This window comes from Hermetia illucens, chromosome 4, assembly GCF_905115235.1.
Source record: "Hermetia illucens chromosome 4, iHerIll2.2.curated.20191125, whole genome shotgun sequence".
Taxonomy (NCBI): domain Eukaryota; kingdom Metazoa; phylum Arthropoda; class Insecta; order Diptera; family Stratiomyidae; genus Hermetia; species Hermetia illucens.
In genome coordinates this window covers 23826090-24069882 of record NC_051852.1, presented here as the reverse complement: position 1 = coordinate 24069882, position 243793 = coordinate 23826090, and the positions used below count along the sequence as shown (strand labels likewise).

The following is a 243793-nucleotide window of genomic DNA, read 5'->3' as shown; positions in this document are numbered from 1 at the left end:
AATTACGGTTGGGTTTTAGTTGGTAGTGAAAAATCTGGGCATAACGATAGATTCAAAGATGAACTCCTTACGGTAGACTTAGAGTCCTGCACTTGGTTGGATTTATTTGCCAACAGCGCAATCTTGTCTACTTTCATTTAAGGTTCTAAGGGGAGGAGTGCAGTCTTAAATAAGCAACTCTACCGCAAGCACCTAGCGGGCATTCACCAATGGAGAGTTTCCAGAGTAGTTTTCCCTTACAGTATAGTGTTTTAAAGCCAGGAATATTGATGACAGAAAGAGCTATTCCGATGTTTGAGGAGGACAAGGGAGCGCTTGTTTGAGAAGAAAGAGCTCGCACTGTTGACATTTGGCAAAAATTTTAGGATAGTGGATAGAGGGGTAGATGGACCACATAATTCATTAGAAAGGTTTCAGTGGAAGTATTTGAATCAGCTACTCAATGGTTGTGAGTATTTTCGGCCTTATTTTTACGAGCTCGGGAAATACGGATCACCTAATTGCTTGCTAAACATTCTTCTATGCCATTTGTGTACAGCATAGTTTTCAGTTGCTCGCATTCTATATGCGCTTTCTGTCAAAATTCTAACGCTTCCGAACAGACGTGTTTCTCTATATACACTATATGATATTTTGTTCCTGAGATGCTTTTAAATTCGGAACAGAATCTTGCATTAGGATCTTATTTGCAACTGGTTTCGAAGATCTAATAGTGAATGCTGCTATTTTGATATGGCTATGTTATCTGACAGGAAGCTACTGGTTAAGATAGGCCTGATTATCGCAAAATAACCAAAAGGCCGACTGAGGCAGCGATAGTTTGATACGTTAAATGGTGAATCGGGAGTCTGACAATTCCACCCAGGCCAACCCTATGGCCGAGAAAATAGCGAATTCCATTAAGAGGAGCTGATCTAATAGGCCACGGGACAACGCTGTAGAAAAAAAAATTCATCTCTGCTCGGCATGATGGAGATGCGTGCTCTCCAGGATATGAAATGAATTAAATTTTTCCTTTAATTCTTGAGGCCCCGAAATGCTTTTAGACAATCCATCCTATAATGATTCTCGCTTGTTCTCTTTTAGACGAGCTTGAGCCTGACTTAAGTTCAAGGTTATGTACACATTTTCATTTGGTTCCTTCATCTATGTGATCCTGAATGTATAAGCAGTGGCAACAAGCGGATCAACGCTTCTGATCACTTTAGAAGTTGAACAATAAATCGACTCAGGATATGTAACGTTGTAATATCTAATAACTTCGTATTGATTTAATATGGCGAAGAGGATTTGGCCCTCCTTTAACAAAACCTGATCGCGAAAGTTTTAGGCCAGTCGTACGTAAATACGTACATGATTACGCCGGTTTGCTTATGGCTTATAAAGGACCATCACGCCAAACTTGGAATACTCTACAATTCGCATTGCTAAAATTGTGAGAGGAGGGAGAGACTCTTAGGCATTTCCTTTGCAATTGACTAGTTCTAGCTAGACCGAGGCTGGGGACTCTAGGAAAACAATCCTTTTAAGATTTCGAAGAGATCTCTGGTTGTAGGGAGGGACAGCTGCTTACCTTCACTTCTCTCACTTCTCTCAGTAGTCACGGTCTTAGGAGTGAGTGGAATAAAAACCACACACCACAGATCTACTTGGGCTCCTCGAAGCGGTCACTGCCATCCATACCCCATGCCATTCCCCTCCACTTCACTAATGGGATTGGAAAATGGAAACTCTGGTGTTGCTTTCATTATTCAGTTAAGTAATTAAGATAAAAAAGACCACTCATGTTATGCAAAAAATAATAAAGCTTTTTATTTTATTCAGTTAAAAGGTAAAAAATACATTTAAATTATAACTGAAAATGCATAAGTACATAAAAGTAGAAAATATCGCACAAATTTCTTTAATATTTGTATAAATAGAATTTACCGGAAGCAGACGACTGAATACTACGGATGTTAATATAACACATGAGGTCATGATGTTAGTGAAGGGCGAATTTAAGGACTATCTGGTTTCCTAAATCTATTATTGCATTACTGGGCGATCAAAGCAGAATAAATACATTCAATTTATAATTAAAAAAATATTTAAATTCAATACAAATACACTCTAAGAAATAGTAATAAATTAAGTTTGTCACTATCAGTAATGGAATAGTAGCTTCCCCTGTAATAGCAGCCACATTTGTTTCTACATTGTTGGGGAAGGAGTCATAGGTAATGCCAAATCAAAACATATTGTCAAATTCGAAATTTGATTGCTTGCTACTAGCAATGGCATTAGTCATATCTACTTCCTCAACAATGTCGCCCTCACTATTCAGGTCAATATCTTCATCATCTGTTTCACACAGAGGAATATTTGCACCGCATTTTTCGGTATCGATGGGTTTCTTTTCTACTTCACAACGACTGTCTGGCAAGACTATTTCGTTTTGATCCAAACATATAATGGAACGTCTTTTGACTGGATCCGGTGCACCTTTCTTTTTACATGTGACTGGACAAAGTTGCCAAGGTCCTATCCACCAATGAGCTGGACAAGGATCCAAGTTACATTCACGGACTATTTGTTTGGGCCGCTCGTTTTCGGCGTTGGACCAACATTCATCTTCGTCGGAGGATACTGTTAGGGAAGATTACAAAAAATTAAATTAAAATATTAAATTTTGTATCATAATTTTTGTGTAGTTTTAGAAAAAAAAATTCTAGCAAGAATGTCATAATTTGGATGATTCGCGGCCATATTTGAAATTTAACATCTGTCAGTTGTCATCGTAAAGGTTTGTGATTTTATCATGCATATGTTCATGATGGCAAAATTTTTGGAAATTGTGCAAATACAGGGTACGGCAGCATAACTTCCTTTTTTCAAAACTCAATAAAAACTATTGTATGCATCGGAAAATATTTATTTATTTTATATAATGTAGGTACATGTCTAAAGTTTTTATTTACATTGTTTTGAAGATCAAATCTGTTAGGTGACGTCCCCCATTCTCCATACATTGCGTAAACCGATTTCTGGCGTTTGTCATGACTCTTGTTACCATAGCAGGTGTTATGTTGGCAATTTCTTCTTGGATGTTGGTCTTCAAATCTTGTAGGCTTCTTGGACGGTTCACATAAACACGGGATTTCAAAAAACCCCATAGAAAAAAATCACAAGGGGACAGATCGGGAGAGCGTGCCGGCCATTCCAAATCGCCTCTAATTGAGATAAGGCGCTCTGGAAAGTGTTCCCTCAAAACAGCCATCGATGCTCTTGAAGTGTGTGTTGTTGCACCGTCTTGTTGGAACCAAGTGTCCCCCAAATCCAAATTTTCTAGCCGTGGGAAAAAAAATTCTGTAGCATGTTTACATACCGGTCCGAATTCACTGTCACTGTAATCTCATTTTCCTCAAAAAACCAGGGACCAATAATTCCAGCTGAGGAAATTGCACACCACACTCTGACTTTGGGTCAATGCAAAGGCTTTTGATGCAATTCTCGAGGGTTGGTGTCAGCCCAGTAGCGCATGTTTTGTTTGTTACACAAATGAAAATGGGCTTCATCGCTAAAAAAAACAATAGCACCCTCGGGAACGACATCAAGAAGAAGCTCACACGCGTTCATCCGAGAATTGAAGTCACGTTGTGAAAGTTCCTGCACTATCGCCATGTTATAGGGATGAAAATGAAGATCATCACGAAGAATTCTTCTCACAGAACGATCGGATAGTCCAAGGGCAGATGCGTGTTTGCGCGCAGAACGCCGTGGCGATCGCAACATTGACGCTCTCACTGCTTCAATGTTCTCAGGTGATCTAACGGGCCGAGGGACTCCAGTTCTTCCTTTTGTCACACTTGCAGTTTGTCTGAATGTAGTGACCCATGTAGCAATTGATTTACGGTCTGGGACGGGAGCCAACGGGGCTAAATTAAAGCGACTCCGAAATGCACGCTGTGTTGCAATAACCGAATATCCGCTTGAAAAGTAAACCTCAACGGCAAAGGCACGCTCCTCACTATTCTAACGCATGATGGCGACTGAACCGTGTCGGGACAAAACTGTACAGTATCCCCTCTTGAACGAGACCACTAGCGCTCCGCGATGACATCAACTAACTGAGTGGCGCGCATTTTAAAAAAGGAAGTTATGCTGCCGCACCCTGTATTTTATCAAAATCCGTCAAGTTTCGAAGTCACCTTAAAAGCTTTTCATCGATCTTGATTGAAACGCTATAAAAAAACTCCAGAACGCTAAATTTATCTGAAATCGGTATCAGTTCTTCTCGTCTATGAAATTCATGAAGATTTAGAAAATTCGAACAAAAGTACGGAAATTCAAATAAACTTACATTTTCCATTATTGAAGCATAATGGCATGCGATACTGAACTCCTCCCCCGCAGGTTGCTGAGCAAGCAGTCCAATCACCCAACTTCCATTCGTACGTTCTCACAGAAGTCGAATTTTTTGCTGGAGGAATAAACTCATAGCGAATACCGTTATTCTGGGCAGAACCTCGTACAATCACCTTAAAAAAATCACCCTGATAACATCAATAAAAACAAATCAATTGGTCCTTGCTTACGAATATTGAAATTGTATGCATAATTGGTCCTGGAATCTTAATCAACTCTTGGTTTTCCTCCTTGTCGTATAGGCTTTCGGCGTCAGCTATGATAAATTCTCCCGGCATAGAAATCAGTCTTTAAAAAGGACCAGACATTCTTTTATTGTTTCTATCAATAATTGGGATAAGATACCTTTCTCCATTTAAGTAAAATTCGCTTGTATTAGTTTTCCCAATGCTGAGAAAATTCTCTGAATTTGTCATTTCCTCAATGAGTATGTGACGAGCTCCTTTGGGAATAGTTGCGATCTCAACATATCCATCAATTATGTCGAAATCGGTTTTGTATTCTTCCTGAAAATGCACAGGCTCAAAGGAAAGTTGAGGATTATATTCTAGACATACCTTTATAATCTCGCAATTTTCATCGTTTCCTTCACAAATACCGCAGCGATCTTCCTCTTTTTTTGAGTCCACAATCCAATCGCAGCCTACCTTCTACAAAAAATCTTGGTTTAACTTCAGGAATTCCCAGGAATCGTCATTGGTAATAGTTACCCTGCATATTCCATCGATACACATATTTTTGGTGCCAATTTTACAAGGAGTGCCATCTGCAACTATATCCGCCCAGTTGGCAATCACCTGGTCTTCTTCGTCCGTGCAGTATAGTTTGCAGGGATTATCTAAAAATTGGGTAAGGAGGAGTAAATCTCTGTTTTAAGTTTGGAGGATGCGACTTGTTACATCTATCGAAATATGGGAGCCACTTATATTTCTGTCCATCATAGGTTTCATTGTTGAAGTGACTGCATTGTTCGGCGCGGAAGCTTGGTTCACCGTCAGGACATGGCTCTGTATTGCAAACAACGTATCTGGGACAGATAGAAAAAGAGATGAAGCTTGTTTTAGGGTGAATATTTTTGGTATTTGGTTCTATTCGTGGCTTTTGAGATATGGGGGGGCAAAATGACAATTTTGATAATTCTCACCTTTTCCTTTCACCTATACAAAACGTACCTCCGTTGGCGGGAGATGGATTGTTGCACTCCCGTAATTGCATCGAAATTCCTCCACCACATGATCGTGAACAAGTACTCCAGTCACTCCAATTACCCCAGCCACCATTAACAGGGGTTTTTTCTTCGATAGGCACACATTTTCCGTTTTGGCACCACTAGAAATAAAGGAAAATGTTGAAATTGAAATAGGAAAATTTTAAATGAAATTAAATTGAGTATTATAATGATGAAACTGCGCCTAGTTTGTCCCCAGCCATAGTTGAGAAAGGAGGAGGGAGGATATAGCTGTAGCCTGAATGGCTGAGTAATACCCTAGGCATCTCAGTTGAGTAGCGTGTCACGGACTACGTAGCCAGACCTGCAACAAAGTTAAGTGAACTCTGACACATTTCCACTGGATAGGCTTTTGCGATGGGTCGTAAAAACTATTCCATGCCAAGAAATCTGAAACATTTGCCTCGGATTGGACGGATAAACGACGACGACCAACCAAACGTCTAATGGGCTATTCTTTCGGATCCTGGAATGTACGCTCCCTGAACAAACCAGGCTCCGTCAAGGTACTCCTTCAACAGGTAAAAATTTACAAATTGAGCATGATTGCAGTCCAGGAAACAAATTGGATTGGTAGCGAAATAATTCATATGAGTTCGCACATAATTTTCAAAAGTGGCAAACCATCGGGACACAAGGAGTCTGGAGTTGCATTTATAGTGAGTAAACAACTAAAGCCGCACGTCACCGACGTGAAACCTAATAACGAAAGGTTGCGTACGATTCGTATGAGGACTCGTTTTTTCAACGTCCAGCTCATCAACATGCACGCCCCAACTGAAATCAAGGAACATCACGCCCAACAAATAATGCCAAAATCGGAAACCAAAGCTGGCATCGAGGAACCACTGGAGGACACAGCCTTCATGTGGAATGAAATCATAACGATTAACGAGTAATTGACTTCGCCAGCAGTAGAAATCCTGTCGTAAGTTCCGCATGCTTCCCGCACCGGCGCATTCACAAACACACCTAAAAATCACCAGACGGATATACCGTTAACCAAAAATTGACCACGTCCTCATTGGTACAAGATGGGTGTCCAGTGTATTGGATATACGATCTTATCGAGGAGCAAATTGAGATTCAGAATATCACTTGATGAAGGCAACATATGGGTCCAAAATCTCCTCAGTGCACCAATCGAGAATCAGCGCTACCAAAAACTTCGCCGCTGATAAACTCCTCAGCGATGCAACGGCGCAGGTATGTTACCTATGTTACACGACATCATTAACGCAGATGAAAACGTGTTCTGGGGAGAATTAAAGGTACCATCAAAGAAGTCGCAGACAAGGTCGTGGGATACACATCCCGGCGAACGCGAATTGACTCGTTTGATTATGAATGTAGAATATCACTCGACGCAAAGGACGAAGCCTACAGACAATATATGCAACGTGCAACCAGAGCCAAAAAAGATATGTATGATGAACAACGGCGAATTTCGAATATAATAATTGGACGTATGAAGCGATAATATTTTGACGAGTAGTTGCTGAACATTAATAAAAACCTGGCTAATAGACGCACCAGACAAATATATAGACTAGTGAATACAATTAAGAACGGTTACCAATCCAGGGCTAGCCTCTGCAAGGACAGAGATGGAAACATCATCAGCGATGCCGACAGTATCGAGAAACTGGCCATCCTATTTCGAAAAGGTTCTGAGACCGATATCTGGTGCATAGAAGTAGCCCAAATCGGTGGTGGCATTGGTGATCCTGGCCCCACTACACATCCTCTGACACGTGGTGCGGTCACTGAAATCAAACAAAGTTTCTGCCGCGGATGAGATTCCAGCTGAGCTGTTAAAATCCGGTGAAGCGGGTCTACTAAATGAGATACACCAACTATTTCTCCGAATCTGGGAAGACAAGGAAATCCCAGACGACTGACGGAGGAGCATCATCTGTCCAGTCCACAAAAATGGAGATAGATTAAGTTGTGAAAGCTACAGAAGCATTTCAGTGGTGTATCCGTCCTACAAAAAATACTGACGGAAATTCTGGAGTAGAGAATAAGACCATACCCCGAATGACTCATTGGCGAGCACCAAGGCGGTTTCAGGCCGGGACGCTCCGCATCTGACTAGCATTTACCGTTGAACTAATCCTGCAAACTTGTTGGAAATATAACGTTAACGTGTACCAATTCTTTGTGGACTTTAAGCAAGCATAAGACAGTATAGATCGTGGAGTACTGTACAACATAATGCTGCAGTTTGGTATACTAGCTAAACTAGTACGAGTGACAAAGATGACTATGACCAACTCCATCTCACGGGTTAGATTCCAGAATAGGTTGACTGATCCTTTTGAAACACGTACTGGTCAGAAGCAAGGTAATGGACTGGCGCCGACACTTTTCAACCTAGCACTCGAATACGCTATCCGAGCACTGGATGTCAACACAAGTGGGACGCTACTCATTAAGACGACACAATTGTTAGCGTACGCAGATGACATCAACATTATGTCCCGAAAACTGACCGACGCAAAAGAACTTCTGCATACTCTTGACACTGCTGTGAAAGAAGTTGGACTAGGCATCAATGAGGGCAAAACGAAGATAATGATGCAATCAAGAAGTAGGACGCCAGCTCATTCGAGCATCAATTTAGGGGACCTCAACATCAAATTTGTAGATAGTTATATATATCTGGATAGTAATCTGTCGAAGGACACCAATGAGACTGACGAAATGAAGCGATGGATACAGCTAGTGAAAAAGACTTTTTTTCGGTCTTTCCCAGAATGAAATTGAAGCATGTGCAGAGAAACACGAAGCTCCGTGCTATGGATTCAAAACCTGGACCCTAACTCACGCCTCCGCAAATTTGCTGAACACATTCAAATTTTCGGAGCAGTTCGCGACCGTGATGGATGGTACACCCGGCACAATCACCAGTTGTATGAACTGTACGATGAGCTAGAAGTTTCGAAATTCGTTAAACTGCAACGCCTTCAGTGGGTAGGGCATGTCCAACGAATGAGCGACGATCATATGCCTAAAAAGATTATGGACGACGTGTCGACGGAGCGAGTTTACGAGGATGAACGAGAGGACGTTGGGAGAGCATAATATATACGGACGTCGAGCAAATACTGGGCTTCCAAGGTTGGAGGACGCGGTCACGTAACCGAGATAATTTGAGGACAACGATGCAGGCAGCCAGGCCCGACATCGGGCTGTAGCGCCACGATGATGATGATTATAATTATATTGTTCTGGGTGAGTTGAGATATCATCTTCCACCATCTCATTGTCAGCAAACAAATGGCACTAGAATTGAAAAGTATTTACGGTGAGGCTCCTTTGTATGTGATCCCGCAAGTGAATTCAAGTTATCAGCAATGTTTTGCTTTGGACAAATTTCTTGGGATCTCAAAATCCTTGCGTTATTAAGCTTGAAAAAGAATTTTTATTGAGTTTCGGTACTCAGTTAGTTCCCCTGGAGCTGAAGTTCGAATGATTACTTACAGGCATCCGGGCGCGTATTGAATTCTCACCAACTGAAAGCGACCTATGTCATTTTGATGGGTCTGACGATTTGCCTCTGCCCTGGTAAGAAACCGTAAAGTCGTCATCGCCTGACATTTTTTTAAAGTTTGGATGCTAAGCCCTAAACGAGGGGTCTGTGGTCCAAAAAAGAGGGAGTAAGTTGCTCTCCATTTGGTCAGGTCCGGCATTAAGTTGATGCGGACTTAGGATCCCGTAATTCACCATCGTTGTAGTGCTCACTAATGTATGTCAAATCTACTATATCCTCTAGTCTTTTTTCCAAAAAGTGTTTAGGTTTCCACGAGTACCATTCGACCCCGAGAGCCGTAGATGTGGATTCCGTCAACTTTTGACGCAAAGTCAAGACCTTAATAATGGGAAAGGATTAGAATCCCTGGAGGGGCACCTATCTGAGAAACCGGATATCTATGACATCCGATACGTCGATAGATCAAAACCAAAAGATGGGAATAGGAGCAGGAATGTATGATGGCAATGGCAAGGGGACCCCTAGGTCAACATACCACTATATTTCGGGAGATCTGTATGCCAATTTTATTCTTCATAAGAGAGAATCTGTGTAAGGTCATTGATGACAATGAAAAAGTTGACGCATATGAAAGAAAAGATCATTTACGCATAGAGTCAGCAAATTCGTAGCTATAAAAATTATAAAGGAATGAAAAATAAATCGATCGGCTCATCAATAGGAAACAGAGGTTGGCTACTGACGTAACAAACTAATTACACAGGATAGACCACTAGTTAAAACTAGCAAACTATATGAACTCAATAAGTTGTAGATGGGGACCCTCCTACCATACAGAGCTGCCTTGAACTTGTCTGATGATGGCATACTACCTGATAAACCAGTCGAATATCTTATTATCTTCGTTTCCATTACTGCAAGATGACTTTCATTGTCTTTTATAATCGGTCAATACTCAGAGCGATAGAGGGCGATAGGGCGTATGACTCTGCGGTAAATTTTAGATTTATAATGTTCGCTGATATGTCGATCATCAAGGACACCAGTTGTAGAACGTCACTGCATCCCGGTTGAGCTAATGAGCAAAGCAACTTTATAAAGCAGTTCTCCATTGACTGATGACATTGACCCGATCATTTTGAATCGCTCAGTTTCTGGCAGGTCACCACCACTGACAGTGGTAGTGCCTGTTTCATGGACATCGGTCGTCAAAAATTTTGTTTTATACAGATTCCATCTGTTGCATTTAATGTGGAGGTCCAGGGGGAGGAGATGCAGGAGTACATTGAGTAGTACCTGCACACGCGGTTCTTTGAACCCTATTAAGCTTCATCCTATTGTATTTTTTGCTCAAAGCCTGCTCCCATACAATAGAGCAGACGCACTACAGCGGTGTATATCCATCCTCGGCCGGAAACCCCATTTCTTTGCAAAGATTCTCTTGCAGGCCTTCTTAACCCTCAGCTCTATGTTCAATCTCCAATTTAGCTTTGGATCCACGATTTCACCCAGATACTTTACATTAGAAGAGAGAACCAATCTTTGTTCATTAAACCGTGGTAGGTGGAATTCAGGTATCCTTGTCTTAGTGGTGAATAGCATTAGTTCCTTTTCAGTTGGGTTTATGCCGAGTCCGTATCTCGTGGCCCACAGGCACACCTTTCGGAATGCTCCTTCCATGATGTCGCTCATAATGGACGGAAACATCCCTGATACTAATATCATAAAGTCGTTGGTATACACTACCATCTTCACCGCGCTGCTGTCCAATGTTCGTTAAATTTTGTCCATTACTATGAACCAGAGCACCGGAGAGATAGCGCCACCCTGGGGGTGCCTCTGTTGACAGATCTGTTCAACTGGTTGCCTCCCATATCTGACTCGATTATCCTGGTATTTAGCATGGATATAATCCAATGTGTAAGACTGGTCAAGGCTTCCTTGATGGCGTTTTTACTAACCCGTTGGTACTATCCAAGAAGGCAGCAGGCAGGGTATACTGCTTGTACTGCAGTGATGGATCAACCATGCCAATTACCTCGTTGAGGGCGGTTTCAGTGGATTTTCCATTGAGGTAGGCATGTTGGGACTTAGAGAAAGGCGTCCTCTCCACAATCGTCTTTAAGTGGATGTCCAGGACGATCTAGGGTCTTCAGCACGAAAGAGGTGAGGCTGATTGGTCGAAAGTCCTTTGCGGACTCATGACTGGGCTTGTCCGCTTTCGGTATGAAAACGATTCGTGCGGGTCTCCAAGATTGTGGTACGTATCCTAAAGAGATGCAGCTCCGGTCCATCTCAACAAGCTACGGTACAACCCCTTCCTGCTGCTTCTGTAGCATGACTGGCATTCCATCTGAACCTGGTGATTTATATGTGGAGAAGCTGTTTATAGCCCAGCCGATCTTATCCTTGGTAATTACCGATTTGATAGTCTCGGACATCTGGGGTGGCTGCAAAGCCTTCAAAAAAGGTTCTGACACACAGTCCTCGCTAGCGGGAAAGTGCGGTTGAACCAGCAGCTCCAATATTTTACTAGAAGAATGGGCTCTTATGTTCCTTAATGAGCCTGGCCGATTCACTGGTGCTTTCGATGTTCTGACAATAGTCCAACCAAGACACCCTCTTGGCACCATTTGTAATGATATTGATTTGTCCAACAGGCGCAACAGTATATTGGTCCATTTCTACGGAAGTTTCAAAAACTTGGTCTACTTTCCCAAGCCGACACAAAACACCCTTAACCGCTCCAAGTATCCGCAATAAAAGCTGAATTCGGTTCATTTCAAGCTATTTGGATCTAGGGCGGCATTACCATCTTTTAACTACTATTCATGAAGTCTTACCTTGTGTTTTCCACAATTTGTACCAGGTGCTGTGGGCCGCATATTCGTAACACACTCATCGTTCACTTGACACCATAGTTGCGAACAGATTTCATGCTGAGATGAGCAAACTGTGACCTCTTCCTCCGTCAAATTGAATTGAAGTTGACATTGGCGTTCTGCTTTGTACAAGGCTCCTGGTGGCAAGTCGGCATATTCAAATGGCACATGTTGGGTAGGAGCATTATCGAGGCAACGTCCGAGCCCTTGACTGGAAAACAAAGATTCGGTTTTAAATATTTTAGTATCTTAGAAGTCAATGTCGTTACTGAATGAAAATTTGCTAAAATTGTAGATAATTCTTCTTCTTAAGATTCGCGTCTCGAACATGTAAGTCGTATTCTGAGTATTAAGACATTTTATCTACAAATCCCGTATCTGCCTTAAGAGTACGTCCCTCGAAGGAGAGTGACTAGCATAATTTAATCATTATCTGATCGCTACTGATATATACCGAAGGGAAGTGCTTGAAGTGGATTTATCGTAATCGCAACCGATCAATTGATTAGTTAATTGCACGTAAACATATCAAATTCAATTATCTGCGACAATCTACTGCTAACGTGATAGACACCGTTCTTTGATTACCTTCACTAGCTCTAATGAAAATTAATGACTCACTCAAGGAAATGCGTAATATATTTCCGGCTGCAGTTGGACCAGGCAACCTGTACCGTGTCAGCTCCGAAAGTTGGGGTCATGATGTGCACAATTGGTCCTTCGCGTCCATGGCATCCGATTTTCGCTGTGTCGTGGTACATTCCGAAGCTGGAAAGATAAAACCATTCATTTCATAGTCGCATAAACGTTGTCATAGCTAAATAGATAATTTGCCTATTGATTTCAGCGACTAATTTGCATCACAGATACCCAGTCAGGTATTCCAGGCATCGGCCATGCATTTTCCCCAGGCATAAATCATTTTCTGCCAGCTAAGCCGTGCAGCAGCGCTCATACGCGCATATCCAGCCAATCTATCTACGTATCTAGTCGTTTATCTATCTAACTGGCAATTGCGCCAATTTGCCGATAGTCTGTTTTGCTGATAAATCAATTGGTTGGCTGTCGAGGCCTGTTGCATTGCAGTACATAAATTAACCAAATAAATTATTCATCGTCGTCATCGTCGTGAGTGCGATTTACAATGAATGATTTAACAAATCAATCAAGTGTTCGCCGAGTGGTTGAGTAAAATGCTTAGCGCAGTCCTGGAGCAGCGCCCAGGCCAGACATAAGCCAACTATTCATTGATCTTTGCATCGGAAGGGACGGGATAGGGTTTTCCTCGTAGACGACCAACTTTCCGGACCAATCATACACGTTATGTTGGTTGGTGGCGTGGAGATTGTTGCATTGTGGACTCGCTAGAAGTCAGTTACGTGATCTTGTCTTGACTGTGTCAATTCTTTATTATTTATGGCATCGGAATGGCTTGAGGACATGCCGAGACGTATTATCGACATATTTTAAATTGTTGTGGATATTAGCCAGGGGAATATTAATGCAATGTATGCAGATTTATTGATTTCTGCTGGGTTCCATCGAGAACCACTCTATTCAGAGAATTGTCGCGGAGGAAAGGCGCTGGGGTGGGAGCCATAAAGGAGGGTGGATTTCAGGAGCAGTAGGTGTTATAAATGGGACGAGGGCTCCTTTCAACCATTACGGTCAAGTGTGGTTTATACTTGCCCTAAGATTTTCCGGAGGGTGGAAAAATGTGAAAAAAGTAGGAGAGAAGGAAGGGGAGACTTTCACATTGATCATATATCTATGACAATACTTGTTAGTTACACGTGCTTCACTTTAAAGCCAATCCTTCATCTTTTGAAGATTAGCGCCCAATGTGGGGTTGGAAACTTCTTATATTGCATTCCTAAATAGAGTGTAGTTTCCTTGAGCTAATCGTTGCCTTGCTGGATGGATGACTGCTCACGGTTTCACCCTTCCGCTGGAAAGAAACCGAAGTAGTCATCCTGACCAGAAGGAGAATCCCGACCCTGCGACCCCCATATCGATCGGCGAGTTGACTATAGACTCAAAACCAGCGATTAAATGGTTTGATGCTCGACTCGAAGATGAGCTTCTTCGAGCAAATGAAAGCAGCAGCGGACAGGGCTGCAGCTGGAGTCGCGGCGTTGAGTCGGCTAATGGAGAATGTCGGGGGCCCTATATCAACTAGGAGACGTCTCCTCATGGGAGCAACGCAGTCGGTTCTTCTCTATGGTGGGGAGGTATGGGCTGATGCCCTTGACAAGGAGATGTATCGTAAACGTCTCGCGCAAGTGCAGAGGCGGGTAGCTTTGCGAGTGGCATCTGCTTATGCCACCATCTCCGAACCGGTTATGATTGTGATTGTGGGAGTAATCCCCGTTGCCCTCCTTGCCAGGAGCGCAAAGCTATCTACCGCCGTAAGGGCGAAAACTTAAGAGGGGTGGTAGCCCGTGAAGAACGTCAACGCACCCTTAGTGAGTGGCAACTTTCTTGGCAAAATGAGCCAAGGGGCAAGTGGACTGCGCGGCTCATCAACAAATTAGACCCATGGTTGAACAGAACGCACGGTGGGATTGATTACTTCCTTACCCAACTTCTAAGTGGGTATGGAGGTTTTCAGTCATACGTGTGTTCTGTTGCAAGAGGTGGCACGGCCTCCGCCAGCAGCTTTATGCAGACGCAGGGGAGCTCTCTCCAGACAACATTGTCAGAGAGATGCTGAAGAGCGCTGGCAGCTGGAATCGTATTGCGCATTATGTTCGGGCTCTTCTTATTACGAAGAAGATTGAATTCGACCGGCGGAGGGATCGGACGGTAAGGGGTTCCCTGAATTAACAACAACTCCCTTCCTGCCCTCCCCTCCTGTTGGTGAAAGGAATTCCCTGTCTTGAAGGCTCCCAAAGCCGGGAGGGCTACCCGAAGTAATGTGTCAAACGGTTCCAGGCTAGTTCTCTGATGACAGGGAGGTGTTTAGTTGGTAGTCCACCAACGTGCTATTGCGGGAATCCAACACTCTGTGCGTAAACCCTACTCCCAAAAGAAAAAAAAATCGTTGCTTTGCTATTGGCTTCGGAATTTCTATCCTTCCTCACTGAGGAATCTATCTTCTCCCTAAATGGAGCATGGTACAGTAGCCTGCAGGCAAAAAACCAATAACTTGCTTGACCAACGTCTACAAATCCATAATGTCGTCTAGAAATACTTTCAGGTTGAAGTCCTATATTACCAAAGGCCACCGGGTTCATTTCTCGTTAACATTCAATTGTGCCAATCTCTTGCTATTCAGCTCAATTGCCTCTACTTTCTTTGTATTTAGCCAATATTTATACAACTCACGTGTATTTCCGGTGCTTCTCGTTGAGAAAGTGACACCTTGCTCCGAGGAAAGGAATGGAACCTTTCTACTCCCAGAAGCCGTACTTTTAATCAACAACCATGATACTGTAGCCCTGTAGATACAACTGGAGACATCACTGTCCAGGTATTGCAAGTAAGAGAGATTAAGAATGCGCAGGTAGACAGAGCAGCTTCCAAAGGGAAAGTTCTTCTCAAAGGAGACTATTTTGCGAGGTAACATTGAACGATGTCTCTGTTGAATACTGTTATGGAAGGTTTGAGAAGAAACGTAGGATTGAACGATTGTCGACGTGAAAACGGTGGAAATGTTTCTTCTTCTTTTTCTTCACTGGACGAAATCGCAGGTTGTCTATCTTTGCAAATTGGGTGCTAACCCCAGACAAAGGGATCGGTGGACCGCAAACAGTAGAAGAGAACTCTTTCTAACTGGTTCGGTCCGCCATCAAATGCTGAATTCAGAACTCCTTCAATCCCTGAACAAAACTTAGGGTAGGGCAGAGGCTTTCCACCAAAAAAACAGGTAAAAGAACTTGAGAAATTATTTACAAAATAGCCGTGCACAGAAGTAGAGGGAGCATACCCTATGGGAGTTGAAAAAGGTGTAAATAGTTTATGGCAATTAGCGTAGTCGTGAGGAAACTGAGAAGGCCATAGAAGCCTACATAAAGTTTTGTGAAGTAAATTTGGTGATGCGGTGACTGACATGGGAGTGGCTCGTTGTACTCGAATGTGGATGTTTCACAGTGATATGTGCTATGTTTAGACAACCACAGTAGGTTAAACTTTGCCATAAAAATTCTTAATGGTCATCGTGAAAACATAGAGCAGTCTAGACGTCGATTGAGAAGGGGGCCTGGAGCAGATGAGTCGAGACAAAAGCACAAAGTATAAAATAAGCTGCTTAAACAAAGTATATAGTAACTCGTGTTCTTACTCTTCTTCGGGTTTTGCTACTATTCATTCTCGAGGAAGAGTGTTAGTATTCTATTATTTTAAAGTGGGTACATACAGATTTGCAGACGCGGGGGTTAAATCAGCCTCGTTGAGTAGCATGGTGAATGTTACGCTAGACTAAACCCGTTTTGTTGCCGCACCGGAGGCCAAGTTTATCACGTTCCTTATCCATTCGCCATAACATGTAACTGTCATTTCGACGTCCTCCCTGTTCCTCCCGTTCTCCGTTTTCATATTTAGCTGAACATACTTATGGGACCCAACGGTAAGCTTGGAAGTCAAAGGGTAGTATAGGTCAAAGGACGAAACGTGGATTAATACCCACGATAGAGCATAAGACCTGGGAAACCCCTGCTGAACCAACACCAACAGCTCTACTACCACGGAGAAGGATAAAGGCGAGCCTCCCGCACCTAAAAACCTGCTGCTATCGGCTTTGAAAATATAAACGAACGGCTATGCGCGCTGCGTTTGCGAGGCAAATTTAGAAATATAAGCCTCATTAACGTTCACAGAGGAGATTGCAGAGACGGAGAAGGATACCTTCTACGAGGCAGTTGAGCGGATCCTCGAAGCCTGTTCTAAGTATGATATTAAAATCATGCTTGGGGATTTTAACAGCCAAGTAGGGAGCGGAACGGACTGCTTATTATTCAATTAGCAGTGCCACACGAAATGGTTGTTGGAAGTATCTGGTTTGCGTGGAGGGCGGTGCACAATAAACGTGGGCCTTTCCAGACGGGACAACTTTCAACCAAATTGACCACGTGTTGATCGAACGCCGCCACCTCTCAGCCTTGATGAATGTCAGAAAAATATAGGAGGGGGGGCCCATATAGACTCCGATCGCTGTCTCGTTGCTATGGTGCTCCGAGCTCGAATAACAACACCACCCAGAATCCCCTCTGACAATCAGGTGGGAGTTAACACTGAAGCCATCCACAATACAGCCCTCCGCAACACCTATAAGAGGGAAATAGATGCTACAATAACCGCAGTCAACAGAGATTCTGGAGATGAAGCATTAAAAAATGATCGTCAGAATCACCTGAAGAACGTTATCATAAATACAGCCACAAATATACTTGGCCCTAGCCGCGAACGGAACAATGCCGCACACCGAGTAATGTTGCATTCTCAAAGAACGACGGCACGTGCAGAGACTTATCACGAACTCCGTCGAGCGAAGAAGCGACTTCACAGACGGAAAAGGAAGCCTGAGAGAACCAACAAGTCTGTGAACTAGAAAAGTACAGGGAGCAACCGCACCAGGCGCGCAAGTTTTACTAAAAAGTCAGCAGGATGAAGCCTTTCACATCTCGATGTACACCCTGCCGAGACAACAAGGGAAATCTGATTTCGACAGAATGGGGATATTGGAGCAATGGGTTGAGCACTTTGATGAACTTCTGAACAAGCACAACATCGGTGAGTTGGAGGTCTCGCCAACTGAAGACGACGGGCAAATACTGCCACCATCAAGTATAGAAGAAGCAGTCCGTGCAATTCATCGGCTTAAAAACCATAAGTCGCCAGGAGCCGATGTGAACAGAGGCACGCCTCAGGGTGGTGCCTTCTCTCCGGTGCTCTGATTAATAGAGGCGGACGAAATTGTGAATATTGTTCAGTAGCTGGTTGAAGGTGCTGGCGTATGTCGACCACTTGATGATATTAGTGTGAGGGATGTTGCCCTCAATTATGAGTGACATCGTGGAAGGAGCATTTCGAAGGGTGTGGCTGCGGGCCGCAAGATGCAGACTCAGCATGAACCCAACCAAAACGGAACTAATGCTATTCAGCACCAAAACAAGGATACTTGAATTCTACCTACTGCGGCTGAATGAAAAAAGATTGGCTCTTTCCTCCAATGTAGAGTATCTGGGTCTAATCCGGGATTCGCAGCTAAATTGGAGACTGAACGTGGAACTTGCGGGTTAATTAGTCTTCTGTGCTTGGAAGAGAACTTTTGCAATGAAATGGGGTCCCTAGCCGGGGTGGTTCTCGGGATGTACACTGCTGTGGTGCGTCTCATCCTAAGGAATGGCCCTATGGTATGGTGGCAGGCCATGTGCAAAAAGTCCAATAGCCTTCAAAGAACTGCCCGCGCATGTAGTACTGGGGCTCTGCAGTGCTGCCCGACAAATGCTCTCAATGAATTCCTGCATTTCCTTCCGCTAGATTTTATAATTAAATACATTGTAATGTGCAGTACCGTCAGACCACGTGAGTCGGGATGCTGGACAGTGAAGCCCCAGTAACGTACTAGATGAAGTACCTCGGGAAATTTGGGCATTCCCCACGGACTATGCCACACGCAAACTGAATTTCACGAGAAACTTTGCTGTGGGCTTTTTACACAGGGTAGAGTGGAAGACCGCGTTTCAAAGCTATGACAGAGTAGTCTTCACCGGCGGATCAAAGATGGTTTGTGGAGCGGGAGTTTTTTCGAATACATCCAGTGTATCCGAGTCGTATGGTTTCCCAGGTTTCGCTAACATATTTCAAGTGGAAATAATGGCGATGCTGGAAGCCTGTCGATGGCTGGGGCATGACCTGGCATTGTACTCAGCGAAGACATCCTCCGGGCTGGTGGGGCAGTGCAAAAACATGTTAAATAGTCCGGGCCGCACGCTTACCCTCTTCTGAGTTCCCGGTCATAGGGATATAGAGGCGAAAGTTCACCACCTGTGCCAGTCAAGGAAGATTTGGCCCGCTCATAACAAAACCTGATCACGAGCTCGGCTACGGAGAAGACGGGAGAGCCTCAGGCACTTCCTGTGCGAATATACAGCACTAGCTAGAGTCAGGCTACGGTCACTTAATAAACCACTCCTTGGGGACCTTACGGAGATTTCTAGCTGCAGGGTGAGAGCTGACTTCTGAACCGGCTGGACTCTGCCTCGTTGCTCTCATGACAGTAGTCACGGTCTTAGGAGTTAGTGGCATCAAAACACTGCTAATTGGGCTCTTCAGAGCGGCCGCTGATACTTACCTACCTATCCAGTCTTTTTTCGAGAGTTGTCATGGAGTGAGATATATTATGGGAGTCAATCGCTAGTTTTTCGAACATAGAAAAGTAATTTTTCCTCTTAAGTTGACGAGCTTATCTTTTGCCGTGTAGGAACATTTGATCTTTGTCATTTCGGTACTGAATCTGCTATCTTAATTAACTCCCTTTCTATTATACATTCAAAACACAAAAAGAAATGTCCTTGCTTATATATCTATACACTATATTATACTTACTTGTGTCCTAATTCGTGAGCAATCGTATGTGATAACATTATTCCATTATCCTCGTTAACACTGCAGGATTTCCTGGGCTTACACATTCCACCGACGTTAGCAAGTCCTAAGGTCCTGGCGAAGAAATAAATCTGAATTTTTGTACATTTGCTGTTGAAATGCTGTCGAGGTAAAGTAATTTGGAATCCTTTCGAATTCCAACATTCAAGTGTGCAGATCGGGATAACAATTAACTATTTCAAAACATACAAGCAGTCATTTCCGCAAATATTCCTCCTAGTCACCAATATGCCGACATCGTGGTGTTGTGGATCATTCTCGCTATCGCGGTTCAGTTTATGCTGCCAACTGTCCAAGTCCCAGTTCGTCAAAATGGATCCCGAATATGAATATGAAAATGAAATATTGAAATTTTAAATTAGCGAAAGTCTGCATACCAACTCAACTGATTTTCATAACATTTGCAACAGGATCAAGAGGTCATATTATATGCATATCTTACGAGCAAAACATTTGTAAATTTCGTTGGGCGTTCTCTGTTAAATTGAGATCAGGGTGCGCCTCCTCATCCTCGATTAGAATAATCCTAACGATAACGATTTGGATGGAATTACCAATACTGGGATCTTTATACAGGGAGGATACCATATTCATAATTGTCAGCATATATTGTTCGGCGTCATCGTGAAATGCAACCATGGAACTATCAACGACTATCAATGCTTCAACATGGCGTGGGCTGCTAATTGAACGTTTTGTGCGTCGACGGTGCTGTTGACGCGAATTTGCAGACGCACCACCATCTTTATGGTGATTCATGTGATTGTTATGGGTCTGAGCGTTTTGATGTCGTCGAATTTTCCGACCACGCTGAATAAATACCTGAATAAATGAGGGGAAATTATAGGCGGTGATATGTCCCGGTCCCTGAGGGCAATTCATTCTGCGAAGAGAAATGAACATGAGGAAATGGAATCAACTCACTTTGCCTTGGGGCTGCCATTCAATTTTCGTTTCGGTGCGACGCCGGGGCTCCTTAGTGCCGCAATTACTTATGTGCTGTTGCCTCTTTTTGTGGCGACCTTTGCGTTTTTTCTGCAATAAATATATAGGAATCTTTAAATTGTAGGGTCTCCTTATATTCTAAAAGATATCGCAATTGAAATAATGCAAAACTTGCGACGATATTGGTGTGCGAGACTTACTTTGGTTTGAACGGCAGATCTGTGAAATACTACGTGTGGATGGCCATCCCCTTCTGAGTATTCATGGTGCTTAGAAGGCTCAACAAAGTAGTCTCCATTGTGTGTTCGGAGATGAGCTGCCTGGAAGGACAATAAATATTGTATCGGTGATTTTTATTTTTGAAAAAAAAAAGCAGATCATTCGGAAAAAAATCGAATGGAGTAACACAAATTCAATCTTTTAAAAGTTTTAGTTTTAGGTTTAACAGCTAGCGTTGAGCTTTAGAAAACGCAGTCCACCTGATTAATTTATTGACGCAGATGAGTGCACTCAATAAAACGAAGCGAAGCCTCTCGTCTACCAAGCGCTAAAAGCTACCCTCTGTACGAGCTGACCTTCCTATTGACAAATCGTTAGGATCTAGACCGGGGAGTCGAAAAACCTTTCCTCCAATCGAGGGTGTTACGCAAACTATGCCCATTGGACAGTTTGCAGTCGAGGGTAACTCACCAAATTCGACCAGACACCTGGTCGATTCAGTGAGTAAGCTCGATTTTGTTAAGGGGGGCTATGACACCTCCTAATCCCCATACTCGTGGGAACTAAATGAGTACTACAGTGAAAAAATCAAATAAGAAACAAGCGAGACCCCATACAGCAGACAAACTGGCTCATCAGGTGGAAGTGCATCTCCGCAACACTACGAGCCAGGTGACTATACCCAAGCAGGGAGAGGTTGGCAAGTCAAGCAATGAGTCAAAGTCAACGTTGGAGGAGGGGAACGCTCCCAAGAAACACTAATCCGAGTCCAAGAGAGTGGAAATCCCGGGGAAATAAGGAGTAAAGATAGGAGCCGGGAGCTAGCTTTGTTGATGCGGTAGAGAGCATTCGACTGGCTCTACTGCCAAAACTATTTCCGGAGCAAATATTCGCTGAGAAGCAGGAAATAATTGAGGAATGCGATAACGAGCTCGTCTTCGCCGGCACCCGTTCTCGACCAAGTCTTATACTGGTAAACTGCAGGATGGAAGACCGGGCGGACTGGCTTAGGACTATAGTCCCTAAATTGCATAGATGGAAGGGAACAGAAATGTTGACTTGTGGTGCGGATGATGTACTACGGGCGCACACGGTTTACCTTCCCAAAGTTGCGACAGAAGGCTTCTATGCCTCTTCATCACTCAAAACATGGATCTTCACTCATGGTTATGGTGAGTGTTTAGAAGCAAGAAGAAGGACAAAGAGAAACTTCTCACGATCAGGGTAGCTGAACGATCCTTGGAGGCAATTAAACGTTATAGCTGCCTTATCAATTACAGATTCAGTAGCATATCTGCATACGTGTTCAGGGAGAAATGAAGGAAGGATACTTCGGAGGATACATCGGGTGGCAAGTCTACCGAGGTCCAAGAACGAATCGCAGAGGTCATAGAGGCTGGACAGAGCAAGGAAGTGGACCTGCTGCCCACAGAAGTGGTGAAATTGGACGACCTAGAGCTGCATATTTTAGGGCTCAAGCCGGACAGTGAAACACAAAGAAGTGCTATGTTGGAGGAGGAGGATGATATTCCCATATTGGAGGAGAACTCCAACCACAAATGGAGCTAATGGCCAGCACTAAAGAAGCCCCGCCCAGCCCAATTACAAGTGCAAATTCCAAGGATAATACTAAGATGGTGCTGGGTTAAGAAATCTAGGTATACCGCAAGCAGATTTACGGTTGGAAACGAGAAAGCTTGCAGGTAATTGGGGATACCTCTTGTGAAAAATTGAAAGCATGAATCAATCTCCAAAGGAACTTAAAATATATATGTATTTCAGATTATCCTATAGGAGACCTGGCGGTTGTCCAAGTCTCATTGGAAGCCGGGGGAAGAACTCGAGATGCAATCGTGGCAGATAAAATAATAAGACATCATAGGACAAAGGTCACCTGACTGACAATATGCTTCAGTTACAGGTGGGCGGTGACATCGGGAGCGAAATAGGGCTGAAATAGTTATGAAAGGGCCTCAACAGAATCACCGTTGGCACATATGAGGCCAGCTCTCTGTTAAGAGAGAAAAGTCATTAAGCGACGTATCAATGTAAAATAGGAAATTAGTCAGAGTGAAAGGTGCGAAAGCTTCTCAACCTCACGAAACAAACCGGGGATTGGTTGAGGTACAAAAGAGTACGGGCTGCGTATAGCAACGCGATTAGGGAAACAAAACCAAACAGCGACAGGGAATTCTCTGCAGAGATAGAACAAACAACTGAAGCATCCAGAATATACGAAACTATAGCCAAAGACAGGGTAATATATTCTGTCAGTCTAAAGAAGGAGAATGGAACAATTATCGATAATGAAAAGGACAAGGTACTTTTATTTTCCAGAACTCATTTCCGGGTGTTTTATCGCACCGCGGAAAAGAGGAGCATTCTGCCTGATATCCCAATAATGGACAGAAGGGGGAAAGCGATGAATGGGAAACTAGCGAAAAATATATGGTGGGAAGCTAGTGTAAGGTGGGCCGTGGGATCCTTTAAACCACTGAAATCACCCGGAGTAAATGGCGTTTTCCCAGTGCTACTTCAAAGGGAACTCATTATAGTATCCCTCCTCACAGTGGTAAGGGGAAACATAGCATTGGGGTCTATACCGAGGGCATAGAGGCAGGCAAGAGTTGCCTCTATTCCCAAAGCAGGTAAAAAGGATTTTCTCCATAATTCTTTCAGACTAATCTGTCTGACATCGTTCGTATTTAAAACAGTGGAGGAAGTCGAGGAAAACTATATCAGAAGAAGTTCTAATTCGCAGTCTCCTACATTCATGTCAACTGGGCAGGGAGTACTAGCGAGGCGGAGATCCAAATTCTTTTTAGACAGTATCCTGAATGGCTTATACCAATGGATAACATGAGATCGAGGTTTGATTTTGATAAGAAGTTTGAAGCGCGTAGCTACAAACCTCTGTCGTAGGCACCTCATTAACCCAATGATCACTTAAAATTCTGTTAACGGAAGCAATGATGTCATTGGTTGTCGAAATCAGTCAGTTTTTGGATCTTGGTCCTAGTGGCTGCTGGGAGAATCATATTCTGCAAGGCGAAATTATGTCGAAGCCTTATTATCAATTAGTACAACATCCCCAATGATGAAGCTTCTTCTGACTACTGGGGTCATGCAGTGTTTTACAGGTGGGGTATTCGAGTTGCTCCGATGACTCTACACTAAGTCAAACGAAAATTCATGAAAAATTTGTTGCCTGGTTGGAAGGGCAACTCGATTATTTTTCGCTATCGCTCAATAGTGGTTCGCAACGTGCCATTCCGGAAAACAAGTAATGAATGCGTCATAGAGTCAATGTCTGAGTCCTGTGGGATTTCGTTCCAAATCGCCGAAACGGTAGTAGGGGCGGGAGATAAATTTCTTGATTTATTTCGTGCAAAACATATAAAGCATAGGTCGTCCATTACTGATAGGTAGGTAGGTACTGTCATCTTGTCTCTGGGGTCCCATTAAAACAATTTTGCGCAAATTTTATTACCATGAGTAAGACCAAACTAGTCAGCTCTGCAGTAGGAGTTGGGAAGGAATTTAGAGGAGAGCTGCTGCAATACAGATAATGTCACTGCAATTCATCCGATAACCATCTTAGGCGCGGATTTCCTGTGCCACTATGGTTTACTAGTGGATATCCATAATAGGTCCCTCATTGACCCCACAACTTCCCTCAGGTAATCAGGAAAAAACTCATTCTGCTCACCCACCATTCTTTCCATTGTTTTTGAAGAAGTTGCCCGCGCACGCTGTTGGTCTTTGCCACTTCACATGGTCTCTAAACCCAATGCCGAATGGAGACCTTATGGCAACTACAAACTTCTGAATGCTCAGACCTTTCCAGATCGCTGTCCATGATTTTGCACACTTTATCGCAAACTGGCGTATATTCTCGACCTTGGACTTAGTGGAAGTATACCATCAAATTCCTGTAGGTCGCGAAGACGTTAAGAAAACCGCAATATGCACACTTTTTAAGTTCACTAGGATGACTTTTGGACTGTGCAACGCGGCGCACACCTTTCAAAGATCCATCCACTCTGTGCTACGAAACCTTAACTTCTGTTTTGTATATTTGGGTGATATTCTGGTCGCGTCTTCCTCGGTGTCCGAGCATATAGAACACATCGAGTGCATTTTCAACTTCTCCTTGAGGCTAGTCTAGTACTCAACGTTGAAAAGTGCAAATTGTTGCAATCACAGGTGGGATTCCTAGGCCACCTGATTATCCTTGAAGGCACCCTATCAAACCTAGTCAAGGTGTAAGCGATTTTAAGCTTCTCGCTTGCAAAAACTGTTAAGGATCTGAGAAGGTACTCGGCCATGTTGAATTTCTATTGTCGTTTCTTGCCCAAGGTCATCCACAATCAATCGATCCTTGACGCCTTCTTGTCTGGACAGAAAACCAAAGATACTCGTCTGATGGCGTGGTTCCTAGAGTCTGTCCAGGCATTTGATGCCACCAAGCAATAGCTGGTTATGTTACAATTCCGACGATCTCTTAGTAAGATGCACCCCTAGCTGTATTCCCCGATGCCTCAGACATTGCCGTAGGTGCTGCTATTCACCAAAAAGTGAATCAAATCTGGCAGCGGTTGAGCTTCTTTTCCAAACAGCTCGATCCCGCTTATCGGAACTACAAGACCTATGATTGCGAGTTATTTGGACATTAATTGTTAGGCCAGACAGTGCATCGCATGCCAGAAGTGCAAAAAAAAAAACAAAGCATGTGAGGAAAGAGGTAGGAGTGTCCTCTCGGCCCTCCAAGCGTTTCCACACAATCCACCGCGACATGATTGGCCCTTGAGAGGTATTGTCTCAGAATCATCGATAGTTTCACGAGATGGCCTGACGCAATACCTCAGAAAGAGATCACTGCACAATCTTGTGCAGAGGCCTTCTGTGGAGAATGTGTGCCGGAAATTATAACCACCGACCAGGGAATGCAGTTTGAGTCCTCCCTTTTCTCAAAGTTGGGCAAACTCCTCGGCTTTAAACGCCACCGGGCAACAACTTACCACCTGCAGTCCAACGAAAATGCTTGAAAGGTGGCACAGGACGCTGGAGGCCGCAGTAATCGCCCAAGGCGACCCTTCTTGGTCACAGGTCCTGCCACACGATCTTCGTCGCCTTCGAACAGCCAATCACGAAGAATTCTTTGCCAGTCCGCGGAACTGGTACGCGCGGAGAATCTGAGACTCCCCAGCGGCCCTGTTCTTGACATCAGGTCGGGACTCAGTTATACCGGTTTGTTGTGCCTTCTTAAGGAGGCAATGCCAAAACTGAAGCCGTCACCACCCGCCAAACAGGCGAAAACCGTGACTGACGTACCCAGGGATCTCGAATTCTGTGCGTACGTCCTAATTAGGACGCCGTTACAGTCACTTTATGAAAGCCCTTTCGCACTCCTTGAGCAAGGTCGACATTATTATAGCCTCATCGTCAGAGGCACGACCAAACGGGTCTCCTCGGTTTGGCTAAAGCCCTTTGTCGCGCAAGAAAACGTAAAGCTTATCAATCAGATTGGCCACATTGCAATCGATTCGCAGTTGATGACCCACAAGAGTTACTCTCAGTATTCGCCTGTAGTTCAGAAGAGAAAGGGCTACCTCATTGCAGATACCCTAAACAGATTTAGCAATCGATCAAGGAATATCTGTAAGCTTCGGAACAAGATTAAATGTGCACTTATTTCTAGCAAGACACACAGAAATAAAAATGATTTCGGATTCGTGTGTTGTGGGTCGAATGAATTTGAACGTTCTGGTAAGCCTTTTAATGATCTCAACAAGGACATCAGGAATGTTCATTTCATCCACAGGACGTGGATAAAATGCTTATCGACGTAATTTGTGTTCTCAGATTGTGCGTCCTACCAAAAATTAAACATCTCGACAATGCAATTCATTATTTTGCGATTTATGAAAGAAAATCCGGGGCTGGACTGGAATTTATACGGAAAATAGAGGCCCCCTTGTTATTGATTTAAATATCTGAACACTCCCGGGCCGAGGTAATCATCCTTTTTCTCTTTCTCTCGTCAAATCTGCCTTAAAAGCTAATCCAAGACGAGTGGTAGTTTTTCAGTTTGAGACACCTTCCAGGAACCACCAACGAGCAGAATTTGTGGTAATTATTCACTTGTTTAGTTACAATCGGACTAGCAGTATCAGTGCGATCTATTAATTGCACACTGACAAATACTATTCTAGATAAATTTGATTCCAAAAACCCAGTCCATCAATCTTTTCCCCAGATATCGCGTACAACATCACATCTTCCTATCCATTCAAAACAAAAGATTTAAGCCAGTAACCCGATTATAACCATACAGTTCTCAGTTAAGTTCGTGTTATTGCAAATGCAAATCGTTGGTCATAAATTGTCCCCAAGATCTCTAAACTGTATCAGACCACACAAGTAGAGAAGCGTTGAATGTCTAATTGTAAACGTATTATTTGTGTCAGCGCTAACAGAATAATTTACGACATTCGAGTCTGTCGTCTGGCAATTCCTAGAACTAAGCCAACTATAAATCTCCTTGATAATTACTAGCATCTTGCCGTAAAGTATCTTTTCGATTGAGTTATGTGTTGTCGCAGCGGAAAAAAGCTTGATCTAGATTATATAAACGTTGTTTGTAGATGCCGTGAGGAGTATGATTACCCGCTAGGGTGGGTCGAAAATATTATGCAAAGCCGTAATTATGAACAACTGTCGTAAGGGAAGTGAGTAGATGGTCCAAGGATTTCTTGTAAAGTGAGTAGATACGTAATTTAGATTGTTGTGCTTCTCTGGAATGTCTTCCCATCGAATTCGTTTTAGCTAATAACTATCAGGCAAAAGAAGAAATCAACCGCAAACAGGCTCCTGCGCTAATTGAGATGTTTTCCAGTTTGCACTCATAAACAAAATGTGATTAATGGACCGATTACACTAAATGTTCAACATTTCCCAAACAACTAAATCGTGACCAGAACCACCATTTTAAAGGAGACTAATGGCTTAAACTGCTTCGTTTGCATGAATCTACGATAGAGATGGTACCGTCAGCAAATAAATTCTGAGAATGGGAAAACATACATTTGGATGTAAAATTCTCTCCATGGAATCCATAAATTAAAGATTGATTTTAACAGATTCAATAGAGCATGTGGTGGCAAAATGTTGAGTTTGTTTCGAATAATTACTTAATTCGTTCTTAGGTAACGACGTGATGGCCAAGGTTATGCTTCTGACGCTGGACTTGACAGATATCTTCTTAAGAAATGTCCAGCACCTGAGAGGTGGTAAGAGTTATGGAGAAGATACTGTGAAAATTGGCTAGGTTATCGCCAGTTGTGTATGATCCTTTTGTAAGTACTTTTAGAATTTAAGGATGTAATGATGTGTCGTCGCCTCAAAGTCAATTGGCAATTAACAAAAAAATTCACAGAAACTCTGGTCTTTTTGACAGAAATACCGTCTGCGAACCAATAAAAGCCCGCAATTGACTAGCGTGAGTAGTTCGTGTTTTTCAATCAAGAATGCAATATAAATAAGTGAAAAATTTATATATAATAAACTCAACTTCTCAGACTCTTGCGGCAATTTAATGGAAACACATAACCCCAGCAACCCAACCGCTCCATTAATAAATCACTTTGAAACTTTTCTGATCTTTGTCTCCTCTTTGGAGTGCGGAAACTTCTCTGGGGTGAAAAATAAATATCTAGATGACATGCAATAATCATTAAGTGCTATTAACTTCAAATTAGCAGCTCGTTAATGTAAATCTGCAAGAAAATTATATTAAAAAATTTAAACTGGACAAATTGGGTATGATTAAAGTGGGGTAAAATATGGTGATTAGTGTGTGATGGTAGAACTACCTCCATTATTGGCAAGATCATGTGGGGAATGCTACTGACGCAGAGAGGACAGGTTGTCGAAGTGAATGCTTTTATGGGAATTCCCATTCTGAGATATATTGATTTCTTTGTTTTAATTGTGCTCAAATCCTATCAAAAATGTTGCTGAGATGTGAATATAGTAATCATGACGTTGAAATTAATGAAACCGTGGAATCAAATGACGCCAATGTACGAAGATCGCCATAATCGAATCCGCCTTTTAAAATAAACAAATCGTGATATACCACTTACCTTGCAAATGTTATGAATCTTTTTTTAGAGGAAAGCCTGTTGGCAGTCTTACGAGTTGAAAGTTTTTTAATACCAGCTATATTTTGCCTTCTGACTGAACCTGACTGAAATTGATACTTTATGTGTTTACTTACAATGCCATTACATGCTGAAAGAGCCACCCTTGATCCTTCTTGACCACGAACTTTTCCATGGTAGTGGCAATTCACATGACGAGACGGTCTTTTTCGGGTGCGGATTTCTCTTTTGTGCCTTTCGACTATGAGTCCAGGGGCCATGAAGTAATTATGAGGCCTAAAGGAGAGAGAGAAAAATTAGTTAGTTGGATTGAGATGGATATATAACCATTTAAATGATGGAAGGTCCAATAAATTTTTACGAAATGTATGGGTTTATTCCACTAACCATACTATGTTACCTCCTCTGAACTGATTATAACACTACTGTGGGAGCACGTTAAAGGTAAGGGACAGTGTCCATGCGTCAGGAGTTCGTCCACCGTTTTTTGGGGCCCTTGCTGAAGCTTAATGAAGCTGTTGTTGCAGCCGGTGGGCAAACGGATTCTTGACTATAGTGCCTTAGTGGTGGTCAAATGATACTAATGATAATTACAGAGTGACACCGTGATCTGGTATATGGCTAGCACAAATTCTGTGAAACGTCTCCTGTATTTTAACATCGACAGTTCTGCTATGGAGTCCTACTTTAACCTCCATGCGGTGATCATTTTGTGTTTTGGCGTCCAAACTGCAGACGGAGGAGGGTGAAGACGAGTCTTTTGCGCCTTGAAACAAAAACAAACCGCACCAGCCCTTCTGTTAGGGAGTAGATCGAAGCGCTGACAATGCTTTCTTGGAAAACATCAACGTCTCCAGGAACCCAGGACGAAGCCTTGGATTGGACCGGTCAAACAGCAACGATTTCGGTAACGTAAAATGGACTACTTTTTGAGGTCTTGGAATGTGTGATCCGGCCTCCTTTCAAACCTGCGCACTGCGGGAGCTTCCTCAGGAAGCATTCCGTAACAACATTAGTATCCTCGCGCTCCAAGAAACAAAATGGCTCGGAAGCGGAGTAAATCATTGCGGACCACAATATTTACCAGCGGGAAAGAGCAAGGAAACAGAGAATTCGGTGTCACCTTTGTCATAAACATCATCTTTATGCAGCGGAGGACAAAGATGATGTCGCTGAAGACGAATTCTGCACCCGACTGGACAGTATTTTTGACGGGTTGTCCTTAAATGACATCAAAGTATTATTGGGAGACTTCACCATTAAAATTGGCAACGAACTGTTCCCTAGAGGTAGAGTGGAGCAGAGCTCCATAATGAAACCGAAGACTCATTGACTTCGCCAGCAGCAAATATTCAGCCATAAGCTCCACTTGCTTTCCCCATAAGAATATACATAAAATGACGCGAACATCACCAAACGGGCAAGCAGACATTCAATCAAATCGTCCTCGTCATAGAAAGAGCTGTCTCAAACATATTGAACGTGAGGACGCTACGAGGTGCTAGCTGTGACTTGAAACATTTCACGGTTAGAGGGAAATGCGGTTTGAAAATATCCAGAGTCACAGAAGCTGGACTCCTAAGAGCAATGTGAAAAGGTTGGAAGACGACACAGTTAAAGTGACTTACAAGTCCACAATCAAGGTACATCATTTCGGCGGAATACCTCATGCTGGTTCCGAGACGAAAAGTTAGGGATGGTATCCAGAGTGTTGCTAAAAACACCCTTGGGCATGTAGAACGGAGGAACCGAAACGAATGGTTTAATGATGCCTGCCTGGAAGCGATTAACAAGAAAAACGAAGCTTACAAACTACTAATCAAAAGATGAACCCGAGCTAGAGAGGGCAGGTATTTAGCACAGTGACACAGACGAGGAGAGGTTTTATACCGCGAACCACCCTCTGTAATGATCAGAATGGCAATATCATCAGCGACGCGACTCAAATAAAACCAAAGTGAGTTCAGTATTTTTAAGACCTCCGGACGACACATTTCCAGCTCTTTGTCAAACCGGATGATTCAAACGGAGAACAAGTGCCACACCCTTGACTTTAAGGAAGGGATGGTTTGACCCTTAGCCTTGGTGCTCGAATGCGTCATCAGGAAGGTGGCATCAGTTGATAACACAGGGACGTTACTGGGAAAATCCGCGCAATTGGTGGCGTATGCAGACGAGTTGGATATTCTTGCCTGATTGATGCTTCGTGCGAAGGGAGTGTTCGAGCAGATTGAGTCAGCAGCAAGTGAAGTTGGGCTCAGTGTGAATTTTGAAAGGCGGCTCCTGGTACGCTCAACATCACAATCGCGAGCAAGATTTCCTACTCTCGAAGGATGGAAAACGAAAAACACGAAATCAAAAGGGAGGCTACTGCCGCTCATAAAGCATTTTATGCGGTCCTTCCCATAATGAATAAAAATAAGGTACACAGAAGCAATAAACTACGCATCTTCAAGATATTAATCCGTTCCTTCGAAAGATTTCCGGAGCCGTAAGGGAAGGAGATGCCCAGCGAATCAGATATAATCATGAATTGTATGAATTATTTGATGACCCACCAGCATCGGCACTAGTCAAAATCCGGAAATTGGAATGGGCTGGTCTAAGGAAACGAAGTACTCAGAGGACTCTACGATTTTCTAACAGAAGCACGCGGTCCCTGGTTCGAGATAATTGGAGGCGATGCATCCGCGAGGACAAATCTCGATTTGAGCTGTAGCGTCATCGAAGAAGATATTGGAAAATTGTGGTATTTAATCATGGAGGTGTGATATTTAAGTTCATGGAGAGGTACTCCGTGATGTTGAGATTCATCCATATCCATATTATCGATGCCTCTTTGTCAGCAGGGATTTATGGTGATCATTGCGGTGGTTGGATATGAATATCGTTTTTCCTGGATACACTGACACATTTAATGGAGGCAAAGTGAAAGCAGGGAAAAAACTTGCTTGGTGACCGCATTTCTGAATGGTATGAATTTATTAGTGAGCGATTGAATATTCGCCCAAACAGCTGAATAAGGATACTAAACTGTCCTACGTTGAGCTATTGGGGAGCAAAACACTTAAGAAGGAATTGCGAAAATTCCACGACACCGCAGGTAATACCTCCGTAAGCAGAGAATAGAAAGGGATATGCAAGGAGTAGAGATAAAAAAACGTGATGTCCCTTTTCATGCCCTTGAGGCATAGGCTCTTAGGCTATCTCGGTTCTCATAGTACCAAGTAACCTGTTATAAGGCTTTTCGACAATATGACCACTTGGGATGATATTCTATATTCGGATATGGTTCACCCCATTGAGTATGGGAGAGCGGCGATCATGAATGGTTTCCCAGGTATTAACTTACCCCTGGGACAAAAGATTATAACTTATTTGACTAATCCTGATTTAAAACTTTTAACTTTCTTTTATTGGTATGTACTTTTAGGGTTGAAAATCGAATAAATTAACATAAAATGACATGACTTACTCCAATTCCAAATGTAACGTCTCATTACCAACTTCGATGTGATAATGTAAGTCTTTGCCATGGATATCATGATGATGGGTTAGATTATGTGATATATGTTGTCCCTTATGATCTACTTTTCGAGGAATGACTAAATGACCAGTGCTTATATTGTGGGTATATTTGCCTGAAAGAAAAGAGAAATTATATTCGATACATCTTCTATGTTTGCGAAATTTAAATGAAATTAAATTGAATTTAAAAATACCAAGAAGGTCCTTAGGTTTGCCAATTAATTAAGTCCGGTTGGGTAGTGTTTTTTCTAATCCACTTTTCTCGAAGACCAAAGTAAGTATAAATCTTAGATTGCAAATCTGGAAATTCAGGAAATAGAATAGGATCTAAGAACGTTCAATGTCGCCATTGATGGTCCTAACTCTGTTTGAGAGCGGAATAGGACAGACTCACTCCAGCCTGAATGGCCGTTTAAACCTTCGGCGCCGCAGGGAATAGGCGGAGTCAGCCCCATCCAGATTAATGACATTTTCTAATAAGGCGAGAAATCGCTGCTAGTGATCCCCCGGTGAGTGCGGGGTGGTAAAATTTGTTAAAAGTATTCTCTTCTTGTCGTAAAAGGCGACTAAAGATATCGCATCCGCTAGACACACTCTCTTGTCCAGGTTCAGGAAATCGATACCAGAGTACTAACTGCGAGATTACAGTATAGGATGTGGTGCATTTCAATATTGCAGTGTTACGCGTTAGCGAAGATTTCCGTTGTAGGGGAGAAGTAGACCTTCTATGAGCAACGGAAAACAATCTAGGAGTGGCTTTCTAAAGGTGACATTACCATCGTGGTGGGAGATCTGAATGCGGCAGTTTGCTGTTTCCTGCAGCTTCCACTGCCTCGTCTTTAGTGGGCTGGCACAATGTTTGAATGCAGAGCCTGCTATAACGTCTGTTAGATCTCAACTAACCGGAAATGTACATCTAGTCAACCACATCGCTTTCAGCACTAGATATTGGAGCTGTCTTCCGAGTGTCTGAACCAAAAGAGGTGCTGACATCAGTATTGAGCGAGACTACTACTTGATTCTCGCCTACTTACGCTTGCGTATCGCATCCACATCTTTTCGTTTCGACTTCCGAAGCTCAACAAGTGACACATAGTGAAAAAACCATCTTACTAACTGGACGGTAGGCAACGCCGGGGAATATTGATAAGCACTGCGCCGTTATCAGAACTACTGTCTGAGGTTGTTCGCCGCATCCCTAACTAACAGCATAAGGTCTGGTTGAACTGTCAGGGGCTGACGAGACATGGACGCGGATCGACGTGCATTGGAAACTGAAAGCTCTTATTGCCTCTGCCAGTGGGGGCGAAGATAATGCGCTTGAGCTCCACTACCGGGAAAAATCTCCAGAAGAGAAGTATTGCATGCGCCATGAGGAAAGAGAATTTGTAATTGCGCTAATCAGGCAAGTAGAAAATTTGCACCACGACAACGAGCAGCCAAAGAGGTTGGTGGAAACACTTGACCTCGGTTGTCTCTAAGTAGACGGAAAGTTATCGGCCCGACCGCGTAAGCGTATTAGACTCGGCATGCTCCTTGGTTTCCTCAAGCATCACTTCAAACTCTTCCGATATAGCTACCCATTTTAAATTGCTAATGTATCACATTGTGGGACGAAATGGAGATCATTTATACATTGTTGAACCCGATCATTGGGTCTATAGGAAATTATCGGGGAATTGTGTTTGTAAACCCCGGGATTTAGTAGCCACGAGACGTATAAAGGAGTTGTCCGAGAAATGACTACTTGCGGATTACTATGCAAGGATTCTTGGGTAACATTAAAATAGAGCATAAGAATCGCGCGTGGTTGGTTATGCAGATGATGAGATGCCTGTTGCTGGGTCTACTGTTGAATAGGCTTTGCATGATGATATAGACGAATGGATGATTGCTGACGATTTCAGTTTTGCGCTAGAAAAGTCGAGGCAGTAATACTTATAAGAAAGTAGATTCCGACCCCCAGTTCTGTAGTGATGGGCGGTGATTATAGAGTGAAAACCAACGATTAAGTACTCTACCGCTCTGAAACTTAATCTGAATAGAATTAATGTTATCAGGCAATTGAAATTACTTCACGCATGTGCGCAACTTGGATGAAGTGGCGTTCCACAACTGGTATTGTTTGTAATCGATGCATCAATGGTGCAATGGTGTCCGCCCCGTTGCTCTCTATGGTTCTGAATGGAGGTCGACCATAAATGGCAATGAACGATGCCTAGCGATGATGAAGATGAAGATGTTGCATTCAGTCAGTAGCATTTGACTGAGTGAAGTGATGCAACCCATTAAGATGAGCCAACCCTGGGTCTGAACGGGGTAAAAGCTGAACAAGAAGAAGTTGGGGATCGCACCTCCAGCAGTCCATTTTTTTCAAACGGCATGCCTCTTAACAAGGAGATGTGCCCAAGTGTTTTGTGCAGGTACAAAGATGGAAAGCTTTCCGGGTGAAGTCTCCCTACTGTACTATCTCAGAGCTGGTTTTGATGATCGTGGTCTCTTGAGTGATTTTCGTTACTCTCCTTGCTAAGGAATGTATCCTATGTAAGCGCAGGGGAGATAACTCAAGACGGGTGGTTACTCGTGAGGAGCGGTGGCATGCACTGCTTGAGTGGTAATTCGATAAGCTTAATGCCATTTGTTCGGCAATGAACGGATGGGTGATATCAATCCCACCTTTTTATCTTGGTCGATGTCACTGGAAAATATTTTCAGAGAGAAGCAGAAGAATTATGACAAATGGTGTCATGTTGCATACTACGACGGCATGCTTTTTCTTGCGAGGAAAACTGATCTTGACGAACAGAGGGGATCGGATGGTGGGGGTTTCATTAAATAAACAACTTCCCTTGCTTGTCTATTTCGTCGTTGGTAAAAGGACTTTCGTAGCTTCCAAGTTTTCTATAGCAAGGAAACGGGAGTTTTGCCCAAAGTTATGTTTCAAGCGTTTCGTGTTAGTTATCTGATGACAAGGAGGCGTTTACTTGGTAGTCGACCGCTGATTGCGATTTTAATTCGGTTTCCTGGCCGTCTGCCGAAGTCGCACCTTCCACAATATTTGGCGTGTGAAGATCCTTGCATATTCTTAATCTGGGTCGCCTATTTTTTCGATGGATATATGATCTCTGAGGAGCCAACGATTTTGGATTTTTCGTGAATTCCTCGAGAATAAGGTAAACTGATAATGCTTTCACGTAAGACGTGAGTATTTGCCGTTTTTAAGGAATTGGGTAAACACAAAACCTTATTAAAATCGGTTTACTGTCTGTCTATCTGTCTGTCCGTTACACGCATTTTTCTCGGAGATGGTTATAAGGATTGACACCAAATTTGGTAGAAAGGTGGGAACACATATAGTGAGGTACATCTTTTTACGTCGAATCTAAGGGGGGTCCCCATTGATGCAAATTGGTGTGTTCCTTTTTTTTTGTCATCAAGTACAGTCATGTGGGGTATCAAATGAAAGGTCTCGATTAGTAATTTTCGAAGCCGCTCTTAGTTTTGACATTTGTTGGAAAGGTGGGGAGTGTGAGGGGTTGAAAGTGATCATTTCTTTGACGGACGCATTCTCAGAAACTACTTAAACGAAAAATCTGAAAGAAACCAAGAGGCTTCCACTATATGGTGCCTAGGCTCCGAAATATCTCCATACCGATACCTGTTCAAATAAAGTTAATAATAGTACCTTACTATAATTTTTAGTAATTGGCAGGTAAACCCCTTTAAGTTCATCCTAGAATCACGAAGCAATGTAGGCTATAGCATAGAGAATGATTCTACTAAATTTGGTAAAAATCGCACTATTATTAACAAAGTTATAATAGGTCAAAGCTGCCACTTCTGTGTAAATTCAAGACTTTGAAAGTCAATATCACTTGAAAGTGGATATTCTCACATAATATATGTATATATTACGTGCTACGTACCAATTTGACAAATGCACACTCAAATCTCTTTATAAAAGAAATACACAAAACCTTTCATACCTGAAGCGTCTAGCTTCCGGTTTCTCGACTTCTTACTTTCCTATAATCAGTACAGACTTAGCATTGTTACCGCTAGATGCGGCATCCGTTCGAAAAGTCTAGTTTAACTAAGGTACCCGGGAAGAAAATCATTAGGGGTAAAAATTCTTCTGTCGTTCACCCCGTTCTTCCCATTTTCGGTCATTAGTATTTTCTGTGTTTAAATCTAAATTTTGCCAAGGGAGAGGCTTAGGGTTCCTCTAAGTCAAGATGATTAGATATAGCCACTAGAATTTACAGATCGGGAAATGAAGCGAAAAAGGGTGAATAACTTAATTAGTCATTTTGAACAGGATTGCTTAATTTTCTTGAGGTGTTGGGGTATTACTTGGTGTCGTTCAATATATTGGCAGCGTTATATCTGAATTCCTTGTTCTGTTCAAAATCAGGAAGCGCAAGCGCTAGTAAATGGGAATAGTACATGCAAAATCTTCGCTACTGTTGAAAGTGGTCGCTATTGTATTCTCGTCTGCCACAATAAAAAACTAAGAACTCCCATTGAGAAATGGCAACAATTCCGAAAGGGTCATATCGTGCAGTGCAACCCACAGCAACAGGATGATCGATGAGTGCCTGCTCTAGGAGAAAGAAGAGTTTTATAGGATGGTTGCCAACAGTACTCTGATACCGTTGGTATAGCTACACCTCGTTGAAACCCTCAGATATGGATCCTCCTTCTTGGCCCTTAGGAATTTTATTTTTCAACTTTGAAGACATATACCCAGGTTCTGTTCGCCAAGCATATAGGTGGCGTGCCTTTCCCTCCTTTGTAGACCATCTCACATTCTCTGTCCTTTTCAGGTCCATGTTAATAATTGTGAACATGAGTTGGTCGCTGGGAGTAATTGGTAGCGCTCGCGGAAATTTTGATTATTACGCTTAAACTTTGGTTCAGTCTCCAGAATCTTTTTCACAAACATTCGTGCAGAATGGAAAACTGTCTCTCCGCCTGCCTGACTGATTTTATTCGATCCTGACCCACCAGCCTTAACCGCCCCTAAAACTGTAGAAGTGGGCTTTGATACAGAGCACTTTAAAGCGTCGATCACCACTATTGCTTAGGTCTTGTACTTCTTATGTGCATTAAAGTACTGCGTCCATTGAGGGACTCACCGGGGCTATCAGCTTTCCTCACCTTCCGCCGAAGATTATGCTTCCTCGGCTCCAATTTTACTGGATACTGACACACCTGGTAGTACAGCGGAGACCATGCTCCCATTTCCAAGTATTTTCGCTTTTTTTGCAGGTGTCAAAAAGTTGAAATCAATAAAATAAATCGCTATCGCTATAACTATTTCTTCAAATATCTGAGTTTACCCAGTGATTGCATTCTGAGGGCAATTAGCGTTCATACTGTGTTACCAGTGGTTGCATAGGTACAAAAACTAAATCACTTTATACCTATTCGTGATTCATCTAATTTCCATGATGTAATTCACATCTTAAAGCTTGTTCAATCCGATCGCAAATTTTTGACATTTATCCTTTCATCTCCAAGTCACGGCAACTGCTCTTCTGCGCAAACAACGGAAATAATAAAGATCAGTGGATGATTCAGTTTTCATTTGATATTCAAATTGTCGAAAAAGTCCGATTTCTGTTAGATTCCATTTCCATGAGGCTACGATGTCCATTGATATTTATTTCAACCAGACGAAATTAACAAAGAAAATAACATTTTATCGAGGAATCAAGAAAACAATATCACATTACACCCGAATAATTAGCATATCATGACTGTGGTCATCATGCCAAGATTCCAGATTCAATGGAAGGTTCTAGTGGCGTCAGCTTCAACATTTCTTCGGGGAATTATGTATTTAATGAATTTTTACGATGGAAATTTTTATTTATTCCTGACAAATTTATACATTTTTGAAGCGCAATAATTATGACCTTGAAAATTGACCTGGAAAACACTCATATACAGCAAAAGCGATAATTTTGGTATTTTTCTGGCGCCTCCATTTTTAACGATCTTAGGATGCGCAGTCGCTTCCTATTATGTTACGCCCCAGACATAACATCAAGACTGCACAAAAAAACCTTAAACTCAGTGCAGTCATCAATATTTTTAGATATTTTATTATCTAGTTTGGCTTGTTAAAATCCCCAAACACTTAAATGTAAAACTCAATAAAATTTAATAAAATTCAATATTGTCACGATTCGAAACCCCCAAACGTTATATGATCTACTTAAGATAAGATCTATCTATTCCCAGACAAAAATTACATTTGGCCAATTTCGCCATTTTACGATAAGAATCGAAAAAGATACAAAAAGTTGTTCACAGTTTTCCGTAATTGGTTGCATCCTTGATTCGATCTGCTGACATGCTGAGAACTTGCGCAGTTAGTTCCCGTTCCAATTTTTCTAGTTGAAATTCACTGAAAATCGATGGGAACGGACTTCAGGACAAAAAACATTATTATCGATGATTTTAATTGGGGGGCAATAAATATGCTTATCAAGTGACCGGATGAAGACATAATGTGAGGTGATTTGTAAAACATGACGCATTAAATGTTGTAATAAATCAGTTTGGTCGTTAAATGCAATATATTTTGACTATTGCGATCTCTATCTTGGATCTGCGGATACTAATTTGGGTTTATATGGACTAGATATGAAAATGTTATCAAAATATAAATGTGGAAACGTATCCATTATGTAGACAAATAAATAAGGATTAGATCGACTTTAACGTGCTAATGGAAAATTTTATTGGCGCCAACAATCAAGCACTCAATGTGCGTACATCCTTTTTAGATTTATTGAGATGTTTTTGTCTTTACTAGATTGAGATATCAAATTTAAAATTGAAATTCGCAATAGTGACCTATATCGAGGGGAACTGCACTGTCACGTCATTCCGGTCCTGGTAAAATTCAACAGAAGTCAGGTCCAAAAACTGGAGGCTTGGTGGCTTGGTGACTGAGTCGCGCCCTAATTACGGTCAGAATGGCATTGAAATCGCGAATTGGGGGCGGGTTAACGCTGGGGATCATATTGACCACAAGGAACAGCTCTGCTAATGCAGCTGACAGGTTTGCTTAGGCAACAGATAAACTGAAACGAGGAGATAAGTCAGCTCAGAAAGAACATACCTCTGGCAGTTTTTGGCTCCGTTGCAGCAATGAGGCTACTCAGACAAAAGATTCACTTTTGCATTGTCGATCTGTGTGCCAAGAGGATCACCCATGGAAGCCTATTTGAAGCAAGTGAACTTAATCCACGAACATTAATTTGGAAAATTTAGAAGGGTATGGACAATGCTAGTGGATGCTCCCCACTTCATGAGGGCACTATCTGCTATATGCAGCCTATTATGAGGGCACGATGGAAGGCAAATGAGCCTCATTGATAATGCAACATTCGTGGCACCAAAGATGCACCAAAGAAAGTGAACAACTTGAAGAAGTGGAAGAAACCCAGCCTGAATCGTCGAAGAATAATTGAAGCACAGTTAATGTATTAGCTATCTTCTTTGTTTTGGGTATAGGGTAGGTGAATGCGTTTACGCACAGAGTATTGAACTTCCGCAACAGAACGCTGTCGGACTACATCACTTCGGACTAGCCTCCCGGCTTCAAGTCAGGGCAGTTAAGACAATGTTGTCTGGAGAGGGCTCTCCTGTGTTTGCATAAAGCTGCTGACGAAATCCGTCTCATCTTTCACAAAAGAAAAAGGTATGCCCAGCATCGGCCGTTACTCCATTGCAGATCACACAATCAGGAGATCACGCCTTACCAGTCCCGTGCAGGTAAGATTGAAAACTCCCATCCCCACTTAGAAGTTAGGTGAAGAAGTGATCAGTCCCACCGTGCGTTCGGGTTAGCCGCGGATCAAAATTGTCGATGAGCCGCACCCCCCCCTGAGTTGCCACTCAGTAAGGGTGTATTGACGTCTTCCTTCAGTTTAAGCCCTTGCGGCGGTAGATAGCTTTACTTTCATTAACAAGGAGGGCAACGGGAATCATTCCCGCGATCATCGTCACGGCCGGTTCTGAGACAGTGAGTGAGTGAGTCTCTGCACTTTAGCAAGGCTCTTACGATGCACCTCCTTTTCATCAGCCCTTATTTCCGCATTACTGACCAGGCGCGACTCTTCTGATGTGTCGAATCTTAACAAATTATCATAGGAAGAATTCCAGAGGTCTGGTCTTAAGATGGATCCCTGTGCTACTCCCAACGTAATGTCCATCTTCTGACCCTCTAGCGTCTCATAGAGTAGGGTCTTTAGGTCTTCAGATAATCTCTCAATATCCGCAAGAGACAGTTAAGCACGTGGATTGAGTTTTCTAATGTACCTAGCACATCCGTCCATTTTACGGAATTGAAGGCATTTATGACATAGTGTTATGAGGAGCACTATCCGTCGAGATCAGCGGCTATGTGCCTCGGTAGCATCCAAGACCTCCATAGCAGAATCCACCGTGCATCTCTGTTCTGAACTTTAACTGCCTTGGCGATAAGTCCCCGGCAGCGTAGATCGCTTCAGTGAGTCTACTCCTGATGGGCTGTTCGAGCACTTTCCCGGCCATGTGAAGCATACGTAGCGGTCGATATGTAGACGTAGCTCAGGGTCTCTTTTCGCTTGCTGATCAGCGCGAGTCTCGCTACATTTCAACGACAAGGAAAAATGCCCTTCTTCCAGCAAGCTTTGAACGGCCCGAGCAGCAATTCTGACCGTTGGCGGAACACCAGTTTGTAAATTCCCGCTGGGATACCACCTTCTTGTTTTTCAAAGTGAGAACCGCTTCTTCGAGCTCTCTAATTGAAAAAAGGGGGCAATCCGCGCTATTGACATCAATCCGTGCGGGATGTCTGAGGAATAATGCCCGTGCAATGCGATCCATCCGGTCGCAACTTAGTATGGAAAGCTTCCGCAGAACCCCGACTTTCCGAGTGGCAAGCTTATAGCCAAGTCCCCGCGGGTTTTCATTCACCTCATTGTCCAGGTTCTGCCTGCTGCATGCTTTGTTTTTATTTATTGAGTTGCGGAGTCTCCTTTTTGCTGTTCTATATTTGGCAAATGCCTCCTCGTTGGCGTGTAAACGTTGTGCCAAACAGTGGAGTTTACGATACTTCCTCCGAGGGGTGGCAATTTCTGTCGTCCGCCAATAGGTAGAAGGCTTGTCACGACGGGGGCTCTTTCGGGTCAGGGTTCATCGTTGAGTTTACGACAGTGTCAGCTGCAACACTATCATCCCCCGAAGCGTCCTCCACATGCAGGGGGAGCGTCGGGATGGTGCACACTGGCAAGTAGCGTCAACCACTTCGAACGCGATGTTTTGGTGATCACTTACTGAGAAGCCTTCCAGGATTCGCCACTTGTCCACTGATGGTGCCAATGATCCCGACGTAAAAATGATGTCAGAGATGATTCCTTCGCAATCTGGGGCCCGAAACTTTGGCATAGGTCCAGACAAGAATCCAGACAAAGCCATTCTCTCGGCCTTGAGCGAGAACACGAAGTCGAACGTTGTCCCCAACCCAGATGGCAGCTTTACTTGATAAGTCGAAATGCCATGAAGCCAGGTTCCTGTTTCGGAATTGCACGCTGATTAGCACTAGATCAGCATTTACCTACGTAGTGAACTGCACTAGCAACTGGTGAGCGGTTGCACTACGATGCATATTAATTTGCAAAATGCGGATCATGCTATTTGCGCCCTAGCCCTTTCTAGTTCCGCCCAAAAGATTGGATACCGTCCCGAGCCCGTAGTGTGCGACGCTTAGGCGCCCTACTATCCCTGCACAGAACGCGACTAGTGTCTTCATTGCAGGTCTTCGCTTGGTGAAATACCTGACCGCATCTCCGGCATGCTGCCCTTCTGTTCGGTCCCTTACAAGTTATTGACATGTATCCATGGTCCAGAGATTTGTAGCACTTGATGGGTATTATCTGCATTCGTACGCTGCATACTGCCTATTCAATTTTGATTTTCTCCCTGCTAAAGAATTTCCTCACATATTGCTCGGGGACTTCTACCACGGCGAGTTTTTGGCTTCGAGTATTTGCATCCACGCTTTCGGTCTCCACCACTTCGACCTTTTTTGTGATGCAGTCAAGATATCGGATTTTTAGAGAGCACACAGGCTCAAGAAAGAAGAGCCCTTCTCCCCCAATAACCCCTTGGAACGTACTCTTGCCGAGGACTTCGCCATCCTTCGTTTTCCGTATGGAAGACACTTCTGCGTTGTCTTCGGGTTTCATCCTGTAGCGGATTTCAACAAGGACCTCCGTAAGTGTCTTGCCTTCCGTCGGCTTAATGAGCAGAGCCGACGTGCTAATTTTTCTTCGTTTCCTCGTCTTTTCTGTTACTGGTTTTTGGTTTGTAGCCTCCTTGTCTTTGAACATGCGGGTCTCTGGCGGCATTGCCAGTTATCCATCTTCGCCTTCTTTATTTGGACCCTGAACTGAAACTACTTTGATAACGTCTCTTTCAGACACGTCCTCCTCCTTCCGCTTTTTCACAATTTGGCTTTGAAGTAGGCTCTGCAGTCCGTTTGGCGCAAGCAGTCTTCTTAGCGGGAAGTGGTCTTTCCAAGCGTCTTCCGCTGCTCTCCACTTTCGCCTGTAGGAGGAGATGTGATTCAGTAGTTCCATCAGCCTGTTTTTGACGCTTTGGCTGACATTCTTCTGTTTTTATCAGAACAGGGGCACTACAGCTAGCTATCTTCTTATTGACACATTCAATATTATCATGGGAGAAGATTGTTTTGGAAATTATCCAAATGTAAATACAGGTTTCTAAAATGAAATTTGGAAAGCGTCACTCCAAATTTCAAATGAACGTAATCATAGGACAGCATCATCAACAGCTAGATTCGCTTCAGTTTACTTTTTACTCCGCTTTGGACCTCAAAATCCTCCGAGATTTTACCAGCAGCAAGCAACATTTTACGCCATCATATCATCATCATCAACGGCGCAACAACCGGTATCCGGTCTAGGCCTGCCTTAATAAGGAACTCCAGACATCCCGGTTTTGCGCCGAGGTCCACCAATTCGATATCCCTAAAAGCTGTCTGGCGTCCTGGCCTACGCCATCGCTCCATCTTAGGCAGGGTCTGCCTCGTCTTCTTTTTCTACCATAGATATTGCCCTTATAGACTTTCCGGGCTGGATTATCCTCATCCAAACGGATAAGTGATCCGCCCACCGTAACCTATTGAGCCGAATTTTATCCACAACCTGACGGTCATCGCTCATAGATTTCGTCGTTATGTAGGCTACGGAATCGTTCATCCTCGTGTAGGGAGTCAAAAATTCTTCAGATGATTCTTCTCTCGAACGCGACCAAGAGTTCGCCATTTTTCTTACTAAGAACCCAGGTCTCCGAAAAATACATGATTACTGACAGGATCATTGTCTTGTACAGTAAGAACTTTGACCCTATGGTGAGACGTTTCGAGGCTCTGTTGGCTGCCAACAACCATGCGCGGATTTCCTCATCGTAGCTGTTATCAGTTGTGATTTTCAACCCTAGATAGGAGAGATTATCAACGGTCTCGAAGTTGTATTCTCCTATCCTTATTCTTCCTGTTTGACCAGTGTGGTTTGATGTTGTTGGATGGTTGGTTTTCGGTGCTGACCTTGCCACCATATATTTTATCTTGCCTTCATTAATGTGCAGCCCAAGACCTCGCGCCAATCGCCGCCTGCTCGATATGGATGAAGGCAGTGTGTACGTCTCGGGTGGTTCCTCCCATGATGATCATGCTCATCCATACGGATTGAGTGACCCGCCCACCGTAACCTATTGACCCGGATTTTCTCGACAACCTGACGGTCATGGTATCGCTCATAGATTTCGTCGTTATGTTAGCTATGGAATCGTTCATCCTCATGTAGGGGGCCAACAATTCTTCGGAGGATTCTTCACTTGAACGCGGCCAAAAGTCCGCAATTTTTCTTGCTAAGAACCCAAGTTTCCGAGGAATACATGAGGACTGGCAAGATTATTATCTTGTACAGTAAGATCTTTGACCCTATGATGAGACATTTCGAGCGAAACAGTTTTTGTAAGCTGAAATATGCTCTGTTGGCTGCCAACAACAACCAACATATTAGACTGCACTTATGGCTACAAACATAAGAGTTAGTTAAATCAACGTGCAGTATGCCAAAGCTTCTTCCTGTCTATTGGCGGCCAAGCTGGCAAAGTTGTTGGACTGTCCTTATATATTTCTGGTTCAAGAGTCATGAGCGCGTTTTAACAGAATCTGTGGTATTGGACCGGTCAAGGGGACCAGGATCTTCTTCGATGAAAGATTCTCGAGACCGAGGGCCTGTGTTCAGACGTCAAAATTGTCTGTTCCCAGGACCTTGTTGCGGTCAACTTACAATACCTGGTTAATGGTAAGAGGAGAAATGTTATAGTTGCCTCTGCCTACTTAGGCTATGATTGTTTATGCCCTCTGCCGACGCAAGAACTAAGGGATCTGGTAGTGTATGCAGAATCTAGTGGCCTTGAACTTTTAATAGGTTCTGATGCGAACGCTCAGCATATTTGTTGGGGCAGTAGAAAATGCAATCCCAGAGGAGAAAAGCTATTTGATTTCATCACTTCAGCTGGTATGATGACCGCGAATGTAGGGTGCACCACTACGTTCGGGGGTCTCACTGTCAGATCACCGATACTTAGAATTCACATTGCGGGCGAACAGCCTGCAGTACAAAGACGGAGCCGTAGGAAAACGGATTATCCTATTTCCCGAGGCGAAAGCGGTAAAATGGTTCCTTGGTGGAACCGGGAACTGCAAAAACTCAGGAAATCAACCAGGCGACTTCTGAACCGTGCTTGTAAAAGTAATAAGAACGAAGGCTAGTTAATTTTCAGGAACTCACAGCAGGAATATAAGAGGCTCGTTACGTGTTCGAAAGGAGAGTCCTTTAGAGCGTACTGTGAGGAACTGGAAGGCGAAAGAGAGACTTCAAGGCTGTGCAGAGTCCTCAAAAAGGATGAGTCGCCAAGAAGACTCGACGGTACTTCCACGAGCTCCAGACTGGATTCAGTACAGACCCTCCTGGAAGTACACCACCCGGGAGAACGGGTGAAAGAAGTAGCAGGGGGAGAGTTGACGATTCTTGAAACCCCTTCAACACGCAAATGCTGCAAGGTGAACTGGAACACTGCGAAAGGGGTTGTTACCCATGAAAAGGTGAGAATTGCCATACTGTCCTTTGAACATTTCAAAGCACCTGGTATGGATGACATGTATCCAGGAAAGGAGGGTATGGAGCACTTAGAGCCAACTCTAAGAAATAATTTTCAAGGATGTCTTGCTCTGGGCTACGTACCTTCCTCTTGGCAAAAAGTTAAGGTAGTCTTCATATCGAAACCTGAGAAAGATGACTATTCTAATCCAAAGAACTTCAGACAACTTGACTTCATTCTTGCTGAAACGTTTGGAGAGATCGGTGGAGTTTCACATTCGTGGAAACGCCCTTAGGTCGCACCCACTTAATGAAAACCAACATGCTTTCCGGCGTGGAAAGGCCTGTGAGTCTGCTCTTCATTCTCTGGTCACAAAGATGGAGGATGCAACTTTGAATGGTGAGTACGCGATGGGGGTGTTCGTGGACATTGAAGGGGCTTTTGACTGTGCGCCTTTTCTAAAAGTTTGTGATGCCGGCAGTGAGCATGATGCTGATGATTTTTTAATTAAGTGGATCCATGCTGTGATAACGCAAAGAATGCTGCGTGCTGAAGTGGGTGTTGATCGCTACCTAACAGCAGAGGCAACGAAGGGCTGCTCCCAAGGAGGTGTGCTTTCGCCACTTCTGTGGAGTATGCTGATCGACTCACTACTATGCGAACTGCAAAATTTGCCAATACACGCTCAAGCATATGCTGATGACATGGGTGTGCTTGCTGTTGATCGGGATCTTGGAACGGTGCGTAGGAATATACAACGTGCCGTTGATTTGATAGACAGTTGGCGTCTCGGGCATGGTCTTTCAGTTAATCCAAATAAAACCACAATGGTATTATTCACAATAATTAGAAAACTGGATGGACTGTGCCCCCTGTGATGAGGGGTAGTAACCTTCAACTCTCCGAAGAAGTGAAATATTTGGGAGTTACTCTAGATAAAAAACTTCTTTGCAACAAACATGTAGAGGTAAAAATAAAACGAGCTCTGACAGCTTATGGGCTGTGCTGACGGACCTTTGCCTCGACATGGGACTCAGGCCTCATAAGGTCATGTGGATATACGTTTAGCCGATGTATATGCATCTGTAGTGAGGTGGGTTAAGGTGAGACAAAAAGGTTTTCACCATACACTAGCCTCACTGCAAAGAACTGTGTGTTTGGGTATCACTGGTGCCATGAGCACGATATCCGGCGGAGCTCTGAATGCACTACTCAATTTGCAGTCCTTGGATATATTTATTGAAGCATGAGAGCAGCTCATAGACTAATTTGATTAGATCTATGGGGAAACAACGGATGTGGGGGGCACAGAGCATTGGAAGAGTTACTCGGAGGACTGAATCCCGTTCTTACAATGCCTTCCGATTCTCGTGTCCCCATACACCTGTTTGGTAGAAGATATGAAGTTACCCTGAAGTGTAGAGAGAACTGGGAAATTCCAGCGGAATGCGTGGCGGGATAAACGGAAGACTTCTGCACCAATGGCTCAAAAACAGAAGAGGGTTCGGGAGCCGGAGTCTACCTCTCGAATAAAAACGAGAAGTGGGCTTTCTTTTGGGACAATATGCAACGGTTTTTCAAGCCAAAGTTTATGCGACCTTAAGGGTGGCTAACTGGGTGATTGACGAGCGGTTGAAGGGCAGGCGCATTGCAATCTACAGTGATAGTCAAGCTGCATTGAAGGCGTTGAGTAGTCCTTTGATGACCTCGAAAATCGTTCAGGAATGCAAAAACCGTTTGAACTCTATCTCTAGATTCAATACAGTGGAACTACTCTGGGTACCTGGTCATTGTGGCGTAGAGGGAAATTAAATTTCGGATGCTTTAACGAAAGAGGGGTGAATCTCCCCTATGCCGGGACCGGAACCAGCAATCGGAGTATCAGTAGCATTGGCTAAGTCTGTTTTTATAAAATGGGAACAAACTTCCTATAATGACAGGTGGCAGGGCCTAAATGCTGCTCGACACAACAAACTTTTCCTGCCAGAACCAAACATGCGTACCGCAAAATTTATCCGTGGAGGAGGGCTTGCAGGTGTATTGTGGGCATTCTGACAGGACATAAGTCACTAGCTGCGCATATGTTCAGAATAGGAATTACTGAAGATGATACGTGTCCCTCCTGTAATGAGGAAGCGGAATCTACGGAGCATTTCCTATGAGAATGCCCCGCCTATGGACACATCAGGAATCAGATCTTTGGTGCCGATATTCTCCAGTTGCGGCGGGTAGCATCACACCCACTAACGGAAATCCTGCGATACGTTAACGAATCCGGAATATTCCGTTAGACGGAGGTGGCGAGTATAATGGGCCAACACGGCCTGAGTGTTTAGAAGCTGCAGATTCTCCCCCACCACACTTACACACACATTCCACGCATTTACCTCAGCATCACGGATCACTTTCTCCAGGGTACCTTCACGGCTCCCCATTATTTCAGTGTGATAATGCTTATCAGTTTGAACAAGCATTTTTCTGCTAGGATCCTATTTAAATTGGTGGAGGGTATACGTTGCGAATTATTACACTTGCAGGAAATATTCAACGGACGAAACCGGCGCCCAACTCATGAGACTAGATCATCCGAATATTGTTAAGTAAATTTAATTCAGGGTTGGAATTTGCTTCAGGGAGACTTACCAAATTACAAGGGCTATTCATTTATTGAGCTCGAACTTACAATAGAGCACAGAATTCAAAATTTCTAGGTGTCGGGCCGGGAATTCAGGTAATATTAGCCTGTTTGGAGGGGCTAGCTTCATTTTAAGCCAGTAAGCTTTGCACAATATTTCGACCCTATCAACCCTGTCGACAAAATGGGCCCGGCTTAAACTCGTCAACGTCGAAAGTCAAATTTTCTAATACACGATCTTAATCTTGAAGCACTGTCCTTAGGGGTGAATATGGTCGAAGTTAATTATAGACGATCTGGATTTCAAGGACATGTTGATAGATGTACGTTATTTTTGACCACTCTTCATATTCTCAAGAAATTCGGTGAGAAAGACAATAAATATTTTCAACTCACCTCTGGGTGGCAAATCTCCTAGTGCCCAACAACTGCAGCAAACCCACAAGCAAATCGCAAACCGGCAAACTCTTTTTGAAACGGCCATCTCGGCTTAAGTAACACTAACACCTAATTGCATCTATCACTTTTCGTATAAATTTAAAAAATAATTTACAACACTTTATCACTAAAAAGATTTTGCACTTTTTTTTCAAAATAACGATCACGTTTTGCGATAACACGCGGGATACCGCCAGGCAATAAATCAAATGGTTGGAAAAACAACTTTTCAACTGTCTCCGAGTTCACGGAGTTACCAAAAAAATCGGAATTCGTATCGGACGATTATCCCTTTTTCACACGATCACTATAACTCATGAACGCGTTAACCGTGCGGAAGTTTATAAAGCACTGTCTTCGCTGCTTTCTTCACCCATTGTCGATTAGCTTGGCGATTTTCTTGTTTACCGAGAACATTTCAAGATCGTCCGATTGACTGCCATCTGGAAATCTGGTCAAGGCTGCGCAGTTTTTTCTCAAATCAAGCTACACTGAGTAGAGATACATTACTACAGATGATTCTGGTGGGACGGAAATGTTGGCTTTTCTCCTAAGCTCCTTGCACATACGCTTCAAAGATCTTGAAGATGCGGGAGGGCGTCTTTTCGTTTTTCAGCCCCGAGAAGAACTCGTTGATAACAGGAGTGACTTGGCAAACTTAGCGCAGGATATGTGGTTCAATTCTGGAAAATAAATTGGAAAAAATATGTTTTTAGAAAAAGTGGGCTGTGAAGTGGGCTAATTAGATTGGAATTTCCGTGTGATATGGTACTTTTCTTGTGGTTTTCTTAAGAGTATTTATTGAGTGGATTGAACTTGATGTTTCGGGGAAAATCAGCAGCTGAGTGCTGACTTCATTGCAGAGAAAAAACAAGTTGTTTTACATCGTAAATCTATGTAGAGAATTGTATCTTTTCTAGTCTTGAAATGAAAATTTCAAGCAGTTCGCCTTTTAAGGGGGTGCATTGATTGTTCTCGGAGACATTTTTTCGGGACTCTGTGAATATTTTCTTTTGTAATTATATAGGCGTCAAATGCTTCTTTTCCAAAATTTTGAAGAAAGTTTTGGAATTGTGGTGAGTAGAGAGTTTGATAGTGAAACAAACATGGAACCAAAACTCTCTCTGCGAAACCTTTGATGTCATCACCCGGGTTTTTCCGACTCCTCTAAAGATCCGCAAATTGCACTACCAAACTTTACCGGGAATTCGAAAACCTACCTAAAATTGTTTTCCTTATCAAATTCTCTAGGAGTTCACTGAGCGCCCACCCTTAAAAATTCTCATATTCCCAAACACGCTTATCTTGATTACATACTGTGTTTTTCATTCATCTAATTTTTTGGGAGAATGAATCATCCCCGTTTCGTCAGTGGCAGAGCCTAATACAATATGTCCGGTGTACAATCATTGTAAATTAAACACAAAAAATACCAACAAACAAACGATTAAAAAACATCGAATTCTGAAGAAAAAACTATTTTTTTGCTAGCATTTTCGGTAGTTCTGGAAAAACTCCAGGCACGAGCTCTTCTCCGGGAATAATGGCTGATTGGGGCGGGGTGGATGCGCGAAAAGAGCATGTGCATTAATTTGAATTGAAATATGCATTTCGCGGTTTGGCATTCAGCCGCCAATTACCATAATTTAGATTAAATTTTTGTCGGTTTTAGTAATAATAATTACGCGGTCTGAGAGGTCTTAGAGACCGCAAATTCATGAAGGCTAAGTGGCCATTTGGTTTGGATGAATTTTATTAGTTGGATTTATTTTTGGCAGGATGCTCTCATGATGATGGAAGGCTAATGATATGGGACTATTTTGGTGGAGCTGTTGCGACATTGTGTGAAGTGACTGTATTTGATAAACGGTAATTAAGACGGCGTCGCATGGAGGCTCGGTTGAGAAGATTCGAGTAGAAATTGGATTTGTGCTTCTTAGAAATTGGTTTTGTCTTGTAATTTGTCTAGAATTGGGAGAATATATGGGTTATCAGGTCTAGGAAGACAAAAACCGGATTGGGTGAATGACCACGTGTATTCGTCATGAGGGGCTAAATCGGCCCCAACAAGGTCAAAATCTATTTATAAAGGCTACAATATCAAGCGACAGTTGATCACGCTAATTCTTTTTATAAATATAGAATGAAATCTTAGAAAAATGCTGTTTCTGTCAACGTTGATAGTGTGATGTGAGTCTAGCTCTGCCAAGGTGGTAGTTGTGGCATGTGTCAGGAGCCAGGCCCTTCCTGTAGACCACGATGCCTCGAGCGAGCGCTGATCCTTTCATGAGTTCTGGGATCAGCTAAGCGTAGGTCAGGCTTCAGGGAATTGAGGTAGGCACTTTTTCCTAGACGGGACACCCGTTTCTAGCTATTGTAGTCCGCACCCTTGCACACGATGCGTTTGTGAAATTCCCGTGAAGAATAAACGTAGGAAAACTACAAAAATTGACGAAATATCAGGAGGAATAGGTGATGGGTTTGGGCGCAGCAAAGAAGAATGTTCCCCGTAGTGACTAGTGAAAGGAGCAGCGAGAGCTGAAACACCCGATGTGACATCAAGACGCCCAAATAAAGAAGTCTTACTAAGTGGCGCAACTGATGGTGGGGATGACAATTTCAATATCCTGCAGTGTCCCTGTTCTGGGAGGAAGCCCAGTCAAAATCGCTAGAGCAGGTGGATTCGAGCCCAACCGGACCGAGCGGAAGTGGAGTCGACCGTCCTAGCTAGAGCTGAAGAGGGAAGGCTCATCAGGAAATGCACGTCAGCCCAGCGTATGCGGTCGGCAGCGCTCTTCCAGAAGAACGTCATCAAAAACAGGCTGATAGAATTGGAGGAATTATTGGGCCACATCTCCTTCTACATGCGAACATGGACCGCAGCCGAAGACACGCGGAAGAAGAAACAGCCGCACTTGCCGCTGAGAACACTGTTAGCGTCAAACTGATTTAAGATCGCCCATTGTAAAGCCCACTGAGGAAAAGCGGGAAGAGGAAGACGCGCCTGAAGGAGACTTTATCCAAGTTGTTTCCAGGGCCCAAAAAAAAAGAAGATAAAAAAGGCAAGGCAAAGGGAATGAACATGCTACCCCGCTACAAGCCCATCTGTCCACAGACTAACCACCTTGTCCGGAAACTAGTTACGAAAAAGATGAGGAAACCAAGAATGACTGGACCGTCGGCTCTACTCATTAAACCGATGGAAGGCAAGACATTTGCAGAAATCCCCAATGAAATCCGCTACAGAATGAAACCCGAAGACAATGGAGTACAAGTGTGTTCCATACAGAAAACGAAGGGTGACGGAGTCACCGTCGAACTAGGTCCGAACAAGACTTTCAAAGGTTCGTTCTGCGAAGCAGTCAAGAGGTTACTGGAAAAAAAGGCTCTGGTTTCTAGTCTAGAACGTAGCTTGAAGTGTTGTAGGCCATAAAGCGTGATTGTCCACAGGTAATGAAAGCTTGGATAGATATCAATTCTGTGAATGTTCGAGACCAAAAACACGCTATGGTAGTAGTCAACGCGCAATATGCGAGGAAACTATTTCATAGCCGGAAAATCAAACTTGGATGGGTAGTATATAGGGTACGAATGCGGATAACTCCCATCAAGTGTAATTGTAACGTTAGCAATTTGCAAGGGGCCCGACAGGAGGACAGCCAGAAAATTGTGTTCTCTGCTAGGGTTGTCGAGCGTTTGTAAAGACGGGTTTGATACGGTGTCCAATCTTTAGGAGGAGCTAGAAAGGGTTAGGTAGGATGCGACTAGCGGCATCCTCCAAATTAACATGCACCAACGTGCAATGAGTTACTAGCATAGGAATAGGAATAGTAGGAATAGGGACTCGGCTTCATGGCATCTCAACTTAGGGAATGGCTTTGTCTGTATTCTGTGTTTAGGGATAACATTTTCTATCGTTACCTGAGACCGAATGAGACGACGCCGAACTTTCGGAGCCAGCTTGATGCTCTGCAGGACGCTGGTAGCGTTTCGGTTGACCCCGCCGTAAATTTAGTGATGAACCTGATAACGACAGCCTATGAGGCTTCCATGCTTCGCACGGGTGCCAACCGTGACAAGTGGTCTATGTACTGGAAGATGGCAGAAACCGTTGACCTACGGAAGGAGCGTCATAAGCTTCGTCCTTTGGCACGAAGTTGAAACGCCCCCCCCGATGCACCACATTGTACGGGCATTATTCTCCAGACTTCCCGTATGGGTTGAAGATGTTGATAACTGCCCCCCTTTCACAATGAAAGAGCTGGAAGGAGCAGTTCTGCTGTATCTGGTGGTATCCTAGTGGAAATTTACAAATTGGTGTTCGCTAACGGCCAAAGTTGCTGCTCAGGGTGTTCAATGCTTGTCTGAAGGATAGCATCTGCCTTTGTCGCTGGAAGGAGACAAGACTCGCGCTAATCAGCAGAGGAAAAGAGACCTTGAGCTGCGTCTTCATACCAACCGCTGTGTCTATTTTACACGGCCGAGAAAGTGCTCGAAAACCTCATCAGGAGTAAACTCGCTGAAGCGATGGGCACTGTCGGGGACTTATCCTCAAGGCAGTTCAGCTTCACAGCAGTGAGAGGGTTGTCGTAGCATTCGACGGGCATATGATGATCCCGAAGTCAGCCATCAAATATGTGTTACGTTTACACATATATTTGAAGTTTGCTTAAAGTTGAAGTGGCGAGATCAGTGCTGTCGAATGCTTCGCTTTTACGAGCAGAGATGCGATACATGTGTAATTGCTCTCAAACTGATGAGATAGATGGTATCGACATAGGAGTTAATCGACGCCGTATTCCGATACATTTGACGCTGCATTATCTCGGTTTCAGTATGGGGACATTGCCAGGAAGATGGATTTGTCAGAGTGCATTGCATTGCCTTCTAGTCTTTACCAACTTCGTTGCTGAATGGTTTAATTCCGGCTTTGAGGCCTTTAATCACAATATTATCCTATCCAAACCCTCTCCGCTCAACTTTCTCTTCTTAATCATCTCATGGCTGTCCTGCTGCCTATCAAAGCGTTTGGTGGTGGCTGTGGTTGTTATCAACTTGGACAAATCCTCGTTGTTTACAATATGATAGTAGCTTAGAATGCGATTTCAGCAGACTTTTATTGGGAGAAACCCATCTTCACTTGCAAATTGATGACCAACATTGGTAGATCCTCTGGCTCGATTTACTGAAACAACAACGCTAGTCGAATCTCGTCAAACAAAGGCGGTACTCAAATCTACTTAACCAATGATGCTACTCAAGTCTACTTGAACAAAAGCGTCGCTCAAACCGTAGCGCTACTCGAATCTACACGAACCACCACGCTACTCGAAGCTACTTAATCTACAACTCTACTCAAATCTACTAAAACAAAGGCGCTACTCAAAACTACTCAAACAACAACGCAAATTTACTCACATAACGCAACTCAAACCCCAACGCTACTCAAATCTAGTCAAACAATGGCAAATCTAGTCAAACAACAAAGCTGCTCGAATCCACTCAAAAAACAACGCTTCTCAAATTTACTTAAACAACAACGCTACTCAAATCTACTCAAAGAAAGCGCTACTCAAATCAACTCAAACCAAGGTTTAAGCAATCTACTCAAACAAACTGTAAATCTACTCACACAAACTGTGAATTTACTCAGACAAACTGTAATCAATCAAATCAAATCAAACAAACTGTTTGAGGAATCTATGCAAACAAACAACAACAAAACTAGATTTGCGTAGCGTTTCTCAGTTTGTTTGAGTAGATTTACAATTTGTTTGAGTAGATTGCTTGTCTGAGTAGATTTAGTTAGTTTAGTTAGTTTGTTCGAGCACAGTTGCTTGAGTTTGTCTGAGTAGATTCCACAAGCAGTTTGATTACAGTTTGTTTGAGGAGATTCACAGTACAGTTTGTTTGAGTAGATTATAGTTTGTTTGAGTAGAATTACAGTTTGAGTAGATTCCTCAAATCAATTCTGTCTGTTTGAGTAGATTTACAGTTTGTTTGAGTAGATTTACAGTTTTTTTTAAGTTAGTTTGTTTAAGTAGATTGCTTAAACGTTGGTTTGAGTTGACCCGAGTAGCGCTTTCTTTGAGTAGATTTGAGTACCGTTGTTGTTTGAGTAGATTCACAGTACATTTTGTTTGTGCAGATTTACAGTCTGTTTGAGTAGATTTACAGTTTTTTTGAGTGAACTACAGTTTCTTTGTTTAGATTACAGTTAGAGTAGATTTACAGTTTGTTTGAGTATATTATAGTTTGTTTGAGTAGATTCTCTGTTTGTGTAGATTTACAGTTTGAGTAGACTCCTCAAATCTATTCTATCTGTTTGAGTAGATTATAGCTTGTTTGAGTAGATTTACAGTTTGAGTAGATTCTTCAAATCTATTCTATCTGTTGGATACCTGGGGTGACGGAATACTTATTGAGTTTGTCATTGCTGTTATGCCAGAATCTTCTTTCTGCTAGTAGCAATCGATAATGACAGTAAGATAGCTGAGAATATATATCGTTGCCAATGGCTTCCGAATTATGGAATGTTGTCCAATTCAATATGTTAGTGGCGGTGGCGTTTTCTTCAATGAAGTCTATATCTCTTTGGTATGGACACTTAGCATGGTTTTGCCAAGGCAAAATTATGCTCTACGGAGTCTTTGCGTATAGGTCACGCCTTCATTCCTTTTGCAGGTAAACCTGATGTGTTTTTCAGTTCCGGTTTTAGGCATGTGGATTTTAGATTGCCTCGTAGTTGCTGCAAGTGTAATTCTCGCTAAATACCACGCCAATACAGTGCTGACAAATCTACAGCTGGATTCACTTAATATGACAGTTTTCAACTCGGATTTCTAAGTTGTCTCTGCAAGAAGACTAAACACAAGAGATTCAACTCCCAGCGCATTGTTCGAAATTGTATTGTGGGGAAAGATCATTTCGCATGTTCGACTGTCTACGAAAAATGATCGAAAACAATTTTACGCATCAGGTCTGGTGCAGTCTATGTGATGCAGTGCATTGATGTGCGGCCGGAAGGATTTTCTTCATACTCATCTGGTCCCTCAACTCCTCTTGTGTCTACAATCCCAAAACCGTCTCTTTCACCCTCAAGGCAAAGTAGTCGTCTACACTGATAATTACTCCCAGTCCCAATTTGCAAAAAACTATCCATTCTTAGTATCATGCTTCGAAAAAATTTCCGATTCATCACCTGCCTCACCACCCTTAAATAATTTTCACAACAACAACACTGTTTTATCAAGATGTGAGGGGTTTAAGGACTAAGCTGTCGGATTTCAACATCACGTCATCCACATTTCTGAAAACTGGCTGGATGACAGGATTTTAGAAGCTGAAACCAAAACCACTGAGGAGCCTGTGGAAAGCCAGGATGTGCTCATCTATTTTAACGTAAGAGAAATCCGGAGAATTTTATCCCATTCCACGATGTAATGTTTATAGGTAGTCCCGTGGGGCATAGCGCGAGAGGAGAGGTGGTTTCAGTTAGTTAAAATCCCAGACGACGCTACTCAAATATACTCAAACAGCGGCACTATTCAAACAACGGCGCTATTTAGATCTACTCAAACACCAAGGCTACCAAAATTTATCCAGAGCAATGGTGCTTGCCAAATCTACTCAAACCGCAACGCTACTCGAATCTACTCAAATAACGACGCTACTCAAATCTACTCAAACAACAACGCTAGTCGAATCTTGTCAAACAAACGCGCTACTCAAATTTACTTAACCAATGGTGCTACTCATATTTATGTGAACAAAGCGCTCCTCAAACCGTAGCGCAACTCGAATCTACTCAAACCGCGACGCTACTCGAATCTACTTAAGCTACAACTCAAATCTACTAAAACAAAGACGCTACTGAAATCTACCCAAACAACAACGCAAATCTACTCAAACAACTCAACTCAAACCCCAACGCTACTCAAATCTAGTCAAACAAAGGCGCTACTCAAATCTACTCAAATGATGGCGCTACTCAAACCGCAGCGCTACTCGAATCTGCTCTACTCAAACAACAAAGCTACTCAAATCTACTTAAAAAGAACGCTTCTCAAATCTATCCAAACAAGATGCTACTCAAATTTACTCAAACACACAGCTTGTCTGAGCAGATTCCAGAAGCAGTTTGTTTGAGTAGATTACCTATTCTACCTGTTTGAGTAAATTCTATCTGTTTGAGTAGATTTCCAGCTTGTTGGAGTAGATTATAGTTTGCTTCAGTAGACTACAGTTTGTTTGAGTAGATTATAGTTTGTTTGAGTAGGTTTACAGTTCGAGTAGATTTAGTTTAGCTTTCTCAAATCTATTCTATCTGTTTTGTAGATTTACAGTTTGTTTGAGTAGACAACAGTTTGTTTGAGTAGATTGCATAAACAGTTTGTTTGAGTAGATTTGAATAGCGTTTTTGACTGAGTAAGATCTTGTTGACTGCTGAAACTGGGAAGCGGATTGACGAGCGTAAGGAGCTGAAGGCTGCAATAAAAACCTTCAATTCCTTATACTCGTCAATTCGCTTTCAAGCTTTAGCAGCCAACCAAATCTTAACAAATCAAAGCAGTATCAATGTAAGGTTTTTTGAGCGCTTTTTTCCACGGTTAGCTGTTTGCTTTTCACTCGAATCAGGTGGAGTCAGTTGATCGAGAGGCTAATGTCCAACCATCTTAACCTTTACGCCATCTTTTTTCCTACAATATCGCTCCTATATTCCTGCGAATTCAGCTTAGGCCTAGGGTCTATTCCTTGGATTTATTATCCAATTCCTAGTAAGTGCTTTAATGGCATCAATATTCAAAATTGAACAAGTTGTCCCTGTATATTTAAAGCCCCATAAAGTAGCAAATTTACAAGCGTCCAAGTAATGCCAGGCAATTAATAAACATCTCATAAAGTGGCCAATTAATAACTTTATCCTATTAGCTTCGAATAATAGTAATTAGGTTAACGAAATCCCATAAAACCAGACACATCATCTCGAAGCGAAGATCAGCTCCGAGTGCGCCAAACATGTGTTCATTCGAGGGGACATCGAATCGCAATCAGAAACCCACTCAACTGATTCACTTGACTCATTGACTCGTCGTGTTACTGCAAACACGCAGCAGTTCTCCGCTCAATTTGAAACTACTTAGGCTGTAAATCAAGTACGCTAATTACACATTTCTTTTCTCAGGTTGCGGTCAGTTTGGTGTTTACCAAACCATCGCCGTTCTACCTTTAATTAAATAATTCAAGCACTTTAAAAGGCTCTTTAGTGGCGCACGAGGCACGACGGTTAGCTAATGGATCTGAAGACATCAAACCTGGACTAGGTGTTGGGGCTCAGTGGATGCCTTGCCGGGGCTTGTGCCCAGGTTGAGGGGGTCCAAGATGCTTTAACTGACTAGGCAAGCAGTTAGTTAGCATTAATAGTGTTTGCGTACGTTTCGACATTTTCAAGTTATTCATACAAACTTCTTTACTTAGGCAAGGTTTCTTTTAAATGGAATCGCGAAGGTCCTTCGGAGTCTGCTTGTCTTTTGCTCCGGCGCTAGAGCTGAAATGTTGATGGTGTTATGTAGCGCCGCCGTGTAGCCACGACACGCCGGCGTCAATAAATTGACATGTTTTTGTCGCCTATGGAGTGGCCGTCGCCGTCATCGTTGATCAGGTAACCGTCAATAATTGGTCAAATGTAAATAAGGCTTGCAGTAACAACCAGAGGCCATTTACACGAACTATGTATCTTTTGCGTAACCGGAAAAGTATCTGTTGGCACGTTATTGAGTATGGCACGATAGTTCAGGGAGTAACCATGTTTTTGTCAACGACTAGTGACCAGAGTATCTATTTCAGTGTTTAGACTGGGGCCTGACCCAAGTTGGGCGATGGATTGAAAGTTTAGATTCCATCCAGGAATGACACTCTGAAGTCGAACAAAGTCTTAAATAAGTTCCTCAGAATATCTAAAAAAAAACGAATTCAAACAATGTCACCTTTAATCCACACCGGGCATTGATAGCATAGGGAATCACTTGCTATTCAACAACGAAAGATAAAAGATTACAAACAAAGCATATTCAATCTTGCTGTAATCGGAGCTTGAGGTAGTACTTGTTTGGCGGCGAATTTTTGGCGCCACCATTGTACAAAACTCGTAAAGATCAATCCGATAGATATGCAAAGACAAAACGGCGACGTCTTCGTCTCTTCTTTATTTTGTTTATCAGTTTGGATTCGTTCTTATTCAATTGCGACTCTGGGTTTAACGTGAGGATTTACATGATTTTCAAATCTCATTGGAATTGACGTGATGCTCCAGGCTAGGATGATTTTCTTAAAGATATTGTTGTTCAGTTCAGGTTTGAGGCATGAAGGGAATCTGGTTTCATGGTTACATTGCTGTGGAAAATTTCTTTTCCATATTGGTGGTCTGCTACTGGGCTTCTTATGGTTATACGATTTTCTGTCCAAAATATCATTGGCGTCAGGTACTTAAACTTCCCGAAGGATACCTTCCAGTTGAACTTCGCATCCTACATTATGCACTTTGGAACGATCTGATTTGTCAGTCTCACTAGGAAAATGGGTTCTATTGATCAATTGCGTCAGGCCAGGAAAGGAATTTTTGGCCTTTCTTAAAGTATCTTATTACTTGGTCGGATTGATGACCTCGAGAGTGCTCCGTAGAGTTAACAAACATCCATAGCTATCAAGTGTCAGGAGCACTGCCACCTTAATGTCGGCATTGTCTAGATAGTTCTGCTTTCAGTATCTCTCCACGAGACGACATAGAGTTCAGTACCATTGTTAGTCGGAATGATGCTGCCTAGATTTATAAATTTGACGCTTGGAATTTTTTTCTTCTACTGCAAACAGGCAGAATGTGGCTTTATCCAAAATGGCGCCCAACGTGGGGTTCAAAGACGAATATGTTTTTCTTTGAAATATCCTTTCATAGCTTCACATTGTAATGAACCTGCGGGAAGTAGGAGGATCAGACGATCATCCTAAGTGGGCGAGGACGACCTAGAGGGAAGAGCTATCCCAGAAATCTAAAAAGTTGGCAAAATTGGCCGTGAAGGTCCGCTCGCAAAGACTGAAGCTCCATCAAAGTGCTTGGTTGACACGTTCGTGCACGTCTCTGTGCTAGCCAGGCTCAGGAATGTGGGGGGGGGGGGGGGAGTGGGCCCCTGAACGCTTTGATCCCTCACGTGTCATTAATACAAAATTAACGTGTCTATACCGATGTGTGGGTCCGCACCGGATTTTAAAACGACGGGCAAATGATGAAAACCAGAACACGAACTAAAAATGAAAAATAAAAAAAGACGGCTCGACCGCGAGATTCCCATCCTGCCTTGAAATCCTCAGGCCATTATTTAGGGGATGTCCCTAGTTTGTCTCTAGTTGGGCAAAAGCCCTTGTTGCAATTCTAGGGCCAGCTGTTGTTTTTTCACTTCCTCTTGCATCTCCAGCGCCATTTTCTTGAACTTCTCACTCTTTTCCTCATTTTTTTCCGTTCCATCACCTCCCGCGTACATTTGGCTCAGGTTCGCACAAGCACACATGTTTTTCAGTTCACATGCCTTAGAAGCAAAGTCAGACGCTTTCTTTTTGATTCTGTGAATAATATATTCAGAACTATTATTCCTCGGAGCATGTACATTGCTCTCTGTGCCCGGTATATGCATTCCAGATAAATAAAAACACGCGGTGGCGTTATTCATACCGCAGCTTTTTGTCAAGAACTCTACTCTGTTGGGTACATTCCTTTCTAATTGTTTTGGCATAGCACGGGAGACAAGTAACAACCTGGAGTGCAGGCAAGACTCCGGATTGATTAGTCCAGATCCTTTTTCGTAGTATTTGCAAACCTGTTCCAGGTCTCCCTTGCTGCCACTCTTGCCCTTCCCTAAGAAACTGTAACTTCCGAATTTTTAGCACGACTTCGCGTAGCCATAGTCATCGCAGTTCGATTTGTACAGCTTCGAAGCCTTCTCGAAGTCCTTTTTGAGACTTTCCAAAAAACAAATGGCATGCTTCAGGCTTTTTCTCCAAATAACACCCGAATCGATACTCCACACCCAACTTTTCAAGGTACTTCTTTACGTCTGATTCCTTCTGCAGGTCGTACGTCATTTTAATTTGAATTTTTAATTGAAGCCGGCTTGCACACCTTGCCTAAAAGTCGTCAAACGTCTACTTCCGACAAATGACGTTTTGGACCCGAAAATTTAATCTGCTGACGTACGGTCAACCGGTCTTGCTGATTTTCAAATTTTTCGACCCATCCACGTAACATGCGAATTGTAGTTATGTGAATAGGGAAAATTGCTCGTATGATCTCGGACACTTCAGTTCAGTTCAGCTTCCTTAGCCGGTTGCTGGAGTCTGGACACCAAACGTCGGATGCCTTTGTAAAATTCCCCGAAGAGTTCATGGTCTTTTTGGGTCCGGCTCCGAATCCGCTCCCAAAGATAAATGTTGGGCAAACGATCCCGGAATTGATTCCGGAGAGCTTCCCTCAGATCCGGCCATTGAGTGTCTAGGTTGCCTTGCCGATATTCCTAGTGCCAGTCAGCCGCTTCTCCGGTAAATAGTGTGCAGACGTATTCCAACAAAAGAGAAAAATTCGCTTGCAGAGTCCAATGAGCTAAGGATTCGACTCGGAAAAGGAATTTATCTATTGGTAGAGATCTCTCAGAGCTATCATATCTTAAGCCCCAAGAGTTCAAGATATGGTATATTTTGTCCAGAGACATCATGCCGCGCACATGTCCCGACGAACTGGATGGGAGAGTTAACGGGGGTAGCGGTGATGGAAGAGAAAGAGAAGCTGGGGGTCGATCCATTCTCGGAGGAATCTTAAGCGTGGAAGAACGGTGTGCCTCGTCCAACACCTCCTTCGATATCAACCTGGCTTCTAGATATGATATCGACGGCGATTCCAGTGTCCCATCATATGGTCCTCTAGCCTGAGCCGCCATGCTAGAAGCTTCCTGTTGAGTGTCGTCTGTTGCCGGATCGGAGGAGTATTTTTCTCTCTCTAAATGTTGACTCCCTATTCACAACTCCCGCAAAACTCTCGGATGGCCAAAATACCATTCCAACCTCAAAAATTGTTTCACCTGTGCGCAAAAAACTTCCACACACGGTGCTTGATCAGGAAAAAAACAACAATCGAGTTGTTCCCCGTCCCATGAAATAAAAAAAAAGCAAAAGGGATCGCGGGAATTCAATCCTCCTCGTCTAAAGTCAGAGAACAAAGTGAAGATGAATCATTGAGGACGGAACGGCACAGCATGTAGCCGACAACCTCCATATTCCATTAAGGATTCACCTCACCTGTCACTTCATCACTACGAAGAAGAAAGAATATTCAGTATTTCAAATTCTGAAACGAATAGATAGCCGTTTCGCATAAAGGTAAGGAAGGACACTCCTCAGAAGCTTGGACGGCACTAGCTTTCAGCTTATAGTGGCAAATGCCGGTAGATTCAGAGATTTATGGAAGGCAATCACCTACGAGACGTTAAGTCTCAGGGACAAACACAACAAACGACTCGCGATAGGGCAGGAAACTGTTCGTTACAAGGTGGGAAAGGAAATTGAGGGGTGAAACCTAAAACTAGGAATGTGAAGGCAAGTGTATGTGGAGCCTAGGCTGGAACAACGTTGAGAATCTAATGATTCCCTATCCAACACCACCAAACGAAGTTGTGAGCCGGAGTAGGCTATCTTCGACTGATTCAGAAAACCTGCAAATAAGAAATTAGGCCTGAATCCAGGAAATGTTAGGTGCCATTTGTATTGAACTTTGGGGAAATGTGGCAAAGATATATTGCATTATAGCTTTGCTACCAATGAAGGATGAACACGCTCTAAAAATCTAGAACAAAGTTCAAGAAACTGATGCCATCTCTATTCGATCTAACTGAAGACGAAATATGTTGTAATGAACCTTGGGGAAATAGGACGATCAAACGATCATCCTAATTGGCCGAGAACGACCTAGAGGGAAGAGCTATCCCAGAAACCTAAAATGTTGGCGACATTGATCGTGAAGGTCAGCCCGCAAAGACTGAAGCTTCATCAAAGTGCTCGATAAACACGTTAATTTTATATTAATAACACGTGAGCCATGCCCATATTCCCACGCCTAGTTAGCACAGAGGCGGGCAAGAACGTCTCAACCGAGCAGGGGGAGGTACGGTCTAACGTTCCCTGTTGGAGGCTCTATCATTCCGTCTACAATAGTTCATGCCAATTTACCTTTTGGTTCCTAAACAAACAGGGATGCAATTATGCCTTTTGACTTATGTATTATATTGAGGGGAACTAGCGCGGTGTCATGAAGAGTTATTGTGTGTCTTTTGGTTCCTAAACAAAGAGGGTTGCATTTATGTTTTTTTCACTTATGAATTCCACGGGGGAGGGGGAGAGGGGCTAGCACGATGCCTTGAAGAGATATTGTGCTATTCGTCAGTAGCAGTGTGCCTATCACAACAATAGCCTTTCGCCTGATTTTGAAGATCCTTTCAAGTGAATTTCTTGCAGAGAATGAGTGTCTGATATATATAGAGGTTTCAGTATCTTCGTCACAGTATCTGAGGAATAATATCTGAGCTCAGCTCAGGTGGTAGATTAGTTGCAATAGACCTGTGAGTCGAAAACTTCCTCTCCTAATCCAGGGTGTCATGCAAACCATGCCCATTTGATAGTTTGCGGTCGGAGGTAACTGATTGTATTCGAACGGAACCTCATTGATACCTGATCGCCTCAGTGACTAAGCCTGACCTTACCGTGTTATGGGGACTATGGCACGGTGGGATCTCCTAACCCAGATACTCCGGGGAACCATATGAGTACACAAATGAACATACTAAATCAAAAACAAATAAGCGGAGCAAACTGACCAACCAGGTTGAGGCACATCTCCGAAATACCGAGAGCCGAGTGTTCGCACCTGGAAAAGGAAAAGTTGAGGCGTCAAGCACTGGAGCCAAGGTCAACATTGGCCTAATGCAAGCAGTCCAAGCAGACCACTGCTCAAAAAGCAGGGACAAGCAAAAGTACCTCTGAAATCAGTATATCAGTGGTCAAGATGCAGATAGACCTCAGTGGGGCAGGTTCTAAATGACATTGGCGTTATCTGAAGGAAGGCCTGAAACAAGAAAAAGGCTCGCGACATACCTAAGCCATCATTAACGGAGCCAAGAAAGCCGGTAGCAGCGGAGATTAGCCCATATGAGGGCTGCTCCAAAGAAACCAAAATTTGATTCCAAGACGGGGAAATACTGGGTACGTAAGGGATAAAGGTAGGAAGCAGGAAGTTCGCTATTAGCTATGCTAGTGCTGTCAAGGGCATTCGATTGGCTATTCTGTCCAAAAAATATTTCCAGAGCAAATACTCGTGAGGAGTAGGAACCTATTGCTGACCTTGTCGTCAGGCAGATGTGCAAGGGATGGAGTGCAAAGCTTGTGTTCACCAGGAAGAATGAAGGATTTTATGGGCCTCCTGATTGCTGAGAACCAAAATGGAGAACAAGGGACAATTTCTCACAATTGGGGTAGATGACCGATGCTTGGATCATATTTGGCAACATACCTGCGCAAGTGCACAGGGAGAAGCTGAGGAGTTTAACCCGAAAAGGAGGAGTCCGTGGATCACAAGGGAGGAAGTAAGTTGCTTCCTAAGTGGACTCAGGACTCAGAGCATCTTCAACACAAAAAATTCACTTCGGTCTGGTTTAGGTCTGAACTTTCGACGGATTTAACATCAATTTAAACGCACGATGTCGGATAAGGAGGGTGATACCCTGACGGTGGCGTAAGCACTCCAAACAAAACAACGGAGCCAATGGCCAACACTAAGATAGCTCAGGTAAACCTCCGACTTGCAGTAATTGGAATAATGTTGGCTCAGTTCTGGTTTTACCGGGGGCGGATTCGTGGTCTACAAAGAGAAAGTAGGAAGGTAATTTGGAGCTGGTCTTGCGAAAAACCAGGGGCTTATATCATTCTTAAACACAATTTGAAATATATATGTGTGCAGAGTTCCTGACCGGAGACCTTGTGACTGTACAAGTTTGGTTGGAAGCCGGGGAAACACTCGAGAGGCAGTCGTGTCATCGGGTTGCTTGCTAGGAAGCGATATACGGATCCCACCAGTTGCTGACTGGTGAACTTCTGCGAGAGAAGGGCGCTACCACTCCTCCTCGATTGAGATGCCAACGCCTACTAGAAAACTGGGGAAGCAGCGACACTTATCGAAGAGGTGAGTACCTTCTTGAATTTATTCTTAGCAATAAGCTAGAAATATATAACATAGGGGACACTCCAACATTCGTAACTAGACAAGAGGTACTAGACATAACTCTAGGGAACACTCTGAAGAACGGGCTAATCTGGAATTGGAGGGTGTCGTATGAGCCCTCTACCTCGGATCATAGACTAATCGGATTCAACATTGAGGGCAACTCCGAAATAAAGAGAATAACAAGGAATTCCAGGAGAATGGATTGGGACTCCTACGCAACGCACCTGAGAAATAACATAGCTCACCTACAAAGGGCTGGTGATATCAGGAGCGGAATGGAACTAGAAACAGTGGTGGAAAACCTCGACAAAGTCATCATTGGTATCTGCGAATTTACGTAAGGCCCAGCTTATCCTTACTTTGCGCACTAAAGCAATTCAACCGGGGCAGACTAATAATTGCAGTCTGGGTACCTCCGCACGCTTCCCTTATCCTTTTATGACGTTTTGACTTATATCCTTAAGATTGGACCAGGTTGTCAAGCACCATGCTGCGCAAACATTGTTGGTCTCTTACATCCCAAGTTGAGGTTATTGGCATTGCTGATAGAATGAGCAGATGTGGAGGTGGAGGTAGGAGAAGCAGAGGGGGAGAAGACCACCTAAATTTCAGATTCAGAAAAAAATTGCCAATTCGTAATTGGTGTCATGTTGGCAAACTTCTTTTACTCAACAATGTATTATACCATCCACCTCCTATCCTATCCAATCTTGTACCCTCACACTACCAGCATGCATCCTTCCAGTCAAGCATAGCATCGCTGATTCAGTGCTAATCTCTCATTCTTTAAATATAGCTCGTGCGCCATCGATTTCCAGTCAGTGCTTGTTCAAGAACCACTAGAAGAATTAAGACGCAGCGTCGGAAGACAGTGTTTCGGGCGCCATATGTGCTTACAATGGGGCACACCATCAATGCATACGATATGACCCGCGAGACATCCCAGACTAGACCAGACGCCGGTCATGGCGCAATCTTAAGAGGATTTTTATCTTCATCGTCTCGTACTGGGGATCTTTTCTTGTTTTCCTCATCCTCTGGCAGTATCATCATCAACATCTTGAGCCGCGACCGACATCATCAGCGCCACTATTGTCTTCAATGAACGGCTGGCGCTCGATAGTTCACATCTAGATCTTGGATAATATAATCGAAGATGCCAGCCAACACCGGACATTACTAGACTGGAGACCGAGCCTCTCAATGGGGCAATTGTAATTGGTCTGTTTCGAAGTATCTTTATCTTTTTTAGGAAGATCACTCGACAAGATCGAGATCATATAGGAGGAAACGTCGGAATTGTTTCTATTTTTAGTATAATGACTGCTGGGTTGTGATTTCGTTAGGGAAATCACTTTTTTTTCCTCCGGCGAATTCAAGATTATTTTTTTAAGCACTTGTGAGTTGAGTAAACTTACTTTGTTGTATTTATATGGTGATACTGAGCTGGAGAATTTCTGTTTTGATTTAAAGTTATTTATACGAATGTGGGGCATTCGAGGAATGTGCCGCAGCCGAAGTGGGACACGGAGGATATTATGGAAGCATCAGTGCGAGTTTTCCTTTTATGCATAAGAAAATGCCAGGAATGTTGAGAAGGGGCTGACTAAGGAATGACGTATATGCGTTCTTTGGGGAGCCATGTGATTTTAATGGATTGTTCGCGTTTCTGTTTTTTTTCGGAATTTCAGATTTATTTATACATTGTTGGTTTGAACTCTTTTAAGAACACATCTTTTAAGGACATAGGTATGGGATATTTTTCGGAGGATTATTTACTCTGATATAATACATGGGTATTCCGCATGTTCAGAAAAGAACAGCAAGCACACAAGACCCAAGACCTAAAAAACAATTAACCAGTAATTCGTTCGCTCCATGAAGCCTTTGAATATCATCAGGAACAGGATCACAAAGCACTTACGATGCAGACTATATCAACCAGTTTTTCCCTATTGAAAGCTATAACAAATCAGGAAACCGGAAGCAGAGGCAATCATTATTTCAAGCGAGGGTAGTACGTCCTATGCAGATATACTAAGAAAAGTGAAAGCTGACCTTGATCTCAAAGAGTTGGGGGGAATGTAAACATGACCCGGAGGAACCAAAAAGGAAATCTCATGCTAGAACTGAAAAGGTCCGAAGAGAGCAAAGCCGAAGGCTTTCGCAGACAAGCCAAAAATTTGCTGGGCGAAAGTGCTACCGTGTGTGCTCAAAAGCATGAGATCGCTATACAGTGCAAGGTCCTAGATGGAGTCACTTTTAAAGGGGAAATCTGCTGTGCCTTAGCTGAGTAGTTCAAGTTGCACGACATGCAGGAGGTACCAGTTGTAAGTCTTAGAAAGGCGTATGGAGGTAAATAGACGGCGACCATCGGGCTGCCAGAAGAAGCAGCGCACAAGCTACTGGACGTCGAGAAGGTCCCTATTGGATGCGTAGTTTGTCGCCTTACAGAGCAAGTCTCATTGAAGGGATACATCACGTGTCTCTCCTACGGATACCTAGCGAGAGTGTGCACAAGTGAGGTTGATCGGCCTAGCCGATGCAGACGTTGTGGTGAAACAAGTCACATTGCTCGGGATTGTAACAAGGATCCCAAATGCATGTTGTGTGATGGAAAGGAGCGTCTGTACAGCGGGCATATTGCCGGAAGCGGCAAGTGTTCCGAGTTCAAAAAGGCGCTAAGTACAGCGAGAAAATAAAGTTGGCCGAAATCATCCTCAATCACTGTAGGGTTGCGCAAGATTTGCTCTCGCAGACAACCCATGAATCAGAGGTGCAAGTAGCTATAATAAGCGAACCCTATAGAAGCCCTAATAATAATGTATGGGTAGCCGACCCAACAGATGGGTTGGCTTTGTGGGCATGCGGGAACCAAGCAAAACAGGAATGTAAGAGGCAATCTAGAAGTGGGTTTGCGTGGGCAAAAATAGACGGCATCTACGCCTAAAGCTGCTATGCTCCTCGAGGTCTGACGTTGGTCTAATTTGAGGACATGCTGGAAAGATTGGTTCTGGATGCAAAAAAACGGAAACCAAAATTCCTTGCGGGTGATTTCAATGCAGAGGGCGTTGTCTCTTGGAGGTTTTCGCGCAGTTAGATATCATATTGGCTAACGATGGTACTTACCGGAAAAGGTGGTCCGGTTCGGATGTAGATCTGATTTTTGTTAGTTTTTCACTAGCTCCCGATATATCCTGGAACGTCAGTGAACAGTGCACCCATCAGATCACCAGGCAATTCTTTTTGACCTGAAGAGCAAGACAAGCGGCTGAAAATCTGCTCGTCCAAAAATGAGGAGAACGTCAGGTTGATCTACGAAAGCAATTGACGAGCAAACTTTCATAGATGTGTAGTTGACCAGGACACTATATAAGGTACACCATTGGAAAGAGCTCTCCATATCACGAAGGGTATCGCGAAGGCATGCAACTCATCGCTGCCAAGACGTTATACTTGCCCCAGTAGAAGGCCGAACTACTGGTGGAATAGTGAATTGTCAGATCTTCGGTCGGTGTGCCATTGAAGCTGACTATACAGCGAGAGGGACTGCTTCAAGTAATTCTCTGCAGAGGCGGACGTAGACCCATGGGGAAGTGCCTAAAGGGTTGTGATGTAGAAATTTAGGGGTAAGGCAGCTCCACAAATTACATGTCCCGATTTCCTACTGAAAATCGTTCAGGATTTTTGTCACAGGGCTCTGTGCTGGGACCGTTATTGTGGAACATCATGTATAAAGATGTCTTCAATGTCCCAGTTGCTAGCGAGGTAATGGGTTACGCCGATGACATAACGGCGATTGTTGTTGCAAGAGCGCCGTAAGGAAACCGCTGCCCGTATCAGAATGGGGAAGCATATCATCACTTCAAAGCCAGCAATTAAATACCTTGAAGTGATGATAGATGCGAGGTTAAGTTTCCAGCAGCACTTACAAAATGTTTGCAGCAAGGTGTCCAATGGTAGCATGGCCCTGGCAAGGATGATGCCAAATGTTGGAGGCCCGCGATGCACTCGTAGACAGCTTATAGCTAGAGTGGTGAGTTCTTTACTGCTTTACGTAGCCCCAATTTGGCCAACTGCATTGCATACCGCATGTAATGTTCAAAAGATGAGCGCGGTGTATAGAAAGACCGCCCTAAGAGTGTGATGTGGTTATAAAACCATCTCGGATGAAGCGGCCTATGCAGTAGCTGGAATAGTGCCGATCCTCATTTTGGCCGATAAGATGGCACGTATCTATGATGGACTCGATTCTTCCTCTGATCGGCAAATGAAAAACGCCGAAAGTGACGAGGCAAAAAGGGGTCGATGAACCCACAGATTGATTCCCAGCATCAAGGTGTGGACGCAGAGAACGCATGATGAAATAAACTATGATCTCACATAGTTTCTCACGGGACATGGCGGTTACCGTAAATACCTCTATAGGTTTAAACTGGGCAGCTCACCCAACTGTCCCAGCTGCGACGGTATTTCAGAGGACCCGGAGCATGTTTACTTCCATTGTTCTAGATTCGTTGAGAGAAGGCAGAGTCTAGAGGAGACATTGGGAGGAACACTTGCACCGAAAAATATAATTGGAAAAATGCTTGCGTGCAAGAGAACTGGAATGCAGTGAACTACATGGTAGGCTGGATTCAGTACAGACTAAGAGAGGCAGAAAGGCACGGTTGTGGGTGCAATCGATGGGCCAAGGGGGAGGCTAGAGCCATGTCCACCTCGCGATGAAATACTTTGTGGTGGTTCCGCGGAGAAGAGGACAGGATGTAGGGGGTGATTTTAGTGGGTAAAAATCCTACACGCTTGAACACGTGTTCCAGTGTTTTTGGGAAAAAAAACAGACAGATAGACGGGCAGACAGGCGGACATTGAATCGATTTTAATAAAAATGATAAGGAGACTTACTGTTTTTTAAGTGAAGGAGCAGGAGGAGGAGACCTATTGCAAATTTACAAGATCGTTTTTGAGATGAGGAACGCACTGGAGGATAGAAAGTTTTTCTCAACGATCTTCTTGGAAGTGACACAAGGCCTTGATAAAGTGTGGCAGGACAGTTTGCTTTTCTAAATGAAGAAGAAGCTTTCAGTATAGTTGCATGAAATTTAGGATTTTTTTTTCTTTCTTAGAGCATAAATTCAAGGTGAACTCCAAAAACTTTGACGATTTCATCGTTTTTTTCGAGACAGCGTCCTAGAACCGGCACTCTACCTCATCTACATTTCATAGTTACCAATTGGCCTTATCCTGATAACCTTAATGTTTCTAACGTTTGCAATCCTCTGAGGACGTTTTAAAAACTGGCCTCAAACTTTTAGGCTTGGCGAGAGCGAAATGGGATGCAGTATTTTGGTATACACTTAAAGGAAGAATATCTATTTGAAAGCACTGCAAACGAGCAGTCAGAAATAATACATTCTATTGACAGATCCATTCTTGCATTTTCGTAATATCATGAGAATAAAGAAAGTACCAATGGCAGGACCCATTATCCCAAACAGACTAGTAAAGGGTCAAGGGAAGGCATACCAATGGGTGTTTCATCGGAGTTGCAATTCTGCTAGCGACCTTGAACAGTCAAAACTTATCCCCTTCTTGAGTTATTTGATAGTTTTGTCATCGTAGTTGACAGAAGCCAGCTCTTATGATGCAACATGCACTGGGTTGTGATTTTTGTTACCAGTTTGTCATTCACACTTTTGACTTTTTAATTTTTGACTTCTTTGACTATAAGCTTTTGCGATGGCATATAATTCAGCCCTTTGGTTTGGGACTTCGACATAAAAGTGGGTAATAAATATGTTCATTCCTTGAGTTCATTTCATCCGCTGTCAACACTAGTCTCCAAAAATTCTAACAATGCAGCTGGAGCTGATCGTTATACATTCTGCTGGTTTTCTACACGGAATCTTGAATTTCTTCTATGAATATCGTGGGGTATGTTAAACTTAACACCTAGATGACGCGATAGCTTTCCCAATGAGTAATCTCTAAGATCACATAATTTTTGTATTCACTTCACTTCACTTCACGTAGGTTTCCTTCTCAGTCCAAAGATGAAACCTGCTGTCATCGGTTTTGAAAACATAAGCGAAAGGTTATGCGCTCTATATTTACGAGGCAAATTTCAAACATAAGTCTCATTATCATTCACGCCCCCTCCGGAGGATAGTGCAGAAGTGCAGGCAGTAGAAGGTAGGATATCAAAATCGCTTTTGGAGGTTTTAACAGTCAAGAAGGGACGGAGACCGTATTGAGGCGAAAGGTTGCTTCTCATGGCTTACTCAAAATTACCAGTGATAATAGCCTGCGGATTATCCATCTGGTAGTGTCGCACTAAATGGTTGTTGGAAGTACCTGGTATCCCGAGAAAACTGTCTAGAAACATACATGGGTCTGTTCAGTTTCAACTAAATTGACCATGTGTTAATCGAACGCCGCCACCTCCCAGTCTTATTGAATGTCACCACATATAGGGGAGCAAACATAGGATTCGGACCACTATCCACTTAGTGCTCCAGATTTGAATGACAATACCACCTGGAATCCCCTGACAATCAGGTGAAAGTGAACATAGAAACCATTCACAACGGAGGCCTCCACGTATGTGGGGGAAATCGATGTCGTAGCTAACAGAAGTCCTGCAAATGAAGCATGAACAAATGATCTTCACAACCACCTGAAGAATAGTATCTTTGGTACGGTTAGAAATGCACTTGGCCCCTGTTGCAAAAAAGTCGGAAGGACTCGTTCGATGATGAATGTAATCTAGCAATGGAATCGAAGAATGGCGCATATCAGACGATGCTGCACTTTCAACGAACGCGGGTACGCGTAGAGACCTATCATAAACTCCATCAAGCGGAACCAGGAAAAGGAAACCTGAGAGAGCCAACAAGTCTGGGAACTCGAAAAGTACAGGGAGTAACCGCACTAGGCGAGGAAGTTTTTTCAATAAGTTAGCAGGAAGATGCCTTGTAAACCTTAATGCTCATCTGTTCGAGGCAAAGAAGGAGTCCTGATTCCCGACGGTATGGGCACATTGAAGCAATGGGATAATTCACTCAACAGCCAAAATATTGGCGAATTAGGGGTCCCATTAACTGAAGACGAAGCCTGTGAAGCCTGAAGGGTACTGTAATCGTGTAATGTACCGTTATGGCCTTGAATGAAGTGCTCTAACACGCTTCAAAGTCATAGTCCAATTGGATTGTTGCGCCAACGATTATTATTATTATATAGATAGGCGAGCAACATAAAGTTTTCCTCGGGGTTTGTTCTCTGTTAAGGTTTTATGAACACCTTTTGAAGCCAGATGGCAAATAACTTGGCGTTGTTGAGGTCATGAATACACATAACCTTGAAACAATCTAATATATAGCCTGAGATGTCACCTTTCGTCAGCTTCACACGCTTGACAGATGCCAGACTTGAGTTGATTGTACTCCTGATGTAGTCGAGAATATCATTGGGAGTGGTAGACTAAACCAACCTGTATACAAATAGTTATTTAGTGCTGAAATGATTTGCAGCAACTAGTTGGTGGAATATGTAGAAGACGAGCTCAGCATGATGGCAGGTGCACCTTGCGGAACTGCGGTAGCCATTGACGATTAGACATAGAAGGGGAAACGCGTTGGAGGCGGATCAATGTTAACAGGGAACATGGGAAGTCGCGTTCCATTAAAGGAGCTCATTTGCTAAACGAAGCTTGTTTTGGAGGGGCAGTTAGATTGACTTCAGTATTGGAGGTCTTGCCAAAGCCCTGTATACGAGGTATGGCCGCGCTCAGTGAGCCAGGAAAGACTCACTTGATAAAGTACGCGAGAGGAGCTGTTCATTGGAGGAAGGTCTCAATGTCTGTAGAATGGAAGGGATCATTTTGACTGCCTAATTTGGCGCCAATATCAGGAAAATCGGCATAGAAGCCTAGCTATCTAGGGAGGAATGACTTGTCACAGCATCGTTGTAAAGAAGCATGGAGCGAGTCATTAGTTCATAGTGTCTTGACCTTCACCTTGGGCCATTGCTGGTACACCTTTAGTGACTTCTCAACCAGGTTGCCTTAAATTATGACAGTAGAAAGGGTACCATCGGAATTGATTTGTTAAACTTAAACTAAAACAAGAATGTTATAGACGGCTCCTTTGACATCGTCAATGTAATCAATGCTTTTTCTCTATCGTTAGTGTCTGAACTATTTCAGTTGGTTCTAGATACGTCTTTCAATCGTGTGGTCCCTCTTTTTTATTCTCCGGTAGTAATTTCAAACTCCCTGGTGCAACTGAACGAACAATCACTTCCTTTGAATAACTCCTCCCTTTCTCTTTTCTTTTTTCCCCTTCCGTGGTGAATTGTTTAATGCTTCAATTTAATCCCACCAAGAATTTTTTGACTTTATTCTTTCCAATTTACTGATGCGTTACGTCACTTCATTTAATTGTATTTCCTGCTATGTCGACACCCAGCGGAAATCTCTCGTTTCAATTTCTTCATTTTGCAAAGCTAAGCTAAGTTCAACTGTTGTAAGGACAACTTTGGCCGCTTAACTTAGGCTTAGTAGTTACCTATTTGATTTGCCCTCTAGTTGCCTCTCGTCTTCTCTGAGATTACTGTGCTCCCATCCAATTCGTTATATCAAAGAGATAAAGAATTTTGGCATGAAAGATAGACTAAAAGGAAACTTGAGCTCTATGAGAAGTTTAGCTCACTTGGCTGATTTCAAGGCTCTGTTATCCTCCGTGTGATGAATTATAAAAAGGTCAATAAATGACGCCTGATAAGTTTCGAGATTTTAAAGTATTTTGACTTACAATCTGCAATTTCTGTAACCCTTTTCGGCTCTTATCCTATCGCATCAGATTCGCTGGTTCCAATTTCAATTAAAAGTAATTATTCTTGGATTCACCTTGATTTTATTTTTCATCTGTGTATAACTATCTTTTTTTCTTTTCTACGGTTCATTTGAGAAAGGACAGTTCTAGGCCGCTCTCCTTACTCGGTTGAGTATCTCAATGACAAAGCTCATGTATACATCGGGATTGGTCTCAATGATTCTTCTAACTTTGGTTACTAAAGATTTCTTGCTTCCTCTGAATATAATCTCCAACAAGAATGTGTCGAGTCACTAATCCAAAGCAACATGTTCATCGCATTACCGCGAGGCTGCCTTCATTGCTTTTGGTGGCCCGCTAGCCTTCAGATTTATAAAAGAAAACAGGGCACCGTCAAACTATTTGCTTTTATTTCAAGTTTACTCGCCGATATTTTCTTTGCAATCAGTAAAGTAGGCTCTCGTTTTTGTTGGTCTGCTATATTGCCGCTTCGGGATCCCGCCCAATTTCCTGAACTTCTAACGAGCTGCATTTAGGTAATTGAAGGATTCTATATTTTCTTGGATACGTTGAAAGTCTTTGGCGAAGCTTCCATTTCAAAGACTGGTTGATAGTCGAAGCAACAGTTTAAAGCTAGTTTTAGACAGTCGTTAGTCAGGAAATGTTGGCTCTCAACATTTCGAATTAATTGAAAACTTGTTACTTTTTTATTGTCAAGAATGTTACCATTCATTCCGTCCAGGTATCATAGTCCAATCACTCCAATATTCACTACAAAAGCGGGGAAACCCGCTCACATGCCTGGAACCTTTCTTCTTTGCGAAAGGTCGTATCATTTACTTCTGTCCATATTTCTATGAGTTAATTAATTACCATTCAAATTAGTGACATACATATAAAAATACCTGTGCGTGTTGGCCATTCCCAAACAAATGACTTCCTTGCAAAACGAGTTACTTCAACGTGGATACTAGTGGCGTATTCAGCCTAAGACCTCATATCTCCTAGACCATCTTGGAAAATACCGAGCATGAGACCGATTTCAAGGTCTGCCTTCATTCTCCATTCTTCCCGATGGCTACAGTCGATTTACGTATATCAGTGATAAAATCCACTTTAGATATTTTCGCAACTCCTCAAGAATTCCTTCCTTCTGAATTCTTCCATATATTTTGGTATCTTATTCTTCAGATGTGCATTCGGTCGTCGAACTGCGTTTTGCTTAAGTAATCAGCAAAAAACCTGAGATACTTTCGGCCCTCACTTTCAGCTATTCTTGTAGTATTTCCGAACATTCATCAAAAGCCGTGTAACATCTTCATCGTCGTTACTATTGTATGTGCGAGATTCAGATACAAAATATGTTTGTCGTGCATTTAAACACTTGTGACAGCTTTTGTATGCAAATTAACGATTGCTTTTGGTGTTTGCCGCCCGTAACAAATGGACTTACTTTGCTGGCTTGTAAAATTTCCATTAAGATGACGAGGGCGCGAATAAATTATTCCGAATAATTTAAAATGACATTTATGTCGGGGGAGGAGCGGGCGTTGGATACGGTGTGTATGTTAGCACGCGTTTGTAGTATTTGATTTTGAGACAGTTATGGTTAACGAGTATTATGGATTTTTCTTTTTTTGGAGGAATAACCAAGTAATCTATTAGAGAATGTGCTATATTTAATTAGGTTATAAAACAGTTCCCCGAACAGATCTAATTATATCCTTATGTTGGTATTTTACACTTATCTAGCATCCTTTCTTCAAGAGTCTCAGATGTAGGTCGACAAGAATTTGACGATCTTATCTTCCTTATGATATGTAGCCCGTACTTAATTATGATTCGAGGTGTACCAAAATATAGGACTTCTGCAGGGCTAAATTGATATATTATAATATGGGGTTTTAGGTACGGTTCTCGGAATCATCTTAAGAAATTGATAAACATTGTTCTTTAAGTTATACCACTTTCTAAAGATTCTTAATGCCGATAGTGTGTTTGCAGTTTTTGTTCTTCTTCCAACTTCCTGCGTTAACAAAAGATAGTTGTTAGGCCAATCATAGGAATTTTGGAATTTCCTCTGAAAACGAAACTACTAAAGTGTAGGCGGTGTTTTCAGAAAACATAATTGCTTTAGTTGGAGCTAGAATTTCACATTTTAGCTATAAACTAAAAGTTGAGTTAGTTGAGTATCACCTTTCTGATATAATTAGGAAATGAGTTCCAATCCCAATGAGAGAAGATATGTATTTATACATATTGTTGGTGTTCCAAAAGTAGTCAGGAGCACGGGGAGACCCTTCCTCTTCAAATCTGAAGAAAACTTGTGGCGGTCACCTCTTTGAAAGTTATGGATTCTCAAACGTGGGTTTTTGATACCATCATGGTAAAGTTTGAAGGTTTAACATTGTCTAGTGAGAGGAGAAGAGGGACAGTGTATGTAGAGAAAAGAGGAATCCTTCTTCTTTCTAATCCCATTAAAAAATTATTATGGGTGAGCCTCTTAACAAGGCACCATGCCCCACAGTGGCGCTATTTTCATATCAAAACGATAAGGTTTTATTCCGGCCTTAAATCGAATGAACGGAGATGCCCAAGGCCCTGTCTATCAAACCCCGTTGAGAAATCGCGTATGTTAGCCTTATTTGAAAGCCTCCTTTAAAACAAAGTGCTTCATATGGAGAGTAATTTGATATCATTGTGGTAAAGTTTGATTTGTCAGGCCTTTGTTCTTATATATATATGTTGAAGACATTTTTGCAATTGAGAAACGAGGGCAGCTTGAAACCATACTCAACCAATTGAATACGGTCCACAAGAATATTACATTCACCATGGAAATCGAAAATAACCACCAACTACCCTTTTTGGGCTTACTCATCATCAACAACAGTGGAAAAATCGAATTCAACATTTATCGAAAACCAACATGCACGCAGAAAACCATTCCAGCAACATTACAAGACTTCTTCTTACAAAAAATGGCACCGCACAACACAATGCTCCATTGCATTCTAACCACGCCTTTATCAGAGGAACGTTTAAACAATGAAAAACGCCACATCATTCAAACTGCGTAAAAGAACGGATTCAAGAGGAAGACTTTAGAAGGAATAATCAGTAAAAAAATTACGAAAATGGAAAGGAATAACCTGATGACATTTTTTTACATAAGCGGGACCATCTGAAGAACGTCCCTTACATCCATTCTCAAATTATCTACCAAGTAAAAAGAATCCTAAGGAAACGTGACAACGAAGTGATATCTACCCGCAGACCACATCATGCAGTTGGGATCCCAACATCCTCATAATTCGAAGCTTCATGGTTTTTTAAGGGTGGGGTAACTATCGCTGTTTTCCGATGGGGTTCGAGAGAAAAGATCTTCCACTTCTCCCTTCATACCCTCCTTTCCCTTTACGGGGATGGGATTCGAAGTTAAGTCTTACTATTTCGACATGAAAATAGCCCCAATTTGGGACTTCACTGCTTTTTAAGGGGGATGGCCGCCGCAATTTTTAACGGAGTTAAAAAGAGAGGTCTTCCCCTTCCTATTGCATATCCTCTCCTTACCAGGGTAGGGTTGAAAATTTACACTTTACGATTATGACGTAAAAGATCTTACTTTGAAGGGTAATAACTTTTTAAGGGGGGAGGGTGACCCTAGGGTAGGGTGACAGCCACTAGTTTTCATCGGAATGGAAAATGAGGGAACCCCTCCTCTCCACAAACTGTCCACCCTCTCCGGGGATGGGGTTGAACATCTAATCTTTACGGTTTAATTCTACCAAAATAAATGACAAATTGTATTTACGACATTGTAAATAAACTGCAGGTTAAGAGTCCTTCTTCGGATAAGAGGAATAGGTGACGAAATTGAGTCGTTACGATTAGTTTAAAATTTTTAAGCACCTGTAAGATGACGTAGCCCAAAGGCATTGTTTAAGATCCAGATATTTTCCACTCAACCAAAACGAATTATAGAGGAAGGAAATTGTAAAGAAAATTATAAGGGTAATGCCCGTTTTTCTATTGCTCTGGGAGTGGATTGCACTGCAAGGCATAGTCGGCAATGTATTTGTCATCCTTGCTTAAACTGTTACTATCGTTTCTGCTCTCTAATCATCACATCTACCGATACCTAACCTGTGAGCCGACTCGTCTTTTGAGATTTTCTCAGGCCAGAGTAACCCGATACGGCTTCAATAGATGTTAGCCAAGGCTGAGTGCTTTTGGATTACGTTGCTGGTAAATAACTACACAGAGAGAACATTGCAGTGGAACAGCCCCAAACTGATGTTGGTGTTCAGGTAACAGAGCAGAGAAAACAGCCAAGGCTACAGCTCGATGTTATCATCGGCAGAAATAGCGCTACCAACATAGACAAATTGAATTATACTTTTAATGTTCTGCCCGCTAATATAGATTGGGAAATATTGGCCGACCGATTTCCTTTGCTTCCCTTTGCAAATCCAGAGACATTTGGCTAAATTATTGTTATTATTGATCCTTAGTCCACATCCACTTGATGTTGGACCGGACCAAATGGAAAGCAACTTACTCTCACGTTTCTTGGTCCACGGATCCCTCGTTGGGGGCATGGCACCCAGCCAATCCTAAACAGTAATTTAGCTTTAGCCTAGCTTAGGCTCAAACTATTGCCGGTTTTACTTGGATATAATTCGCACCCCTGGCGTATTTTTGCGAATATATAAAGGAACGTTTTCCATCTGTTGCCACTTACGGTCACGCTGCTCCCAGGGCAGAGGTGAGGCAGCGTCTGATGAGTTGCCTCTGCCCTGGACGAAACCGTTAGTCCCTGTATTTGGCTAAAGTCCATTACTCGGTGAGAGAGCAAACGCACGCCATCAGGGTAGTATGGTGGTTGGGGAAAGATATCATGGTTCATATATATCCTTCTGACAAGGCAGCAAAAGAAGGCATAGTATAGGCGACACAATGCAATCTTGTCGGACTCCGCTTGAAATTTTTCAAAAATGTTACCGCAATGCAGCACATGACATTTTGCACTAAAAATCATATGTTGCTTTGATAACAGATGTTGGTTTTTCCGGACTGCCCTCTCGAGTGAAGAATTCAGCTGCTGCATCCGTAATCTAAAATCAGCACACAGCTCTCCAATGAACCACAGGATGTTGATGAACGGAAGCATGCAGAGCAGAAACCAATCCGTTTTGTTGATCAATCTTTCCTTGATGAATTTAGATGAATTCAGCTTATGTCTACGGCAGCAGGAAGCACGCTAATACCCATCCAGTTTTCGAACTCAACATACACTGGAAAAGACCTCAGATTATCGGGATTTTTGAATGAGTGTAGGTAATAAATCTGCAAAGATTACGGTCCTGCAAGGAGCAGTTCCTCTGGATAACCATTAAGGGCGGTGGTCTCATTCCACTTGAGCGTGCTATTCGCAAAACCTGTCTTGCTTCTCTATGGAGCGGCAGTCTGCATCCACATGTCACAGTGCCTGTCATTACAAACGGTGGAACTTAGAAAACTGCCTTTCATAATCCAACCAGGATATTGAAAGGCTTACGACTACCTGTAAAGTCTTTGGTAAATCATTACTATTTGCGACAGTTTCTTTGCCATGGCATATACTGCGTTGGGCATTATATGTTTTTTCTCTGTAATGGAGATCTATATTGATCGATCCCCCTACGTTTCCGCAGTCGGGACTTACGACATCCTTTTAGGCAGAAGGCGTTCGTCCATCAAACAGAACCTCAATAAGAATAGCGTTATGATCGCTATAGTAAGAAAGAGTCTGTAGTTTCCGTTGAGGATTCCTAAAATTAAAGTTCCAAATCCAGATAGGAATTTGTCCAGAGCCAGGCTGGACTATCTGACCCATATAATTTGCATTTATACTCTATCTGGTTTTGCTCCATCCAAGATTTGTGGAATGTCCCCCTGGAATTGTTTTTGGCGTTTATCCACCGCCGGCGATAATATCATAATTATATAACCTGTTCAGTTCGAGTATCGTAAGTAGCGAAAGGAATTCCTTCTTGAACTTGGCTCAATTGTTTCCCATTACATAAACTGACAGAATGTATAAAATCCCTCCTCCAGGCAGCGAAAGCAGAATACCAGAGACTTGCATACATTCAAAGGTTTCAAATTAGGGCCTATTAATATGCCTGAAACGATAATGGCGACCCACAAGTATTCCAGTACCACCTCCCCCATCACAATTTCATCTATCGTTTCTCACGAATCCAAAATCATTGAATGCTATCGAATGCTTCGGACTGAGGTGGGTTTCTCAAATAAAGGCGATGTCAGGCTGTCGCCTGGCAGTGAAATCAATAGGTGGATTCCTACGAGTTATGCCGTAGACCATCCAGCGGTACCGTTGTGATCTAGAGGTGGGTATGCTGTTTTTGTAAACATTGTGTCATCCTGTTTATTTTTGTGCTGTGCAGGTGTAGCGTATGCTGCATTTCTTCACACATAGTTAGTATTTTATTGAGGATGGTGCTCATCCCGCCACTTGGATCTGGTTGGGGCTTGTTAACTCCCACTTATCGGACTACTTCTGCAAACGGGCTCCCCGGGGCATTTGGTGTCGAAGGGATGGTACCGTTCAACACCGCTGACACTTTCGCTTCCCCGACTATCCGGGCTTATCTCCACGAGGAATTGCCCTCCCACCATTCCGTTTTGTTCATGTTACGGGCACTATCCGGCAGAACATCCAGCGCCCTAAACATTCCTTTATGCAGATAATGTTTCCCTAACTTCTAGTAGCAAAAGTGATCTCGAGCAACTTGTCCAAAAATGGAATAATCGCCTCATGCAATACAATCTAAGATTGAATCAGAATAAACCTGAATTTTCGTCGACTGATCCCCATGAAACAGGCACAATCACTGTCAGTGACAGTGACCTGCCCAGAACTGAGCGCTTTAAATATCGTGGGTCAATACTTTCAGAACCGCGTCATGAAATTGCTTCACGCATTAGCACAATCTGAGTGAAGTGGCATTCCACAATACAACTGGTGTTCTTTGTGATTGACATATCAACGAACGTCTCGAATCCAAAGTTTACCACAATGTCACCCTCTATGGTTTAGAGTGTTGGTCAACTATAAGAGACAATGAAAGGCGTCTTGCGGTAATAGCGAGGAAGATGTTACGCTGGACCAATGGTATAATATGCCGTGATCACATCCGAAATGAGAATATTCGCAATCGATATGAGGTTACACTGATCGTGGAGAAATTGCGAGAGTGGTGTCTTCGATGGTATGGTAATACAATTCGCGCTAGAGAGAATTCACTTGCCGGGATCTAAACATGAAAGTTGATGGGAAACGACCAAAAAGCCGGCCGAAACAATGGTGGCTTGATACGCTGGATTTTGATTTGAAAGCCTCGCGACTGTATTCAGATCAGGCCTTTGACAAAGCGAAGTGGCGCAACCGATCACGACGAGCTGACCCCACTTCTGCACGGGAGCAAGGATGAAGAAAAAGAAATCATACGATTAACATTAGGTATCATGATTTAATGCTTCTTCAATTCCTCAGTTGCTCGTGGACGTAGATGAAGAGCCTTCGTTAGACCATCTAAAGGCCTATGACCTCTTCAAGCTCTTTCATGATGCAGTTTTCCGTTCACCTCTATTGACTGGTTCCGCTACCCGCAGTAACACAGGGGGGAAATTCCTTTTGTTACGGCATACCTCTCGCTGAACTTCTCATAGTTCTTCATGGTATCGAATTGGATTAATATAATTCTTAGCTCCTTACTTTCATGGATCGCTCTTCCCGATGTGATGTGCCTTTGGGACAAGGTCCGCAACCTCACTCGGGCAAGAGATAAAGCTGGGGCGACTTATCTATAGTTCATGTTGTTTGCTTTGCAAATCTCCTCACTCAAGAAAGGTAATTTTAACTTGGTTGATCGATGGTCTATTCCTTTACAAGGAGACGCGACTGAAGCAATCATCAGATGGTGGTTTCATTTGATACCAATGTCACCTAAATCTACTGCTGACCGATTTTATACAATGTTCCTTGTCGGTCAATCGAAACTTAACTGAGCTTGTAGCAGACCCTGTGTTAAAAAAGCCGATATGATATCGATATTTTATTTTGATAAAATAATGGTTGGGAGGTTGTGGCGCGGCAGGATCTGCGGCATTCGAAATTTATTTCGAATGTTGCGGATGCGGACGGGTAGATGGCGAACTCTCCACTCACTCATTTTCCGAACGCACCGGGGGAGTGGAGAATTAGCGGCGAAAAATATGCCGTTGGTTGGGACAGTAAGGACCGCATGGAAATAAGTCGGTCTCTTGTGTTCCAACCGCGGCGGTGTAAGCAGACGTGTCTTCTTGATCAATTTCGGTGCTTTGTTTTAATTAAACTTATGTAAATCCTAAAAAAGGCTAAAAATATTAAATTAAATTAAAGGCAAGATTAAAACAAAGAACAAAAATTAAATTTGGTTTTCGCAGTTCATCCTGAGCTATTGAGACGCTTCCAAATCAGTTGTGGTCTGCACGCTACTCGCATTCTCACGTTTTATTCGTGTTCTTTTAGCTGAATGGATTTCCCACTGATTTCATTTTCTGTTTTGCTAACTAACGCGCTAAACTGGAAATTACTCTAAATGCAAACATCCGGAGTGAAAGTTACTTGGAGGTTGACTATAAATTGAAATACTTTTATTGTCTTATTTGAAGCAACTTGTAAGTGGAAGTCCGTTTGAACCTTCTGGCGCAGGATAATATAAAGAGTAGACACAACAAGGTCAAGAGTGTTGGGGGTGTCCTACATTTGGAGTCAAAATAAACTCTACATAAAAGTGTCTTTTACTGAGCTAAAATTAAGAAATGCTTCTCCATATCCTACTTGATAGGTCTTCTTTTTATTATATTCATTTATGCTGTACAAAATATTAAAATCTTAGGAAGGATTATTTCCCAAACAGCTGCTGTATGGACAGCTCGACATTTCAATCCTCTCATCCCTTACTTTATTTTAACTACCATTTAATTCCATCCCCAAAGTCACGACCGTTTTAACTGCCGATATTCAAATTTATTGACTTTACCAAGTCACTCGTATTCAACCCGGCTCCAAAAATAAGCGGCTTCAATGCTTAAATCCACCATTCAACCATTATTCTGCTTTTTATATCACCGAGCGCCCCTTTCCATTCACATTTCAAATTAAACCATCTCCGAAAATTCAACAAATTTACATATGAATTGTTTGGCGCCACCATTGTGTCATCGCAATGCATGATGGAACCAGTTAATTGAAATTAAATATAGATGACGATAATGCGTAGAAGAGCAGATTAAGCGCCACAAAAAAGATATCAATGTTCTACTGGTATTTATTTTGGAGAGGTTTCCTCTGAAATTGTTGGACATTTCGGAGTAACCCGTGCAGAGTTTTTGTTTGATCTTGGAATTCGTCGTCACGTCTAGCACTATTTGGTTGTTTTACCCAATTTTCATGGTAATTAATATGGACGCTAGTTTCGTGCAAATATCTAAGGCGTGTCGGCGGTTTTTCTTAGGAATCTTATTCATCCATGGCTAAATTATTATATAAATTATAAGCTTTTGCCCACTTAGTGGTCTTGTGCTGGTTTTGAAGAGAAAAAACAAGGTGAGTACACTTTGAAATTTAGTGGATTATTCAGTTTGATTTAAGATTAAGATAGACGTATCTTTTAATGTATCTTGATTTTGGGTGGGATTGGTATAATGGAGGTAATGAAGACAAATGTCATCTGAATTTTTAAATTTACATAAGATTCTCCAGTCTTTCATTTCAGTAATACGTAGAAGGCATAGTGGGGCACATGTTCTCAGCAGCCATAAATCTATCATAATAAGTTTGATCTTTACGTAAAGAAAGGCGTCTTTTCTTTGAAGATTTCCAGTGCTTTAAAAAAAGGGGGTAGAGCAGTGCACTGCAGAATAGACTGGCGCGGAATATAACCCCCTGAGGACAACCTATCTCTCTCTCTGAGAATGAGCTGTCTTTTCTCTGGGGCGGTGCGTGGCTTTTCAGGGGCAAAGCCTCTCGTCTACCAAGACCGTTAGTGAGTAGTGATAGCCACACCCTGTACGAGGTGACCCTACTATTAACAAAACGTTACGGATTTAGACTGGGGAGTAGAAAAACACCTCTCCAATCCAGGGTGTCATGCGAACCATGCCCATTGGATAGTTTGCAGTCGGGGATAACTGACTGCTTTCGAGCGGAGCGTTATTGATAGCTGGTTGTCACAGTGAGTAAGTTTGACCTTACCGTGCTACGGGGGGCTATGGCACGGCGGACCTTCTAACTCCCATACTTGTGGGAATCAAATGAGTAGAAGCAACAAAGAAAAGAAAACGAAAACCAACAAAGCGGGGCTCCGTACCGCACAAAAACTAGTCAATCAGGCGGAGCCACATCTCTGAAATACTGAAAGCCAGGTGATTACACCCAAGAAGGGAGAAGTCGGGACATCAAGCAGTGGATCCAAGGTTAACATTGGTATACTGCGTAGACAACAACCAAAGAACGGCACTGCTCAAAGAGGAGGGACTAGCAAAAGCACGTCTGAGGTAAATTTATCAGACGTCAGGAAGGAGACAGGTCTCAGTGGCGTCGGTGTTAAATGGTACCTGCGCTATCTGAAGGAAGGCCTGAAACCAGAAGAGGCTCTTAAGAAGCCACAGGACAGACCTAAGCCATCTCCACCGGAGCCGAGAAAGCGGGGAGCAGCAGAGATCAGCCCGCATGAAGGAAATGTTCCCAAAAAATTCAAACCTGAACCCAACGGGGAGAAAAGGGGCAGATCAGGGGTGAAGGTAGGACTCAGGAAGCCCGCCATTAGCTATGCTAGTGCGGTCAAGGGCATTCGACTGGCCATACTGCCAAAAATGTTTCCCGAGCAAGTACTCACTCGCGAAGAGCAGGAAACCATTGAGGACCTTGTCGTCAGGCAGATGTGCAAGGGATGGACTTCGAAACTTCACCGGGATACGCTTTCGACCAGACCTTATACTGGTGGACTGCGCGAGGGAGGACGACGCAGAATGGATTAGAAGCATAGTTCCTAGATTGCCAGGCTGGGAAGGCCTAGAACTGTCAATATGTGCTGGGGATGACATACCAGGAGCCCACATGATGACAGTTTTTCTGCCAATAGCCGTGACAATAGAAACGGAAGACCTTAAGGGCCTTCTAATCGCCCAGAATTAAGATCTCCATACCTGACTAGGGAGAGCCTTCAGAAGCAAGGTGGAGTGAAAGGGTAAACTCTTCACGATCGGGGTAGATGACTGATCCATGGAGGCAATCAAACGTCGGAGTTGCCATATCAACTCCCGATTTGGCAACATACCCGAGGAACATAGGCGAGGAAAGATAACTCGGAGGAGACACCGGGTGAAAAGCATACCAAGGTCCCCGAAGAAGTCTCGAAAGCCATAGAGACGGAAAGGACTGGATCCACCAGAGAAGTAGACTTGCTGCCTAGTGAAGAGCAGAAGCTGGACGACCCAGACCTAGGACTCCTAGGGCTCAGGGTGGACAGCGATGCGCAGGAAAACGTCATGTCGGAGGAGGAGTGCGATACTCCGACAGTGGAGAAGAGCTCCAAACAATAACGGAGCCAATGTCCAGCACTAAGATAGCTCAGATAAACCTCCACCATGCGAAAGCTGCATCTGCGGTAATTGTAAGGGCAAGTTCAAAGGAGAGCATTGGAATAGTGCTGGCTGAAGAGCCCCGGGTGTACCAGGGGCAGATTCGCGGTCGACAGGGAGGAAGTATGCAGATAATTTGGGACTCCTCTTTTGAACAACCAAGAGCTTGCATAATTCTTAAACGTAATTTAAAATACATATGTCTTTCAGAGTTTTTAACCGGGGACCTTGTGGCTATCCAAATCTCATTGGAAGCCGGGAGGAGCACTCGACAGGCAGTTGTGGCATCGGGATACTTCCCAGGAGACGAGAGCAGGGCTCCACCGGAACAAGTCGGAAAGCTGACGAAGTATTGCGAGGAGAGAGCGTTACCACTTCTTCTCGGCTGCGATGCCAACGCCCACCACGAAGTCTGGGGAAGCAGCGACACCAATCGTAGAGGTGAATTTATTCTTAGCAATAAATTAGAAATGTATAACTTAGGGAACACTCCAACATTTGTGAGCAGCACTAGACAGGAGGTACTAGACATAACTCTAGGAAATACCCTAATGAACGAAATGGTCAGGAATTGGAGGGTGTCGGATGAACCGTCTATGTTTGATCACAGGATAATCAGATTCGACAATGAGGGTAACTTCGAAGTAGAAAGAATAATAAGGAATCCCAGCAGAACGGATTGGGAATTCTACGCAGCGTATTTGAGCAACAATATGGCCCAATATTGCGAACTGGAACTGGAAACAGTGGTGGGAACCTCAACACAGTCGTCTTCAATTGGGTAAAACAAACCGGGGACTGGCAGAGGTACAAAAATGGGCGATCAGCAAAGCAAAACGGAACAGTTTCAGGGAATCCTGTGAAGAGATCAAACAGATCACAGAAGCAACCAGGCTTTACAAGGCTGTAGTCATAGACGGGGGAATATCCTCTGCCTGTTTGAAGAAGGAAGATGGGACATTTACAGAGAATGAGGAGGACATGGTACACCTGCTTCTTAGAACTCATTTCCTGGGGTCCGACCCCATGATGGCATGCGACAACATTCTGCCTGACAACCCAACAACGTATAAAAGAGAAAGAATGGAGACCTGGAAACTAGCAAAAGAGATATGCTCAGAAGAAGGGCTAAAGTGGGCAGTAAATACTAGAATACAAGTCCAGAGTTACGCGGACGACATTGTTTTAATCTGTAGAGGCAAATATGAAGATACCCTATGTGATAGAATCCAAACTGGACTAAGGGTTACTAGTACCTGGTACAGGAAGATGGGACTGCCGATCAACCCAGCCAAAATCACCATAGTACTATTCACTAGGAGGCGTAAGCTTGATCACCTGAGAACGATAAGATTACATGTTATGGAGGTGAAACGAGAAAGAGAGGTTAAATGTTTGGGAATTAAGCTAGACAAAAAATTACTATGCAAGACACTTGTCGGAAACACTTGTCGGAAAGCCACGAGGGCTCTGATGACTTGTAGATCCATAGCAGGTAAAAAATGGGGTTGCAGCCCGAAGATACTACTTTGGATATATACTGCAACAGTAAGGCCAATGATTACCTATGGAGCGGAGGGCAGAAAGTACCGAATTCAGCACACAAGCCTGGGAATTACATAAGCTCCAAAGGCTGGCTTGCGCGTGTATCAGTGGGGCCGTGAGGACATGTCCAACGGCATCCCTGGAGGTCCTTCTGGGATTAACTCCTCTCCATCTGTACATATAGATGCAAGTAAGAGGGGAAGAAACTGGGAGAGCGTGGCTGCGATATACGGCTTAAACCAGCAACTGATTACTTGGTACACTGACGGATCCCTCACAGCAGAGGGAGCGGGTGCTGGTGTCATTGGTACAAGGAAAATGTACTTTGAGCCAATGGGCAGGTACACTAGCATATTCCAGGCGGAAATTTACGCCATATACAAATGTGCCTCCTTTAATCTCCAAAGGAACTACAGGGGGCTGAACATAGCTATTCTCACCGATAACCAAGCAGCGATCAAGGCACTTAGGTCCAACCAGGTGAACTCTAAACTGGTGTGGGAATGTCTTGAGAGATTGAATACACGCGTCTCGTCCAACAAGCTCTGGATACTTTGGGTTCCAGGCCATGCTGGGTTGGAAGGCAACGAGGCAGCGGACGAACTAGCCAAGAAGGTAGCAGTGACGCCTTTACTCGGGTCACAACCCTTATGTGGAATCGCAAACGGTTTCATGGTTATGACTCTAAAAATGAAGAGGAACGATTGAGGGAACTATACTGGGCCGGCCTACCAGGGATGGAGCAGTCCAGGGTGCTTTTTGGGGGATACGAACCCATGCGCACAAAGGATTGCTTAAACCTCACCAAAAAGAACCTCCGAATCATAGTGGGAATTCTCACTGGTCACTGTCGGCTGAACTATAACCTAGGGAAGCTAGGAATTTCCACGGACACTGCCTGCAGGTTTTGTGAGGAGTATGATGAAACCTCTATACACGTCCTGGGACAGTGTCCGGCACTTGTGAAAAGTCGGTCGAGGCATCTAGGAGAACACTTAATACCAGACGCAAAGCTGAAAGATCTGGAAGTAGGGAACATACTAAAGTTCCTGGAGGTTATAGGTCTGCTTGAGATACTATGATCAATAGGTACACTATAACCAGTAAAAGGGGCACAATAGTTCTTAAGGAAGCGGTGCGGCTTTCCCTTAATAGAATAATAATAATCTCTAAAAAATAAAATATAAGAACTGGAAGATACGTACATATGTGCATATATTAAAACAACCCTTTCACAACTTATACCGGTATAGCCATGAAATAGTGCACTCAACTTCATAGCCCGGCCATTAACACAATCCCCGGATTTCGAGCTCAGGCAAGTCTGCAAAAGTTTCTAACCAGCCATCGAACAAGTTCCCGAAACCAATAATTAAAACTCGGTTTTCAATAGAAACTGGGTCTGAACGCAAATCTTGTTGCGACTGTCGCGTATCTGTCTTTACGTACACACAACACCCATTAAATCCTTTCGCTCGAAAAACAATAAAAACCCATTCGAATGCAAATCATTTATCAACTCTAATACTTTTTGCCACATTCAGAATTAACACCAGACACTCTCTCACGTCAATAATCGATTAATGTATTACATCTGACGTTAGTGATTTAATCTGCTGTACACGACTCTGTAATGCTTTATTGTCACATGGTCGATTATCAGATTGTAATTTATTAACTAATTAAAGGTTCCAAATGGGTTCGAATCTGGATTGTCCGATTACATTGATCGGTCAATTAACAATTACATGTAATTTGTGAGAATAGATACTGAAATCATGAGCAAATTTGTATCTATTCGGTACTTGGTCACAAAAAGATACATCAATTCTCGTATAAAGTGCAGAAATAATTACACCTGCATGTGTTGAGTATCTACGAGTCGATTAAGCTGGGAAAAAGGAGAATTTCCAATGATTTGCGTAATTGATTGGATAAAATCACTTCGTCGAATAAGCAGGATTTCAGTTGAAATGACACTAATCCAAATGATTGACCGGATGTGCTTTAAAGTGTTGCAAATCGGATTATTGGCTCTTTTTCTAGCACAAATATTCATGTGGTTTTTACTTTCTAGATAATTATATACATATATTACGTAATAACTCCATAACAGCTTACAGAATAGTGGCAATTCGTAAACGCGGATAGTATAATATGACGTTCGGGCGCTTGGAATTTTCTTTCAAGTTAGCTGATTTCCCAAGGCGCCAATTCAAATTAAATTAGATGACATCATATTTGACTTTGAGTTGTTTCGAGTGAAATAAAGGCGCTAAACCCTCCAGATTCTGTACTGTTCACCTCTTTTGTGATCTCGTCCTTCCTTTGCTTGACCTTCCATTTCGTTTGTTTCTTATCCGAACCCATAACTAGGAAAATTTAAATATTTAAAGAAAATATTTGTTCACCATTCATTTATTATTATTATTTTTGTGCTATTGCTGGCATTGTGGTCAACTGGATGAACGTTATTGGATAGTGTAGGAAAGATGAAAATAGACGACCGATGCTGGAATGGTTCTTTCTAGTCTGGACGAAATGTTAACGAACCTCTCAACTTGCTAATCAAATTGAATTGAGACGATAGAACTCGAGTGGTTTTGCGGTAGATATTGAGTCCTATATAGAACCGTTGGACTATTTCCGTAAAATGTAGAAAATGTATGCAATTTTGCAAAATGTTCTAAAACATATTGTTTTCAAATTAAAAGCCAATGAAATTTGTTTTGACTCTCTTTCATTATTGGCTATGGCTGAAGCCATAGGTACAGAGTTAATAACAGTTCTTCAGGGGTTCTTTAATTGCGCTACAGTCGATAACACAGACGTGACCAAATTGGATATTGAATAGTGTCTATTGTATCTACGGCTCTGGTTTTGCTTCCTAAATGTAAATAGTTTGGATTAGCAACATTTGTCGTTAGAGATTGCGGACACTTTTTTCTGGCTCTGTGGAGGGGGGGGGGGGGGGACAGCTAGGAAACGTGTGGATTCTGGGAGAACGTTTTTGCAATTTGAGTAACTTAGATCGGATTCAGAAAAATTGGGTACGGAGGTTTTAGAGATTATTTTCTTTGTGAAAGTATCTTTTGATAAATAGAAATAAAATCATAAAAAATCTTTAGTGGGAAAATAGATTCTTAAGGTAGAGATGCGATAGAAGGATGATCAGTGGCAGATTTAATGTTCGAAGAAAGTGATCTTCACCACACCATACATGCCAGCTTATCAGTTGTAACTGAAATTTTTCATCCAAAGTACTCCACCAGTACTCAGCGGACAATCCCGGTCACTTCGTTCCATAATTACCAGCATAAAACGGCAGCTTATGGCACCATGGTTCACCGCGTTCTAACAATCTCACTCATAGCGGAAGACTACGAGAGCGAAAAACACTACATTATGGACACTGCAAGGAAGAACGGGTACGCCAGCACCACCGTAGATACGATGATCAGGAGACACCCATGAAGGATAGAACGTAGTAACCTCACTACACTGTACAGCCAAAAATCGAATTCTATCGCATTAAAAAGAGTGTCACCTTCTCAAATCTGTCCAGGCATATAAAACGGACATTAAAAGGGTTCGACATATAACTGGTAGAATCAAGTCGTATCTACCAGCTAAAATCTCAGCTGGAACGAAAAACGATTGAGGAGATGGGCAGTATATATAAAATCGCTTGCTCAGATTGTCCGAAGGTGTATATCGGACAAATTAAAAGGCTGGTATCCACTAGATTTAGGAAGCACACGAAGGAGGCAGAGTTGGCTATCAAGTAGTGCCGAAAACGCACAAAATCTATGGTGACTAAGCATATGGTGGAATGCGGCCATAAAATATGCGCCGACGATCTGAAAGTGTTAAAACAGGTAAGAAAAAGTCGGGAAATCGGAAGGGAATGGTATGGAGATACGGGCAGGCTGGCTTCACTAGAAGGAGGGAATATGGAGGCTGAGGAAGGTAACGACAGAGTAAATCACAAGTTAGCTGGAGGGAGTTAGTAGAGGAACCAGAGAATTTAATGAAAGCTGGATGGGACTGCGGGTGTTGCGAATGTGAGTGTTTTGATGTTTCTGCGCTCCAGTGAGTCTATACTAAACGGATATACCTTTTTGGAGTTAAGTGTCGAGGATTTCACTCGTATGGTGACAGAATCTTAGATAGAAGGAGGAAAAGATGATTTTGGCACGGAAAGGGGACTTAACAGCTATTAGGGCACCTTCGCCGGTTGACTTGCCAAGTGTCGCGCAGTCTCTGTCACAATGAAAGACAAAGTAACCTTCGATGAGTTCGGCATCTAAAATTTTGCCAACCAATCAGGTTTTAGGAATGCAGATAACGTGATGTTGGAATGCTAAGGCAGGTAGCTTAAAACTCGACTGCTTGGACGTTAGACCCTTTCTATTTTGGTAAAAAAAGTCTCAAATCATGAAAATAATTCAAAGTCAGCGAGGCAGCCAGGAGACGGAAAATTTTCTCGAAGTTCGGTCCTCTGATAAGACTTGATAAAAATCCCTTGCGGTAAAAAGGAAGATTAGGTGTCAAAGTCGTGGGGATATGTAATTTTGAAGTAAGCTATCATACTGTCAGGGGGCCATCCTTGATCAGCTTCACATTAGAGAGAAGTGACATGGTTAAGTTAACCTTACTGGTGGTGGATCAAGTTAGCCTTGACAAGAATGGTTTCAGTGGTGAGACAACGTTTCGCAAGGGACCGCTGAAATGACATGAGATCGGGATGACGGCAGGCATTGCAGAGGCGCTGAAAAGACTTCGCGAATGCGATGTCGAGTTGGCAACTTTGAGCTGGTGCGATCTTTTTTAGTTTTGTTGGCATAGTGTCGGCCGGGGCAACTAAGGCATGCGCTAGCTGTGCAGGCCAGGCAGGTGCGTCTCAGAAGCCGAGACTATGCTGAACTTGAGGCAGCAGATTGAATGGTTACATTGAAACTTCATGTTGATCTTTGAGTGCCGTGTGTTCATGCAACAGTTGAGTTACATCAGATAGCGTGGTACCACAGCAAGCGTTACAACGGTAAGGTTCGAGAAAAATTTCGCCCGGATGTCTAGAAACGCAGAAGAAATCCTCAGACATTTGGTGTGGAAAGTACACTTCCCGTCTTAGTCCAGGAATTTGGAGTAAAGTAAAAATGCTTTGGGCATCTGTTCATTCAAGTGCACTAGGACCTCCAGGCTTAACGATCACCTGCCGAACTACTGTTTGTAGCCTTTTCATTTTCTGCAGAATCAGTAAGGAGGAGTTACATTAAAATATTCAAATGGGAATTTGAATTTTATCCTAGGAAGTGGAAAATGGGAATAGTCGTTCAAAGGACACCTCGAAAGCTCGATCAATAGCAAGCAGGATGGTATTCGCTCTGGTGGCTCCTGCAATTGCCATATTTCGTTCGGGGGAATGGTCGTAGCTTGACCGCATGCTTCACCCATATTTCATAATCTTCAAGAAAGTTCCGGATAGCGACAATAGATTTTTTACGTAGTAGGAACAGTAAAGGGAAATGAAATTAGAGCGACATTTGATGTCGCAAAATTTCTTGTGTCAAATGGATGTAAAATCTGGGAATAGTATAAATCGAAGCAGTTTCGGCTGGACGACGTGGACTGCTTAATGCACCTCTCCAAGTTCTGGATCTTGGAAACTATCTCTGGATTCGAAGAAGGAGAGAAACTTAGATCAATTGAAGATGAATATCAGTACAATTCTCGATTTGACGGGTTATTAAATACTTCTCATTTGCATCAATGAACAGGTCAGTTTTTTCTGAAATGGAAAAAAACAGTAGTTAACCCTTGTGGCTGATGGTAAGTAACATTTACCAACCTCGAGAAATATTTGTAGAATGTTGTTCTGTTTCATAATTTGAACCGGACTGTGCGGAACTCCCAGGAGGGATTTAGGGACAATATCTGTAGCTAGCAATGTAATGGAAACTACATTTTCCGAGTCAGGAGTTTATAGTTCGCCTGTCTTCCCTGTTTCTGCATCTAGTATTGCTATTATTACAAAGGATTCGTCAGCCCTTTGCTGTGAAAATAAGTGCATGTCTAGTCGTTGCCCATAGTTTTGTTGTGAAGATCTCCAGTGCTATTTTAGGTGTGCGGCTCGTAATGACCTTTGAGAATGGGTTGGGTTCGATATTTGTCTGAATATCAGGTCGGAGATTTTTACTATCCCCACCAGACTTTCCAAGTGGTCATTAACACCAGCGTACAACTTGATGGAACATGAAGGCTGTTAGCTCGTATTTAGCAGGTAGACGAGGTTGAATTTTGAAGCCATATCGGCTAGCAACAGTTAGTATCAGTAAGAGGGATTTGAGCACTGGAGAAAACCAAAGGCGGTTCAATAAATCTCCAGGAAAATACCCCTCCCAATACCGATGGGCTCTGAGCTGTAAAGTGTATAATTGTTGAGGGCTATCTCTATATTTTAAATCTGGCAAATACCTAAGTAGGGTGGTCCCAGAGGCGGTCTCTGAATTGACAGGATCTGAAATGTCCAATTGGACTCGTCCTGCTTTCCCAAATCTGGCAGGCATAGAGGTATGCAATCGCGTGCAAACGCGACGCTTCAGTATAGTTACAATTGGAGTCCTTCAGCCATTCATCGTTGGCCGTTGGACATGTTCGACGAGCTATATTTCAAATATCGAACAATGACACCACTTTGAGGGGGTTTCGCTAGTCAATCAGGCATGATTTTTTGAAATGCATTCGCTTTTTACTATAGTGATGGTAATGTTCTTCTTATCTTGGAAAGATTTTGCAAATATATTTTAGCTTCAGTCAAAAAGTTCACTGAAATTCTGAGTTTTGCAGTTAAAACTGACTCAAACGCAATGTTACTGAATAGTTTATAATCACCATTTCGGAGTGATTTGCAAAAATTATCAGCTTGAAAAAACGGTACTATATTGGCGCCACTAAAAAGATTAAAAACAAAATCAACATTTTATAATCAGAGGTAAGGGTCAAAAGTCCGTGCTAATTAATATTATAATCATTGTATTGGAATTCTACCCTGTAATCAAATTTTCCACTTAATATATGTCAACAAGTCCGCTTATCGCCCCCACAATTAATTAACATTATCTTCATCACATCTATAATATTCTGTTTACTATTGAGTTATTGAATTTTGCATACACTACAGCAAAACAAAATGCTGGAATGCCGGTGCCAGGTTATTGTGAAAATGAAGGGGCGCAGAACTTTAACACTAGATAGCCTTTCGCAAACCCTAAAGGAAACCACAGGGACATACGAATCCGATTGCCTAACACTGGCTGGGGTTGGAAATAGTGAGATGGTGTCGCTGTTTACACCTGCAACCCTGTAAACGCTTGATCGTCGTTAACTGATTTAAGCTAGAAGGAAAACACACACATCCTGCTTGTGAGATCTCTCTCTGGAATGATATTTTTCAAATTCCTGTTTAAAAGTGAGTATGGAACATATCTCAAATCGAAAAGTTTAGTGTCATAAGCCATTACTCAAAGAGAGGTCGGTATTTAAGGTCGGGTCGGTATTTGGGTTCACTTCATTTATATATAACGCGTAGTGTTTAGTATTGATTAAGCTAGGCTAAACGCTTTAACGTGGTGGTGACATTTAATTTCTTAGAACGCGGTAATTTAATGCAAAAGAGGCAAACTTGACTTACTTAACTTTGTTAATAACAGCAAGATTTTCACCAAACTTTCCACGGTGGATCCTTCATATTATGGTCTATATTGCTGAGTCGCGGTTAGGAAGGATGAAGCACTCAGTTTAAAAAATATTATCATTACTATTATTAATTATATTCAGCAGCTTCTGTTTGAACAGATATCGGGATGGAGAGAATTTCGGAGTCTACATGTCGTATAGGGACACCATCATGATTTTTTTTTTAATTTCTTTAGCTGGGTAGCCTCTGAAAATATACCTTGATTTAAGTTCTCACCTTCTATCTTGCACTCATCCTCTTTGAAACTAATACCAAAATTAAGGCCTATTCGGTGGAAAAAAATTATTCCCACTTTTGCATCTATGGATACCTCTCCTTAAACTAACGTAAAACATTGTCACTTAATGCACTCGTGGGGTCACAGTTCCAACCTTTCTCTGGATTTTGGGATAATAGGTATAATAATTTCTGAGAGAAGTGCGTTTCACAGACAGACAGACAGACAGACAGATATATTGACTCTTGTCATTAGAATAAGGAGAACACAGAAGGGCGACCTACTACTCCAATTTCAAGGGACTGAACAACAGCGGACGTTGAACATGTAGTCAGAAATGCTTCGGGATAGGAGGAAAATATCAACTGCTGCACCTACGAGATAGCATGGAGCGGAAATATCTGAGTGGGGCCGCTACCACGGATGACCGTTGCAGTAAGCGGGGGAATTAGCTCAGGCTCCGATGGCCAAGTGTCTTAAATGTGTGAATACTATACAGGCATCTTGCCAGAGTCTGCTAAAGGAATCAAAATAAGTCGACATGCGGCAGAAGAGGCCATTTTGTAAGAGACAAAGACAATGACCGGCTTTGCGCATTTTGTGAAGAGAGCTGAGAAGTATGGGAGCCGCTCACATTCACCATATAAGAGAACGCATGGATAGGGTTCATAAAAGTAAATATTAACCATGGTGGTATATATGGTTACTGTTCGCTTCTTTGAAGAATACAAGGCATCCACAGAATCTCTTTCTCGTATTGCTATATTTAGGCGGTGCAGGAAACAGATGCTGACGTTCTTGGTGATGATGAGCCCTACAAAGCAGTTTTTTGGTGGATGAACATGGGCATCTTATAAGGATCTTGCTGTATCAGGCTTAACTTAGTTCCTGGAGCTTTTCTTGTATCGCAGTTATTGTTACATTTGCCCCACTCCAATTTGCTTCGGACCTCAATATATCCCCCACGGGATTATGGGGTTCGATAACTACGTCGTTCGACCTCTCTCTCTTTGGACTGTGAATTTTGGACAATGGAGCATAACACGATCAAGATCCTCAGATGTAAGGCGCATTCGGGACTATCGAAGTCTCTCCTAATCGAAAGTATGCAAATGCTTCTTGTAACTAGCGTGTCTCACAAGGAACTGTGTTAAATGGCAATTAATTCAATTCTCTATGTTTTCTCTCCGCCTATCTTTAGATACATGAGTGCAGTGTATGAGTCCAGCGACCTTCTTCTGAATTATTCCACCGTTGTTGCCACCTCCTGAACAGCACCTTTCTAGTGACTTTTTGAAAGTCTGTGGTCATCGTTGGCGGATTCACCTCCTCTTCAATGGTAGAGAATATGGGCCTGAATGATCAGTTTTCAAAACATCTCGTGATTACCAATTCGGATTTGTTTCTTCGGATTGGTAATAAGGACTACCTCCGTCGTTTCGTCCACCAGGTTCAGTTTAACTATTCGTAACTATGATTTAATGGCATGAATAATTCCATTTTCAAAAAGTTCCACGTCTTTGGGTTGCTTTGCAGCTCAAATATTTGATTGATTTGATAATACACTCAAATTCGTAAGAGGCGACTAAAAGGGATAGACATTTTTGGGCTAGCAACTTGCAAATTTCTAAACTTTTTAGGTACCGAACTGTCAATCACGCCTCGGATAGGAACTCACGCCGAAAATTGTTGGTCATTGGAGACGGACTATGAATGGTTTCTGGAATGAGCGCACACTCCTCGACGATGGTAGCGAGGAACCTAGGAACGCTCACTTTCTCCAACCTGAGCCAGAATTTCAACGATGTAAGCTGTATATTCTGGGTTTAAACAAGGTAAGATGGTGGGACTCTGGAGAGTAGTCCTCTGCCTCGTATGGCAGCGCACTTTTGTACTCTGGAAAGTCGAGTGGTAATAGCAGACGTAAATCCGGTGTCGGATTGAGAGCGGATTTCAGAGAGACTTCTGGCGCGAGTTAATCATAATTGTGCAGTGCTATGCACCAATGGAGACTTCCAATATGGTGGAGAAGGATGCTTTGTACGAACAATTACATGCATTTGAGGGCAGGCTTTCTAAAGGAGACATTCTGATCGTATGGGTGACCTGAATGCTAACACGGCACCCAAATATGTAATCGGAAAGCATGGCCTTGCCGACCGTAACGATAATGGTTGGTACATTGTTCGAACATAGAGTCTGCCATAAGGTCAGTTGGATTTCAACTGATTGACACCGTACGAGCAATTAGATCGACCACTTCGCGATTAGTAGTAGATTTAGGATGGATGTGCGTATTAAAAGAGTACTGACATCACCCTGAACAGGGATCAGCATCTGAAGGTCGTTTAGGTTCGTTTGCATGTTGTGGGCGCTAGGTAGATTGCCAGCCACGTCCCGAAGGGACGTCATAAGATGTAGCTTAATAACTTGGAAGCGGATCGCTGATCGGAAGAGATTGCGAGACCCATTTATAGCTGCGAGTGATGCGGACGTGACATGTTTGAACTCCAATGCTGAGTGGGAAATTAAGCTAAAGTGGGCCGTGACAAAAGAAAATTCGATATTGCGCGCACCAGAGAATAATAATTTCAGAAGTGCATACCGTATCCGAAAGAAATTGACGTGGTCGAAAATCTTTCGATGGTCCGGTGGAGGATGTTAACGGTCAACTCCTCATTAACGATAATGAGCAACTAAAAAGGCGGAAAGGACATTTGACTAAGGTCCTTAGCTCATAGACTAATTCGATTAGATCTACGGGGAAACAATGGGCGTGGGGGGCAAAGAACATTGAAAGAGTCATTGGGAGAACTAAATCTAGTTTTCGCGTTGCATTCCGATTCTTGGATCCCCATACATCTGTTTGGTAGAAGATAGGATGTTATCTAGAAAAGAAGAGAAAACTGGGACGAACCAGAAAAATGCGTATCAGGATATACTACTACAGAAAAGGTTCTCGAGCCGGAGTGTTCTTCTCGAATAAAAACTAGAAGTGGACTCTTCCCTTGGGACAATAGACAACGGTCTTTCAGGCTGTATGCAATCCTAAGGGCGGCAACCTGGATGACTGATGAGCGGTTGAAGGGCAAGCGCATCGCAATCTGTAGCGATAGTCAAGCTGCATTGAGGGTTTTGAGTAGTACTTTGATCACTTTAAAAATCCTTCAGGAATGTTGAAATTGGTTGAAATCTGTTTCTAGATTCAGTACGGTGGAATTACTCTGGGTGCCCGGTCATTGTGGTATAGAGGGAAATGAAATCTCGGATGCCTTAGCAAAAGAGGCTATAACTTTTCCCATGCCCGGACCGAAACCAGCAATTGGGGTGTCAGTAGCATTGGCTGATGCTGTCATCAAAGGGTGGGAACAAGCTTTCGATAATGACAGGTGGGGGAGCTTTAATGCTGCTAAACACACCACAGAACCAAACAAACATACTACAAAGTTTATCCTGTCGAAAAGCAGGAAGACTTGCAGAAGTATTGAGGGTATTCTGGCTGGCCATAATTCACTAACTGGGCTTATGTTCAGAATAAGAATTATCCCAAATGATACGCGTCCATCCTGTAATGAGTAAGTGGAATGTACGGAACATTTTCTATGTAAGTGCCCTGCCTGTGGACGCATCAGACATTAGATTTTTGGTGCTGGTACGCTCCAACTGCAGCGTGTAGCATCACACACACACACGGAAATCATGCGATTCATAAACGAATCCGGGATGTTACGTTGGACGCGCGAATGGAGTACAATGGACTACTAAGGTCTAAGTGCTCAGAGGCTTTGTCTCTCCCCCATCTTAAACATACATACACACACAAGGTCCTGACTCATATCCGGTGGAGTTCCTCCTCTTGCGGATGAAATGGTCAGTCACCGTAGCATACAGATGCGGATTACTCCTCTAAGCAGAAAAGAAATCAATTCGGGCATTAATGCACTCAAACAGAGTAAAGCTGCTGGGTTTGACGATCTCCCTGCAGAGTTATTTATCGCTGCACTTGCAGTCGGTGCAATTCTGCTACTTCCACTAGTACGGAAATCGCGAAAATCTGAGTTCTTTTCCAGAGAGTGGAAACAGGAATTGACCGTCAAGATTCCGAAGGAGGGCACCGTTTTAATGTGAAAATTTGAGGAGTATCTAGGTGCTCCTTGTATATCATCGATTTCGAGAAAGCTTTCGATAAGGTGAACAGGTAGTGTGTGTAGAGTGTTCTACGCAGGAGTGGTATTTGGAAGAAACTAATAGCATTATAAGAGCGACATATGATGCATAAAATGTCACGTGCGACACCGAGGTACAGTCTATGAGGATTTTAAGGTTCCAAGCGCTAGGGTTGCATCTTGCCACCGAAATTGTGTATTCTCGTCATCGGTGATGTTCTTAGTGCTGCTTTGTTCAGAGGACGTGAAGAAGTTTAATGGATCTTTCTTCAAACACCGCAATTACGATGCTGACATCTGTTTGCTAACTCACCGGGTCATGGCCTGCATTTGAAAAGAGCTGCAATTAAAGTTGAACTGACGATAAACACCGTAAAAACAAAGTTTCCCTGATTGACGGGTCATCGCACACTCCCTTCCTGCATTAAGGCGCAAAGAAACGAAGGCATCGTTCAATTTGTATATCTAGGAAGCGTGGTTTCTGCCGGTAGTGTTGCCCGACGCAACAGCGCTAGATCCGCTTTCGCAGCCTTGTCTCAAATCTGGAAATGCAGTTATCTCAATATCAAGATCAAGTTGAGAGCGTTCTTTGCTAGTGTTCTTTCTGTGTGGCTATATGGGAGTAGCAAAGTGATTTCCACTGATACTCGAAAGCTACAAGCCTTCGTCATCCCCTGTCTGCGTCGTATCATCAGTGTACGCTGGCCTGTCACTATCGCAAATGAAGAACTTAGTCGGCACACAGACCGCAGTCGATGCGAACGAAAAGCGGAAGTAGCAGTTGAGATAGATGACACATTAAGGAGGGGCGGCAATAACATTGCTGGCTGGGCTATGCATTAGAATCCACTCTTCCCAAATGGCCAACGAAGGACTCGCCCCAAGGGCACCTGGTGCAAAACAGTAGAAAGTGTGTGTGGGCATCTCGGGATATAGTGGGGGGAGCTGAAAGGCATTTCAGGTAACCGCGAACGATGGCGCGTAGGATTGGTTGACACATTATACCCCACCAGGAAGTGCATTCCACCAAAGGGGTTTCCCCCGGCGAAGCTAGTCTGAATTGAACGAGCTTTACAGGTACTTTACCTAGAAATGTGAAACAATTGTGTTTCGCTTCAATATGAGGATCAAGTCGAAAATAAGGAGAGACATTCCCGGACTTTTCCTTAAAATCCATGTTACGTTCATTCCCATAGGGAATAAAGTTACTCACGAAATCTATATTAACTAACGCATGCAAATAAAGGGCCTCAACGGCCCAGAAAATTAAGCTGTTCTGTTCAAAACGACTTATTACATCTCTCTCCATTTGTGGCTTTATCTTCTGGTCACATAGTTCCCTGTCCCAAATAGGAAGGCTCTGCCTGAGAGAACGGACGATCCTCTACCAGTGCTCTCAGACTTGAAAAACCAAGACAATTCTAAATACACTTCCAACCAAATTCTGTACGATTCCTACCAAACCCCCGCACTGACGCTGTCCTAGTCCGCTGTGCCATTAATTTCCTAGCCTTCCTTACAGTCCCAAAACCGCCTCTTCGACCCCGAAGGTAGATTAATTTTCTACACTATAATTACTCCTATTCCCGATTTGCGAAACCTACCCCTCCTTAGGATCAATCCTCAACTCCTAATCCCCAATTCCCTCCTATCTTGTAACACTTCCTTTTAGTAACTAGTTAGCTTAGTCTTTAGGTATCTTAGATTTAGTATAATAGCCGCTAAATTAGTTATAATTTCAATGTTAATTATAATGAGTCAATAGAAAGTGCTGTTTTCTATAGCAGGGCTAGGAAAAACCTAGCCGTAGCTGCTATAAAGTTGATAACTTTTGAAAGCAATTTAGTACTCTTTATGGGCTAATCATAGATACCTTGAGGCCGCTGCATCTACGCCCTAGTGACCATACCGCGCAATATCCCATACAATGTCTAAATTCAAATTGTATTTAATAGAATGTTTGCATATTACAGGATTCCGCACACCCACTTTACATAAATTTCCCCGAGGCACTTATCAGACTGCAACCACGTCAAGGCGAGTCGGAAAAATCCGCTTACGCAATTTGCAATAAAATAAATTATTTAATGCTATTAACAATCAGCACGATTAAACAAAAGTAGCAATAAAATTACCAATGATACCAACTTCTGCACCTTCGGTGCGGATAGCAAGACATAAATTTGAAAATAACCGCAACAATGACCATTTACCATATTTTAAGGTAATGCCAAGCGATTAAAGTCCTCCAGTGGACGTTTGCCATTTGTCCGTAATATGGCGGAACGATCAAGCGCCGGCCTGTATTCCACAAAGGAAAAAAACAGAGAAAATATCGATACACTCATGAAAATCAAATGAAAAATGAAATCATGCCAAGAACTTAATCTACCCATTAAAGACAATCAAATAAAATTTATTGAAAAGAAAACGTGCAGGAGTGCCAACCTCACGCCGCATGACTTTGACAATAATTAGCGAAACATTGATCAAAGCAAATAATTAATTGTTGCCAGAATGGAACCAGCAAAGCTAAAAACAACAAAATGAGCGAATTGGAAAAAAGGCTAAATACCAATAATAATTATTTAAACAATTTATCTGGCGCCGTATCTAGCACATGCCGTGAATTTACGGCGCTTCGGGCGACTAACGAGAGCCATTTTTCAAAGGGGCCTGTTTGGATTGGCGCTTTTCATCAAAGTATGATTCAAGCCAAGAAAATATGATATTTTTCCGATGAAGGAAAATCTATAAGTTAGACGTGAAAATGAGCATATGTGAGTTGAGTTGTATATGGAGTTAGGGATTGGCTTATTGAAAGGCGGCCGTTGTCAGGGAGGTCTGACGCAGCTTCTGAGCACAAATATTAATCATTCTTAAACATAATTTTCAATCAAATTAATTCTAGTTATTACTGAAGTCATAACAAACTCAGATAATTTATTTAAATGTCGATTTTATCTGTTTATTAATATTAATAATTTTCAGCAAATTGTCAGTCGCATATTTCTTTCTAAATCACCGACGTATGGAGTACATTTTTCCAGTTTCCTTTTGTTTCATGGGCTGAAGTATTATAATTTGTTCACAGCTTGAGATATTTTTAAGTTAACGTTCTATAACGAATCAACCAGATTGTTTAATACATTTTATTAGCTTTCATTTCGTTCTTCATCTTATTTAATTTATTTTCGTTTTTTAAATATTAAATAAATTGATTAGAATATGTAGTGACTTGGATAGCTGGGGGTGGGTGCAAATTGGTTCTTTGACCATTTCTTGACTGGAACGCGGCGGAAATGTTTAATCTTCCCAGTTTTTCCTATAGACAATGCAACTTGTGTAAAACGAGGCACATGAGGTGTAATTGGTGAAGCATGTCGGCCTGTAGGGTATCGGTTGGAGGGGGAATTCGGATGTAAAATTCCTTTCATTATTCCTATTTAATCGAGGGTATTCACCGTAGATTCGATTGAATCTGAGTTACAAGTGGGAGGTACAACTCAATTGGAGTTAGAAGTAACAAGGCTGGGGATAATGCCATTAGGTAAGGGGAGATGGGCTCCGTGTAAAAAGGGAGTGCGTAGAACCCATTGGATTGCAGCTTCCTTGCGGTTGGGAAAAATCATTTGTCCTCATAATTGCTTAACATAATAAAATTGAGAAAACTTCGCTTTTAAATTTACAGAAAAAAAAAACAGGAAAAAAGGATACCTTCGAAGAGGGAATAAAGCCGATCCCAAGCTCGTTGTGAAACGAGGAGAGGGTAGGTGAGGGAAGTTTGCAGTCTTGCAGTTTGCTCACTGAGGAAGCTTGTGATGATAGCTGGCAATTAGGTAGAAAGTGCAAATCCATTAAATGAGGAGAAGGAGAAACCTAAGGTCCGGTAAGGATAGCCGGTGAGGGTAGTTTTACTTGGTGACTGGGGCGGGCTTCCGTAAGGATAGCATGGTGTCGTGGAGCGGTTCGAAGTCTAGAAGCCATGACGACCATGAGCATTGCTCCGCCTGCTGCAGCTGTTTTGTCATAATCTGTGTTGACCACTGCGGCAGGTTCTCCTAGAGAGCGGATGTAGTGGGCTGAGGAAATGAACCTATTTACCATCATACTGCCCCTTGTTCCACCAGAGATTCGTCGAGCGTCTTCCTCAATTCGCGCAGCGAGTCGTGTAGCGAGTCGCAAACCAGAACCGGTTAAGCAAAACTGTCAAAAGGAAAAGTTCTAGTTTAACTATGGGTTTTATTTGAGGATTGCAGACACGTGTTTCCGACACAACATGTGTCCTTCTTCAGTGCTGATTTTGTTTGAATCTATTTCACTTACCTCTATACCCCTTATTGTAATACTCCCTTAATTACTTTCCCTAATTACCTGGAATAAGCTAGACGATAAGTTGCCTATATTGGTGTTCCATAACCTGGCGATATTTTGGGGCATATAGTTTGTGGACTTTATGTATTTTTTGCATAATATCCACGTTGTCCCAGGAAATTTTATGGCCGCTACCTACTATGCGCTTTGCGACTGTAGAGTTGACATGCCGTAGTAGGTTTTTGTCACTAGTGATGCTTCTTTGGTATGTTCCCCGAATCGTAGTTTTACCAACCGCTAAGTCTACCCAATATCTCTGGTGCATTCCGTGCATTTGATCTTATAGATCCCGCTGTATTTCTCTTTGGATTTTGGGTCCTTTACCCTCCTCAATCGAGTTTTAATTTGCGCATGACTCCTTGTTGGGACAGCCTCTATTTTAAATTCTTTAAGCGCATTACTGATCCTGGGCCACAACGAGGTGTCTGTATTGCTCGATCTCACTGTTGCCTTGTCATCGATGTCTGTTTCTTCTTTATTGTAGCGTCTATAATATCGATGCTGTATCCGTTTTTTTTGCCGTGTTTTTTATATAAGCCAGTTTTTTGAAATATCTCGATCTCGTTAAGGGGATGTTTAGCATTCTATGTACTATACTGTGGAAGACCGAGAATTTGTGCTGGTATGAATGGAAGGAGCTGCAAGGAATGACTCGTTGGGTCGTTGTGGGCTTCCTGAAGATATCAAACTCGAGGTCTTCCCCGTTTCTAATGATTTTGATGTCCAGGAATGGTATTTCTCCCATTTGTTGTCTCCATATTAAATGTAATATTTTTATGGAGCTGGATGATTTTTTCTAGCAATCCATTCAACAGTGATTTGTCCACGATAGCTAGTACATCATCAACATATCTAACCCAAAAAGTGGGCATTATCCCACCCTGTTCCATTAGTTCCTCTAGACCTGCCATAAACATTTCGCTTAGTAGAGGGGAAAGTGGGTTACTCGTACCTGCGGTGGTTTTATAGTATTCATTCCGGAAGGTTAAATAGTTTTCACTCATACATATAGACGCTAGCTTTGTATATTGGCGATTCTCCCTCTTTTCCTTGATTGAGGTGCGGTATTTGTTGAGCCACGTTTCAAAGTTGTGTGGGGCCTGTTTGACGGGTATACTTGGAAACAGTGCTTTCATATCATCGTGCAGGATGTCTGGCGAATAATGACCATACAATGCGGTTCATCTGGTCGGTACTTAGTATGAAGGGCTTCCACAGAGCCCCGATTTTCCGGGTGATAAGCTTATAGCCAAGTCCCCATTCACCTTGTTGACTAGGTTTTGCCAGCCGAGAGCTTTGCTTTTCTTTATTGCGCTGCGGAGTCTCCTTTCTGCTGATCAGTACTGTGCCTTCATGCCGCATGCCTCCTCGTTGGCATGTAAACATTGTGCCTAATGGCGGAACTTAAGACACTCCCTGCGTAGGTCTAGGAGCTTCGACGAATTTTCCGATGTTCGCCCTCGCGACATTTCACGGGCAGGGGATCGTCGGGTTGGTACTCGCCGGCAATTATCGTCAACAACTTCGAACGCGATGTACTGGTGATCACTTCCCGAGAAATCTTCTGAGATTCGTCACCCGTTCACCGATAATGCAAGATATTCCGACGCAAAAGTGATGCCAGGAATGCTTTCTTCATAGTCTGGGTGCGGAAACGTTGGCGTGGATCCGGTGTTCAAAACTACGAGCCCGGTGTTCGTCGCCATCTCTGGAATCCGTTTCCCTCTGGGTTCTGGATGAGGCATGCCCCATTCAAGAGCCCTGGTATCAGAGCCTACCAGGATTCGTCCCTCCGTGCTCGATACGGCGTCCTGCAGAGCTTCAAGCCGACGTCGAAAGTTCGGAATCGTCTCGTTCGGTGTCTGGTAAACGCTAAAAAATAGTATCCCTAAACGGCGAATCCGGACAAACCCATTCCCTCGGCCTCCCGAACCCAGATGGCAGCGGTGCCCGATAATTCAAGATGCCTGTTTCGGTATTGCTTGTAGATTAGCGTTTACTTTTGCAACGAACTGTGCTAGCAATTGGTGAGCGGTTACACGCTGGTGCATGTTAATTTGTTAAATGCGAATCATGCCATTCGCGCACTAACCCTTTCCAGTTCCACCTTGAAGATTAGACACCATTCCAATCCCGCAGTATGTGCCACGCTCTCGGTAGACGCGCTAGGATCCTTGTAGAGAACGCCATTTTCGCTTTCATTGCAGATCTTCGTTTTATGACCAACCTAGCCGCATCTCTGGCAGCTGTCCTCCTGTCCGGTATCTTGCACGTTGCTGATGTAAGTCCATCGTCCAGACACTTGTAGCACTTGTTGGGGGCTATCCGCATTCGTACCCTGTCCACCCAATTTTGGTTTTCTCGCTGCTACGGAGTTCCCTCGCATATTGCTCGGGTACTTGCACCACGGCGAGTTTTTGGCGAGAATTTACAAAGGTGATACCTATCCGGGCATTGGTTCCGTCTGGACATTTACGCTTTATCGCCTCCTCCAATTCGAACTTTTCTGTGAGGCAGTCAAGAAACTAGTCGTCTTCGATCCCAGTTCGACGAGGACTTCGTCACCTCTCGTTTTCCATATGGAATACACCCCTTCTTGGTTGTCTTCGGGTTTCATCCTGTAACGGATTTTACAAAGGACTTCCGTCGGCTTAATAAGCAGAGCCGACAGTCTAGTCCTTCATTTTCTCGTCCTTTCTGCTCTTGACTTTTGGTTTGCAGTCTCTTTTAACAGACAGACAGGGTCTCAGACGGCGTAATCAGTTGTTTCCTTTTCTCCCTCTTCGTCTTCTTTCTTTGGGCCCTGGAAACTATTTTGATAAAGTCTCCTTCAGGCACGTCGTCCTCTTTCAGCTTTTTCCCCAGTTTGCTTTGCAGTGGGCTATCTGTGGTCAGTTTGGCGCAAGTAGCGTTCTCAGCGGGGATTGCAGCTGCTTTTTCCTTTCCAATCATCTTCCGCTACTCTCGACGTTCGCCTATAGAAGGAGATGCGATCCAAAAGTTCCTTTAGTTCCATCAGTCCGGTTTTGACGTCTTTGCTGACGTTCGTCTGGAGGAACGTTCCCGACCGCATACGCTTCACCACTGCTGCGCATTTGTTGATGAACTTTCCCTCTTCGACCCTTTGTGTTTGTGTCCGAATCCATCTGCTCAGGACTAGCGATTTTGACTAGGCTTTTTTTCAGAACAGGAGCACTACATGATATTGGAGTTGCCGTCCCCGTACCATCAGTCGCGCCACTTGGTAAGGCTTCCTATTTATTTGGGCGTCCCGGTGGCACATTGAGTATATCAGCCATCGCTGCCTCTTTTGCTGGTTGCTGCGCTCAAACGCACTCAACTCTTCCTCCTTTCCTGTTATTTCGTCTATTTTTTTGTAGGTTTATGTTTATTCTCCATTGAGAGCATCGGTTGCAGGAAGAATTTGGATGCAAAATTTATTTTTTGATTCTTATTCAATCGATGCTATTCACCGTAGATTGTTCTCAACCAGAGTTATAATGAATCCCTGTGTTAAACCAGAGCAGTAGGAAATGGGAATATGCATCTGTTGAAAAAAGACATTGCAGAAGTGACTTGAGGGGCTGAGAACCATACAATAAGTGATAGGAGAATGTTAAGTCAGCCCACTTTGGACAAAAGTTGAGTGGTTAACAGAGTCAGTCGTCAGTTGTTAAAGATCAAGTGAATGGTCCGCTTTTCTCCTAGCCATTCATCTTACCTCTCTTCCCACAAATTTGATTCCTCTTCAGCTTCTGAACCCCTCTATTGTCGAATTTCTTCTTGGAAACGTCGACGTTAGTGGTGGTTGCGGTCTCAATGGCATTTCGAATCTCTTCCTAAAAAATGTAAGGAGAACATATCCATTCCTCTTACTATCATTTAAAACAATAGCTTGTCCGAAGGTATTTTTCTGTATATGTGGAAGGAAGCTCTTATACATATGTACCCTTACACAAGAAGGTGACAATACACGGGCCGAAAACTACCGACCTATATCCTTTCCTCGTTCTCAAAAATTTTGGAAAGGCAGGTAAAAGACTGTCTTTCGTCTCGTTTCGGTAATCCCATTGTGGAAGAGCAACATTGGTTTGAACACGGTCGCTCCACTGTGACCAATTCCTTGGAATTCATCAACTTTGTTGCGAAGTCACTAAATACAAGAAACGACGTCCGTACAATCTATATCGACTTCTCCAAAGCTTTCGATTCCATTAACTACCCCTTGCTTCTACCTATGCACCAAATTTTTGCAGTAGCTCAAAGGATTTTAAATATGACTCTCCTAAAAAGGCACAACCAATTTAAACAGTTTTCCAGATTGTCATCTCGTATTTGCTGACCATTCCCCTTCTTCAATCCTCTTCCTTATATAACTAAATATCAAGCAAATCAGGGAGCATAAACCATTACTCAATCCTAATTGGCGAGCAATTCATAACTCTTTAATTTATAAACCTACAATTGCTAGTTCACGAGAAAAAGATATTAACAAACCAATAATTTAATGTAATTTTGAAATGCTTCAATCTTACGCTAATTGCAGGCAAACATTTCAATTATCTTCTCGCTAATTGTACGTCAATAAACTCCTCCTTCTTCAGCCATTGCAAAAAATTATAGACAAGTCTGGCTACGTTATGAATATGGGATAAATGCATGGTGACTGGAGTATCTAGGACGGTATGCGTGGAGATTGTAGATGAAATTTAACCTGCAGATTACGACAGCAGAGTCTTAGATTTTAGATGGAATGTTTTCTCGATGCATGTAATTCATTATTGAAATTTTTCATTGAATAGTAGCTGAGATAGGTGTTGCTGACTTTATTGAGCCATTATAGCACTTACGGTGGCAGATTGAAGATTATGAAACTAGTGAGGGCTGGAAGAATGACCTATGTAGATATTTAATGCCAAAATTATAGAGTGGAATATCTTAAACATGAAAAAAAAAAATGGTCTGTTAGGGGAAAGTAGCTTCTTCAAAAAGTAAATAGCAGTCATTTTTTTGTCATATATATCTTCGTTTATCTATAAATACGAGACTTTCAGGTCGATAACAATTGTTGCATCTAAAAAGGGTTTAAGATTAATGCAACTTCTGATGATAAAAGTCAGAAGTGGTATATTGTACCACAAACTACATGCTTTTATCCATTACTATTTTCATTTTCTGGGTAAGCGATGCTCCACATTTGGCAGAATATCTGCCCAGCGACTACACAGTGAAAGACAGATCATCTTTATCAGCATCTTGCCGGTGCCAAAAAAAGTGGATTTTTTTAATAGTTGTTTGGAAGTAAGTGATTATCAAGAAAGCAGGTTATTTAGCCAAAGGGCTAATTTCGAAAGAGCTCAAAAAAGCTTTTTTTGTTGGAGTACCTATTCATGTTTAGTGCATTCTTGACATTTGTTGTAATGAAACCCGAGGGATTACTTTTGCATTTGATATTGTCTCAGGACTCAATTCATTGTAAGCGGAGTATGAGGCTTCTGTCCCAACTTGACACGTTGATGTGCCTGCGATTGATATAAATTTTCAGGGAATTTAAAAGAAAAAAGAGAAGTCGGTGTAACAAATTTTTTATTACACTCATATTTCACACATAGGGGAGCCACAATCCTTTTCGAGTATACCCAACTACTGGCCTATGCTGACCATATCGCGTTGAAGTGAGAGTAACCAGAGATGTACAAATTGCCTTTATCCAGATCGAGACCTTGGGCCGCACATTACGAAGACAACACGAAATACATAACGGCGATGCTAGCACCAAAACCAAAGATACAATATGAGCAAATAGGATGACAAGCGCCACGAGAACAGTAAAGATAGGAGACTACAACTTTGAGACCGTTGATAATTTCTCCTATCTAGGGTCAAAAATTGCAATCGATAACAGCTACTAAGATGCAATCCATGCACGATTGCAGTCAGAAGAACCTATTTCAGCTTTCAAAAACTGCGGTGGTCGAAATGTCTCACCAAAGTGTCAAACGATCTTGTACACTACAAGATAATGATCCTTCCACTCCTCATGTATTTCTCGGAAACAAGAAGAATGTATCCTAGAAATTCAACTCCCGACGCATTGTTCGAAATTTTATGGTGCACAGAAATCATTGTGCATCTTTAACCGCCGTCGGTAATTGCGGGAGAAAAACTCTGAACATAAGGTCTGGTGATAATGCCGTGTATGTGGCTGTGCGGGCTGCAGGGATGTGGCATTGTACAAATGTTTATGCCTTATCACATTGAATGGGGAGACACACACAAGCACAAGATCATCTAAGCACATTCGATACACCAAAACATTAACCACATGCATTGCGGGCTAGTTATCTACTTCGTTCCTACCCCAAAGACATTGTATGTCTCTTTATCGTTGCATTTGCTCCTCCTGTACACAGTTTTCTGGCTCGATGGCCTGGGTTGTTATCAAGAAAAATTACGAACTCGTAGGCGCGATAGAGAAAAGAGTCCTCTGAAGTAATTTTGGACGGACGATAACGTAGTCAATATAACGACGAAATCTATGGATGAATGGCGAATAAAACCCGGCTAAATTGGTTGCGGTGGGTGGCTGGGGGGGAAGAAGAAGATGATAGGAAAAAGAAGACGTGGCAGATCCTACCTCAGATGAAGTAATGGCATAGGCCAGGAAGGCAGACATCTTTTAGGGATATCGAATTGGTGGATCTCAGGGTTTCGTTGACTAGAATTTGAAAGGGCGTCGTCACTATCGAAACATGCCTCACCTGAACGCAGAGGATTATTGGCAGGTTTGGTTTCTTAAGGATTTTACTAACATATTAGAAGTAAGCTGAATGGAAATTTTGAGATGGAATCATTGCATTGGTTTAGTTCGAAATGGAGAAAATTGGGATTATTGTATAGATGCTTTTCCGTTGGTAACGAGTGCCTTTCCCATGGGAGGCTGGAGTATGTGCATGAAAGCTTTGGGCATTTTTCAATTTTTGCAGTTAATAATGTAGTCGATGTTGAAATTGGATTGTTTTTCCATCGATTGTTGATGTATTTTTTGACCTGGCAGACGGCTTTCAACCACCTATACAATCGACCCAAGGTTCTACTGTCCCTTTACTTCTTAATGATTGTTGGTGATGTCACCCATAACAATAGTTCATCCAGCATCCAAAGCTTGCACTAATTTAATTATGAATTGGTCGTAAACTGAGAACATGCAGAAGTTAAATCCAGATCTGTAGTATTTTCAATCCCCTTTAGTCCATCAATCTCTACTGTCAAGTACATTTGAAAAGGAAAACAAAGTTGCTGGGTGTCATTTCGCTGTACTTCTAGGCTAGGTTTATCAATCATCAAATGATTGATGAGCAAAATCATAAGTTGAACCATCAAAGTACACTGGAAATTTAAGCAGTGCCTTCATAACTGTTAAATGTTTTTGCTCGCTGACTATGCATCTTCACTAGTATTTTTGTCCCGATAAATGGTTTAGGTTTTTTGCACCAGAGTCACTACTACGCCATGTTGACTTGAAGCACAATGGATGGCCACCAGTTCGGTTATTCCACTACAATGCAAGACCAGAGCCGAGAACCAGCAAAAGTGGCCCTTCTTTTAAAGCATATTTGCCAGTGGCCTATTGGGTGAACCACGGTATGCACAAACCACTGGTAGTACCCGCACATTTTTAGAAAACGGTGTAGGTATTTGACGGTTTTGGGTTGTAGGAATTCACGTATGGCATTTACTTTATCGGAATGCCGGAAGGACGCAGAAACCCTCAGGCAGTTTCTTTGCTTTTCCGCAGCCAGTCAGAGGACACTATGTAAACCATTCTTTGAGGACCTGAAAGAGATCTGCAGTTGCAGGGTCCTTCGTGAAAGCAATAGATTGGCTCTGAAGATATGAGCCGCGTGAACTCTGCCTCCGCCCTTCCCCCTAGCATTCATGGTTTTAGGACTTTTTGGTATCAAAGCGGCGCACTATAACGCTAGTTTGGCTCTTCCAAGCGGCCACTGATACCTGCCTACCTACGCAGTCAATCAATATTGACAGACAGCAGTTTTTTTGTAACTGGAGGTACTTTAAAATATCTCTATTGGATGGATTTATTAACGGCTACGTCTCAACTATAAGTGCTATGGGACTCCTCGAAAAACCCAAAACGTCAAATTGAAATCGAGTCCGCAGGGTGCTAGGCGAGTAAATGGCAATCCAAGCAGCCAAATGGACAAGTAAACCCCCGCCCAGGAAGCCTCTTGCCCCTGGGGTGTGCAAAATGTCTACGGAACTTTAAGTCTTTGAGCGAGTGTGAACGTGTTCGCAAAGCAGTGGGCGGAGATAATTCACTAAAAAAAGGACCAAGAATTTCGGGACAAGTTGAGAAAATTCATCACAGCCAAATATTTTACATGATCAATTTTCCGCAGTTCGAGGAACCATTTACTCTAGCTAGCGTCACGATGGAAGCTTCGCGGATTAACCACGCGCTCATCTAGTTGGATGAGGCGACAATTGAGTTTGCCTCCGATGTGCTCGAGGACTGCTCCTAAAAAAATATTAAGGAGCAACTCATTAAACGCCTGTCAGTGAGTGAAATGGCCGGAGTTAATTTTTGGTGACCATGTGCCAAGCCAACTGCAGCGTGAGATGAGGCAGCTGGTTGCTAAGCCACTACGGTCTTCACGGCTATAAAGAGCTCCAAAGAAAGCGCAGGCTATTTTGGCATTTGCGGATTTTGGGGTCTCTGGACTCATTGCGGCCACCGTCGTTGATATTTACGAGGTCCACGCACGACTTGTGGTTGGCGAGATATCGCTACTACCTGATCGATATAGGCGGGGGTTTCCCCGCAGAAAAACGATGCAGTCCTTCAGGGCCTTAAGACTCTAAACATACATTCAAGGAGTTTCCTATATTCGGCTCAACGTCCATATATATATACTGCGAGACCTTAGATAAGGAATCGAGACCATATTTTCCGGCGGATTTTTGGAAGGAAGTATTTCACACCTTTCATGATTTAGCGCACGCAGGTATCCCGATAACGTGTCGATCTGGCCTTCGCCTTATGCCAAAAGTGCAAAACTACATAATATGTAAGAAACTAGGTAGGCGTGATCTCTCGGTGAACCGAACGTTTCCATACAATCTATCTCGATTTAATTGATCCTTTTTAAAAGTGGCACAATATCAGGAATTGCCTAACAATCAACGATTGGTTCATATGGTGGCCGGAGGCCATACCTCTGAAATAAATGTCTGTGCAATTTTCTACTTCTGTGCTTTCGTATGTCGCCAGTAGTAATCGGTGACTAGGAAATGTAGTTTGAGTTCTCTCTCCACCAGCCGCTTTTCAAGCGAAAGACGTAGCCGATGTGCCCAGAGATCTCAACACTTGCACGTTGGTCTTTATTAGGACGAACAATCCCCCTTTCTCAAGAATCCAGGAAATTTTTTATCTTATCAATCCTAATTGAATATACCCAGAGGACTGCTAGGAACGCAGAGACACCGCGACTTCAACTTATTATTGAACGGAGTTGTGGCCCAACATTAAAGTATTTTACAACATTGGTTATTGTTAAGTAGTAAATGAGTTTTTGCCGTATATTGAATTTGAGAGTCACAAGAAATGTCACTTTCAAAATTTTCTACCATCAAAAATGGAGTAAGGCTATTATGCATCCTTTTATTTTCACCCTAGCAACTGCGCCTCCGATTAAAGTGCATAGTTCTGTTTTGATGGTTAAAGGTGTCGAGCTGGATAGCCGCTTTGTCTCTCTTAACCAACGGTTCAACAGTACATCTTTTCGTTCCGCTGAGTGGTCGAGCAGGAAATGGAAGAGATCTGTGAACGAATTGGGGATAATCGATCTTCGGGAGTGGACGGGATTCCAAAAAAAAAGCCCTGAAGTTGGCTACTAAAATCAGGCCCATATCGTTCACAAGCGCATTTGGGTCATGCATTGTGGGAGATAGAAGAGGGAGAGGTTGGCCGAAGCCTCAAAAGTCACATGGAGTACCTTCGTCATTTTATCTTTTAGACAATATGGATTTGTTTGATACTAGAAGATGATGAGCCGAAAGAATATGTTGAAAAAACATTGAACCATATTGGGGCCCCTGTTATGAAACTTAATGTATGACGGAATCCTTGGCTTTTTTGTGTCAGAGGAATCAAAGCTGATTGGTTTGCGAATGAGATGATGAATTGGTAACAGTTGCGAGACATCCCAAAGATTGGGAAGTTTATGGAAGCAAACCATTCATGTCATCAAAGCAGGGTTACCAATGATTGAACTGGACGCGCCGATTAAAAAGACGGCGGCCTATTACCAATTGCGGTAAAAACAATACTCTCATAGCCCGGGTTGGTAGTCACGTGGTTAGTTCAAAATGGATCGTTAGATATCTGGTGGTAATGGTCGATGCTAAGTTGAGCTTCAACGGGCACCTGAACTATGCCTGAGAATATATAGCAAACGCTTATTCATCCGTCATCATTAACCGGAGAAGGGTGAGTTCTGGCCAATCGCACTGAGGTTGTGCAGCGGATATACGACATTCTCATTGAGGTAGTGTGGGCCGTTGCGGGAATGATTCTCTTGGATCTTCTAGTAAATAAAACGCACCGCCTTTTCCACAGAAGGAGGCCGAATTCGCCCGATGCGATTGCAAAAGCCACTAGGAAGGAGCTATATAGGAGGTGACAGAAAGTACGATAGTTTCGGAAAAGAGAACTGGATCCGAACACTAATCCCTTGTATTGAGAGATGGGTGGAGCGAAAACACAGAACCGAATTAACAGCAAATTCAGTTCCCTACAAAGGAAGTATTTATATCGGTTTGGATTGGATAAATACCCAACTGTTCTGAATGTGCCGCTAAACTCGAAGATCCGGAGGATGTTATGTTCCATTTTCGAGATTCCCGAAAGAAAGAGGGAGCTTGAGCGACACTCATAACGTAGTTATCGGGCTCCCTAATCTCGTGGAGGAAATGCTGAAAGAAGCAAATTGGAGCGTGACAAAAGTGGGACGAACGCGTGATCTAATAGTGCTGGTGGTAGTAGAAGTGGGAGTAGTTTCAATTGAGAAGAGTCCCACGCAGCGCAGCAGATTAAGATTGCTACTTACATTCATAAAATAAAAGTAAAAAAAGTTAAAAGGAGACGAAGACAGCTTACAGTTTGGTAGACGCTGCCGCCTCGTTGCTGCTTCCAGGGCAGAGTTGAGGCAGCGTCAGATGAGTTGCATTTGATCTGGTACGAAACCGTAAGCCTTCGTCGTTGTCATCTTTTAATTGATGAATCTTGGGTGGTGAACCACAAAAGAGGGGTCCGTGGACCAAAAACCATGGGAGTAAATTGCTCTCCTTTGGACGTCAAGTGAATGCGGGCTTAGGACTTTTGAATCCCTAAGCAAACATTTTACTAAAAAAAGGATTAAAGATAACATTTGGCATTCATATCATTTCGATAAGCTTTTTCTTTTAACCGATTGGGTGCAAGAGATTCATTTCGCCGAGGACATATTGTTCATCACAACAGAGCTTATTTTGGATTATTATTCAGATTTTAGTGTTTACTTCTACTTTTTGTGCTGAACAGATAGGCACTTACCTCTGAAATAAAAACTCGTAACTGCAATGATCTGAAATGACAAAGTAAAATAAGAAATATATCTTAAACAATTTATGCTTAAACAGACAATGAAAGTAAAATCCATAGACCGTCATTTGAGTGTTAATGAGGCTTCATAAGTCTTTATAAATTCAAATCAGAACTAGAAAGATTACAATATCTGTTACAATTTGCCGATGCTTGTCTTGATTGTAAATCAATGTATTCTAGAAGTATCTTTGACATTTGAAAAAGTATCTTTTTTTTCAGCATAGATGTAGACATCTAAGGCGTAGTAGGAAAGTACTGAATAATGAGTGATCTCGAGATTTACAAGTAAATGAAGGAAGTGAGTAATATAGGCCATGATTTGGTTTCACGACACCTGCTGTGCTGAATTGATAATGTTCTTTAATATGCGACATGACAGGGTGGGATCACATTCAATGTCACATTGCTTGCAGTTTGGGGATTTTTTACGGGTGCTGAGAAAAACCCATAGCTAAGCTGATGAGATTCACTTTGAATACTTGGAATACCCTTTAGGTTGGGTCAGTTATTTAGCTGGAGAGTCCAACTCAGAATGAATTAATGAGATGGCTGAGAGACTCCTCGGAAAGCTGTGGGAATGGCGTTTTTCCCTTCAATGTATTTGTTTTGTGATAGGATGGGCAAAGAGTCGACCGCTCGGTTTGCGTGAAGGTCCGGATTCAGATTCTGGCCTAGATGATGGGTATTTCCTCATATTTGGCCAAGAGAGAAAGCCACTAATCTACTACTTGCCAGCATGCAATACAGTTTTCCATTCCTCAGGCCGGATACCACCGAAAAGCGAGGCTTTCCCCTACTCATTACTCAATCTGAATATTTCCGAAGTACTACCTGATTCCGGCTAATTTATGATAACTAACTGCAGTAAAATTGATTTATTAGGCGCGCACTGCGAATTGGTAATGAGCTGGGTTTGAATAAAACATGAGCCTGCCTCCGACCGTCTACCGGCCAGCCTAGTCATGCGACACAGCGTTCTGCCGAAGAATCCTAGTCGGGCTAGACAAAAGCAAATCACGGTTGCCCCTGACGATCAGTAGCTGGACTTGAGAATTCCAAACCGACGCATAATGGAAGCCATATAAGTGACAGATTTTGTCATTTTTATTATTAATGGCTAAAACGGACGACAGTGGCAGTGGCGGTGGTGGTTTGAATTCATGCAAGACATGCCCCAGTGACAAAATATGCGAAACTTCAAAATCGGCCCCGGCTCTCCAGCAAAGTAAGCCAAGCCGGCAGACGTGAGCTAGGCACGGCGTTGCTATTATCACTACATATTATTATTATAAACACAATAATTTATTATAAAGTTGACACTTGGTGGAGCTCTTCCATATCTGAGTCGGGAAGCAGGAGCTGCGATAAAGAGAATACTTAATGGCGCGACGAGACACGTTCAATGTTTCCTATGTGCATACACACGGACCTACTTGAAAGCTAAAATATTTAGCATTTGTAGATTTTAATGCTAATTTACAGATTCAAATTCAAATCTACGATTGATGGAGACCTGTTCGGCCTACGCACATCATTTCGTGTGTGGATTCGCATTGAGTAGTTGTAAGTAGCCGGAAATGAAGTTGTCCGTAGTATGTTAGATTCGTGTTGGAACCGAGATTATTTGATCTTGATTTGATCTTGCGTCGGGATTTAATCCATTTATTCAAGACATTAGTGCAAATGCATTGGATGATCTGGAAAAACTTGCGGACGTTAACTATGGCTTATTTATATAAATTATATGATTTGCTCTGGAATTTACCGGAGCGCCAGCGAGTGGGATTCTTAATCTGCTTAAAATGTATGAGCGTGATCGTTCTGTTTACATGTAAAGTGGTGCAGTCGTACTTCCAATTTCGAATAATTATTATATATCACCTAATAAGGTAGTATCTAGTATTATATTTAAGGGATTTGCATTAGTGTCGCAGTCACTGCAGGGAGGGAGCCATTGATATAACCAGGGAATGCACAATAAATAACGCAAATTAAGGTAGCAAATCTACCCGCAAATGGAAAAAGTAGGCTCGGCAGAAGGGAATTTTGGCCACTAAAGAGCAGGGACTACAGGCTGAATCCTGCCTGTCAGAACCCTCTCCATCACCCTTACCGGGAGGAGTCGAAGAAAAGGAAGCTGGTGACGTGGACGCTACTGGTTCAACGCCGGTATGTGAATCCAAGGGGCGCGGACACCGTGAACCTGGAAAGGCCGGCGGCAGAAGAAGGCACTGCGAAGGAAAATGAAGCACTTTGGGAATGAGGGCATGGACGTGGCTGAAGCACTAGGTACGGTATCGTCCAGAGAAATCGGACGCATCGAAGGGGAACCTTCGGGGGCAGGGATAAACTGGTAACCCCCGTCAGGTTCACACTGGCCACACCGGACTCTTCTATCAGCGGTATTGCGCGCAAGAAGCGTAAGACCAACGGTGACCAACGATTTATTGTGCTCCGCACCAGGGCTTACATCCACGCGTCTCGCGGGGATTAGGACCGGTGTGCCGGGAAGTGATTAAATCAGTGGAGAGATCTCAGTGAAGTTGGTCTCTCCCATAGAAATACGGGCACGAGGGCAGGAAGGAATAGGACGTATGTGCAAGCAGCAGCCTCAGTTCTGACGGCTGCCATGGGATTTTCCTTCCAGGATGGTAAAATGTATGAAGGACAATTTACCATCCTCCGGGAATGCCTGTGGAAAAAAATGCAGGAGCCTTGAACGAAGTCAAGATTTAACAATCAACGTTTTCATGAGGCTGTCTATAAGTGCCTCAAGCAGGTAATCCCGGGTTTGAGTTCTGGCGGTCGGCTCAAGTTCACTATGTGAACACTGAGCTGCGCAGGACAAACGATGTGGGATGTTGGTTACCGGGCCCACGAAAGAAGGCAGAAGACATCATCCGTATGCTGAGTGAGCAGAACCCGGGCATGGACTTTGGACACTGATGGTTAAGTTTATGAATGCCATGGAACGGGCGGGGCGGGGGGGAGGGGAGGGGCTTGGCTGGGTGGGATTTAGGTTGGTATACGAAATGGACCAAAAGAGTGCTCCACTTTTTCCTAGAGTTTGAGACAATGATGGTCCTTGACACACACAATATAGGGCAAATTGTAGCATCTTCGGCGCGCTCTTCATCAATCGAGCTGAGCACGGAGGATAGTGCATACAGTAGCGGAACCCCATATGGGGGAGCAAACTGCGACTTCGATCACCACATGGTAAGATTTAATAGCGGGAGGGTACACGACACTCCTTGAAGTTCGATTAGGTTCTATTCTACGGAATTTCGGGGGGGGGGGTGGCAGGAGGGAACCAGGAGATGAAAGTTGGTATGATCTAAAATGCGCTATCAAAAAGTATCGGAAGATCTTTTTGGCTAGGGATGCCGAGGCCAGAGAAATGATTGGTTTAACGATGAATACCAGGAAGCGCTTAACAAGAAAAATGAGGCATACAGACGACATATAGAAGGAAACACAAAGATTAGGACGACGAACAGTTAACAAAGTATTAAAGCAATAGAAGAGAAAATATTTGACGGAGAATTGAAGAAAATTTAAGAAGAAAATTGACGACGTTATCGAGGGCAACAACACAGGATTGTTTTCAAAGTAATGAAAAACCGGAAGGGTGCATAGAAATCCAATACCACCTTTTGTAAAAACAAGAACGGAGCAATCATCGGGGATGAAATTGAATCATGTGAGAGATGGACGTCTTTTTTCAAAGAACTCTTCAACTTATCACACAGAACTCAATCAGAAGAATTTGAATATTGGAAAAAATGGAGTCCGCAATCAAATGTCAAAAAATGAACAAGGAACCGGGCATAGATGACAACTCCGCTGAGCTTATCAAATAAGGTGGTCGATGGACCATAGAAGCTATCCATAATTTGGTTCTCTCCATCTGGAACCACGAATAGATCAGGAATGGAAGAAAAGTGTGTCCTATTTACAAAAAAGGCTGAAAATTTGACATGTTACAGTTACATTGGCGTTTCACTACTTTATAAGTCTTATAAAATCTTTACAAAAATACTGGAGAGAAGAATTAGATTGTACGCCGATAAGATGATTGGTGAACACCAAGGAGGTTTTCAGCCTAGAAAATCAACCATGGACTAACTATTTTCCGTTAAACAGGTGCCGAAAAAATGTTAAAAATCCAAAATCGATGTCCATTAAATATTTGTGGACTTCAATCAGGCATATGACAGTATTGACCGAAATGTACACTACAAAGTCAAGTCGAGCATTAAAACTTGGAAATTTAAGTAAGAGTGGTAAGTCCAACCTTAACAAATGCGATTAAAAGAAGGAGGCACTAGAGCAGGTTATACGAAAGTTTCGTGTGAGCACAAAAGTAAGCTGCTCTGAAGTCCTGCCAAATCGTGGCATATGTGGACGAGTTCAACTTATATACTTTGGTGTAACACTGACGAAAAATGGAAACGAACTTGATGAAATAAAAAGACGAATTCAACTTGCATGTAGAATTTTCTTCTCGGTCCTGCAGATTTTAGAAACCTGCTCCATTCACAGGAAAGCAAGGCTCCGAATCTATAAAACCATAATAAGACCTGTGCAACAAGGACCCTAACAAACAATTTTGAAAACCGGTCAATTTCTTCGACGGGAGACCGAGATAGTTTGAGGAAGGACATTTAGAAATCCAAGATCCGAAAAGGACTGTAGAGCATCGCCAAAGACGTATCGTCGTCGAATTCTATGAACAAGAGAACACCCTGACATATGATGCTCTTTATCCAGGCACCACGAATTGGAAACCGATCATTCAAATGAAAGTTTTAGGTTGTTGCAAAGAAATGTCGGATTTTTCAATGAAGTGAAGTTAGTTATGATTTTAATGTTTAAAACTGCCGCAAGGTGACTCTGGTGGTATGGGATAATTGAGTATAAATAGTCGTTCGTTCGATCAAGGAGTCATTTCAGTTTCAATCGTCATTGAAGTTCCAAGTAAAACTCAAAGAAAAAAGCATGGAAGGGAGTCAAAAACGTCTACTTTTTCTATATGAATTTAAACTTGGTCACAACGCAGCGGAGGCAACCAGAAACATTTGCAGAGCATTTGGAGCTGACGCAGCAAACGAACGAATGACACAGCGGTGGTTCGAAAAATTCCGATCAGGCGACATGACCCTCCAAAGTGAACCTCGTGGACACCCAGGACCATCGATCGACGAGTTGCGTTTGATAGTGGAATCTGATCCCCGATCATCGATTCGTGACATTGCAGAGAAAATAGGCGTACACTATTCGACAGTATCTCGGCACTTACAACAGCTTGGAAAGGTGAAGAAGCTTGATAAGTGAGTTCCGCATGAACTCAACGAGCAAAACATGGCGCTGCGAATGGAAATATCCAGTTCTCTACTCAACCGCAACAGGAACAATCCCTTTTTGCGCAGAATAGTGACATGCGATGAAAAGTGGATATTGTACGACAACCGTCGCAGATCAGCGCAATGGCTAGATGCCGATCAGCCTCCACAACACATGCCAAAACCGAGCCTTCACCCGAAGAAGGTAATGGTAACTGTTTGGTGGTCTGCATCTGGAATTATTCATTATTCGTTTTTAGAGCGTGGTGAAACAATTAATGCAGAGAAATATTGTGCCCAACTTGATGAAGTGCACGAGAAATTACGTGTTCAGCGGCCTAGATTGGTCAACAGAGATGGAGTGATACTGCTCCATGATTACGCCCGACCTCATGTTTCCAGAATGACGGTCCAAAAATTAAATGAATTACGATATGAGACTCTTCCTCATCCACCATATTCACCCGACCTCTCGCCAACCGACTACCACTTTTTTAAGCATTTGGATCACTTTTTGGCGGGGAAACAATTCAGCAATGAAATAGTTGTCAAAAGTGCCTTTGAAGAATTTCTTAGCTCTAGAAACCCAGACTTTTACGAAACTGGAATAAATGCCCTTGTATCTCGTTGGGAGAAGTGCATTGAAGCTGCTGGTTCGTATTTTGACTAATAAAATTAATTTTCATAAAAGTTATAGTTTTCTGAAATTTTACTCAAATATCCGACATTTCATTTGCAACAACCTAATAATTACCAAATTCTAGAGCACACTACTGCCCACGGTAACAGATAGAAAGTGAAGGGCAAAGAAGTCTAGATCAGCTTTCGTCTAGGCTACCGGCTGCAAGATTTCGTCTATTTTAGAGACAATTCATCAGATACTGCCTAGATGCAACTGACAGTTGCGGTGAGAACTCTTGAAAAATAAATGTTTTTTTAGTAGTATAAGTGTCTTTGGTTCTTAACTGGGACTAACGCCATGGCGCTGATGAAGTTTTCATACAGATTAAACAACAAGCACAAATAGTTAGGAAACTTGTAGCGTAGGTGGGCGAGAGTAGAGTCGATTAAACGTCAACCTCTCGATCTTGCAAACTTCGCAAAACCCAACGAAGCCTCAGCAACTACATCATCGTTTCACATGTTGACTGTCGGAAGCGTACTGACTGTTAAAGCTCATGTACTGAATTTGGTGGGAAGCTTCTATTTCAAAGCAAAGGCTTATGGTCCGTGAACACTGTGAACAGCTTACCTTCAAGGAAATGCCCGAAGTATTTTATTGCAAGGTACGCTTATTTTACTCACGATCGCAGGTGCTGTTGTTCTATTGAGCAGGGTTCAAATTTTTGGAAAAGAAACTCAACGCTGCCAAATTTGGTGAAGGGCGACACTTATGGCAATGTTTGAAGCATCACCGAATAGGCTAGGAGTGCATATTGCTGAGGAAATGCCAGTAGTACAGCTTTGAACAGCGATCGTTTGGTTTTCTCTACGACGGGGCAATCAGGCGAAAGTCTTTACTCTTCGGTCCAGAGAGGCAAGTGTTAAGGAATGATTGATGGTGGTCAGTTTTGGACAAAAAATGACATTCTTTATGTTTTCGAAGAGGGAAGCTCCAAATCGCTTGCCCTTTGACTAGGTGTGGTTGGATACCTACAGGGGTAATCAAGTCGCTGAGAATTTACACATGCGGTTGCAAGAAATTATAGTATATTCCTTAACGTTGAATTCTAGACCGGCTTCAAAGAGCCGTTGAAAAATGTCCTCTGGGTGTTTTGAATGCTCGGCCTTAGAGGAAGACGCGTCCAGAACATCATTCAAATTAACGAAGCAAAAGTAGGCGTAGGCGTTTTCGAAATGTCTTCGGGAGGTACAGGGATTTAGTGATATGCATTGATTAAGTCCACTGTGGAGAAAATACGCCAGTTTGCGACACAGTGGGGTATCGGTCTGGAATCGTTTTCGGCATTCAGACGTCCGTAGTCGCCACAAAGTCTCCACTCGCCATTGGGTTTAGGATTATGTAAAGTAGCGAAGACCAACAGCTATTTGAAGATCTACAAATACCCTGCTTGTGAAGTTCTTCGAACTCCTTCCGGGCAACTGAGTGCCTCTACATTGAAAACAGACGCACCTTAGAAAAGATACATCAACTGAGCACCATGCTTAGCGGTCTCATGGAGACTATGTTCGGCATGTTGCCCTATTTTTGAATAAGTGCGTCTTCAAAAATTATTAGAACAGTGTTGGGCGTGTAGACTGAAATTCTTCCCGATAACCTAAGCGAGGTTGCAGTGCAGATCAACTAGCAATCCATAGTGGTATATGGAGTTTACGTCTAAGATGGAAACCCTAATATCTGCTATCATGAAGTGACAAGAAAACGTTCCCTGAGGTTTTAGTTTCATATCTAATTACTTGTAGCCATATATGGTGATCGATGTGAAATTTGCTGCCGCGAGTTAGGAGGTTTGCAATGTAAATCGATAATTCGCGGATGCGGATATAATCAAGACTGCAGAGCCTGTATCGATCAGGTAGGTAGGGGTGTCAGCTTAAGAGGTCATAAATTTTTAGGCAATATGATGCTGCATTTCAGGTAACCCCCACCAGAGCTTTCGGCAGGTGCAGTTTTTCAATAAATTGCCGGGGTTGGTATATTTTCCGCACTTCCCGCAACAGTTTGATGGTGCCAAGACGCTTCAGCGTTTACCGAGCGTCCCAATGACCTACTATCCTCCGATATTGTGGTGGTAGTGGCCAACGAGTCCAAAGACTCCGAATCCGCACATGCCAGAATGGCCTGTCTGCTCTTTGCAAGTCTTTGCAGTCACAGGGTCAATACTGATTTTGTCACCATTGAACTGCTTCTTTTCATGCAGCAGTTGACTTGTGTTGTCCAAATAGCTCAGTGGTTAGAGCACTGGGTTGTCCCACGGAAGGCCGCGGTTCAAATCTCGCTGGTGACAATGGGATTTGTATCGTGACTTGACGTCGGATACCAGTCGACTCAACTGCGAATGAGTTCCTGAGTGAAATCAGGGTAATAATCTCGGGCGAGGGCAATGCTGACCACATTGGCTCCTGCTGTACTGTAGTGTACCGTTAGGGTCTTGAATGAAGTGCTCTAACACACTTCAAGGCTCTGATCCAATATGGATTGTTGCGCCAACAATTATAATTATTATTAGTTGACTTGGCGCACGATCACCAACCGGTAGCACTGTCAGTAAGTAATGAAGTTTAACGGCGTCACTCACTGAAGCGGCTTAATGGGCTGCTCCTTATGCATTTTTTAGGAGTATCCCTCGAGCACGTCATAGAAAAGTTCAATTGTGTTCTCATCAGGCCCGACAAGCACGTGGTTAAACCGAGTGGCGTTCACTGTGAAGCCGGCTAAAGCAAATTGTGCTTGAATCTAGCGGAGCCATGTTACTGGGTTTCTACGCCAAAACAGTGGTATCGGTACTAGCACCGCAGTTTCTGAGAGACCTGCCTGAATTTGCTCTATGGATATTCTATGGCGAAATGAAGCAACCCGCAAGGATAGCCGATACACAAGGGAAACGAGGGCTAGAGAGAATGGAGGCAAGGGCTCTGCACCGGGGTTTTCTTTTTAATTTTCCAAATAGAGTTTACAAATTATGATACTCTTATATCTCAATGCTTAACGACTCGTCGGAAAAAAAGGGTGACGAACTCCCCAACCAGATGGAAATGTCAATCATCTGACCACGCTCTGCGAGAAAATCCAGAGCATCATAGGTACGAAAGCAATGGTTTCCAGCTTAGCCAATGTGCACCTTCTGGGGATTGTTTCAGTAATATGGAAGAGGTATGAGAAGTGACAAAAAGTTTCAACCCACATATAGCAGGGGATTGCAATGGGCAAGACAGAAGCACTTTTTGTTACAAATGTGGCGAACCCGAGCATAAAGCGAAGACTTGTGAGCCGGCAAAATGCTGTGTCTTTGAAAGGACCGTAGTCTGCAGAAGGAATATTTGTCCTTATTGTCAGCGGTACAACGATGGTACTGGAAGGTTCCACGGCCAGTGATCATCAGTACAGTAGTTTCTCTCAGAGTGACAGACGGTTCTTCCCAATGTTGTACTATTCGGCAAACACATAGCGGGTGGAACATAGAGAAAATCACCGTTGCTAGGCATAACTTGACCAATGGTAACTCTAGCTTAGTTCACTATCCCCCCCCCCCCGGGCCCCGTCCGATTATTTAACTCGAAAACGAACTTTTATTTGTATCGCTGACATTATTTTAAACTTTTTTTAAATAGCGCCCAATGTGGGTTGCATTTTGATATCAAAGTTAAAAAGTGAAATGAACATGAAGTGACCTAATCAAAAGACAACATTGTCCCATACCATTTCTACTCCTATCTGGTTGTTCGACTAAAAGCAGTTGTCAACCACTAATAGAGACCATTAATTCTATCTTTAGTGAAAATGTCCTGAGTTCAAGGACAAACCGTGTTGTCTATCAATGTTCGATCGAGCTTATCTAGCTCAATTTTGGTATAATGTTATCTAATTTGATTTATCTTTTGTGCAATTACGCATAATTGAAAAGTCTATAAAACCCTTTTTAAAATATGGTTATATCTACTCTTATGCATACACGGGGTATACACAAGCAGCAACTTTAGATTAAAGATAGCAATCTTATCATTCCGATTTGTCATTTTCTAGTCGTAAAGAAAACTTTCGAATAGATATTAATTGGGACAGTTTGCGATATATGATGCTGACACTCAATACTCGAGTTCATGATCACGACAATAAATCACGTTTATGCACCCCAGCACTGAAAGCGGCTTTTTTGCAATCAATTCAAATGACTTCGATAGTATCTTAAGTGCACATTCAAACGGACAAGAACTCGTAGTGAGTATCTAATGGAGAGAAGTAGAATTGGGTAGTATCTTTCGGGTAAAAGGAACCTTCAAGTAGAAATTGTGTATTTGGTTTGGATTAAAAAGTCTTAATTACACGTATTGGTTTTTTGTATCTGTTTCAATATGTTTATTTAAAGAATAAACCAGGAGAGCGGTTCCTTTTTCAGATATTTGTATTTTTATATATCGGCGTAAGTTTATTATAACAAGGACAATCTCTTTCTCTTTCAATCTCCTCTTGAAACATCCACGCTCAGCCTCAATTTCAACAAATCTAAGTAGGTATCAGGTACAAGCACTTATCTATTATTTGCATCTCAGCAATTTCATTAGCAATTACTACGATACTCCTTCTCACTGTACCCTGCACTGCAGTATTTTTACTGTACTTTGAAACCTTAATTTCATATTTAATTAACTCCATGAAATTTATTACTACCAATAAATTGCTTGCAACATTGTAAGCTAATTCTTTCATATGCAGCGCACGAATGGAATTCTAGTAGCACGCCTCCTTTTCCAAGTCATAGATAAGTTTTTCTCTCGGTTTATCTACTCCACCCACTACAATTTGCCTTTTCGATTTCCGATGAGAGTGATGTAACCCGTCCAATAATTGACTGACCATCGTACGAGGGATTTTCCGTTAGATAGATGTTTCATTGAATGAATCTACAAGATACAGTATGCGTTGATATAGTGACTTCGTGTACGCAATTTGAAAGCAGGTTGTTATCACGAAAATTTATTTCTAATTAACCAACCCAGTTGTTTTTACTTTTGGTTTACAGATGCTGGCGAAGGTTATTGGTACATTGGTTACTGGAGAACTTTCAACGCAGGTTTACATACCAATAGAGTTCATGATACCGACAATACAGGGGAGGATCCTGGCAGGCTGTATAGACAGAGGCCGCTAGTATATTGCTCTGGAAATAATTCAGAGATATCTATATACTTTGAAGCGGTGCTTTAGATGCCTTGGCTTCGGTCACATTGCGAAGGCATGCACTAGTCCAAATGACAGGTTGAAGCAATGCAGGAGATGCGGAGAGGAAGGCCATATCAACAAGGACTGCGTAGCTGACTCAAATTACCTACTATACAAAGGGAGGGAGCGCGGGGGGTCATCAGAATATTGCAGGCAGGAGCAGGTGCCCGGAATACAGGAGAGCCGTTAACACAAATCGCAGATGGGGTTGATAAAAATTAACCTCAACCACTGCGAGGTGGCGCAGGATATAGTCTCGCAAACCATTCGCGAGAAAAACATGGATGTGACCATAATATCATAAGCCAAGCAGTTGTATGGGCTTGTGGAGAACAAGCCTTCGAGGAAATAATGGAGCACTTGGAGGAGGGATTCCTCAGAGTAAAGGTGAAAGGCGCCTACATCTACAGCTGCTATTCTCCACCCAACGCTACACTCGCCGAGTATGAGCAGATGCTTGCCGCTCTGGTTTTGGATGCAAGAGGACGTTGGCCGGCCATAACAGCAGGCCATTTTAATGCGTAGACTCTTGAATGGGGCAGCCGGAAAACAAACGTGAGGGGACGTGTTCTCCTTAAAACATTTGCGGAGCTAGATTTGGTACTGGCGAGTGTTGGGGCGTCGCACACTTACCGGGGAAGAGGCCTGGGGTCTATAGTGAACCTGACCATACGTGATTACCACTTTAGCCAGTAAAGTCGCTTGGCTTTTCGGCGAAGACTATACTCACAGCGACCACCAGGCAATCTGTATAGAAATCAAAGGCGGATCGAGCTTGGAAAAGAGTTCTTGCAAAATACGGGGTAGTATGCTCGGCTGGACAGCGAAAGGTTTTGAGGGGGACAAGTTTTCTACGGCGCTCAAACCCGACATATCCCAGAATGGTATGGCTAGAGAAAGAGTCACCCAAATCACCCGCTGGGTGACGGAAGCATGCGATGCTACTATGCCCAGGAGGCGATTGCTTCCCAGTAGGCAACCCAACTACTGGTGGAACAACGAAATCGCAAGCTTGCGAGCCGCATGTTTCCGGGAAGGAGGCTTTGCCAGAGGCTCAGGGGAAAGTTTGGTGGTGACGGTCAAGAGGAGGTACACAGACAATTGAATGGCCACCTAAAAGAAGCCATTCGGAGGAGCAAAAGTAACTGCTTGAAACAGCTGTGCGACCATGCCGACATAAACCCTTGGGACGAGGCCTACAGAGTGGTAATGAAAAGGCTGCAGACTTCACCCCAGGTGACCTCCTGAAACAGATTGTCACCACTCTGTTCTCTCACCACGAAAACAGAAGAAGCCAATTGGTTATCCAGCTAAATGAGGGCGTAATACCCCCAGCAAGTGTAGGGGAAATGCGAGTAATATGTAGTAGGATCGGTGACAACAAAGCCCCGGGTTCGGATGGCATCCCCAACCGAGCTTTGAAACTGGCGGTGAAGACCTTCTCGCCAAAACCTTCGAGGCGTGTCTAAACGAAGGAATATTCCGTGTCCAGTGAAAAAAGCAAAAGTTGATATTGCTTCTGAAACCTGGCAAGCCACCTGGAAACCTAGCATCGTATGGTCCTATCTGCCTGCTGGATACAATGGGAAAGATGATGGAGAAAGTCATTTACAGCAGACTCCATCGTTGAAGCCAGCAATGGTTTATCGGAACGCCAGTTTGGTTTCCGACGTGTTGGCAAAAGTTGCACTGATTTCTGGCGGCTGTTGTATCGTGTTGGCGCTGGATATGAAAAACGCATTCAACTCAGCCAACTGGAACAAAATTAAAGGGGCGTTGGCTGATATAGAGGTTCCCGGGTATTTAGCGAATTTGGTGGAAAACTACCTCTCAGAGAGGATCCTCTGATATGGGACGGATCAGAGCCCCAAAGATTAAATTGTTACGACCGGGGTACCACAGAGATCGGTACTTGGTCCCCTGTTGTGGAATATCATGTGTAATGGGGTGCTTGCTCTGCCCGTCCCAGAGGGGACTACGATTGTTTGCTGATGACCTAGCTATGGTTGTTGCAGCAAAACACCTAGAAGATGTGGAGGTCTTTCCGTCACGTAAACAGTAAGAGCGGCAAAATCCCGACTTGAAAAGGCCGCACTGATCTTGGGGGACGCGAAAACGGAAGCGATCTTAGTAACGAACCGTAGGAAAAATAACACTGTGAAAGTGGAGATCGGTGGATATAAGGTCGTATCAAAGCCGGCTATCAATTACCTGGAGGTGATAATTGATACCAAATTGAGCTTTGCATGCCAAAAAGCAGCCAGTGCCACCACGGCACTTGCAAAAATGCTGCCGAACATTACTGGCCCGAAACACTGCCGTAGGTTGGTGCTAGTCGGAGTGGTGCGTTCGATCTACTCTACTCGTCGCCTTTATGAGCAGAAGCGCTTGCGAACTCTTAGAGATGGAAGCAGGTGAACTCGGTTTACGGGCTGATGGCTTTGAGGGTTTGCAACGCTTTTAGAACCACTTCAGATGAAGTAGTATTGGTGATGGCAGGCATGATTCCTGTCGTCATTCTGGCTACAGAAATGAGTTTGCTGTACCATGCAAGACGTATGGAGGGGTATGATCTCTGGCACCGCAGATCGTCGGTGGGCGCAAAGGCTCATTCCCAACATTAGGGTGTGGCTTGAGCAAGAACATGGGGAGACCAACTACCACATTACCCGATTCTTCACCGCTTTGGGTTGGATGATTCTCCGAATCGTCTTAGATGCGGTGCCATACCGGAGGATCCAGAGCATGTGATTTTTCACTTTGCTTATATAGATGAATCATTTGATCTGTTGGCGATAAACGGCTGGTTGGTTGTAAGGCCAACTGCTATCTCTTCGCACAGTATTCGCTCTTTTGGCTGGTCATTTATTCAGTTTCGGATAGCTGCGTGGTTTGAGCACAAGGCTGTCGTATGGAAGATCGCGGTTTGAATCTCACTGGTGGCAGTGGGATTTGTATCGTGATTGAACGTGGGATACCATTCGACTCAGCTGTGAATGAGTACCTGAGTCAAATCAGGGTAATAATCCCGGGTGAGCGCAATGCTCACCACATTGCCTCCTACAGTGCACTGTAGTGTATCGTTATGGTCTTGAATGAAGTGCTCTAGCACACTTCAAGGCCCTGATCCAATATAGACTGTGGTGCCAAAAATTATTATTATTTTTCGAGCTGTCACAATCTCGGCAGATGCCGGATTTTACCTAATACTAGCACTAGTGCCAAGTATTTAGGCTTGGACGATCTTACCTACTTAAAAACTAAAGGGACGCTGGTGGTGGTGACCGGTGTTAGGTTAGTGGGCGAGTCCGTCGAGAACTCCCCGCAACATCGAGCATGTATGCAGGATGATATACTTCTGAATGGTTTGTATCAGACTGAGCGAAAGCCCCAGGACATCAAGGGAAGTCGTGAGGGATTTCGGTACAGTACTTGTAGCTGACAATATTATGGGAACTACAACTACCCGGTCGAGACGCCAAATTTCTTTGATTTTCCGAGCCAGTGGCTCATAGTTCACCTTCTTCTTCACATATTTTCGTTCGATGATGCTGTTATGGGGCATAGCAACATCAATTATATACTCGGCGCGACCCGCCTTGTCATCTAACAGTACGTCAGGCTTCTTACGTAGAGTATGGCGATCAGTCAGAATTTGTCGGTTCCAATACATGCTATAAGCAGAACTATCAAGTACTGCTTGCGGCTCATATTGGTAAACCGGACATGTTCCCGTGATCAGCCCATTCTTGTATGCAAGGTTTTGTGGATAACCTTACATACACCATTATGCCTGGTGACGTACTGCACCGGTGCTATAACAGTGCAGCCAGAAATGAGATGGTCCAACGTTTCTAACGCCGAACCACATATTTTGCACTGGTCGTTCTCCGTTCTTTCATCATGAGCTTTTCATAAGCTCGGGTGGCGACTACGCCGTCCTGAATGGCACACATGAACCCCTCCGTTTCAACAAAGAGCTCACCAGCACACAGCAATCTGTTAGACAAATGCAAATCTACAAATGGCTGCCAAAGACAACTCATGTGTTTACGGTGCATTGCCTTCGGCTTCCATTCATCGATTCGCTTTTGGTCCGACTTCACCCTACTCAGAGGATTGAAAGATCGATCCTTCAAGTTATGTGTAGTCAGCACACAGTCTTCCTTACAGACAGCTGCATGCAAAGGACTTGCCTGCTCTTTGCTATAAAAATGAGTGCGCAGGGAGGATTTGGCGATGATGTTGTGCTGCCACGTCAGCTACGCCCCTACCTCGGATGTCACAAGGCTGGTTCATCCGCTCCACGGCAGAGTTTGGGTGATGCATTTGGAAGTCGGACATAGTTGTCCGTGTCCGCCGATGGACGTATTCCAGATCGGTCTTCGTCCACAGCAATATTCCGAATGCATAAGCCTGTGAAGGGATAGCGAATACATTCAACCCGCTTATTTTATTCTTCCCCGAGAGATGCGATTTCAGTACCAGCTTTACACGTCGCAGGAATTCGGACAGCAGAGCATTCTTCAGATGACCAACTCGAGCATGGGTTCCTTACAGATTTCCTAAGTATTTGTCGAAGTCTGTTTCGGTCATAGCTTTGATGTGGAGGCCGCCAATGCTATGTCTGGCATGCGGCCCGTGATGACCTTTGCGGATGGCTTGGATGCGATACTTGCCCAATTCAAACTCCATCCGAATATCACGGCTGAACATGTCTACTATTCGCAACAGACTTCTAAGGTGGTCTCAGTACCAACATACAACCATACCCTCTAGCATCATTCAGTAGCCATGAAAGGGGGTTCAGTTGCATACAAAACCAAAGGGGACTCAACAAATCCCTTGAAAGATGCTCCTCCGTATATGGATGGGCTCTGAAGTGTTGCCACCTTCAGATCAAGGCACGGATAAGGTCGTATTCCACCCTTCCATGATTGTCGCCAAAAACTTTATTAGTTTCGGATAAATGCGATACAGATGTAAGACATCGATTAGCCAGGTGTGTGGAACGCTATCGAAAGCCTTGGCGTAATCGATATAGCAACTGAAAAGGTTTCTTTTGCCCCTAGTTGCTTTCCCTGCAACTACCGAGTCGATAATGAGTGGGTCTTTGCAACTCCTTGACTCAACACGGCAGCCCATCTGCTCCTCGGACAAAATGTTGTTGGTCCCGAGGTGCGCATTGAACCTGCCGCTTATGATGGACGTTATGAATTTGTAGAGGGTTGGTAAGCAAATAATCGGTCTTGTGTCTGCGTAGTCCTGCACCGTGTCCTTCTTAGGAATAAGGTAGGTAATACCCGCAGTGAGGAAGGGTGGATATTTCTCGGGCCGATTCATGACCTGACTTATGCCGTGTGCCAACCGACTGTGAACGCTGGTCAATTTCTTATACCAGAAATTCTGCACCGGATTCAGACCTGGGCCCCCCCAGTTCATCGAGCTGTTTCTTGCTCCTCGAATTTCCTCTTCTGTAACATCCGCAGAATTCATGCCAAGCGTATTGGCACGGCGGGTGCCTTCGGCGGTGATCCACTCAGCATGTTGGGCGGGTATCCCCAAAGTACACCCCAATATTCTTTCGCTTCTTACCGAAAACTGCACTGTCTGGACGCTCTGTTGGGATTCATTGAGAGATCTAAAAAAGCTCCGCAGGTTCCTCGCGTATGTTGCATTCTAGACACGTCTGGAGTGACTTTCGCAATACTGTCGTAACCGACTGCATATGACAGAATGCTTCTGGTTTAGTGTGTCCGGAATTTAAACTACAGATATCTCACTGGGGATGGTATAGTTCCGGTGAACCCTCTGCAAGTGCTGCTTTGAATCAGTCTAGCAATGTCTTGTCTTAGTGAGTCCCGCCGACGTCCCAGACGAATTTTCCATGGTGGATCTCCTTGGTCACTCAAACCAATAGCACGAAAGCGAATCTTCTGACCGTGGAATCTGACAGCTGCAACAGCACCACAATACACAAATGACTGTAGTTGCAGCTGCTAGATATCAGCACATAGTCGAGATGCAATCTCACCATTGATTTGGAATAGAATTCTCAGAGTTGCTGGAGATGCATAGAGCCTGGGAATACTTGGTCTATGCAAAGGATCCATTTTCGAGAATTCTATACACGCTCTTTGGAATTCGATTCGAACCTTAGCGGAATCCTTAGAAAAGAGCGTTTCGGCGAGTACTGAACCTTTTGCCCGCAGTGCGGCGTGGTGTTGTTGATGCCGCCATCTCTGTCTCTATCGACGCCCAGTCCCCAGTTTCCGCGATGACCTCAAGTCGTTGCGAGTTATAAAGCGGTACTGGTCTAGATAGTCACGTGCGCGAATTGTGGGAAACGCTCGACGAGTCTCTGGTGCAACAAGGGGCGGTAAGATGTTGTAGGAGCGTATGATGAAGCGGTTCATTTCTTCAGTCCACTTCATCCGCTACCTACGCGAACCTGCTGAAGTGATCGTCACAGATTGTGGCGAAACAGCTGCAGCAGACGTGTGGCGCCTAGACGTCGAACCGCCCCACGACTAGCGGCTTCGACGCCATGCTGTCTATTACGGGAGCCCGCGGCTGCTGATAAGATTAAAATAATTGTTGCCCGTTCATAGTTGACAGGGATGCGGTAGTGCCCAAAAGCTTCTGAATTATTTTGGATGAACAGTGAATATTCTCGGGATTTGGCTTGCTTGTAGCCCTATCCCAGATTTAGGTTTCAGTCCACATTTGTTATATATTTGTTCATCCTCTCACCCTTCACTCCACTTTGGTGGGTATAGTGCATCTACACGTCCCTTAGGATTTTCCGAGATGCCCCCACTTATTCTCTACTGTTCTGTACCAAGTTCAAGAGGATATGCGAATAATATTTAAAATAGCGCCCAATGTGGGCTTAGTTCGCATTACTGAATCAGGGGAGTTTGAAGGGGATGGGATAATGAATATAGGAATTTCCGCCTGCTTTTCATGGATGCATATTTAGTTATCTACCGCAAGTAATACCTACATAACAACCCAGACATTGTTTTCATGCACACACTTTACTTCCCTCATAGCAACTAATTTCAGCTTCTGTAAGGCATCCCCCAACGCCTCCGATTTCTCCGATTTTACGACCACTTACTTATATGACCATCGCATTTCCAATTCATTGATGCTATCAACATAAAATAGTCACCTAAACGGTGGGATTAGTCTCGTAGGTCGTCTTAACCGGGCTCCAGCTCAGACGCTCGGCTTTCCATTGCGTTAGGTCAAGCAGTTACATTAGATACATTTTAACATTTGCAAAGATGCTGCCAATTACAAATCTTCGAAGACTTCGCGGAAATCCCATAATGACCGCGACACGACTGGGTGCTAACGACAACGGAACCGCATCGGCGATATATGGCACTAAGACTCCGACGACGATGGCCTCCTTCACATCCAGCGGTAATGAAGCGAATTATGCAAAAAGGTGTTTGCACAATGAAGTTGATGGGGTTAAGGAACCTTTTATGATGATGATGTTTTTATCGTCTTTTAACAAGCGAAGTATTCCCCCTTCAGCGGACGTATCTACACACGATACAAGTATGCGTTCCTGCGGATTTGGATCTATTTTCGCATAGTCTTGCGATGGTGACTCATTTGAGTTTAAGTGGAAATGGGAATGATCGCAGGCCGGAAGATGGTGAAGGGGAGCGGGGTCGACAATTTGTGGGATTGCTAATTAATTTGCATTCGAAATTATGTAATCGGAAGAGTTCTCACGGTACGATAAGAAGTTGAGTGGATTTTTGGGTGATGGATGCGGAGATTCTGCTGTGATTGAGTAGAGAATGCAGGCAAAAAATGTTTAGATGAGTGCCAAGATATCAAGTTTTTTTTGCAAATTAAATTAAGAATTGGATGTTTGATTTCAATTTATTTTGGGTCTTAAAAGGAGATGAATCATCTACCACCTTAGGTCATCTCGAAAGTGAAGTTGAAATATAAAAATTGGTTTGTGTGGGATGGGTTTGGTAGACTCTTGTAGTTTTAATTATTCTCTTGTCTATTCAAAAAGTTAGGAAAATATTTCTTCTTTTTTATTACTGGACAGCGAAGCCTTGCGGGCGTAATCACATCCTAGATGAAGACCCGGAATTCTGGGCATTCCCCAAGGACTACGCCCCACGTAAGCCGAACTTAACGAGTACCTTTGCTTTGGACTTTCCAGCCAGGGAAGAGTGAAATACCGGCGCGGCGTGTTGCAGGGTTACGACACAGTATTCTTCACCGACGGATCAAAGATGGTTTGTCAGTCTACCGAGATTCGCCAACGGATTCCAAGCGGAAGTACTGGTAATACTGGTAGCCTGTCGCTGACTTAGGCACGATCTGATCCTCAAGCGGAACATAGTCATTCTGACCGACCGCCAAGCGGCTATTAAGGCCTTGTACTCAGTGCGACATCCTCCAGGCTGGCGGACTGGCCAGGGGGTGGGGGGCTTTGATCTTGGAAGTCCTTTGGTGGGCAAAGTGTGTCCTACTGGCGACTGTTAAGGGTGGAATCTACTCGCAGTACTTAGCAACCGCGGACCACAGATAATAAATTTCTTTAAAGGAATATTTGACGACTAACACCATATATGGTTACATAAAGATATGGTTGCGATTTAACAATGATGTTGGCCCTAAATATAATGATTGGTCTTAGCAACAAAGGTGATAGGTTCGTTTTATTCGTGGCGCATACATACATACTTCTACCTGTGAATAGGTATACAACGATGATGGCCGCCTCTTAACTTCGGGTGGAGATTTAATTACCCAGTTGTTTATATCTGGAGCTATCATAAGACCAATCCTGGTTATTGTATCAGTCTCGTAAGAGTCATATTCTAGTGAGATCTGCCGTAGAAAACTTGAATCAACCTATGAAGGACGAATTCAATTCTAATTGTTTGACACCGCGAAAGTCCAGTTATTCCTGAGGAGGTGATTGGTTTTGTCTTGAGGGTAGAGTATGGACCCTAAAGAGAAACCTTTTGAATGATTCTTGGGTGCATCCAAACACTGGGTCTAGCTTTTGTTTACGCTGTGTTTCGAGCTTTGGGTCTCGCTTTAGTCTTTGAAGGTGTGTCTAGTTGCTCGCAATACTTCATTTCTAATCAATCCTTTGACACCAAGCAATAAAGACTCGAATAACGTAGAGCTTACTGTGAGTTCGTCCTCATCTTCACTTCCTTGGAGGCAGAAGGAACCAATAAGTATGCGACATTTGGGTAGATAAAGGGATTGCAGTTAAATTTTGCGCAGGCTAACACCAATGGTTCCTCCACATCTTATTGTCGCATTTTGGACAAGGTTAATCCTTTTGATTTTTCCTAATTTTGTTTCCGAACTCAAGGAAAAGGAGCAACTCATTTCTTTTGAGTTGAGAGCTGAAACCAGAGTTGATAATTAAGTCCTCGTCTTTTTTTCCTGCCCTAATAATTCGGATCAATTTTGGAGAAGTAGCAAAGCCTTTTTTCGCAGGAGTTTTACAAACCACTTTTTCGTGAGAACATTATTTGCATGAACGCTCGAACGCCTCGAAAAGACTTGAGTTGAAAAACCAAAAGTGGAATCTTCCTTACTTCAGTAGAAAGATTGCGTGTCAACTGTCGCGGATGCTTTCAATCGAAGAGGAATTATAGCTGGTTTTTCATAACCATCGACTTAGTTCTCTCTCCGCGGCGTTACCAGGCAGGCACAATCCGTCCATCATTCTACTCCCCAATCCGTTCTTGCCCTCTCTTATGTTGCCCTTGACACCCATCATCCTGCCCTCGATTTCGATGCTCCACTTCCCTGTCAGGCGCAAGCCTACCAAATTTATCTTTCCTAAGGTGAACTTCGTACGTCTAAACTCAGTACTGGCGACAATCAACTGGGTTCCATTCCCGTCTGGTTCACCACTAAAGTCCACAGAAAACTTCGTCAAAAATACATTGGGAGGAAGAAGTTCCCGTCTTCTAGAACTTATGATGATTAAGTTTTTTTTCAAAACTCTGCCTTCCTCGGTCAAATCGTTCATATGCAAGCCCACAAAAGAATATCTGACCAGTGTTGAAGGCTCACAGAATCGTGAAAACCTCAAACCTTTCTGGTCTCACATTTTCCTCCATTAAATTCTCTGGCTCCTCAGCTAACTCCTCCCAACTTTCTTGTGATTTATTCTGACACTACCTTTCCTCAGCCTATGTTCCCTCTCCTTCCTCTTCTTTCCCTCTCGCTAGTGCATGTACCCTGCCCCGCATTAGCTACCATTGCCCTCCTTACTTACCTCTCTCCTTGTCGGGTGCCTCATTGTTAAACTTGATGCCAATGTTGGCCATGGCTGCGATCCTTATTTCCAACATGCTTTCCCTTACTTTCAACAAAAGCTTCAAAGAGAATCATTTTCCCGGTTTGCGGCTGGAGGCTCTCATCATCCCTATTTATAAAAGTGGCGATCTTACGCTTGCCGAGAATTACCGCCCCATTTCCGTCCTCTGTTCCTCTTCCAAAATCTTGGAAATATATGCCACTTGATTGTTCGCTCACTTTGGCCACCACATAGCGAAAGAGTAACACGACATTGTTAAGCGCAGGTCCACTGCTTCCAATTTGTTCGACTTTACCAACTTTATCGCTAAATATCTGAATTCATGGCAGAAAGTGCTACTATTTACACAGACTTTGTTAAAGCCTTCGACACTGTAAATCACAAGATACTTCTATCTTTCGTCTCTAAGCGTTCCCATACCACTTGTTTAATGGCTTGCATCATGCCTTTCTAAAGGGGGGCGGGGTCCTTTACTATGTTTATTTTTTATCAATGACCTTCTCCCCCCGCCCCCTTCTTACTTGTCCCTGTTTGTTCAATGCCAACGACCTTAAGCTGTTTTTTGCTATATCGTAGCCTATGGACTTCTCTTCAATCTAACCTAGACACTCTGGTCCGTTGGTACTCTGTTAATGGTTTAGCGCTAAACGTCAGAAAGTGTCACTCTGTGTGCTACTCACCTAAATCCTCCCCCACTTCCTTCTCGTAGTCTATTAACGGACATTCCTCATCACACCTAATTCCAATCAATACCTTGGAGCCACTTTCGACAATAAACTCCGTTGCCTCGAAGTCACCAATCGGGCAGCAAAATTGCCAGGCTTTATACTTCGCTCCTCCTTCATATTTTGACTACCCTTCTTAGTTCTCTTTAATTCACTCGTGAGGAATACTCTCGAGTACTGTTCCGGGATCTGCTCACCCTTCCGTAACTGTGATTGATTTGTCCTTGAAAATGTGCAACGTAAATACACCCGTCCCCGCTTCTTTACGAAAAACTTCCTGCGTGTGGACTACCAACCTACCCTCCCCCCCCCCCCCCCCCCCCCCGCCACTGCTTTCTGAACCTCCTTTCATGACTACTGAATAATGCTAGAGGGTGTGGTTCTGCAATCAAATATGGCCTTCGTGCTAATTGACACACTTGATGTACATAGCGGACATGAAGTTGTATGTTGATACCGATGACCATCTTAAAAACCAGTTGCACATAGATGTGGTGCAAGAATTGAATTTCTTTTAGACAAATGTTGGATTCAAGCCATTTGCGAAGATCATCACAAGTCACCTTCTAGACACGGATTTAGTTACCCCCACATTCAAGCTATGACCGAGGCAGGCTTCTACAACTGCTTAGGAGTTTTTCAAAGAACCTTTGCTTGAACAGGTGATTTGGTGGGATGCTCTCGTGTCGAATTCTTGCAACGTGCGAAATCCCATCAGTCGGCGAAGTATAAAATAAGCACATGGGCGGGTATGAACTGCCGTAGAGTGGATGAACCTGTTTCGTGATGTTAGAGGCGTGATTGACGTTGTGCTATGCGCTTATTTTTAGAACAAGGAACAGATGAGCCCTTTGCTCGGGGCTATTTTTATGGAAAACTGCAGGTTGATTCCATTTAACTATGAGGATCGATCTTTTAATCCTCTGAGTAGGGATAAGCTAGAGCGGATTGATGGAAATCGAAGACAGTCATTTGTCGCGCAGATGGTTATCTGTTGGGGAGCTCTTTGGATTCAGGACGATGTGGTCGCCACGAGGAGTTATCAAATGTCGATAATGAAAGAGAGGGTTGAGCACGACGAATGCAGAATGTATGGTTCCATGTTATAGACTTAGGATCAACTCGTTTCTGGCTGCACTAAATCCCTTATGGTTTCCCTAGATGTTCTGGGACTGTTACACAGTCTGGCTTAAACCATGCAAATGAACTCGATATTGGGAGGAGTTCTCGGCAGATTTTCTCATTGACCTACGCACCAGTCACCCATTTACTCTTTTTGAGTAGGTAAAATCCGTCATCAACGGAGATTGGGATAAATTGGAAGTAAAAATAAATTAAGGGACCCATAGTGACCTCAGAGTGTAAAAAATACCTACAGCGTATTGACTGGGTGCCCGATTTGATCTGGAAGGATTTAATCGAGAAAAAGCTTGGCTGCACCATGAAGAACATACATGCCCCGATGCCATGAAGATGATTGCTCCTCATTAGGCAACCTAGCTTCAGATAAAATAGTGAAATTGGGTTGAATGTAAAAAATAGACTTTCATGTAAACCATCCATAAGAGGTCCTGCTGGTTTCAAATTAAAGCGGGCATATAGGAATTTGGTGGTCATGGTGGCCAAAGGGTAGTATAGGTTCCAGGGCGAAACGTGGATTGGTACCTACGATGGAGCATAAAACCTGGGAAATGCCTGCTGAACCAACACCAACAGCTCTACTACCAAACCCTATTTCCACCTCCACGTGGTGACCGCTGGGAGCTCTTTCTTAGCGAAAAGCTGCAGACGGAGAAGGATGAAGGCGAGTCTCCCGCGCCTAAAAACGGGACAAATTGTACCAACTGGTCCTCCAGCTTGGGGGTTGGGTAGGGCTGACAACCCCACACGGAAAACTAATTGTTACGAAGCCACAACAGGAGCCTCGGACTGGACGGATTATACAACGACGAACCCGGCAACGACAACGGAGTAACGATTTGCGCATTTTCTCATGGAACGTGCGCTCCCTGTACAGAGATGAAGCTGATAAGCAGCTAGCCGACACCCTGTCCCAATATATGTAACAGCGTTACAGGAGATGCGTTGGACAGGGACCGGTTTTCTGGAGAAGAGTCGCTACACCAAATATTATAGTGGCCATCCAGTAAACCATGTGCTCGGAGTAGGTTCCTTGGTCAGCCAAAAAATGAAACCTGCTGCTATCGGCTTTGAAAACATAAGCGAACGAACATGCACTCTGCGCTTGCGAGGCAAATTTAGAAATATAAGCCTCATTAACGTTCAAGCCCCTACAGAGGAGACTGCAGAGTCGGAGAAGGATACCTTCTACGAGGCAGTAGAACCAACCCTCGAAGCCTGTCCCAGATGTGATATCAAAATCATACTTGGGGATTTTAACAGCCAAGTAGGGTCGGAGCGCGTATTCAGCCGATATGTTGGCTCCCATAGCTTATACCAAAATACAAATGACAACGGACTGAGGATTATTCAATTAGAAGGGTCACATGAATTGGTTGTTGGAAGTACCTGGTTTGCGCGGAAAGCGGTCAACAAACATTCGTGGGCCTCTCCAGACGGGACCACTTTCAATCAAATTGACCAGGTGTTGATCGAACGCCGCCACCTCTCAGCCTTGATGAATGTCAGAACATATAGGGGGGCCAATATAGACTCGGATCACTATCTCGTTGGCATGGTGCTCCGAGCCCGAATAACAATACCACCTAGAATCCCCTCTGACAATCAGGTGAGAGTGAACACTGAAGCCATCCACAACACAACCCTCCGCGACACCTATAAGAGGGAAATGGATGCCGCAATAATCGCAGTCAACAGAGGACCTTGAGATGAAACATCAACAAATGATCTTCACAATCACCTGAAGAACGTTATCATGGATACGGCCGCAAACATACTTGGCCCCAGCCGCAAAAGGAGTCGGAACGGCTGGTTTGACGATGAATGTAAGCTAGCAACGGAACGGAAGAATGGAATGGAATGGAATGCATACCGAGTAATGTTGCATTCTCAAAGAACGCGGGGACGCGCAGAGACTTATCACGAGCTCCGTCGATCGGAGAAGCGACTTCACAGACGGAAAAAGGAAGCCTGGGAGAACCAACAAGTCTGTGAACTAGAAAAGTACAGGGAGCAACCGCACCAGGCGCGGAAGTTTTACCAACAAGTCAGCAGGATGAAGCCTTATACACCTCGATGCTCATCCTGCCGAGACAAAGAGGGAAATCTGATTTCCGACAGAATGGGCATATTGGAGCAATGGGTTGAGTACTTTGATGATCTACCAAATAACCAGAACATGAGCGAGTAGGAGGTTCCACCAAATGAAGACGAGGGACAAATACTGCCACGACCAAGTATAGGGGAAACAGTCCGTGCAATTCATCGGCTTAAAAATCATAAGTCGCCAGGAGCCGATGGAATTACAGCCGAATTGGTTAAATATGGAGGCGCCCAGTTACAACAAGTGGTTCATCAACTTGTGCTCAAGGTATGGGGCAGCGAATCAGTGCCTCACGACTGGCTACGAGGCGTTATCTGTCTCATACATGAAAAGGGAGATATCGCATAGTGCAGCAATTATAGAGATATCACGTTGCCGAGTACCATCTATAAGATGTTCCCCGCTATCTTGCTAGACCAGATAGCCCCATACGCCCAGAACATTATTGGCCCATACCAAAGAGGCTTCACTCCAGGCAAATCAGCAACAGATCAGAAAACTGCGAGAATATGGACATCAATTTCACCATGTTTTCATCGCATAGCCAGGGCAAAACTGTACACGGTCATGAGAGAATTCGGGACCCCAATGAAATTGAAAAGACTGACTAGGCTAACCCTGACCAATGTGGGAGCCATGATAAAAGCAGCGGGACCACTCTCGAGACCATTCGACATCAACAACGGTCTAAGACAAGGGGAGTCCCTATCATGGGTCGTCTTCAACCTGGCCCTCGAGAAAGTGATTCGCGATACAGACGTAAATACGAGGGGTAGCATCCTCTTCAAGTCTACATAACTACTGGCATACGCTGACTATGATCTTGCAAGTCTTTATCTATTCCTCGGAAACCTAAGTTCTTAGTATAAAAAATTGCGAACTTTTGGCCGCGTTCCTCTGAAAAATGTTTGGCCCCCTACATGAGGGTGTACAATTCCGTAGCCTACATAACGACGAAATCAATGAGCGACACCACGACCGTCTGGTTGTGGACAAAATCAGGCTCAACAGGTTGTGGTGGGCGGGTCACTTAATCCGTATGGATGAGGATGATCCAGCCCGCAAACCCTGTCAGGGCAATATAAATGGTAGAAAAAGAAGACAAGGCAGACCCTGCCTGAGATGGAGCGATGGCGTAGGTCAGGACGCCAGACAGCTTTTAGGGATATCGAATTGGTGGACCTGGTCGCAATACCGGGATGTCTGGAGTTCCTTATAAAGGCAGGCTTAGACCGGATACCGGTTGTTGCGCCGTTGATGATGATGATATAGGAATTTGCTAGCCAATCTGAAAGAGGAGACGAGGCGAAGAAGAATTATTTTAAACAGTTATGTATATAAATAGACCCCTGAAGTATGTTTCCTACGATCGCGCTGGAAAAGCAATGAGCTATAACCGCAGGTATCCTGTTCGCACCTCTGGGACTAATAGTCACCCCTTCCTATTGCAATGCAAACTACAAGTCGTGTTACAATGCATCGAGTGCTTGATGCTTTCAGTCATCGTGACGGAGCTGCCAAAAATGTGTGGGGAGATTGGTGGCAGCCCCTGGACGGGATTTTAATGAGCCACCAAATTATAAATCGCCAACGATTATTATTATTATATAAGTAGATCAGCGTTTCGCGGTTCGTGCAGATGGCTAAGCTGGTCCTTTTTTTGAACAAAAGTTGAGAGAAATAAGTTGCTTACTTGCAATGATGCTGTAGGTTTTGCGGTCATGGCGGTGGATCTTCATTGAAATGAATCACGGAAGTACTGCGTATTTTATTCGGAAAATAACTGAACCAGCTAAATGGGTCTGAGTCTTTCTTTGGTAGTGTGGAGGCGCTACAGTGTGGAGCCGCTTTGCGGAGATTCAAGGTCTCTGGAGGCCCAGCTACTAAGTCTAGATCTATAATTGCAATTCATGCCCACAGAGTCAAATTACATTTCCCAAGGCTGCTCGTTCCTTTTCAAACTCGCTAAGACCCATTATGATTCAAGCTAAGAAAAGTCGGGGATCGACCTTGCCCACCGTTCATCAGGAGTTAGCCGTGATAAAAGTGACAAATAACAACTTTGGGGGTGTCTATAGTCGGTCAACTTTTGGCAACGCAATACAAATAACGAGAAATTAAAATGTGACCTCGAGGCATACTCCCGATACCCCTTTTGAAGTTTTTAAAAATAGAACGCCGGCGGCTTATTTTCGCATCAATTAGCCACGGCACACTTGATTTTCGCAAGAACTCGTACATAAATATCGCATTATCTTATCACAATATCAAATTGAATGTTTCATAATCTGCTTACCTCGTTCAATATCTTTGACAACAATAAATTTCGCTCTTATCACTCTCAATGAAAACACACTCAACTAGCCAGACCGAGTTTGCGGTAGGGGTTGTGTTTGTCTATTTGTCACATATGTGAGCCAAGTCAGAATGAGTCTATGAAGCAACACTGGATCAACTGATAAGATTTTCAACGATCAGCATTTCCCCGATATTAATTAGCTGGAAAAACAGCGACCAGATCCTGGTCGTATCTCAATATTTTCGAATTGGAATGAAAACGAATTCGGTGGCGCCATAACATGATTTATTTATAATTATCGTTATCAATTATTTCTTTCTTGCTTATTAAATGTTTCGGAGGTAAACACACGCGACGTTGATAACCGAGAGATTAGCACTTGCACCGCACAAATGGGATGATAGCTACCCAGCCGGATTCCGTGAAAATGGGAAAGTGCAAGTAATGCGTTTACATCACAATTATCGGCACGTACTGTTGCCTGATGCGGCTGTTTCACGCGTTTTTCTGCGCTATATATTGAGTTACACGATCACGATCACGGTTGTGACTGTTTTTTGTAGGAAATCCAATTGTGCGGTAGAACGTGTGTAGAGCCAGTCACATTCGCGATCGCGACCCATATATGTATTCCCCCGGTATGACGGCAACGCGTTCCCAAGATAAAGAAAAAATTGGATCTTTCTGATGGAGATCGTGACATATGGTCAGACGTACCTACATAAGACCGCGCATATGCGGAAATTAGCAATAAAGCCACCTTTGAGAAATCAGGCCTCACTGATCAAAAATGGATCCATTGCCAGAAAGATTGCTAAATTGTTTCCATCAGAAAATCGAAAGAGATCAGAAGACGCGCGTGGTACAAGGTAATCGAACCACGGGAACCCATGGGGCCTCTAATCCGGATTACAGCGAGGAATTACATTCAAATTACTCAAGAGACATTTAAGATACAAGAAGTCTCGACAGAGATCGGAAAATGCGACAATAGTACAAAAGGTGAGGTTTATCTCGCGACTGGTGATGCACCATCGTCGAATCAGCAGGTACTTCCCACATCTACGATGATGCTGTGACTCGTAATTACCTGCTCGTTTCGCGGATTGCCTCCGTCAGTCACCCACACTGAGCGCCGTTGCGCTATTTTCAAGATCAACACTAGATAAACTTATCTGAGACAGACTTTTACGAAGATGTCTGACTGAGTATCTGATCTATTTTTCTTGGGTTCATGGAGCTTAGAAACTGTTCAATTTTAGGCTTGAATTCAGGGAATCGGAAGAACAAAAAAAAGATATCGTAATCTCAGTAATCGCACGGCAAGATCACTTCTTAAGAATGCCACTCGCCGCGACACCTTTCGACTTCAATCTCGTACTGAATTAAAGGCGATCAAAGGCGTCGATTAAAAGCATTTTGTGGTCGCTTGCTTGCTTACTTACTATATTGACGCTATATAGCCAAGCCGGAGTCAAGCTAGCACATATTTAAGATTACTGCCTGGTCGCCGCTTGATAGCGACAATCTCTGCCACTGCTGAAGGTTGGTCTCAATCTCGGCCCCAAAGATTCTTAAGATTTTACAGTGATTGTCTGGTGGTAAGATTGGGATAAACTCTTTAAGGGACTGGGGATTATTTTTGCTTTGTTTTGCATTTGAAAAGACGCCGAAGGTTTGAGGTGTCTCATCCTCTTCCGTTGTCGCAAAATATGGTTTGATCTTCAGTTTGGTGCCCGTGAGATGTTCGGATGGATTGTGGAGGTGATACTTTAAGATTAACGCTTTTCGCGCGATACTATAGCCATTGTGCTTATAAGTGGGCTCAGTGAGTACAGGGTGGAAGTTTAATAATTTGTTTGTGTAAGCATAGAATCATACTGCCATCTTCCTTAAGACACACTATTTTTTGTGGGGTAGAGTAGGTGAATGGATTTACGAACAGAGTGTTGGACTCCCGCAATGGTAAGTCGTCGGACTACCGACTAAACACTTCCCCATCGTCAGAGAACTAGCTCGAAACCGTCTGTTACATTACCTCGGGCTAGTCCCCGAACGCTCTCGCCTTGCAGAGCCTTCAAATCAGGGAATTTCTTTCACCAACGGAAAGGAGGGGGGAGGAGGAAGGGAACGGTCAGTTCAAAGAACCCCTTGCAATCCGGCTCCCCCGCCGGTCGAGCTCTATCCTCTGTGAAACGAGATGGACTCGAACGATATAGAGCTGCGGGCGAATCCCATCCCACCTTCCACAAGAAAAAAAGTGTGATGGGCATCGTCCACAGCTCCATTGCAAAACACACTATCTGGAGATCGCGTCTCTTCAATCTTGTGCAGGTAAGACTGAAAACCTCTTGTCCACTTAAAAACTGGGTAAGGAAATAGTCAGTCTCACCAAGTTTCCGATTCAGCCACGCAACTAAGTTGTCGATGAGCCTCGCAGTCTATCTGCCTCTCGTCTAGGGTGCGTTCTTCATGAGCAACCAGCTTCCTTGGCTCTTCTCCCTTGCGCTTGTGTACGACTTGACGATCCTTAGCATGAAGGGCAACAGGGATCACTCCTGTAATCACCATCACGGCCGGTTCAGAGACAGTACGGTACGCTGACGCCACCCGCAAAGCTCCCTGTCTCTGCACTTAGGCGAACCTGTTGGGGAGTTCCGTCCTCACGTACTCGAGGAGGGCGATCAGACCCGAGTCTGATCTGAAGTGGCTCTGCCACGAAGCCTCACCGGAGGTTATCTGGTACCATGAGAACCGGCATGATCCTCTGGTATGAATGCTGAGTCTGCACTCAGTATAAACCAGTACCGCTTTGCTAGTCATGGCGGGGCTCTGATTGTGGTCCCAAAATCAATCCGTGTCCGAAGAGGACCGTAGGATTATGCCTACACGGCAGGTACTCACGTTAAACCCCCACGACTTTCATGTACTTACGCAGACACTTACGATATACCTCCTTGTCAAGAGCATCCGCCCATACTTCTGCATCGTAGAGTAGGACAAACTGCGTTGAACTCATCAGAAGACGTCGACTGCTAGACGCCCAATATTTGCTATGCGCCGAAACTCCAACGCATCCTTGCTTACTGCTGCTTTGATTTGCTCAAAAAAGGTCATCTTTGAGTCAAGAGTCAGCCCGAAGTGCTTTACCGCTGGTTTTGGCTCGATTATCGACTCGCCAAAGATATAGGACGCAGGGTCGGAATTCTCTTTTTAGTCAGGATGAGTACTTCGGTTTTCCAGTGTAAGATTGAAACCATGAGCGTCATCCGCTTACCCGTCACATCAATATGCCGAGTCTGCTTTGCGTCTGTTCGACATTGCATAACCGACCAGACGGGACTCTTCTGCCAAGTCGAGTTGAAGTTGACTATCATAGGTAGCGTTCTAGAGGTCCGGCAATAAGATGGATCCTTATGCAACCTCCAACGTGACCTCTATCCTCTTCTGACCCTCTAGCGTTTCCCTAAGAGTCTCTCACTTTCCCTAAGAGATACGTGGAAAATATTGTTCAGTGTGCTTAGAATGTCTTTCCATCTTACGTCGTATCTGACGCTAGCATTACGAGGAGCATCACCCGACGAGTTCTGCCTATGCTTGTCGAACGGCATCCACGACTTGCATGACAGTATTAATTCCGGATCTCCCTGCTATAAAGCCGAACTGCTGTGGAAATAAGTCTACCGCTCCAGCGAGTCTACTTTTGATGGTGCCAAGAATACAAAGTCGGCGGTATGAAGACGAAAACTTGAGGTTAACTTTCCGTTTGCTGATCAACGCAAGCTTTGCCACCTTCCAAAGAGCCTATTCAGGCAAGCGTTGAATGCGCGGAGCATTAGGTCTGGCCGGTGTTAGAATACCAGTTTGTATACTTCTGCTGGAATAGCATCGGGCACTGGCACCTTCTTGCTTTTCAAAGGGAGGACAGTTTGTTCTAACTCTTTTGTAGAGAAAAGTGGACAGTCCTCGGTGCTCTCCGCGCTGACGTCACCATCCCGTACTGGTTGCGCTGGGAATAGTGCCCGTATATTGCGGTCCATCTGCTCGGTCTTAAGTGAACAAGGTTTGCGCAGAGCCCCGGTTTTTCGGGTTACCACTTTGTAACCGAGTCCCCACGGGTACCCATTCTCCTCGTCAACCAGATCCTGCCTGCAGCGTGTTTTGTTCCTGTGTATTGCACTGCGGAATCCCTTTTTGGGTGATTTTTACTCCGTTATTATGGCACATGCTTCCTCCCGATCACTTAGACGTTGTGTTAAGCGGTGGAGTCTGTGAGACTCCTTCCGGAGCTGTGCAATTTCGTCCACCAATACATAGAAGGTTAGTCATGTCTTGATGCCCCACCTGTTCCAGGAGTTTCGGCAAACTTCCCGGTGTTCACTTTTGCAACACTCCATGCATAGAAAGAGCGCCGGAGCGCATTCCGAGAGTTTGTGTTCACCATTTCAAAGGCAATGTATTTATGGTCGCTTTCTGAGAAGTCTTCTAGAACTCACCACCCATCCACCAGCGACACAAGGGACTTCGTCGCGAAGATTACGTCTGGGATGCTTCCCTTGTAGCCTGGGCGCCGAAACGCTGGGGTGGGTCCGGCATTTAGAACTACCAGTCCTCTTCTCGCAGCCATTTAAAAAATTCGTTTCCTTCTGGATCCTGTGAAAGGTATACCTCATTCAAGTGTCCCGAAATTGAAGTCACTCCTGATGAGGATCTGCCCCTCCGTGCCTAAGGTAGCGTACTCCAGACATCAAGCCTGCGTCGGAAGTCCGGCATCTTCTGATTTTTCTTAAGGGAAACACTGAAAAAAAGGTTATCCCTGAACACCGAATCCAGGCAAGTTCTCTCGGCCTTGGGTAAGAACCCTAAGGAGAGTGCCATCCCGAATCCATATGGCAGCGGTACCTGATATGCCAGGGTGCCATGAAACTGGGTCCTTGTTTCGGTACTGCTCATTGATGAGTACTAAATCAGTGAACGCGCTAGCAACTCATGAACGGTTGCACTCTAGGACATATTGATTTGTAGGATGCGAATTATGTTGACCGCGTCCTAGCTCTGAAGACTGGACAACGCGCCGAGTGTGTGCAACGTTCTCACCAGAACCACACGCCACGGTCCTTGCATAGGATGCAGCTTTCCTTTTCATCACAGGTGTTCGCTTTTTGGCCTGACTGATCGCATATTGCCCTTCTCTTAAGTCCTCGGTAGGTTGCAGACGTGTACCCATAATCCAAACATCTGCAACATTTGGTTGGGCGGTCTGGGTTCGTATCTTTCGCATTACCCAACCAATTCTGATTTGCAAGCTGTTTAGAAGCTTCCTCGCGTATTGCTCGATAACTTTCTCATCAACGAGTTTTGGCCTCAGGATTTTGCAGAGGAGAAACCAATCCGGACATTGCTCTGGCTTCTCTTCAGTGTCGAATAAATCTTTCCTTCTCCTTTCCTTGGTCAGTGGATCAGCCTTACCTTTTCAAAAGGTGTTGTAGCTCCACGCTTCCTGCGAAAGGGGCCACGGTAGATATCTGGGTTATAATTGTCCTCCAAATGTCGACTATTGCTGGTTGTGTTTTTGTACTTGTTTCTGCTGTTGTTGGAGGCATTGTTTGCGTCTTTATTGTTAACTTGGCTTTATGGGTCCCATCTCATCACAACTAAACGGCTGGGGTCCGAATTTTATTGGTTAAGGGAGTGGCTCGTGGGTCTCAGTAGAGCAGAGAGTTCCTCCAGTATTTGGTCTCTATCGCAGCCCTTTGATATATAAGTCATCCTATGCCAAACATTTTCAACCCAGATTTATGAAGAAGGTTTTGAATTGTTCAGAGATGATTTTGTTACTTGGAGGATAAGGCCACCTTTCTATTCTTGAAGGCAAATTGAGTTTGAGTTTTCACTGAAGAAAAGCAGCACAGTTAAGTTTAAGTTATTTTTACTGATTTGTAAGGAAGGCTTCCTATGTAAAACTGTTGAAAGCCAGAGTGGGCAGTAGGTTGGAAGGTGGGTAGGTATGACTGGCCGTTCCGAGGAGCCCAATTAGCGCTGTGGTGCACCGTTTTGATTCTACGAACTCCTAAGGCCTTGACTGCTGCTATCAGGCAGAGTCCTGTCCCCCTAGATCTTCAGAGCCTAGTATTTACGGGGGAAAGAAGCTCTCCCACCCTGCAACTAAAAATCTCTCTGGGCCCTCAAAGAATGGCGTGCGAAGCCTAACTCTAGCTAGAGCTGGGCAATCGCAGAGAAAGGCCTGAGGGTTTGCCCCCTTTTCCGCAGCTTCGGCAATGCGAATTTTAGGGTACGCCGAGCCTGGCGGCATGGTCCCAATATGACCCAGTGCTCCGTGCAGATCATCGTAATCTTGTATTCATCTGCACGCGTTTGGCATAGGAGCTCTTGTGATCGGATTATGTTCTGAGCGGGCCAAATACTAATTGACTTGGCACTGGTGGCAAGCCTTCGCATCGAAAGTCCGCGGCTGCTAAGTAGTGCGTTTGATTCCGCCTTTGACAGTTGCCAGCGAGACACCGACTGTACCCGCCGAAGCACTGCCAATACAGAGTCCCGCCTGGCCAATCAGTCAGTTTCCTTATTCCCCTCTATGCTCCTATGCGCGGGAACCCAGAGGAGTGTGATCTTGAGGGTGCCTTCCAGACTGTTCAGCGCGTTTCTGAACTGCTTCATCAGCGTGACTGTCGGTCAGAATGGCTGTGTTACGCTTGGGGTCGATACATCTGGGAGAACACTTAATACCAGATGCAAAGCTGAAACTTCTGGAAGTGGGGAACATACTAAAGTTCCTAACGGTTACAGGCCTGCATGAGATAGTATGATCAACAGGTACACTATAACCAGTAAAAGGGGCACAATAGTTCTTCAAGGACGCGGTGCAACTTTCCCTTAACAGAATAATAATAATACGCTTGGGGCTCGGATCCACTTGAAATACACTGGCGAAACCTGTGTGTATTGGTCTTCCACTCTGCCCTAGTTGGGAAGTCTATAGAAAAGTTTTTCGTGAAGTTCAGCTTGCATGTCGCATCGTCCGTGGGAAATTCCCAGATTTCCCGAGAAACTTCGTGTAGGATGTTACTGTGGGCGTAGCGCTTGGCTTCTAGTATCCAGACTCACGTAATCAGACGGCACTGTACGCTACAACGTAATGTGAAGGTCTAGGGGAGGAGATGCAGGAGTACATTGAGAGCCTCTTCTGGGCAGTTCATTCAGCTACTGCAGGTGGAATTCAGGTACTCTTGACTTGGTGGTAAATGACAGCAGTTCCGTTTTGGTTGAGTTTATGCCGAGTCCGCATGTTGTGGTCTAAGAGCACATCTTTCGCAACAATCCTTCCATGATATCGCCTATAATGGACGGAAGCATCCCTGACACAAATATCACCAACTCGTCGGCATATGTTACTACCTTCACCTCGCTGCTGTCCAATATTCATAAAATTTTGTCCATCACTATTAACCAGAGCAGCAGAGAGATGGCGCCACCCTGGAGCGCGCTTCTGTTTACAGCTCTGGTCAGGAAGTTGCCTCCCAGATCCGATTGGATTATCCTGGCACTTAGCATGGATATAATCCAATGCGTAGGATACCCCTCCAATCAAATACTAGTCAAGGCTTCCGTGATGGCGTTGGTACTAACGTTGTTGAATGCTCCGTCTATATCCAGGAAGGCAGCTAGGGTATAATGCTTGTACTGCAGTGACTGCTCAGCCGTGCCAATTATTTCGTGGAGAGTGGTTTCTGTGGATTCGCTTTTGAGGTAGATATGCTGGGACTTAGAAAATGGAGTTCTCTCCATAATCGTCCTTCAGTGGATGCCCAGGACGCGCCGGCAGTGGGTTTTCAATATTAGGCAGTACTTCCGTATGAAGAACAGTCCTCAAACAGCAAACCAGGTTCAGGTAGTAACCAATATCCGAGCGAACATAGCAAAGATTTTCAGTCCAGTTGGGGCTGAATAAGTTCGTTTTGGTTGTTTCTAAAAAGATCGATTGTAGGATTGGGAGGAGTTGAGGATTAAGCAAGTAAATCCGCAAATCTTGATCTGACTAGGGTAGCACGGAATTCGGGCAATCTAGCAATCAACAAAATTTTGATAAATCGAAACTATAAACTTCCTCCAATCTTTTCAAGGCACCCTATAGCAGAATAGATAGTAATCACGATATTTTCTGCTATTCCACTGTCCACCTCCAGCATGTGAGGTTCGATCGCGATTTCGAACGTTATCGTATGCGAACGCCGGATGCCATATGAGTGGGTTGACGACATGTGAAAGCTCGAAGTAGTACACACCCATGTACGTCGCGCTATTGATCTTTCCCCCCGCGATGAACTTCGCGAATGTGGTCAGAGGGTTTGGAGGTTTTTCTTTCAATGGGATACCCCGAGCTTGGGACTGCAAGACAAGCTAATGTAAGACAGGCGGCCCCAGACATTGGGTACCTGTATTGGGCGGAATATACAGATCTCACTGAGACCGGCCTGGAACGCGCTTGATCAACTGAAGAAAACATAGCATAACATAGGAAATAAGCCGATGAGAATATCGATCGTGATCGCGGAGACAAATACTTTCTATACGATTGTTGAGATGGAGATAAATCTTGGACGTTTTGGAAGCTGCGCGATGCGTGTAAAAGCCGTGGAGAACATATTTTGGAGCCCCAGGCGACAAACTTATCGCATTGACGATGTTTTTGGTCCCCGATCTGAATCAGTTCTAGATATAGTGCCAATATTACATGTGTACAGATAGATACGCATATCTGCGACAGTACGTAGGTTTTATGAGACATATGTTGGCCCCTCTTTGGCCAGTGGCTTAAGCATAATCGATACACGGCTACAAAGTGATACAAAACGCTCAATTGGATTTCTTGGAGACATTCGCAGTCGACGTCGCCAGAAAATTACTAACTGAACGACTCAATGATTAATGATTGTGTTACTTAGAGAATTTATGCTGGTTATGCTCCGAGGACTGTTGTGGAGGCAATTTTAAGGATTAGCGTTTTAAATTTCATCTATACAAAGCAGTTTTCTAAATGCAATCGGAGACATAATGTTGATTTCTTATGGCTTCGAACGAATAAGGTTTAACTTGTTAGGAAGTTACGGCTGCAACAAAGGTCGAAATGAAACGAGATCCAAGAATTTTAAACCCCAACAGGAAGGGTATGTATGATTCCGTAGCCTACAAATACGGATGTAATTTATGAACGATATCCCGACGGTCGGCTTATGGATGAAATCCGGCACAATAGGTGGGCGGATCACTTAATCTATGTGGATGAGAGTGATCTAGCCTGGAAATCCAATATCTATGAAGATATGGCAAAGCCTGCCTCAGATAGAGCATTGATGCAAGCTAAAACAGCTATTAGGGATGACTAAATATTTTATCTTTTTTCCTTAATGAGCCAGGCCTGGAACGGACACCGGTTTTTGCAGCGAGATTGAGTTCGTTGAGCATCAACTTCCCAATGCCCTTCCCCTCGGTTCAAGTCTATTTTCGTCTTTGCTTTTGTCGCGCTTCGTTCTGTTTTATCATATTATTAAGTGTGCCAATTATGAAGCCGTAGTGCAGTATCGCTGGAAATAAGATGGAGGGGGATAATTGAACTGTAAGGAAAAAGAACCCTTGGCTGCCCCGTGTTCTGTAACGGGCTTGAACAGGAGGTAGAAACTAGAAAAGAGGCAGGAGAAAAACTCAAAAAAATGACCAAAATGACTAGAGAATACCAGCCAACAGAAGAACGAAATCAAGATCGAACCTGGAGGACGACGAAATGGAGCCAATCTTTAACATCAGATAAATGAAAAAATAAAGCTTTCTGTTCGTTGGTGGCTTTCATTTGTCAGGGAAGAGGCAAACTCTTCAGATGATCTCACCCCTCTACCCTATGGACGGATGCCGTTGGCTCTAAATATATAAATTCACAAACCAAAGAGGTTAAGAGGCCGCCCTCAAACTCATGATTAAATAAATACAGGTAACCATCCATGCCAGGCTAATCTGACAAGACGTCCGGATTGGGCTAAGTCAAAGCGAGCGAGGCCTATCCCTTATTTTGCAAGGATGATGCGAATCTCAGATTTTACCTATGATCCTTATCGGATCGATCACGTTACTGTCAGCGGTGCTCTCGAAGTACTCGAGTAAGTAATTCTTACCCCGAACTTGGCATTACGCCTGATAATAGTACAAGTAGTCTTCAGAAAGTTTCTCGATGAAGAGTGAATTGCGTCTAATGGGTATATTCTAATACTAGTGAAGAACATTATCTCAAGCGAGCGCTTTTCCATCCGTGATTTCTGGGATCAGCTAACGCTACGTTTGGTTCTAGGGAATCGGAGTAGGCTCTTCGTCTCTGAGACGTATTTGTCGTTAACTATTACGGTCTCTTACACTGGACACTGTTCGTTGGTATAAATTATTGAAAATGGAAAAGGGAAGAAAGAAAAGCGGACAGCGTTTGAGAGCAATACGAAAATGTGTCGCTAGCCTTAATGTTCAGTGAAGGAGATATCATTGGCTGAAAAACTCAGTTCAGCCCAAATGCAGTGGAAGTCCTGTAATATGATCCGGCTGCTGGTGTGCACAACAATTTCAGAACTGTGTAGTGCTCCTGCTCCAGAGAGAAGCAAAGCGTAGATCGTTTAACCTGAGCAGATGGCTTTACACTGGAATATGGTAGAAGCCCAGTTGATGACCTTTGCCTAAACTGAAGACGAAAAGCAGTTGTGACGCGCATGCATTTTGCAGCCTTTCTACTGAAAAAATACATCAACGAAGTTGAATTAAAAACGCTACTGTAGAAGGCGCTCAAAAAGTAGGATCACTGCTGATTCCCACTGGGAGCACCGTCAGTTCGAAATATAGAACGAATTGAGGGAAGAGAGGGAAGAAGACGCCTCTGGAGGACACTTAACCCAATAATCTTCAAAGCATAAAAAAGAAAAGAGAAATAGGGAAGGCAAATTGCTTGCCTTAATTCAAGATGAATGAATGACATACAAATGAAAGAAAATGAGAAGAAACGGGGAGGACTGCATGCCAACTTTACTCATTAAACCAGTCGAGAATGAGACCCAATATAAAAGCAAATCCAAGGGTCTGAAGTGGCTATCAGACCGAAAACAAGCAGGTATAATGTGAAGGTTGTCGGAAGGGTATGTTTTCTAAGACGGTCAAGGAGCCATTATCAAAGAGGGTTTCGGAAGACGCCGGGCTTGAAGCTCTAGCGGACGCCATCTTAGGCACGGAAGGACAGATCCTGGTTATGAGAGAATTTAAAGCAAGGGTACTTGAAAGAGACACTTTTCTTGCAAACTGCAGACGGAAATGAGTCTTGGAGATAAGTGTGAGGATGATCTAATAATTTTAAACAAAGTCCCCACGCCAACGTTCCTGCGGCTAGACTGGGAAGGGAATACTCTCAATCGAACCTTTGGAATCACTTGTATAATTGGTGGTGGAATAGTGAATTTTCAAAGATTTCTTGGCAAGCGACCATGGTTAAATCGCGTTCGAAATCGTCGGTAATATATCCCTACGCCCACTGGCTCGGCACTCTCTTAAATTCATATATCAACCTGATAATGACATCATGCTGGACTTTGAAGAGCACCTAGCCATTACAGCCTTTCTATATGAGTATATTGATGGACAGCAAGCAGAAGCAGAGGATGCGAATTCATGGGGAAAGCGCTGATAGTTATTCGTTTTCGTCAATAAAGAACTGGAAAATAAGAAAGTACTAGACTCACACAATATGTGGCAGAGTTACACTAATCAGTGTTTCACCATCGGTCAGACCTATTGCTTGGTGCATTCAACATTTGCCAAAGCAAGGATATTATGATCTGCAAAGACAAAGGACGAAAGAATGTAGAGGTAACTCACTCTGTCTGTATACCGACTACTACTGGTTCAATGAGATTGCCAGGAAGGTGTTCGAAAAACTTATCAGGAGTAGATTTACTGAAGCTATACGATCTGCCAAGGATCCTTCAGTTTGGTAATAGAGCAGGGTAGGCCTACAGTGGATGCGGTTATGGAAGCAGGGAGCTGACGCACTAGATATGCTAGACATACGAGAAAATTCTTTCTATGCGTCGGGCTATCTCTTACAAATACTGAGGGATTATCTGAGAGTCCACTTTTTGGTCTGTGAGACTTCTGAGAACTAGAGATAATAGAAGTGGGAGTGGCGCAGTGTTCCTCCTTAGGGCCAAATCTCTCGAATGCTTCCAACGATTGTCTGCTAAGCCTCAACATACTAGAAGAGTCAAGTTTAGTTGGATACTTGCGGATGGTGTTGTGGAAGTTGTTGTTGGATGCACTGTTAAGCTAGGGAAAAGTAATTTTCGCATAATGGTGCGACTGACACATGGTTTCAGCTTTTTGCTGGAGAAAAACATAACTAGCTATATTTACCAAAAAAAGGATGCTGTTCTTACATCCCGTAGCGATCGGCGAGATGATTTTAAAGTTCAAACGAGCGATACATCGTACCTTGGATTGATGGTGGAAGTTGGACTTTTTTGAATAATTCAAAATAGTGCGGACATGACTGCTGAAGGCTTTTTGGCCTTAACTCGATTAATGGAAGGCATGAGACGCCTTCGCATAAGCATTATATAGTCTATGCTGCTCTATGACACGGAGATATGAGTTGGTGCTCTTCTCAAGAAGGTGTGTCTAAGTACTTTGTGTAGATGCAAAGACGGAAGATTTATGTGTTGCGTCTGCCCACCGTATTGTTTAGTCCCTTCTGTTAAAGATCAACACGCATGATTTCCTAGCTGTGTGCTGAGCAATAGGGGGATGGGCAACCTAAATCACATCTTTTTATTTTGTAGAAGGTGAAATGCGACCTGTCAGCAACTTTATGCGGACACCGGAGAGTTCTATCTGGGAAACCTCTTCAGAAAGAAGCTGATGAGCGTTGACAAGCGGAGCCATGTTACACATTACTTTACTCACTGAGAAGACTGAGTTCGACGGACGGACTGGACGCCAGAGGGTTCGTTGAACTAATAATTTCGTAAATTGAAAGGCGAAAAAGGCGACGAAGACGTTTTATCGTTTTGTACTAGAGCAGAGGCAAATTATAAGACATTACCTCACTGCTCAGGGAGCAGCGTGATCGAAGCAGTTCGCAGGCGTTATTTGCTCCTTTTTATAATTAGCATGACACAAAATATGGGCGAATTATATCAAACCTAAATTTGCCCACAGTTCAGACCAAAGCTTGGCTTGGCGAAGCTAGAAATTTTTGTTTAGGAATTGAGGAGTCCTAAGTCTGCATCCGAAAGTGGGAGTGCGTTGCTTCCCATTTGATCTGATTGATGTGGATGTAGACTCCTCAACCCCTGAATAATAATTTCTACTCCTCCTCTCCCCTTCCGTTGGTAAAAGGAACCCTCCGATTTGAAGGCTTCTGGAAGCGGGAGAGTTCTAGGGCTCGCCAAAGTAATGTGTCAACCGGTTCCCGGGAAACTATTGGAAAAAGAGGAGGTATTCATTGGTGGTCCGAAGTTTTATCTTTACGGCAGCCAGATCAATGTGTAAACACGTTCACCTACCCTACTTTAAAAAATAAAGAAAAAATAAAAAAGGATAATGCGAAATATAAGTAAGAGAATGCGTGACTCAGCAGGTTCGATCTTTCCTGTTGTATGTGCTAATATTCAGGCAATTTAACGTTATTCGTTATTTTTTCAACCGGGATAAGGAAAATTTTTAAATTTAAATTTTCCTCTGTATCCTGTTCCCGGATACCTTCCAAAGCTGAGTTTTTTCGCGGTATTCTACGTTGCCTACCTACGTCGAAGTGTGAGCATTTTTGCATTGTCTGGTGATGGGTCGTCTCCTGGTTCAACTGAGGTGTCATCTTTGATTTTGTATTTTTTGTTACTATTGAGACCCAATGATTAGGAAAATGGTTAATCTCTTTGGTTGTTCTCATTAAGTGATAGATGTTTACTGTTGTTCTTCGCGATAGGGTATCACAACATGAGGCCAAGGTGGCCTCGTGTTGTGATATTACAATAGAGGGTTGGTTATAGTTGTTAGGTAGCACCGTTTACACAGTTCGGTGACTTGCAAATGTAGTATACTTCAGGAAAATAGAAGACTTTTGGTTTGTCTTTATGTTTGACAACAAGCAGACGTTTCCATCAAGCATCACTAGCTCCCATTTTTTGGAATTGAAGGACAGTTCCGACTTTGAGTGATACTGACCAAATTCGTCTAGGAATATATCCAAGCAAACTCATTGCTGGAAATGCCAAAGATGCAGTCATCCAATTCCATTATTAAGTTCAGGCTGTTCCTAAATGGAAATAGTAGAAGGTGACAGTCACTGTTGATTTGTTGATCATAAGATCCAGGTATTCATTGATTTATGTTTGCCTCGTGTCGCCAAGGTATTTTAGCCCGAGCCAATAACAAATATCGAACTTGGTTGGACCAAATACCTAACAACGAATGTGCGGGTGGATAAGGTACACATGGGCTCCATTGTGGGTTATAGATGGAATAGAACCAACCCACAATAGCAACATGGCCAACGAGCGGTGTGAAAGTACCAGGTAGACGGGACTCTGCTTTTTACAGTCCCTGGTAAGCAGGTAAGGTGTCTCGTTGGGGACTATAAAGGGTGGAATCTACACTTCACAGCATGGCTTGAAGTAGCGAAGGCTCAACTATATAACAAGACCTGATCAGGAGAGCTTTCGAGTCAGCCCCAGGCGAATGCATACAGGATTACAGCGCCTTATAGGCGACTTCCTTGCCTGAGAGGGCAAACGCTGCAATTCGCATTGTGAAAGTTATAGGTAGAAGGCAGAAATCCGCAAGCACTTTCTCTGCGATTGCGAAACTAGCGAGGATTACGCTGTGGACACTAGGACACTGTACATTGGAGAAGCTGCTATCCTTCGTAAATGTCAAGAGTTGGCTCTGAAGTTTTAAGCCGGATGGATTCTGCTCCTCTTGCCTTTCCCGGAGCAGTCATTGTCTTAGGAGATTCTGTCATCAAAGCGGCCACTACAGCGCTAATTTAAGTCACGATAGTGCGAATACCCACTTACTTAGCTACCTATGGTTCACGGCATCCAAATTATCCACAAAGTATTTTTGATTCTACCCAGGTAGTGCGATCACCTCGCTTTAATCATAAATAAAATATGAGTAATTCTCCCACAATAACCAAACTCATTTAAACATCAAATTACAAATTACTTCTCGCGTCAACAGCAATTTATCGAATGTTTTATTCAAAACAAACTACCGAAGAACAGAATTAGCGACAAAGCAAATTATCGTCAATCGAATTTGGAAAGGTCGAATCGAGCTCCACCATTTTCAATAGAAATGACTCAGGTGATCTCCAGAAAGGCGACTGATCAAAACAAACAATCCAACTACATTTGTTTGGCCTAATTGAACAGTAATTTGTACGCAAAGATGGAAGCTTGAAAGGAAATCTAAAATGGATTTGCCAACGTAAGTGAAATTCAGAACCAGTCACGACGGCGTCGAGGAGACATTGTTCCGAGCATGCATTCATTATGGTAGTCCAGGCACTATTGGGAGTGCAAAAAGGTGAAGGTGTAGGAGTGACTTAAGACAGCGGTTTGTGACGCAAAGTATCTGTAACCATGCATGTATGTTAGATATTCAAGCTCAAATGCAGGCATTTCAGATAATTCTTAGACGCGATGATTTTTGTGGATCTAATGGTTTGGGATCTTGCATATTTTGGAGTTTTGCTGCCACCGAGTTGTTAGTTGTATTATATGACTACCTACATACATGGAGACATAAGGATCAGGGCTAATATTAGCAATCTTATCCAATCTAAAAAAATATAGCCCAAAAAGCCAAATATTCCAGTCACTAGAGTCCTCTCTATAACTGGTAGCGTAATGACCTATGTGACTGAGCGTCAACTTTCGTGCTCCGGATTCAACTTATGCTGGTGTCATGGATCTTTGTGTTTGTTTTTTTGTTTGCCACGTTACTGACGGTTGGTCACTTGCGCAATATTCAATGTATTCACAATCAAAACTGTAGTAAAGTCTCATAGAAAATGGAACAAAACCTTCTTACTTGTATATCGCCATTTCTTTGCGGGAAGTCCCAGTTTTCAATGAGATGGTGCTTCATTTCCGTTGTCATCATACTTAATACTCTGTTGGTGATAAACACACAGAAGTAGGATACCACAAAGACGAACTCAAACCTCTATAACCAATCGAGATTTAGGTCTGGCGTAACAAAATCAAGGCGCTGACGCTTAAACAGCTCAATCATGGCACCGTCAATTATGATCTCCCAGATCCAAAACAATTGGAAACAACTAAACAAACAAATCCATATTTACGTCATATCAAATTTGAATTTTCTCAATAGAATATTTGAATGGAATCGTCAATGAATGGAGTATTCCTATGCATACCTGTTAAGGCGCGTAGAACGAACCAAATGAGGGTGAACTTTGAAAAGTGACGCTAACCAAATTTGTATTGCCAAAAGATCACTCTTTTGTTCTGCACTAAAATTTATTTATTTTTCATCTTTCCGTTCTTCAGACTTTTGATGAATGGATTAAATTTATTTCAATCATGCAAAATGACGTCAAGTAGACCTAGAAACTAGGGACAACTCTTTCGTTAAGAGAATGGACTAACGAGAAAATGATTGTGTTACCAGTTTCTGAAATATTTATTAGCCAGTTACTTAGTAGTCTTAAATAAATTGACACCTCCTTTTCAGAAAGTTGACGGCGCCATGGTCGAGGAGGTAGAGCGGCAGCTTCTCAATCTCGCTACTCTAGGTTCGAATCCCTGTCGTTATGGGTGCCTCTGTCTGTCTTGTGTTTGTCTCGCTGCTATGGGCTTATCACTTGATTGTACGGATGCCATATACTACACTAAAAAGTGAACAGGAAACACTTTTGTTTTCAGAAAGTATTAGTTGATACGGGTTCAGCAAGTATATCCATGCAGTCAATTTTTTTGTTCCACTGCCGGGCATTTTTACATATTCAAACCAACCATTTACTCCTCTGCAGACCAACCGGAAAATGTTATGTTTTATGGTGGACCTAATTTTAGCTGCCTCTCTCTTCGCTTATAGATTACATTCACAACTGTGCCTTTTTCGTCTCTTCTCTTTCCATTAGCATACACTGAATTCACCTCACCACGAAATGCTATGAACCAGGAGAATCCAGTCGGATCTATGACGCAACCACTTGATCAGAGCTGTGAACAGAGGCACGCCCCAGGGTGATGTCAATATTGATGGACGAAATTTTGGGAATATTGGACAGCAGCGAGGTGAAGGTGGTGGCGCATGCCAACCACTTAGTGATATTAGTCTCAAGGATGTTTCTCTCCATTGTGAATTAAATCATGGAAGGAGGGTTGCGAAAGGCGTCCCTGTCAGCCTCAAGATGCGGACTCGGTATAAACCCAACCAAAGCGGAACTGGGGCTATTCACCATCAATACAAGTATACCTGAATTCCAGTTACTGATGCTGAATGAGCAAAGAATGGTTATTTCCTCTAATGTAATGTATCTTAGTGTAATCCTAGATCTAAAACTGAACTTGAGATTGAACATAGAACTGAGGATTAAGAAGACCTGTATAGCCTTCTATGCCTGCAAAAAAACCCTTTGTAAAGAGAGAGTCCTGCCCGGCAGATGCTCTCAATGTACTCCTGCATCTCCTGCCCCTAGACCTCCACATTAAATACATTGTGGTGTGCAGTGCTGTCAAACCACATGACTACGCCCGTAGTAACATCCTAGATGAAGTACCTCGGGAAATGTGAGCATTCCTCGTGGATTATACCACACGGAAACTGAATTTGCTGTTGACTTTCTATCGAGGGCAGAGTTGAATACCGACGAGGTGTTGCAGGGCTCCCGATGGATCAAAGATGGTCTGTCAAGTCGATGAGTGGGTTCCCTTGAATACACAGAGTGCATCCGAGTCGTATGGATTCGCCAGTGTATTTCAAGTACTGGCCGACAGCCAAGTGCTCATTAGGGCTTTGTACTCAGCGACGACATCCTTCAGGCTGGTGGGGCAGTGCAGAAACGTGCTGAACAATCTGGGCGGCATGCTCAAGGTCACCCTCCTCTGGGTTCCTGGTCAGTGGAATATAGAGGGGAATTAGCGCGCTCAAGGATAGGCTCGGGGGGACCTCGTTTGCGAATGGTAAGTACTTGTCCGGTGGTGTTTAAAGCCGAGGCATTTGCCCAACTTTGAGAAAAGGGACGACTGAATTCCCTTTTCGGTGATTATAATTGCGAGCACATTAAAGGGTGGAATCTATTCTCGACACGGGGACTCATCACAAGGTTGTGCAGTAATGTCTTTCAGAGGTATGTTTCAGCCCACCGCGTGAACTTATCGACGATTGTGAGGCAATACCTAAAGCCGTGCGAGTCTCACAAAGAGCCAATTAAATCGACGTGGGTTGTGAGGAAACACCTACCTCTTTCCTCACATGCTTTCACGTCTTGCATTCTGGCATTCGACGCACTGTCTGGCTCAAGAATTAATAAACTTGTTCATGGACGACCTGAAACTGTTTGCGGTGACTAACCGATTCGTTATCCGAACGTCTGGGTGCGCCAGATCGTTAACGGCATAAAATATTTCCTTTCGGCAATCGGCTGGAATATATAGCCTTGGTCTCTTGCCTGAGGTCTCGCAGTATATACTGGATGTTCAGCCGAAGATAGGAAACTCCCCAAATATGTATTTGGAGTTGGCCTTCAGGCATTGAAGGACTGCGTCGTCCTTCTACGCCTCGCGATTGCCGGTAAATCAATGGTGGCAGGGATCTTCACCTTTGGAACGCGTGATAAAACCTCAGCATCTACGAAATCTTTCCCAGGAAGTGAAGACTGTGAACGGCCTGCATTCAAGGGAGCACCGAATATATTTAATTGCGAGGCACGCGGCTAGTAACTCACTATCATAGGTGTTGAAGTTCGGCTGAGCACGAGTCAGCTGTTTGAAGAACAAGCTCAATGGCTAAGAGATTTAGATCACTTTTTAGTGAAGAGCAGCACCTACGGAAATGTCTGAGGGATCGACGAACACGGCTAGGAGTGCATCTTGCTGAGGAAATGCTAGAAGTGTAGCATTTACCAGCTGTTGCTTGGAGGTCTCAAACGCCTGGAGAACCTCTGGGGACCACACAATCAGCCAAGATCTGATTTTAAAAATTGCCTCGTCTGTGAGTACCTCGATCTCATCAATATTTTATGCTACGAAGCCATTGATGGTCACTTCTGGGCAGTTGCAACTTTAAAATTCCGTTATTATTATACATTAATATCCACAGGAGTGGACCGAGGACTGATCCTTGTGGAATCTCGCAGGTTTTTCTATACATCTTAAGTCCATCATCCGAATAGCGACACAATTCCCTTTCGCGGAGAAATTGCATGACTATGTGCACCAGATATTTAGGAGCGCTCAATTTGGCTAAAGCCACAATATTTTTGCTCCATTTTGCTGTATTGACAGTAAATCTTGCGTTTTGAAATCCGAACTGCCTGTATGAGAGAATACCTTCCATTTCTGTGATTGGTACAAAACTATTGAAAAAGATCCGTTCGAAAAGTTTGCCGATGCCATTTAGCAGGCATATAGGCCTATAAGACGAAGGATCACCTAAAGGTTTATTTGGCTTCGAGATTAGCACCAGCTTCCCCACTTTTCCGGAAAAATCCCATGTTTGAAGCACGTCGTTAATGTTTCAGAAAACCACCTTGGAACTGTTTTGACCGCCACTGTCAGTGCTTTATTCGGAATGCAGTCAAAATCTGGAGCTTTATTTTCGGCAATCCCAACTTCCAAGACTTCTTCAGTGGTTACCTTGGGAATTTCAGCGGGATCTATCTGGATAGTGGTTAGATTCGATTCACTTGAAATTTGTGGGAAGAGAGTACTAATAATATTCCCCAGCAAATCAGGGTCGGTGATCGGTGGTGAGCGTTTACCCTTGATTGATGCCATAACTGCCTTGTATGCACCTCCCTATGAGTCGAAGTCTGCTTCCTTGCGTAACCTCTTGAAGTGTTCAGTTTTACTTCTAGAGATGCCTGCTTGCAGTTCTTTTCTCGCCTTCTTATATCGATTGTGCAACACTTCAGATTCAGGCCGGTTCTTCTTCGTTGGCTGTGTCTCATGGCTTTAGGGCAAACTTTACCAAGTTCTTCGATTTCGGCATTTCACCAGAAGTTGGACATTGGGCTGTCTGTCTGTCACATGCATTTTTCTCGGTGAAGGTTATCGCGATTGACACCAAATTCGGTGAAAAGGTGGGAACTTTGAACGCTACATTAAGTTAAATCATTTTACGTCGAACTTAAGGGGGGCTCATACATTCAAAAGGGGGTGTAATTTTTTTCCCCAAATATAGTCATGAAGGATATCAAATTAAAGGTCTCGGTTAGTGATTTTCGGAACCGGTCTCAGTTTTGACAATTGATGGAAAGATGGGAAGTGCGGGGGATCGATAGTGATTGTTTCTTCAAGGGACCCATTATCAGAAACTACTCAACCGAAAAATTCGACAAAAATCAAGAGGGTGCCACTATATGGTATCTAGGTTCCGAAATACCCTCCGTACCGATATCTTTTCAAATAAAATTAATAATAGTATATTACTATTATTTTTAGTAATTGGCTTCAAAACCCCTTAAGTTCATTCTAGAACTACAAAGTGTGAATTGCAAAGTGCGCGAATAAGGAGACAAAAAACACTTAAAAAGGGACAGGACTCATTTTCGGAAGCCACCCAACGCAAAAATCCCAAAAAATCCTGGTCGTCCTGGCGCCTAGACATCGAACCGCTGCATGACTACCGGTTTCGACGTCGTGTTGTCCATTACGGGAGCCCGACCCAGTCATCAAGTCAGACGACTTCCGCCGGTTATCCTTATCGGACCTTAAATTTCTTCTTCTTCGCATATATGGATTTGCATTTTATACCTAATTGCCAGGTGTGGATATAGCTTTCTCAGTGAGTAATCGGCAAGACTGCAAAGTTTCTGCACAATCCTAACCCACCCTCTGAGACGCTGCGGTGGCGTACAGCCATTCAGACTGAAGCTATCCATCCCTGCTTCGTTCAGAACCAGGCTTGGGACGAAGTTTGGTACTATTGTGTACTTAACTATTATTTAAAAATTCCACAAAACCTTTCACACCTGAAGTGCCCAGCTCCTAGTTTTCCACAGCAGATTATGCTATTCTGCTCTTCGGTTGCTAGATACGCACATAGACGGCTGTTTTGGCACTAATTTTGAAAAACTCGGAGGATATTATACCATCGATTTTCGGCGCTTTATTTAGCGGGGCTTTCCACATGTGTGTACTTCGTTTGCGGAACAGTAATCCATTGACCTTGTGTTGGAGGGGTTTAGAAAATTTTTTCTGTTGGTTGGCAGTGTGGTTCACTCTTGTTTATATGTCGTCTGCTGAAATGCTGAAATGTACGCCTAGTCCCGGGTTTGCTCTGGAGTACTAGATATGCGGCAGTGATAGATACTTTCTTGTGTGAAACAAAACTTTACTAAAACGGATTCAATATCTGTTTGTCTGCCCGTTTGCCACACTAGATTTTGTCAGAAACCGTTGATCCAATTGTCACGAAATTTGGGGATAAGGTGTGGTCTGTTAACTCCTTTACATATAGTAAGTGGCAGTGTTTTGTGTTCAGTTTGAAGGGAGCTCGCCATACATGCAAAAGGGGGTGTATATTTTCTTTTCGAAGAATATGGTCATATGGGGTGTCAAATGAAAGGCTCGATTAGTACTTTTCGAAGCTGGTTTTATCTTTGACATTGGGTGCAACATAGGGGAATGAGCGCCCCCGTTCTCAGAACCTATCAAGTCGAAAAATCTGATAAAAATTACAATGGTGCATCTATACAAAATCTAGGCCGCTTTGGCTCAAATAAAGTTAATAATACCGTAATACCATATTTTAGAAATTTATTCGGAATCCCCGCCCTAAGTTCATTCTAGGAGTTCAAAATACGTACTAATATATAATGCACAATTTTGGAAAGTTTGGGGGAAATTGAACGATTGTTAGCAAAGTTATAGAAGGCCAAAGTTTTGCATTTCATGTGAATGTATCGCAATCTATCGTATCTCACCATATAAGATGAACTCATATGAACGGCGAAGTTGGATATGTCAAGGAATATCCTGAAGTTTCAGCTATGTACGAATGGAAAAGCGCACATGGGAAACTTCTTACACAAGATGAACATAAAGCGTTATACCTGAAGCGCCCAGCTTCTGGTATTTCGACATGATTATTGCTGTTATTGGTATTATGGGGACTCTGACCTTCTGCTATTCTTCAGTGTTGGTTCTTATTTTCAATTTGGGCGTCAAAATCATTAAGGGTTACTTTAAGGTCTTTTTAGGCAGTAAGATTTTCAAAGTTCCCAAAGTGCCAGCCAACTTTAGAAGTTCTCTTTGGTCACCTCGTCCTTTCCATCTGTTGTGTGTATTGGAATCGCATACTCTTTCGTCGCTTGGTTTGAAGTCTACAAGTGGCTTAAAGGTTTTATGAATAATGAATGCGATTCCTGCTTTTAAAGATTGAGCACGATGATCCTGGATTTTAATATCTGTTTGTGTTTCTGCTTTCATTTATCTAATCTGTTTAAAGGCCCGTCCTTGGGTGTTTTCGGTCTTAGGACTCTCACACGATATTGCCGAGGTCTAGATCCAATGCATGGGGGCAAAATCTGGGTTCACCTTACTGTTCATGTCAGGGAAATTTCTGTCGTAGAAAATGCATAGTCTAAGCAAATTCGTCGGATAAGATATCGGCACATGCAATATGGATCTTGCATTGTCTAGCAAATGGTATATATTTGGATACTTATTTTTAAATAAGTGATGGTCACACAATGTTGTGGAAAATTTTGAGGTAAATTGGTAATACTAAGGCGCCAGAATACTTAAATCATTTTTACATATTTGGACAATGAGTCAAAAAATAGAGATCGGTTCTGCGGTTTTCCTGTAGTGAATAATTTATTAGATCACTCAAGCTGAGCCACATTATGTAAAAATTATTCTGATTTGGCGTGGTTAATAGCGCCTAACGCTACATTTTTTTTCTTTTGGTTTATTCTTTGATAGTGTATGCGTACATGGTAAGTTGACGTAATTCTCAGAATGGTTTCTCCACACAAAATGTCTTAGAAGATTGAAATTCGTTACTAGACTTTTAGGCAACGACGAATCGGTATTTTATGCTGATTAGGTGATTCACTTTTTGTTTAGATAGTTGGCTTGGAATGTAGATTAGTAGGGGAGACTGCTTGAATTGAATAGGTAAAGAAGTTGGCCCAATCAGCGCTTCGAAGCAGGATTCTTACGTGAAAACGTGATCCATTTGATTTGTCTTAGTAATGTTTTCAGGGCAATACATCAAATAAGTAGCAACGCTAAACTCCCTCAATAGAATGTCACCTAGCGTTAGATCGGACAGGTTCTAAATTATCTTTTGCAGCAACAGGTGCGTACTTTTATTTGCTTCGAATAATTTTTTTAAGCGAAGGGGACACCAGCCCTCTGATTTTATTGTGTGACAAATAGACAAATAGCCAATTGAATGTATAATTAAGTCACCTCGTTATTTTGTACGGGCGTATTCCCAAAACTAAAGTCTCCCAGTTTTCAGAAATAAAAAAAAATTATTTTTTTTAATTTCGATTAACAAATTGTTGAGTTTAGCAGGTATAAAGTCGACCAAATTACCCGTTTGGTTTACTGTCTGTCTGTTTAGGCGGCCTGGTCTGATTATGCTTCAGGTTAAAGTTGCATAATTCAAAGTTCTCACATGACCTCCTCGTGGTGGCCGCTGGAAACCGTCTTCGAACGGGCCAACAGTGTGTCGGGCCGGGCTGGGAACAGGCTCCTCCAACTGACGTGGATCTGCTTATCTGCTGATCATGTGTCAGGGGCAAGTACATCTGGTGGGGTAGTGGACCGAAGCAACAGCCCGGGGATCGTCCTCCCTGCACTGGAGAAGGTGTTAATAGGACTCCAAGCAAAGATGGAACAGCATACGCCGAGGACTGTGTGGCCAATGAGGAGCTTGGTCTCTAGTATGCGAACTGTGAATACCTTGGGCACCTTCAGTTTCAAATAAGACCCTTACTCTGGTGGCCGGGTCAGCCAGGGTGGACATTCTTCCCGGACTACTCGTGGGGAAAGACATAGACTCAATTTTAAAAATACAAAAAAAAAAAACGACGATAGAAGAAGAGGGGTGATGCCAGGCGCATCATCGGAGGACGAGCTGCTGGCATCCGGTGAAGGTGTGGACCAAGGTTCAGGTCAGGCTGTCGGAGATGGTCTTTGAGCATCTCCTGGACACCAAAGGCAAACACACGGGATTCATCCCCTGCTTTGATTCCTCTCAGGTGGCCCGTGGGTCCCACGTTATAGCTTCCGAGGATCAATTCTCTTAAAGCACAATGTCATCCCTTACGGCAAAATTCCCAGGAGACCGGTCGGTCGCATCTAGTTGCCGAAGATTCGCATGGATAAGGACAAACTCATCCAATTCCTGCGCTTTCAAAACCCCAGGATTCCCATGGACAACTGGGTTGTTATCAAGAAGGAGGAACCCAAGCCAAACAGCCAACCTTTTCTACTCCGTATAAACGAAGAGTGTCTGAAGGCACTGGAAAATATCGACTATAAAGTGCGGTTCGGAGTAAGGAACGCAAAGCTAAAAGTGTTCCGCCCTGGAAAACCGGCCGACGATTTAGTTCCAATCGACGCCGCCAAAGAGCTGTTGGAGGAGATGACAATCGGCGGTCCTACGAGGACTGGCGAACCCCACACGCAAGCAGATCATGCTGAAGGTAATGCGCCTCGGTTAATCTGCTTGTCTTCCCACTAGAGGAAGACATTGACAATGCACTAATACAGGAGCCCTGGGTCAGAGGCGACCGAACCATCAAAGGCTCCAAAGCAAATATTTTAATTTATTCCACAGCACGGGAGACGTTGATCAGGACAGACCTAGGGCATGTATTCTCGCGAGGAAGAGTATGCACGTTTTTCTGTGTCCGGACCTGAGTTCCAGCGACCTAGTCGTGGTCAAGCTGGAGCAGGCCGGGTCAGAGAAAGTGTATATTTCGTCGGCTTACATGGCTCACGACCGATCAGCTCCGTCAGAAGAACTGCAACATCTAACGAATGCCACAGCAATAGAGAAAGCCAACCTGTTGATAGGCTGCGAGGCAATTCAAGGCATACGCTTTCGGGCAGCTCGGAAATCAACGAGAGAGGTGAGTCATTCTTTGATTTTATTATCACTTCAAACCTATCGGTGTGTAACAGGGGCAGCACACCTACATTCCATTTCCTCTGCTCGGAAAAAGGTGACGGCTGGGAGGAGGTCCTTGATATCACCCTAATAACCGATAATGAGATTTTAAGGGTGGAGAACTGGAGAGTGTCTGTCCAGAGATCCTTCTCGGATCACAGTTGAATACTTTTCAGTCTAAATCTCGCCGCAGAGGTCTCCGAACCCTTCAGAGACCACAGGAGGATCGACTGGAGAAAGTTTGGTAAAGTAATTAAGAACAAACTCTCCGGCGCGCAAATTGGTAAGAATGGCACGACAGACGAACTGGAGTCAAAGGTCGGTGCTCTGGAAAAGGTATTCGATGCCGCCTTTAAAGTGTCGTGCCCTACAGCAGAAAGACATTGCCAACGTGGTGGAATGAAGATCTCTCCAGCCTCAAGAAGCATCGTTCGCCCTCTCGACAGCAAAAAGACACTGCCAAGGTGATGGAATGAAGATCTCTCCAGCCTCAAGAAGCATCGTCCGCCCTCTCGACATTGCATTTCTGGATTTAGAGAAGGCGTTTAACCGTGTGCTACACGAACTGGTATGCTCTACGACAACACTTAGTGCCAGAATAACTAATGCGCTGGGGTCTACTCACTTATGATCCGAAAAGTAAAGCTCGAAGTATAGCTAATGTATCAAAACCGCTTCGAATCTCTGTTGGGTTTCATCAAGGAAGCGCCCCCTCGCCACTCCTCTTCGTTCTTATTATGGACACTATCATACGGACATACAACGTCTGACGCCTTATACACTGCTTTATGATTATGATGTTTTTCTAGTGTCCAACAGCAAAAATGATCCCCAGCAACTTGTCTAAAAATGAAATGCTCACTTCATGCAAAACAGTCTCACATTGAATCTGAATAAAACTGAATTTTTTACGACCGATCCTCATGGAAAGCACGATCACTGTCAATAGTAGTGACCTAGCCAGAACTGAGTGATTTAAATACCTCTGATCAACGCTATCAGCCAATGAAGAACTGCGTTGTGAAATTGCTTCACGCATTAGCGCAACCTGAGTGGAATGGCGTTGCGCAATTGGTTTTCTTTGTGATCGACGTATTAACCAACATCTTAGATCTAAAATTTACCGCAGCGTCGTCCGGCCTGTCACTCTCTATGGTTCTGAGTGTTGACCGACTATAAAAGACAATGAACGATGTCTTGCAGTAACGGAGACGAAGATATCGCGTTGGATTAGTGTCGTGGCATGCTTAGGTGATATTGGAAATGGGGATATTTGCAAGCAAATGACAGAACAGTGCATCCGATCAACCCCGGGACAAAGGCTAAAGAAAAAGAAAATTTGGGCGGTGGGAGAAGTCGATTTTTTCACAAAAGTTCCAGCTGGAGTTAAAGTTGGCTGCAGGGGGCCTACGATAGATCTCTTCTTCTTCTCGAAAATTTTCCCTTTTTGTCCAGCGCCTTTGATGAATTGAGTTTCGGCATCATATGAAATGGAGTTAACTTATTATTTAGGGTGTGCATACCAAATTGAAGAGTTCTTTCTACTTTTCCGCCGAAGCAACAACTAAGGGATCTGGTATAGGATGCAGAATCAAGTGGACTCGACTTCTTGATAGGTTATGATGCGCATGACCAGCATATTTGTTGGGGCAAGTGTAATCCTAGAGAAGAGACGCTATTTGATTTTGCCGCTTCAACTGGTCTGAAGACCACGAATGTAACCGAACAATCTGCACTTCAAAGTTGTTAGAGTTGATTAGAAACTGGCGAGTGCTAGATGAAGTCTCACTCACAGATCAGCGTTTCTTAGAATTTAGTCTGACTGTTGAAGTCGAACAGTTTGTAATACAATGACGGAATCCTGGGAAAATGGATTGGACAAAGTTCAATGACTCCTTTGGCAACAAAGTAGAGCTCCTTTGGCAACAAAGTAGAGCGGGATTCCTGCGATACATAAAAGAATCCGGGATATTCCATTAGATGTAAGAATCACGTACAATTGACTACTAGGACCTGGGTGTTCAGGGGTTTTGCCTCTCTTCCATCTCATATACACACAGATACACGCTACTAAAAATTTCCTAAGGAATATTTAAGACGAAATTCGTCGTTTACGCAAATCATTGATCGAAAGTTGCATAGACTTGACTATGAGACCAATCAGATGTGACATGAGCTTCGAGGTGAGCATGAACACTGCCGCTTTAATTGACAACGAAAAGAGAAGCGAATCGATGAAAGATTTGCTTTTGGTGTAATATCTGCAATGGGTTGTCAATATATGTACTCATCAATTCAAGCTAGATTGCGCAGACATGTGATGTCAACTAGATCGAGCTCTATGGACCACCCAATCGATGTTGTTAGATCGAACAAATTGGAATCACCCACCAGGAAAACTCTGTGGCGTTGTATTGCGCGGTCGAGATAAAGAGGAAAAGAGAGCTGCAAAAAAGACGGCAGAATCAAAGTGGTTAATGAAAGCTATACTAAAGGGCTCAAAATGGGATATTGTATTATTTTCGATGGTGATGATAATATAATTTTTTTACAGGTACCAACGAAACAACCACGTTGGATTATTCTAAAGGGAAAGAAGGGTTTTATTTGGTGTCTTAATTCTAACGTGGTCATTTAGCTAAACTAGCTTAACTTTATTGATGTATTTATTACAACTGCTTGGCTTACCCAACCTTCTTCTTCGTAATTAACTTTACTTGTATATACTTCATACAAACCTCTGATAGGTAATCATTGGCTTTTCTATTGCAGTGTGTATTGAAGGCAGCATTTTCGGGGTGCAACCCCATTTTTCCCTGCTGTCGATCTGTAAGTCACCATCTGCGAAATCTGTCTTCTAGGGTAGCTATGGCCTAGTGTGATTTCCACATATTTGACCTCTCTTAATCTTTACACCTCCTTTTCACTCTGTCATGAAATCAAATGGCTCTCAGGTTATCAAGCTTGCGCGTCCTAGTGAATGGTATTATATTGGCCTTGGCTAGATTACTGCGCAGTCCCGCTTTCCCGCACCAGTTACTAATGATTCGCAGTCAAGTTAGGATTATGTCATGATGTATTCTCATATTTGCTTCTACAGATTAAAAGAATATCATCAGCGTAACCCTGGACCTGAATTCTAGTGTCTATTAGCTCCCCTAGGAGTTCATCAACTAACATGTTCCACATTAACAGTGATAATACCCTACGTTGACAATGCCTACTCTGCCATTTTGCCTATGCAAAAGAACACGGTGTTTCCCACTCCCTTGCTGATTAGGTCATCATGTATGTTTGTGTGCAATGTGTTATTGAATGCTCCTTCGATGTCCATAAACGCGCCCGGTGCTATTTTGTGTTATTTTTGTTTCTATGACATTGTTCTTACTCGATAACCGTGTTGACATGTATGTGGAGGATTGCGCATTAGAACGTTAGTTTCAATAGCGTTGTCTATGACCTTCTCTACCATACGAAGTAGGAATGATGCCACGCTGATTGTTCTGAAAAATGAAAGATGTCAGGCTGGTTGTTCTGACCGACTTAGGGCGAAAAGGAACCTCTTTACTCACTTTAAAAATTAAGATCAACCTTGCCCACCTCCATACTCTAGTCTGGCCAAGGCTATGTTGCCCCTACCACTCTCAGGAGAGATACTAAGATCGTTTCAAGGCCTCTCTGGAGTAGCGCTGGGTGAATTCAATCTACTCCGGGTGATTTTGGTGATTTAAAGACTCCCACTGCCCATCTTGCTTCAACTTCCCAGCACCTCTTTCGCTAGTTTCGAATTGACCTCCCCCCGCCCCCCGACCCTGTCTGTTTCTGGGGTTTCAGGCGGAGAGTAATTGCCCTCGGTCGTAGGGTAGAACCTTGAGAAATGAGTTTCGAGGAGCAAATGCACCTGGTTCTCTTCTCCTTCTCCTATTTCTTTAGCCTTTGTCACGTTCACAAGTGGGGTCGGCTCATCGGGATCGGATTCACCATTTAGTTCTATCAAATCCCGATCTGATGCAATCGCGAGGGTTTTAAGTCCCTATCCAGTGTATCAAGCTACCGTTCCCTTGTCCGGCTTTTTAGTCGCTTACCATCGACTTTGATGTTCACACAAACCTCCCAAAGAAATTCTCGTTAGCGCGAATTACGTGCATCGAAGGCGCCTCTCTCGCAGTTTTCCCACGATCGATCCAACCCCATATCGATCGCCGATACCCTCATTCCAGCTGTGATCAAAACATATCACGCCACTAGTCCAACGCAACATCGTCGTCTTCACTACCGCAAGACGCCGTTCATTGTCTTTTATAAACGGCCAACTCTCAGAACCATAGAGAGCGGCTGGAAGGGCATTGCGGTAAATTTTAGATTTGATACGTTCGTTGATACCCCGATTACAAAGAACACCAGTTGTGGAGCGCCATTCTACCCAGGTTGCGTTGATGCGTGAAGAAATTTCGTAACGCAGTTCTTCATTGGCTGATCACATTGTCCTGAGATATTTAAATCGCTCAATTCTGTGCAGGGCATTGTCGACAGTGATTGTGCCTATTTCATGGGGGTCGGTCGTTAAAAACTCAGTTTAATTCAGATTCAATCTAGGAGCTGCATAAGGCGATCATTCCATTTTTAGACAAGTTGCTCGAGATCATTTTAATATTAGATGCTAGAAAAACATCATCTGCATAAAGCAGTTTGTAGGGCGCTGGATGTTCGAAATCCCATGTGACGGTGTACATAACAAAAGCAAAGAGGAGTGGTGAGAGGGCGCTTCCTTGATGAATACCAACAGAGATACGAAGCGGTTTCGATACACCCACCACACTTCGAACTTTACTGTTTGGATCGTGGTAGAGTAATTTAACCCAGCGCTCAAGCTCTTCTGGTATTAAGTGTTTTCATAGTGCATACCAGATGAGTTCGTGTTGCACACGGTCAAACGCTTACTCCCGATCGAGAAATGCAATGTAAAGAGAAGATATTGTCTTATCTTTGGCCATAACTTTATATAGCCTGGATGCTCCTGTGACTTTTTATCCGACACTCTTTAATTGTTCCCTGCTTCTTCTTCTTTTTCTTCAGCCTATGTCCCGTTCACAAGCGGGGTCGGCTCGTCGTGATCGGCTTCGCCATTTGGCTCTATCGAATGCCTGATCTGGGTGCAATCTCCAGGCTTTCAAATCCCCATCCAGCGTATCAAGCCACCGTTACTTAGGTCTGCCTTTTAGTCGTTTACCATCGACTTCGATGTTCAGACCAATTTTGGCAAGTGAATTCTCGTTTGCACGAATTGCGTGACCATACCATCGAAGACGCCTCTCTCGCAACTTCTCCACGATCGGTGCAACCCCATAACGATCGCGGATATCCTCATTAATAATTTAATTGTTCCCTACATTATACAATATATTTCTAATTTGTTACTAAGGCTGAATTCCGGAAGGTACTCGCCTCTTCGATTGGTGTCGTTACTTCCAGAGATCTCATGGTGAGCGTTTGTCTCGTAGTTGAGGAGAAGTGGTAGGACCTTACTCTCTAACGACTAATTTCGGTGGAATCAAGGTGTCGTGTTTCGAGAAGTATCCCAATGTCACGATTGTCTCTCAAATTTTTCCATCAGCTTCCCGTGATACCTAAACAGCCAGTCTCAGTTAGGTACTTTGAAAAACACATATATTTGAAATTTCTTTTGAGAATGATGCAAGCTCTTAGCTTTTCATAAGAGGAATACCAGATTACCTGAATGCTTCCTCCTCGCAGACATCGACCCTGCCCCCAGTACACCCACGGTTCTTAAGCCAGCACTATTAAAATATTATTATTAGAGCCTGCAATTACTGTGGATGCAGCTTGGTGTGGGTTTGTCTGGGGTATCTGTGTGTTATACATCGACTCGATTACTGCTTAGAGTTCTCTTGCAATGTCAGAGTATCATCCTCCTCAACCAGCATGACATTTCCTCGAGTTTCGCTGGCCAACCAGAGGCTTAGGAGGTCTAGATTGGTCGTCAAGCTTCTCCTCTTCTGGGGGCAGCAGGTATACTTTCCTACTCGGTCCTGCCCTTTTTAGCCTCTATGGCCTCTGCGATTTCTTCGAGAAATTCGTTAGGCTTTCCACCCGATTGGTCCTCTGAAGTATCGTTCTTTTGTTTTGCCTGTGCATGTATACAGGAGTGTTACCAAATGTCACGGCGTTCAATTGCCTCTAGCGATCGGTCGTCTACCCCGGTCGTGAGGAGTTTGCTCTGCCTTCCTCCTTGCTTTTAAGGACTCTGAACTCTGAATTTGGGAAGGTAGATCGTTACCACGTGTACTCCTGGTATATCATCCACAGCAAATGTCGACAGTTCGGTTTTCTTTCATTCTGGCAGTATATAGGCTAAAGTTCTAAGCCAGTCCTCCTGAGCGCGGTGTACTAATATGAGACTTAGGCGAAAGTCTTACCCATTCCTTACACATCCCTATGAAGGTGAGGTCTTTAATTATTTTCTGTTCCTTACAGGTGACTATTTGCTCCAGAAACATTAATCGAATGCTCATCATCACATTAGCTAGCGGCGGGTCTCCTGGCTCCTACTTTCGCCCCTGACCTCCCAGGAATTTCCCTCCTCTTGGGCTGAAGTTTGGGTTTTTTTTGAAACACTGCGCCACTGAGGCCTGCGTTTTTCCTTATGCCTGATGTGCTGATTTCAAACGTACTCTTGATCGCCCCTGCTTTTTAAGCCGAGACATTTGTTGCTTGCGGCCTCCGCAGTTGACCAAGGTTGACCTTGGGTCCACTGCTTGATTTCCCGGCTCTCAATATTACAAAGATGTGCCTGCGCCTGATGGACCAGTTTGCCGTACGGTATTCCGCTTGCTTGTTGTTAGGCTTTTTTATATTGGTCTTTACTACAGGAGTACAAATTTCAATCCTTCGATTCTTCCTTCCTCCATTATATGGTTGAGTCAAGCTTACTCACTACGACGACCAGGTATTAGTGAGGCTCCGTTCGAATTTAATCAGTTACCTCCGACTGTAAACTATTCAATGGGCACTGTTCACATAATACCTTGAATTGGGGTGGTGTTTTCCAACTTCTCAGTCAAGATCCATGGCGTTTTGTAAATAATAGGATCACCTAGAGAGCCGCATATCTACCCGGATATAAATAGGTTGGCTCTCAAAAGGCTGCATTCTGTATCAATACATTCTGTATTAGGGTATTTTGGAATTTTGCAACCAATTCCAGCATTAGGGTATTCAAGCAGTTAATTCGGAAGATTAATGCTTTGTATTCAGCACTGACTTTATCTTCACAAATTTCGTTTAAGATATTCCGCACTAAATCTGTCTGAAGTATATCATGACTTCGTACTATCTGTGCAGTTTTTGGTGGTAAGTCTGGCTTAAATCTATCCCAGTTAGTAAGCGAAAAATTTAATTGTTTTGAGTACTTACGCTGGTAACTGCGAGGACAGTTTGAGTTGAATTACAAAGTGATCAGACATCCCACGTTGGGCGCCAAATTTTATTTGTGTGAAATTATTGGTCTTATGATAGTTACTTAAGTTAACGACAGGAAAATGTTGTTTTTTGATTAGGGACAACTCTATTCTGTTGATTATGTTACGTATTTTCATTTAGGCCTTATGAGTTCTGGCTTAAAAATACATTCAAAGACTTCCCTGCTTGTCCTAAAAGACGACTTAAAAGGATAGAAATTTGTGAGCAAGCAATCTGCAAATTTTGAAACTTTTTTGCTAGCAAAACGTGAACAACGCCTCGGATAAGGACTGACCTCACGGCAACTACCTTTCGCAATCGAAAACGGACTATGATTGGCTTCTGGAATGTGTGCGCACTCCTCGATAATGGTAGCAAGAGTCCAGAGAATGCTCGTTTCCCCCAACTTGAGGGGGAATTGCAAAGATATAAACTGGACATTCTGGGCTTAAGCGAAGTAAGATGGTGGGGCTCCGGGGAGTACTCTTCTTTCCCTTGTATCAATGTGCTTTTGTACTCTGAAAAGCCAAAACCTCAATGTCACGTCGGGTATTTCAGCCCTTGCTGCGTCCTTCGCTGGGCGCTGGGGTAATCGGCGCATTTTCGTGCTGTCAGCTCACTCTACATTTCCACGATCTCCTCGTTTCATTTGTTTTTGTTCTCCATTTAAGTTGTTTACCAGCGCATCGTGTGCAAGGGAGTGAACCGCAATAGTCAGGAATGGGTATACCCTCGGGACAAAGCTGCTACCCCAGTTCCTTGAGGGCTAACCTACGATTAGCTGATCCCGGAACTCGCGGACGGATCAGCGCTCACTCGGGGCAACGCGGTCTACTAATACCGGTTCAATGCACACTGGCCGACTAGGGTCCCGAAGGGAATGGCTCCTGATACACGTCACTACTACCACCTTGGCAGAGGTAGACTCACATCACCCCATCGACTCCCAGTGTGTCCTGGCGAGTATCGGTCATTAGCATTTCGCTCTTCACCGAGAAACTTTCTCAAGGCTTCTACCAAGGACGCCGGTATTATGCCAGCTAGGGGGTGAGAACAACTTGCTCGGGCACCTCGGGGACGCCACTCTCCGTATCGTAAGCCACCCATTAAGGATCGTTGACGACCCCTGAAGGGTCCTCTTATCCTTGGCATCATCTAGTATGACTTTGGTTAGCCCTTTTCTTGCAGTTTGTTTTTCGCCTGCTGAGCAGTGTTGAATGGCAGTTTCAATGTCCACAATTTTTCAAATTTAAATTATGGCAAAGCCTTCTTTAACTAAGATTGTATGCATTGGGGAAGGGGCAACTGGTTCCCGAAATATCGATACAAATAAGGACAATAAGGTTGTCCTTCTCAAAAACAATCTTTTCGTTTCATTGGAACACAGGACAACCACAAAGCTCTGATAATCATTCAATCATTTTGACGCTCCTTTTAAATGTTTACTTTAAAAAAGGTTTTTCATAAAGGTTAAAGGAGTGGACCCTTTTTATGAGAGTTTTTGCATTTCAGCTCATTTGGGGTGTTAGAGTACAAATCCATTTTTATTAGGGACGCTCTTGTGTTCGCAATTCCTTAACATAGACTTTACACGCGAATGATCAAAGACAGATAAGATACCACCCCTAGGTGATAATATTTCTAAAAGTAATCGGTGCTGTTTCAAATAAATAAGTTCACGCAAATTACTTTTTTCTCATTTGCCTGAGCAACGCAGAAGTAGTACTAATTTATTAAATGGACACGCACCAGATTTTCAAGAAACTAATCAACTCGCAAAAAAGGAAACAAATCCAGATAACCGCAGATCTTATCATCCACCAATTAATTAAATATTTTCTGTTTGATTGCAAAACAAATAGCGTAACCGATCATGCAACGGGTTGGCCAATAAGCCAATAAGCGGTTGCCGTATAAGTTCACTCCGTTTTAGATTTTTTTCCAGTTTCTACCCGTGGCAAAAGTTGTTTGGTCCTTGCTCACCTTCAGCTGAGTCGGTAGCCTTTTCCCTCATGTCGTCGTTTAATGTATGTAATTGGATAAAATGATCGTGTCACGAGCATGTCACATATTGATCAAGCCAACGTAATATGATATTTATTGATATCGATAATAATTGGATGTTGGTGGAAATTCTTAAATAAACAGATCAGATTACGTCTTGTTTTTGCTGAATTTATTTAAAAAGGTTCTCTTGGCATGAATGGGCTAATGACGCAGAAGAATTTGATCAATGGCAATAAATTTCTGAACGGTTTCGCGGAAGATGGTGAATGATTTCGCTTCCCCATATGTTTCACAGTTTGCATGCTAATTTTCTCTCCGTTCGTGGGAATATTCGACCAAAGGAAATGGAAGAGTGCATGGAGAAACGCCGACCTCCCATAATGACATCCAATTAATATCTGAATAGAAAACTCCACGAGGATGGCATTCGTCACTGAAAAATCACTAAGCAGGTGCCGACTTCCACTCACAACCTTCAATAATTCATAATGCCATAAGTGACTTTTATCAAAACGTAAACAAATATTTTATTATATTTTATTGAAATGCAGTTTGATTTGTTACTTGTCTGGGGTTTTAATTTAATTTTATTGGTGGCTTTCGCCGATCTTCATGGGAACGGAATGAATCAGCACCGAGAGCCTGTTGACGGTAATTATCATTCCAATCTGAGATGTATTCCACTAATGTCAAACGTATTTCCAGGAGAATATACCCAAAGCCTTAGATCCTACGAGTTTGTAGTGCCGCATAAAGTAACCCATGATGGGAATTTTCTAACGTTTTCCTTGCCGAATTACTTTAAACATGACTACTCTTCAAAGCGACGCAGGCGAGACGATTGTGACCCAGATGTCATCAACTATAACCTCCACTTCAATGGGAGAAGCCATCACATCCAATTGTGGCCAAATCATGGGTTTTTGTCACCGGAAACCGTATGCTGCAATGATGTATTTTTGGGTTTTGTTGTTTTCTTTAATTATTGTAGATAGCAGAATTCCACTATCCTGGTTCAGAAACGACCATTGTGGCGCGAAAATTAAAGAGAGTTAATCCAGCGTTGTGCCATTATACTGGAACGATCAAGGGGATGGATGGCTCTAGGGCGGCCTTGTCTTTGTGCGATGGATTGGCAAGTGCATTTCAGCTAAAAATAATGTTTCTAAAATGGAAAATGTAGTTGGGCGTCCTTCAGTACTACATCGCTTGTCCTAGCTCTGGACGATCTTCGCTTGCTCAGAGAAACACAGGTCCACCTCCTCGTGTCTCAATAACTTGCTACTTCACATCACCATGGAACATTCTTGGGCTATCCCTGGGCATCAGCAAACCCTACGAGAATCATTGGGATCATAGCTGACATCTTCACCCAGACATCATCCTATGGATATGGAACATTATGCGTAATCCTTGATTATGTCACCTCTTCAGTATTCGCTCTCAAATACCTTGAGAAGAAAATCGAGTCTCTTACGGCGGCTTCCCTGAGGTGTTGTCTTAGCTTCATGAGGCCTTTTCCAATGCTTGTCGCCTTTGCGCTAGCGGGCGAACTTCCTCCCTCTTACAGCAGATCTTTACTACCAGTCAAAGAGATTCTCAATGCCAAAATGTTGAAACCCTCGTTTTATGCCCTCATCATAGACAATTACATCACCTCAAACACACCAACGGCTGTTTGCAATAAATTTTACTCTGTCCTAGAAAACTTACATGCAGACGTAACCCTCGTTCCGTTCAAGCATTTCTCCATATCAAACCCCTATGAGGATGGCGACTCCCTCTTCAGAGCGGATCTTGGGGAATGGGAATCTCTTTACTATCCTGATTACTGATGCCTGGGGCGAAGCCGTAAACGCCGGATGTGCGGTTCACTCAAAGGTATAACAATTCTTTTCTCTACTCAGAACAACCAAAATCTTAGTTCTCTCGGCTGAGCTACTAGCAATTGTCTAAGCAATCAGGCTATCAGTCATACCTAAACTAAAGAAAACCCTAATCATCACGGACTCGCTTAAAGCCATTAAAGCCTTCATTAATAAAACCACACTCAATTACCTGACTGCTCGAGCCCACGATGAAATGAGGATAGCCCCTTTGAGAAAAGTGCTCACATTCTGGGTATTTGTGTGTGAGGTGGGAGAGAGGCAAAGCGCCTGAGCACTCAGAGATTAATATTATTATTATCAAAGGGCTACACAACGCCCTCAATGCAGCTTGACTATCGTTATAGATTGCGATGGCCTACCCTTCAACCACTCGTCGCATACACTTCAGCCTTTTGTGAATTAATTCAATTAAAACGGCAATGATTGTCGTTTTATTTGGATTAATTGAACGACCATGTCTGAGGCACCAACTGTCTATCAAATCAACGGCACGTTGTATATTTCTACACACCGTTCCAAGATCCCGATCATCAGCGAGCACAGCCACGTCATCAGCATAAGCTTAAGCGTGTATTTGGCAAATTTTACAGTTCGCATAGTAGTGAGCCGTTCAGCATACTCCACAGAAGTGGCGAAACCATTTCTCCTTGGGAGCAGCCTTTCGTTGCTTTGGCTGTTATAAAGTGATCGGCACCCACCTCAGCGCAAAGCAGTCTCTGCGTTAGCATAGCATGGATCCACTTAATTAAAACATCATCAACACCATGATCTCTGGTGGCATCACAAAATTTTTGAAAAGGCAAACAGTCAAACGCCCCTTCAATGTCCACAAACACCTCCATCGCGTACTCACCATTCAGAATTGCATCCTATATCTTTGTAACCAAAGAATGAAGAGAAGACTCACAGGACTTTCCACGCTGGTAAGCATGTTGGCTTTCTGTCACCATTCTCGCGGGTGGTGCACTTTCAGGAGGGTCTGTACTGATTCCAGTCTGGAGCTCGTGAAAGTAACATTGGGTTTTCTAAGAAAGTCCAACTTGGCCGACTCATCCCTTTTAATCTGCACAGCCTTCAAGTCTCTCTTTGACCTTCTAGTTCCTCACAGTACACTAAAGGAGTCTCGTTTTGAACACCTAAGAAGCCTCTTATATTCACGCTGTGAGTTCCTGAAATTTAAACAGTCTTCGTTCTTATTACCTTTGTAAGCACGGCTTAGAAGTCGTCTGATTGATTTCCTGAGCGTTTGCAGTTCCAATAAGGAACCGTTTCACCACTTTGACCTCGGGAAATAGGACAACCCTCTTCATAGCACTCTAGAAGTGTGCAGTTCAGAGTTCCCAATTCGTCTTCGCAAAGGAGTCCTTAGTCATTGAACTTTGTCCAATTCGTTCTCCTAGTGTTCCATCTTTGTACTGCAGACTGTTCGCCCGCAAGAGTCAGATTAAATTCTAGGTATCGGTGATCTGACAGTGAGACCTCGTCTAGCACCCGCCAGTGTGTAATCAACTCTAACACTTTTGAGGTACATATTGTTAGGTCAATTACTTCGCTCCTTCTCGGTCCCACGAAGGAAGGTGCGCACCCTACGTTTGCAGTCATGCGACTAGCTGAAGTGAAATAGCTTCCCTTTTCTTGGATTGCATTTGCTACTGCCCAAACAAATATGTTGAGCATTTGCATCGCAACCTATTAAGAGCTCTAGACCACTTGATTCTGCATACACTACCAGACCCCTACGCTCTTGCGTCGGTGGAGGATACAAAGAATCATAGGGTAAATAAGCGGGGACAACTATGATGTTTTTCCTCTCTCTTAATCTGATATTATACGATAACCGTAAATATGTACTGGGAACAGAACTGTCTCAGCATGGTTGCCTCTAACCGTCTTGATATCAGGGCACAAGCTCTCGGTCTTATGGATCTTTCATCGTCGAAGATCCTAGCCCCCTTTACTGACCCAATGCCACAGATTCTGTTAAATCGAACCCACGGCTCTTGCACCAGAAAAATGTAGGGGCAATCATGCAACTTTGTGAACCTTGCTGCCAACAGATAGGAGAAAGCTTTGGCATTCTGTAGGTTGATTTGACCTATCTTTATGTTTTTCGACATAAACTTAGTCTAATGTTTTATGGAAAACTGTTAGAAACATATGCCGCGGTCTGGTTTTCCCCACACCGTACCGTCAGAGACTCGATCCCCTCGTGCTTGATTTCTCTGGAAAAAGCCTTACTTGGAGGTACCGCGGTTCCCATGTTCCCATCCATGAAAAATTTCATCGCAGCGCATTTGTCTGTTTTCCACTTTGCACCTTGACTGGTTTGCGGTGTCCAGTTTGCGTAGATTCGATCATTCGAACTGGCGTCAAGGCAGTTCCGATCACGTCTCTGGCCCTTTCTTCCCTTTCTTCCGCCTGTTCCTTCAAAGGTGTAGGATAAGTTACTAGCAGGTAGGATTCTCTCTGTAGTCCCTTCACTAGTGCGAACTCCCATAAGGGGCGCGCAGCTCCATTATGGGAGAGGGCACCGAAGATGCTGAAATTTGGTCTATATTGTGTGAGTCGAAGACCATCATTGTTCTTCGTTCTCAAAATGGAGATTATGCTTTACAGTTTCCTGATATGACTGAATTTCAATCTATCTAGGAAAAAGTGGAGCACCATATGGTGAGTTCCTCTGAGCACATTTAGACTCTTTTAATCCAGTTCGAATACCAAGCTAAAACCCTCCGCGTTTGTGGATTTGTTCTTCCTGGCATTCATGAACTTTACCCTCCAGCGTCCAAAGTCCATGACCAGGTCCTGTTTATTCAGCATGCGGATGATGTTCTCTGCCCTCCTTCGAGGGCCCGGTAACCAAAATCTGACATGTTCTGTCCTGCGTAGCTCAGTGTTCACAATAGTGAATTTGGATCGACCGCCAGAACTCAAAGCCGGGATTGCCTGCTGGAGCCACTCTCTCCAAATGGAGAAGCCCATTTCGAAAACCTTGATTGTTAAATCTTGCCTTCGTTCCAGGCTCCAGCATTTTTTTCCACAGACATTCTCAGAGGATGGCAAATTGTCCTTCTGACATATTGCCATAATTGGAAGAAACTCCCACGGCAGCGGTCAGAACTGAGGCTGCAGCTTCCGCATACGTCCTCTTTCCTTCTCGCCTGCGTGTCTGTATTCCTATGGGAGGGACCAGCTTCATTCATTCATTCATTATCGTTCTCGCTGATTTGATCACCGCCCGGCACACCGGTCCTAATCCCCACGGGACGCGTGGATGTAAGTCCTGGTGCGGAGCACAATAAAGCGTTGGCCACAACATATGTGTTGGTCTTCCGCTTCTTGCGCGCATTAGCCCTGACAGAAGAGTCGAGTGTGTCCAGTGTGGATCCCACCGAGGTTTCCAGTTTATCCCCCCTTTCCGCCGGGGATTCCATTTCCTTGCGTCCAATTTCTCTGCACCTTACCCCGCCTAGTGGTACAGCCATTTCCATATCCTCATTCCCAAGGTGCTTCTATGCTGCTTCTACCTTCGCATTGCCCTGTTCTACCGCCGGCTTGGGGCGTTTCCAGGTTCACGATGTCCAATCTGCTTGCTCCATTTCCACATACCGGCGTTAAACCAATAGTGTCCACGTCACCAGCTTCCCTTTCTTCCGCTCTTCCCGGTAATGGTGAAGGAGACGGTTCTGATAGGCAGGATTCAGTCTGTACTCCCCCCTCCTTAGTGGCCGAAGTTCTTTTCTGTCGAACCTTCCTCCTCTATTAGCTGGTAAATTTGGGCTGTAGTACCGCGGCTTTCATTCGTTCTGTTGACGGTTGGACGGACGGACCCTTTAAACATCACCTTCAACCCTCGGGGAAATTATAGTTACTATCATTATCAACAATAGAGCCTTAATGAGTGCAGTAATTAGGTCAGAGGGTAAAAGGATCCTAACAATATTGGGAGGGCAAACATTCATGTAAAGCCCTTGGACGTTCTTTCATCTGAACGTACAGCGGGTAACCCGCATTACGAATTTTTCCACGATGACTATGACTACCGTTAGTATATTACAAGAATATTTACTGTTATTGGGTTTTATATATGGAGGCTATATTGGAAATGACCATCGTGTTGATGTTTTCTACGCCTTCATTCAGGATTGTGAGTATTAACTGGAAATCCATTTATCGTTGCGAAGCCACAGTTCGCAGGTAGATGACGATATTCTTTACTAAAGTTCCTGAAGTCATCCCTTAATTCCACCGATTACTCGGATGTGTGGTATTTTCTGTCATCTATAGTGAACACAAAGCTCTGGCCTTAATCTTTGGATAATACTTTTCCCGCATAAGAAGATCTGAGATCATGTTCTCGAAAATTTTGAAAGTAGTCATTATTCACATCGATTAATTGCCTTTAACTAAAAGTTTTAAATATTAAAAAAATAAATTCCCTTCCATCCACAGGCAGGTTACATTAAAACAATTGATGGCGTCTATTACATTGAACCTGTAAAGGATTTTTGTGCTAACGAGCAAGGTCATCACTTGCATATAATTTACGGTCCTGACGAATATCGGTTTAAGCGCAAAGCACCAGAAAACGAGGATCCATCTTCATCATCATCATCTTTGGCCGATGATGGATTTCACACAAACTGTGGCACAAATGAAGATTGGCGCAAGGGTTGGAAGCGTGCGTTTGATACATACTATCATTATGAACAGGAGCAATCGTACCATCGCAAACAGCAGGGTAATGGCACTTCCAACCATGTTGATAGGAGAAGATCTAATGGACCACATCATCGTTATCTGGAAGTGCTCGTTGTAGCCGATAAAATGTTCCTCGATTTTCATAAGGATAAAGATCATGAAAATTATATACTGGCCGTGATGAATATGGTAATTAACTGAGTGTTGATGGATTTGTTTTCAGTTTTTAAGTGTTTTAAGGTTTGCAGTGTGTAGTTATGGAGTTACTTCTTTACTTAAACGGTTAATGTAAATTTGTCGGGAATTAGTACGGCAACAGTAAGAGGTCGTTAGTGCTGAGTGAGGCAGCTTTAGTTAGTGGGAATTTTAAAATCTGCTTACGTATCACCTTCTGTAGCAGAAATTTATTTAAGCCTCCGTCTTTTTGTTTATAAAGATTCTTTGAATTATTCACAAACAGCTTTATAACCAACTTATGGATCTCTACCAGCCCATATTCCTAGATTGTAAATAACAAAAAAGTTCACAAATTCTGGTTAAAAGACTTTATTATAGTCGCAAGTGACGTACTTCGGGAACCAGTTTTTCCCTTTCTCATTACAAAGTTCATTTGAAGAAATTTACGTCAAGAGAACAAATCCTTTTTAGGGTTTCATTTTATGCAATAATATTATTGAAATCGATTCAATTTCTGTCCGTCTTTCCCAGAAACCTATTGACAAGAGATTTGAGAGGAAGGGTTGGAACGTGAGTCCCCACGCGAAGTGATTGAAACTTTTCTACCTTCAGTTTAAATGTGGTCCATATACATACATGCGAGAGGTATGTGAAATTATTTTTCCACAAATAGAGTGGCGTGGGGTATAAAATGAAATGTCTCGCCTAGAAATTTTCAAAGCCTTCTTAGTGTTGACATTAGTCTTAAAGCAAGGGAATTGGAAAGGCCAGCTATGACAGTAGGTAGGTAGGTATCAGTGGCCGCTCCGTGGAGCCCAATAAGCGTTTTGGTGTGCCGATTTGATGCCATAGCAGAGTAGTCCAGCCGGCTCGGGTTTTCAGAGCTAGTCCGTAGTATTCACGAAGCAAAGCAGCTCTCCTTCCTTCCTAGTGTCCATAACCTGACTCTAGTTAGAGCAGGGAAAGTGCCTGGGGGTTTCCTTTCTTCTTCGCAGCTTCGGCAGTGCGAATTGTAGGCTCTGCCGAGCCTTGCGGCATGGCTCCCTATGGGCAAGTGCTCCCACAGACCGCCGTAACCTTGAATGCGTTTGCACGCGTCTGGCACAGGAGCTCTCCTGATCGGGCTATGTTATAAGCCAGCTAAATCGAGGTTCTTCGTCTAGGATGTTACTGTGGCCGTAGGATTTCGTTGTTTAATATCCGGACTCACGTAGTCTGACGGCACTGCATGCTACAACGTATTTAATTTGGAGATGCAGGAGTACATTGAGAGCATCTCTCGGGCAGGACTGCAAAGCACCACCAGCAGCACCTGCATACGCGGTTCTTTGAATCCTATTGAGCTTCGTTTTTTTGGATTTTTTGCTCAAAGCCTGCCTCCATACAATAGAGCCGCACGTTAAGATTGGACGCATCATAGCGGTCTCAATGGCCGACTTATACTTCTTCAAGCAGTCCTTGTATGGCTGCCAATATATATGCCGGTAGCAGATGTTGAAGATTCCCCTGGTCAGTCATTCCACCACGGTGGCAGTGTCTTCTTACTATATTCAGCAGGGCACGGGACTTTACAGGCGGTTTCGAATGCCTTTTCCAGAGCACCGACCTTTGACTCCAGTTCGTCTGTCGTGCCAATCTTGCAAATTTGCGCGCTGAGAATTTGTTCTTAATTCTAACTTGACCAAAGTTTCTCCAGCCGATCCTCCTGGAATCTCTGAAGGGTTTAGAGATCTCTGCGCGAAATCTAGACTGAAAAGTATCCAGGGCTCCTGTATTAGTGCGATGTGGATGGAGACCAGCAGAATAGCCAAGGCGCACTTTGAGTGCTGCCGATATATCTGTGATAGATAGTGTCCGGATAGCTGAGTGGTTAGAGCACAAGGCTGTCGTACGGAAGGTCGCGGTTCAAATCTCGCTGGCGGCAGTGGAATTTGTATAGTGATTTGACGTCGGATACCAGTTGACTCAGCTGCGAATGAGTACCTGAGTCAAATCAGGGTAATAATCTCGGGCGAGCGCAATGCTGACCACACTTCCTCCCACAGTCTACTGTAGTGTACTGTAACGGTCTTAAATGAAGTGCTCTAACACACTTCAAGGCCCTGATCCAATATGGATTGTTGCGCCAACGATTATTGTTATTATTAGATATATCTGCGTTACCCTCAGCATGATCTGCTTCCGTGAGGGGTTTGTTTCCGTTGGACCGCCGATCCTCATATCCTCCAACAGCTCGTTGGCTACGTCGATTGGATCTAGGTCGTGGTCCGGTTTTGGAGAGCGGAAGATTTCTATCTTTACGTTCCTGACTCCGAACCGGATTTTAGAGTCGACCTTTTCCAGTGCCTCCAGGCACTCTCCGTTTATACGGAGCAGAAAATGTTGGTTGTCTTGGTTGGCTCCTGGCCATGTTGCTGAAGGTTTTTGCAGTTCGTGGCTCGTTGGCTGGCTTTTGCCTTTTGCTTATATGTATTATATACTGTGAATGCAAGGGGGTTGTTATAACCTATGGTCACTTATAATTTTTGCAATAACCGTATTCTTCCTGAATTTCCGATGTAAGAAAAAGGTAAACGTGGCTTTTTCGATCGAAGTTGATATGAAGCCGCTGTTGGTACCAACTCTCTGATTCCAAGGATTCCAAGGATTTGACGGTTCCCTTTCCCATTAGAATTCAAATTCAAATGAAGTTGGGTACTTTTTTCCCTGAGCTTTCTTATTTCCTGGATGACAAATTCCGTCCTGCTCAAATAGCACATTCAGCTCCTCTGCCATGCTATCCTCTGGAACGTTTTCGACTTCCCATGTTTCGCCCTCGGGTGGTTTGTTTGGCCCTGACTTCAATCAAAAAATGAGGTTTGTTCAAATAAACCCCAATTTCGCATGGTGACCCAAGATTTACTGGAGCAGACCACCTATGAATCTGAGGTGGATTGACATTATTATTGAACCCTATAGAAACCATCACCGTTACAGATTCGACTGGTGAAGCGGCTACATGGGCTTGCGGTTGACAAGCCATACAATGTACTGGGAGTCAGACATAAAAAGCGGCTTTGTGTGGGCGAAAATAAACGGGGTATATGAGTATAGCTCTTACGCCCCACCAAGTCTGACACTGTCCGAATTCGAGGAAACGTTTGACAGTCTTGTTCTCGACGTAGAGGGTCATAGTCCAAGTCTTGTTAAAAATTATCCAGTGGTTATTCCTCCAACAAGAGGAGGGCATAGACAGCTTCCAGCAACCTCTGAATGTGACAGCAATACAGCCAGTCAGCCTAGAATAGGAGATAACAAAGCTCCGGGTCTGGATGGCGTGCGGAATAGGGCCCTTAATCTTGCCGTGAAAACCATACCGGATATGTTTGCTGAGTTGTTCGAAGCGTGCATGTCGGAGAAGATATATCCTGCATGGAAGCGCCAGAAGTTAGTGCTACTGCCTAAACTCCAGGTGAACCAACCTCCTACAAAGCTATTTGTCTTTTGAACACCGTGGGGACTATGGGTTCCGTAAAGCCAGATCAATCTGATGCATTCAAAATGGTTACTGACTTGGCCGAAGATGTAATCCACCTAAAGGGGAGGACTAGCAAATATCGCGTGGTGGTAACCCTAGATGTGAAAAATGCATTCAACTTGGCCAATTGGAATATAATACGGGAATCTTTGGCGAAAATTGGTATTCTCGCTTATCTTGCAGCTATTGTCAACAACTGTTTGCAAGAACGGGGGCTTTGGTATGACACTGATGATGTTGGTTGTGGTCGCAAAGTAGGTCAAAGATGTTGAGTTATACTCATGTGAAGTGGTCAGTGCTGTTAAGGGTTGGCTAGAAAGTTCTGGTCTGACAGTTGCGGAGGAAAAACAGAAGCGGTCCTCATCACTAAGCGCCGGAAAAGAAATTACGCCTGTATTAGAATCAAAATCATATCATCACTTCCAAGCCGATCATCAAATACTTAGGGATGGTAATAGATAGGAAGCTCAGCTACAGGCAACATGTGCAGTATGTTTGCGACAAATCATCCACTACAAGTACGGCCCTGGCAAGGATGATGCCGAACGTGCCAGGGCCACGGTATACTTCTAGGTTGCTTATAGCCAGGGTGGTAACCTCAATCATGCTCTATGCGACCCCAGTTTGGAGGAAGGCGTTGCGGATGTCAGTTAACGCTAACAAACTGGGTGCAGTCTACAGGTAGATTGCCCTGATGGTATGCTCTTCTTTCAGGACTGTCTCAGATGATGTAGCATTCTTCATCTCTGGAATGATGCCGATTGACATCTTGGCAGATTATATGCTGAACATATACAATATGAAGCCAATCTCTCTCTTATCGCAGACGAAGAACTCTAAGAGGGAGAGATCCATTAATAGATGGCAAGAGCAGTGGGAACGCTCGGAAAAGGATCGGTGGACCCACAAGCTCATTCCTGTCATCAAGGAGTGGTTGGAAAGACGACACGGTGAGGCGAATTATAATCTCACCTAGTTTTCCACGGGGCACGGAGGATATCGCCAAATCGCCAATTCGCCAATACCTGCACAGGTTTAAATTGGAGATCTTACCCCACTGTCGAAATTACGATGGAGTCCCAGAGGACCCAGAGCATGTATTTTTTACTGTCCGAAATTTGTGGAAGAAAAGAGGAATCTAGAGGAGATTCTAGGAGAGGCGCTAGTGCCAGAAGATCTAGTGCCGAAAATGTTAGCACATCAAGAAAATTGGGACGCGGTCAGCTCCATGATCGCATCTATCCAAACCAAACTGCGAAAAGAAGAGGAGAGGAGAAAAGCGCGGTCACGTACGCCGCTTATAGAACAAAAGGTGGCTAAGCTAGAGTAAGTTGACTCGGGCCCGTTATGTAATACTTTATTGTGGTTCCGCTGGCAGGGAGGGAGTCGCGGTGGTTTTAGTTTGTAAAAAGCCCACACGTTGGTGTGTCCAGACCAGTGTCTTTTGAAGATTTCCACTCCCTCAAAAAGAAAGCAGACAGACAGACATCAAATCGATTCTAATAAGGTTTTGCTTCACACAAAACGTTAAAAATAAGATATGCTGTGAATTAGCAGCTGCATTTTCTCTCATCAGATTGTCACCGAACAAGGCGATTGAGATTTTGCATATGCGGCACTGAACAGATGAGGTTGCGTATGGCTAGATCTGGTGTAACAAAAGATGATCAATGGTGTCAGTGCAGCTAATAAAAGCTGAAACTGATGGAAAACTTAGCCTAGTAGTATCCTCCAGTATGTATTTATTTAGGGAATCTTTTAAATTCTTGATTATTCTGGTTAATCGGAAAGTGAAATCAAAGTTCATAAGAAAATTTTGAAAGATTGTTTGTTCTCACTCAGCGCAACACTATGATGACAGCAAACATTTTATTTCTCACAGCCTGTATCATCTCAATATACTCATCTTTTATTTCCTCCAGATTTTATCCATAATTTCATGATTATCTCTTCTAGGTATCCGATTACTTTCATGATTCATCGACGGGCAATCAATTGGATGTTGTCGTGGTACGCATTATTTACTTGGATGATACAATCTCAGCACTAGATCTAAGCGTTAGCCCAGAGGCTGGGCAGACGTTGAAGTCATTTTGCAAGTGGCAAAGTGAAATCAATCCCAAAGATCCCGATCATCCACAACATCATGACATTGCGGTTTTAATAACCAGGTTTGAATGTCATCCCGTCACCACACATCAAATCTTTCCTTACCCGCCAGATTTATTACACGACTTAATCAAATGAGGGGGAGGGGGGGAGGGGGTGGCAAAGTGGAGAACATAACTGCGGATGAATATCGATTATCTGGATGTGGTTGGTGGTTGTCCTTTTGCAGTCTCAAGTCGAAGTTCAATCGAAGGCGTCTAGCGAAAAAATGGTGTCAGCTAGGGTTTCAGCCTTTGCTACAATGTACCATTCTTGCGCTACCGTTGGGATGGTTGATCAGTGATAGATATTGAAACTATCTCAGAAATCCCATTCGATTCAGCACACATCAGAGGAAACATATCTTCAGTGAAGATTTGCAGATACAATAAAATTGTTGAAATTGTCCACCTTGCCACCTCCCCAGAAAGCGGTTACATACATCACTCCAACACAATCCACCTCGACCCATATCGATTTCCCTCATTTTCACATACTTTATTGTTATTATTGTTATCATTGTTAATGTGGTAATAAAATGAAAAGTTTTATGAATTTTTAATTAGACATGACATCTGCTCGGATGAAACTAAAAATTGCGATTTATTGGGATTGGCATACATGGCGTCGGCATGCGTACCATCTGATGCGTGCTCAATTAACGAGGACAAGGGTCTGATTCTCGGAGTCGTGATAGCTCATGAACTTGGCCACATGTAATTTGAACCTTATAATGGAATCTTATGGTGACGTCTCTTGAAAAGAAATATTCAAAAATATCTTGGGAATCATAAAACTGATTTATAGCCTAATAACAAGATACTCTAGATATTATTGACAAAGATTTTTGCGTTGAACTTTCATTTTGATCATGAGAGGAAATTTCGAGGTTCCTCAAGGCCAGGGAAAGGTTTGTTCTCATCAGTTGAAACTTAAGCGAGAAAGAAAGATGGGGATGAATTAAGATCTAATTAAACTATGTCAAATAAGGAGGTCAAAGATTGATATCATTCCAGGGATTATCGAAATTAAATTGATCAGAACAAGTATTTTCCGCCCCTTTCAATATTATTAACAAATCAGGGTTTTCAGCAAAAAAAATCAGATACATTCCAGCGGTTACTGTCTGGAGTATAAACTCCCATCAGAACTGCCACAAACACAAAAATAAATTAAAAAATATTCCCAAGAATTATTCAAAAGACTGTCCCGACCACAAATCCAATCTGATTAACAATAATGTGATTTATTTTGAAATTTTCATTTCGTTTTCGGTTTCAAAATAGAATGGGATGCCAGCATGATTGTGAAGGCGAGGAAGGTTGTCCAGGCAATTCGGGATGTCCGCCGAAAGGCCATGATGATTTCAACCATGTTATGGCTCCTTATGTGACATTAGCTACGACGGCATGGTCAAAGTGTTCGCGAGCATATATGAGGGAGTTATTGGAGTAAGTAGACCGTAAGGAATTTTTAATGTTAAATTATGGGAAGCATTGGAATGAGCGTGCAGTTTACCGCATGGTGACTACTATGTCTGCTGTTGCGATTCGAGTATAAAAAGGAGAAGGGATGGATAGTTTCCATTTTATCGAAAAGGGATCTACATCATATAGTTGACTTCAGGGATGGTGTTTTGATATTGGTATATTACTGGCAAATGCTACTTCATTTCGTTGTATGTTAACCCCAATTATAGGATAACGTTTCACTTCATCGAAACTTTTGGTGGCTTTATCTTATTGTTCGCATCGAAAAAAGTTCCTGTCTATATCTCAAGGATATTTGCGTGGAGTATTGTATATGATAGATAGGTTGGTTCCATCTGGAAAAATCCAGCACACTTTTATGCTTTTCACTAACTATGTAGATGGTGAACCTGTGTAGTTAGGAGTGACATCCTGACTATTTCTTTTCAAGCAGACCTATACTTTACCGTACTCATTCACTCGTTGATATGTGCAGTTTCAGAGAAGTTTCCGGGTTTGTTTCTGCTTGAGGTGGGGATGAGGCAAAGCCTCAGAGCACTCAGATCCTAGTGGCCCATTGTACTCGGTTACCCGGTCTAACGGATGTGATTCTACCCGCTGCAGTTGCAGCATATCAGCACCAAAACGCTGATGTTTGGTGTGTCCATAGGCAGGGCATGTGCATAAAAAATCTTCCGTGGACTCCCGCTTCCCGAATTACTATTCTGAATATATGCCCAGCTAGTGAATTATGGCCAGAAAGGGTAGTATTTGTCCCTGAGTGAAACGTGGACCCACGATGGAGCATAAAACCTGCTGAACCAACACCAACGGCTCTACTACCAAACCCTATCTCCAACTTTACGTGGGACCACTGGGAGCTCTTTCTTAAACTGCAGACGGAGAAAGATGAAGACGAGCCTCCCGCGCCTAAAAACCGGGCAAATTCTACCAATTGGTCGTCCATGTTGGGGGTTGGGTAATGCTGATAACCCTACATGCAAAACCAATGTTATCAAGCCACAGAAGGAGCCTCAGACAGGATGCAATTTAAAACGACGAACCCGGCAATAACCACGGAATAACGATTTGCGCATTTTCTCATGCAACGTGCGCTCCCTGTTGTTGAAGTTACCAAGCAGCTAATCGATACCCTGTGCCAATATAGGGCTGATGTAACAGCGTTACAAGAGATGCGTTGGACAGGGATCGGTTTCCTGGAGAAGAGTTACTACACCATATATTATAGTGGCCATCCAGTAAGCCATGTGCTCGGAGTAGGTTTCTTAGTCAACCAGAAAATGAAACTTGATGTTATCGGCTTTGAAAATATAAGCGAACGGCCATGCCCTCTGCGCTTGCGAGGCAAATTTAGAAATTTAAGCCTCATTAACGTTCACGCTCATATAGAGGAAACTGCAGAATCGGAATAGAATACCTTCTACAAGGCGGTTGAGCGGATCCTCGAAGCCTGTCCCAAATATGATATCAAAATCATACTTGGTGATTTCAACAGTCAAGTAGGGACGGAGCTCTATTCGTGGCTTACATGGGGATATCAATGATAATGGAGTGTGGATTATTCAGTTAGCAGTATCGCATCGTACCTGATTTGGCCGGAAAGCAGTCCACAAACATACGTGGGAATCTCCGAATGGGGCCACGTCCAACCAAATTGACCATGTGCTAATTAACGCCACCACCTCTCAGCCTTAATGAATGTCATAACATATAGGGGGTCAATATCGACTCGGATCACTATTTCGTTGGCATAGTGCTCTGGGTTCGAATTATAATACCACCTACAATCCCCTCTGATATTCAGGTCAGAGTGAATACTGAAGCCATTCACAACCCAGCAAACCATAACACCTATAAGGGGGAAATGGATGTTGTAATAACCGCAGACCTCTGTTGGTCCTGGAGATGAAGCATCAACAAATGATCTACACAACCACCTGAAGAACGCTGTCATTGATATGGCCACATAGGCCCCAGCCGCAAAAAAAGTCAGAACGGCTGGTTTGACAATGAATGTAAGCTAGCAACGGAACGGAAGAATGCCGCATACCGAATAATGTTGCATTCTCAAAGAACGCGGGGACGCGCAGAGACTTATCACGAACTCCGTCGAGCGGAGAAGCGACTTCACAGATGGAAAAAGGAAGCCTGGGAGAACCAACAAGTCTGTGAACTAGAAAAGTACAGGGAGCAATCGCACCAGGCGTGGAAGTTTTACCAACAAGTCAGCAGGATGAAGCCTTATACACCACGATGCTCATCCTGCCGAGACAAAGAGGGAAATCTGATTTCCAACAGAATGGGCTTATTGGAGCGATGGGTTGAGTACTTTGATGAACTACTGAACAACCAGAACATCGGCGAGTTGGAGGTCCCGCCAACTGAAGACGACGGACAAATACACCACCACAAAATATAGGAGAAACAGTCTGCTTAATTCAACGGCTTAAAAATCATAAGTCGCCAGGAGGCGATGGAATTCAGCCGAATTAGTGAAATATGGAGGCGACCATTTACACCAAGTGGTTCATCAACTTGTGCTCAAGGTATGGGACAGAGCAAATCAATGCCTGACGATTGGCAACGAGGCATTATCTGTCTCATATATAAAAAGGGAGGTTTCACACAGTTCAGCAATTATAGAGGTATCACGTTGCTGAGTACTATCTATAAGATATTCTCCTCTATGTTGCAAGGCCGGATAGCCTCATACGCTCAGAACACCATTGGCCCATACCAAAGAGGCTTCACTCCAGGCAAATCAGCAACAGATCAGATTTTCTCTCTGGGGCAAGCGATATAAAAACTGTTGGAATATGGACAACAGTTGCACCATGTATTCATCGACTTTAAAGCCGCCTATGATAGCATAGCCAGGCTAAAACTGTACACGGCCATGAGAGTTCGGTATCCCGATGAAATTGATAAGAGTGACTAGATTGACCCTGGCCAATGTGTCAGGCCAGATAAAAGCAGCAGCATCATTCTCAAGACCATGCAACATCAACAACGGTCTACGACAAGGAGATGCCCTACCATGCGTCCTCTTTAACCTGGCCCTCGAGAAAGTGATCCGTGATGCTGAGGTAAATGCAAGAGGTACAATCCTCTTTAAGTCCACCCAACTATTGGCCTATGCTGACGACATCGACATCATGGGAAGAATGACCCGAGACGTACAAACTGCCTTCATCCAGATCGAGCAGGCAGCGCAAGATCTTGGGTTGCATATCAATGAAGTATATGGTGGCAACGTTTGCACCGAAAACCAACCAACCAACAACATCGAACCGCCCTGGTCAAACAGGAAGAATAAGTATAGGAGACTACAACTTTGAGACCGTTGACAATTTCTCCTATCTAGGGTCGAAAATCACAACCGATAACAGCTACGATGATGAAATCCGCGCACGGTTGTTGTCAGCCAACAGAGCCTATTTCAGCTAACAAAAACTGTTCCGTCTCACCGTAGGGTCAAAGCTCTTACTGTACAAGACTATGACCTTGCCAGTCCTCATGTGCTCCTCGGAAACCTGGTTTCTTAGCAGAAAAATTGCAAACTCTTGGTCGCGTTCCCCCCTTACGTGAGGATGTACGATTCCGTAACCTACATATGGCAAAATCTATGAGCGATACCTCGACCGTCTGGTTGCTGATAAAATCAGACCCAGCTGGTTGCGGTGGGTGGGTCACTTAATCCGTATGGATGAGGATGATCCAGCCCGGAAAGTCTATAAGTTCAATAAGGGCAATATCTATGGTAGAAAAAGAAAATGAGGGAGGACCTGCCTGAAATGAACGATGGCAGCTTTTAGGGATATCGAATTGGTGGACCTTGGCGCATGAAGAATGAAGAATGCCCACAATACTTACCCAAGTTTTCCTGCTCGTTGACACCCTGAACTTTGCCGAATGATTGCTTGATTCTGGCGGAAAATTTTGGTGTGTTTAGCAGCATTAATTCACAGCCACCTTTCATTATGGGGAGCTTGTTCCCCAATTGCTGGTTCCAGTCCGGGCATGGAGCAGATTGAACCTTATTTTGCTAAAACATCGGAGATTTAATTACCGTCTCTACCAGAATCATCGGGTATCAAGAATGGTTCCACAGTAGTTGTTGTTTGGTTTTGTTTGTCCCGTGTGACCCGACAGGCTAACAATCCAAACAGGACCCAATACTACCCATGAAGTACACTAACAAGACTGATGCCAGGCACTTAGTCTATGTTACCAAAACGCAATATCGTTTATGGCCAGAAAAAGGCCAAACACAAATTTATTAAATTAGATCCTTTTTCGATTAGTCGTTATAGTTGCAAATACATGAGTGCCAGAACCTGCCCGAGCAGACTAGACAGGTGTTGAAAGCTTGTCAATGTTAGTCGTTAATGTTTTGGGATTATGAGCGTTTAGTCATTAATGAGTTACATTCGTTAAGTTGATAATAATAATTCAAGCGATGATGCAAGTAAGCAGTTTTAGTCGTTATCCAGTTGGATGAATGACTAAGATTCATTTAGGGATTCAGTCCGCATCCACTTGATGTCGGACCTGACCAAATGAAGAGCAACTTGCTCCCACTCTTTATAGTCCACGGACTCCTCTTTTTGAGTTAATACCTAAAGTTCAGAAAAGAAAAGAGGGACGAAGACGGCTAAGGTTACCCTTGTTGTGTTTTATGAATTATAAAAGGGAGCATACAACACTTATGAGCCGCTTCGGTCCCAGAGCAGAGGTGAGACAACGTCTGATGAGTTGCCTCTGCCCCGGTACGAAACTGCAGCCGTCTTCGTCCCTCTTTTCATTCAGTTTAGGTTTTAGTGTATAGTCGGTGAGATTAGGAACACAGGATGTATTCCAATTTTAGTCAATAATGCTTCAAGGTTATGAATGTTTGGTCGTTTTTGCATTTATGAGGTTCAAATGATGATATCAAATCTCCATCCGAAAAGGTCCAGAACGGACCAGATGGCCAGTAAAACTTGACGCACGAACCCAAGGAGGCTACTCGATAATGTAACTATACCCAACAAAGTGTGGAACAGGAAGTTACCCGCGACTCTACTCACCACAGCGAACCATTGGAGTGCGGAGGGGCACGAACATATCAAAGCCAAGGACCACCGACGATGCTGGCGGGAAATGTCGTAACGCGAGACAAAAGATAAAATAGCATAACCTATACCTATATAAAAGATCATCAATCATGCAAGGATCCCTAACCGACAGGATTTCTTGAAAGTTGAAAAACTTGTTACACCAGCTTCACTTTATACAAACCCTGGTATGCTCGTTACACCAGAAGATTATGTGTTCGTTAGTTTCCCTAACTTTACAAGTGTTACATTTGTCCGGAACTATGCTCCCAAACCTCTTGAGAAGGACTCTACATTTGTGATTGGTTTGATGACGATTCAGTAATTTTTCTTCGGAAGCTGTAAGTATTTGCGAAGCCTCCGGTTTAATTATAAATAAAGTCGGATGAATGTTGGAGAAAAAATGTCCTTTCACTCACGATGACGCCAAAAAGTCCTTCTCTCACATCACATATGAGTGTTCCTAAACGGTCATCTGGACATCAGCAGAGGCGGCCTCGACCAATCTCATAGCATGCGAACGCAGAGACTTACGGGCCCTGCATGAGCCAGGGACCAGAGAATTTTCAGTGATTTGAAACAGGGATCAGAAGTCAGGGCATGTATTTGACCCACTAGGTAGTGCGTTTGCAAAGTTTGATTGAGTAATTTATAAGAGTGAAGAGAGTCTGCAAAGATAGCAACCGTCCTCTCAGCCATCCTAAGAGCCACTTTGATGGCCTGAAGGACAGCAAACTTTTCAGCGGCCAAAACCGAACTCTCATTCAATGAAAGGTGAGAGATCTGGGTCTGTCCGAATCAACCACCGCCAAGGCAAAAAAACCTCTAAATTTAAGGCCATCTGCCAACATACTACAAGCAACCGCCACGTGGGCCCTGCCACCGGTTCCTTCCAAATCATAAGACAAGATGACCTGAATCTTATTTGAAATCACGGAGGACAACAGTGTCAAACAGGCTCCGGAAGGACTTATAGATCGAGGACAGACTATTGTCAGCATCCGGGTTTTGTACCACCAAATTATAGATATTAGGACCTTCTTCCATTACTTCGAGAAGTTGTTTGGCTGCCAAACTCTCTTGGCTTCTGAAACGAAGCGGCGGATCCTTAGCCAAAACAAAAATCTAGTGCAAGAGGGCGGTTCTGGCCAGGCATCTTCTCAGAATGCAAGTAAATATAGAGTTAAGCTTATTTTCAAAGTATCTGGGCGGATCCATAGTGGACGTAGCTGCATACTTTAAGATAGGCCTTACCACTGATCTATAGAGATTATGGTCTTTTGGAAGAAACCAGTTGCAAAGTTAATCAGCCTACCGGTCTTGAAGGTTTTCGGGACAATAGAGTTCAAGTGATCTCTGACCGAATAAGTCCTCGTTATCTCCCTGTCTAAGAAGGTGATGGGCTTGATATGAGCAATCGTCTGATTATTAACTTAATAAGCTGGGATGGGACCCTGCTTCGCTTAAAGGATACAGATTGAGATTTCGTTGTGCAGAACTTATCAACAAAGAGATGAACCTCTCTTTGCCGACATTTAGAGGTCGAGCTCCAATTGTCATCGGTTGCCAAAATAAGGAAATCGTCAGCAAATTGGAAAATTTCAATACTATCAAGACATTTATTATGCAGGGATGCTGTATGGAAGTTCAACAACATTGGACTTAAAATGCATGTTTTTGTTGAGGATGCTGGGAGGTCAAAGTCCGCATCCACTCGATGACAGACCGGACCACTTACTTCGTCTGTTGTGGTCCACAGGCTCCTCCCTTTTGAGCCAAACACCCAAGCCTATCAAAAAGTTCCTGCCTCACTTCTGCCTTGGTAGCAGGGTGACCGAAAGCAGCGATGGGTGGCAATCGCTCCATAATATATAATAAAATCCGTCGCAAGTTCAGATCTAAGCCAGGCAGAAGCGAACTTTTTTGTTGAGAATGCTGGATCCCTTGAGTCACTTGATGACGGGCGGGATCACAAGGGAAGCAACTTACTTCCTCTCTTGTCGTCTACGGGCTTGGGTTAGACATCTAAGCCTGATAAAAAAGTTGACTGACGGTTTCGTCCAGGGCAGAGGCAACTCATCCGACGCTGCCGCACTTCTGCCCTTGGAGGAACGTGATCGCATCCGTCATCAAGTGGATACGGATTTGGCACTCCCAGCATTCTCGACAAAAAAATTCACTTCGGCCTGAATTATCATAGATCTGAACTTCCGACGGATTTTCCTTCAATAAGTTCGCATTCATGTCGTTTTTGCGAATATCTATAAATGGCAAGGCAGAGGTGAGACATCATCTGATGAGTTGCCTCTGCCCTGCACGAAACCGTCAGTCAACTTTTTTAAAATTTATGCCATTGCCAACTTGAACGCTGTCCAGCCATAGTTGCAGGCGTTGATTGGACATTATCCTTGAAACCCCTAAAACAATTTCCGCAGAAAAACGGAAACGTGACATTATGTGACACAGAGTTGCAAGACCCACCTTCTGACAGGCATTCTTCATATCCAGAATCAGAACCAGAACCTGCTGATCCCTCCCTTTAGCTATCGAGATCTGTTGCACATCTTGGTTTGCTTGCAGAGTAGGCGTAACAGTTGGCTGGCAGAACTTTGTATTCATAATTTGGGAAACATATTAATGAGGCCGATAGGGCGGTAACCCGTCAAAAGTTCAGGCTCCTTAAGAGCTTTAGGGATGAGTACTACCCGAATAATGGACCAATCCTCCGATGCGCTCAAATTGCACCAGATGTGTCCCTGTCCCTGTAGCAAAGCCGTATATATTGATAAGTGATATTGATGATGAGGGGCACACGCATTTTTCCCGGAGAAGGTTATAGTGATTGACACCAAATTTGGCGGAAAGGTGGGAACTGGGAACGCTCATGTATATAGTAGGCTACATTCTTCTACGTCGAATTAAAAGCGGGGGGGGGGGCGTTCCAATACATGCAAAAGGGGGGTGTAATTTTCTTCTTGAAATATAGTCATGTGGAGTATCAAATTAAAGGTCTCGGTTAGTAGCCGGTCTTACTTTTAACATTTTCTGGAAAGGTGAAGTGTGCGGGGGGTCAAAAGTGATCATTTCTTTAACAAACCCATTCTCAAAAACTACCCAACCGAAAAATCTGAAAAAAATCACGAGGCTGTCACTATATGGTATAGTATAGTGCCTAAGCTCCGAAATGCCCTCCACACCGATATTTGTTTTATTATTTATTATTCCTTAATCTGAATGAAGCTTATTTTTCAGGAATAATCTGGGCAGTTGTCTCTCCGATGAACCTCATGCTAGCTCTTATAAATATGACGAAATACTCCCTGGGGTAATGTACGACGCCGATTACCAGTGTTCATTAATATTTACAAATTCGACCCATTGTCCTGTCGAACCAGAATTATTCTGCGACAAGCTTTTCTGCAAAGTTTCACCTTTCAAGTGTCAATCGAATGGACAACCTCCAGCTGATGGAACTAAATGTAGTGCAACCAAGGTAGGGAACAGGATTCCTAGTCAGTTTCCAGCTTTGTAATCATAAGGAAGGAATAAGATTGAACACCATCCCATCTTTTTGGTACTTTCAGTGGTGTTTCAAAAGAAAGTGCATTCCGATGGGAGAACGCCCAAACACCATAGATGGAGGCTGGTCCAAATGGGGCAAATATAGTGACTGCTCAAGGACATGTGGCGGAGGTGTTCAGGTTTCGGAGAGGACATGCAGTAATCCTTACCCTGAAAACGGTGGCGCCTACTGCCTTGGGGAAGAGAAGCGTTATAAAATCTGTAACACCAAGGTACCAGCTTGATATTTTGGAAAAAAGCACCAACTAAGTTCCATTTTTAGCCATGCCCTCTAGGTACTCCTTCATTTCGTGCCCAACAATGCGCAGAATTTAATCAAATTCCAAGAAATGGTAAATTCCATCAATGGGTTCCGTACTTTCCGGGCGGAGCTGATGGCCCGAATACTTGCATTCTGTATTGCATCAACGAGGACCATGTTTACGCGAAACTTTCACCGCGAATCAAAGACGGAACTCCATGCCGAATTGGAACAATGGATATGTGTCTGACGGGACAATGTCGAGTGAGTGCAATATTTCATTTTGTAATTCAAAGTGTGAAAATCTGGAGCGGATCTAAATGGTTTGAAGTGTATTTAGCGCAGTGAAGTTTAAGTCCATAACTCGATCAGCTTAGCTAAGATACATTATTTATACTGACTTATGGGTTCAGACGAGTGCAGGGTTGGTCGTGAAGTTTATATTTCTTAAGAACTTTCTTGGTTTTTTCGGTTCACACTGAAGAGTTCCAAATAGTGACCACCGCAGAATCGTCTAGCTTTGGAAGACCTTTTTGGTGGTTTGTGCAAGAAGTATGTTTTATAGGTACTAATTTGAAGCTTGATTAAATGAACGAGGGGATCACAAACGTATCACCTTCCTTTCCAACCTGTGCAAGTTTCTCTTGATTCATATTTTATTAATTCCATTTTATACAGAAGGTCGGCTGCGACTGGGTACTCGATTCCGATGCTGTGAATGACAAATGTGGCGTTTGTGATGGCGATAACTCAGGCTGTAAACACATATCTGGAAGTTTCTCCGGAGGAGGGTCAGGTAAGAAGAAATGAAATGCAGAAATTGGGATTAGCGAGAATTATAGATTGCAGGGTATCTGTTTAGAACTAATGCTTACAATTTTCCAACGGTTGTGAAGGTAATGTGGAGCGTCGTGAAATCTAGGTGGGTAGTGGATGTTAAATGGGAAATTTATGACTTCCCATTGAGTATTTAGCGCCCGTGTCCTAGGACTGATAGTTTGTGAGGGCGTAAAGTGACGAGATTTGTGGTTGTAGCGAGAATAGAAGTCAAAATGGATTAGTGACAAAGTTATGATTTCATTCAATACAATTTCGAGAAATGCACGGACTGCGGAACATATTCCATAATGTGGTTCGTGATGTAGAGAGTGGCAGACAATTGGGTCGATAAAGGCCTGTAGAATGGACGTCTATTTACAACTAATCGATGTTGATGGAGGAAACGAAGCGCTAGATTGAACTTTAAAAACTTTTATTGAAGACATTCATTCTATTCACATGAAATTCCTAACCGCCCGTCTTGCCTATTTCAATTCCATTTCTGCTCTGTAAGCAATCGTATCGGGTTTCCGCAAGGTTCCCATCTAGGCCACATGCTGTTCGCTGCCGTATAAATAAAAGTCACTTTTCCTTCTCCATCCACTGATGGATCCACTGATCTAAAGCCATTTGTTTGTAAACATCGGAGCCGATAAAATTTATCGCATTCATCGAAATATGGATCAAGCCCCGCAATGACGGATAGTAATACCAAATAAATGCTACAAAGAACCACATTGACCTCGATTTCGGAGAAAAAGTATCACCATAACCTGTTCGTTTGTTTGCAAAATATATCGATTGTGCGTGGACGTGCTAGCGTTGCGAGGCTCATCTTGCATGAATGGATGGACAAATATATTTACTCGCCAATGTATGTGAGTGCAGTGGCCGGTGTAATAAAAGGCGGTATCTGAAACGTAGGAAGTTATGACAATGTTTTGTTTTGCCATTAACAACATTGGATACTTGCCTACGAATATGGATCGGCGTAAATATTTACGAATATTAAGAGTGCGGTATTTAACACTTTAGCTAGCTGGCTAAGATGCGACAGAGTTCAATTTTTAAGGAGTAAGAGTTCTTCTCCTGATTAGATTGTCAAGCCCACCATTTAGCCTTCTGTTTTATGATTGTTAACAGGATAACGGATGGCAGTCCTTGCAACAGTATTGCCAAATCCACCCCCCACGCTCCCCTGGGGAGACGTCAGCGATACTTTAGGGACCCGAACAAGTCATTCTGACCATCTAGCTGGCATCATACCTGCGTCCTATACTCGATCGATCGATATACTCCAAGATAAACTAGAATTCTCTGGAGCCGTCCACAATCTGCTGATATCGATGGGGTGATGTGAGTCTAGCTTTGCCAAGGTGGTAGTTGTGGCGTGTATCAGAAGCCAGCTCCTTCGGGGCTCTGGTCAGCTAGTATATATTGGACCGATATAAGTGGACCACGTTGTCCTGAGCGAGCGCTGATCTGTCCACGAGTACCGTGATCAGTTAATTGGTTAACTAAAAGGTTAATAGTCAAGACCGAGCTCCTGGTCTTGACTATTGCGACCCCCGCCATTACACACGATGCGCTGGTAAAATTTACACGGAGACAAAAAAGTATAAAAATTAGGAGACAGGAATGGTAAGTGAGTGTGAAGGCGAAGTTGACACCCAAATATTCTTCAGGTCTCAAAAACAGAAGGTGAAGAGGGACAAGGAGCAATAGCACCCAGCACTGTCAAAAAACCGCCTGCCTAAAGCTAAAACGAAAACAAAGTGTGTTACACCAGAAGAAAAGGTGGGGAGACACCTCTAGCTCTGCTAAGTAAGCCGACAGAAGGAAAGACATTTACGGAAGGTTTCACCGAGATCCATTACAGGATCAAGCCTGAAGACAACGGAGCAGAAGTATGTGTTATTCGGAAAACGAAAGGTGGGGGACTTCTTGCTGAAGTAGATCCGAACACAACAAGCAAACGTACATTCTGTGAAGCGGTTAACGGGCGATTGGGGGAGAAAGCCCTGATTTTTAGCCCAAAATCCGCGTGTTCTCTGAGATCTTGATTGCTTCAGAAAAACGACCAAATTAGAAGAGGCTTCCAAACGAGAATTTTTAGAGGCAACTAATGTTCCGATTGGTATCACCTCTATGAATTCTCGAGATCAAAAACTAGAAGTGGTGGAAGTTAGCAAACAATACGCGAGAAAACTTCTTAATAGAATTGGTTGGTTAGTGTGTAAAATACAAATTCAGACTGTTCCAACCAAGTGCTTCAGATTCTTAGACTATCGGTGCAGGTGTGCAATTTGCCAGGGACCTGACAGGAGGGCAGCATAGCATAGTTATAAAGCGAATTCCTGCAATGAAAAGGAGAGTTATACGCAACGATTATGGGGCGTCTGATGAGAACGTTGCATATACTACGGGCTTGGGGTAGTGCCCAACCTTCAGTATCAAATTGGAGAGAGTTAGGGTGTGATTAATATGATCCGTAACCTCCAGATCAATTTGCACCAGAGTGCAAACCCTCATAAGTTTTCAGTGCAGCTCGCTACGGAGATAAAGCCTGATCTAGTGCTCGACAGTGAGTAGTACCGAATTAAGGACCCAGCTTCATGGCAGGTTGACCTAATAGGTACCGCTGTTATCTGCGTTCCGAACGGCAACCCCTTAGGGTTGTTGTCCAAAGCAGAGTACATGGCTTTGTCTGGATTCGTTATTTAGGGGTAACGTTTTTCACCGTTTATCTAATACCAAATTAGACGATACCGGACTTTCAATGCAGGCTTGGTACTCTGTAGGACGCAGTCATCCCCGAGATAGATGAGCTCTCGAAATAGTGCCGAGAATAGAGTTAGTAGTTTTCAACACCGAAACCACACCAACATTACAGTATCGTTGGTGGACCGGTGACAAGTTCTAGAAGACTTCGCGGCAAGTGATCATCCATACATCGAGTTGGTAATGGTAAATGGTAATGCCACTTCTTGATGTGCACAGCTGAGACGTAAACCACAGTCTGCATCGCCGGCTGATCCGCGGGCACATCTAGCAGCCTGAGGGCGACGCATTTCACTTCCTTCTCCTCGTCGTAGCCGAGTACGGACGTGTCATGTTGCTCTGGTAGAATCTGTTCTGCGTTTGTTTCTGTTGGTTTAAATGAAACGATACACCGAGTTTAATTAATCATCACCACCGGCGCAACAACCGGTATCCCGTCTAGGCCTGCCTTAATAAGGAACTCCAGACATCCCGGTTTTCCGCCGAGATACACCAATTCGATATCCCTAAAAGCTGTCTGGCGTCCTGACTTACGCCATCGCTCCATCTCAGGCAGGGTCTGGCTCGTCTCCTTTTTCTACCATAGATATTGCCCTTATAGACATTCAGGGTTGGATCATCCTCATCCATACGGATTAAGTGACCCGCCCACCGTAACCGATTGAGCCGGATTTTATCGATAACCAGAAGGTCTTAGTATCGCTCATAGATCTCGCCGTTATGTAGGCTACGTAATCGCCCATCCTCATGTAGGGGGCCAAAAATTCTTCGAAGGATAGTTCTCTCGAACGCGGCCAAGAGTTCGCAATTCTTCTTGCTATGAACCCAAGTCTCCGAGGAATACATCAGGACTGGCAAGATCATTGTCTTGTACAGTAAAAGCTTTGACCATATTGTGAGACGTTTCGAGCGAAACAGTTTTTGTCAACTGAAATAGGTTCTGTTGGTTGCCAACAACCTTGCGCGGATTTTATCATCGTAGCTGTCATCGGTTGTGATTTTTGACCTTAAATAGGAGAAATTATCAACGGTCTCAAAGTCTTATTCTCCTATCTTTATTGTTCCCGTTTGACCAGTGCGGTTTGATGTGTTCGGCGTCAGTTAAACATTAAAAAACCTTATCCCTAAACACCCGATCCACACAAGCCCGTTCCCTCGGTCTTTGGCAAGAACACTCTGCTCTGTTGTCTTCATCCTGTAGCAGATTTCCGCAAACGTCTTGCCTTCCGTCGGCTTAATGACCGGAGCCGATGGTCTAGTTCTTCTTCGTTTCCTCGTCTTTTCTGCTCCTGGCTTTTGGTTTTCAGTTTCCTTGTCTTTGGACAGAGGGGTTTCTGGCGGCGTAGTCAGTTGTTTCCTTTTTTCGTTCTTTGCCTGATTTTTTTCGACACTGGAAACTACTTTGATAAAGTCTCCTCCAGGTGCGTGGTCTTCTTTCCGCTTTTGCCAGTTCACTTTGCAGTGGGCCCGTTTGACGCAAGCAGCGTTCTCAGCGGGAAGTGCGACTGTCTCTCCTCTCTAATCATCTTCCGCTGCTCTCCACATTCGCCTATAGAAGGAGTTCCAGTCCAATAATTCCTACAGTTCCATCAGCCCGTTTTTAACACCTTTGCCTCTGGTGGAATATTACTGCGCATTTCCTGATCAGCCTTTCCTCTTCGGCTTTAGCTAGGACAATCGACTGGACTTCCACTCCGTTTGTATCCAAATCCATCAGCTCAGGGGCACTACAAGGTATTGGGGTTGCCAGCTCCACACAGTCAGTCGCGCCACTTGATAAGGTTTCTTCTTTATTTGGGCGTCCCGGTGTCACATCGGGTATGCCAGCCCTCGCTGTCTCTCTCGTTGATCGCTGCGGTGAACGACGCATTTTTTGCTACACCCAAACGTACTCACCTCTTCTTCCTTCTCTGTTGTTTCGCAGTTTTTTTTTATTAATTTATGTGTATTCTCCATGGAAAACTGAGCAGTGCATTGTGGGCAAGGGAGCGGGCCACAATCGTCAGGACCTACGCTTAGTTCATCCCGGAATTCACGGACGAATCAGCGCTCGCTTGGGGTTACCACCTTGTCAGAGGTAGGCTCACATCACCCCATCGACGTCGACAGAGAGCACTACCTAGGACGCAGATATACTGCCAGCTAAGGGGTCAGAATTACTTACTCAAGCACCTCGGGGACGTCACATCCCGTATTGTAGGCGACCCGTAAATGATCGCTGACGACCTCTGAGTGAACATAAGTGTGACAGTACCCCGCACTTGAGTAGTATTGATGACAATAGAATTTGTACCTGTCGGTACTTCTATTTGCTACTCTCTAGCATTTTGCCAATCTCTAGCATTTTTAGATCTGCCACTACCCACCTTACCCTAGCTTCCGAGCATACCTCTTTTGCTAGTTTCCAGTTCTCTTTTCTAAACCTTTTATTCGTTTTTGAGGTGTCAGGCAGAATGCTGTCGCCTGCCACCGTAGGGTAGAACCCCGGGAAGTGAGTTCTGAGAAGCAGGTAAACTCTGGCCTCCTTATTCTCGGTAAATGCCCCACCCTCTTTCTTCAAACAGGCAGAATATATTGCCCCGCCTTTGGCTACAATTTTGTAAAACCTGGCTGCTTCTGTGATTTGTTCGATCCGTTCACAGAATTTCCTGATGCTGTTCCGTTTTGCTTCCTTGATCGCGCTGCTATACGCAGTCAGTGCATTTTTGTATCTCGGCTAGCCCGAGGTTCCGAACCTCTGTTCTAAATTACGTTTAAGAATTATATAAGCTTTTAGTTTTTCACAAGAGGAATCCTAAATTACCTGCATATTTCCTCCTTGCAGATCTGCCCCCGGTAGACCCAGAGCTTTTTAGTCAGCACTGTTCCAATGTGCTTCTTGGAACTTGCCCTTGCAATTACCACAGATCCAGCTTTTGTAGGGATATCTGGGATATCTTAGTGTTGGTAATTGGTTCCGTCATTGTTTGGAGCTCTTCTCCACTATCGAAGTATTACTTCCTCCGACATGGCGCGTCCTTGTCCACCCTTATATCTAGAAGTTCTAGGTCTAGGTCGTCCAGCTTCTGCTCTTCACTGGGCAGCAGGTCTACTTCCCTGAATGATGCAGTCCTTTCCGCCTCCGGGGGTTTCACCAAATTTCGTTCGAATCGGTTTGAAGAAAACTGCATTTGACAGACAGACAGGCAGTCAATCAATTTTAATAAGTTTTATAAAAGTAGTTCCTTTGTTTCCTGTAGTTTGTTCTAAGCAAAACTATTAATAGAAAAAGTTTCGAGTTTAACTATAGATTTTATTTAAGAATTGCAGACATGTGTTTCCGACACAACATGTGTCCTTCTTCAGTGCTGGTTTTGTAATAACTGTATTACAAAACCTTTATCATTGCCTACTATTTGGTTGATCTGTTCCTTACGCAAATTTAACACTTGCTTATATATAATGGCAAACTGATAGTCAGGTTCACGGATCTTCGCCTCTTATACGTATGAAATTTTCCACACTCCGTAGTAGTGTAGGTCTTTTAGACAGGGGCACCTTTCTCGTTATACCATCAAGCAGATAGGAAGGAAGGGTAGCTTTGTACTGATGAAGGAAGGGGAGTTATTTTCTTCCGATTATGAAACTTGAATTGAAATAATAAAATAGTGAAAGGATGAATTACCAATGCAATCTACCCTCATATCTGAAACAGTCTTCCAGGGTTCAATTCCCTACTTAAAGAATCTTCTCGTCAAACCTACACTTTTTCTAGAAAATCGTTAATCGTAAACCTGATGATTTTCCGCTTTCCCATTCACCTCCTCTGCCAGGTAACAAATGTGTTAATTTCTAAGAATTTGAATCTAAAACAAACTAAGCCACCATTGGAGCGTCGATACACTATCAACACCGCCAACAAGGTCTAACAAACGCAATATTGGCTACCAAATGCCACGAACTTCTCCGCATGTTTCGCAAAGCGTTTGATTGCGATTTTATGATATCAATCAGCAAAGCAATACGCAATGGTCGTGAATGGCATATTAAAATTATTGGATATGTTTCATTGATAAAACTTGCAGTTTTCATTCATGGGAACGAGTGGTAACAACGGTGGTCATTCAGTGGAAATTTAAGAGAATCTGGGCTTATACATATGAATGAAAATAATGAATGGCTGAGAAAAGTAACGTAGCGGAAAAGCGGAAAATAATTCACTTTATAAATTTGTATAAATAGATTTTGAGTAGCAACGAATTAAATTGAAATTTGACAGAGCAAGCGTTTGGCTATACAACGAGCCAAATGCCCCTAAACCATTGCGGTCTTGGCTACTTGAGATAACTTCCAGCCAGTACTTTATCTTAAATCCATCTTTGATACGGTCAGATTTTTTTGGAAGTAGGTAGATTGTTTGGTAGTTAGACGGAATGATAAAATAATTCCCGTCGATTTTTGTGGATCAAAAGCATCAACTGCAAGTACACATGAAGTGCGTACAAGAAAACAGAGGTTTATAGTTACCATCATAGTTACGTATAATGACGCATTAATGGCATAACATTTAGATTAAATTTTAATTGAATGTCCAAAGAAGCAAACGCCTAGAGCTTCTGTGGATCTTCATTCTCTTGTGTCAAGCGTGCGGCGAAATCCAGTTCATTGAAAGGCGGCACTTCCTCTAAGAATTTTTACTATAAACATTTTATACCAAAAGTGATCATAAACCCTTTTCTCTAACAGTTAGTACCAAAGTACAAGTATATGACAATGCTATCGTACAATTAAGTGTGTTTCGGCTAACTGACTGATGTCAGCATTGAGAGATATTTGTGTATGTTTTGCATGACTGGGTGATGCCTGATGAAATGCGGGCAATCGGTTTTGCGGAACAGAAACGAGCGACTTCTTTGTCTAGCGCAGCAGGTAGAGCATTTGACGATTCGCGTGAAAACCTGAGATCGAGAAAAATTTCTTTTACCTCCTGAGGAATAAAGTTCCGCGGTAATATACGCTTGATAGAAATTATACGCTGAAGACATTTCCGGAAATTTGTTTGTGTTATAGACGCATAGGTCGACGTCAGTGGGAAATCAGTTTCCTTAGGTGAAGGTGAATATTTTCAAAGGACTCTGGTTTCGGCATGCCGAAATGTGGGATTTTCACGCATTCAAATGACCCTCAACTTTCCTTCCCAGCCGAGTTAGCTTATTTTAACTAAGTCTCCATTCTTCTGTGACTTCTCCGCTTCTACACTGCAGGAAGTATCCCCTCAGACATGAGCGCTTTGAACAAGTCGAAAAAACTTGTCAGTTATGGATTTCACGGCAATCTTCAGGCCTTTATTTGATGTGCCGTCCTGATCAGGGGCTTTACTGTCGTTTATTCTACCGCAGATCTCCAGTCACTCGTCGCTAGTGCAAAAGTCGTAGAGGTCGCTGGAAGGTGTTATTACTCCCTTCTTGTTAGGGATGGTTTTTAGCAAGGGGTTAAGGCACGTGATCTACGGAGATGAACACCTCTAAACCGTCGTAACACAATTCTGTTGGCATTTATCCATAGCTTGCATTATGGTATGTTCGTGTTCGAGTGGACCTTCTTCAAACATGCTCTTTTGTTTCGCTGAATGGCTAGTTCGAAGTTCTTGCGGGCTTCCTTATTGGCATGCTTTTCTGCTCCTTATCGATCATACCTCCCGCTCTCTGAGACGGTCGCCTGAGTTGGTGGCAAGTCGATAGAAAGTGACCGGCCCATTATTCGACTAGTAATTGAGTTTGAGGAATGACCATTTCCTAAGCATCGACGCGTCATTCGCCTTGGCGATGCATTCCGTTACATGGAGAGCTCTATCCGTGAAGGTGCCTGCTTGTTAGACTGGTTTTGCCACTGCTGCATGAATGTTTGCTTATCTATCGCATTTGTAAACCATCATGATGTTCTTTTCGATTTTTGCTTCCAACGTACAGGTTTCATACCATGTGACTCCCTCTACAGTTAAAAAATGATTGTCTGGTGGTAGCTGTTCATGAAGTCTTCACTTACTTGCCAGGATATATAACGTGCAAGCGCGGGGCCTTTCCGATGGGAGTGTATGTCATCTTCGTTGGGCAATAGTATATTCAACAGGCGAAATGCCCCTAATAAACTGCATCCCTTTGTTATGTTCTCTTCGCTCCCCCACTCAAGGGCCGATGCATTAAGGTTATCGGCAATTACCCTTGGACGCCAAATTCAGACCATGTAAGGTTTGGTGGGAAACTATACAGAAATGCACTGCTTATTTTTGCCTACACAAAACCACTGGCAATCTCCATTTCGGATTGGTAGGTGATCTGCGCAAGCAAATGCTGTAATGACTGGGGTATACTTTAATAAACCTCCTTTTTCATTGCTATTAACGCCTTCCTAAACTTCTGGCATTTACCACCTCCGACAATATGCCGGTTATCCCGTCTCTCCATTCGTTTGCATAAAATGGCATTTGTGGTCCCCATTGTGCTCCTTGGCAATGCGTCCTTTTCTGTACACTTTCGGTAAGGCTCCAAGCACTTCTTGAATGAGATCTGTTTTCTTAAACAGCAAGCAACCCATCTTCTGCGCTGCTTCCTCTGGCAGTCATATTATTACTGTTTGAGTGGCGCCATAAATTTTTCTCAGACACACGACAGAATCTTCTCCTAATTCCTTCAACTTGAATTATTGTTCCAAGACAGTGCAGACTTTTCGCTGGATGCAGCTTTCTTGATCTCATCTTCCTCCCCTCCTCAAGCGAGTTTATAATTTTGACACGAAGGCCTTCAGTTTTTCCTATGCCGGATTTTTCCCGCTCAAATATGAGATCCCCTTTCTGGCCCCTTCGGAACTTACCGACATTTCTGTCAGGTCTCTTAGGTCGGGGTCAACTTTGACCTCTGCTAGTATCACGGCGTATGATACATTTCCTTTACTGGAGATTACAGTTGCCTCTGTGCGAATTCGAACCTTTTTTCTTACGAACTTGGTCCATCCTCCGTTTTCATTTCCCTTGATTTCTCGCTAGGGGTACATGTTTTCTCTTTCCGAACTGTTAGTTCTGTTTGTTGGACTGGTCAGAATGCTTTTTTTTTCATTTATATGCCTGCCGATTTCCTATAGATTTTTCTTTTTGTCTAGGACTTTTTTATTTACCCAAAACTAGATGATCGTGCGGTCGCTTGTGGCTTGGTTGGGATAGTAGGTTTTGACATTTCCTTCCTCCATAACTTATTGAGCCGAATTTCATCCAAAACTATCTATGAGCTATACCACGACCGTCTGCGTGGTATAGCTCATAGATTTCATCCTTTTATAGGCTACGGAATCGTCCGTCCTCATATAAGGGGCCAAACATTTTTCGGAGGAATCTTCTCTCGAACGCGGCCAAGAGTTTGCAATTTTTCTTGTTGTCAACCTAGGTTTCCGAGGAATACATGAGGACTGGTAAGATCACCGACAATTTTTTTAATCCGAAATAGGCTTTGTTGTCTGCCAACAATCACGCATGGATTCCATCGTCATAGTTGTTATCGGTTGTGATTTTCGACCCAAAATAGTTTAAATTGTCAACGGTCTCAAAGTGGTAGTCTCATATCTTTATTATTCCTGTTTGACTAGTGCGATTCGATGTTATTCGTTCTTTAGTTTTTGACGCTGACGGTGCCACCGCTTCGTACTTCGAGTTGCCCTTATTAATATGCTGCCTAAGATTTCGTGCCCCTGCTCGATCTGATTGAAGGTAGACTGTGCATTTTGGAGAGGATGGCGCCTCTTGCATTGCCATCTGCATCGCATTTTATATATGGGACAGTAGATGGTATCCTTCTCCGACACTGCGGTCTCCTCAGAAGTCGTGTGAACGTTAAGGAGGCTTATATTTCTAAATTTGCCTCGCAAATGCAGGATGCATAACCTTTCGATTACGTTTTCAAAGCAGAAAATAGCAGGTTTCACTTTTTGACTGACTAGGAAACCGAACCCATGGTTTACTGGATTGCCCCTATAATCTATGGTGTATTGGCTCATCTCCAGGAAACCGGTCCCTATCGAGTGCATCTTTTGCAATGCTTTCCATCATCATCAATGGCGCAACAACCGGTATCCGGTCTAGGCCTGCCTTGATAAGGAATTCCAGACCTCCCGGTTTTACGCCGAGGTCCACCAATTCAATATCCCTAAAATCTGTCTGGCGCCCTGACCTACGCCATCGCTCCATCTTAGGCAGGGTCTTCTTCATCTTCTTTTTCTACCATAGATATTGCCCTTATAGATTTTCCGGGCTGGATCATCCTCATCCATACGGATTAAGTGACCCACCCACCATCTATTGAGCCGGATTTTATCCACAACCTGACGGTCAGGGTATCGCTCATAGATTTCGTCGTTATGTAGGCTACGGAATCGTGCTTTTAGATCAGCCTTTGCGAAGGGGTATCGGCTAGCTGCTGGGCAGTATTTGATCTGTACAGCGGTGCACGTTTCATGAGAAAATGCCTCAATTGTTATTCTGTTTTCGTTGCTGGGTCCGCCGTTGTGTTGTCAACTCAGTCCAAAGTTCCTTTCGTGACTTGATTCCGTGTAGAGTTGTCGGCCTTAACGAATATCCAACCTGGAAGACCAGCTGGTACAATTTATCCCGTTTTTTTTTTAACTCCACTGTTACCCAAAAACCCCAAGCTTTCGTCAATACCTGTCCACCTAGTGTCATCGGAATACACTAGCCTGACACTACTTTAAACGAAGAACTGTCGGTGCACAGACTTGGCAACGACAGCGCACTGTGATCGGAAAGCGGAAGTGACAGTGGATAGGTCCCACGTCATGGAGGGCGACAATTGCATTGCTGGCTACGCCATGCAGTGGAATCCACTCTCCCAAGATGCCCAACGAGTGGACCACCCCAAAGGCGCTTGGCGTAGAATAGTCGAGTATGAGTGCGAGCGTCTCGTGAAGGCGTGGTGGTGTTGAAGGGTATTTCAGGTAACCATGAATGATCGCACGTGATTGGGGTTGACGTGCTATACCCCACCAAGGGTTGAATGGAAACCATATATATATTCATGTCCTGATGTGGTATAGTGTGCAAATTCAATAGGCGCCGTCGCTGACGGTTACTTGAAATGCTATTTAGCTCTACCACGACTTTCTGAGACACCGACACTCCTTCTCTGCTCTTCTGTGCCATGTGCCCTTGGGACAACGCTCCCGTTGGCCATCTTGGGAGAGTGGATTCCACTGCATTTTGTAGCCAGCAATGTAACTGTTGCCCCTCCTTAAAAGAGTTGCAGTATCTATTCTATCTTAAAATTAGTCCATACCTTTAAGTTAGATTTTAATCTAACATTAATTCTCACTAATAATATTTATTACATTTATTTTCTTTCAAGGATATACTAAAGCGGCGATTCTCCCGAAGGGTGCGCGAAATATTGTCGTACGTGAAAATGCCTCATCCGAAAACACAATTGCAATTTCCAATAGAAACAAAAACTTTTATTTAAACGGGGGCAAGTGAGACATGTATTTATTTGCATTTATAAATTAAAAATCAATTAAATGCCTTTACCTTTAGTCGTGAGGAAAGTGACGGAGAGAAAGCGCTTGGAAAAGATCTTGGAATATACCTTCATCCTCAGCCAAATCAGGAGGAACTCTATATCGCTGGACCATTACATCAGACTTTGGTGTTTTATGTAATAATTTTACTGATTTTCAGCTAATTCCTTTTACCTTACCTTTACCCTTTTACTGCTTTAGGTCGTATTCTACGAACCCAGGAACATTGGCTTCACCTACGAGTATTATATACGTGACAAAAATTTCAGGGTTTATTCGAAGAAAACTAAACGTCGTAGGGCTGATAAGAGGCAAGTGGAAGTTAATGAAAATTGTGGTAACAAATCAAAACCCAAATATCACTGGGATTTTGTGGAATGGAGTAAATGTAGTGCCCGTTGTGATGGAGGTGAAACAATCGCCAAACCGGTTTGTGTCAACACTCAAGAAGGTGGCGGCATTGTTAGTGAAGATTGTTGCAAGGATTCAGATAGGCCCGATCCGAAAGTGAAGATATGTAACAGAGGGCCTTGCAAAGCGAAGTAAGTGCCTTGATTATGTGTTCCATTGACCTTTGTTTCTTCTAGAAATCCTTTTACTGGAATCGGTATCGATAAGTATACAACTGTCATACAAAACTACTGTGACAATCAAGCTTATGGGGTATGCATCTTCAGCGACATATCCTAGCTTCCATTTAAAATTTCCTGAAGTGCCTACTCTTCCTTGGCTGCTCTCCACTACCTAGTTTTAGTGGGACTTATAAGGGAGCGGATCTTACTGAATTTGGTCTGTTTAGTTTGCACGTAAGAGAGAAAACGGCGGAGGGGATTTTTGAAAACTTCCCAGAAGAGAGGAAAATTCTTGAGGACTCGCAGTGGCCCTTATACCATTTGTGAATATATTTCTCTTGAAACTAATGCATTTGAGCTGGATCGGAAAATTGTGCACACTGAAAGGAATGAGGACTGCCATTCTTTGTTTTTTGTAATTACTTTACCATTATCTATCCTTTCCTTGAGGATGACCCACTGCTTTCTTCTTCCCTCCAGGAGTCAGTCGAGCGTTCCTCAGACAATTCTTTCCAACATTGATTGATTGGCGTTCAAAGGGTAGTATAGGTCCCAAGGTGAAACGTGGATTGGTACCCACGACGGAGCATAAAACCTGGGAAACGCCTGCTGAACCAACACCATAGTTCTACTACCAAACCCTATCTCCACCTCCACGTGGTGATCTCTGGGAGTTCTTTTTTTATGAAAAACTGCAAACGAAGGAGGAGGATGTCGAGTCTCCCGCGCTTAAAAACGGGACAAAATGCACCAACTGGTCCTCCAGGTTGGGGGTTGGGTAGGGCTGACAACCCTACATGGTAAACCGATGTTACGTAGCCACGAAAGGAGCCTCAGACACGATGGACAACGGCGAACACGGCAACGACAACGGATTAAAAATTTGTGCATTTTCTCCTGCAACGTGCTCTCTCTGTACAGACCGAATACTGCTGAGCAGCTAGCTGATAATCAGTCTTAATATAAGGCTGATGTAACAGCGTTGCAAGAGATGCGATGGGCAGGGACCGGTTTCCTGGAGAAGAGCCGCTACACCATATATTATAGCGACCATTCAGTAAAGTATGTGCTAGGAGAATCGACTTAGCAGACGGAAAAAGGAAGCCTGGGAGAATCAACAAGTCTGTGAATTCGAAAAGTGCAAGGAGCAACTGCACCAGGCACGGAAGTTTTACCAACAAGTCAGCACGATGTAGCTTGATACACCTCGATGCTTATCCTGCCGAGACAAAGAGGGAGATATGATTTCCGACAGAATGGGTATATTGGACCAATGGGTTGAGTATTTTGATGTACTGCTCAACAACCAAAATATCGGCGAGTTGGAGGTCCCGCCAACTGAAGGCGACGGACAAATGCTGCTACCATCAAGCTTAGAAGAAACAGTCTGTGCAATCCATCGGGAAAGCAAGCATAGAAGAAACAGTCTGTGCAAACCATAAGTCGCCAGGAGCCGATGGAATTACATCCGAATTGGTTAAATATGGAGGCGACCAATTACACCAAGTGGTTCATCAACTGATGCTCAAGGTATGGGACAGCGAATCAACGCCTGACGACTGGTAACGAGGCATTGTCTGTCTCATACATAAAAAGGGGGATATCACGCAGTGCAGCAATTACAGAGGTATCACGTTGCTGAGTACCATCTATAAGATATTCCCCGCTATCTTGCTAGGCCGGATAGCCCCATACACCCAGAACATCATTAGCCCATTCCAAAGAGGCTTCACTCCAAGCAAATCAGCAACAGATCAGATTTTCTCCGTGCGGCAAGCGATGGAAACACTGTTGGAATATGGACAACAGTTGCACCATCTGTTCATCGACTTTAAAGACGCCTATGATAGCATAGCCAGGGTAAAACTGTACACAACAAACAACTGTAAATTCGGTATCCCGATGAAATTGATAAGACTGACTCCGTTGACCCTGATCATGTATGCGAGTTCAGATAAAAGCAGCAGGATCACACTCAAGACCATGATGCTGTGGTAAGTGCGAGGGTACGATCCAACTACTGGCCTATGCTGATGATATCGACATCATGGGTAGAACGACCTGAGACGTACAAACTGCACATTAATGAAGGCAAGACAAAATATATGGTGGCAACGGTATCACCAAAAATCAACCAATCAACAAAATCAAACCACACTGGTCAAACACGAAGAAGAATAAGGATAGGAGAATACAACTTTGAGACCGTTGATAATTTCTCCTATCTGGGCTCGAAAATCACAACCAATAACAGCTACGACGATGAAATCCGCGCATAGTTTTCGGTAGCCAACAGAGGTTATTTCAGTTTACAAAAACTGTTCCGCTTGAAACGTCTCACCATAGGGTCAAAGCTCTTACTGTACAAGACTATGATCTTGCCAGTCCTCACGTATTCCTCGGAAAGTTGGGTTCTTAGCAAGAAAAATTACGAACTCTTGGCCGCGTTCAAGAGAAGAATCCTCCGAAGAATTTCTGGGCCCCTACATGAGGATGGACGATTCCGTAGCCTACATAACGACGAAATCTATGAGCGATACCACGACCGTCAGGTTGTGGATAAAATGCGGCTCAATAGGTTATGGTGAGCGGATCAGTTAATCCGTATGGATGAGGATGATCCAACACTAAATGTCTATAAGCAATATCTATGGTAGAAAAGGAAGACGAGGCAGACCCTGCCTGAGACGGAGCGATGGCGTAGGTCTGGACACCAGACAGCTTTTAGGGATGTCGAATTGGTGGACCTCGGCGAAAAACCGGGATGTCTTGAGTTCCTTATTAAGGCAGGCCAGGGCCGGATACTGGTTGTTGCGCCGTTGATGATTATGGTTGCTAAACACTAATTCTCGACAATGCGTCTGCCACTCTGTTCGAATCATCGCTGACGTGGCCAATATCCGCAGAGAACTTGGAAATGAACGACAATTGTCTAATTAGACGCGCAGTGGCCTTGTCATCCCCCCGTTTGGCAAATGGAGTTTGTAGAGATTGGTTGTCTGTACTCTTGAATAGCGTGGATGCATGAGTCGAGCGGCCGTGCGCTAAGTATTGGACCTCAGCGACTCCAAGCACACACTTTGGATGTTTACCACCATTCCAGAATCCTTAGGTAGCTTGGACAAGGTATGGAGATGTATTTCGTGTTCTGATTCGTTTGCAGAATAGACTAGAATGTCATCCAGATAACTCGAGCAAAAGTCTAGGCTTTGAATTACCCCATCGATAAACATTTGAAAGGTCTGCGCCGCGTTTCGTAAGCCAAAGGCCATCACCGTGTACTAAATGTAAGCCGAAGGGTGTTATTATAGCTGTTTTCGGAAGGTCTTCCTTAGATATCGGAATTTAATGATAAGCGCGGAGTAAGTTTACCTTCGAGAACACTCGCTTCCCGTTCAAGCTCCCCACAATATCCTCAATGTGTTTCATGAGATATTTATCGGGTTTTGTGACTGCGTTAAGCTTCCGATAATCACCGCAAGGACTCCAAGACTTATCAAAGTTGTGTCGATTATGCGGCGATTCTTGATATCCACCAAAAGAGAATAGAATTTTAAAAAATTGACACCAATGATGGGGCGTGAGACGTCTACCTTAACCCGAGTGTTAAGTTCAACACCTTGTCACCGAATGTCTTTATTGCACACGAGGTCGGTGTGGATATTCTGAAATCTAGCTGGCGGAGTATGACGAAAATGCCCGCGCCAGTGTCAATTAGGAAATTGAAGCCTGTCATTCGGTCTTTAATGTATAGACGGCTCCTGACATTCGCACCGTTGCCCGTCTAAATCAATATCGCGACGACTAATTTTCATGCTAAGATGTGTGTGAACACGGTGGACGACATTTTTTTGCTTCATTTCCGATCGTGGTAAAAACACATTCTAGGAACAAATCTGGGTTTTGATCGGCACCTGTGTCGATCAGCGCCTTGCGAACGTCTCGAACTAAACCTGTCGAACCAAGAACGTAAGGTCGATAGTTCCCGTATTAATTCATCTACTTGACTTGGCCGCATTTGCTTCTGTCACGCTTGCTATGTCGGGGTCGCGCACTTCAACAATTTTGTCAGCCATCTCGGCTAGACGTTCTAGCACCGACGTATCAGAGATTGATAAAATAGCCTGAACTCCTGCGGGCAATCTCTGCATCCATAACGTTTTTACGATATTATCGCTGAGGTTCTTGCCAGCCTTTACTCTTATGCAACGCAGAAGCTGACTTAGTTTCTGGTCTCCAAGCTCCAGGTCCGTCAATAGATCCTGCAGCTCGGCGTTCTCGGAACGTGCATATGTACTAAATAGAGGATTTTTAAGAGTATTGTACTTGCGCTCATCAAGGGTATCCTCCATGATGTCCGCTACTTGAGCGAGGACGTCCTGATCCACTTCGCTGATGACGCGATCGAACCTGCCTGTATCGTTGCTCACTTTATAGGTGGGAAACTGCGCTTCCGCTCTAGCTAATCATAACGTTGGTCGAGCTTTCCAAAATGGAGGCTATTTAATTGTTGTTACGCTATCGATGTTCATCTCGTCAACTGCGTCGGAAAATTGGTCGTCCTACGACATGTTTGAACCCGCAGAGACAACGCCGCATGTAAAGAAATTATTCATTTATTTATTCCGCACACGGGGTCACCAGTATAGTGCATCGTGGAGAATCTTAAGAAGCATCTTGATATTATAAATACACGAAAACGTTCTCCAAAGCCTTTGATACCGTTGACCAAAACATTCTCCTTTCGAAACTTTCATTACTAGACTTTCGCCCCTGAGTCATCTAGTGGCTTTCCTCCTATCTATCACACCGTTCCTGCAAAGTTTCTTTTCATGGTTACTCATCTCCTTCCTATGGTGTTCCCCAAGGTTCTACGCTTGGCTCCCTACTCTTCCTGTTGTTTATCAATGACCTCGCCTCCATCCTCACCTACCCGTATTTGCTTTACGCAGACGACCTTAAATTGTTTGCCTCTGTTTCGTCTCCGTTGGACTGTGCTCTCTTACAGTCCAACCTTGATAATTTAGTCTGTTGGTGTTCGGTCAACAAGCTAACACTGAATGTTAACAAATGCCACTGGATGCGCTATTCCCTTAAACCTTCCCTAACATCCTTTTCCTATTCTCTCGGTGGGCAACCCCTTTCACTACTGATCTCCTTCAAAGACCTGGGTGTAATATTCGACGACAAACTTCGTTTCAATTCCCACCTCGTTGACATCATCAATAGAGCTTCGAAAATGTCTGGTTTCTCCTATGTTCCTCTTCCGATTCTACCTCAATCCAGCCTTCCTTTAAACTCTTCAATATATTTTTGATGTACCTTTTGTGAAACAAAATAAATATTTAATACACGCAAAACTGTTATTTTCTTAATTTCAATTCACAAAACTTTTCTTTTGTATAGAAGATTCAAAGATTCCAATGGAAGATTTTTAAAGTGCGTTCGACGGCTACGGAAGTTGGAGGCAGAATAGACCGGTTCTTCTCCATGCGGTCCCTCTGCCCACAACCAACGGCACCTTCTCATCGCTAGCTCTCCATTCCAGTGGCGAATTCTAAAATGCGTGGAGAGCGCCGGTGGCGTCATCTGTCCGCCCGCATTCGCATCGTTCGAATAAATTTCGAATGCCGCGAATCCTGCTGGGCCACATCACTCCGCCCCCAGATGAAACCCAGGGGGTTGCAACGATCGAATCCGGATCTGCGTTCCCCATTAGTCCGCGAAGCGAACGCGACGTTGCTTTGGGGCGCACACGGGTTTCAGTCTCGACAGGGAGACCGCATTTTTGCGTCCACCGATCTCGAGCTGGAAGAAATGTTCTCCCCGCTCGAGAACGCGATAAGGGCCTTCATATGGAGGCTGCAGCGGTTTCCGGACGGCATACGTCCTGACCAGGACCTGCGTGCACGTATCCAGTTCTTTGGGCGCACAGGCAGGTGCGGACGGTGTGGCTTTGATGCGTCGGAGATTGTCCCTCAGCAGACGCACCAACCCCGACTCTGTGAGTCCCGATCTCTTGTCGAAGAACGGATCACTTGGGAGTCTCGGGTTCTCCCCGTATACCAGCTCCGCGGGGCTGGCAGCAAATTCCTCTCGGCGTGTTGTACCTAGGCCGAGTAGGACGAGAGGCAAGACTTGGGTCCAGGACGGATCGTCGCGTGCCATAATGGCGGCTTTCAGCGTCCGGTGCCAACGTTCTAGCATCCCATTGGATTGCGGGTGGTATGCAGTAGTCCGCTGGCATTTGAAACCCAGGAGTTTGCCTAACTCTAAGAAAGGGTGGACTCAAATTGCATTCCCTCGTCAGTGATGACCACTGCAGGGTCGCCAAAGCGAGGTATCCACTCTTGACAGAGGACTTCGGCACAAGATTGCGCCTTAATGTCTTTCAGAGGTATTGCCTCAGGCCACCGCGTAAACCTGTCGATGATTGCAAGGCAATGCTTGTAACCGTGCGAGTCTCGCAAAGGTCCTACTATGTCGAGGTGTATTGTGTGGAACCGCATGGTAGTGCGAGGGAATGAGCCCACTTCTTTCCTTACATGCCTGCAGACTTTACACTTCTGGCATGCGATGCATTCTCTGGCCCAGGAATTAACGTCCTTATTCATGGAGGGCCATAAGTATTTCTCGGTGACTAACCGATTTGTTGTCCTGACGCCTGGATGCGCCAAGTCGTGAACCGCGTGGAACCCTTCCTTGCGAAAGGTGGCCGGAATATATGGCCGAGGTTCTTTTCCGAGTCTTCGCAGCAGAGAGAGAAGTTCGGGCCGAAGATGGGCAACTCCCGAAATTTGTATTTGGGGTTGGATTTGAGGCTCTGAATTGCTGCGTCATTCTCCTGCGCTTTGGCAATAGCCGAGAAGTCGAGCGAGGCGGGGATGTTAACCTGAGGCTGGATGTTAACGCCGGACACGTGCTGGATGTCTGACGTAAACTGGCTTATAAAGCTCAGATGTCGAAGCTGACGAGGGGATGCTTTGTCGGGCTTTTGTTTCAAAGCATACATGAGAGGCTTACGGTCCGTGAACACTGTAAACGGCCTGCCTTCTAGGGAGAAGCGGAAGCATTTCATGCTCAGGTTCGCGGTCGTGCTTCAAGAAGAAGCTCACCGGCTGCCAGACTTGATTCACCTTTTGGTGAAGAGCAGCACCCACTGCGATGTCAGAGACATCAACAAAAACGGCTAGGGGTGCATCTTGCAGAGGAAATGCCAAGAGGGTAGCATCGGCGAGTTGTTGACGGGATTTGTCAAATGCGGGTACAGCCTCTTGCGACCACACGATCTCTCTCATGTGTCCTTAGTTTTGGTGCCAGACAAGTACCCGCTCAAAACGGACTGGTGTTGAGCGGCCTTGGGCAGGAAACGACGGTAGAAGTTTAGCGTGCCCAAGAGCCTCCTCAACTCGTTTACTGTCTTCGGACGCGGGGAGCTTGTAATCGCTTGCACCTTGTCTGGGTTGGGCGGTATTCCGTAAGGGGAAATGGAGTGGCCGAGGAATCTCACCTGTTTTTGAAGGAATTTGCATTTCTCAACGTTTAGAACTAACTGGCCTCAAGGAGATGTTGAAAAATCCGCTCGAGATGGGCTAAGTGCTCAGACTCAGTGGAAGAAGCGACCAAAACATCATCCAAATAGACGAAACAGAGATCGAGGTTTCGCAGGACTGAGTGAATGAACCTTTGAAAGGTTTGCGCCGCATTGCACAATCCGAAAGTCATCCGGGTGAACTCGAAGAGTCCAAAGGGTGTGCATATTGCTGTCTTTGGTATGTCTTCTGGAGCTACAGCGATTTGATGATAAGCCTTGGTTAAGTCCAAGGTCGAAAAGATGCAACAATTCGCGAGATGTTGCGCACGGTCGTGGATGAGTGGAATTGGATATCGGTCAGGAACAGTCTGCGCATTTAGCCTTCTGTAATCCCCATAGGGGCGCCATTCGCCGTTTGGCTTAGGGACCATATGCAGGGGGGAAAACCAACAGCTGTTTGAGAGCCTGCAGATACCCTGTTGAACGAGTTGTTCAAACTCTTTCCGTACAATAGCCAGTTTCTGGGATGGTAGAGGACGCACCTTCGAGAAGATCGGGGAACCAGTAGTGTTAATGTGGCGCTGAACATTGTGCTTCACTGGTTTTGAGAGACTACACTCGGTAATAATCTGGCTGAACTTTTGGAGAAGTGCCCGAATACGAGAGTCGGTTATGTCGAATTAAGGTTGGTCGTGGGATCTATAAGGAACTTATTTTGCAAGTCCACCAGCAACTCATAGTGACACAAGAAGTCTGCGCCTAGTATGGGGAAGCTGACATCCGCCAGGATGAAACGCCACGACAACGTCCTACGCAAGCCAAGACTCACGTCTACTTGCCTATACCCGTATGTGTTGATGCGGGAGGAATTTACTGCCGCCAGTTTGAGGGGTTGTGGAAAAAGTTCATGGCGCCGGGATACGAGAAGAACCGAAACCTCCGCTTCAGTAGAGGTAGAGGTAGTAGTGCCTGCTGAGGGGGTCGAAAATAGTTAGGCGACGTGGCGCTGCGCCCTGGGTGGCCGTCGCCACGACCCCCCGCGGACCTAGTTTTTTGCGGTAGGCGCGAATTTACAAGGTAGCGTACATCTTGTCGCTTTATCACCGAATCTCAGATGGTACCAGCAAATACCTTTGTCCGCAGGCTGTCTTGACCACCTATTACCCGAACGCCCTTTTCGAGTGGCAGACCGTGAGCGAGCTCGCGATCTGACGCCCGAACGCTGAGCGTCCAGCGTCGCCCGCATCTCGGCCACATTGGCTGTTAACGCGGCTATCTCGCGCCTCAAGTCCTCCACCTCGTCCGACGGCGGTTGAACGGGCGCTATGGTCGGGCATACGTGCACCTTGTCGGCCGCAGCTGCCAGTTACTCCAACCGGAGACGCACGAGAGGACCGCCTGGGTGCCCCCCGGGAGCCGATGCAGCCAGAGCGACTTGATCAGGTCGTCGGCGATCTTCCTCCCACCCAATTGCCTCATTTCTCGCAGTAATTGGCTCGGAGTTCGATCTCCCAACGTTAGACCAGCCAGCAAGTGGCCTAGTTTTGCCGACTGACTTACCGACAGGCGCCTGATCAATTCGGTCTTCAGTATCGAGTACGAAGCCGACTACACCGGCTGTGTGGAACTGTGCTTCCAAATGCACGAACCACAGCTCCGGGTTCCGCCGCCGGAGGACGCGCACGACGAGGGCGGTCACTTGCGGGTTCGATCGGCTTGCCGTGTCTTTGTGGTCGACCGACATTTCCAAAAGCTAATAAGACGAATAAATTGTAGTTTTTAAACGAAGACGCGGCGATGCCGAATTTTTCAAAGCCCTAAGTCGACACGGCAGGTTGCACCCACAATATGCCCGCACGAGCTCGAGATTAGTAATTAGTGGAAGTATCCACTCCCCACGCCCTATGGCTTGGGTCCTTTGACTCTATATCCTTCTCTAGCTTTCAGCGTAAAATAAGCCATTCACTTGCTTCTCCCTCTGAGGGCAATATGTAATAAGGAATTTGCTTTCTGTGCATTGTCCTCATTAAATAAATAATTAAAACTGACTACATTGTAATAACGCGTACGTTGAGGAATTTGATTATGACGCTACTACTCAAATTCTGTGAAGTATTTTAGGTCTATTCAGAAATTTAAAAATCCAAAATTAATATGAAATCATTTGCTTCAAACGACATAAAATTAATTTGCTAAAAGCAATTCGGAATTCACCTAAAATATTAATGTTTCACCAATAATTTCTCAAAAAGCTTCCAATATTAGGCGTTAATCCAATACACCAACCACATACTATCTGCTCCACTCAACTTCCCCATTCCGCTATTTCAGATGGCACGTTGGTGAATGGGGCGTTTGTACCGGATGCAAACACCAGCCAGGCTTCCAGCTAAGACACGTGTGGTGTGCAACCGAATCGCCGCATTGGGAGGAAACAGATATTCTCACGAACACCGAAAAGTGCATCCAGCAAGATGGCCCCAAACCGAAATGCAAGCAACTCTGCACGAGCTCCTGTACGCCAGCATGTAGCCGATTTCACCGTGATACTGACCATTATTCGCTTTCGGGGGATTACGACCGAAATTTCTTCCTGGAGTATTTCGGGCGTATAAATACCATTAAATTGAATCCGGAGGGGTTGATTTTTGGAATGGCAAAAACAGCGGATAGAGCAGGTCCGAACGATCCGTATGGAAGTATCAGAAAATGTGATTGTGAAGAAACGAAGTCCAGTCAGCAAAATTCTTGCTCCGCCAAGTATTCAACACAAGAATCAGCTCCTAGTTCGACAGAACCTTATCCGTCAGAACCTTGTCCACCAGAATCCTATCCACTTAATAATTCCTCGAAGGAAACTTGCTCACCAGACACTAGTCCATCGGAACTCGGTCCACTAGAGCCTAATCCACCAAAACCTTTTACGTTAGAACCCTGTTCAACAGAAACCAATCCACCAGAGTTTTGTCCTTCAGAGCTCACTAATCCATCAGATTCTTGTCTGCCAGAACCGTGCCCTCCAGAACCTTATCCATTAGAACCTTTCCCTCCAGAAACTGATCCACCTGAGTCTTACACCCCAGACATTTCTGCAGCTCTTCCATTATTTCGAAAAGGCGAATCGTTTGATTGCCAAGAAAAACAATCTGAAAACAAAATCCAAAACCCAGCTCCCGAATCTGTCCCCGAGTTCTGTCGGGATCAATCTTCAGAGCTTGGCCCGTTGATTCCAATAATTGGGAAAACTTCTAAAAAACATAAGCCACTAGTGGAGTCCCGCCTTCGACTTCGTTTGAGACCTCAACCAATCGTCCATTCCGACCGGACATCAGTAGTAGCTCCTGTTAGACCAGCTCCCTTAGATACCCAAGGAAAAGGGAGACTAATACTCTCCAGCAGTGAGTCTACATCTTTCACTCGTTTCTAGTATCCTTAAAACATCAATACTTGCTTTACAGAGAAAATAAAAAAATCCAATGATGGAAATATGAAGGAAAATCTGGTGCTGAATGCTCACAGCAAACAGCACCATCTTAATCCAACCTTTAAGCGAGAAAGAGGGTTCCAACGTCGTCGCGCTGGGTCAAAACGAATTATTCGACGCGAAAGACAACAACCCCAAACCCACCTCCTCCACGGCAAAACACATCCGATGGCTGCCGTTTTGGTAGAAAATCCTGACTCTCAACAGCTGAAACTCCGAAGCGGATTCAAAGGCAAGAGAAGATACAGAAAAAGCCGTCACGGCCGGGAGACATCAACCCGAAAACCCTGTATTGATATTGTTCAGGATAAGATCCCTCAGAAAAGTCTGGTAGTTATCGAGGCGCCGTTGAAGGAGTCACCGTTAAACTTTTCGGATTTCACTTTTGAACATTTGGGGGATGTGGTAAACAATGGTTTTCTCAAACATATGAAAGGCTCTTTAACCAAGCTTCCAATTTTAGGCTTCTGGAACTCTAGATTTAGCACATGCAAAAATCTTATCTGGCACGGAAGCTATAAAGGCCCAAGAGACCACGAGAAATGGAACGAAGGAAAGCCAGTCCGACATAATCGGTAATGAATAGCACCAGAATAGTTGCATCGGAATTCTGGGGAAAGCTGGACGAACTCAGATTTGACGAAGCCATTCTATTGTTTATTATCTATTAGAATATAATCTCTGCATTTGGTTCAAAGATGACACATTTCAGCGCAAAAATAAATTTGAAAACGTTGCTTTTCGAAATACGCTAGGCAGGTTGCTGCCTAGCGTATTTCGTATTTCGAGCTCATTTGGTTGTTGCCTCACTCTTCGGACACTCTCTCACCCTCCCCCCCCCCAAACTAACGTATCCGAAATTCTCAATATCAAGGGAGACATAAGCGTTTAAAGTTTTTCCCAAGATTCCTGCAAAAATCAGCAATTTTACTGGCACTCAGACCCCCCAACCTCTATACCATTTTCAAGCTCAGATCCTCTCCCATTCTCCCCCAACAATAGTGATCACGAATTAAGCTACGTTTTGCGAAATTCTCAATATTAACGGAGATATAAGCGTTTAAAGTTTTTCCCAAGATTCCTCCAAAAATCACCAATTTTCCTGGCACTCAGACCCCCCAACCTATATACCATTTTGAATCTCAGACCCTCACCAATTTTGAAGCACCAAAAAAGTTGTGGAGACGAAGGAGGACTTGATCGGCAGCGCTGCTTGTTTACCGACGGAAGGCAGGACCTTCGCGGAAGACCTTATCGAAATTCGTTAAGTGATCAAGCCCGAGGATACCGGAGGAGAAGTGTCTTCCATCCGAAAAACGAAATGTTGTGTCCTAGTCGAGTTATGCTCGAGACCACAGATAAATTAACATTCTTTGAAGCAATCGGGCCGCTACTGGGGGCGAACATTTTTATTTCTGGACTTGTACCCACGTACTCTCTGCAAATCCGAGACCTTGAGGGCGTCAAGCAGAGGAGGGAGGTTGAAGACGCCAACATGCGCGAATGTCAGGAGGTAACCAATGTCCCAATTGGTATCATCCCTGGGAAATCCCGGTGCCAAAAACCCGCTGTGGTGCAATTTGAGGAGCAATGTGCAAGGAAGTGAGGTAATATAGATGATACGAATCCGGGCTGCCCCAACCAAATGTTACAGATTTCTGGGTTACGGGCGCACCTTAGCAACCTGACGGGGGCTTCATAGGAGGGCAAAATACCGCAGATACTGCCAGACATGCCATAAATCGAATACCTGCAATGAAAGAAAATGTTACTTTCTGTGCAGGGTTCGTGATGCGTTTGGTGAGAGCGTTGCGCACACTGCGGGCTCGGGGCCGTGTCCAGTTTTCAAAACAGACCTAGAAAGAGTCTGGACCTGGTCAACATGATCCGCATCTTTCAGATAAATATCTACTGAAATACAACGGTTCATGAGTTGCTAGCGCATTTCCCTCATCAGTGAAGAGCACCGAAACAAGGACTCAGTTTCGTCGCACCCTTACATATCAGGGCTTAGGACTCTTGCCCAAAGCTGAGAGGATGACTTTATCTGAATTCCGTGTTTGGGGGTAACGTTTTCCAGTGTCTTAAAAAGACGCTGATGCGCCAGGCTAGGGCAGTGTGTGGGATTCTCAACCACTAAAACCACCCCTACTTCTCCACCCATATCCCTGCGGAACCACCGTGAGGTTTCACTTTACGGGGAGGGCTCTGGCTTGCACCAAAAGGTTTCACGACCTGGTGGTGTTTCGCAACCATAATACTTCCGCTACTAGCTCATCTGCAAAACCAACCAATATTGCCTCCTTTGGCATGTAAAAGCCGAGCACTCCATCATACATTATGTTCCCCAGCAGGGGTTCCAGTACGGAGCTTTGGGGAACACTTGCTGTCATAACACATTCCTTCGGCCACCCCTACTTTGTAGATCGCAATATTTTTCTCCGACTGTAGCTTCGCTGAAGTCCTTCGGCAAAGTCACGTGACTAGCAGACACAGTGCTTTCAACAGCGGGCAACAGGTTCCGCTAGTAATTTGCTTTCCTACTGTGATGGAACTTGCGTCGTGGCATTGTAGAGTCACATACCTCAGTTATCCGTTGACATAACTGGCTCATTTTTCCAGCGCCGTTCCCTTCGGGTCGTAACCTCCTTATAAAGACGCGAAGAATGTCTGTTCCTCGAAAGCTCCAGTGGATCACCTAACTATCCTAGTTTTTCCGCTTTTGATGCTCACTCGACTACCGCCTTCCCCATTCCTGATGTCGGGAATGATGGCCTGATGGTCACTGTGGGTGTAGTGCTCACTCACCCGCCAGACAATCCCTCTCACCAATGAGGTACTAAGGTAAGTCTGATCGATGATTGAGCCTAGTCCTCTGCTCGGAAGGTGGGCGCGAAGCTTTCAAGCAAGATTTGGTCCCAGGTGTTCGTCACTCGACTTCCCCAGTCTAATGCTGACGCGTTGAAATCGCCGGCAATGATTTTGAGGCTGTGGTCTCTAAGGTCCAACACCGAGCCGTCGCATCTTATATTGCGCTAATGTTGCACTTGGAGCAGCATAACAGCCGGAAATATGGACGCCATTGACTTTCGCCTTACCGCTTTGCCGTTGCAAAGTAATCGAAATCGAGGCATCTGAAGCATCTCTTGAGAGATACTTGCTCTCTAAGTCAGTACACGACCCAACCTATTCTTAGCTTGCCCACATTAATCAGTTTAATCTCTGAATCCCTGAGCGGTCTGTGCAACTCCATATGCCTTCTTCATCTTTTTAAGGGCACTTCCTTTCATTTGGCTAAAGTCAAATTGTTACCTTAGCACAGCACAAATATTCTCTTATGATGTGACCTCGTCTAGGTCTTTGCGCTCAATTACTATTTATTGCTTTCGAGTTTTCACGTCTGCTTGCTCACCTAGCACCTTCTCCACCTGGTCGCGAAAGCTATTCACTGTCTTCACGCTAGATTTGTGTAGTTTCAGTAACAGAACCCCCTTTTTTGTCCACCTGATCCGGCTCATACTGCCACACAGGTCTGTTCCAGATCGGCTTGGACATTCCGAAGGATATCTGCGTAGGATTTATTTCCTTTCTTGGAAATAACGATTACTTCCTTGCACTTCCTTTTTGTGGACAAAGATGGGCGACCTTTGTCCATTCTCCGGGTTTACGAGCTGAAGGCTCTTTCCCTTTTGTCAAAGTTGGACCTGTAATCGAAAAACTACCCAGAACATTAACCAGGTCAGATTTCTTTGGCGATGAGGCTTTTTTCTTCTTGGTCACTTGCTGGACACTAAGGGATTCACTAATTCCATCCCTACTCCGTTTGGCTGCGTTCTCAACTATCTTATGTTGCGGCGGCGTTACCAAAGTCTTTCGCATGGCTTTGCCACGTGACGTTTGGGTCTATTTCTCTTGCACCGCCCTAATATAGGAGAACTTAATACCTCGTATCAGGGCCCTGATATTTTGGTGGCGCGTCACGAAGTCCATTTATACGTTTCCCCAGTGAAACAAACGCTGTTGCAGTTTGCTGCCTTCCACGATCACATTTTAGAACATCAATAGTTTTTCAGTCCTGAGACTCTCCAAGTTCCCTTCCAGATCCTTCGGCGAATCTTGACTGCCTAGGGGTAAAGTTGCCATCAGTGGTAACCTCTCAGGTTTTGAGTTTATTCGAAAAGAATCCGGTGTAGATCTCATTTCCACTCCACTAAGATTTCTTGCAGCATTAGATGCCAAAGTGGCACTGCGTTCGCTGAATATCGGCCGCCAGGAGTCCGCTTACCATCATCATCATCATCAACGGCGCAACAACCGGTTTCCGGTCTAGGCCTGCCTTAATAAGGAACTCCAGACATCCCGGTTTTGCGCCGAGGCCCACCAATTCGATATCCCGAAAAGCTGTCTGGCGTCCTGGACTACGCCATCGCTCCATCTTAGACAGGGTCTGCCTCGGCTTCTTTTTCTATCATAGATATTGCCCTTATAGACTTTCCGGGTAGGATCATCTTCATCCATACGAATTAAGTGACCAGCCCACCGTAACCTAGTGAGTCGGATTTTATCCACAACCGGACGGTCATGGTATCGCGCATAGATTTCGTCATTGTGTACGCTACGGAATCGTCCATCCTCATGTAGGGGGCCAAAAATTCTTCGCAGGATTCTTCTCTCGAACGCGGCCAAGAGTTCAGAATTTTTCTTGCTAAGAACCTCAGTTTCCGAGGAATACATGAGGACTGGCAAGATCATCTTGTACAGTAAGAGCTTTGACCCTATGGTAAGACGTTTCGAGCGGAACAGTTTTTGTAAGCTGAAATGGGCTCTGTTGGCTGACAACAACCGTGCGCCGATTTCATCATCGTAGCTGTTATCGGTTGTGATTTTCGACTCTAGATAGGAGAAATTGTCAACGGTCTCAAAGTTGTATTCTCCTATCCTTATTCTTCCTGTTTGACCAGTGCGGTTTGATGATGTTGGTTGGTTCGTCTTCGGTGCTGACGTTGCCACCATATATTTTGTCTTGCCTTCATTGACGTGCACCCCAAAATCTCGCGCCGCCTGCTCGATCTGGATGAAGCCAGTTTGTACGTCTCGGGTGGTTCTTCCCATGCTGTCGATATCGTCAGTATAGGCCAGTAGTTGGATGGACTTAAAGAGGATCGTACCTCTTGCATTTACCTCAGCTTCATGGATCACTTTCTCGAGGGCCAGGTTAAAGAGGACGCATGATAGGGCATCCCCATGTCGTAGACCGTTGTTGATGTCGAATGGTCTTGAGAGTGATCCTGCTGCTTTTATCTGGCCTCTCACATTGGTCAGGGTGAGCCAAGTCAGTCTTATTAGTTTCGTCGGGATACCGAATTCTCTCATGGCCGTGTACAGTTTTACCCTGGCTATGCTATCATATGCCACTTTGAAGTCGATGAATAGATGATGCAATTGTTGTCCATATTCCAACAGTTTTTTCATTGCTTGCCGGAGAGAGAAAATCTGATCTATTGCTGATTTGCCTGGATTGAAGTCTCTTTGTTATGGGCCAATGATGTTCTTGGCGTATGGGGCTATCCGGCCTAGCAAGATAGCGGAGAATATTTTATAGATGGCACTCAGCAATGTGATGCCTCTATAATTCCTGCACTGTGCCCGCTTACCCACCCTCAGAAACCGCCGGTCTTGGGATTCCGAAGCCCTACACCGTAAAAAAAACTTTCTTTCTCGTCCTACATATTTTGTTTGATTTCTGGGTGTCCTTCCCATAGCCAATTTTTATCCATGGAGGGCGTTTATTTCTCACCTAGAAGAACGGCGACGTACACTGGATGAGTGGCAACTCTCTTGGCAAAATGAAGCTAGAGGCAGATGGAAAGCGTGGCTCATTAGCAACTTAGGTACGTGGCTGAATCAGAGTCATGGCGAGACTGACTATTTCCTTACCCAGCTCCTAAGTGGGCAGGGTACCTCTCTGAAGGCAACATGGTCGTTCTCGTTTTTCTCGCTGTAAAGAAGATAGAGCTCGACCGGTGTAGGGACTGAATGGCAAGGGATTCCTTGAAATAACAGTTCCCTTCCTCCTCTCTCCTCCCTTTGGTCAAAGGAATTCTCTGGTATGAAGGTGGAAGATCTTGGGGGCTAATCTGAAGTGAAGTGACAAACGGTTCGAGGCTAGCTGTCTGACGAATGTTTAGTTGGTAGTCCGAAGATGCACCGTCTCAGAGGAGTCCAACACTTTGCGCGTAAATACTCTCACCTGCTGTATCCAAAGAAAAAGTATTCTGGGGAGTTTCCATACCCTCGGCGAGAAGCGTGCGAATCTTTCAAAATCCTATCATAAACCGTTGACGGAAGCAGAAAGACAGAAATATAATTAGTTTCTTCATATGTAGGTTACTTACCCGCAAATCTTTATCCATTTTAGTCACATTTTACGATAAGCAGGGAATATTTCGCATGCATTCTACAACCCCAAACTTACTGGGAAGTCGCGGAACACAAATTTGCCCCTTTAGTTCGGGAGATTTTGGCCCACGCCTACACCCTTTTTTTTGAGGAGGTGGAAATCATCAAAAGACCAGCCACCGTATGGAATTCGTATCCACTAAAACCACCCCCGATTCGCCCAAGCCCCGTGGAACCACCATACGGTATTACATAACGAGGCGGAGTCAGCTCATATTAGCTTGGTCTCCTTTACGCGGCGTACGTAACCGCGCTTTTCTAGTCTCCTCTGCCTTTCGCAGTTTGCTCTGAATAGATGCGACCATAGAATTGATCGCATCCCAGTCTTTCTGGCATGCTAACATTCTTCGGACCAGATTTGCTGGTACAAGTTCCTCTCCTAGAGTCTCCTCTAGGTTCTTCTTTTCCTCCACAAACCTTGGACAGTGGAAGAATACGTGCTCTGGGTCCTCAAGAACTCCATTGCGATTTGAACAATCAAGTGAGGTGTCTAGTTTAAACCTGAACAGGTACTGGCGATATCTTCCATACCCCGTGAGAAACTGGGTAACATTGTAATTAATCTCACCGTGGTATCTCTCCAACCACTCCTTAATGGCAGGGATGAGCCTGTGTGTCCACCGACCCTTTCCCGAGGGTTCCTAACCCTCTTGTTATCTACTTAGAGATCTCTCCCTTTCGACGTCCTTTGTCTGAGATGCAGGAGAGATAGACTTCCCATTGTATATATCCGTCATCTCACTGCCAAGATGTCAATGGGCGTCATTCCACAGATGACGAATGCTGCATCATCTGAGACACTGAGACTGACCTAAGTTTGTTAGCGTTAAATGTAACCTGTAATGCCTTTCCCCAAACTGGAGCTGCATAAAGCAGGATCGAACTCACTACCCTAGCTATAAGTAACCAGGAAGCATGCCGTGGCTCTCCCTCGTTCGGCATCATTCTTGCCTAGGCCACACTTGCAGTGGATGCTTCGTCATAAGCATACTGCACGTGTTGCCTACAGCTAAGCCCTCCGTCTATCTTCACTCATAAGTATTTGATGGCAGGCTTAGAAGTGGTGATATGATTCCCAATTTGAATACGGCGAAAATTTCTTTTACGGCGCTTGATGATGAGGACCGCTTCCGTTTTTTCCTCCGCAAGTATCAGACCAGAACTCTCTAGTCAACCCTTAACAGCACTGACCGCTTCGGATGAGTATAACTCAGCATCTTTGAGGTACTTTGCGACAACAACCATCGCTATATCGTTGGCGTAGCCCACAACCGTAACTTCGTCCGGAAGGGGAAGATTAAGTATATCGTTGTGGAGGCCTGTGGGACATCCGTAAAGACAATGTACTCCTAGGGTCCGTCATTAGTGTCATACCAAAGCCTCCGTTCTTGTGCATAGCTGTTGACAATAGCTGCAAGATAAACGGGAATGTCAATCTTCGCCAGACATTCCCGTAATAGGTTTCAAGTGGGTGACCCCCCTGGGTCACCACCACGCCATATTTGCTATATAGTACTGCCCTTTCCATGGATTGTATCCTCGGCCAAGCCAGTTACCATTTTGACGGCATCAATGGTTGATTTAGCTTTACGGAACCCATCCTGTCGATCTGATAGGCCTCCCTGGCTCTCAGCAACCGGGAGTAATCTATTATAGATTACACGCCCTAGCATTTTCCTCACAGTCTCCAAAAAACAAATAGGTCTGTAGAAGGTTGGCTCACCTAGAGGTTTTCCAGTCTTAGGCAGTGGCACTAACTTCTGTCGCTTCAATGATGCATGAATTGTTGCACCAACGATCATTATTATTATCCAAATCCGGAGCTTTGCTATCTCCTATTCTAGCGCAGATATCCAGTCGGTATTGCCGCCACATTCAGAGGCCGTTGGGAGCTGTCTGTTCCCTCCCCTCGCTGGGGAAATAACTCCCGGATAATTTTTAACAAGAGTGAAGGAGACGTTATGTGTGGAAATGATCGGCCTCTGAGTCGCCCCATAGAGATTCTATAGGCGCTCCCCAACGGGTTTACGTCCGCCTCCGAACAGAGCTCCTTAAAGCTTTCCCTCTTAATCGGTTGGATGGCGAGCTTGAGGGTTTTGCGGGCTTCGTTACAGGCGCGCTCTTTTTGCCCTTGGTCGGTTCTGCTTACCGCCTTCTGAGCCGCTCTCCTGGCCTCTTCGAAGGCTGGCCAGTTCAGTATTCCACCAGTAGTTTGGTATTCTACTCCGGAATGAGCTCCTCCTAGGGATGGACGCGTCACTTGCTTTGGCGATATATTGGGCACATGGACAGCCCTTTCCGTACAGGGGCCTGCTTTACGAGGTTGGTCTAACCACACCACTATGACGGCCTGCTCATCCAGAGTTCTAGCAGACAAGCCAGACACTTTTCTCGGTTTGGGACATGATGCTCTTCTGCTCGGTGATTCCACCCATATCCCAAAGAAGATTGCCTGGTGATCGCTGTAGGTGTAGTCTTGCTGGTGCAGCAGGACATACCACGTGCCAGTGCAAGGCTGGCAAAAGTTAGGTCTACTATTGAGGCAGGCCCCCTTTCTGAAAGGTGTTCATAACCTTCGTTTTCCAGAATTATATCAATTATATCGATTTGTCTCTCTGCTACACCACTCACGGTCCCAAGCGATGAAGTTGCCAACAGTCACCATTGGACTACGAGCCTTGCGTCGAGAACAAGACTGTCAAGCGTTTCCTCGAATTCGGACAGTGTCAGACTTGGTGGGGCGTAACAGCTGTACACATATATCACGCTTATTTTCGGCGACAGAAAGCCGCTGCATGGCCGACTTCCAGTATATTGAATGGCTTGTCGACCACATGCCCATATCGCCGCTCCACCAGTCGAATCTGTAACCCATACGCGACCGTGACGGTTTCTATAGGGTTCGCAAATGATGTCAATTTTAACCTCGGATTCGTAGGTGGTCTGCGCGAGTAAATCTTAAGCGACCCTGTAATGATTGAGGTTTATTTGAATAAACCTCATTTTTTGATTGAAGTCAGCGCCTTCCTAAATTGCAAGCATTTAGCACTTGCGGCAATATGCCGGTAATCGCGGCCCTCACTTCCTTCGCATAATAAGCATTTGGGGTCTCTATTGCATACTTTCGCAATATGGCCTTCCTCCCCACACCTTCTGCATCGATCGGATCGATCAATGCTGTTGGTGCATGCCTTTGGGAAATAACCAAACGCGAGGAACTTGCAGCACCTCTTTAGAGAAATCTGCTCTTTCAGACGGCAAACAGCAAATTCGATTCGAGCCTTCCCGGCCGCCAATATCTTCTGCGCTGTGTCCACTGGTAATTACCTACTCCCTTAGACCCCAAGGTATTGCACAATCATTCAGAATATGGTGGCTCTTCCCTCCTCCTCACTCAAACGAGCTTGGGACCTTCCATGGGCACGATCCTTAATCCGGGGCTATGAACCACCTTCATGAGCACCTCTCAAATATCGAGTTAAACCTAAAAACATACAGGAAGCTCGGAGTTGATAGTAAAGTTCTATTCCATAGTTAATTTCCTATAAGATGCATCTAACTTCCTAGTGGATATAACTAGTTGAATAATGAAATATGTATCTGACTTTAGTTAAGATAATTGATCCTAACAGTTGTATGTATTGTAGGACCTATCCCAAAAAATTCTTGTATCCATGGGAATATCGGATCATCAGCCATGGGCCTTCAATACTGGGATGCATATCAAAGGCAAATTGTCAGTCTCTTATTATTATTATTATTCTGTTAAGGGAAAGTCGCACCGCGTCCTTGAAGAACTATTCTGCCCCTTTTACTGGTTATAGTGTACCTATTGATCATAGTATCTCAAGCAGGCCTGTAACCGTTAGGAACTTAAGTATGTTCCCCACTTCCAGATGTTTCAGCTTTGCATCTGGTATTAAGTGTTCTCCCAGATGTATCGACCTACTTTGCACAAGTGCCGGACACTGTCCCAGGACGTGCATAGAGGTTTCGTCCTCCTCCTCGCAAAACCTGCAGGCAGTGTCCGTAGATATCCCTAGCTTCCCTAGGTGATAGTTCAGCCGACAATGACCAGTGAGAATTCCCACTATGATTCGGAGGTTCTTTTTGGTGAGATTTAAGTAATCCTTTCACCTCCATATCATGCAATGTTATGGCTTCCAGGTGATCCAGCTTACGCCTCCTAGTGAATGGTACTATGGTGGTTTTGGTTGGGTTGATCCGCAGTCCCACCTTCCTGCATCAGGCACTAGTAACCCTTAATCCAGTTTGGATTCTATCACATAGAAGATACCCTATAATACCCCTATATTTGCCCCTAAAGATTAAAACAATGTCGTCCGCGTAACCCTGGACTTGTATTCCAGTATTAGTTAACACGTCCAGGAGTTCATCTACTACCATACTCCACATCAGCGGCAATAGTACTCCACCCTGTGGACAGCCTTGAGTGGTGTTCATGATAATAGAATTTGTACCTGTTTGTACTTCTATTTGTCTGCTTTCTAGCATTTTGCCCATCCAGAGTGCCAGGGTGTTTCCCACCCCTTTGCGGCTCAGGGCATCCTGTATCTCTGTATGCGATGTGTTGTCGAATGCTCCTTCGATATCCAAAAACGCGCACAGTGCAATTTCTTTTGTTTCTATGACGCCCCGTAGTACCTCTGTCAGCTGATACAGAGCAGTTTCAGTTGACCGTCCTACCCGGTAAGCGTGTTGACAGTGATGTAGGGGATTAGGTTTTAGAACGTTAGTTCCAATATAGTTGTCTATGACCTTCTCCACCGTTTTGAGTACGAACGATGTTAGGCAGATTGGTCTGAAAGATTTAGGGTGAAAAGGATCCTTTTTACCCGCTTTCGGAATAAAGACCACTTTTGCCCGTCTCCATGCCCTTGATATGTAACCCAGTGCTATGCTCCCCCTTACCACCCTGAGAACAGACTCTAAGATAATTCCTAGGCCTCTCTGGATAAGTGCTGGGAAAATGCTATCTACTCCGGGAGATTTCATTGGTTTAAAAGTTCCCACTGCCCATCTTAGCCTAGCTTCTGAGCATACCGCTTTTGCTAGTTTCCAGCTCTCTTTCCTTCTTTTATTCGTTGTTGGGGTGTCAGACAGATTGTTGTCACCTGTCGCCGAGGGGTAGGACCCCGGGAAATGAGTTCTGAGAAGCAGGTGTACCCTGTCCTCCTCAATCTCGGTGAATGTCCCATCTTCCTTTTTCAAGCAGACAGAGGATATTCCCCCGTCTTTGGCTACGGCCTTGTACAGCCTGGTTGCTTCTGTGATCTGTTCAATCCCTTCACAGAATTCCCTAAAGCTGCTCCGTTTCGCTTCCCTGATCGCGTTGCTATACGCAGTCAGTGCATTTTTATACCTCCGCCAATCCCCGGTTTGTTTTGCCCGGTTAAAGAGTTTTCGTACCTCTGTTCTCATTCTGGCTAGGTTATTGTTCCATCATGGTACATCCCTTGATGATTTGACTGTCTTGGCCGGACAGCTGGCCTCATATGCGTCAATCACGATTGTGTTGAGGTTTTCCACCACCGTTTCTAATTCCAGTTCGCTCCTGATGTCACCGCCCCCTTGAAGGTGGGCAATGTTGTTGCTCAGTTGCGTGGTGTAGGATTCCCAATCCGTTCTCTTGGGATTCCTTATTATTTTTTTTATTTCGGAGTTACCCTCAATGTCGAATCTGATTATCCTGTGATCAGACATTGAGGGTTTATCCGACACCCTCCAATTCCTGACCATCCCGTTCATTAGGGTATTTCCTAGAGTTATATCTAGTACCTCTTGTCTGGTGCTGGTCGCAAATGTTGGAGTGTTCCCTACGTTGTATATTTCTAACTTATTGCTAAGAATAAATTCGAGAAGGTACTCACCTCTACGATTAGTGTCGCGGCTTTCCCAGACTTCGTGGTGGGCGTTGGCATCGCAACCGAGAAAAAGTGGTAACGCCCTCTCCTCGCAATACTTCGTCAGCTTTGCGACTTGTTCCGGTGTAGTCCGGCTCTCGTCTCCTGGGAAGTATCACGATGCTACAACTGCCTCTCGAGTGCTCCTCCCGGCTTCCAATGAGACTTGGATAGCCACAAGGTTCCCGGTTAAGAACTCTGAAAGACATATGTATTTTAAATTACGTTTGAGAATTATGCAAGCTCTTGGTTTTTCACAAGAGGAGTCCCAAATTATCTGCATGTCTTCTCCTTGCAGACCTTGCGAATCTGCCCCCGGTACACCCAGGGCTCCTGAGCCAGCACTATTCCAATGTTCTCCTTGGAATTTGCCCTTGCAATCACTGCAGATGCAGCTCTCGCATGGTGGAAGTTTATCTGGGCTATCTTAGTGCTGTCCATTGGCTCCGTTATTGTTTGGAGCTCTTCTCCACTGTCGGAGTGTCTCCCTCCTCCTCCGACATGGCGCTTTCCTGCGCGTCGCTGTCCACCCCGAGCCCTAGGAGTCCTAGGTCTAGGTTGTCCAGCTTCTGCTCTTCACTGGGTAGCAGGTCCATTTCCCTGGTTGATCCAGTTCTTTCCGCCTCTATGGCTTCCGCGACTTTTCCAGGGACCTCGGTAAATTTTTCACCCGATGCCTCATCCGAGGTCTCTTTCCTTGGCTTTTCCTTGTGCACATGCACGTGTATGTTGCCAAATCGGTAGTTGATATGACAACTCCGACGTTTAATTGCCTCCAGGGATCGGTCATCTACCTCGATCGTGAGGAGTTTACCCTTGCCCTCCACCTTGCTTCTGAAGACTCTCCATAGTCGAGTATGGAGATCTTCATTCTGAGCAATTAGGAGTCTCATAAGGTCTTCCGTTTCTATTGCCGCGGCCTTTGGCAGCAAAACTGTCACCATGTGAGCTCCTGGTATATCATCCCCAGCACATGTTGACAGTTCCACCCCTTTCCAGCCTGGCAATCTAGGAACTATGGTTCTAACCCATTCTGCGGTGCCTTCCGTCGAGCAGTCCACCAGTATAAGGCCTGGTCGAAAGCGTATCCCGGTGAACAGCAGTTTCGACGTCCAACCCCTGATCATCTGCTTGACGACAAGTTCCTCAATGATTTCCTGTTCCTCCCGAGTGAGTATTTGCTCGGGAAATCTTTTTGGCAGTATGGCCGAATGTCCTTGACCGTACTAGCATAGCTAATGGCGGGCTTCCTGGGTCCTACCTTCACGCTTCGCGCTTCGCTTGTCAGTCTACAGTCCTATTACAGTTCTTATCCTTGAAATTAATATAATAGTTCGACTTTGAATTACAGAGCTTGGTACTTCCTGTAAATTATCGTAGAAAGTATTCAATTCCTGTAACCAGAACGTCTAATGAGAAAGAGGAATTCGTAAATCCTTTGAATAAGCTGGAACCCTCTCTCGATTGACTATTGTATTCCTGTAGGAATGATGTTAATCGCTTTAGGTTTGTGCTGGGATATGTAAGGAAACTCGATTATGCTATCACCATCAATATCCCAGTGCAGTTCCGCATAAAGCGGATGAGGAGCGGATAAGTAACCTAAATCCCGGCCCCATTTGGTATCTAAACCAACTTTCCAATCTCATCTCGAATCCATTGTTATCGTCGACACAAAATTTATTCATAGGTCCATTTTCCAAATTGAATATCGAGTTAAGTCGAGAGAAACCTCATTAGGACGAAGAGGTCATCAATTAATCTGGACCTAGCAGCAAAGTAACAAAGCAACAAATGAAGTGAGCATTCTCACAATGCCATTCAGAATGGGAGAAGCCAGTTGCTGGCCATCGAACAGAAATGTCAATGGAAATTAACTCCTTGTGCTGGTCCTTATTTGGCTTTCGCTTAGCTTCTTTTCGCTTCGTCCTTGTCCGGCTCATCTGATTGTTCCCCGAGAATGGAGGACGGCTCTCCATTGCACTGGCGATACCCTTGACGACACCTGACACTAATAGCTCTCGTTACTTAACAAATTGAACTCAATTTACTAAAAGGCATATACACTTATAGGAATCCAATGTCAAAAGCAAACAACAAATATCGACTAAATACCAGTGTCTACTCTCCATTGATGGGCTATTCAAGGGAACCACAGTCGGGGTAATCCCTTCAGAGTCCGGGTCACTTGTGGAGAAGAATTGATGGCGATGAATTAAATATTCATTCTGTTTGTTAGCCCATATGTTATCGATGAAGGTTGCCGGGAATGGGCCGAAATAAGATGTTGAAAGGTGGATCAGATGACGAGTTGTCAGGGATGATCGAGACTGATGATGACTCCCGAATGCAGCTGGGGCTCACGGCTCCCAGACGTGCCCATGCCATTGTATGCTAGGCGAGCCTCAACCGCCCATCAATCCGGCGTCAATTTATCTTCATAACCTGCCTAACCTACGCCTTTGTCGCCTCCGGGTCGAAATAGATTCACTTTTCAATATTCCAGGACGTAATGTGTATCAAATTCTTTCACAAAAATACGAGAAATTTCATCGCGAATATGTACATCAATCACTTTTATGAATATTTGATTGGCGTAAGAGCACAGTCAACAAATTTCCCTTTCTAAACGCTCCCGTCTCCGCAGACAAGAAAAAAAATCAAAATGTAATTTTATTAGATTTTCTCGTTGAATTACGCGCCTAAGGACATAAGCAGCAACCGTAACAACATTTCCATTTGTACATAATGCTAAAATCATGAACTGAATAATTTTTCCCTACACGTTTGCTGTCACTCCCAACCACTTTTCACCGAAAGGAGTGCGATTGGAACTACGGAGCCAGAGAGCCAAGTCCTAGAAAGGAAGAGCCGCGGCAGCCAGCGGCTCTGTCAATATCCAAGTGCAAAATTCAAGGACATAAAAATTCATAACATGACGAAAATATGTAAAGTAAGAAAACAGAAACGAGTACACTTTCACGACGGCATAGTGGAAGGCCCTAGGAGAAATTCGTCCTGATGGGGCTGAATTCTTCGAGGACGCGCGACGGACGTGTTAAAAGTTATCGTGTACCGTCACGACGTCGTCCTTGATGATTTTCTTTTATAACTCTATACTTTTCGGTAAGTTTTTTCCTGGGAATGTCGGGAATTTCTTTCTCTAGTCCTTTGCGACGAAGGTGAAAGCCATAAGCGGATTATTTCATCTGCATAAGGATTCCGGCGCGGATTGGACGTCAACTAGTATGCAAATAGTATGCCTATCTCCAAGGGCGGCTGTTTTTTTTGCACGGAAAAAGGATTGCTGGAAGTCGTTGATTCCAAAAAGCAGCTGCGAAAACATGCATACATTCGTGCTTACCGTGCAGGTGATAGGGTCAATGTGAGCCAGGATGTCAGGTGAAAATGGCCTTGGGGATAGTGCGAAAGACGTGGCTAACGTTTTAAATTTCGTGCAGACAAATTCCCATGTAAGCCGTGGTAAAATTATTTGTAAGTCAAGGATATACGAATATTTTTCACATTTTTTGCATAATTTTGATAATTTTTTTCTTTTTATTGTGAATGAGGTCTGGGTATGAGGTTTGCAGGTTTAGAGGGCGAAGTGGCTGTTATGAATATGAATTCTCATATGTTCATACGATGGTACTTTTTTCAGTTGCAGGCTTATGTCATGGACAATTCAAAAGGTTTACTTTCTGTTGTAAGAGCTTTGTCCCTTCTATCACAGAGAGTACTGAGTTAGTGCGTGGAGTCGAAAAATCTCCCATTAGGTGCGTCCCTTCTTGCGGATAAGGGAATGCTCGGCGGATGCGTTATGAGGAGGCTCGGTAAGTGGGAACCAAAAGCCCGCCTGCGGATCAAAATTGATGATAGGAAGGATACCCAGAAATAAAAAAAAGACATGAAGAAGCAGGAGAGGTATAAAGTTACGTGCTGGGCTTCCGAGTTCCAGTACTGGTGGTTTTCGGGAGTGCGTTGACATCCAACCGCGGTGCCTCAGTAGTGGAAACCTTTACTGCTATGGCATCTTATGTAGAAGCGCGTGGAAGGAACTAGAACTGGCTCCGAAGACAGACTTGTGCGATTCTTCGCAGATCCCGGCCCATTCGGTCACAAGCTCCGCGATCGAAAACGCTACCTCTAGTGGGGGTGGCAAGCGTATAGCTAAATTACCCGAGTGATATTTGAGGAAGCGACCAATTAGGAGCCGCCTTTATTGCATTGAGAAAAAGATCATGGAACTTTGTGAACTCATCAATGGGCGTCGGAATACTCACCAGAATATAAGGGCCATGATAAGGGGCATCCGTTTTTCGTACGGCAAGGCCCAAGATGAAAGAGGGTTGAGAGCGTCGAGCCAAAAAGATAGAGGAACGATTGAACGAATCAACAGACTGCCAAGTCCCAAAAAGAATAAGCCAGGAAACGGGACCCTTAGCGCTTCAGGTATGAAAGGTTTTGTTTGTTTCTTATGTGAGTATGATTGAGTTCAGAATTCACTTCATTGCGACATTGATATCCAGAATTTTGTATTGTAGTAAATTTACATGGTAAAGACAACTTTGGCCAACAGTAACTTTGTGTGTCGGACTATTGTATGATTTTGATCAAACTTGAGAATTAAATGCTTCGCACTACACTCTATATTCCTACATAACTCTAGGATAATGGGGTTTTCTATTTCCGAAAACATAATAAATATATGTATATATATATTTTTAACTAAATTTGAGCAAATATCAATGTGAAGGCTATTTTGGGGCCTGGATACTGTAAAGAGGCAGCTCCATGATTTTTTGTTTTAAATTATTCGGTTTGGTAGTTTTTGAGAATGGGTCCGTTAAAGAAATTATCACTTTCGTCTTTTCGCGCTACCTGCCTCTCCAACAAATGTCAAAACTTAGATCGACATAGAAAAGTACTCATCAAGACCTTCCATTTGATATCCAACATGCCTATATTCGGTGAAAGAAAATTGTACACCCCCTTCTTTTGGATGTATGAGGATCACCCTTAATCTCAACGTAGAAAGATGTAATTTACTGCATGTCTGGGCGTTCACAGTTCCCACTTTCTCAACAAATTTGGTGCCAATCAGTATAGCTTTTGCTGAGAAAGGTGTGTGTGACAGACGGACGGACAGACAGACATTGAACCGATTTCAATAAGATTTTGTTTTACAAACAAAGCCTTAAAACGGGTCACACAACAAAAAAAATGTAGCACGCATGCAGGACGATTGAAGCTGTCGGAAAAACTCACGTAGCTGCGCCTCCGGAAAAAGGGAGCGAATCTGTCAAAGGGTGCTCAAAGGGTGGTATAGGTCCCAGGACATAACGTGGATTGGTGCCCATAATGGAGCATAAAACCTGGGAAATGCCTGCAGAATCAATACCGACAGCTGTACTACCAAACCTTATCTTCACCTCCACGTGGTACCCCTGGGAGCCCTTTCTTGACGATGGAAAAGTTTTCCGTGACTAAAAGTAGGACAAATTGTACCAACTGATCCAGATTGAGCGTTGGGTAGGACTGACAACCCTACATCGAAAACCATAGATACGAAGCCCCGAAGGAGCCTCGGACTGGACGGATAACATAATGTCGAACTCGGAATTTCCGCATTTCCCATGAAACTTGTGCTCCCTGCACAAAGATGGGGCTGCCAGGCAGCTAGCCGATACCCCGTCCCAAAATTGGGCTGACGTAACAGCGTTGCAGGAGATGCGTTGGACAGGGACCGGTTTCCAGGAG

At 43.8% G+C, this 243793-nt stretch overlaps 2 protein-coding genes and 1 pseudogene across 11 annotated transcripts; 1 reads left to right on the top strand and 2 right to left on the bottom strand.

Moving 5' to 3' along the window:
* Positions 1 to 1798: 1798 nt before the first annotated feature.
* Positions 1799 to 144526, bottom strand: LOC119654898 (A disintegrin and metalloproteinase with thrombospondin motifs 7). Of its 10 annotated transcripts, none has more exons than XM_038060526.1 (20): positions 143157 to 144526; positions 115258 to 115288; positions 48704 to 49428; positions 32426 to 32591; positions 29067 to 29226; positions 20767 to 20886; positions 20546 to 20656; positions 20064 to 20443; positions 19811 to 19909; positions 19562 to 19675; positions 12635 to 12781; positions 11975 to 12224; positions 5552 to 5736; positions 5307 to 5434; positions 5118 to 5245; positions 4965 to 5057; positions 4753 to 4913; positions 4578 to 4695; positions 4343 to 4520; positions 1799 to 2628 (listed from the first exon to the last, which is right to left on the bottom strand). In XM_038060526.1, exons 3-20 carry the CDS (start codon positions 48789 to 48791, stop codon positions 2231 to 2233), a joined length of 3024 nt encoding a protein of 1007 aa, XP_037916454.1. In that variant the 5' UTR covers positions 48792 to 49428; positions 115258 to 115288; positions 143157 to 144526; the 3' UTR covers positions 1799 to 2230. The 10 variants fall into 10 exon arrangements, with proteins under 10 accessions (XP_037916454.1, XP_037916447.1, XP_037916448.1 ...); XM_038060519.1 differs by having other exon boundaries at positions 4753 to 5057; positions 143157 to 143671; positions 144250 to 144526; XM_038060520.1 differs by having other exon boundaries at positions 4753 to 5057; positions 143157 to 143666; positions 144250 to 144526.
* Positions 60142 to 60877, bottom strand: LOC119654900 (annotated as a pseudogene).
* A 34164-nt stretch (positions 144527 to 178690) lies between the features above and the next one.
* On the top strand, positions 178691 to 226242 carry LOC119653392 (A disintegrin and metalloproteinase with thrombospondin motifs 6-like). Its single transcript, XM_038057958.1, has 17 exons — positions 178691 to 178718; positions 178773 to 179005; positions 179059 to 179202; positions 184409 to 184846; positions 190308 to 190522; positions 191066 to 191215; positions 191786 to 191950; positions 200338 to 200578; positions 200670 to 200879; positions 200930 to 201172; positions 201587 to 201704; positions 213892 to 214015; positions 214077 to 214197; positions 214262 to 214602; positions 224498 to 225564; positions 225625 to 226055; positions 226114 to 226242. Exons 1-17 carry the CDS (start codon positions 178691 to 178693, stop codon positions 226234 to 226236), a joined length of 4392 nt encoding a protein of 1463 aa, XP_037913886.1. The 3' UTR covers positions 226237 to 226242.
* Positions 226243 to 243793: the final 17551 nt, after the last annotated feature.

What these genes read in the sequence shown, in the direction of transcription:
- LOC119653392 (XM_038057958.1), top strand. Translation starts at nt 178,691, where the DNA reads ATGAATCAGCACCGAGAGCCTGTTGACG. An exon ending in GGTTTTTGTCACCGGAAACC is followed by an intron (nt 179,006 to 179,058) that starts GTATGCTGCAAT and finishes TAATTATTGTAG; the next exon opens with ATAGCAGAATTCCACTATCC. An exon ending in TGTCTTTGTGCGATGGATTG is followed by an intron (nt 179,203 to 184,408) that starts GCAAGTGCATTT and finishes TTCCATCCACAG; the next exon opens with GCAGGTTACATTAAAACAAT.
- LOC119654898 (XM_038060518.1), bottom strand. Translation starts at nt 48,791, where the DNA reads ATGGCCGTTTCAAAAAGAGTTTGCCGGTTTGCGATTTGCTTGTGGGTT. An exon ending in CAAATTGTGGAAAACACAAG is followed by an intron (nt 5,737 to 11,974) that starts GTAAGACTTCAT and finishes CTTTATTTCTAG; the next exon opens with TGGTGCCAAAACGGAAAATG. An exon ending in TGTATAGGTGAAAGGAAAAG is followed by an intron (nt 5,435 to 5,551) that starts GTGAGAATTATC and finishes TATCTGTCCCAG; the next exon opens with ATACGTTGTTTGCAATACAG.